The 288358-nt window shown below is 34.9% G+C and overlaps 20 protein-coding genes, 2 long non-coding RNA genes, 4 other non-coding genes and 2 pseudogenes across 33 annotated transcripts; 8 read left to right on the top strand and 20 right to left on the bottom strand.

The window, feature by feature from the left end:
- Positions 1-18506: 18506 nt before the first annotated feature.
- LOC142610681 (AAA-ATPase ASD, mitochondrial-like) lies at positions 18507-20348 on the bottom strand. Its single transcript, XM_075782569.1, has one exon. The coding sequence runs from the start codon at positions 20292-20294 to the stop codon at positions 18717-18719; it is 1578 nt and encodes a 525-aa protein (XP_075638684.1). The 5' UTR covers positions 20295-20348; the 3' UTR covers positions 18507-18716.
- An 11470-nt stretch (positions 20349-31818) lies between these two features.
- Positions 31819-33540, bottom strand: LOC142610673 (AAA-ATPase At3g28580-like). Its single transcript, XM_075782557.1, has one exon. The coding sequence runs from the start codon at positions 33491-33493 to the stop codon at positions 31940-31942; it is 1554 nt and encodes a 517-aa protein (XP_075638672.1). The 5' UTR covers positions 33494-33540; the 3' UTR covers positions 31819-31939.
- A 14511-nt stretch (positions 33541-48051) lies between these two features.
- Positions 48052-49991, bottom strand: LOC142610647 (AAA-ATPase ASD, mitochondrial-like). The gene has a single exon (XM_075782524.1). It carries the CDS (start codon positions 49850-49852, stop codon positions 48269-48271), a length of 1584 nt encoding a protein of 527 aa, XP_075638639.1. The 5' UTR covers positions 49853-49991; the 3' UTR covers positions 48052-48268.
- A 117-nt stretch (positions 49992-50108) lies between these two features.
- Positions 50109-56192, top strand: LOC142610655 (uncharacterized; annotated as a pseudogene).
- Positions 56193-58927: 2735 nt separating this feature from the next.
- LOC142610484 (uncharacterized) lies at positions 58928-62507 on the bottom strand. The gene is made up of 4 exons (XR_012839828.1): positions 62206-62507; positions 59803-59977; positions 59553-59698; positions 58928-59455 (listed from the first exon to the last, which is right to left on the bottom strand). It is a non-coding gene; the product is annotated as an uncharacterized LOC142610484 (long non-coding RNA).
- Positions 62508-79726: 17219 nt separating this feature from the next.
- LOC142610663 (AAA-ATPase ASD, mitochondrial-like) lies at positions 79727-81649 on the bottom strand. The gene has a single exon (XM_075782547.1). It carries the CDS (start codon positions 81588-81590, stop codon positions 80004-80006), a length of 1587 nt encoding a protein of 528 aa, XP_075638662.1. The 5' UTR covers positions 81591-81649; the 3' UTR covers positions 79727-80003.
- A 40818-nt stretch (positions 81650-122467) lies between these two features.
- On the bottom strand, positions 122468-122839 carry LOC142633434 (uncharacterized). The gene has a single exon (XM_075807679.1). The coding sequence runs from the start codon at positions 122837-122839 to the stop codon at positions 122468-122470; it is 372 nt and encodes a 123-aa protein (XP_075663794.1).
- An 83-nt stretch (positions 122840-122922) lies between these two features.
- On the bottom strand, positions 122923-123648 carry LOC142633425 (uncharacterized). Its single transcript, XM_075807670.1, has 2 exons — positions 123457-123648; positions 122923-123357 (listed from the first exon to the last, which is right to left on the bottom strand). Exons 1-2 carry the CDS (start codon positions 123646-123648, stop codon positions 122923-122925), a joined length of 627 nt encoding a protein of 208 aa, XP_075663785.1.
- Positions 123649-134043: 10395 nt separating this feature from the next.
- LOC142644515 (putative inactive receptor kinase At1g27190) lies at positions 134044-136388 on the top strand (annotated as a pseudogene).
- On the bottom strand, positions 136298-136391 carry LOC142623037 (small nucleolar RNA R64/Z200 family). The gene has a single exon (XR_012842061.1). It is a non-coding gene; the product is annotated as a small nucleolar RNA R64/Z200 family (small nucleolar RNA).
- A 45-nt stretch (positions 136392-136436) lies between these two features.
- On the bottom strand, positions 136437-136523 carry LOC142623034 (small nucleolar RNA U54). Its single transcript, XR_012842058.1, has one exon. It is a non-coding gene; the product is annotated as a small nucleolar RNA U54 (small nucleolar RNA).
- A 110-nt stretch (positions 136524-136633) lies between these two features.
- LOC142623005 (small nucleolar RNA SNORD18) lies at positions 136634-136711 on the bottom strand. Its single transcript, XR_012842031.1, has one exon. It is a non-coding gene; the product is annotated as a small nucleolar RNA SNORD18 (small nucleolar RNA).
- A 115-nt stretch (positions 136712-136826) lies between these two features.
- On the bottom strand, positions 136827-136911 carry LOC142623029 (small nucleolar RNA Z199). Its single transcript, XR_012842053.1, has one exon. It is a non-coding gene; the product is annotated as a small nucleolar RNA Z199 (small nucleolar RNA).
- A 1579-nt stretch (positions 136912-138490) lies between these two features.
- On the bottom strand, positions 138491-139653 carry LOC142644366 (thaumatin-like protein). Its single transcript, XM_075818997.1, has 2 exons — positions 139590-139653; positions 138491-139360 (listed from the first exon to the last, which is right to left on the bottom strand). Exons 1-2 carry the CDS (start codon positions 139651-139653, stop codon positions 138645-138647), a joined length of 780 nt encoding a protein of 259 aa, XP_075675112.1. The 3' UTR covers positions 138491-138644.
- A 12536-nt stretch (positions 139654-152189) lies between these two features.
- Positions 152190-153648, bottom strand: LOC142633416 (thaumatin-like protein). Its single transcript, XM_075807662.1, has 2 exons — positions 153597-153648; positions 152190-152527 (listed from the first exon to the last, which is right to left on the bottom strand). The coding sequence occupies exons 1-2, from the start codon at positions 153646-153648 to the stop codon at positions 152190-152192; spliced, it is 390 nt and encodes a 129-aa protein (XP_075663777.1).
- A 5585-nt stretch (positions 153649-159233) lies between these two features.
- LOC142622210 (thaumatin-like protein) lies at positions 159234-160450 on the bottom strand. Its single transcript, XM_075795653.1, has 2 exons — positions 160376-160450; positions 159234-160129 (listed from the first exon to the last, which is right to left on the bottom strand). The coding sequence occupies exons 1-2, from the start codon at positions 160437-160439 to the stop codon at positions 159414-159416; spliced, it is 780 nt and encodes a 259-aa protein (XP_075651768.1). The 5' UTR covers positions 160440-160450; the 3' UTR covers positions 159234-159413.
- Positions 160451-175938: 15488 nt separating this feature from the next.
- LOC142622095 (serine/threonine-protein kinase D6PK) lies at positions 175939-178741 on the top strand. Its single transcript, XM_075795525.1, has 2 exons — positions 175939-176915; positions 177829-178741. The coding sequence occupies exons 1-2, from the start codon at positions 176230-176232 to the stop codon at positions 178694-178696; spliced, it is 1554 nt and encodes a 517-aa protein (XP_075651640.1). The 5' UTR covers positions 175939-176229; the 3' UTR covers positions 178697-178741.
- A 12464-nt stretch (positions 178742-191205) lies between these two features.
- Positions 191206-192964, top strand: LOC142610582 (7-deoxyloganetin glucosyltransferase-like). The gene is made up of 2 exons (XM_075782430.1): positions 191206-191757; positions 191848-192964. Exons 1-2 carry the CDS (start codon positions 191241-191243, stop codon positions 192777-192779), a joined length of 1449 nt encoding a protein of 482 aa, XP_075638545.1. The 5' UTR covers positions 191206-191240; the 3' UTR covers positions 192780-192964.
- A 1560-nt stretch (positions 192965-194524) lies between these two features.
- LOC142610566 (uncharacterized) lies at positions 194525-206797 on the bottom strand. Of its 4 annotated transcripts, XR_012839837.1 has the most exons (6): positions 206479-206797; positions 205365-205418; positions 204268-204430; positions 204089-204188; positions 202101-202313; positions 194525-194581 (listed from the first exon to the last, which is right to left on the bottom strand). It is a non-coding gene; the product is annotated as an uncharacterized LOC142610566 (long non-coding RNA). The 4 variants fall into 4 exon arrangements; XR_012839838.1 differs by lacking the exon at positions 194525-194581 and having other exon boundaries at positions 201476-202313; positions 206447-206778; XR_012839839.1 differs by lacking the exons at positions 194525-194581; positions 202101-202313; positions 206479-206797 and adding an exon at positions 203823-203987 and having other exon boundaries at positions 205365-206430.
- LOC142610559 (7-deoxyloganetin glucosyltransferase-like) lies at positions 198701-200460 on the top strand. Its single transcript, XM_075782398.1, has 2 exons — positions 198701-199257; positions 199348-200460. The coding sequence occupies exons 1-2, from the start codon at positions 198741-198743 to the stop codon at positions 200271-200273; spliced, it is 1443 nt and encodes a 480-aa protein (XP_075638513.1). The 5' UTR covers positions 198701-198740; the 3' UTR covers positions 200274-200460.
- A 1026-nt stretch (positions 206798-207823) lies between the features above and the next one.
- LOC142633410 (uncharacterized) lies at positions 207824-209087 on the bottom strand. The gene is made up of 3 exons (XM_075807649.1): positions 208559-209087; positions 208239-208443; positions 207824-208142 (listed from the first exon to the last, which is right to left on the bottom strand). The coding sequence occupies exons 1-3, from the start codon at positions 209085-209087 to the stop codon at positions 207824-207826; spliced, it is 1053 nt and encodes a 350-aa protein (XP_075663764.1).
- A 5684-nt stretch (positions 209088-214771) lies between these two features.
- LOC142622216 (putative prolyl 4-hydroxylase 7) lies at positions 214772-219541 on the top strand. The gene is made up of 8 exons (XM_075795662.1): positions 214772-215118; positions 215229-215315; positions 215410-215467; positions 215642-215746; positions 217217-217274; positions 217371-217546; positions 217732-217792; positions 218992-219541. Exons 1-8 carry the CDS (start codon positions 215012-215014, stop codon positions 219297-219299), a joined length of 960 nt encoding a protein of 319 aa, XP_075651777.1. The 5' UTR covers positions 214772-215011; the 3' UTR covers positions 219300-219541.
- Positions 219542-222428: 2887 nt separating this feature from the next.
- Positions 222429-224617, top strand: LOC142633402 (transcription factor MYB35). Its single transcript, XM_075807639.1, has 3 exons — positions 222429-222561; positions 222670-222799; positions 223759-224617. The coding sequence occupies exons 1-3, from the start codon at positions 222429-222431 to the stop codon at positions 224615-224617; spliced, it is 1122 nt and encodes a 373-aa protein (XP_075663754.1).
- A 5652-nt stretch (positions 224618-230269) lies between these two features.
- Positions 230270-234212, bottom strand: LOC142641634 (uncharacterized). The gene is made up of 9 exons (XM_075816110.1): positions 233804-234212; positions 233628-233708; positions 233299-233535; positions 232438-232573; positions 232125-232287; positions 231743-231871; positions 231366-231560; positions 230715-230837; positions 230270-230617 (listed from the first exon to the last, which is right to left on the bottom strand). The coding sequence occupies exons 1-9, from the start codon at positions 233982-233984 to the stop codon at positions 230525-230527; spliced, it is 1338 nt and encodes a 445-aa protein (XP_075672225.1). The 5' UTR covers positions 233985-234212; the 3' UTR covers positions 230270-230524.
- A 5989-nt stretch (positions 234213-240201) lies between these two features.
- Positions 240202-245011, bottom strand: LOC142623477 (CLAVATA3/ESR (CLE)-related protein 25). 4 transcript variants are annotated; one of them, XM_075797139.1, is made up of 3 exons: positions 243547-243734; positions 241526-241828; positions 240202-240544 (listed from the first exon to the last, which is right to left on the bottom strand). In XM_075797139.1, exons 2-3 carry the CDS (start codon positions 241774-241776, stop codon positions 240505-240507), a joined length of 291 nt encoding a protein of 96 aa, XP_075653254.1. In that variant the 5' UTR covers positions 241777-241828; positions 243547-243734; the 3' UTR covers positions 240202-240504. The 4 variants fall into 4 exon arrangements, with proteins under 4 accessions (XP_075653254.1, XP_075653056.1, XP_075653188.1 ...); XM_075797073.1 differs by lacking the exon at positions 243547-243734 and adding an exon at positions 243751-243820 and having other exon boundaries at positions 240317-240544; XM_075797004.1 differs by lacking the exon at positions 243547-243734 and adding an exon at positions 244882-245011 and having other exon boundaries at positions 240357-240544.
- Positions 245012-245921: 910 nt separating this feature from the next.
- On the bottom strand, positions 245922-253139 carry LOC142623338 (uncharacterized). Of its 2 annotated transcripts, XM_075796768.1 has the most exons (10): positions 252930-253139; positions 252708-252808; positions 252161-252259; positions 250168-250272; positions 249888-249992; positions 249482-249620; positions 247198-247313; positions 247023-247079; positions 246450-246648; positions 245922-246300 (listed from the first exon to the last, which is right to left on the bottom strand). In XM_075796768.1, exons 1-9 carry the CDS (start codon positions 253075-253077, stop codon positions 246574-246576), a joined length of 945 nt encoding a protein of 314 aa, XP_075652883.1. In that variant the 5' UTR covers positions 253078-253139; the 3' UTR covers positions 245922-246300; positions 246450-246573. The 2 variants fall into 2 exon arrangements, with proteins under 2 accessions (XP_075652883.1, XP_075652949.1); XM_075796834.1 differs by lacking the exon at positions 249888-249992 and having other exon boundaries at positions 252930-253121.
- A 15905-nt stretch (positions 253140-269044) lies between these two features.
- On the top strand, positions 269045-269796 carry LOC142633393 (uncharacterized). The gene is made up of 2 exons (XM_075807628.1): positions 269045-269117; positions 269237-269796. Exons 1-2 carry the CDS (start codon positions 269045-269047, stop codon positions 269794-269796), a joined length of 633 nt encoding a protein of 210 aa, XP_075663743.1.
- Positions 269797-282391: 12595 nt separating this feature from the next.
- LOC142622052 (putative inactive receptor kinase At1g27190) lies at positions 282392-284765 on the bottom strand. The gene has a single exon (XM_075795462.1). The coding sequence runs from the start codon at positions 284533-284535 to the stop codon at positions 282718-282720; it is 1818 nt and encodes a 605-aa protein (XP_075651577.1). The 5' UTR covers positions 284536-284765; the 3' UTR covers positions 282392-282717.
- Positions 284766-288358: the final 3593 nt, after the last annotated feature.

The following is a 288358-nucleotide window of genomic DNA, read 5'->3' as shown; positions in this document are numbered from 1 at the left end:
TTGTATTTTTTAACTCAAAACTAAAGAGTTAAGCCCAAATATAATAAAATTTCATACTTTTTAACCTAGAAATTAAGAAAAAATGGTTTTTTTTTTTAATCTAAATTTGAAAAGGCAACTTACCAAAATAATCAATTCAAGGCTCAAATAATCTATAATGGACTGAAGGGGACCAAAATTGATCGAGTGGACCGAATAGAAATTGTTTAATTTTCAGAAAGACAAATTATCTTCAAAAAATTTTAGATAAAAAATTAAATTTTATTACATACAAAATAATTATTTATTCTCATGTATAACATGGGTCTTAATTTGAAGGGTTTTTTTTTTTTCTCTACAAATTACTTAAACAAATCATGGCATCAAGTATGTTTTTATTGTCTTCCAATATTTGAATTTCTTCCCTCATAATACACTAAAGTTTATGATTATAGAATGTATACTATTCATATATAGGTCCATTTTCATCCCCTATTCGTGGTGCGTGTGGTCATCGTTCATCACTAAGGCATTAAAAATAAATTATTTAATCAAAAAGTGAACCTGCTTGTTAGCACTGATACTTTTCTGGGGTAGTTTTTGGGATATCAAGCAATGAGCTGTATTCCCATCAAAAATAAAAAATAAAAAAAAAAGCAATGAGCTGTATTTTCTATTGGAACATTGAGTTTATTCCCTTCGCTATATCATTCAACTAAAAAATTAAGTACAATTACACTTTACCCACATGTGGTTTGCCTCTAATTTGATGTGCTTACCCGTGGTTTAAATTTTGACACTTTACCCACCTGTAATTCCCACCATTACTCTGCCGTAACCCACCTCTCCTTTAGTCGTTACTTTAACACAAAATATGTAAAAAAACCAAAGCCCAAATAGATCAAAATACACTCACTCCCAAAACTCACTCACTCTCATCCAACCCAACTTGATCACCAAACGAAGATCCTACACAATGCAATGCACCTCAGTTGAGACTCTAGACCGAGAACCATTTGGGCTTTGATTGTGCAAGTAACCCGAGGAAGAAGGAGCTTTGGTTTTGGGTTCATTTGTTGCTTGGGTGAGTTCGGGTGAGTTCATTGTGCAATAATTATATTTTTTATTTTTTGTATTTGATCCGTTAGTTTTCTCTTGATTCTAGGTTCATCTGTTGCTTAGGTGAGCTTCAAGTTTTTGTTTTTCACTTTCATATGCTCTGTTCATCTGATTTTTTGAAACCTAGGGTTTTAAATTTTTTTTTTTCGAAATTAGGTTGTTGCAAGGACGATTTAAATGCAAATATATATATATATATATATATATATATATATATATATATATATTTTGTATTCATCAATGTGGGGCTGCTGGACCCTTCCTTCATCAATGTGGGGCTGCATGAACCTAGGTCTCTTTATCTTGTACTTGTACTGTGAGGGAACTTGTTTTAGTTAAAGTTAATACCTTTGCTATTTATTGAGATTAGTGTGCTTATAATTGGCATGCAGAAAATGATGAGTATGTTAATTTATTGGTTTGTTGTTTGTAATGATGCTATTTGGGTTGCTTTCTATGATATTTGAGCATAATATATTAGTATATATATTTTTGGTGGGGTTTTAATAGTGAAATGATGTGTAGAATTGGGTGGGTACTTGTTGGATTTTTGTAGGGATTTGGGTTTTTAGATTAGCTGATTGTGTTGTTTGAATTGACTGAAAAGGGTTGTTACCAATGAATTTTCAAGTTGTTGGACTGAGCTGGAAGATGACTATTTTTATTTTTATTTTTTGGGTTGTCTAACTTTCTATCTTGTATAGTTTTAGACAATGTGCTCTTTCATCGTTGGCTAACTAAGTGGTGTTAGGATGTTATTTGTGATTTCAATTTGAGATAGGGGATTAGATAGGGTAATGATGCAGGTTACATACCACTTTTATAAATAGTGACTAGAAGATCCTTTTGAGCATGATTAATTGAGGGATTGAGAAGAACATAAACAGGACTTTCATTGATATCCATCAACTGTTAGAAAAGAAAGTTTGTCACAATTAACTAACATTTGAAACAGCTTCTTAATTAGTTAACAATAGTCTATAAGTATTGTATTAAAAGCAAAAATTATGTATGTTACAAGTTTGACTTCAAGTAGTTTTGCTTTGATGCACTATCATAAATTGATCTTAGGGGTTACCAAAGATGGTGATTTGGTACTCTTGCAGACTAGCTATCATACTCTTTTGTGTTTATAATAGGCGAAAATACACTTTTGGTCCCTACATTTTGGGCCGATTCTCATTTGGTCCCAATTTTGATTTTGCTACTATTCTAGTCCCTAAAATTGAAAAATCAATTCTATTTTGGTCCTTGCCGTTAACCAACTAACAGAAAATGCCTACGTGGCAGACGGAATGCTATGCTTGCTGACGTGGCGTCGACGTAGCAATTAAAATATTATTAAAAAAATTATTTGGCATTTTAAAATGCCACATCAGATTTAAATTAATAAAAAAAATAAAAATAAAAGGCCAAATCAGAAAATTTAAAAAAATTTAAAAATAAACATTAATCCGATTAATTTTTCCTTTTTTTTTTCCGTAGGAACATTTCTTCTTTCCCAGAACATGAACTTCATGTTCTTCTAGAGCAAACAAACTAGCAATCCCAAAAATTTTCTTAGGAAATAAACACAAAAAATCCAGAAAATTCAGCTAAAAAACAAAATCATAAATCTCAAAGCCACCATTTTCTCAACTCCAGCAAAATCATCAAATCCCAAAGCCCTTAAGTACCAAATCAATCCAAAAATACAACACAACCAACCCAAAAAAAAATATCTCAAACTTAGAAAAACCCAGCAAACCCACCTCAGAACCCAGAAAGTTGAACCAAGAAACCCACCTCAGAACTCAGCAAACCCACCAAGTCAAACCCAGCAATCCAGCAAGTCGAACTAAGAAACCCACCTCAGGGTTTTCCACAATCCCTAAATCGAAGAGAGAGCAAGAGAGAGAAGATGGTTCTGACGCAGAAGCTTCATGAAGTGTTCAAAGGAACGGTGGAGAGAATCATAGGTCCTTGCACCGTCTCCGCCTTCAAAGAGAAAGGTGTTCTCAGCATCTCCTAGTTCGTCATCGCCGGTGATAACCTCGTCTCCAAATAACCCCTAACTGATACCCAGCAACCGAGAGAGAGTGCTTTAGATGAGAGTGATTCAATATGAAACCCACATAAACAAATTAGACCACCAATCACCACCACTGCCGCTGATTAGTCACCACCACCCACCATCGGATCGACGAGAGAGAGCTTCAATCTGAAACCCACCCACCACAGAATCGACTACCACTTCATAACCACTACCACCGATCTCAGCCCATTTTTTTCTTTAAACCCAGATCCCAAAAAGAAAGCCGAAAAAGACAGACAGAGATTTCGATCCGAGAGAGGGCTTTAGACGAGAGCTTTGTTTAGAGAAATTGTGTAAATTTTTTTTTTTTTTTTATTTTTCAATTAAAATTAAAATTGAACCCATAAAAAAAATTAATTTAGGAATCTGGCGTTAATAAAAAAATTAATTTTTTATTAATTTTGTTTTAATTTTTTACTAATTTAAATCTAATGTGGCATTTTAAAATGCCAAATAATTTTTTTTAATAATATTTTAATTGCCACGTCGACGCCACGTCAGCAAGCATAGCATTCTGTCTGCCACGTAGGCATTTTCTGTTAGTTGGTTAACGGCAAGGACCAAAATAGAATTGATTTTCCGATTTTAGGGACTAGAATAGTAGCAAAATCAAAATTGGGACCAAAATGGGAATCGGCCCAAAATGTAGGGACCAAAAGTGTAATTTCGCCTTTATAATATTATCATTAAAACATAGGCAAAGATCTAAATGAATGGTACAGTTTTATGAGACACTTTATATTGGTAGGAATGCTTTTGTTCACAAGGGATTTCTTCAAGCCAATGCACTTGGAACCTTCAGAGGAATAAATAGGCCTGTCAGTTCCTGTGGCTTTCCAAAACCTAGCTCCAGTTACCCAATTAGGCCTTGCACTGTTTTTGTGTTTCCTATCCTAGGGCAGTAGAAATACCACTCTTTTGCTATGTCTTCATCAACTGGCAATGGCTCTACAACTAGTGGTTTCTACCATGCCGGAGATGGTCATTTATGTACCCTTGAGAATTGTGCCCTACGAACACCACAAAATACTTTATCTTGTGTCAATGCACATTAACATTAATAAAAGAGAAGACAGTCATTGTGACTTTATGTCACATGCATACAAAATTGCCAATATTGTTTTTGGCACATCCTGTGACTTTACACATCTTCCAACCAAAACCCAACTACTAGTCCACCACACATCAGACATACACATCTTCCAACCAAAATTGTCAACATTGTTTTTGACACTTGACCATGCTTAAGCAAATACTTTAAGCAAATACATTAAGCATGGGAACTAACAAAAAAGTGGGAACTATAACAAAACAAGTGGTTGAAACTTTAACATCTTCCATCTTCATTTACTGCTTTGAGTGCCCTTGCCAGCTGCCTTCTTGCCATTTCCACCAACTTGTTGAAACTTTTTGCCTTTAAACCCCCTAGCAGCACCACCACCACTTCCTTGACTTGGTACACCACTAGTGCTCACTGATGCACTTGGCTGCATAACCAAAATCCAGCAGTTAGCAAGATGGTCCAAGTAAAAGGAAAAAAAAAAACAAAATAGAAGACAACAGAGGTGCCTGAGATGGTAAAGAATCCCATGTCTCTCTAGGGGTATGGAAGCTCGGTTGTGAGGATGAAGAGAACTAGTTGGCCCTAGATCTATTTGGAGGTTGAGTTGCTGCCTTAGATCTATTGTTTGGTGCAGGTTGAGATGCAGTTTGACCAAAAGCTTTGTATGCAGGCTGAGTTCTAGTACTTGGCGGCTGAGATGCAATTTGAGGTGTTGCACTCTACTTTATTTTTGTAGATTTACTGCCTTGTGCCTACAAAGAGGGTTGTACAAGTTACATAAACATGAAATACTTGAGGAAATGAATATAGTTCAAAGCATAGAAATACTTACAACTTTTGATTTAGCAAGTCTATCTCTTCTCTACCATGGAGTTTCACCAGTGATGCCTGCCTTGCACCCTCTTACATTATGTCATTCTTTCTGGTACTTCCCAAACTTGATTGTTTTGTTCATCCTAGAAACTCTATAAGGGTTCTTTGGCTCTTCAGGATCTCTTTTTCTTTGCTTTGGTGGTCTACCAGGTGGTTTATACATATGAGGAGCAACATGAGCAGGTTGGTTAGTCTCAACCCACTCAGACTGGCCAAGCATTGGCTGTATTATCTCTTTGTAAGTTTCAACAAATGTCTCTTTCAAGTAACAAGGATGCACAGTCCTCCACTTTCTCCAGGTTCTTAACAATAGCAGAGATCCCATGTTTGCAAGGAAGTCTTGTCAAATCCCAAATCCTACAGCTGCATTACCTCCCTCATGCATCTCATGCACATCATCACCATTCTGAGGTGCCTCATGCACATCATCATCATTTGCTACTTCCTCATTACCAAATGGTTGTTCAACTACAAGTGGCTTCTCACCACCCTCAACATATAGTGTTATCTTATCTGTAGGCCATGTAGAATGAATCTCACACATATGAACTACATCATCATCTTCATCTATAAGCTTTAACCCTTGCTCCAAATTACCTCCAGGAATAAGATAATGAAATCTACTTGTACTAATTGCCCCCACATCAGAACAAATATCTTGTATTTCAAAATAACTAAGTTTATCTGGGTCAACATTATCAATAAAAGAAGTACTACCTCCTAAATATACCAAATCCGGGTTCCACACAAACTGGCCACCACGATGAATCTCAAAATTGAATGTCAAGTCAGCCATTTGCATATAAAATACAACAAAATAAAGTATGAGATGGGCTTGCATGTGGAAAAGTATCATGTGGTCCACACAAAGCACAACACAGAAATAGACAATATTATTAAAAGTTTTTGTTCTGTTTTTGGGAGACAAACCCATGGAAAGGGAAAGCAGGAAAGCAATAATCAATACTATGGTCCAGCAGCTTCACATTGAAGAATAGAAGCAATAATCAATTTCAAGTGCTTGCCCCTTTTTTTTTTTTTTTTTTTTTATGACAAGCATATTCCTTTGCTGGTGACTCAAAATGGATGTAATTGGCACAAAACATATTTTTATGACAAGCATATTCCTTTTTTCACATTTGGTTTGAAAATCAGAGTATATATTTTGGCACAGAACATATTCACAGTATGTAAAATATAATAATCCTCATGTTTAACAAAATAGAAAGCTTGTACTTTAGGAAGCAAAAACCAGTTGTTTAACAAGTTTCATGGTAGATCACAGCTTGCACTTTAGGAAGCAAAAACCCAGTTTGATGAAATTGAAACATAGTTGTTTTTTCAAGCACTACTAGTTCGATCACAGCACTACCAGTTAGATCACAAGCACTACTAGTTCCATCGTTAAGCAAAAACCCAATTTGGAAGAAAGAATTTTAAAACCCAATTAAAAACCCCAGGTTTCAAAAATTAAAAAGTAATAATCCTGATCTACCTGCAATAGCTGAACAGAGGAGCAAAACCCAGTTATCTCAAGCTCCCATAGTTGTCTCCTTCTTCCTTGGCTCAGTTTGCATGCATGATCAAAACCTAGTTATCTCAAGCGAAGCGAAGCGCATTGCACTATCTTAGGTGATTCTGATCTACTTGCCACAGGTTAACATAGGAGCAACTGTGTCTCCTTCTTCCTCGGCTCGGTTTGCATGCAAGATCAAAACCCAGTTATCTCAAGCGAAGCCCATTGTAGGATCTTAGTTTGGTGAGCAAGCCATATAGGAGTGAGTGAGTTTTGGGAGTGAGTGTGTTTTGATATGTTTGGGCTTTGGTTTTTTACATATTTTGTGTTAGAGTAACGGCTGAGGGAGAGGTGAGTAACGACAGAGTAACGGTGGGAATCACAGGTGGGTAAAGTGTCAAAATTTAAACCACGGGTAGGCACATCAAATTAGAGGCAAACCACATGTGGGTAAAGTATAATTATCCCAAAAAATTAATAAAACAACCTGACTTAACTCCAACACCTATAAGGCTTTAGCCCGAGAGAATAAGCTTGGTTGAGAGATTGGCTAAGTTTTGCTCAGCTGAAGTCGGCCAAGCCCATAGTTGTTGGCAGCATTTAAATCCCCATCTGTACTTGTACTACAAATATTTGGGGCTTTAACTCCCATTTGTTCTTTTTATATCAAAAAGAAAAAAAAAGAACAGTATGGTAAAGGTGATAAGTCCCACTTGGTTCATATCTTACTGAATCTTAGTGCATTCCCATTGGGACTACCAAATGGGATATGTAGGGATGATTTAGAATTAAAACCGAAAAACCACCTAACATCCGGTCTTGTATTCTATAAAAATTTACAATTGTGTTTAACGGTACTGTAGCACAATTGTAAAACTAAGTAATAGTTTTTTATTCACCCATAAAAGAATCTGACTTTCTCTCTTTCTTTATCATCACATCTCTTTGTCACGGTGAGCATATTCTGGCATGGGTTTGGCGGCAGCGTGGCATGCTCAAGCTCGCGGATGATGGGCTGTGATTCTCGCCGATGATGGGTTGCTCAAACTTAGTGAAGATGGGCTGGGTTTTGTGTGTTATGGTGCGATGGAGGAAACGTTGATCTAGCGGCGACGGTGCAATGTGTGTTGTGTTTTGTGTGTTTTGATCGGCATTGATCTGGGTTTTGCTCAACAAGTGTGTGTGTGTGTGTGTGTGTGTGTGTGTGTGTGTGTGTTTTGCGGTGAGATTTTGGTCAAGGTTTTGCTCAACAACTGTTTGGGTTTTGATTGGGGTTGATCTGGTTTTTTTTTTTTAATATGATTTTTTGTTTCGATGGGATTTTGGTGGGTAGTGGGGGCGTGGTGGGCATGGTGGAGGCACAGTGGTGGTGACTAGGTTGTTTGGTTTTTTTTTTTAATGGATTTGGTGGGTATTTGCTGGGTTTTTTTTTTTTTTTTTTTTTCTTAATTTGGATTTTTGGTTCTGGTAGGATTTTGGTGGGCAGTGGGTAATGGTGGCGTGGTGGGCATGGTGGTGGTGTGGTGGTGATTGGGTTGTTTGGTTGTTGAGAGAGAAACATAAAGGCAGGGACAGAAATGAGGGAGAGAGAGGAGTGATAAATAATTTGTTTATTATTTTATTGTATAATTTATATTATTTTAATGTGTTGTATTGTAAAATAAAAATTAGGATGTTGAGAGTATTGTAAAATGAAATGGTATAATTGATAAAGTAGCTTTTTGAGATGGTAAAATAGGATATGATGACATTTTCCATTGTGAATGCACTTATAAGAACAGAGTAGCTTTTATTAAACAAACTTAAAACACACATCTACTCACTACAGCCTAGTAGACTAGTAGTTTTTTTTTTTTTTTTTTTTTTTTTTGAGAGAAAAGTAGACTAGTAGTTCTAACCACCATATAATAGTACTATTCTTCAAGCATCAAAATAGCATATGATGATTCAGCCAAAAAAAAAAAAAAAACAATGGCATATGATGGCTTTTAATATACATAATGCGGAGCACACAAGACCTCATTCACTTCGGGCATAATTGTATCCTTGTTTACTGGTGACTCTATTTTCTTTCACCTCTTTACCGCTAAAGACTCATCAGCATTCACATCTTCTTGAGTAATCCTTGCTTCTCAGCCTTTAACCGAACATCTTCCTCAGCTTTCTTTCTAGCTTCCTCCTTGGCCCTCTCAAGAGCTTCAATTAATCAATTCTTCAAACATGTCTCAGCATCTTCGTTCAGAGACTTAAGCATCAAGTTCTCAGCAACATCAGCAGGAGTCATATTTGTTTCCTCCAACAAGTGGCCAATAGTTGCAAACAATTGGTGTGAATCAACATCCGAATAATTCTTGGCAAGCACCTTGAATGCTTCAAAGCCACATTAGGACATTTCTATGTGCTTGTCCATACGTCCCCTCCTAATCAGAGCTGGATCAAGCTTTTCCACAAAATTAGCCGTGAAAACAACGAACCTCTCCTCCAAATTTTAAAACCTTTTTTTTAATGATACACAAAATGAAATAACTTTTATTAAAAATTTAATATTTTCACTAACTTACCTTTTGAATTCTTGAGAAAAATATGATTAAGGAATATATTACTATTTATTAAATTAGTCCAAATTACAAAATATAAATTTATTGAGACCATCTTAAAAATATTATCACACACAATGTTCGGATTCGCGACTAGTGTAATATAAAAAGATGTCACATCCATAATTCTCAAATTTTAATATACAATAAATAAATGTCTTAATTGATATTTTTTGATTGGGTATATAAATGAGTTTAAAAATTATATATTAAATTATGTGGTATTCCTTACCTCAAATAATTTTATGTTATTTTTTTTAAAAAATTTTAAGTCACAACGACACCTGTTTCCTTGTTGCTATTAGCTCTTTGAGCTAAATATTTTATCCAAATCTCTGGCCAACTAAATTTCACATTACAGGACATGCCAAAGAAAAATACAAAGCGTGCAATGGCGTCTTGATTGTTTCCTACTATAATAAATTAGCAATTAATTCCAATGCCACAAGTTAAAACTATCTCAATTATTTAAATTATAAAAAAAAAAAAAAAAAAAAAAAAAAAAAAAAAAAAAACAACAACAACAACAACAATTTGATCATCGACCCCACTACTTGGCAAACAAGAGGGTATTGTCATCATCCAGGCAAAAAAGAAAGAAAGAAATAGTCAAACATCTAAGCATCCCAGAGCAAAGGAAAAAGTTGAAAAGGAAAGAACATAAATTTATTGCTGACTCACATAGAGTTTTTCTTGTAACAAATGCAATAGATGAAGGCCCATCCTATCAAGAGTCTATTTGTGAACAATAACTTTTCTTTTTTATATTATATTCATCACAACTTTCATTACTCAGGACAAATGTCCTCACACGTTACATCCATATTAATTTGGTCTGCTATTTTAGGGGGTATCTTCCACCCAAATTAGACAATCGTGAATACTTATAGCTTCTTTAGCCATAACGTGGGTAGCTCTATTGCTTTGTCTGCGAATATGATTTACAGACCAGGACTTGAAAGAGTCCAACCCCATTTTTATGCCTTCCACAACCTTCTGGATTGAACTTGGACCCGGGGTTGTTCTTGTGGTTGCCGCCACCACAACCTGAGCATCACTCTCTAAATCAATGTCCCAGTCCAAGATCCCAAGCCAAAACGATCCCCTCTTCCATTGCCTTTGCTTCCACTTCTAGGGCTCCTAATGGGAGAGGCAATTTCTTGCTCATTGCTCCCATAATCTGGCCTTTCTCATTTCTGATAACCACCCCAATTCCGCTGCTTTCCTGGCTTTTGAACACCGCCCCATCCACATTAATTTTGTATATCTCATGCCTAGGGGGTCTCCATTTGTTTTTGACTGGGGCTTGACCGCGACTCGGAGGCTGCGGCTCCTGAGCCACTTCCATCGCATACTCCCTGGCCTCCTTTGCAATCCTCTTAGGTTCTTTGCACCTTCCCTCATGCTTGAATACATTCCTGTTGTTCCACACCATCCACGTTGTTATGGCAAACAATTCCCAGTCCGAAACTCCTTCCCTCTCCTTGAGCGTCCACACCACATCAATAAAGTCCTTCGAGGGGCGATCCAATTTAGGGAGATTGAGGCCCACTTCTTTCCGCACTTCCGAAGCTACTTTGCAGTCCCACAGTACATGGCAAGACAATTCACAATCACCACAAAAACCGCAACTACCATCAACAATCACTCTTCTTGAGGCTAGGCAGAAGTTTGTTGGGATGATGTTCTTACATGCCCTCCATCGAAAATATTTTATTTTGTTTGGACAATTAAGCTTCCATATAGACTTCCATAGCTCAATGGTTTTCTTTCTATTTGAGCAATCTCCTTTCTCTCTTGCCGAGCTTGCTTTCTTAAGCACCTTGAGGGCCACCCCATACGCACTCCTAACGATGAAAGTGCCAGTTTTTGACCAAGCCTAGAGCAAGGAGTCCTCCAAAATTCCGGGACTTAAGGGAAGGCCAAGAATGACTTCTGCTTTGTGGGGAAGGAAGGTTTCGTTAATCAGATCAACCTTCCACATTCCCGTTTCCCCATCAATGAGTTGCGCAACCTTAACCAGATTCACGTTCTAACCTTGGGGGCTGATTACCTTGAAGGTGTCTGGGGTTAGGATCCACCTGTCACGCCAAATCTCCACTTTCCTGCCATTTCCAACACTCCACCTTGATCCCATTTCAACCGTTTCCTTTGCTGCCATGATACTCCTCCACACATAAGAGGGCTTCCTCCCAACTTGCGCTTCCATGAAAGAACACCCCACAAAATACCTTGCTTTAAACACTCTATGAGTGAGAGAAGTCGGATTTTGGCTAATATGCCAACCTTGCTTTGCGAGAAGGGCCAGGTTGAACGCTTTCAAATCCTTAAACCCCATTCCACCTTCCGATTTGGGTAAGCACAGGTTTCCCCACGAAGTCCAAGCCATTTTTCGCTCCTTAATTATCAGACCCCACCAAAATTGACTCACCATAAAATTAAGATCATGATAAAGAGAATTCAGAAGCTTGAAGCAGCTCATGGTGTATGTTGTGGTCGCTTGGGCTACTGTTTTTATCAGGATTTCTCTTCTTGAATTCGACAATAGTTTCCCTTTCCATCCTGCTATTTTCCTTCCAAGTTGGTCTTTGATGTGACTAAAAGCCTTATTTTTTCCTTTCCCCACTAGAATAGGCAGCCTTAAATACCTTTCATGCTTATGTAGAATTTGAGCCCCAAAAATCTCCTCAACTTCCTCTTGGATATCCTTGCTAGTATTTCGGCTAAAGAAAAGAGATGTTTTCTCTTTGTTCAACTTTTGTCCCAATTTTTTTTCATTGTCAACCAGCACCATGAGCACTCTATTCCCTTCATTAACACTTTCCTCTCCAAAGATGAGGCAATCATCGGTGAACAAGAGGTGAGAAATCCATGGCATCCTTCTACATATCGAAACTCCACTGATCTTACCCTCCCTCTCTTCCTTTGGAAGCATGGCTGTCAACCCCTCCGCACACAATAGAAAGAGGTAAGGCAAGATAGGATCACCTTGGCGCAATGCCCTCATTGGTATGATCTTTCCTTTAGGCTCCCCATTTATAAGCACTGAATAAGATATTGTTGTTACACACATCATAATCAGACTAATCCATCTCTCATTGAAGCTCAATTTTCTCATCAACCTCCAAGAAAGCCCACTCCACTCTATTGTAGGTTTTGCTCATATCGAATTTTATCACCATTAATCCTTTCTTTCCTTTTCGTTTGGTCTATGCAATTCATCGTCTCAAACGCCACTAATATGTTGTCTGTAATTTGCCTCCCTGGAACAAAGGCCCTCTAGGACTCACTAATCACTTCAAGTAGGATCTTCTTCAACCTATTTGCTAGTACTTTTGACACTATTTTGTATACAACATTACACAAGCTAATTGGTCAGAACTCACTAATCTTTTGTGGAAAATTAACCTTGGGGATTAGGAAAATATATGTTTCATTTAAACCATTAGGCATCACCCCAGTTCTAAGGGTCTGGATCACACAGTTTACAACATTCGGGCATACTACACCCCAATATTTTTGGTAGAAGATAGGTGACATACCATCCGAGCCAGGGGCTTGGTAGGGTGCATCTAGTCCAAGGCCCTTCTGACTTCATCCTCTCTGAAATCACTTAGTAATTTATCATTCATCTTTGGAGTAACTCGCTGGCTCACTACCCTTAGGCTTGCTTCAAAAGAAGAAGGGTGGTTCGAGCTGTATATATTAGAGAAGTAGTCAAGAATCACCCTCTCAATGTCTTCTTGGCTATCAAACCACGTCCTTTCCTTATTAAGCCCTTCAATCTTATTAGTCTTCCGTCTCTATGAAGCAGTCGCATGAAAGAACTTTGTGTTCCCGTCCCCACACATGAGCCAAAGTGCCCTCGATCTTTGCTTCCACATTACCTCTTCTCTACTCAATGTTTCATTTATTTCCTGCCTCACTTCTTTAATTTCCTTTGCTGTCTCATGAAGCTTGTTCTTTGCCTCAAGCTGATAGAGGCGCTCCTACAAGAACTTCAGCCTTTTATTGGCATTCCCAAAGACCCTGCGATTCCATCTTTGCAAGTTAACCTGACAACTTTGAATTCTTTCGACAATGCCGAAATCAATGCTAGCTCGAAGAAAATCCTATGCCTTTTCAGTCACCTCCCTGCATCTTTCATCTCTTACCCACATCGCCTGAAACACGAATCTCCTTTTCGTTGGTTTTGGATTCCTCATTCTTGTCAAGAAGAGCGCTAGCAAACAATGGTCTGACACGGACATAGAAATGTGGTGAACTTGAGCTTCAAGAAATTGCTCCACACACCTCTCATTGGCCACCATTTGGTCTAATCTAATGAGTGTCCTCTGTTCCCCCAGCCTCCCATTACACCAAGTAAATCTCTGACCCACAAACCTCAAGTTAATTAGCCCACATGCACTTAAACACTCCCTAAACCTCCTCATCTGATTTGCATCTCGATCCAGCCATCCTAATTTCTCGTCTGGATGGGTGATTTCGTTGAAATCCCCAAACACTACTCATGGCATATCACGCTAGTTTTTTAGAGAATCAAGTAACTTCTAAGAGACATACCTTTTACTTACATCCGGGTGCCCGTAGAAACTTCTCACCCTCCACGGATTAGACCCATCTTCGCCATAAACCACCACATCGATGTGAGAGTGTGAACAGCTCTTAAACCTCACGTCCGCCCCTTCTCACTAGAGCATTGCCAATCCACCACTGTGGCCATCACACGACACCGAAATTCCCTAAGTAAACTCAAGTTTCCTCTAAAATCCCTTCATTCTACTCGGACTCACTTTGGTCTCTACTAGGAAAACCAAGACTGGGTTTTTAGATTTCACCTCATTGATGGGGATCCGAACCGCCGAGGGTGACCCTAAACCCTAGCAATTCCACGCAAGGACACTTATTAGGCTGGGTGGTGCTGCTTTGCAGCCACCGCCTCTCCGCCATCCTTAACTTTGCTATTTTCATGAGTCTTGTTCTGCCCTTGAGCTTTCCTTCGTTTCCGATTTACAACGTTTGGTTCAAGCTCTTGTAACGGTATTGGGCCAGTCCTTTTCTTCACTATTTGATCCTTTTCCTTCGTCAAGCTTGCTACATGGGCCATTCTAGCTAGGCATTTCCAATGGCCACTTTTAGGGCCCAATTTCTCCGCAACCCAGCCCATTTCATCATCAAAACACATTGCCATTGGGCCATTTTCCTTATCCGACTCTTTTGGGCCCCTTCCATCTATTCCTCCATTCAAATTTGGCACCATGCGATATTCAAAAAGTGTCTCACCCCAAGTTGGGTCCCTTTCTCCCACTACATCACGTCCATAGCGATTTTTTGAGCCCCGGGCCTCACTATATTTTCTACTTCTGAAATAAAAATGATTCCATCTGGTTGCTCTTCAAGGCTAGTCTCCTTACCCTTTCCATGATCACCCCTTTGAGACTAGCTACCCTAATTCATCTTGTTTGTGTCTTCCCCTCTGACGCAAGCCCCCAGGTCTGGCAGCATTGACTCCGAAGCTTTCCCATGCTCCACACTTCTCTCTGGCACGTGCATTGTCTTCCCACGGCCCCCTACCACATCGTTCGCCGGTCCTCCCCTCATATACCAAGCTTCCTCATGTCCGAACTTCATCGGTTCTCCTCCTTCTTTCCTCAGAACCTCTCCACTTAACCATGCACTATATTGTAGAGTGGATAGGTCCGTCAAGTCATCCTCTTACCTTCTGGACATTCGCGTAACCTGTGGTTGAGCATACTACACTTGTAACAAAAGTTCGAAAGCCTCTCATATTTGAACGCTATCCACCGTTGCTCCCCCCCCCCCCCCTTTCAATGGTAATCCTTTCCCTTTGTATCAGCTTCTTCTTAACATCAACCTTTACCCTCACTCTTAAGCATTTTCCCCAATGGACCCAAAATTCAGCTACATCAACCTCCATTACCTTCCCAAGTTTGGACCCGATCGCCCATCCAATCTCTTTGGTTTTGCTTTTCAATGGCAGGTTATGTATTTTCACCCAGAAAGGGGATTGCCATAAAGAGATGTCCTTCGGTACTTGCTCTCTCTCAAACTCCTTCAAGAGGATCAACTACTTCTCGTAGGTCCACGGGCACATCTCCAATACTCTCTTCTTATCCCTTCTGTCGCTAAACTCCACTAGAAACAATTCATCCCCAACCTCGTTTATTTGCATACCCTTATTAGGTTTTCATAGCATTCTTAGATTCTTTCTAAGGGCCTCAATATTCATGCACTTGTGTGACAAGATCTTCATCACAAGACAGCTCTTTCCAATCAACTTCGCCACCTTCGTTGTGCTACTCCCCAATGATATACTCTCGTCTTCTTCTTTGGTTAAGGAAAGCTTTTTCCATAGTTCCTCTCGTTCGTCCACCATCTCACCCTATTCCCTACTAGTCTTACTGCCCGAAGACCACATTACTCCTGCAAGGACATGACTTGCAAGACACTAACTGCTTCCACATGCACTCTGGTTGCCCGAGAGCACCCTAGTCTACACGAGAGCACAATTTGGTGTTGTTTCAAACCAGCTATCTCATTCTTGTGAACAATAACTTGAAACATTACTTGGATAATAGATACTTAAAAATATAACTTTCTTGATGGAAAAAGTATAAAAGAGAACCAACATTAAAATTGAAACCTGCTTGCCACAGAAAACCATAGGGGCAATTGGGGCATGTGGATGACAAGGCTAAGAGGGGTTTTCTTTGCATATGGGTAGTCATCATGTGCTGAGTAAGTTGTTGTGTGTGCTGTGTGGATTATTTTAGCCAAACTTGGAGGTGGCATTGACATGGGTTAAGCCCTTCCAAATTAATTATAGTTTATGGACAAAGTAGCATGCTAGGAAAGTGTGTTTGGGCTGTTAGGTAGCTGAAAATGGCTTGCAACGGGCTATTGCATTTGCGAAAGGTTGTGTTATGTGGTAGCAAGTTAGTATGGCAGTATCTAGCTAGAGGCTGACTTTCGGGAAGTGCTGACAGTAAGGGAACGATTCCAAGACAATTGGCAGATTCCATAATGTGGCAACAAACATAGAGGTAGTAATTTGGCTAAGTAACTGACATGACAATAATTATCTCCAATTATAAACCTATGTTGTTGCCCTATCAAGGCTCCAATAGTGCACGTGGTATTACTTGTTGCCGTCACATGGTAGAGTCGATGAGTCTATACAAGAAATCCATTTTTCTAATTATAAAAAAAATAAAAAGTATATCTAAGGTAAACTAAGCATGCATAGTGAGGAAAACATTGTAACTTTTGTGAGATTTAAGTTCAGGTGGTTGTGTTGGATGCTAAGGTAGCTTTTGGTGAGGTAAAACCCTAGTACTTTGAGGTTAAGTAATAAATCTATGCTTCTTGTGCATGCTTGTTTCCATTGTTGATTACTTGATTCACACGAACTAGTTTGAGTGTTCCTTTGTGTATGTTGGATGAGACCAAGTGAGCAACTTAGTGCAATAAAAAGAGAAAAAATTGGGTGTAATCTATCCTGTGACAATAGTTTAGACTTAAAAAGAAGTTTTGTTCTTCCTCAATAGGGTTTTTTTTTTTTTTTTTTTTTTTTTTGTGTAAGGTAATAGGTTATAGAGACAAAACAATTCATTCATAATATATTAATTTGAAGTGGTTTTCTCTACAAATTATTACTTAAACAATAATGACACGAGGTGTGTTTATATTGTTTTCCATTATTTGAATTTTTTCCTTTGTAATACACTAAAGTTTATGATTATAGTAAACTCTAGTTAACTTAATTGATAAAATTTTTAATAGTTGAATAAGAGATCTAGGTTTTAATTCTCACCTACACAAAAAACCAATCGACATCTTAGTCTGATGATAAAGAGGGCAATCACGATTATAGAATCTATACTATTCATATATAGGTTCATTTTCATCCCCTACTCGTGGTCCGTGTAATCATTGTTCATCACTCTGAAGTCTAACCCTCAATAAGGCATTAAATAAAAATTATTTTATAAAAAAGTGAGCCTGCTTTTTAGCACTAATACTTTTCTAGGGTAGTTTTTGGGATATCATGCAATTTGCTGTATTTTCTATTGGAACATTTAGTTTAATCTCTTCGTTATATTACTCAATTAAAAAATAATAAAATAAAATTAGGATCAACTTGACTGAACCCCAACATCTACGGCCTTTAGCCCGAGAGTAGAGACAGAGTCAGGATTTTAAACTAGCAAGGGTTGAAGTTAAAAAAAAAAAAAAAAAAAAAAAAAAAAGTCAAATAGACATTCATATGCTATTAAAAAATTATAAGTACACAAAATAGTTATTTCTAATTACATTAAGATGCAATCATCTACCAACAAAGATAAAGCCAAAAACAAAAACAAAATATTGTTTTTTTTTATACTAGACTGGATAGGATTTTTTTTTTCTCTGTTGAAGTTAGAGTATTCAAAGTGGTGGTACTAAAAATTTTAGCTTTTTATACTTTAAAAAGCTACTTTATCTATTTTTTATCACTTCATTTAAAATAATATAAACAACTCATTAAAATAATAAGGAAGAGAGAGAATTTGAGTTTTTTAATTAAAGGAAAAAATATAATCTTAATGAAATATTATATTTTATCTTTAACAACTTGCTAAAGTCAACTGGTATTTACACCAGTTTACTATAGTTGCAAAAAATTTAGCTTTAACATCTCTAATAACACTTGATTTTTTTGTTCTTTGGTGGTAAAATAGTTTTTTTTTTATTAAAATACAATCATCATTGTATATATTTTTATTATTTTTGTTAAGTTTTTGAGTTGGATAGTTTCTATTTAAATTAAGCTAGTTAGATTGATGGGAAAAAAAGAAGAAGCCTAATTACAAAAATTATATATAAAATAATTATATATATATATATATATATATATATATATATATATATATATGTTGGACCAGGGGTGCCCGCCCCCTTGGGCCCCACCTGGGTCCGTCCCTGCCCAAGAGAATGAACTTGGGTTGAGAGTTTGGCTAAGTTTTGCTCAGCTGAAGTCGGCCAAGCCCATAGTTGTTGGCAGCATTTTAATTTTCTACATTCAAAAAATAATTAGGAGCCTAGAACAGTCCTACAATCTACAAATACTTGGGGCTGCTTTGACTCCCATCTGTTCTCTTAATATAAAAAAAAAATAAAAAAGAAAAATAAAAATCAAAGAAGAAGAAGGTAGAACAGTATGGTAAAGGTGATAAGTCCCACTTGATTCATATCTTATCAGAACAGAGTAGTTCTTATTGAGTCTTATAGGAACAGAGTAGTTCTTATTAAAAAAACTAAAAACATACAAACATCTACGCACTACAGCCTAGTAGACTATAGTTCTAACCACCATAGTACTATTACACATCTTTTCACATTCTTCAAGCATCAATATAGCATATGATGGCTTTTAATATGCATAATGCAAAGCACAGAAGAACAAATTCAGTCATAATTGTATCCTAGTTTACTTCAGGCGGTGACTCCATTTTCTTTAACCTCTTTACCCAATGTCTTTTCATCTTTCACAACATCAACACCATTCTCTTTCACATCTTTAGCTAAAGACTCATCAACTTTCACATCTTCTTGAGTAGCTTCTTGCTTCTCTTTCTCTGCTTTCTCTACCTTTAACCGTGCCTCTTCCTCAGCCTTCTTTGTTGCTTCCTCTTTGGCCGTCTTGATAGCTTCAATCAATTTCTTTAAACAAGTCTCAACATCTTCATTCTGTGACTTAGGCATCAAATTCTCAGCAACATCAGCAGGAGTCATTTCAGTTTCCTTCAACAAATCGTCAATGGTCTCAAACAATTCATGTGACTCAACATCCAAATAATTCTTGGCAAGAACCTTGAATGCATCAAAGCCACAATAGGACATTTCTATGTGCATGTCCATACGTCCCCTCCTAATGAGAGCCGGATCAAGCTTTTCCACATAATTAGTGGTGAAAACAATGATCCTCTCTCCCCCACAAGCTGACCAAAGCCCATCTATAAAATTCAACAAACCAGAGAGAGTGACCTTACTACTACTTTCTTCTTCTCCTTTGGCCATTTTACTAGCGGGGTCCTCCTTTTCCTCATCCTTCTCTTGCTCCTTTTTCTTTTTCCGTTGACCCGTAAGATCTAGTGAGCAATCAATATCTTCAATCACAATAATAGACTTACTTGTCGTCTCGATCAAAAGCCTCCTCAGCTCCGTGTTGTCCTTAACCGTCGTCAATTCAAGATCATAGATATCATAGTTCAAGTAGTTAGCCATAGCAGCAATCATGCTAGATTTACCAGTTCCGGGAGGACCATAGAGAAGATAGCCACGCTTCCAGGCCTTGCCAATCTTAGCATAATACTCTTTTCCCTCACTGAACTTAATAAGGTCATTGATGATTTCTTCCTTTTTCTTCGAGTCCATGGCCAAAGTGTCAAAACTTGCTGGGTGCTCAAAAGTGACATGGCTCCATTTGGTTGATCTGTAGCCACCCCAATTTTGACTAGGATTGTTGGTGCACAGCTTCCTTTGTCGATTTCTCACCGTTATTGCTTTTCCTTCTTGTAGGACATGATTGATGTATTTCTCACAGAGAGTCTCTCGGTGAGATTTATGGAAAGTGAGCTTGTAATACCTCTTCTCCTCCATCTCTGGGTAGAAAGAAAATGATTGTGTTCTAGGGGGGATTTTCTTTACACCCCACCAAACCTTCATGCCTTCAAATTCATCTGTAACTTCTTCGTTCTCGTCCATGCTTAGTTGTACAGGTTGACTGCTATCTTTGACAACAACTGCTTTAAGGTTTTTAGCTTCGTTGGAGGACTTGCTACTGAGGTATGTTTCAATGGCAGCATAGGCTTCACTGCGCTTAAGATACTCGCCAGTGAATTCAGGGAACTTAATTTGTATATAAGGGTACACGAAACTAGTCAGTTTCTTAGTATGACTTAGGATTAGGCTACGAAGATGGTAAGGAAAATATTTGTCAAACATGGCCCAAAGAAACATTGCAGTCGCAATCAGTGAGCCTAGTTGAGACCATGTTTCCCCCATCATCATCAGAATTTTTCTCTTCTGAAACCTTTTATGAGAGTTGTTAGAAGAAAACGTTTGCTGATGAAAGAACAACTCCGAGCTACGTTATATATAGAAATTAAATTGTACTGCTAGCTGTTAATTTTTGTTGAGTAAAAAATAGAATTTCTTATTTATTTGTCTTTTTTTATTTTTTTATGTTTAGGTTTCTCTCATGCATTCCTTTCCAAGTAGTTTCCAAATTACAATGAAACAAAATTTACACGAGGGGAACCACGCTTTCTACAATAGGGACCCTCCACACAGCCCAGTTGTCGTCCTCTTGTCTACAAAAAGCAATTTTGTGTTGTGAAGTTTCGCAAACGAGAGAGATGCTTACATGTTGTCATTTTAATTATGTAGCCTCCATCTTTGAATTCGATTTTTTTTTGTTTGGCAAATGTCACTGTGAGCAGTTAGAAGTTCTTATGGAGGACATCATCTAGCTTACAAATGCATACATTGTCATCACAGGTCATTCGAAAGAAACAGTACAGAGATGACGGCCAAGATTATCGGTTTTAAATTAGTAATTGAGCATACCTACCCAAGTTTTTTAACATTTTCGTTTATAAAACTTGAAGGGGGTAAATTTTTTTAAAGGAGGGAGGCTTGAATCTAGTGAGTCCTGGATGATGCTGACATACGACAATTTTAGAACACAATGCAGACCATTTTATCGAATTCAGCTCACAAGATACTGGATGCCAAACCATTTTTAAGTCTAAAATACACTTTTGGCCCTAAATTTTACAAGTTAAGAACTTTTAGTCTCATGTTTTAAATGAGTGTTTTAGTCTTTAAAGTTTTAAAAAGGAGCACAATTAGTTTCTATATCCACTTTCGTTATTTTTTTTTTTTTTTTTATGTGTAACAGTAACAGAGCAACGAAATGACATTTTTGAATAATGTGTTAGCTGAATTTTTATAATAAAAAAAATTACACTATGGTAATCCGAAGTCATACCCGTTTGATATTGTTATTTCTCCCAACTGAAGCGTTTTGGGTGTAATGTTGGAAAATTTCTTGACCATGCTTCTTGTTTGGCTGTATTTTTCTAATTCTAAGTACAAGATCAAGTTCGAAAATGCAACCCATGAAACGACAATTATTATGTTCTCAACTAACTCTCAATTATCTCCTGATCGATTAATTAATTAAATAGTTTTTTTTTTTTAGAGAGTACGTCAGCTTATGACATCATTTCTAATAATAGTTTTTTATCATTAAACCAAAATACCAATTGGTTTTTGATGTAAGTATGGATTGAATCACAGATCTTTTATTCAATTATAAAAATTTACCAGTTAAGCTTACTGAAACTCATAATTAATTAAATAGTTAATCACACAACAAATAATATAACCAAAGCAATAAAAGTATAATGACATAAAGATTAGTCGAGAAGTGGAAAACCTTAATATTCCCGGCCTAGCAACAATTTATATATTAGTCTATAAATATTTCATGTCTTTGATTCCTTATTCATTAGAATAATTTTTCTTTAGAGGTGACATTACAAGCCGTACATATAAAATAAAAATACCCATAATAATTACATTTTCACATACATGATTATAATCATGTATGTGAAAATGTACGTACTTTATTATAAAATAAAATCCATAAAATTATTTTTGTGGGCATATAATTCTAACATAAACACCAAAAACTAGCGGTGATTCCTTCATATTAACAGCGCCTCCTATAACAAAAATAGCAAATATTAAACTCATGTTCAAATATAGGTTTCATTTCTTTTTGTATAAAACATTTTGTTTAAAATAATATCGAACATTTTCCTATTTTTGGTGAAATCATCAGAACGTGCAAGTCAATAACAGACAACCACACATTAATGGACAAAAAATGAATTATGCTTTGCAAAAAATCATTTTCTGCCTCACATTATGTTATATTAGAAATAAAAAGGTCATGCCTTCTCTTCTCACTAGCATATTTTTTTTCGTGATTAACGGTGGTGCAATGACACTGTGGTAATTTTATTAAATACATTTCATTCCTTTATAATTTATTTATTCTATTTCTTTGTGCACTCGTAAATGAAGTGTTAATGATCTCCTCAATGAGCTTTTCACCCGTAATAAGCTAAAATCTCTAATACTCTTAAGTATCCGTTTGGATACACATCCGCGTCCACGTTTTCAGCTCTAGCATGATTTCAGCTTCTTTTTCTTTTCTTTTTTTTCACTCGCAATTGTTGACCAATTCTCCCGTGAATAGTGCACCCGTGCATTGTTCAGGGGACCCACAAACTTCACTTTTTAGCAACTTTTTCATTAAAAATAAGTCTCACAGCCAAGGTTGTCAAAATCGGGATCCTACGTAGGATCGTGGGAGGTAAGTAGGATCGGAGATCATAGGATCGGATCGTGAATCGTAAGATCCTACCTATTTTCAGATTTTAAGCAAAAAACTTATTGATAGTGACTTTGTATGTTATATAATTACTTAAAATATAAATCCATCCATTAAAAAAAAATTGCATCATAAAATGTAATTTGCACGCACTACATCGTTCTTATGTCATTCTAATGAAGCAAAATATATTTAACTTTTGACATAATGTATCTAAAAAGTTCAGTACATGTTTAATTAGCAACTAAGTACCAAAATATTATCTACACATATGAAAAATGTTTTCCAAATTCTAAGTTCCAAATCCAAAATAAGTTAGGCTAGTTAGCATATAAAAACTAGCTAACTACAATTTTACAATATGTAATCTAAAAGAAAATTCTCAATCTAAGGTAAACTAGCTAATTAAATAATGAAGATCCTGTTTCATAATTTTTCAAATTTTACTTAATTTAGTTAACAAAATAGAAAAATAAAAACCTTAAAAGCTTTGTCAAAATCATATACGCAACACAACAATATGGAATTAAGCTAACAAAGTACAAATAAATGATAAACTACTAAGTACTAACTACCAAAACAAATTACCAGAAACCTTAAAGGCAGCAATGGCTCATGGCAACATTATTGAGAGGGTTGAGAGGTGCTGGGTTTTTGACTGAGTTTTTTTTTTTTTTAAAACGTTAAACTTAAGTTAAGAAAGCTTAAAGGCAGTGATGGCTCACCATTAACAGGGCTGAAAGATGCTGTGTTTTTGACAAAGGGCTAGTTATGGCATTTTTCACGTTTTATATTTTTGATAATATCGCAATCTCGATTGATCGAGCTAGATGTCAAACTTGAAATCGAAAATCTTATACGGTCTAGCCAGGAATCAAGCTAGCAGTCAAACTAATAGAAACTTTAGTTTTCTTGCTCTAAACTTGATTCTTTCTTGATCTGAACTTGGGTCTTTGTCTTGGACTATAAAATACATCTTTAACCCACTTAAGACACACCAAAAACACTATGAATTGATTACATTTATCGTATTTGCCAACTACAAAAATATGGACTCTACAAAATGCATTTTCTTTTCTATGAAGTTAGAAACACCACTGTTGTGAGTACTAAAACTCTTATTTCTAAGGTAAAGTTCCTAAATCTAATGCTTTAATGACATTGGTTTCAATTGTGTGGTTTTATTTTTTATTTTTGGTTCTAAAATTGATATTTACTTTTTTAGGTCTTATTATTCTATGAAAAAAAAATAGTTCTTCTTAACTCAATAAAAATAATCACTTAAAAATTATATAAAACATGGTTGCCTACAGATAGTGAAACACAAGTACATCATTAGATTTTATGTAACAACATTTGTGAAGGCGATACAAATAGATAATTAATTTAGCATAAGTATGTTAATATTAAAAGTGAATTGGCTTCTACAACAGTTTAAAAAAACAGGAACGGTTAAAGAAAAAAAAGATTTTGTTTTTGAAAACATTAAACTTATACCATAGGTTTTTTTGAGATTTTATGTTGACATAGGGGTAAATTTGGGACTTCAATTCATTATTGGGCTTCTAAAACCTATTGGGCTTGTGGGTTTAGGTTTACCCAAATGAATCCCACTTAAAAAAAAAAAAAAAAAAAAAAAATTCAAGCCAAATGGTAGGATCGGTAGAATCCCATACGATCCTACGATCCTATACGATTCTACACGATCCTACCTACGATCCTAACATTTTTGCGATCTTGCTACGATTTAAAACTTTTTGGTGAGGTGGGATCGTAAAATCGTGTGATTCTACGATCTGGATCGCGATTTTGACAACCATGCTCACAGCACTATTTACACATTTAAAAATTATTCTGCTACAGTATTTTCAGTTTTCAGCAATAATTTTTATCCAAACAGACCCTAAGAGTCTATTTGTTTGAAGGGATGGATAACTAGGAGAACAGGAATTGAGGAGGGGATAAAAAAGTGGGAGAATAGAAAAAATTTTAGTTTACTCCCTCATTTGTGTTTGGTTTTGGGGTGAATATGTGGAGAGACAGAAATTTTTTTTATTTGGTTGAGAAGAAACATGAGAAAATCGAAAAGGTAATTTGTATAAATTAACTTACTCCTATGCCCTTACATAAAATATTGTAATTTTTTAATATTATATTACTCATCAAAATATATATTTTTTAATTATTCAAATCATATAATCAATATATATATATGTGTGTGTGTCTGTGTGTGTGTAAGTAGAGACCTCATGCGGGAGAGTATGAGGTTCTGCCAAGTAGCATATTGTATGACATTTTTCTTCATTTAAGCTTCCACCTCATCCAAATTTAGCATTTATGTTTGATGCATTTATTTTAATGTATTAATATAATTCAAAGAATTTGTATACATTTATATTTCTAAATGTTTTGGATAAATATGAATGGATCTAAAAAGTTATGGGAAAATACGAATTAAAAAAACTTTTCAATTTTTTGCATAAGTTAACTTCAATGCAAAATTGCAAGAGTCAGATTCAACAAATTTGGTAATATGATTATTTGTCTTCACATTTATCCAATATAAATCTTCATTTCCTTTGGACTTAAAAATTAAACTTCTGTAATTTCTCTCACAATATCTTTGATTCCCTTTCTTAAAGATATGTTAATTTCCAAAATATTGTGTTCGTCTTAGATATTTTGTTTGTATTTTATGTATACATTTTTACTGATGTGACATTCTAATGTGTTTAGGCTGATTTTTTCATATTTTGTGCCAATTGAGATTTTTGGTTTTCCATATGATGCATATATTTGGTAAGGATTTGTAGTATTTTTGGTATTTTGGTTGCTTTTAATTCAATTAAAATTTGAAGGTTAAATTGTGATATTATTGCATCACTATGACATTATTTTTTCTATTATTGTATCATGAAAATTCTAGCATTTTTTTATAGCTAATTGATTAAGATATCATTCTATCAATTTTCACTCTATTATAATTACGATCTATGAAAATCAAACTTTTCTTCAATTATAATTTTAATGTGCCTTAATTTTATCTCTCATATCAATCTTGAAATCAATGAAAAGTTACTTTCATTGACATAAAAATTGTAGGTGTTGATATAGAGACTTTAATGGCATAAGAAATGTAGAAATTAACATTATAGAATCTATATATAAAGCATATAAATCATACAAGAAAAATACCTAGGAATCAACAGTTTGTAGGTTATAATGTGAACTGTGAATTGGAGGAATTTTTTCCCCCAATGTATTTAGTTTGAATTTAGTTTTACTACAAAACTTCAAAGATTAACTATGACTAATAATAATAGTATTCATGAATGGGTCATAAATAACTTCTTAGAAAATTTATTAAAATGCACCGCATATCGCGCGGGATATCAACTAGTATATAATAAAAGTTGGGCTTAGAAGTCGTAGTTGTGCCAAGTGGCTAATCTCACTAATTAATAAATTAATTTTATATAAATAAAAAATACTTCTTTTGACTAAGGGATAAGATTTAACAATAATTTATATTAAAAAATTGAATTTTGTTCAAACTACAAGCTTATTATTAAAACTTTTTAAACTTAAATCCACACAACTCATGTTTTTGTTTTTGTTTTTTCTTGAAGTATAATAAATTTTGGGCTTGCAAGCCGTGATTATGCTAAGTGGCTACTCTTACTATTTAGTAAATTAATTATATATAAAAAAGCAACCCACATTTTAACTAAAGGATAAGATTTAACAATAATTGAAAATAAATTTAAATCATATTCAAACTAAAAGTCTATCAGCAAAAATTTATAATCTTAAATCCTACACAACCCACATTTTTGCTTTTGCTTTTGCTTTTTTCCTCAAGTATAATAAAAGTTAGGTTAAATAGACATGGTTGGGTCAAGTGGCTACTTTCACTAATTAGTAAATTAATTTTATTAAAAAAATAAAAATAGCTCAAACTATAAGTCTATTATCAAAAATTTCTAAATTTAAATCCTACACAACCCATGTTTTTGTTTTTTTCCTCAAGTTGCATGATTTTATAATAACTTAAAACAAATTTAAATTTTATTCAAACTAAAGGTTTATTATAAAAAAAAATTCTAAACTTAAATCCCACACAACCCACACTTTTTTTTTTCCTCAAGTTGCATCTTATTAAATTAATATTTTATTGGTCTATTAAGCTACAAAGCTCTTGACTAAGGATAAAATTTGACAATAATTTAATTTAGATAAAAATTTATCATCTATGTTTTAGAAATTTAAATTCTACTCCAACCAAAAGTTTATTATCAAAATTTTTAGAACTTATATATATTCAACCATGTCTTTTCATGGTTACGCCAAGTGGCTACTCTCACTAATTAATAAATTAATTATATATTTTTTGTAGTATATATTTCCTCAATTAAGGGATAATATTTAACAACTGCTTAAAATAGGTAAAATTTTATATTTTAAATTTTAACAAATTAAAATTATATTCAAACTAGAAGTCTTTTATAAAAAATTTATAAATTAAAATCCCACACAAAACCCCACATTTTCTTTCTAAAAAAAAAAAAAAATCACGTTTTGACTAAGGGATAAGATTTAACAATAATCATGTTTTTTATTTTGTTTTTTTCCCTCAAGTTGCATGATTTAATTAACAATAATTTAAAACAAATTTAAATTCTATTCAAACTAAATGATTATTATAAAAAATTTCTACACTTAAATCTCACACAATCCACACTTTTTCTTTTGTTTTTTTTTTTTCCACAAGTTGAATCTTATTACATTAATATGTTGTTAGGATATTAAGTTACAAACTAAGGGATAAGATTTAACAAAAATTTAATGAATAAAGTTTAGTTACAAAATTTATTGTAGTCTAAGTCAAAAACTTCCTTAAAAAGTACAACATATTTTCAAAATCAAATCATTAGATTACATGTTTTTTATGCTCTTGATACACATGTCAAATTTTGTGCCAATCAGATATTACTTACTATATGATCTATAATGTTATATTTTATGTATAATTTTAAGCTACAAAAACTTACAATTTAGATAATTTATTGACGACAGTGCTATTGATTTTTAATTTTCTAAAAATTTTGCAAACATTGAGGATATTCGAAGAAAATGTAATCTAATGGTGGATTTATCAAAATTCACCTCGAATAAAAAGACATTCATTTCTTCTTCTTTTTTAGGTATAATTTTGTAACTAAGCTTTGTCTAAATTTAATATTGATAAAATTTTATCATCTAAATTTTAGAAATATAAATTCTACTTCAACTAAAAGTCTATTATAAAAATTTTCAAAACTTATATATATTCAGCCATGTTTTTTTGATATAATTCCTCTTAACTAATAAGTCATCCCCCAATAATTAAATCTCACAGAAAACACCCCACGTTATTGTTTTTTTTTTTTCAAAATGCAATTTACTCTTATGTTTTAATCTAATAAATTCATCTTACTTATTGTTCTCTGCTTTTGAATTTGAGTGCAGGTTATTACGTTAAAGGAAGTTTACTATAAAAAAGCAAAATAATGGACACCCATTGAAGTTCTTGGTTCTCTTATGTAAGTTTTTATAATTTTTTTATATTCTCAATTTTTGAACTCTTTTGTACATATTTTGATTTTTGGTTTTGGTTATTGTATTTAATTTGTGAGTGTGTTGATTTTTTCAATTACACTATCACTAGGAAAAATAGGTATTAAGGAATTATTTTGTTTATTATTGTTTGAACTGGCTAGGGCATAAATTAAACATAACACAAATAGGAATGATCAAATTCATTTCATATCTCATATTAAGAAATTAACATAAAGCACAAAGAGAATTTTAAAAAATAAAAATAAATAAACACTTATAAAGACTAAACTCTAAATAATCATAACTTAAAGTAATTTTTTTACTAAAATTATTTACCTATTTTATAATTTATTATTACTATTTATTTAATAATTTAGTTTTAATTATTTTAAAAAAATTAACTTAAATATGAATTTTTATCAAGCCATGCATAGTATGGGAATAATATTAGTTATTATTAAACTCATCAGTGCTGGTGCCTATTTTTCAGTGGGTTTGGTACTGAACCTTTATAAGAGAAAAAAAAAATTTTGATTCTAGTAAGTTCGCAGTTGTTAATACAAAAGGAGGGAAAAACTGATGTTAAAAAGTCATGCATTGCTTTTACTACGAGAGTGAACTACAGGGCACCACCAACACCTGAACTTGAGCTCCGATCCACCGCCATCCATGGCCATGCCTATCACCACCGATCAAGGTCAAGTCCGAAGCCCTCTTCCTCTCTCTCCATCCTTCTTTCTTGCTCTTCCTCCCATAACATTCTTACTTCTCTCTCTCTCTCTCTCCTCCCTTTTGTCCTCCCTTCCTCTCACTGATCTAGCCTCATTGTTGTGGATTTTGTTTTTTAGTTGGAAATATATTTGATTTTGGGTTTTGGAGAATCGGTGATTGGGGTGATTTGTGGCTTTCAATGGTGGTGGGTTTGGGTGAGTTCTAGCGTTGATGGTGGCCGATTAGGGGTGGGTTTTGGTGGATTGGTTGCTTGGGTGATTTGTGGCTTTCAAGGGTGGTGGGTTGTGGGTTTGGTAGATGGGTTTTGATTTTAATTTTGATTTTGAGATTAATGAGTTTTGATTTTGTTTATGATTTTTTCAAGTTAATTGGTTATGTGGTGATTGATGGTGGCTGGGTTTATGGTGGTGGCTAGGTTTGTGGTGGTGACTGTAGCGGCTAGGTTGATGGAAATAGGTTTTTACATGTAAAACCAAATACTGAAAATAATTTTACAGCACATTTTCTGTATAGTAGACAAACAACTGAAAATGTTTTCCTTTTTGTAAAATATTTTCACTTTGAAAACATTTTACACAACATGTTACACATTGCCAAATGCTGACTTTGTGAAAGGAAAACTAGTGGGACTGTATCAAAATATTTTTTCACCAAATTGAAAAACTAGAGAGAAAAGGGAACACAAAAACGTGGTCTTTTTCAGACTACAATGCCCTTTTATGCAATGTACCCAACCAACGTTCAAATGGGTTCAAATATTTTTGTCCTTTTAGTTTTTAGTTTTTTCGTTGGCTTTATTATTTGGTTTTTTGTTTTTTGTTTTTTTTTTGTGTTTTTCTGCCATTAGTTTTCTTATTCGGTTCTGTCCTTTTGTATTACCATCTGTTTTCGTTATTGTCTTTGTTTTATTTTTTTATTTCTTTAGTTTTTGTTTTTTTTGATGAAGTTTGGTTATAAAATTAGTTGTAGCCTAAGATTATAACCTTATTCAATATTTTTTTTTATTGAAGGTAAATTTTGGCAAGTCCATTATTGGATTACATCTTCTTATTATATTCTCTATACTTGCAAAATTTCTAGAAAATTAAAGATCAATAGTTATGTTATCAACAAATTATTTAAATTTCAAGTTTTTGTAGTTTAAAATTATGCATAAAATTAAAATCTAAGCTAATTTACCATATAATAAATAATATTCGATTTACAAAAAAATTTATACGTGTATTAAGAGTGTAAAGCATATGCAATTCAATTATTAGATTTTCAAAATATGTAATAATGTCTATTTTATTGATTAAGATTGTAGTCTTAAGCTACAACTAATTTTGTAGCTAAATTTGTCCTTTTATTCTGGTACTTCTCATTTCCGTTTTCTTTTCTCTTTTATTTATTAGTATTTATTTCCGGTTTGTTCATCTTTCTTTACTTAATATCTTTCTTTTTTTTTTTGCTTTTTTTTTTTTTTGGTTATTTAACAAGGGCATGGAAGTAAATAAAATTTTCTATCCTCTCATTTTTTTTTTCTCAACCAAACAAATGAATTTTCTATCCTCCCAAGCAAACACACATAAGAGAGAAAATTAAATCTCTTATATCCTTCTAATTTTTAATCCATTTCTAATTTTTTGTCTTTTTAGTTTCCGACCTCTCCAACCAAATAGTCCATAAAGCACTCACAGCAGTGGTGGTATATTGGTATATTGGTATTTTTTAGCTCTTCAAACACTAAAAAGCATGCTCCAGCAGTGGAGCTAAATTTTTTTTTTTTTTAGTTCTAATGAACAGTGCACATCTATAGATAGATGTGCACTGTTCATGAGAGCTAGACAAAAAAAATATTATTTTATTGTAGTTGGTGTTGTGAATGTTTTTTGAGTTGTGAGATATATTATTTTATTGTAGAAGATATATTATTTTATTGTGATGTTTATATTATTTTATTATATTGGAAGCTAAAATAGATCCACTGCTGCAACATGTGTGTAGATATATATAGGTAAAATAGATAAAGCAACTTTTAATGGAGCTAAAAAACTAATTTTTTAGCTCCACTGCTGTGGATACTCTAAGGACCATTTTTTTGGCTTTGTGGTTTTACAACCTATAACACTGACTTTTGGGACTGAAAGCTGAAAGAAATAATTAAAAAATTATTATATCAAACGCTTGGCAATTGGCATGAGTTCTTTGGGTTGTTCAAAGAAGCGAGTACAAAAGAAATCAAAGGAAGGTTTTTGGACCTAAAGGCAGGGGTTCTCTATCCCTCACTATGTATTTTTCATTTTGAAGGGAAGCTTAGCAGCTCGAACTCTCAAATATGCTTCATGACAAAAACTGAGCACTAAAACTCAAACCCCAAGACCCTCACCAGTTTGGAATGGGTGGCTACACTAAATCCTTACTAAGTAAGCATATATTCTTCCACAAAAATAGCTCAGCACCTTCTATACTCTCGTGGGGTTACTGTTCACTCTACAGTGCTTGCTGGAGCAACTTCATTTCTTGCTCGAGCAAGATTCTGCATATTGGAATTCTTTTGATGCAACATTTGCATTTTATTGATTTTTTGGATCAGGAATTTTCAACCTAATCTAATTTCATTGTGACAGATATTAGCCGACTAAAATCCTAACAAAACCATATATTCATTTGTAAAAGTTTTGAGGTTGTGTTTGGATAATTGAATTTAGACTTTTGAACCAATAGATTTGAAAATGCCTTGATTCCAATCCTTAAATTTTAAACTGACTTGAATGTGTTTTATATTTATGATAATTTGAAATTATAAAATTTAAAATCTATTGAAATATGTCTTAATGATTTCTAAAATTCCATGGTAATTTAAGTTATTTTATTATACATAATGCAGTGCACCCAATAACACCTATTAACTTCAGTCCTAATTGTATACTAGTTTAATTCAGGCAATGACTCCAATTTCTTTCACCTCTTTAGCCAATGTCTTATCATCTATCACAACTTCAACACCATTCTCTTTCACTTCTTTAGCTAAAGACTTATCAACTTTCACATCTTCTTGACTAGCTTCTTGCTTCTCTTTCTCTTCTTTCTCTGCCTTTAACCGTGCCTCTTCCTCAGCCTTCTTTTTTGCTTCCTCTTTGGCAGTCTTAATAGTTTCAATCAATTTCTTCAAACAAGTCTCAGAATCGTCATTCAGTGACTTAGGCATCAAATTCTCAGCAACATCAGCAGGAGTAATATTGGTTTCCTCCAACAAGTGGCCAATAGTCACAAACAAAGGGTGTGAGTCAACATCCAAGTAATTTTTGGCAAGAACCTTGAATGCTTCAAAGCCACAATAGGACAGTTCTATGTGCTTGTCCATACGTCCCCTCCTAATGAGAGCCGGATCAAGCTTTTCCACATAATTAGTGGTGAAAACAATGATCCTCTCTCCCCCACAAGCCGACCAAAGCCCATCTATAAAATTCAACAAACCAGAGAGAGTGACCTTACTATTACTTTCTTCTTCTCCGTTGGCCATTTTACTAGCAGGGTCATTTTCTTCCTCATCCTTCACTTGCTCCTTTTTCTTTTTTCGTTGACCGGTAAGGTCAAGTGAGCAATCAATATCTTCAATCACAATAATAGACTTACTTGTCGTTTCGATCAAAAGCCTCCTCAGCTCTGTGTTGTCCTTAACGTTTGTCAATTCAAGATCATAGATATCATAGTTCATGAAGTTAGCCATGGCAGCAATCATGCTAGACTTACCAGTTCCAGGAGGACCATAAAGAAGATAGCCACGCTTCCATGCTTTGCCAATCTTAGCATAATACTCTTTCCCCTTGCTGAACTTAATCAGGTCATTGATGATTTCTTCCTTTTTCTTTGACTCCATGGCCAAAGTGTCAAAACTTGCTGGATGCTCAAAAGTCACATGGCTCCATTTGCGTGATTTGTTGATGCACAGCTTTCTTTGTCGATTTCTCACCCTTATTGCTTTTCCTTCTTGCAGTACATGACTGATGTATTTCCCACACAGAATTTCTCGGTGAGACTTATGAAATGTAAGCTTGTAATACCTCTTCTCCTCCATCTCTGGGTAGAAAGAAAATGACTGTGTTCTTGGAATAATTTTCTTTACACCCCACCAAACCTTGATCCCTTCAAATTCATCTGTAACCTCTTCGTTCTCGTCCATGCTCAGTTGCACAGATTGACTACTATCTTTGACAACTACGGCTTTAAGATTTTTAGCTTCGCTGGAGGACTTTTCACTGAGGTATGTTTCAATGGCAGCATAGGCTTCACTACGCTTAAGATACTCGCCTGTGAATTCATGGAACTTAATTTGGATATAAGGGTACACAAAACTCGCCAATTTCTTACTATGACTTAGGATTAGGCTACGAAGATGGTGAGGGAAATATTTGTCAAACATGGCCCAAAGAAACATTGCAGTCGCAATCAGTGAGCCTAGTTGAGACCATGTTTCCCCCATCATCATCATTTTTCTCTTCTGAAACCTTTTATGAGAGTTGTTAGAAGAAAACGTTTGCTGATGAAAGAACAACTCCGAACTACGTTATATATAGAAATCAAATTGTACTGCTACGTGTTATTTCTTGTTGAGTAAGAATAGAATTTCTTTTTTATTTTTATTAAAATATTTTTAGGTTTCTCTCATGCATTCCTTTCCAAGTAGTTTCCAAATTACAATGAAACAAAATTCACACGTCACAAGAACCACACTTAGGGACCCTCCACACCGCCCAGTTTTCGTCCTCTTATTGAAAAAAGAAAAAAAAAAAAAAAATTTTGAGTTGTGAAGTATCGCAAACAAGAGAGATGCTTACCTGTTATCATTAAAGTTATGTAGCCTCAAAAAAAAAAAAAAAATAAAAATAAAATAAAAATAAAAAATTTGAGTTGTGAAGTATCGCAAACAAGAGAGATGCTTACCTGTTATCATTAAAGTTATGTAGCCTCCATCTTTGAATTTCGTTTTTTTTTTTTGGCAACTGTCACCGTCAGCATTTAGAAGTTCGTATGTAGGACATCATCTGGCTTAGGCATGCGAAAGAAACATGAAAAAGAATTGTACAGACATAGCGGCTAAGATTATCGGTATTAAATTAGTAATTGAGAATACCGACCCAAGTGTTTTATGTTTTCTTTTATAATAGGGGTAATTCCTAAAGAGTGTTAAACTCGTTCGCATAAGATGAAGACGTTGGTCTCAAAGAACCCGTCAGCCATACAGTGCATGTTAAGAAGAAAACAACGATGTTGTAAGGCTGACGAGTCCGTTTCTAAGCCGACGACTTCACATCCAACCCCGAAGACATATGTGTAAGGGTTAGTTTGGTTCAACTTTTTGAAACTGGGCTTTTTCAAAATGTGGAGTTTAAAAAAAGTGTTTTTTCAAAAAGTTGAGTGGGGTAAAAGTTGGTAAAAAGTGCTTTTTGAAAAAGCTGAGTATTTGACTAGCACTTATAAAAGTGACAGTTTAAAGGGTAAATTACTAAAAATGACAATGTCTATATAAAGAAAATTCTTTGTTTTAATTACCTCTTTTAATGCAAGTTATGGACACAATATTTTCACAAAAATCTCACAATAAAGTCTATATAACAAGTTGTTAATGATAGGAAAAAAAATGTCACTAGTAGGTCTATATGAGAACTAATACCAACTTACTATATAAACTTGATTATGACATTGTTATAAAAATATTCTATCAATATTACTATTTTTTTCTAAAGAAAAATAGTACTAACTTAAAAAGTTTAGAAATATAATGAAATGTCACAATATTTTCACAATACTAATTAAAAATTAATCTTTGTAAAATAAACTTTTATTAACACTTATCTTTTAAATTAATTGTTCTAGTACCCACTATTTTTTCTCCACCATATCTTCACTAACATCACAATTATGAAAAAGAAGTGGTAGTTACATCCATATAACAATGTAACGTCACAGTTCTTTCTCCAAAAAAAAAAAAATGTAACATCACAGTTATCAATTGACATGTTCTCCACCACGTACGTTTTCTTTTTTTCTCTTGGTTTTTTCTCCACCACACACCTACCCCACTCCCATCTCTATCTACCTATCTTTTTCTTTTTCTAGTGCATTCCGGATCCCCTTTCCCTTGCTCCAACTCTCTCTTTCTTTCTCTAGCTCTCTCTTTCTTTTATTTTTTCTATTTCTACTTGAACACTCTCTAGCAATGATAGAAAACAGAAAAATTAAAAACAAGCGATTGCATGCTCCACCGTTGATCGAAGGACATAGGGAGGCGTTGTCTCTTTTTTGCTCCACCGTGGGTTGCTTGCTTGCTCCACCGTGGGTCAGATGGCTTCTGTCTCTTTTTTTTTTTTTCTTTTTTTTTTGCTTTTATTGTTATGATTTAATTAATTTTAAGATTGTGTTTTTGAGTTTGTATTTTGATTATGCTTGAGTTTAGAGATGTTTAAAAGAAATGATTGTTGTGAATGTAGTTGTTGTGAATGTTTGATTGAGATTGAGTTTAGAGATGTTTGAGAGTAAAGATCAAGAATAGTTCTGTTGTTACCGTTGTGATTTTTGAGGAAAAAAAAAAACTATGGGCAATTTAGGAAAAAAAACACCCACCAACGGTAATATATCTGTTTTGAGAAAACGTGTTTGTGTGCGTTTTGCAACTGCAGCTCTGAGCTCCTTTTTACAAATGCACGTTTTCTTCACAAACCCAAAACGTAACTTTTAACAAAAAGTTGCTTTTTGAACCTAACCAAACGAGCTTTTTGGGCTGGAGTTTTCAAAACGCACTTTTTGGGCTGGAAAGTTGAAACAAACAGGCACTAAGACCATTAGGATGCTTAGGTAGGATAAAAAGCTGACGAAAGAAAGCTAACGGGGAGAAAGAGGCTGGTGACGGGTCTAGTGTGGCCTTGCTTGGCCTCCACGTTTGAGGACATAAGGAAACATCTTGCACCCCACGGTTAACCCTAATCAAGAGGATTCTTACAAGGAAAGGATCCTGCAAGATACGTGTATTAATGAGGATCTTCCCTACAAGGAAAGACCTTCTCCGCCAAGGAACGACCTTCTCCGCCAAGGAACGAATGTCAACTCTACGCTACTATAAAAATCTCAAAGTCCTCACAATTCAAGGTACACATAATTCACCCTAACTTTGGCACTCTAGAGTTGTGAAAGTTCTCTAACTTGACATTCGAAGGGTATTTAGCCAATATCACATCGGTACTCTTCGTAGGGTCTTCTTCTTCTTCTTTTTGTGTTGTGTAGGTCTTGTTTAGAGCACGTGAGGATCATGTAGCTTACCGACAATTTTCAACATCATCAGTTTATAAAACTTGAAGGGGGTAAATTTTTTAAAGGAGGGAGGTTTGAATCTAGTGAATCCTGGATTTGATTGGATGCATACATGTGACAATTTTAGGACACATGGCAACATCCTATCGGATCTAGTGCACAGAAATTTTATATGTTAAGAAATTTTAGTCTTTCATGTTTTAAATGAGTGTTTTAGTCCTTAAAGTTTTAAAAACGAGCATAATTAGTTTCTTTATCTACTTCCACTAATTTTTTTATGTATGTCACTAATAGAGTAATGAGGTCACATTTTTAAATAACGTATTAGCTAAATTTTTGTATTAAAATAATGACACTATGGTAATCCCAACTCATACCCGTTTGATATTGGTAATTCTCCGGATTGAAGCCTGTTGGGTTTAATGCTGGAAAATTCCTTGACCATGCATCTTGTTTGACTGTATTTTTCTAATTCTAAGTACAAGATCAAGTTCGAAAATGCAACTCAAGAAAGGACAATCATTATGTTCTCTAATAACCCTCAATTATCTCAGGAACAATTAATTAATTATATAGTTAATCACACAACAAATGATATGTAAATGCCAAAAATATCATAATCAAATCAATAAAAATATTATGACATAGAGGTGACATTACAAGTCACTTTATCCAACCAAGAAACAAATCGGTTTCTGGTGTAGGTAGGAATTGAAACTTAAATCTCTTATTCAACTATTGAAGATTTTAATAGTCGAACTAATTGTAACCCACTACAAGCCACATTCAAATAATAAAAATAGCCATAATAATTATGTATGTGAAAATGCAATTTATTATCAAATAAAATCCGTAAATTTGTTTGTAAGGGCATATAATTCTAACATAAACACCAAAAAGTAGCAGTGATTCCTTTGTATTAACAGCGCCTTCTAGAACAAAAATAGCAAATATTAAACTCATGTTCAAATATAGCTTTCATTTCTCTCTTAATTTGATAAAACATTTTGCTTAAAATAATTTCGTACATTTTCCTATTCTTGGTGAAATCGGAACGTGCAAGTAAATAGAATAGTCTAGTGAAAAACAGACAACCACACATTAATGGACGAAAAAATGAATTATGCTTTGCAAAAATCATTTTCTGCCTCACATAGTGTTATGTTAGAAATAAATAGGTCATGTCATCTCTTCTCTCTAGCATTTTTTTTTCTTTTCTTTTTATTTGTGATTAATGGTACTGGTGCAGTGATGTTGTGGAAGTTTTCTTAAATACGTTTCATTCTTTTATAATTTACTCATTCTATTTCTTTGCACACTCATAAATGAAGTGTTAACGATCTCATTCTAATACTCCAAGGGTCCGTTTGGTGAGGTGGATTTTAGAGAGAATAAAAGAAAAAAAAAAAAAATATATATATATATATATATATATATATATATATATATATATATATATATATATATATGAAAGAAAATGGGGAGAGAAATAAATTTTATATTCGAGTGTTTGGTTGGGCGGATTTGTAGAAGGAAAACTAGTGGGGCACAGGCAATTTCTCCATCGGTTCACCAAAATGTTTTCTCCCTAATTTGAAAAATCTAGAGAGAAAAAAAGGGATTACAAAAATGTGTTTTGTTTAAGACCATAATGCCCTTTTGTGCAATGTATCCAACCGACATTCAACTAGGTTCAAATACTATTGTCCTTTTTGTTTCTTGGGCAACTTACAACTTTTTGTGATTTGGTCGAAATTTAAATTTCTTACTTGTTTGAAATTTGACACTTTATCCACCTAAGGTTAGTTCAGTTAGAGTTTTATAACCCACCTCTATTAAAAACAGGACTCAATATGTAATTTGATCTGCTTTTATGCCTCTCTCCTCCAAAAGCACAAATAACATAAAAATACAATATCAAATAAGATCAAAATGAATCTAGCGGAGCACTTGTGTCATGGAATTTCAAATCATAAGTACAACTTAAATCTTGACCAAATCTCAGATAGGTTCAGTGTCAAATTCCAAACCATAGGTGAGTAAATTGTAATTTACCATTTTTTTCATTAGGTTTATTATTCGGTGTTTGTTTTTGTTTTCTTGTCATTAGTTTTCTTATTTGGATTTGTCCTTTTATATTACCATCTGTTTTCCATTTTGTCTTCTTAAAAAAATAAAAAAATAAAAAAATAAAAAAATAAAATAAAAAAAACTTTGGTCCTTTTTTGGGTACTTCTCATTTCCATTTTCTGTTCTCTTTTATTTATTAGTATTAATTTTTGGTTTGTTCATTTTTTCCCCTTAATTCTGGTTTGATTTTTTTTCTCCATTAATTTATTTTGGTATTTAATAGGGGCATGGAAGTAAATTATATAAAGAATATTTTCTATCCACTCTCTTTTTATCTCAACCAATCAAATGAAATTTTCATCTCTCCACTTTTCCATCCTCTCAAGCAAACACATAAAAGAGGAAACTAAATATCTTCTATTTTCCTACTTTTTTCTCCTCTCACTTTTTCACTTCTCCGTCCAAACATACCCTTAGTACCATTGTTTTGGCTATGGGGTTTTACAACCTCTAACACTGACTTTTGGGACTGAAAGCTGAGTGAAATAATGAAAACTTTATTATATCAAACACTTGGCGTGAGTTCTTTGGATTGTTCAAAGAAGCAAGAACAAAAGAAATCAAAGGAAGGCTTTTGGACCTAAAGGTAGGGGTTCTCTTTCCCTCACTGTGTATTTTTCATTTTAAAGGGAAGCTTAGAAGCATGAACTCTCAAATATGCTTCATGACAAAAACAGAGCACTAAAACTCAAACCCCAAGACCCTCACCAATTTGGAATGGCTGGCTACACTAAAGGCTTACTGAGTAAGCATAAATTCTTCCACAAAAATAGCTCAGCACCTTCAATACTCTCTTGAGGTTAATGTTCACTCTACACTACTACAGTGCTTGCTGGAGCAACTTCATTTCTTGCTCGAGCAAGATTCTGTATGTTGGAATTCTTTTGATGCAACATTTGCATCTTATTGATTTTTTGGATCAGGAATTTTCAACCTAATCTAATTTCATTGTGACAAATATTAGGCAACTAAAACCCTAACAAAATCATATATTCATTTGCAAAAGTTTTAAGGAATTGTTTGGATACTTGAATTTAGATTTTTAAACCAATAAATTCGAAATGCCTTGACTTCAAATATTTAAATTTTAAAATTCCTTACTTGGATGTGTTTTGTATCTATGATAATCTAAGATTATACAATTTAAAATCAATTGAAGTATGCCTTAATGATTTCTAAAATTCGAATGTAATTTTAGTTATTTAAAATATATCCAAGGATTTCAAGGTTTAAAATTTTTGGTAGATTTGTAATCTCCAAATCCTTAACTTTTTTAAAGGTTGATTTGGGATGACAAATGATATGTCCACAACATTTTTATCACAATTCCTAAGTAGTAGGTTGTTACTGGTTGTTATTATTGGGACAAAAAAATAATTTTAGTGTAAGGTTCAAATTTGAACCAATAACAACTAACCACCTATGATTTGTTGTGAAAATGTTATAAAAATGTTGTAGACGTAGCATCTTTCGACTTGAGATTGAATCCAAAACCAAAGGAATTGGAGGAATCGAAGCAAACTGCGAAATCCCAAAAAGGGGGAAAGTCACTCGCATTGCCAAAGTAAACTCCAGTTGGAACTATTCAAACAAAATATTTGAATTTTAATAACCAAATCCAAATTCACATGATCCTGCCATTCAAACACATCAATGGAAGTTCAAATTTAACAACCTCTGACGCTTTGAGCATTTCAACAACCGTTGAGGTTTTACATTTGGAGTTGAAACTCATACAAGTAAGGCTCAATCAGTTAGACCCAATCTAAATTGTTGCCCATACATCAAACTAATACAGAAATCTCAAATGCCAGTTTTACAAATTAATTAAATGTGAATTAACAAATAACAACACAATCACTCTCTATTCCCATAACATTTCATGTATCATTGGATCGAACTTCCCTTTCACATTCCCTCTGAAAGATTTGCAAAGATTAATAACAGTATAATATGAAAGGCAATTTTTAGAGATTGAAGACTGAAATAGAGAGCTTGAAGATAATAGAATTACAGAGAAGCAAGAGAATGAGATTTGAGAGAATGAATGATTTCACGAAACTAAATAATTACAATTAGTTTAAGGCATTATACATCTAATCGCGAAAAAAAACTCTAACTGAGCTAATAACAATTAACATACAAATTTACTAGTCGTTGAGATTCCAAAACTAACTGATGATTTTCTGATGTGTACGTATTAGTGAAGACGCATGTAGACTGGCAATAACCAATCCTGTAAGCAATACGACTGCGTTTCATATCTCGGTTCTTTAATCTCTTAGTTGGTAAAATGACACCGTAGTACTTTTAAGTCTGCGACATCATTCCCTATCATGCTTGATTAATGAAATTGGGGTAATCCTACGATACCCATTTTTTTGGGGTACAACACCCACTAGTAGGCAACCTACTATACCAGGTTACCAAAACATCACATTTGATAGTACCATGCTCACATTGTGCAGTACTAACATTATATGTGACTATACTTTTGTCACATTCGATGGTTCCCTTAATTCTTCTCACATTTAATGGTACCATCCTCATAATGTGTAGTACTAATATCATATGTAACTATACTTTTGTCACATTCGGTGGTTCCTTTTTTTTTTTTCTCACATTTGATTGTTCCATTGTCACATTGGATAGTACTAACATCACATGTGGCTGTACTTTTGTCACATTTGGTAGTTTTTTTTTCTCACATTTAACGATTTCATTGTCACATTGGGCAATACTAACATCACATTTAATCTTACTTTTGCCACATTCGGTTGTACTCGTATTTTTTTCTCACATTAGATAGTACCACCCTCAAATTGTGCATTCCCAACATTACATGTAACTGTACTTTTGTCACATTCAATTGTTCTCTATTTTTTTTCTCACATTTGATGGTTTCATTGTCACATTAGGCAACACTAACATCTTATTTGACAGTACTTTTCTCACATTCGGTGGTACTTTATTTTTTATTCACATTTGACAGCTTCATCGTCATATTGAGATTTGGGTAGTACTAACATCTTATGTGATCATACTTTTGTCACATTCGATAGCTCCATTTTTTTTTCTCACATTTGATAATTTCATTATCACATTAAGTAATACCAACAACACATATGACAGTACTTTTGCCGCATTTTATTGTACTCGTATTTTTTCCTAACATTTGATAGTACCATATTCAAATTGTGTAATACCAAAATCACATGTGATTATACTTTTGTTACGTTTGGTAGTTCAATTTTTTTTTCTCGCAAATGATAGTTCTATTGTCACATTATGTAGTACCAATTTCATATTTGACTGTACTTTTCTCATATTTGGTTGTACTTTAATTTTTTTTTTTTCACATTTGGCAGTGTCATCCTCACATTGTACAGTACCAACATCACATGTAACTGTACTTTTGTCACATTTGGTGGTCCCCTTCTCTTTTTCTCACATTTAATGGTTCTATTGTCACATTAGGCAACACTAACATCACATTAGACTGTACATTTCCCACATTTGGTGATACTTTTGTCATATTCGATGATTCCTTTTCTTTTTTTTTCCTCACCAATAACCATACCCCTAAAACCTAAAAAATGACCAAAATACCCTTAGAACCTAAAATTATAGAATCACCCTAAAACTTTATAAAAAAATTAAATAAAAAAAAAAACCAAAATTACTATAAAACCCAAAAAATGACCGAAATAATCACAAAACTTTAAAAATGACGAAAATACCCCTAGAACAAAAAAATTGACCAAATGACCTTGAAACTTAAAAAAAAAAAAAAAACCAAAATTACCATAAAACCTAAAAAATGACCCAAATAACAATGAAGCCTAAAAAATGACCAACATACCCCTAGGAAAAAAAATTACCACATGACCTTGAAACTTAAAAATTGACTGAAATGACCTTAAAACCTAAAAAATGGCTTTAATATACTTTGAAACCTAAAAATTTACCAAAATACCATCGAAACCAAAAAAAATGACCAAAATACCCCCCGAAACCCTTTAATTTTACTAGAATACCCTTAGAACCTAAAAAATTTATCAAAATACCCTTAGAACCTTAAAAATGACTAAAATGGTCTTAAAACCTAAAAAAAAATAACCGAAATACTCTTAGAACCTAAAAATGACTAAAAGACCCTTGAAATTTTAAAAAGACCAAAATACCCCCTAAAACCTTTATTTGCAAGACCAAATTGGCAATAACAATTGTAGGGTAAATTTCACAAACCTACCCTGAGATTTGTGATAATATCAACTAGATCCAAAACATTCTAAAACCTGCCAATTTAGTCCTCAATTCCTAACTTTTTTTTTTCCCTCTTCTTTCCCTTTCTTTCTTTTGTCACTGTTCCTTTCCTCCTCTAGATCTCTCTTTCTAATTGGCGAAACCCACAGGCTAGCAAACTTTAAAGGATATAACCAAAACTTTCTCAAATGATATAAATCGCAATTTCGTCTAATAAGTACTAACAAACCAAATATGACTTAGGAAGCAAAGAAATTTGATAATATAAAGGTGGTCAACAGTCGTTAGGAACCTCAGAAGAAACTTCTTCATCTCCCAAAGATCAAGCCTTGAAACTGGAGTCTTGAGTCTAGACATGACCCTATAGACATATCCAGAGCAAGACCAAAACTATCTTCATTTTGTAAAATTACAGATTTGTCCTCAAAAGTGTCGACCACCACATCCCTGACCACCACGCTTCGGCCATGGCATGATTTCCTAGACCCAACCTCGCTGAGCCTGCCACCATCTCTATCCAACACCACCAACCGGTCAATCATGATCTCCGGCGAGCAAGAAGGTTGGCTTTTGAAATGGGTATTTTCTGATTTGGTTTTAAAGAGAGAGATCTGAGGGAGAACTTAGGGAACAGAGTTTAAGAAAGGGGAAAAGGAATAGAGACAAGAGAGAGAAAGGGAAAGAAGAGAGAAAAAAAAAAAGTTCGGGACAGAATTGTCTTTTGAGGTCAATTACATAATTTAGATACATCATATAGCTAAGATTGCATACATCATATGTCTATTTGGTTTTCCATAGTTTCAGGTAGCTTATTGTATATATATATTTTTATCAAAAAACATAGTTCTGATAGCTTATATTAAATATGCGAATCAGTCGGAAGCTACTACCCCCACCCACAAACCGGGGTGAGAGAGAAAGACAAGAGAATTAGACAAAGAAGATATCAACTTGGGAGAAGAGAATAAAAACTTTTTAAAGCATTGATTTAAAGTATCTCTACTTAAAAAAAAATGATGCTATGAACTTATTTATAGTAATTAAACAAATAGATTGAAAAATCTATTAACCTAATCGATGCTATGAAACTGCAATAGTATTTACAATATTCATCATATAAAAGAAAGTTTCCATCCCAGCTTTAATCAAGGTTTGCACAAGCTGTTAATTCAATTGGGGGTTGGGGGGAGTAAACCTTATCAATTACAGGTTTTTCATCATTTGCAATTCCTCTCTCCAGACCAAATATGACCATAAGCACTGCTTATATTTGTGACAAAGCCGAGTCCTTTAGCACCACTTCAATGCATTAACTCCCAATGGATTGTCCTTGCTTTATTTCATAGAATGGTATTATCAAATCAGAACTGAAGGGGGAAAATATCAAGGAGGTGATAACAACATTATGAATCATAATAAAATAGCTCAATTATATTTACTAAAAGGAAAGTTCTGGCGTCAAGATCACATATGGGGATTCTCATAGACAAGTAAGATGAGAGAAGTTTAGCATTACAACCTGCAGACCAAATAAGAGAGAGGACAGGTATTTCAGTACTATAAAAGGAAGGAAACCATCTTAACGGAAACTTCTCTCTTGTCATTCTTTGAGGTTTAAACTTTGATGCCAAAGGAAAAATTGATATTTGTTTAATGTATTAGTTTCAAACACCTTCAGATAATTTTAAAATATTTATATTTAAATCTTACCAATATATGCTCTTTTAATCTATTTCTTAAAAAAAAAAAAAAAAAAAAAAAAAAACTGTACTGCAAAACTGCACCAACTAATGCTTACTAAAAAAAAAAAAAACCCTAGTGGAGTTCATCATCTCTCTATTAATTACAAAGATAATTGATACAGGCCCATAAATCTATAATATTCCATCTTCATTGGGGTTGGAGACTTTGACATAAAATATACATGATATCATTAATAAAACTCTCTTATCAAAATTTAGAACCATAAATCAGATTCTTCATAACTACCTAAGAGAAACAAAGGATGGCACCCATAAATTATAAGGAAATGAACATGTAATGGAAACTAAGCTCTTTCTCCAAGCTTAACTTGTGCCAAATTGCTTACAATCCGACAATTTCATGCACACTGCTCTTTTTACTAGGAAAAAAAAATGACAAAAAAAAATGTTGTAATGGAAGTATAAACCTGAAATCAATGGAATACTAAAAGAAGCTTCCCTTTGGTACTGAACATAATCAACACGGTATTTTTTTTTCAAGCTCTCAGCTCCTATTTCTCCTTCAATCTCATCTCATCATCTAATTTCACTGTTCCCAAATCCTACTAATGCAAAGTAATAAGGTTCCCAATACCTAAAAACAATTCAATTTTTTGGACAACAAGAAGAAGAAAAGAAAAGAAAAAAAGACAAATAAAATTTCAATTACAGAGAGTCAGAGACTAACTAATATAGAGAGTCAGAGAGCAACCCTTTAGCATTGTGATTCTCGTAACAAATAAAGAGGACCTGTATTGTTTAAATAGCAATATGAGCTATCTAATACAGAGGACCTGACAGGTCTGACCTGTATTGTTTTAATAGCAATATGAGCTATCTAATACATACCTTTATCGTAGGTGTTTAGCTAAAAAGAGTAGGAACTAAATTAGCCAAGGTTACTCTTACAATACACTTCATAAAATTCTGTTAAACAAGATAGAGTGCAATGTTCAACATAGAATGTTTATAGCCATAAAACTTTAAAGCAGTAAGCTACGCAAAGCTTACTGTCAAATAAGCACTTGGAGAAGTTCCATATGTCAAAAAGAGTGTGTTCTTTGAACACCATAGGACATGCTACTGAAAAAGGCAAGCAACAACATTATAATACATCTGTCCCATAAAAAGAATTTCAAAAATTAATACATCCCTCACATAGAAGAAATTCAAAAACAAATACATCCCTCCCCTGAATTGGATCCTTATTTTCTGTGAGTGGGAAGTGAAGGGAATTAGCCAATTTAGAGAGCAGCCTGGTGCATTTCTCAATCTAACAAATTACCCTCGAGACTGCACAACATGCATAAAAAATAGCTTAAAGTCACTTCAAAGTTTGTAATAAACAATTTCACAAATATCTCCTATGCATTCCCAAAAATAGTATTAAAATAAAATATATTTATGTATCTAATGTATATAGATCAATGCTAAGATTATACGCAGTCCAAAGTTTAACTAAAATCAGGAATTGAGAGCTTCGCAAAAAGTGCACAAAATTCTACAAAACAACGTTACTTTGCTTTTACAAATATTTTTTTTTGAAAACTCAACAATACAAATTTAAATAAAGGGAATGTGCAGAGCTAATAATCAACATGTCCACTAGCAGGTTAAAAAATAATTAATAGTATAATTACATGAATGACTTAATGAAATAATCAAGTAGCTTCTGGGCATAAAACAAAGCCAAACAATAATTTTGTAAAAAAGAAAAAAAAAACAAAACAAAACAAAAACAAAAGAGAATCCCTTACTAGTTAAGGAAAAAAATTTGTAAGAAAAACTTACTAGTTAAGAATTGCTCCTAATTTTCCTGTAAATTTTCTTTTTCATTCTTGGTTATCTTGCCTAATTAAAATTAAAACACAAATCATCCATCCGGTGCTTTGACCTCAGAGTACTAAATGAAAAAGAAAAGAAAATTTAGTATGAATCTTTCAAGTTCTATAATTTATTTGTGTATCAACACTCTAGACTAAGCACTAAACATAACTAATGGCATTAGAAATGTTCTCAACAGCATTTGCCTGAGGATCCTGCTCTCTTTATTTCATATGAACAAATTTTCAAGAAATAAAATAAGCATCTGTTGATATGAAGATATGAATATGATACAACTCAATTTACCTAGTGAGACAGTCATAAAGAAAACCTAGCCATTAAGTAAGCACTAGCATCAAAAGTAGCAGTCCGTTTTACCCTAGTTAGCCATCCGAAAATGCTATTGACTGATTCAATATGTCAATATAAAATTACAGGATGTTTCAAAAAATTTCGTTATTTTCATCTACAATAAGTTAAATTTTTTTTTTTTTTGATAAGTCAGAAAATTTTATTAGCAAAGACACCAGAAATAACCTGAGATGCTATTCTTAAAACAAGACAAATAGCAAGAAAAAGTACAAAAAACCCAATTCTGTACTAGCCAAAATGCAACACAAAAGCTCTCAAACTTTAAAACTAGAAAACACTCAAAACAAAAATCAAAATTTGATTCCAAGACACTGCAACAGCTACAGAATTACAGCTTAGATGTACATCACATAGAATAGAAATGAAATAGAAACAAAGAAATAGCAACTCTATACCCGCGTCCTCCCTAGGACATAAAAGAAAAAAATTATTTCTTCATAAAAAACCCTTCCACCTTAAATACACAGGTGTTGCCTTTTTCCTCTACTAACCAATAAAAATAAAAATAAAAATAAAATTTCAACACCACACTAACAAGAACCCACACCCCCTAATGAGCAGAACACAAAGCCACAACAACAAGTTTTGGAAAAACTGAATCCCTAAGAAGCATTTCAACAAATACTTTCTGTGCCACTTATAAGAAAGAACAAAATTGGTACATCACCAGCGCAGAAGTGTGCCAACGTGTTACAGTGAAATGAAATTTAAGAGCGAAATTCCAAAATTCTTTCAAGGGGAACAAAACAATGACAGAGAAATTAGGGATTTGTTTGATACTTACCTTAAACAAAATCAAAACAATTTGATCCTTTAAGAAACCCTCAGCGGTGAGTAAAATGAGGACGCCGATGGGATGAAGTGAAGAAATTGACGGACATGGGAGAGGAAGAAGCAATCTGAGCTTTTTTAAGGGAAGGAGAAAGAGGGAGCACACGAGACGAGAGAGGATAGGAAGTTGAGAGGTACCCACCCGTTTTTCGTTGCTGTTTCTGGCTTTTATATACTGACCTACCGGTAACAGGTTTCACACCAAACTCAAATCAACTGTCACTACTAGTATTAGGGGTAGATTTGGTGGGTACCGTACCCACTAAAAAAAATATAAGGGTTATAGTAGAATGACCCATGAAATTGAATTAAAGAATTCACGTGATAGTCTCTTTTCTTTTCTTTTTTCTTTTTTCTTTTTTTGAGAAGAAACTAGACTAACACACACTTTACTGAGGAGAGGGGACACAGGTACAATATCACCCAACTTATACCTTTCAAAAGTCGGTAACTCTTGAAAGGGGTAGTTTCTTTTCTCTTCAAAAAAAATAAAGATCACAATATCAAGCCTATGTTATCAAGAATTTAATATGCCAAATGAAAGATTTAAAAGATGACAGTACTATTATATATTGTGTTGATCAGAAGAAACAAATAACCCGTAGTATTTGAGACATTTCAGACCACCACAATTATATTATATTTTTTTTTTTTATGAACCTATTACACAAATACCTACTACATCAAGCTATTCTATTTATTACACAACGTCTATTCAACCTATTTTATTATACATAACGCAGAGCGCACAATAACACCTAATCACTTCAGTCATAATTGTATCCTAGTTTACTTCAGGCAGTGACTCCATTTTCATTAACCTCTTTAGCCAATGTCTTATCTTCTATCACAACTTCAACACCATTCTCTTTCACTTCTTTAGCTAAAGCCTCATCATCAACTTCCGCATCTTCTTGAGTAGTTTTTTGCTTCTCTTTCTCTTCTTTCTCTGCCTTTAACCGCGCCTCTTCCTCAGCCTTCTTTATTGCCTCCTCTTTGGCGGTCTTAATAGCTTCAATCAATTTCTCCAAACAAGTCTCAGCATCATCAGTCAGTGACTTAGGCATCAAATTCTCAGCAACATCAGCTGGAGTAATATTCGTTTCCTCCAACAAGTGGCCAATAGTCACAAACAAAGGGTGTGAGTCAATATTCAAATAATTTTTGGCAAGAACCTTGAATGCTTCAAAGCCACAATAGGACATTTCTATGTGCTTGTCCATACGTCCCCTCCTAATGAGAGCCGGATCAAGTTTTTCCACATAATTAGTAGTGAAAACAATGATCCTCTCTCCCCCACAAGCCGACCAGAGCCCATCTATAAAATTCAACAAACCAGAGAGTGTGACCTTACTATTACTTTCCTCTTCTCCTTTGGCCATTTTACTAGCAGGGTCCTTCTTTTCCTCATCATTCACTTGCTCCTTTTTCTTTTTTCGTTGACCCGTAAGATCAAGTGAGCAATCAATATCTTCAATCACAATAATAGACTTACTTGTCGTTTCGATCAAAAGCCTCCTCAGCTCCGTGTTGTCCTTAACCGTTGTCAATTCAAGATCATAGATATCGTAGTTCATGAAGTTAGCCATGGCAGCAATCATGCTAGACTTACCAGTTCCAGGAGGACCATAAAGAAGATAGCCACGCTTCCAGGCCTTGCCAATCTTAGCATAATACTCTTTCCCCTGGCTGAACTTAATAAGGTCATTGATGATTTCTTCCTTTTTCTTTGACTCCATGGCCAAAGTGTCAAAACTTGCTGGGTGCTCAAAAGTCACATGGCTCCACTTGCGCGATTTGTAGCCACCCCAATTCTGACTAGGATTGTTGATGCACAACTTTCTTTGTCGATTTCTCACCGTTATCGCCTTCCCTTCTTGCAGCACATGATTGATGTATTTCCCACAAAGAATTTCTCGGTGAGATTTATGGAAAGTGAGCTTGTAATACCTCTTCTCCTCCGTCTCTGGGTAGAAAGGATTTGACTGTGTTCTTGGGGTGATTGACTTTGCAGCCCACCAAACCTTGATCCCTTCAAATTCATCTGTAATCTCTTCGTTCTCATCCATGCTCAGTTGTACAGGTTGATTGCTGTCTCTGACAACTACAGCTTTAAGACTTTTAGCTTCGGTGGAGGACTTGTTACTGAGGTATGTTTCAATGGCAGTATAGGCTTCATTACGCTTAAGATACTCGCCAGTGAATTCTTGGAACTTAATTTGGATATAAGGATACACGAAACTTGCCAATTTCTTACTATAAGTTAGGATAGGGCCACGAAGATGGTAAGGAAAATATTTGTCAAACATCGCCCAAAGAAACATTGCGGTCGCAATCAGTGAGCCTAGTTGAGACCATGTTTCCCCCTTCATCATCATTTTTCTCTTCTGAAACCTTCTTTGAATTGTTAGAAGAAAATTTTTGCTAATGAAATAACAATTCCGATCTACGTTATATATAGAAAATTGTTGGGCTGACTGTTGGGTGTTATTTCTTGTTGAGTAAGTAATAGAATTTCCTTTTTCTTTTTTGGTTTCTCTTATGCATTCCTCTCCAAGTATTTGCAAACTTTCAATGCAACAAAGTTCACACATCACTGAAACGTACACTTCCTACAGTAGGGACCCTCCACACGGCCCAGTTTTCGTCCTATTACAGTGCAAAAGCGACTTTGTGTATCGCAAACGAGAGGTGCTTATCTGCTCTCATCATGTAGCCCTCCATCTCTGACTTTTCTTTTTTGGGGGCAAATGTCATTGTCACAGTTTAGAAGTCCGAATGGAACACATCCTCTGGCCTACGAAATTGCATAGACCTCTCATCACGGGTCAAGCTAAAGAAAAATATAAAAGCAGTGTCGACTTGGTGGCTAAGATTAGTGGTATTGAATTAGTAATTGAGCACACCTGCCCAACTGTTTTAGTACAGTAGTTCTACAGGGACTACTAGTTTTACTAAACTTATAAACTTGCCAAACATCCTTTAGAATGTGTTTGGATCCGGATTATTGCTACGTCTGTGCATTTGCATTTGTGAATTGCTGGGATCCACGTGGTACAGTAGACACAAAAACGCTGAGGGGAAATGCAGGAATGAAAAGAGCTAAACCCAAGCTTAACGCACCGTTTCATTAAACAAAAACGTGTGTTGGGTACTGTTCATGGACACCTTCAAAGCCAACACAATTCAATTTGAAAGAGCTGAAACAATTTTGAGACGCACCGTTTCATTAAAAAATCCAAGGCGTGCGTGTACTGTTCCTGGGGTGTCCGTGTAGCCTTCGCTCAACGATCTATGATGAAACGGTGCGAGACGGTGCTCACAGCTTCCATCTAATCATTGCACAAGCACAGCTCCATCTAATCAAAACGGTGCGCTCTGTTCAACGGATCTTTTCATTCTCTTCTTCAGCTTTCTTCTTTTCTCTCAACTACCGTGGTAGAATGTCATCAAAGCTCTTCAATGCTCCATCTAAATCCTCTTCAATGAATTGCACCTACCCACCAACCACAAAACCATCAAAACAGAGCACACACGGTAGAAGAAAACCCATTACGCGGAACTCTCTGAATAGACCCCCTCTATTCTTCCTTCATGCGAGCGAACCTTCTCTCCGCTTGGGACATCGTTGCCGCCACTGTGGGTCTCTGCATTCATGGGTAAGTTGTGTCTAACTTCTCATGCTCTCTGATCTGTTGGTGTGGTTATATTGTGATCCATGAGGCTTCATCAATCTGTGCTTTTTTTTTTTTGTTCAACGGTTGTGTGTGGTGTTTGTGTTCAACGTTTGTGTGTGGTTCTTTTGTGTTTTCCATGACACTATAATGTGGGTTTCTTGATCCTTCATGTAATACCACATGTATATTCTCTTCCTACCTCTGTTGTATTTGGATATATGTGAGTTTACTTTGCATTTTTCATGGGGGCATGCCTAACTGATTATATGATATGCACACGAACTGTTTGTTGAAATGCCTCAATGAGTATAGAAGGAAGTTGTAGCAAACATGGTTAAGGAGAAATCGAAGGATGGTGGTAGTAATGATCCGAGAGCTGACTGGAAAGACCTTAAGGAACTACAAGCTTTTTGTGAGTTCTGTGCTGTTCAAGTCCAAGAAGGCAAGAGGAATGGAGGATTTCTGTCCAAAACTGGGGTTGATGCAGTGATTCAGCAGTTGGGTGACATGGGAAAAGTGGTGACTTACCTGCAGATTAAAAACAAATGGGATCATCTGAAAAAAGGGTGGAGGCAGTATAACGAGTGTTTTGACAATGAGACTAGGTTGGGTTATGATGCTGGCACTGGGTTGCTTCAGGCCAATGATGAGTGGTGGACCCAAAAGATTGCGGTTAGTTTACTTTACATAATTGTGAAAAACTTTACTGTTTACAACTATATTATTGTGTTCTAACTACTGGTTCTCCACATGTAGGCATGTCCCAATACAAAAACCTTCAAAAATAAACATTTGCTGAATCGTGAGTTGCTAAACATCATGTATAAAGGCACGGTTGCAACAGGGAAAAATGCATTCTGCACGAGTGGTCAAATGCCAAAGGAAACCACCGAAGGGTCTGAGGACTCCACTGATAGCACAAAATTTGTTGACCCCCAATGTGAACCCTTTTTGAATGTTGACGCAATGGAGGTTGAAGGTCCATCATCGTCAAGGGCAAGACCGACAGTGACTAAGGGGAAAGGCTTGGCAACCAGTGTCCACCTTTTCAAGCCAATTTGCAAGAAATTTATAAATAAATAAAAAGCGTTCAGTTGCGCAAAAGATGTCCGACTCTTTGAAGAGCATCTCAGAGGTTTTCTTGAAAGTAGAAGTGTAAGTACCCATACACCATTTGCTTCCACAGCAACTACTTAGGTTAAAGCAATTCTGGACATGGTGTTAAGTCTTCCCGAGGTGCACTCAGGTCATTACCTTCATCTATTTAGCACCCTCTACTTCATGGAAAAAGAGCAAGGTAGGCACATGTTTGCAGCACTTTGCGATTGCAAGAAGGTCCAGCTAAAGTGGCTACAAAATGAGTACCAAAGGCACCCTGAATTTCATTTTTAGTGATGGAAAGGGGATTGTCTCGATAGGATTGTAGTAATCGGATTTTTAGTGTTGTACTTGTTGCACTATTTTTTTTTCTTTTGTTTTTATTGGTAGAAACTAAAATGCTTACCAGGGTGTCTACGTAAAACAATGGTTACCAATTAATTGTCATGTGTAGTGTATGCTTACCTGTTCCTTTTTATTATGCTTCCCTGTTCCTTTAATTTTTTATTTTTTATTTTTTCATATGTTCTAATATTAATAACCTTTTAGACATTTTTTTTTGTTGGCATAGTTAAGTCCTCAAAGCTTGATCCTTTCCACAGCTGCATGACCAATGACCACATGGAAGGTATGTAGTTTTATACTTGCATGGCATCCTTTATACTTGAGCTCATACATCAGTACTGTTTTCCAATAATCAAGTAACTACTCTACTTGAATTTTATTATTCTGAACATTGTCAAATCTGAATTTTATTATTTTGGCTCTACTTGAATTTATTCAAGGTTTCTTTTACCTAACAGCTTTATCAGTGTTAAATTTATATGTGTGTTAAATTTATCAGTGTGTTCTATGGATAACAATTAAATGAAACATGTGTTAAATTAATATCAGTTTATACCATATGACTTTTGTGATATGGCCTCTCTATGTTCTTGACTTTTGGTCTAGTGTGTATGTCTGTGTGTCAATATTTTCCAATAAAACGAAAATATATATATATATATATATATATTTTAGAATGTCATCTTGGTTTCTCATATCTTTTGTTGTATTCTTCAATTCATTTGCATTGATTATTTTTGTTGATTTTGTCAATTCATCATTAAAAAAAAATTAATTTCTTTTTCTTTTCTTTCTTTTTTTTTCCCAAAAAATGTATAGTATATTCAAATGCTTTCTTGAAAATCCTTTAAATTCATAGTTAGAAAGTCCAATGAAGTACACAGCATGTCTTTGCAGGAGGGAATTAATGTCTTGTATACAACAACTTGTCTATTGCTTCATTTGTGTTTGAATATCACGATTAAAGAATTCTACAAAAGTTTGAGTCATTTTCTCATGTAATAACATCCTCTGAATTTCATAAAATTTTCAGGTTTCAAGTAAATGACATATTTAGTTTCTTTCTATTTCATCCAATGAAATAGGGCCACACAGTCTCCCTGTGTTATACATGTATCTACGCCTCTACATGTGTTGATCTGGCCTGGTCTTCACTAATTTAGATTTTCCTTGGGTTGCTTTGATGAACATGCCATGTAGATTTCAAAATAAAGTCACTATTGCTCTGTTTCTATACTGCTAACAAAATAATTTTGCATAGTTAAAAGAATCAAAATCATTTCATGGAAATTTGCTTATAGTGATATAGGTTGGGTATCAGCTCTCTTAGATGATCTTATAGGTTGTGGATTGTTGGTAGTGGTGGTGAACAAAATAAAAAGTTTAGATTGTGTTTATAAAGTACATATATTGGATTTGTAATCTGACATTAGCATCAGAGTAGCATCTCACATAATAGAACTCACCAAAGGCCAACTGGTGTTGTAAGTTCAATAGATCTCCATCAATTTTTTTCATTGGGAGAGTAGTATTCACATAACCAGTAGTATAAAGCTAATATTTATCAGTTTCAGCACCATTTCTTCTTTATCTTCTTCTTGCATTTCTTATTTATTTTTGTCCTATTCTAGTTTGAATATTTTATCAATCACAAAATCCTGTTTGACTAAATATAGAATTATTTATGTTTAAATTTAATGTCTTATGCAGGGTTATGTTGTTCTAAATAGACCATGGGCATTTGTGCGATGGCTGGAGAAAGCAACAATTGAAGAAGAGTAAGAATAAAAACTTTAAATTCTGACAAGATTGTTTGCTCTTTTCCTTGATGGAAATCCAAAAGTTAGCACATTTTAAGACTGTGTGTCAATATTTTCCAATAAAACGAAAAAAGAAAAAGAAAAAAAAAGTATTTTAAGACTCCATTAAGGAAGTCAAAACGAGCTGCATCAGTTAATAGGTATTTAAAGTTATCTTTACACTTTCACTTTGAAACAGGACCTGGTTAGAGAGCTATAGTCTACACAAGTGGCTGTCAAATTTTAGCTATCCTTATCTCAAGGTGTGGAGTTACTGATAAGCTGAAATGGCCTCATATAACTCCTAAACATGGTGAGTGAAACTGTATCTTATAAGAATGAGGAAGAGGAAAACTTGGATAATTTATTACTGGAGTGTAGTCTTTGCTTGGGCTGTATGGTTTTGGTCAGATTAGACCCTTAGAACTTTGTGCATTTATTCTTGCTCTTTGAAGCAGTTGTTGACTTTGTGTAGTTTTGCCATATGCAGCCGAGTGGCAGCTAGATGCCTAGGTGTTTAGCTTTGCACCATTCATCTCTTATGAGTAATGTTAAAGAAATTTCCAATAGAAAGACTTGGCTCAAATAGGGTGTTGATTGTTGATCATAAATTGTTTCAATTTAAAAGAATCTAGAAGAAAACTTTTGCAAGCATATTTTCTTGTTAACCACAGAAAGGAGTATCCCCCAATTGCATTTCTAATTTGTTATGCATGAAAGAAAGTGTATGAAACAGCATGACATTTCTTCTACTTCTTTTTTTTTCTTTTTTCTTTTTTCTTTTTTCTTTTTTCTTTTTTCTTGTTTCTTTCTTTTAAAAAATAATAATAAAAATCTTTTCAGTTTTGGTTTAGTGTACTAATATTAAGGTTTTAAGTTCCCTAACCCAGAGTAATGTCAAAGAGTTGCAACACATTAGACACTGGTAGAATATAGGGACTTTTAACCTTGGAAATCTATACAGCTTTCACATTATTCCCAAATTATCATTAAACATTTACAATCTATGATGTAACGCATGTTTTTGTGGTTCTCATTAAGTGCTAACTTACATATATAATCAAGTAAATGCCAGTTATTGTTGAGTGTTGTTCATTATGACAAGTGCTTCTTAACATTGTTGAGTGTAGCCATTTCCAGCTTCTACTAGTTTAAAATGTTTGTTCCAATGTCAATCAACTTATAACAGAAACGAAAATACCTCTTTTGATTCCTGCATAGTGTAATCAGCATGCTTGTAGATTGATGTCCTATATTGTTTATTACATCCCTGTTTAGTATAGTATGAAGCCTATACGTGCGTGCTTATTTTGGAAGAGTCTTACTTACTGTTTGACTTTGATAACAATGTAATGGTGTATTAAATCAGGAGAAAAATCAAGCAACTTGTCTCTGTCGTTTTTTGGTTTTGCAAAAACTTTGCATGTACTAAAACATCTTAGTAAATAATATATTTTCCTACCTTGATTCTTACAGAGGATTTGTTATCTTTTGCAGCTATGGACTGATGATGAAAACTAAAACATCACATTGAAGTATTTACTATCAATCTTTTAGCTCCTTTTGTTGTTAATCTCTTAGGAATTATGGTGCTGTTAGTATTTTGGCTTTTATCTAACAATAGTTATTTACTATCAATCTTTTAGCCCCTTTTGTTGTTAATCTTTTAGGAATTATGATGCTGTTAGTAATTTGGCTTTTATCTACTAATAGTTTTAAGTTGGTAGTTCTTTTCTGTTTCATCTATGTGGGGATTGTTATCAACTTTATTTTCTGTGTTTATGAACTATTTAAGAAAATAGGTGTATTCTTCTTGAATCTCTTTCATAGTTTTAATTTTATACAAAACTTGAGTGTAAAATTAATTGGTATCAACTGGACTCCAGTCCTCAGATGACATGTTGTTGAGCGGAAAATCTTCTTTGAAAAGAAATTAACTTAGCTCAATGCAATGCAATGCAATTCTCTACCAAAAAGAATCACTCAGAAAATCCTCACCTTGTTTTCGTAGATTTTCTCAGTTATCAATTACCTTGATTTTGTAAATTTTCTCAGTAATCAAACAATAGAGCAAAAAACAAAAAGATTAGTTTTCTCTAATATCTTAACAAGTTTTTAATAAAAAAATTTGAAGAAAAATTTAAAAAAATTCACAAATTAGGCCACTACAACATATAACAAAATTTAATGGAAAAGCATTAATTGAATCAACTTTAAAGTTATAAGAGTGAAATGAAGGAAAGTAAAGTTAGAGCACTGAAATGAAATTTAGTAAAACCAGTGCTTATATTATTTTATGATTATTATTTTTCTTGGTTTTGTAGCATTAGAAATCGTTCGTATCTCAAGGCTCTGAATTTTAAGCTCGATATCTTTTAGATCATGGTTCAATACCTGTAAAGCAGTCTCAAGGTATACAAAAGGAGGATTTGCTAAACGACTCATCTGATTCCCAGCACCAGTGAGTTTCTATAGTTTCCCCTCTAGATGTGAATATACAACTTGTAGAAATCTTGGATGAAATCATGAAAGCATACAATTAGGATTGTTAATTTATTGGTACCACCATAGTTTGACCCTAGTAGTAATAAAGGTTAAATAGCGTGAAGCCTATTGTGAATTAGCCTACATATTATAGTATCACATTAGTATTTGTACATGCAATTAAAGTCGGTAAAATATGCAGGGACAATGACTTCAACCTGAGCGACGACATTGTACTCGCAGCATATTTAGCGGGGTGTGCATGTGCAGTTTACGTGGAGACCTATATGACCAAAGTACCATTGCATACGAATATACAAACAGGATATGAATGGGTACAATATACATTAACTGGAAATCTTGAGAAATGTCGAAGACATTTTAGAATGTCAAGCCATATGTTTGGACAATTATGTAATACATTGCGCTAGTATGGATATAACGATACTAGAAGAGTTTGCTTGGAAGAGTCTCTAGCAATGACATTGGTGGTACTTGGTCATGCTGAGGGTAACAGATTAGTGCAGGATAGATTTCAGCACTCGGGTGAGACAGTGCATCGACACATGGTCACGATAGTTACATTGTTAGCCACCATTATGGCAGCAGACATTATCAAGCCTGCTGATTGTACATTTCGGGACGTGCCAAAACATATTCAGCATTCAGGTTGATATTGGCCACATTTCAAGGTACTTTGTGAATTTGGTATCTTCACTTTATTTTATTCAAATTATCATTATGGTCATACCACGTATTTCATTTCACATGGATTCCTTTTTGTGGCAATGGTTAGGGTTGCATTGGTGCGATTGATGGGGTCCACATCCCCGTGGTCATACTAGTTGATGAGCAACACTAGTACTATGGCAGGAAGGGGATCACCATAACAAATTGCATGTGCCCATGTGACTTTGACATGAAGTTCACATTCGCATGTGTTAAATGGGAAGGGTCAACGCATGACACGAGGATTTTTTTTAGTTGCCTCAATAATGAGAGTTACAACTTCCCAAAAGCTCTAGCTAGTTTGTAAATATGTAGTTTAATTACAGTATTAAAGAATGTATTAATGTAGTGATAATGCTAATGTAATAAACGTGTTCATTTGCAGGAAAGTATTATCTTGTTGATTCAGGGTACCTTATAAAGAAAGGGTTCCTTGCACCATATAAGGGGGAGAGGTACCACATCCTTGAATTTCGACTTGATGAAGTGCTACATCATCCAGAGTAGAGATTTAATTATCTCCATTCATCACTCCGTTCAGTCATAGAACGAACTTTTGGAGTTTGAAAGAATAAATGGAAAATTTTGAGAAATATGCCACCATTTCATATACGCACTCAATCGTACATCATTGTTGCTACAATGGTTCTTCACAATTTCATTAGAGCACATGAGATAAACAATGACGTTGAACATTTCAGATCTACAGGGGGCACATATGGACCTAGTGAGAGTGGTCATTACGATCCCATGGCACATATGATCTCAATCTTGGACGAACGTGAGATGAAAGAGGTTCGTGATAGTATCATAGCATCGACATGTGTGGACCATAACTGATTATGGTGACTACTATTTGTGTCACAATATAAATTTTGAGTGTGGTTGAAAATACCATTAACATTATGGAAATTTTTTTGTGGGGACCAAAACTGATGGTTCACAAACTTCAAAGATGAAATACTATTTGTTGTTGTATTGTTGGTAAGCAGAACTGAGGGCTCACAAAACTTGATTGTAATACCTTTGATTTATGCATTTATATATATCGTTACATGTGAAACTCATGGGTATTGCAACAGTAGATTTCAAGCTTATAGGGGACTTCTAAATAGACTCCAATCTTATCTAAACAAGAGATAAACTCAATGGATTTTAAGATTGCAACAGTAATCTGTTAGGAATTTTTTTTTTAAAATAAAGAAAACAATATCTACCCTGAATTTCTTTTATAGACACCAAGAACCCTGAGTGTATATAGATAAATAAATATTATATATATATATATATGTGTATATAGACACACATATACAACAACAAAAATTACAATCTCCATCAACTTGGCCATTAACATCATAGAGCAAATTCAAACGTCTTCACATTGTTTTAAGAAGTACAACTACATACATATCATAAACTGTTACTTGCAATAGTACGATTAACTTACAAAACAAATGTCATAATACAAGTCTGTATTATTACATACCTACACATCCCATTATGGCAAACACATATGCCTAATTTTAACTTCTCCAAACCTAGTAGAGATGATAAACAATACTAGAAACATAACCCAGGATACTACTAGAGCTATTGTCAACTTCTTTGCTTTCTCTTCAGAAATCATGTGTGCAACCTTCGCTCTTTCGACCTTTCGTTTTGCAACTCGCTCCCTTTCCAATGTTGCGGCTGTCAGGGCGTGTGCTTACTTCGACTCTTCATTGGCAACTTTCACCGCATGCTCTAATCGCTTGAATTTGGCGATAGCAATAGGTGTTGTTGTTGTGCCACGCGTACAACAAATGCTGGTGTCTAACCACTTGAAGAACTTGCATGTATGGTCATCATCCTGCACAATACAATACAACACATAAACAATAATTCAACGAATTGGTTCTTTTATGCACAACACAAATATTTTGCCAATACTTGGATATGGTACTTACTAGCGACCAATAGCGACAAATATAAAACCTCCTACCAAATGTATGAAGTTTCAGGGAAGTCCTAATGATACAGTTCTCAACGTCACAAAGATGGCCATCATAACTGGAGAGATAGTCACTCATTTCCGACATTGGCATATCTTGGGCTTGAAAAAGAAAAATAGAGGAGAAGGTGCATATATAAGTAATCAATATAACGAAAGAAATATGACAATGACAATAACATCAACCTACTAATAAGCAAACTCACTGGAGGAGCTCAAAGATGCTTAAAACTAATGACTTTGCTGCCTCCAACATAATTCAACTTCAGCACAAAAACACTTTACTGAGATCTACTAATTGCACTACCCTTTACTCTGATGGTCAGCAACAATAACAGCAAATGTCGAGCTTCTCTAGTCCCAAATCAGAATCTGTATTAGCTGAAAAGAATTCTCACAACCATAACCATATTAAAATCCTTTTAACAATAGATCCACCAGTAAATAAACAATGATACTCTCATTCCCTCTACAGAACAGAGCAATCTCACTTTTCATTTTTCAGTACAGACCAGTCATACACTAGGACAAAAAATATGTTTTCGTTAACAAAAATCACATTAGAGTCATTATAAAAGAGTAAAGGTAATCTTTGAAATGAACTTGCATGTCAAATTCACATGAACTCAAGGAATCTCTTAGCAAAGCAAGGACTATTCTATATATTCATAACATATTCACTGAAATTGGTATTTTTCAAACTAGAATAAGGGGTAGGTCAATTATGACAATTCATTTTTAGTGCAATGAAGGTTTTAATCTTATGACTAAGTGGCACTGTAAAGTAGGTTGAGCTGTAATTTAACTTCTGTCCTATTCAGTGTCATAATTCCAGATGACGATAAACCTTAAATAAAATAGTTGTTGCCTCTCAAAATTCAAAGTTTGGAAATCGAGACACACCAAATTTAGCAAACAACTGCTTCACATGCAAATTGATAGAAATAAATAAATTTTGGACATACCTTACACCAAATTTACGATATATTGATGTGATCTATTTTACATAAGCCTAACATTATTATTATTATTATTATTATTATTATTATTATTATTATTATTAGTCTCCGTTACTTTTATAGTTGAAGACTTCAAAAAGTTGTGAAATTGACACTTGAAATGTTGCACTAGGATGGTAGGATATATATATATATATATATATATATATATATATATATATATATATATATTTTTTTTTTTTTTTTTTTTTTTTTTTAATTTAGTATCATACCATTTTGTGTTATAACTTTGTTACAATGTTGATGTGACATTTTGTAAGTGGTAAAAAAAAAGTAAGTTTATACAAAAATAATAAGAGTTTCAATTAATATATGCCCTTAGGTCATACTTTAACAATTTATAAATAAATAATCACAATCTACTAACAGAGCAGATTCCCTACAAAGCAGATTCCCACTTTTCAGTTTTCACCTTTTATTAATGATTAATGGGTAAAATGGGTACCATCTTGACAACCCAATCATACCCTAGGTAATTAAAAGTTCTAATATTAGGAATAAAAATGAGTTTGCTGCAAACAGAAATGAATCTTTTGTCTGATCTTGTTGCTCTATAGGCAGCTTAACATAAAAAAGGAAAACAGAAAAAGAAAAGAGCTTTATGAAAAGAAAAATCTAATGAAATAAAATAAACTGATAAGTTACTGAAGTCAAAATATAACCAAATTCATCCCATCATGTGCTGAAGGTTCTCCCTCCCTTAACCTGTGGTTTTAGGGAATGGACAACCCTCTAATCTGTGGACTGGGCATTTTAGAGTGAATTCTTGCAAAATCCACGATTTTGACCAAGACAAACCATCAATGGTGGATTTATCTTTTCTACAATAAAACTATACTCTGTAGACACTAGGGTATGAACCAAAACACACATAACTCATGTCCTTAACCCATCAGCCACTGACCAAGACTTCTATGCTTATAATACGCTGCAAACTTTACTTATTTGTTCCTGATCATAAGAACCATACCTTATACTGTTTATACTTAAGAAATTGGACATGCTATAAACCATAGAATTATTTAGAAGTTTCTACTTTGGCTCCTAGTATCCCAGTCAATTTTACTAATTTGTATCACAGGAGAAAATGGAACCACATGTAAATTCTTGTAACTATCAATAAACTTTTGCTTCTGTCATTTTTAATTTTTAAACTTCACAAATTTGGAACCTATAACCATGTCTTCAATTATCTTTCAAGATTCATATGCTTTTCACATCATTTTATGGTTAACCCATCAATGGGCTCACTATTAGCATTTCTACAGTGTGCTAAGGGTAAGAAATTTCTCCCATTTTAAGTCAATATATTGCAAAATTACAAACTACAAATCAAATTCTAAAAACAACCAGGAAGAGAACATTCTACATATACACTCAAATACAACTGTTGAACCTAGTTGAATTTATTCAAAATGGCTCTTTAAAAACTGAGGCAATGCATTAAGAACTACACCAATCCCATATCACAAGCACCCCAGAAGCTTCATATAAGGATTAGAAGGAGACAAGGTAGAGTAAATCACTAAAAGCTATAAAGATTCATGCTTTAATCAACTTCACAACAAGAAAATATGGAACCGCTTTTACCTTGCAAAAACCTTCAGTTGATAGTATAATCTTCACATTGGAAAAGGGTGAAATGGGTTTACGGGAAGAGAGGTGTCATGGGTGGGAGGTCGACTGAAATTGGGGAAGAGGGTGAAATGGGTTTATGGTCTGGGGAAGAGTACACGCCGGCGTCGAACTGGGGTTGTCTTCCTCGTGGATTTCTCACCTGAGCTCTTCGCCTACGTCGGACTGATGTAGGTCTTCCTTGTGGATTTCTCTGGTGGGCGTGGTTGAGTATCCAAGGCACAGGCATTAGAGTACGGTGAAGAGTGAATAGAAGAAGGAAACAAAAAAAAAAGTTGTATTTATTTGCTTCAGTAGTTTAAGCTGAGCTACAATACCCGTATATCCCAAAAAAATCATCATGTTTTTTCAATTATTTGCTACAGTGTTTTTAGTTTTCAGTTTCAGCAAAATAAGTTCTATCCAAACGAACTCATAGTCTCTCATGTTTCTAGTAGCATTTTAGTCCTTAAGTTTTAAAAATGAAAGCAATTATTTTCTTTTTCTACTTTTGCTAATTTTCTTATGTATGTCACTAACAGAGCAATGAGGTGACATTTTTTAAAAATGTATTAGCTGAATTTTTATTAAAAAAATTATAGTATGGTTATCCCAACTCACCATATAATATTAGTACTTCTCCCGATTGTTGGGATTAATTTTGGAAACTTCCATGACGATGCATCTTGTTTGATTATGTTAGTCTGATTTTGAGTATAAGATCAAGTTTGAAAATGCAACCCAAGAAGGGACAATAATTATATTCTCGACTAACCCACAATCATCTCTCGATGGATTAAATTAATTAAATAGGTAACCACACAAGAAATTATATGTAAATGCCACAAATATTATAACCAAAGCAATAAAAATATAATGACATAAATGTTAGGGTCATATTTTGTGTAATTGACTAATCCTTTAATAAAATGCATTTTACTTGTAATTGGGTAGATCTAAGATGAGTTTAGTACTTCAAGAAACATTTTGTTCAGGTCAAGTATTAAAGACGTAAAGACTAGTCCAAGATACAAGTGAAGAAAATTTGTTCATTAAGGCTTGACAGATAGCTTGATAGAAGCCTACTATCAAGACTTAATGTGAAGCTTGATAGATAGCTTGACACCAACTCGATCTATCGAAAATTACGATTTCAAAATTTCCATATTTGAAATTCGGCCCAGCCTTGCTTATTTGTTTTGGGTTTCTTTTCCCACAACCCTAGACATATATAAGGTTTTCTTTAAAGGCCGTCATACACAAATATAGAGATCAAGAGACTTATTTCTTTGTGAGAAGCTACTGCGTTTATACGCCATAGGGTTTTGTAATCAAGTGCTTCCAGATATTTATTGTTGATGAAGTAAAAAACTTTGCAACCAACAACATCTATTCAAGTTGCTGGAGTTAGTCACGTATTTGGGATCTGTGCAAAGGATTAGTCACAAATTGGAGATTTGTGCATCAAGGGAAAGAAGGCTACTACAAGATCAAGTACAATTGGGTATTGGGATGAAGGTTCTATAGATTGGTATTTTGGGATAGGCCAAGGATAGTTAGTAAGATTTCTTGTATTTGTAACTGCTTGATTATTGATTAGTGAATTCTTAGGAGTGTTGACCTTAAAATCACTCAGTGGGATTTTTGCCTTGCGAGGTTTTTGATAGGCCAAGAATATATTGACCCCTTGTGATAAATTAACCAATTAATTAGTCAAGTTAATTAATTAATTTAATTAACATGCAAAACGTGTGATAGCACAAAAAAAATCACCAACTAAGTTAATATGCAGTGGAAAATAAAGTTGACACGGTGATTTGTTTACGAATGGGGAAAACCTCCAAGGCAAAAACCCTACCGGGTGATTTTAAGGTCACCACTTCTAAAAATCCACTAATATCACAACAAGTGGTTACAAGTAAAGGAATCTCAATACCTTATACCAACCTATAGTTGAACCCTTACCACAATACACAATTAGACTTGTTCTATAGTGACAATTTCTCATTTTTAATGCACGGCTCTCAGTACATGACTAACCAATCGATGTGCACGGCTCCCAGTACGTGACTAACAATCGATGTGCGGATCCCAGTATACGACTTACTCACCAACTTGAGAAATATGTTGGCTACAAAGTTCATCAGTTCATCAACACGATGAAAATCACGAAACTCCTTGGTCACAAAACTCAACGGCATACAAACGCAGTAGCTTCTTCAAGAGAAAGATGAACTAGGGCAAATTCTGTCTTCGGTCACAATTTGCATGAATAAAACTTTGCTTCACACTTGTGCAACCTTTGACGGCCCTTAAAATAATCTTTATATATGTTTAGGGTTGTGAGAAAAGAAAGCCTAAATATGTACACACGGATTGGAGTGAAATCAAATCTGAAAAACTGATTTTCATAAATCTTGATAGATAAATTATCTATCGAGCAGCTGTCAAGTATCGGGCTAAACAAGCCTTTTAAATCTCGATAGATGCTATCTGTTGAGCTAGCTATTGAGTTTTAAAATCCAGCACTTCTTCACTTGTTTCTTGGACAGATTTGCATGGTTTTTATACTTGGACTTGAACTTTTGTTCCTTGAAGTATTAAACACATCCTAGATCTACCCAATTACAAGTAAAGTGTATTTTGTCAAAGGATTAGCTAGTTCTAAATGACATATGTTCCTAACATCATTCACATATGTCCTAACAGTTTTGCCCATTTCTCAACATATCACTGTGTTAAATTTATTTCCTGCTACATTTAGTATTTTTGGTGATTTGTTGGTGTCTCCACAATTTGCATGCAATTGAACCTAATTAATCAACTTGGGTAATTGAATTAATTAACAGGGGTCAAGTTATCTTAACCCAACAATAGAGATGAGTCGAGAAGTGGAAAATTTTAATAGACACAACCTAGCACAATTTAATAGTCTATATAAAAAAAAATCATTAGTTAATATCTTTGGTTCCTTATCAATTTCATACAATTCATTTAAAAGTGATGATGTCAAAACAATTGAGTAATTAATTTCCCTAAAGAGTACATTTGTCAATTCATAGACTTATATTTTATAAATACTTTCACTTAAATTAAGCCAAACCAAGTGAACTGAAAAACACCATGTTAATGTGGCACGCCAAAAGTGTAACAACAATAAATACTATGCTAAAGGTTTAGATATTACGAGTTTGAGATTGTAAAGTTGAATTAATTCAATCATGTGTTAGCTTTATTCCGTGCAAAATTTTCTTGTAATTCAGCAATTAGATATCCTGTATTTAGGTGGGAATCATGTAAGGGTTGTGTGTGAGAGAGTGTGAAGAATTCAAATGCGTGTGCATTCAAGAGCATTCTCGCAACTAGAACTCGAGAATGACTCGCGACTGATGACTTGCCAGAAGTGCCACACGTGTGAAGCATGTAGGAAGTTGAAGGGTTACGACAGCTGGAGCACTACAAGACAAAAAGTACAGTCTGGCCATTCTATTATTTGGCGACTAGAACTCACGACTTGTCCCAGTCGCGAGTGAGTCACCAGAACCCCTTATTTTGCAGAAAAATGACTTTTCACATTCCCTCACATACCTTACTATAAATACCCTTATACCCACGAAATGTAAAGAGCTTCCAGAGAGAATTTTGAGAGATAAACCCTAGGGAACAACAAGATTGGCTCATCCACAATCTTATACCTTTGATTCTCAAATTCCTCTACTCTCACCCTCTCCATTGACATACACTTGAGAGGATCTTTAGCCAAATTCTTATCTCACCATACCCATATCAGTGAGAAGGTTATTTGGTGCTTGGGAAGCAATTCAAAGAGGACCAATTTATTTGAATGATGCAATGGGCTTATTGCGGGATCTAGAAAGTTAGAGAAGACACGATTAAGTTTAACCTTGTTGGAGCAAGAAACTTGGAGGGCTTAGGTGCATTAGGTAGAGTAGGCTTGGAGGGTCTATTGCTATTTATGTATCCCAACTGATTTTCTAGTGAATCATTTTACTGCTTAGAGGGTTGCAGAGAGGTTTTTGCCGAGTTCTTCGGTTTCTCTTCGATAACACGTGCCGGTGTTATCTTTGTGTTTGCATCTCTCTTCCCTACTCTTTTCCTTTTAATTGTTGTTTTGTTTGTGATTAATTATTGTTTAGAGTGTTTTACCAATTTGGGTATAGCTTATATTTCATATTCCACACATATTTCTTGGATATAAGTTTGTGTTGGTATTTTTGAAATTGGGGGTCTAAAAATTCACTTGTGTTTTACAAACCGAGTGAACTTTCAGAGATCTATATTTTTTTAATAGATTTGGGTTCAGATTAAGAGCTCTTAACCCAAATCTATCTTTTCCAATAAGATAAGTGCACAAAAATGGACCGAAGTGGTCTGAATAGAACAGAAGTAGACCAAAAAGGACCAAAGTGGATCGAATAGAACGAAAGTAGACAGAATGGACCAAATAGGACCAATGTGGACCGAATAGGACCGAAGTGGATCAAATGGAAATGAGGTGGACTAAATAGGACCGCATAAGACCAAAGTGGGACCAAATGGATTGAATAAGACCAAAGTTGACTAAATAAGACGGAAGTGAACAGAATAGGACATAAGTGGACCATAGGACAAAAGTGACCAAAGTAGACTAAATTAGACAAGTATGACCAAAGTGGACAGAATAGAACCAAGGTGAACTGAATTGAACTGAATAGACTGAATATGACCAAAGTTGACAAAATAAGACCAGAGTGGACAGAATAGGGCCGAATGGATTGAAGTACCCGAAAAGACCAAAATACTAGGTTGATATGACTCAATAAGAGTTTAGCAACAATAAATGGTACATTTAATCATTTAGATATACTAGTTATTGTCGAGTCTTTTGGCTAAAAATTGCAAAAAACGAAGTTTATTATTGTTATAGGTACTGTTCAAAGTTATTTGGCAAAATGAGGAGAGAGACTGAATTTCGGCAACTGTATTGCCGAAATTGTAAGAAAAAGTAGAATGTGTCAGGGGAGAGAGAAAATTGAATTTCGGTAATGACATTACCGAAATTCTTGTCCTGCCCTGCCTGCCCATGAAGTGCCCAAAATACTGAAATGGAAAACCAATTGTGGCAATGGCATTGCTGAAAATGGAAGGAAAAAAAAAAAAAAAAATTGTGGCAACCAAGTTGCCGAAAATGGAGGGAAAAAAAAAAAAAAGATGCTACGTCCACAATATTTTTCACAATAAATTACAGGTGGTTAGTTGTTATTGGTTCAAATTTGAACCTAACACTAAGATAACTTTTTGCCCCAATAATAACAATAAGTAATAACTTGCTATTTATGATTTGTTGTAAAAATATTGTGAAAATGTTGTGGATGTATCATTTCAAAAAAAATCGTGGAGCCGAAATAGAAGGAAAAGAAAAAAAAAAAAAAAAAAGTGGCAATGTGGCAATGCCATTGCCGAAATAGAGGGAAAAATTTTCCCTCTATTTCGGCAATGGCATTGCCACATTGCCACTTTTTTTTTTTTTTTTTCTTTTCCTTCTATTTCGGCACCACGATTTTTTTTAGAAATGATACATTCACAACATTTTCACAATATTTTTACAACAAATCATAAATGACAAGTTGTTACTTATTGTTATTATTGGAGCAAAAAAGTTATCTTAGTGTTAGGTTCAAATTTGAACCAATAACAACTAATCACCTGTAATTTGTTGTGAAAAATGTTGTGGATGTAGAATTTTTTTCCCCCCTCCATTTTCGGCAACTTGGTTGCCACAAATTTTTTTTTTTTCCTCCTATTTTCGGCAATGCCATTGCCACAATTGGTTTTTCATTTCAGCATTTTGGGCACTTCACGGGCAGGCTCGTAAGTAAGGGCAGGACAAGAATTTCGGTAATCTCATTACCGAAATTCAATTTTCCTCTCTCCCCTAACACATTCTACTTTTTCTTGCAATTTCGGCAATACCGTTGCCGAAATTCAATCTCTCTCCTCATTTTGCTAAATAACTTTGAACAGTACCTATAACAATAATAAACTCCGTTTTTTACAATTTTTAGCCAAATGACTCAGTTATTGTCCCATGTACATAAATTTTTTATATTTAAACATATAATTATTATTCTTTAGGCATCAAAAGTTTTTTTTTTTTCTATGTATTTCCTAAGAAATATAAAAAGCATTATCAAAGGGTTTGAATTGTAGGGTAATTATTGGGTACTTTCAGAGTATTATAAATGCATGCTCTCTTCTCTTACATAACTATGAGTTTCACTAATTAAATATATGGTGAGACCTGCAATTTATGTGGGAGGGAGGAATAAGCATTTATGGTATTTTCGGAGTATTCAATAATTTTTTTAAATTGTATTGCATTTTTTTTTAATCTAAACTGGATAATTACAAGTGGTTTAGAGAAATGATATGTCCACAATATTTTTACAACATTTTCACAACAAATCCTAAATGACGGGTTGTTACTGGTTATTATTATTGGGGCAAAAAAGTAATCTTTGTGTTAGATTCAAATTTGAATCAATAACAATTAACCATCTGTGATTTATTGTGAAAATGTTGTAAACATATTGTAGACGTAACATCTCTAGTTGGTTTAAGGCTTTATACATCTAATCGCATAACAAACTCGGTAACTGATTTAATAACAAACATTACGAGGGGGTTTGGATACAGTTGTTGCGTTTCCACGTTTTGCGTTTTACGTTTTGGTTTTTTATTTTTATTTTATTTTATTATTATTCTGCTGCAGAGGGGACATGTGCGCAGTGCGCACACTGTGCGGCACTGTGCGCGTACTGTGCGGCACTGTGCGCGTACTGTGAACGCACTGTGCATGTACTTTTTTAGCAATTTTTTATTAAAAGTGGGTCTCGCAATACTATTTACACATTTAAAAATTATTTTACTACAGTGTTTTCAGTTTTCAGTTTTCAGTTTTCAGCAATAAGTTCTATCCAAGTCGCTGAGATTCCAAAACTAACTGATTTGCTGATGTGTATGTATTAGTCAACACACGTGTAGACCGGCACTAACCAATCCTGTAAGCAACATGACTGCGTTTCACGTCTCAGTTCTTTAATCTCTTAGTTGACAAAACGACACCGTAGGACTTTTAAGTCTGCGACACCGTTTCCTTTCATGCTTGATTAATGAAACTGTATTGGAAGTTGAAAACAGTATTGTTTGGTTCCGTTGGTTAACAACCTCGTGATGTGGTTGCTGACATCCATATTACGTTAGCATATTACACTAGTGTGTGTTACTTGTTAAAATATTAGTTAAAATCACGTTTTTAGTTTAATCTAAATTATTATTTAAAGGGCTTCTTCTATTTGGATTACTCAATTTTTAGTTCAAAAATGCCTTTATACTCCTATGTTTAAGTAGAAATAAAACTACAGGATAGTTTGGTATAAATGCAACACTAACTCTCACTAAAACATTGCCTAAAAAATAGGACAATTTTCCTGTTAATTTTCAAATTACTTTATCCACTTATAAATTATATTTTTCAAAATGAAAATTTATATATATAAAATTTAAAAAAAACAATTTTTTTTTTTCTACAATAGAACCACTAAGAAAAAAAAAACCTCATTGCACGCGCTTTGCGCATGTGGTGAAGCGCTTGCAATGAGGCTAGTATAATTTGAATCATGTTTCTTACTCTCTCCCTGGCACCTTCAATATTTTGCTTTTGAATATAAAATTTTTTTAATCTAGTCAAATATCCTAACCTCATCACACACGTTTAGCATGTGCGACAAGGCTTTTTTTTTTTTTTTTAATTTAAAAAAAAAACCTGTGTTTTTATTTTATATATATAATTTTTTATTTTGAGAATTTAATTTATAAATAGATAAAGTAATTTGAAAATCAACAATAGTGCATGCGGTGAGGCTTTTTTTTAATTTAAAAAAACCCGTGTTTTTATTTTATATATATAATTTTTATTTTAAAATTTTAATTTATAAGTAAATAAAGTAATTTGAAAATCAACAGTAGAATGACCCTAATTTTTAGGCAATGTTTTAGTGGGAGTTAAAGTTGTATTTTTACCAGATTATCCTTTAGTTTTTTCTCTACTAAATATAGGGGTGTAGGGGCATTTAAAAAAAAAAAAAAAGAGGAATCCAAACAGTAGAAACTCCTTAAATAGTAGTCTAGTCATATATACTAGCCTCTGAGCACGCGCTCACGCACGTGCTCAGAAGCTCTTCTATTTTTTGGGTAAGGGTTAATTTAGAGCATTTATTATAATTTGAGATTACTACATTTTTCAATCACAAAAAAAAACCTAGGGATGTGATGAAAAATTATTTTACTACACATAATACTCATCACACCCCTAGGTTTTTTTTTATGATTGAAAAATGTAGTAATCCCAAATTATAATAAATGCTCTAAATTAACCCGTACCTAAAAAATAGAAAAGCCTCTGAGCACGCGCGTGAGCGCATGCTCAATGGCTAGTATTCCGTAACTATTATCCATTTTTGCCAATTTTGTTTATGCAGTAATCAACGTGTTATTGATTAGAAGATGATGCAATAATTTAATATTAACCTTTAGGGGAGGAAAAAAAGATCCTCTGAATAAATCTTATAAATAGTGCATATATTAAAAATTTATAATAAAATTGTAACACTAAGACTACTTACAAAATACATGTGATGACCTTTACAAAAGCTATTATGAAGAAGTTGATGGATCAATGTAGAAAACTGAAATATTTACATAAGGTAAAACTGTAAAATAATGCACTACATCTGAAACATAGAATAGGTGAGCTTATTAATATTATGCCGGCTACGATGAAGAAGTTGGTGGAGCAATGCTATTTTTTCTACATTCTAATTGCTTTCCAACAGCATTTGCCATGAACCTATGATACAAAATGTGTTAGTTTTTGTTATTAATAGAGACTTTAAAACGTACATAATAATAATAAGCACAATAAATATCAAGCATAAACTTGTAAAATGAAATATTTGAACTAACCTTATGATGATATTGCATAGCTCCATGTATGTGAAATGGTCTACTTCAGCTTGGGACTTGAAGAACTATCATTTAATTACCAAAATTTTAAAAAAAAATTTATATAAAAACTATGTAATTAAGTTTTTTTTTTTTTTTAAGTAGACGTGACAATGATTTGTACCTGCTTTATTATTGCATCGTCCTTGACTCTCATTTTCTGTTTTTCTAATTCATGGATACATTTATTTTGTATACCCATGTTGTATCCTCACTTGTATATTTGAACGTGGGTGGGTTGGTAGTGATATTTAAAATTTTATGGATTTGTTTTTAACTTTAGTTTTTTTTAGCAGTAGCTATCCGAAAGTTTTGTTAAAGATTTGAAAGTAGGGTTTTTTTTTGGATAAATTTGAAAGTGGTTTCTTTTTTAGGGAAAAGTTGAACGTGGGTTTGAATGTTGTATTTGAAATTTTTTGGATTAGGAGATAGAGAGTGAGAGTCAGTTAAACATTACCAAAAATTTTGTGTGAATTCTCAGATTTTTCTTAGGTGGCGTTTGGTATGGGGTAATGTTTTAGGATTCTCAGGAATGTTTAAAGATTCCCATGTTTGGTTACAAATCACGCTAAGGAATCAGATGCCAGGGGAATGTGGATTCCCCTCTCAGTAGGAATGTGGATTCCCTTTAAAACAGGTGGGAATCCAGATTCCCAAGCTTAAAGGAAATTGTATTTTTTATAAATTGACAATTTTAACCCTTTTTTCATTATCATTTAAGCAATTAAGATCAAATATAAAACAAATTATTATGGATTAAATTCTTTTAAAATTATTATTAAGAATAAAAGCATTTGAGAATTTATATAGTTATTTTTGTATTGTACCTGTCATTTTGAAATGTTTAGACTATAATTTTAATGAATTTTTCATAATTAATAATTTATATTTGGTTTTTCATTATTTATTTAGATGAAGATTTTTTTTTTTAAGGACTTGGTAATTCACATTCAAATCTAAGGATAGAATAGGAAAAATAAATAATTCATTTAAGATTCCTGGGAATAAACCAAACATTATCATCTCACATTCCTAGGAATCTTAAAATATTCCCAATGAAACCAAACACAGGAATAGCTACATTCTTAGGAATGTGATTCCTAGGAATCACATTCCTAGGAATCTGGATGACGAGAGTAATGTGGATTCCCTGTACCAAACGCCACATTAGAGGTTTAACCGTCTTTTTGGTCTCTCAAATCTCTATTTGTTTTCTCTCTTTCTCTTTGACTGTGACTCTCACTATGTTTTGTTTGTGCAGTTTTGTAGTGTCACGCTGACAAAAAGTGCATGGTTATACAATGTGTGTGAGAGAGATGCGGTGTCATTTTTGGAGAGCATGAAGGATTAGTTTTTTTTTTTTTGAAAACAGCATGAAGGATTAGTTTGAACTCTTGAAGTGAACAATCTTTTTTATTTTAATAATGAATATTTAAATTTTATATAATTAATGTGTTGACCAATGTAAAAAAAGTAACATTATTTTTTAAGGAAAATTAAATTTAACCATATAAATATAATTCATTTGTTCAATAAAATTGTAAAGGAAATGCTCCTAGAAAGATCATAAAATTTAGTAACGTTTGTTTGTTTGTTTTTTTTTTTTTGGCGAAACTACACTATTGGTTTCTAAAGTTTACCTTATGTGCGCAATTGGTCTCTCAAGTTTGAAGCGAGCACAATTAGTCCTTTAAGTTTTAAAACTGAGTTGTATTAGTCCTTTTACTAACTGCTGTTAACGGTATTACTTACGTGACTAACAGAATAATGACTTGACTTTTTTTTAATAATATGGCATGTTTTTAATTAAAAATAAAAATAAAAAAAAGTTTCCACGTGAGATAAAACTATTTTAATTGGTTTCTCTCTCTTCTTCGTTAAAATAATCTTCTCTCTCTCTCTTTTCTATTTGTTCTCCACCTTGCTTCTTTCTTCTTCACGGAAACCAAACCCATCTCCTCCGTTTCTTTTCTTTTTTCTTCTTCTTCTTCCTCTAGCCATTTTTTTTATCTCTTTTTTCTTTCTTCTTCACTAAATCCAGCCCTTCTCTTCTCCCTTTCATTTTTAATTTCTTGCGAGGTGTCGATGAGCGAATCATCTGCTCAATCGATGTCAAAATGTACCGAACTCACTCTTAACAGAGATGCAGTGATCGACACTGACAGGATCAGCAACCGACCGGACTCTCTTCTCTACCACATCCTTTCTTTCCTTCCAACCAAAGAAGCCGTCGCCACAGCCATTTTGTCGAACAGGTGGAAGCCCCTCTAGATTCTCGTCCCAGCACTCGACCTCAAAGATAACTGCTGCAAAAAACCCATAAGCTTTACATATATTGTGTACAGAGTATTGGCTCTACACATAGCGCCGTCGCTCCAAAGTTTTCGCCTCACATGGTATTCTCCATGAAGAAGAAAGAAGCAAGGTGGAGAACAAATAGAAAAGAGAGAGAGAGAGAGAAAATTATTTTAATAAAGAAGAGAGAGAAACCAATTAAAATACTTTTATCTCACGTGCAAATTTTTTTTTTTTTAATTTTTAATTAAAAATATGCCACATCATTAAAAAAATGTCAAGTCATTATTCCGTTAGCCACGTAAGTAATACCGTTAACAGCAGTTAATAAAAAGATCAATACAACTTATTTTTAAAACTTAAGGGACTAATTGTGCTTGCCTCAAACTTGAGGGAACAATTGTGCACACAGGGTAAACTTCAGGGACCAATAGTGTTGTTTTGCCTTTTTGTTTTTCAACTTTTATGTATGGCAGCTATAATTTATTGGCTAATCCTAAAATGTAGTTTTTACATTCCTAAAATTTAGCCATTTACTAAACATCTATAACATAAGTAAATAAAAGCTTAAATTTCAAATTTTATGGCAGGAGATACACGTTTCTTTTGGTGGTGTTGTTTTCCTTTAAAAAAAATTTAATAACATTTATCAATTTTTGTTTAATCCAAAAATTTAGTTTTTTAGACCTAAAAGTTAGCCAATTACTACACATCAAAAGTTAAAAATAGTTTAAATTTCAAATATATCAACAACCTTTAAAATTGAGAAAAAAGTACATAACATTTTTTATGAAGTAGTAAATTAATACTTATGGAAAAAAAATTAAATTGAATTTGACATAGAATTATACAAATGATAAATATAGTTTCTATTACAAAAGAAATTTTTTTACAACAATTTCTTAGATAACAACCACTTTATGTGAGGTTTAATACATATAATAATTTTTGTAAAGTCTCTCACCCGAACTTATCTAATATTCCATTCCAATGACTCCTCAATGCAATCCAAAAAATTTGTATGTACATGAACCTGAGAGAGATAAAAGAATTAGGATTAAACCAAGTATTTTTTTTATAAAATTTAATCAACAAACCAAAGTTAGAATTTAACTCTATCATGGACTCTTTAAAATCTAATCACCACATCATCAACTATTTAAATAAATAATTGAATAAAAGAAATAAAATTTAACACCAAAAACATATACAATGAAGGTTAAAAAAAAATTAAAAAGAAAAAGAAATGTGTAGAAGGAAAAAAAGTGAGGAAATAGAAGATAAAGATTTTTTAGAATTTAACTCTATCATGAACTCTTTAAAATCAAATCACCACATCATCAACTATTTAAATAAATAACTAAATAAAAAAAATTTAACGCCAAAAATATATACAATGATGGTAAAAAAAAAATTCCTTAAAAAGAAAAAAAAATACGAAGAAGGAAAAAAGACAATGCTATTATTTGCATTGTTCTCTATTATCTCATTCTTATTCCTATAAACAATCCAAGAGAGATCAAACAAAAAAACAATCAGAACTTGTTTCTTCTCCTATTAAAGCTGCAACACGTTCATCATAAAATAACAAAGCCATATAGAAAAAGCTAAGAAAAAAAAATATGAAGTAAAAAATCAAACCTTCAAGACCAAGGCATCGGCATCCCCATCAGCAAGACTACACCGGACAGTCTCCAAAACATCATGAAACAGTTGGTGAAACATATACAATGATGGTAAAAAAAAAATTCTTAAAAAGAAAAAAAAATACGAAGAAGGGAAAAAAAAAGAGTGAGGAAATAGAAGATAAAGATTTTTTAGAATTTAAATCTATCATGGACCCATTAAAATTTAATCACCACATCATCAACTATTTAAATAAATAACTAAATAAACAACAACTTTAACGCCAAAAACATATACAATGATGGTAAAAAAAAAAAATCTTAAAAAGAACAAAAAAATACAAAGAAGGAAAAAAAAAAGTGAGGAAATCAAAGGAACTATTTCAATTCAAAATTTCAAAATTACATTTAAAAAAAAAATTAACATGATACATATAAAAAAAAAAAAAAAAAGTAGAACTCAAAGAAAGTCAATCATAAATCACAGAAAATAAAACAAAGAGGAACTTGCAAAAGATAGGACTTGAAAATTTGTTGGTTGAATGCTTCTTTTGTAGCATAAGGCAGCCCTGTTTTTGGATTACAATACCTACAACATGAAATGACAATTCATTAAGAAGTATAGTAGTAGAGTATATGAAAGAACCATTCATTTGAAAATTACATTTAAAAAAAAAAAAGAAAAAAAAAAGAGAGTTAATGTGATAAATAAATAAATAAATAAGTAGAGCTCAAAGAAAGTCAATCATAAACCAAAGAAAAGAAAACAAAGAGGAACTTGTAAAATATAGAACCTGAAAATTTGTTGGAGCCTCTGACAATAAATGTATTTAATCTGAAGAAAAAGAAAGGAGGATGTAGAGCTAAACTAAATGTCTTCAATCTGAAGAAAAATGAGAGATAGAAAGTGAGATAAAAACTGCAAAGCGTACGTGAGTTTGTGGGTTTTAAAGTGTAGGAGTTTTAATTTACATATTTATCCTGGTTAGTTAAAAACTTGTAAGTGGATATGATGAGAGTACTTTAGACATCTAAAATGTGAAATCCAAATAGGGAAAACCCCTTAAATAGTAGTATAGATAAGTGAAATGCATTTCGAAAAACCTAATTGGAACGAGTGAGTTAGCCTATTTAATTTTTCAATTGGGCAATCTATAAAAAGACGCATCAAAGCCTCATCCTTGGCTTCACAATGCATTCCTTTTCTTCTATGTCCATTCTCTTCTGGATTACATCTCTAGTTGATTGAACAACTTCATTGAGAGCTTACATGAAGAATTGGGGACCTACAAGAGAGTTTCCCATATTGGACTTGAGATAGATAAATCTGTAGGATTTTCTTGTTGATTCTGTATGGAAGGTTTTCCAAACTTTTCTTTCATTACATCAAACTTGAATTATGTCATGGAATTTATTATAAAAAAATATTTATAAGGTATTAATTATTTTGCATTCTTTTTTATAAATATTAACATTGATACACCATATTAAATATATTAGAATATATGCAGAAACGGAAGCATAAAATAGAGAACACAAGAACACGAGGGGTTGTGTGGTTTAACCTAAGGGCTTATACCCACGAAAGATAGTCATAAGGGCTACATCTTTATGAGAATATAGTACAAATTCATGTGTTACAATGAACATAACATAGATATATATAGTAGGTTAAATCTTAGACTAACCATATATTAACTATGGTTAATAGACTTCTAGTACAAGTAGAAGACGTTACTTGCACACATAGAAGGATTGGGCTTTGGCCTATACTGTTGAGTTAATATACCTCTTACACTCCCTCTCAAACTCAAGGTGGAGTTCAATGAAGCCTTTAGGTTGGATAAGATTAGAAAGATCCCTTGAAATTTTCCTTGAAGAAACCATGAAGATAATTATGAAGATGCCTTGAAGAAGTCAAGAAGAAAGCCTAAAGAATGACCTTGGAAGAGACCGAAAGGATCTAGGACTATAAAAAATAACTATGCTCAATGAAGGAGACATATAAAAAATGAAGAAGAAAGGCTGCATCAATGACCAAGAAAGGCTTCTATGACTAGAGAACAGCTACATCAAAGGCCTCAAAAAGATCAATGAAGAGAACATCATCATGAAGCACGATTTGCAAGTCTTTGTGCGTAGGAGAGTCCCAAAATAGATGAGAAATGGGCCATTTAAGCGATTTACAAGTTTCAAATAAAGAAACGAAACCCAAAATTGAGAATTTATGCAAAAAAAAACTGAGCAAGATAGGCCCTACTTTTATTACTCTTAATTAGTCAAAAGTCAACTTAAAAGTCAAAGTCAAGCCTAAAAGTCCACGGTCAACCAGCAATGGTCCACAGGTCAGATCAGGGTGAGGTCGATCTGAGTCAACTGAGACAAATGACGTAGATAGACTGATAAGACACATGGCAAAAACATAATGGATGACATGGTGCTGATAGGGCTACAGGCATGGCTAAGAGAGACATCATCATGATGTCAAAGGCATGGCCGACACGTGGAAGTGCTTGAGAGACCAGAGAGGCATATGGCATGGCAATGGCACGTGGAGGCGTGTACGACGGAGTGCGATGACAAGGCTTTGGTGGTTTTGCAGATTAGATAACGACGAAGCTGTCGAAGTAACACGTGGCCAAACAAGGATATTTGTGAGTAATATTCATGAAAAGGCACATGAACTTCCACTAGAAGAGCTCGACCGTATGATTAGTTTCATTAAAAGAAGGCAATATTTGCACAGATTTAAGAGTAAAGTTACGACTTGCTGAAAATGAATAGGAAGCAGTGGTGACTAAGGTTTGACATAGATTGGAGCTTCTAGGTCTAGATTTGATGGCTGCAACTTAGATGATGGCAAATCTGTATTTTTGAAGGCGGTGGATCTAGGGAGCAAGCTAGCTTGACGGAGAGATAGATTTTGCTAGAGTCTAAGAATAGAGTTTGGCTCTGATATAATGTTAAATGTTGGCATTGATACACCATTTTGAATATGCTAGAATAGATGCGAAATAGAAACATAAAATAAAGAATACAAGAACACAATGGGTTATGTGGTTCAACCTAACGACCTATATACACAGAGAAAACCCTTAGGTGCTACATCTTTATGAGAGTGTATTATAAACCCTAGACTAACCATACATTAACTATGGTTAATACACTTTTAGTACAAGTAGGATATTTGACTTGCACACATATAGGAATTGGGCTTAAGTCTATCTTATTAGACTAATCTACCTCTAACACTCTTTTCTTTCTTTCTTCTCTTTATTTATTTATTGTTATTGTACTTTTCAAAATATCATTTGTTCTAATTCAAACAATAATTACAATATTAATAGGTATATCAACTCCCACACTCGACAAGAAATCTTGGTGATAGTCTTTGTTTGGTTCTAAAGATTTAGAATTAAATATTTAGAATCATTGTTGTATTGTGTTGGTAAACCAAGAACAAAACATGTCTAGTCTAGGTGTTTAGGGAATGCTTAAATAAGGTTGTTTTAAGTTTTGAAGTCCATCTGATTAAAAAAAGAAAAGTGAAGTTCTGTCTTTCTCGACCGATCGAGAATTAGGCTTGACCAATCGAAAATCGTAGGCACAATTTTCTGCAGAATTTTTTAAACAGGCCCAAAGCCTGCGAAAACGTTTAAGGTTTCATCTAAATTTCTCCACATATAAAAGAAAAACCCTAGCCATGTTTTGAGTGCGCTGAAGAAGACATGTGTGTTATTCTTTGTGAGATTTGAGAGGTTTTGTACCTTCTAACTACACAAGAATCTACCGGAGCCAAAACTACAATTAAGCATTGGTAGAACATAGTTGTTGCATCAAGATCAACAAGTGAAGGTGAACTAAAACCTTTGAGTGAGATCTCAAAGTCACAAGCAATGCGGCTTGTGTTGCTATAAATCCAAGAAGAGAAAGAGTCCATAGATTTTGATCTTGCATGTGGTTTTGTCAATAAGTTACTACTGGAGGTAGCTAGGTCAAATCCTTGATTCTCTTTTGTAAAAATTTCGATTATCTTATAGTAAATTTGGTTTACCTTAAGGATAGCTAGGTCAAATCTTTCCCAGATTTTTACCTTGAATTGGTTAGTTTCATCGGTTTTCCTAGGTCATCATATCGTGGTGTTATTTACTTTTCCGCATCTTTACATAATATGATTTACTTGTGTTTAACCTAGATCTAAATAATTAATGTAAGTAATCACTTGGTTAATATATTAGGTTAAGCAATCTGATTTAAGGGGTCTAAATGAAAATATAGTCTCTTTTCTCTTAAAAAAATTAGGACCAAAATATCTAGCCATGCTAATAAGATGCCAAAGGAAAGATTTAGAAGATGATTGTATTATATATTGTGGTGATAAGAAGAAAGAAAGAGCAAGTTAACATAGTGGTTCTTATTAAACAAATTAACTAAGATACATAAAACAAAGAAAGAACAAGTTAACATAGTGGTTCTTATTAAACAAATTAACTAAGATACATAAAACAAAGAAAGAACAAGTTAACATAGTGGTTCTTATTAAACAAATTAACTGAGATACATACGTCTATTCAAACTACTATCTGAGTCATTTCTGACCACAACAATACTATTACACAACTATATATTTTTTTTTATATGAACCTATTACATACACAAATACCTACTACATAAAGATCACACTTGGACCTATTTTTTATTATACATCATGCAGAGCATATACCATTAAACCTATTATAAAAAATATACCATTAAACCTATTCTTTACTTCAGTCCCTGATCCTAATTTCTTCAAGCGGTGACACCATTATCTTTCACCTCTTTAGCTAAGGCCTCGTCATCTTTCACAAGTACTCCAACGCAATTCTCTTTCACCTTAGCTAAACAGCCATCAACTTTCACATCTTCTTGCTTCTCTTTCTCTTCTTTCTCTGCCTTTAACCGTGCCTCTTCCTCAGCCTTCTTTGTTGCTTCCTCTTTGGCCGTCTTGATAGCTTCAATCAATTTCTTCAAACAAGCCTCGGCATCTTCATTCAGTGACTTAGGCATCAAATTCTCAGCAACATCAGCAGGAGTAATATTGGTTTCCTCCAGTAAGTGGCCAATAGTCACAAAAAAAGGGTGTGAGTCAACATCCAAGTAATTTTTGGCAAGAACCTTGAATGCTTCAAAGCCACAATAAGACAATTCTATGTGCTTGTCCATACGTCCCCTCCTAATGAGAGCCGGATCAAGCTTTTCCACGTAATTAGTGGTGAAAACAATGATCCTCTCTCCTCCAATAGCAGACCAAAGGCCATCTATAAAATTCAACAACCCAGAGAGAGTGACCTTACTATTGCTGTCTTCTTCACCTTTGGTCATTTTACTAATAGGATCCTTGGCTTCTTCATCCTCGGCTTTCTTTTTTTCCTTCTTTCGTTGACCCGTAAGATCAAGTGAGCAATCAATATCTTCTATCACAATGATCGACTTACCTGTGGTTTCGATCAAAAGCCTCCTCAGCTCTGTGTTGTCCTTAACCGTTGTCAATTCAAGATCATAGATATCATACTCCAAGTGGTTGGCCATGGCAGCAATCATGCTAGACTTACCAGTTCCAGGAGGACCATAAAGAAGATAGCCACGCTTCCAGGTCTTGCCAATCTTTGTATAGTACTCTTTTCCCTTGCTGAACTTTTCAAGGTCATTGACGATTTCCAACTTTTTCTTTGACTCCATGGCCAAAGTGTCAAAAGTTGCTGGGTGCTCAAAAGTCACATGGCTCCATTTCCGTGCTTTGTACCTTTCCCAATTCTTGCTAGGATTGTTAGTGTACAGCTTCCTTTGTCGATTGCTCACCGTTATTTCCTTCCCTTTTTGCATTACATGATTGATGTACGCCCCACAGACTAAATCTCGGTGAGACTTATGGAAAGTGAGCTTGTAATACTTCTTCTCGTCTATCTCCGGGAAGATAGAAAATGACTGTGTTCTCGTGGTGTTTTTCTTGACAGTCCATGAAAGCTTGACACCTTTAAATTCATCAGTAACCCCTTCGTTCTCGTCCAAGCTCAGTTGTACAGGTTGACTACTGTCTTTGACAACTACTGCTTTAAGATTTCTAGCTTCCCTGGAGGACTTTCCACTGAGGTATGTTTCAATGGCAGCATAGGCATCACTACGCTTGAGATCCATGTACTCGTCACTGTCGCCAATGAATTCATTGAACGTAATATTGATATAGGGGTACACGAAACTCGCCAATTTCATACTATAACTTAGGATAAAGCTACGAAGATGATCAGGGAAATAGTTGTCAAACATTGCCCAAAGAAACATTATGGTAGCAATCAATGAGCCAATTTGAGACCATGTTTCCCCCATCATCATCGTCATTTTTTTCTTTCTCAAACCTTTTGTGAATTGTTTGAGAATAATGCTTACTCATGAAAGAGTAATGCGGAGCTGCCTACATTTATATAGAATTTTCGACAGCTTAGGGTTTTTATTTTATTTTATTTTATTATTAATATTACAAGCATGGGCGGAGCTGTTATTGGATTAGGGGGGGGGGGGGGGCAAAGGCCCCCAAATTTTTTTTATAAAAATATTATTATATTAATAGGTACTAAGTTTAACAATTTTGTTCAATAAAATTACACTTCGCCCCCCTTAATAATGCCATTAATTCTTTTGAGAGTAATCTTATAGCCAAAAACGTTTTTACAATGTTTATACAAACTATTAAGGTAGCAAATTCTTATTAGTTCGTACACTTGTATAACTTTTTATATATCAATAACCACTTATCATATTAGCAATTTGTAAAATTTTTGTAGTTTTAGTATTTTTCACCTTTTAAAGGACATAAAAAATTAATAGATTAAATCTAAAACAAAATATAAAAACTCAAAAAAATTAGCTCAACAACAAAAATTACCAATATAATAAAACTAAAAAAATTAAGTCCAATCAATATATTTTACCCAGAACAAACTACTTGGCCATTTAAAAAATTTTTAACGAAAATCCTTAGTAGTAAAAAAATAGACTCAAGGGTCAGAGCCACCGCACACAGCTAGCAGCAAAGTCGCCCCTCCTAACTCCAAGTCCTGGCTCCGTCCCTGATTACAAGTCTAGATGGAATAGTTACCCTTACCCAAGTCTTGGATCCTTGTCAACCAAGTTTCCTAAGTACTAATTATAAAATTCCCACTTCACACGTTGGAAGCACGTTTTAGATACTAAGGAGTAGGGGACCATTCACTCCTCCCCGTCTTCGTCCTCACTTCTAACAAAAGTAACTTGTATTTTTAATAGCGAACACAATAATTTTTATAAGAATATCTTTAACAGTCTTTTTAAATTTTTATACTGTTTGGGCAGTAAACAGTTATTTTTACTTTTTGCATATCTACTTTTTCAATTATACTTTTCAACAGTTTCTCTATCGCTTCTCTATTTCGTTTAAATTTTGTTTCTTCATTCATTCTTTCAGCTTTTTTTATTCTTTTATTTTTTTATAATCTTCATTAATTCATTCCCAACGGTTTTATTCTTTAAATATCCAAATGGAAAAAATTTCAAAATTTTGAATGGTCATTTTTTTATTTATTTATGGATTTCATGAACTACTTGTGAAAACAATATTGTGAGTTGTTAGTTTTTACAATATTAATTTAGATTAGTTTTGTGCAAATCTTTTAAAACTTCTATTTATTTTGAAATTTATCAAACTTAGTCTTGAAATTTGTCAAATTTATGTGATTTAGAATGAAATTAGCTCATTAACTTTTCTTAAAAAATCATTAACCCCCGGATTGTTATTATTCTTTTTTCTTTTTTTAGTGAATTTTATTTATTATTCATTAAATTATCATTAGCTCATTTTTTTTTAGGCAAAAATGCAAAACTGGCCTTCTAACTTCACTATTTTCCATTTTAGTCCTCTAACTTTTAGTTTTGTCAATTCAATCCTCTAACTTTCAATTTTTGTCAATGCAAGATTCCGTTAAGGTTGCCGTTAACTTTCAGTTTTTTTTTTTTTTTTTTGGAATTAAAAGAAATTTTTTTTAAGGGGAACGGCATTACCTTAAACCAAAACCGAGGAATCACAACATATTGCAAGTGAATGGCATCACCGCGTGATCCTAAAAGCTTTCAATCTATCTGTTGCTACAATCTGGTGGGATCTAAAATTTGATGAACCCACCTCCCCAACAGCAAAATTAATAAAGATGCTAAAACAAAATTCAAAAACATGTTTATTTCAACTACAAAGTCAAATTCATGTGCAGCTATAATGGTAAGATTCAACCTAGGCCTCACGATAACAACTCCCTCACGATAACCAACTCGCTTATGTCGGCGACGAAACCAAAATCCTAGCCATCGATCGCAACATCAAGTTCAACGCTATCAAGTCTAAGCTTTCTTCGATTTGCAACGACACTAATCTTTACTTCAAGTACCAACTCCTTGGCAAAGATCTCGACGCTTTGATTTCTGTGACGAATGATAAGGATCTCAAGCACATAATGTTGGAGTACAATCGGCTGCTTCGCAGTCTAGCTAAGCCTGCTAGGCTTAGGTTGTTTCTGTTTGCGGTGAATTCTACCCTAGCGAGTTTTTCGACTGGTGATCCGAAATCGGAGCGACAATAGTTTTGATTCCCCTTCTGAAAACCGAGTGATTCCTCAGTTTCATCGTCGTTCCCCTTAAATGTTTTCTTCTTCTTCTTCTTCTTCTTCTTTTTTTACAAATTTTTCTTTTTTTTTCTTTTAATTTCGATATTTAAAATTTAAAAAAACTGAAAGTTAACAGCAGCCCATAATTGGGTTTAACGAAATCCTGCATTGACAAAAATTGAAAGTTAGAGGACTGAATTGACAAAACTAAAAGTTAGAGGACTGAAATGAAAAAGAGTGAAAGTTAGAGGGTCAGTTTTGCATTTTTGCCTTTTTGCCTTTTTTTTTATATTCCTTTCTAATTAATTAACCTCATTTTTCCACCGCACACTTTCACCTACACAGTACACAGTTGATATTTCACCACACTCAACCCCACGGACCACACAGACCAAAGTTCATAAATAAGATCTAAGAGAGATCGAGAGAGAGAGAGATCCGGTGGAGAACAAAAACCAACGGTTATTCTTCACACCTAAGAGAGAAAGAACGAGTCGTGTCCTCTTCTCCACCAGTAGCAACTTGCAGTGCAGATGTGTCTCTCACTTTACAGATTGGTCTCACTTCTCTCTTTGTAGATGGGTCACTCTTTCTCTTGTTTCATATTAGTTTTTATTGTTCTGATTTGATTTGGTTTATGAGAGGTTTATGAGAAAAGTTTTTTGTTTTTTTGGATTGTGTTTTGTAGTCGTTGAGATAAAGAAGAGAGGAAGAGAGTGAGGAATAAAAAGAAAGGGAGGAAAGAGAAAAAAAAATCAATTTTTATTTAATCGGGTGATTATTTTAATAGATAAAAATATTTGAAAGTGCTACAATAAATGCTACAGTATTCTATTCTTCAAGAGAGGTACTGTAGCAACTCTAAAAAAAATATAGAGATAGAGAGATTGTTAGAGTGAGTTCTTGGAGTGTTTGTTCTTCAAAATTGGCTTTAGAGAGCCTATTGGAGACGCTTTTAGCCCTCCATCTTGGACCTTAATCTTAACATTTTGCCAATGTCATTTGAGCTTCCATTACTTACAGAACACTCCCAAGGAAAATTAAAAAGAAGCATTGATCACCTTAATTAATGGCTAAAGTTTTTTTTTTTTTTTTTTAATTCCCTCTAATTGATAGTTACAGTAATTAAAGAGAAGAATTTTGTTTCATATTATAAGCCATTTACCTTAATTGACCAAGTTTAGCGGTAGTACTAAATTAGTGTTGATTACCTATCTAAGCGCCTTCGTCTAGCCAAAGGTCTTGTAGCTGAATTGACACCTCCTCATGTACAAAGTGCTTGGGGATCTAGGGGGAAAGGGTTTGAACTGCAAGGTTAGCAGCATGTTAAATTATTTTTATAAAAAAAAGCGTCTTCGTCTAACCTTATAGAAGTAATTCAAATATGTAATTGTTTTCTTCTTAAGTGAAAGTTAAGGGAATTCAAACGCCCAGATTTAAACCAAATAAAAAAGGATGGAATCCTCATAAGTCCTATGATTATTGGCCACATAGTTATAACGCGCACATTTATGCTACCTGTTTGACAAGGTAATACTATATATTACCACCAAAAAAAAAAAAATCGTGCTTGGATAGATCAATTGCCAAAAAATTATAATATACATAATTATATAGGTGTATGGGCAGCGTTTTGATTCTTAAGCCCAAGAGGTAGAAGGATTCAGGCCCAAAGAGCCCACCACAATGAATTTGTAGAGAGTGGGCTTAAAAACTAAGATTCAATGGATCAATCAACACACACAATTGATTAAAATTAATAAGAATGCAAAGAAAGACAGACTTGTGCAAAGGAGTCCTTCCTCGGCGAGGTTCGAGAAGAGTGGTTCTTGAATAAAATTCTTTCAGACTTTGATACAATTTCAATTCTTGTTGCTACAATGTTTTTTTTTTACAAATTTTTCAATCCCCCCCCCCTGAAGGGTCTCTCACATTATATAGCTCCCTTTAAATGATCTTGGCCCTCCATTTGTTGTTTGCCCAGGCTACCACTTGAGTGCTTGTCCCATCAAAAACCTTCCTAAACCCCTTGTGAGTTGTGGCAACCAAGACAGTACTATTCAAGGATCCTCTCCCCATAAATGCGGCTAGGAGGTTTGGTGGGATGCATTAAATGTGGTGGTAGCCACCGTCCCTTCAGTCAGGACTAACCCCTTCCCCGAAACTCTTTCTCTTCAATATGACCTCCTCTGGTAACGTGCCACTGACGTGGCGTTACTATCCGAGGGTGTGATCTCCTTGGAACTGCAGTGGCCTCCTCGGCCTCAGGTATGACACGTGGCAATGTAACCTTATCAAATTTCTATTCCTCACAATAGCCCCTCAAAACTCCGATTTTTTCCTTTTATCTGAGGAGAAAAGTGGGTTTTGAACTTGGATCATTAACTCCACACGCTTCTTTTGAATTCCACACGTGAGAAAGTCACTTCACGTGCCCTGTAACTGTTTTGGCGCTTCGGAGTCCGCAACGTCTCATTAAATGCTCTAGGCGGCGCTTTGCTCCCCACATCCTGTGGTGAGATGAAGATCCTACGGCTAGCATTTCTCCTCGAATTTTGGGTGGGATAACTCCCTCCCAATTCTACCTCCTATAAAAGGCACCTGAGAGATTCATTTCTCCCATTTTTCAATACTTTCGAACTTTCAAACTCTCAAACTCTTAAGAAGCTCCTGAAGCGACCCCTGGCTTTATATTCATAAGTTCTTTCCTTCTTAGGTTCTTTTCTCCTTGACCTTCTGTTCTCTATTTCTTTTCTTCACAAAAATTTCTTTCACTTCACCTTAGCCTACTTAGATGGATAGATTTGCTCTCCTAGTAGAGTCTCCTTCCGGTAAGGAGGGTTTTAGGGCCTTATATCAGATTGCCCGGGGTGTTTCCTCGCGGTACTGCCTTCTGGGGGGATGGATTGACCTTAGAAAGGGAGGGAGAAGTAGTCATTCCCATGATCGCCTTCATAGAAGGGGGGATGAGGCTACCCATAGGAAGGGTGACTAGAGATTACTTGATATCCCATAAGATTTGCCCTCACTAGTGCGCGCCCGACCTATTTAGAGTCTTGGGCAGTGTAGATGCTCTCAAAAAGCAAATGGGGTTAGGCCTTACCTGGCACGACGTCGTCTGGATGTACGAGTGTCATCTACTTGCAGATTTGGGATACTAACTTAAGTCTAGGTCTTTCATTGTTAGGCTCATCTCATGTCTCCCCAAATCCAACAAGGGCATGAAAGATGACTTCTTGATTGTCTTGGGTGAATGGCATGACGATCTTTACTACCCAATCCAAGAGAGAGAGCCAGGTGGGGTACCCTAGGTTTAGATCTTTTAACATGGGCACTAGTTCTGTAGTTTTGCTGCTTTCTCCTTTCTTTTAGTATTTTGTTTCTCTCTGATGGAAGGCTTCATTATTCTAACCATGGTTTTTATTCTAACCATGGTTTTGCTTCTAAGCTATTTTTGCAGATAAAAGATACATAACTCCTAATATCAACATCATCAACGTTCCCGATCTCAATAAAGTGTTGAGATCCGAGGTGTTTGTAAGCCAGGACAGATAGCTGAGAGCCGTCCATCTCATCCTCGGCTTCGAGTCCATATCCGACAAGTTTCAAGACGTGGGCCATGCGATCAGAGTCGGTGATCCTCGGTTTGCTTGAATAGATGTCTTAGTACTTGAGTTCCTAGCCAGAGAAGAAATCGTGCAAGTGAAACTGCCCTCCAACTGTGCTCCTCGCGAAGCAGCAATTCCGAGGAAGGAGACAACTTCCTAGCGATTGTCCCTCTAAGAGGAAATAGACCAGCTTCGACTTGAGGAAACGAAGGAGAAGCAAGGGGAGCCTTTAATTCAGGTCTTGGACTCTGGAGACGAACTTGATAGATCCTCAAGGGTCAGGTCCCTCGGGTTCGTTGTCGCACGCATAACCAGCAACTTGGAAGAAAAGGAAGAAGAAGATATGCTGTTGAAGAGGAAGAAAGGGGCAGGTCTCCGTGCACTCATTGCAGGAGGTGGCCGATGAGGGGGAGCTAGTTCCACATGATGAGGAGGTTCCATTTAAAATATCCAAGACGGCCAAGGGCAAGGGGAGGGCCTCCTCAGTTGATAGTAGGGATGTTGAAAATGTGGCCGAAGTGCACCCCACATGGAACCCCCGACTGGAGCTGGATGGTACAGCGATTCCCCTGAACTTCTCTATCAGGGAGTTCCAAAGGGGGAACGCTCATTATATTGCTAACGCTTTGGAGTAGCCCCTCTTGTTGGTTATCTCTTTCTTGTTTGATATAGCGTTCTTTTGCCCTTTATTTTTGCAGACCATCCAAGAAGTATTTACGGCCAAGGAATGGGTGAAGGACACCCGGAACGAGGCTAGGGTCGAGGCCAACCTCCACGCCGAAACCAACAAGGCCTTGGGCGCTGCTAAGCAGAAGAACCAAGAGCTCACTACGAAATTGACCGCTGAGGAGAATGGGCGGGAGAGCGCACAAGCTTGTCTTTCTTTGCTTTCTTATTATCTTTAATCCATTGTGCGTGTTGATTGATTCATTGAAGCCTATTTTTTAAGCTCACTCTCTACAAATTCATTGTGTTGGGCTCTTTGGGTTTGAATTCTTCTACCTCTTGGGCTTAGGAATCAAAACGTTGCCCATACAATTGGTGCCATCTGTGGGGAAGCTTGAGCTTTAGTGAGATCAACATCTAGCTATGGTAGGTTCGAGGTCCAACCGGGAGGAGTTGGTTGGTTCTCAACGACAAGACCAATTTTTCAATCTTGAATGAAGGAGGGACCACGAGGTTAGTGTGCACACCATGCATACTAGTAGGAGCCAGTCTCGTGGCGGGAGTTACATCTCTCATGAGGAGAAAACTAGAAGCATGCAGTTGGAGATTGACCATCTTCGCAAGAGGCTACGCCACAAGCAACGGAGAAGGACTCCCTTAGATTTTGACCCTTCTTCTGATGATGACGGAGATGGTACTATTTAAGGAATTTTTTACACATGAATATATACATTTTTTTTTTTTAATTTAAAATCTCACTTATGATGCATATAAAAGGATATTTTGTTGCAAGATAAACTACCACTCATGCGAATGATGATATTTTAGTACATACTCATAAAATATCAAATTCTTATAGTTCAAAAACTATGCTATATGAACATATATATGCACCCAAAACTTCAATTTAAAAATGATGTTGAATTTTAAATTTTATTATGCGATTATCCTTATATTTTAGTATTATTCATACACAGATATTTATGAAGAATAATAAACTATTCTATCAAAAATTTATACCAAATATTGAAACAAATAAAATTTATCCAAATGTAGAATCTTTTTATTTATTTATTTTTACACAAAAATACTAAAAATAAGGCGTTTGAATTGATCTTTTGATTAATTATTTTAAGTTTAAAATTTTTTTAGAAACCCATAAGTAAAAGTGCAATTGCAGAAAAACATGGTTATTTGGTCAAATAACATAGCATTAAAAAAATACATGTCAAAAACCTTGTAACTCAATTAACACTTTAATACTAATAAACATACATGGTTGTTTGATACTTTTAATGAATCTGTCATTTATTTATATTGTTTAATTGATTTTGTTTCAAGTCCAATATTTCTTTTACATCAATCCAAAAGAAATATTTCTTTTATAGTTGGTTCGAAAAGGAGTAGGGTCAGAAAGCAACCACAGAGCTAGCCACTCTTTTGTTTGTTCTTCTAGAGTTACTAGGTAATTTAATAGTTGATGTTGGAGACGTGCTCTAATATTATTGCAGTGAAAAGATATTTCTAAAAGATTTTTTGAGCGGATGGTGCGTTATAGAATTCTATTAAAGAAAGTTCTTTGTGGAAGAATCAAGAATCATGAAAAGAAATTTCAAATTTTAAGAGAGAATCTTGACTAAAATTTTTGTTAGTACGTAGAGATGTTATATTTTCAGAATTCTTCCAACAACGAGGCTAAGAGAAGAAGAAAAAGTTTAGAGACGTTATTTTCTGAATTCTTCCAATAACAAGGCCAAGAAGAAGAAAACGACTTTTTTTTTTTTTTTTTTGATAGGAAGAAGAGAAGGACTTGAGAGTTATTTTCGGAAATTTTCCAACAACGAGCCTAAGAAGAAGAAAAGACTTGAGGTGTTATTTTCAGAATTCTTCTAACCATCGGCCCTAACAAGAAGGAAAGACTTGCATCAAGAGGGATGAGATGATCTCAAGCATAATAGCATATGAAACATCAGTACCTAAGCACCAAACTAAGAACCCAAGGCATCATCATCCTTATATTTTAGTATTATTTATACACAAATATTTATGAATAATAATGAACTATTCTATCAAAAATTTATACCAAATATTGAAACAAATAAAATTTATCCAAATGTAGAATCTTTTTATTTATTTATTTTTACACAAAAATACTAAAAATAAGGCGTTTGAATTGATCTTTTGATTAATTATTTTAAGTTTAAAAAAATTTTAGAAACCCATAAGTAAAAGTGCAATTGCAGAAAAACATGGTTATTTGGTCAAATAACATAGTATTAAAAAAATACATGTCAAAAACCTTGTAACTCAATTAACACTTTAATACTAATAAACATACATGGTTGTTTGATACTTTTAATGAATCTGTCATTTATTTATACTATTTAATTGATTTTGTTTCAAGTCCAATATTTCTTTTATATCAATCCAAAAGAAATATTTCTTTTATAGTTGGTTCGAAAAGGAGCAGGGTCGGAAAGCAACCACAGAGCTAGCCACTCTTTTGTTTGTTCTTCTAGAGTTACTAGGTAATTTTATAGTTGATGTTGGAGATGTGCTCTAATATTATTGCAGTGAAAAGATATTTCTAAAAGAGTTTTTGAGCGGATGGTGTGTTATAGAATTCTATTAAAGAAAGTTCTTTGTGGAAGAATCAAGAATCATGAAAAGAAATTTCAAATTTTAAGAGAGAATCTGGACTAAAATTTTTGTTAGTACGTAGAGATGTTATATTTTCAGAATTCCTCCAACAACAAGGCTAAGAGAAGAAGAAAAAATTTAGAAACGTTATTTTCTGAATTCTTCCAATAACGAGGCCAAGAAGAAGAAAACGATTTTTTTTTTTTTTTGATAGGAAAAAGAAAAGGACTTGAGAGTTATTTTCGGAATTTTTCCAACAACAAGCCTAAGAAGAAGAAAAGACTTGAGGTGTTATTTTCAGAATTGTTCTAACCATCAGCCCTAACAAGAAGGAAAGACTTGCATCAAGAGGGATGAGATGATCTCAAGCATAATAGCATATGAAACATCAGTACCTAAGCACCAAACTGAGAGCCCAAGGCATCATCATCTAAAGTTATGAATTAACCCAATGAATATATTCATTGATTCTGTAAATAATATCATTATGATTCTTTATTACACTCTTTCCATGCAAAACAGATATTTAAACCGCATCATACCTCTTCATAAATCTCATTATTATAAATTTTGAAGGTTGATAGTAGGGTTTTTTTTTTTTTTTTTTTTTTTTTAAGTGGTATTATCTAGTTCATCTTTGAATATTCCATTATCATGTCCCTTGGTCTCATTTTAGGGGTGGGCTATTGCATTGCTTTCAACTTTGTTGAATATTTTGAAAGTACTTTTAGGGTTAGTTTGGTTTAAAAAAGATGAAAAAGTGAAAGGATAGAAAATTCGAAGATGATGGAAAAGTTGGAGGATAAAAAAGTTTTTAATTTTCCTCATTTGTGTTTGATTAAAGAGTAAAAATGAAATGATAGAAAATAGAGGTTGTATAAATTTACTTTAATACCCTTATTACATAATTTTTTATATATAAATATTTTATTAAGAAAATAAAGTATTGTTGGAACGAACAAATAAAATAACCTAAACCTTCAACATGAAGGAGAAGAAAAAAAAGATGAAAAAAAAAATCACGTTAGTTTATTTAGGTGTGGGGGTAGGGTAGATGGGTAACTTCTATCCACTCCCCTCTCATCCCCATTTTCTCTCCAATTCTTTTAGGGGGGGTTAAAATGTGGTGGGCCTAGAGAGAAAACAGTTGGGTCCTCCCGAGAAAACAATTGAGTCCCACTATTTTCTCTTCCCCAAAATCTCCCCAACCAAACACCCCTCCCACGCAAAATCTCCCCTATTTTCTCTACTTTATTATTTTCTATCCTCCAACCAAACATAACCTTAACAGGGAACGTGTGAAGTGATTCATGATGTTCACAGCGCCTATTTGATTACATATATTGCTAGGGTTGTGGTTCAGTGGGAAAAGATCAAGTGGCTCCATGGCAATCACGTTGTGAGTGTCCCAAATCATGACCTTCAAATTTTAAACATGTCATCTTAACAACACTTGGAAACAGCCTTATTTGGAATCATCCTAGATATGAACCGAGTACACCATTAATTCTAGGGTTATATGATGGAGAATGCATCATCATTTAATTTGGTTCAAGTGCAAGAACCATTTTAACCCATTTATACAAAGAAATAGTTAAACCTGAGATGAGTAAGTTGGTATGGTACAAGATTAGAAAGGTATTATAGACACCCAACCTCTCCTAATTGAATAGATTAGTATGCACTGGTGTTCTGACTTGAGTCCATATTATTAAAAAAAAACACCAAGTTAGATCCATAACAAAAACAGGCATTAAGATAAATTGCATGAAAGAAAATAGAAATAAGTTTTTTTTTTTTTTTGATAATTCAATAGTTATAACGGGGAATAGGGGGATTTGATCCTTGAATATCTTTAAAATACTAAGAGATTACAACTAATTTAGTTACAAGGTTATTGACAAAAATAAAAACATTCATTTAAGGGTGAAACTTAAGTATATTACCTTAGGTATAGTATATTAGCTAAATTCTCTAATGAAATTTAAATACACAACTACATTAAATATATATATATATATGTTCTAGGAAATAATAATTATATTTTATATTTTATTAGTTAATACAATTAAGTATTTGAATTTAATTGGGAAACTTATATAAAATATTGCACTTAAAACAGTGTGCCGAGGTTTGCTCTTTATATAAAAAAATAAAAAAGAAGAAGGAATCAAAAGAAAACAATTAAACACAACAAACAAATTCAAAGAAGCAATTCATTTTCTAGGCATGGAGTAGAAGGGACCCATGTTCATGCTTCACGTGTACGTACGTATGTGTGTATATATATATATATGTGCATGCTCAAATCATCAATATGCATGCATATGTACCCATTTTTCATAATTGTTCATGAACTTTAATTATCTAGCTAATTAAATTCACAACTTCAATCCAAATTAGCATGTGTAATCATTTTCTATGTGGGTTTATAGGTGTTTAAGGAGTCAAAACAACACAAATATTGAGTTACAAAGCAAATCAAATAAATATATAAAAACCATATGACCAACAAAACAAAAACAAAAAAACCAAAAAAAAAAACACTCTTTTTTTCTCTACAGAAATTTCTGCTCAATCTCTAAGTCGGAATAGCGTGTATTTCCCTTTTCAGACATGTAGTACTCCCGAAGCAAATATCATGGAAAATTTTTAATTTAAAAAAATACAAAACAATTTAAAGTGTTCTATGACTGTTTCAAAAATTTTAAAGGACAAAACTTGACTATAAACTTAGTTATCACTTAGGTGATTTTCATGATTCTTAAAGAATCAATTTCATACCGGATGTCATTTCGGTTTGGTTAGGAAAACAATATATTTTTATACTAATCAATACCAATAAGCTGTCAAAGTTGAGCTAAATTGTTAAATAAAAGAATTGAAAGAGTAAAGATAAAAACTAATAAATAATAAACTAAAATATTCTAAGGATTAATAATTAAAGTTCACTTAACAACAATAATTTATCTTAACAACAAAAATCAATAACTTTATTATAGCAAGAGATAATAGCTAGATGATTTCCAAGATTTTTTTTTTTTGGAGCTAAATTGTTAAATAAATGAATTGAAAGAGTAAAAGACTGTAAAGGATGATGGTGTTGTTGATGGTGTTATCTCATGAAATCTATTGAATAAGCAAGATTCAGTTTTCTCGTTGCTTTCTCTTCTCTTCTAGAACTTTCTCTCCAAGAATCATAGTTTTCTTTCATGATATCAAAGCCTCATTAATGGCGTCTTCTGCTAGCTCTTCATCCTCTGCAACAACAGGGTCAACCTCAAGTTCATCAATCACTCATGGTGTTAATCCATCTCTGTTACTCTTGTCAAATATGGCAAGTATGCAGTGGCGATGCCACTCAGTAGCCAGGGTGTTCCTAGGAACACCCTGGCTTGAATTTTTTTTTTTTTAATATATAATAATTTAATTTTTTTTATTTGTTTACCCTTAAAAAAAAAAAAAACCCTCAAGTAATATTAGGAACACTTTCAAAATTTTTATGCCAAACAAATTTTGAACTAAAAGGCATGCAGAGGCAGGAGTGTGTGTACACATGAGGTGTGTGTTTACGCACAGTGGAGTGTGTGCTAGACTCCTAATAGTTAGTAAAAAAAATGAATGAAGCAACTAAACACCAATAATTAATAATTTAATTAACTAATACATTATAAAAGACAAACAAATTAAATTATGTTAAGCTAAACAAAAATTAATAATTTTATAATTTAATAATTAATGAAACAACAATACAACAAATTATAGTTTATAAAAGAAAAAAAAATTTATGAAACAACAATAATTAATAATTTGATTAATATTTCAAATGAACTTATAGTTTATTGTACCGGTATCTTTGTTCATTAATTTCTTTTCTTTTTTTTTTCTTTTGAGGTTTTTCAGTGTGCAGAATGTAAATTTGTTTTGGTTTTATATAAGAATATTTTTTTAAGTACAAACTTCATGCTTGCCAAATTTTGAATTGCAGCCAGTATTTACCGAAATGTCCCGAAACACCCGAAATAGACCGAAATGACCCAAAATTTTTTCAAAGTGGAATAGGAACACCCTGAACAAAATTCCTGGAGTTGCCACTACAAGTATGGTTACTGTGAAGCTTGATTACAACAATTATATGGTGTGGAGACATCAGATTGAAGTGATTCTGGTAGCATATTTAATGATCAATTTCATCAGTGATGATGATCATGCTCCAGATCCTTTTCTTAAGGATAGCTCAGGAAACTTTACAAATGAAGCTAATCCAAAGTTTTTCCAATGGAAGAGTTGTGAGCAAGCCTTGTTTACTTTCCTCAATTCAACTCTCTCTCCATCAATCTTGGCTCTTACTGTAGGCCAAAGGTCTGGACAAGGTGCTTGGAAAGTGCTTGAGAAAAGGTTTGCATCAATATCACGCTCTCATGTACTCAGTCTTAGAGATGAACTGATGAGCATTAGGAAGGGCTCAGAATCTATGGATTTGTTCTTTTGGGTAAAGGTTAATTTAGAGCATTTATTATAATTTGGAATTACTACATTTTTCAATCACAAAAAAAAACTTAGGGGTGTGATGAAAAATCAATACTTACTACACATCCATAACAAAAGTTAAAAATAGTTTAAATTTCAAATATATCAACAACATCAACAACCTTTAAAACTAAGAAAAAGGTACGTAACATTTTTTATGAAGTAGTAAATTAATACTTATGGACAAAAATTTAAATTGAATTTGACATAGAATTATGCAAATGATAAATATAGTTTCTATTACAAAAGAAATTTTTTTACAACAATTTCTTAGATAACAACTACTTTATGTGAGGTTTAATATATATAATAATTCTTGTAAAGTCTCTCACCCGAACTTATCTAATATTCCATTCCAATGACTCCTCAATGCAATCCAAAAAATTTGTGCGTACGTGAACCTGAGAGAGATAAAAGAATTAGGGTTAAACCAAGTATTTAAAAAAAAATTTAATCAACAAACCAATGTTAGCATGCGCGTTATCTGTATATATTAAGAGGATTGTATGTATTAAAAGGATTCCAAAAGTTGATTATTGTTTTTTTTACTATCAAAAGTACCCCTAATTTCATTAATCTAAAATAATCAAAATAGGGTTAAAATAGTAAATTCCATCCAAAATAAATTCCTACCCAAGTTTGAAACACTACTCCTACTTCTACATTGAAATACTATCCCACATTCTTAAAAAAAAAACTACCCCGGCCACCCAAAAAAAAAAAAAAACACTCCCAGTACGCCAAAAGGTCCAAAACACTCCCCACATTCATCAACCAAAAAAAAAAAAAAAAACTCCCCACATTCAAATAACGCTCTATTAATTATCTACCCACGTAACTTAAACTAAAAAAAAATAAATAAACTCTTCACTGTGAAACCTTTAGAAATTCAAGTAAAACAAAAAAAAACAAAAAAAAAAACCCTAAAAAAAAGAAACACACTATCAAATATCTACCCACGTTCCTATTGAAAAAAAAAAGTTCTATAAAAATAAAACACCCCCAGTACACCAAAACACTCCCCATGTTCATAAAAATAAAAATAAATAAAAATAAAAACACCCCCCCCCCTCCCCCGAGTTGAAATACTCCCCCCCCCCCCCCGGAGTTGAAATAACACTCTTTACCCACTACCAAAAAAAAAAAAACAAAACTTCTTAGTGGTTGAACTTATCACAAACACAAATGCATAATATTCATCACACCCGTAGGAATTTTTTGTAATTAAAAAATAAAGTAATTTCAAATTGTAATGGATGCAAATTATTAAAGATAATAGTATAAGTATATTAGAGTTTTTATTTGATTTAAATTTTGATGAGATCATTTTTCTTGAAAATCCTATTAAAATTGTTCAAAATAAAGATAAAGATTATTTAGAATTTAACTCTATCATGGACTCTTTAAAATCTAATCACCACACCATCAACTATTTAACGCCAAAAACATACACAATGATGGCAAAAAAAAATTCTTAAAAAGAAAAAAAAAATACGAAGAAGGAAAAAAAGAAGAAGTGAGAAAATAGAAGATAAAGATTTTTTAGAATTTAACTCTATCATGGACTCTTTAAAATCTAATCACCACATCATTAACTATTTATATAGATAACTAAATAATAATAACATAAAATTTAACGCCAAAAACATATATATATTTTGGCTAACTAGAAGGAAATAGTAATTGATCATTTATATTTTGATCATTAATCAGGGAGTATTGTAGTAACTATTTTTATTTCAATTCAAATTTTCAAAAAAGAGAGTTAACGTGATACATATAAAAAAAACCAAAGAAAAGAAAACAAAGAGGAACTTGCAAAAGTAAGAACCTGAAAATTTATTGGTTGAATGCTTCTTTTGTAGCATAAGGCAGCCCTGTCTTTGGATCACAATACCTACAACATGAAATGACAATTCATTAAGAAGTACAATGGTAAAGTATATGAAGGAACCATTCATTTCAAAATTACATTTTTTTTTATAAAAAAAATAAAATAAAAAAGAGTTAACATGATACATATAAAAAAAAAAAGTAGAGCTCAAAGAAAGTTAATCATAAACCAAAGAAAAGAAAACAAAGAGGAACTTGCAAAAGATAGAACCTGAAAATTTGTTGGAGCCTCTGACAATAAATGACTTTAATCTGAAGAAAAAGAAAGGATGATGTAGAGCTAATCTAAATGTCTTCAATTTGAAGAAGAATGAGAGATAGAAAGTGAGATAGAAACTGCAAAGCGTACGTGAGTTTGTGGGTTTTAAAGTATAGGAGTTTTAATTTATATGTTTATCCTCGTTAGTTGAAAACTTGTAAATGGATATGATAAGGATACTTTAGGCATCCAAAATGTGGAATCCAAACAGGAGAAGCTCCTTAAATAGTAGTATAGAAACTTCGGACTGTAACAGTCTGTGTTGATGAAGAAGAGCTCATTCATCTGGTTCTTGAAGCCTTATCATCAGAGTATGATGCATTCTGCTCTGCAATTAGAACTAGGAATGACATTCTCACACTTGAAGAATTGAATACTCTCTTGAATGCTGAAGAAAGATCAATCAAGAAGAGGTCAATTACTTCAAATCTTAGGGATTCTTCATCTTTAGCTATGGCAGTCAAACAATTCAATCAGTTCAATCAAGGTCGAGGTAAAGGAAGATGCAAGAATGGCAATAATAGGGGTAGTGGGTGGTAATTAGTTTTCTGGTAGTGGTCAATTTCATCATGGTAATAATCAGGTGTTTGATCATCAATTCACCTTTTTTCCACAGACCAATTCTTCTTCTTCTCAGGGTCAAAAGGTCACATGTCAAATTTGTGGCAAGAATGGACATTCTACCTTGGATTGTTATCATCGCATGAACTTTGCTTACCAAGGTAGACATGCTCCAACTAAGCTTGCTTCCATGGCTACAAGATCAATGGTTGCTTCTACAAATTCTAATCAAAATCAAAATTGGCTGACTGACACTGGTGCTTCTGATCATATCACACCAGACTTGTCTCAGCTTTCTCTTGCTCAACAACCTATAGCAAGTGAGTCTATAACAATTGGCAATGGGCATGATTTACCTGTGACACATTGTTAATGGTAAGCTTGTTACTTCTTCTCATAATTTCTGTTTGAACAATATTCTTAGGGTTCCTCAAATTGCTTCAAACTTGCTCCCAAATTACTCCCAATTCACAAACTATGTCTTCAAAATAATGCATTTTGTTATTTTGATGCCTATCAGTTCTTAATTCAGGATTTACTTACGAGGAAGGTGCTTTACAGAGGGCTAAGTAAGGATGGAGTCTACCCTATACCTGCTTCTTCCTCTCTGCCTTCCTCCTCTTCTTCACTTGTCAACTCTAGTGGCTTTGTTGCACTGTCTCCACAAACTCTACTTTGGCACAATAAGCTTAGACACCCTTGTGCAAATATTTTACATTTAGCTATGTCTTTCATTCCTTCTGTCAAGATTTCATCTATTAGTGATATTTGTTCCAAGTGTAAATCTTTTATAAGTGCTAAAATGCACAAATTTCCCTTTCCTAAACATGTATCATGTACTGAATTTCCTTTCCAATTAGTACATTCAGATGTATGGAGCCCTGCTCCTGTTACTTCTGTTCTTGAACACAGATTTTATGTGATTTTTATGGATGATTTTACTCGTTTTACTTCATTTTTTCTGTTGAAAAGAAAGTCAGATATGTTCAAGGTCTTCTTGCATTTCAATTCTTTAGTTGAAACTCAATTTAATGCTAGAATCAAAACCTTGAGGTCTGATGGTGGTGGTGAGTTTGTTAATACCAATTTCAAATCTTTTTGTTTGGAACATGGCATTCAACATCAATTTTCTTGTCTTTACTCTCCTCAACGGAATGGCGTTGCTGAGAGGAAGCACAGGCATATTGTAGAAAGTGGTTTGTCCATGCTTCATCATTCAAATCTTCCTTTTTCTTATTGGTCTTATGCCTTTAGTACTGTTGTTTACCTTCTCAATAGGATTCCCTCTTCTGTTTTGAATTTTATCTCACCTTGGGAAAGATTGTATGGTCACAAACCACCACTTCATGCTTTGAGGACTTTTGGTTGTACCTGTTACCCTTACCTAAGACCTTATGCTTCTAATAAGTTTGATCCCAAGTCAAGTCAATGTATATTTCTTGGGTATCCTCCTTAGTCCAAAGGTTATATTTGCTTGGATGTTATTACTAGTAGAGTGTATATTTCCTGTCATTGTTTGTTTGATGAATTTGTCTTTCCTACTTTTCCTGTTTCTAGTTCTGGGTCTTCCTTCGTTGCTTCTGCTTCTTCTCCTTTTCCTGTGATCTTTGGTTTTCTTCACTGCTTCCTCTTTCTCAGTCTAATTCTGGTCCTTCCTCTGATCCTATCTTATCTGCTTCTACTCCTAGTTCTTCTGCTCCTGTCTTATTTGATCCTAATTCTTGTTCTTTGATTCCTGTCCAATCTGTGTTACCTGGTCCTTCTTCTATTGATTCTGTTCGGTCTGTCCCTGCTATTCCTTCAACCCTTCCTAGTACCCCTTCAGATCCTTTTCCTTTGACCACCAATACACATCCTATGCTTACCAGGTCCAAGAATGGTATTTTCAAGCCTAAAGTTTTTATTGTTCAAACTGATTATAGCTGTACTGAGCCTCCTTCATATTATGTAGCTTCTAAGTATCCTCATTGGGTCGAAGCTATGGATTCTGAATTTACTAATTTGCAACAATAGCATACTTAGACTCTAGTTCCTTTGCCTTTTGATAAGAATGTCATGGGATGGAGATGGGTGTACAAGGTTAAAAGACATAGAGATGGGAGTATTGCTAGGTTTAAGGCCAGACTTGTTGCCAAGGGTTACTTGCAATAATATGGCTTGGACTATGCTGAGACTTTTAGTCCAATGGTTAAGCCTACAACTGTGAGAATCATTCTGGCCTTGGTTGTTCATTTTGGTTGGTCCCTTAGGCAATTGGATGTTTCCGATACCTTTCTTCATGGTGTGTTGCAAAAGGAGGTATACATGAGTCAGCCACCTGGGTATAAAGATCAGTCTAAGCCTTATCATGTGTGTTTTTTGCATAAGGCTATCTATGGTCTTAAACAAGCTCCTAGAGCTTGGTATGACAGCTTCACATCTCAGATTTTTCACTTAGGGTTTCATGCTTCTTGTGCTGATAGCAATCTGTTTATTCTTATTCATTCAGATCATATTGTTTATTGCTTTTGTATATGGATGACATTATGGCAATCATGGTACTTTTGTTGCTGAGATCATTAAAGAGCTTGGCGTTGCCTTTGCTCTTAAGGATTTAGGTCCTTTGAGTTACTTTTTAGGTTTGTAGATTGAGTATACTGGTGGTGGTCTCTTTGTGCATCAATCTAAGTATGCAAAAGACTTATTGTCTAAGTTTCATATGTTAGATTGTAAGCCTTGTTCTAATCCATGTGCTTCTTCTCATTCTCATGCTTCTATCAGTCCTCTACTTTCTAATCCCACTGCCTATAGAAGTCTTGTTGGTGCTTTGAAATATTTTACCTTCACTAGGCCAGATTTGTCTTATGCAGTCCAGCAGGCCTGTCAGTTCATGAGCAAGCCTTCTTAGCATCATCTAATTGCAGCAAAGAGGATCTTGAGATACCCGAGAGGTACTCTTCACCTGGGCATTCATTTTAAGCCTGATCCTCTCTCTCTCTTTCAGCCTATTGTGATGTTGATTAGGCTGGGGATCCTCTTGATAGGAGGTCTATCACTGGCATGGTTGTTTTCTTAGGTATTTCACCTATAACATGGTCTGCCAAGAAGCTATCTGTTGTGTCTAGGTCCTCTACTGAGGCTGAGTACAGGTCACTAGCTACTACCACTGCTGAGGTCTATTGGTTAAGAATGCTTCTCAAGGACTTAGGGATTTATTTGTATCATCCTCCATTTTATGGTGTGAGAATGTTTCAACTCTTGCATTAGCCTCTAATCCTATTTTTCATGCTAGAACTAAACATATTGAAGTGGATTACCACTTTGTTCGTGAGAAGGTTTTGAATAGGGATTTAGTTCTCAAGTACATTTCTACCTTGGATCAATTAGTTGATTTATTTACTAAGAGCTTGCCTTCTCCTCGGTTTCATGCTATTTCTTTCAAACTCATGAGACTTCCTCCCCTTAGTTTGAGGAGGGATGTGAAGGATGATGGTGTTGCTGATGGTGTTGCCTCAAGTAGATCAATCAACAGAGTCTTAGTTCATAGACAAGCATAGCTACATAAATTGCATAAAGGACCTGTAGTTTAGTCATGATATTGTAAACTAGTATGTAGTTTAGTTTAAGGACTTGAAGTATTGGTTAGTTACATATTTGTACACGTGTTTGTATTCTGTTGGTCTTTACAAAAATCTGTTAGGAAAGTATTGGCGCCTAATTCTGTTATGATTGGTTAGCCTATATATACTTGTATCTCATGTAATCTATTAAATAAGCAAGATTTAGTTTTCTCATTGCTTTCTCTTCTAGAACTCTCTCTCCAAGAATCATAGTTTTCTTTCAAACACAAATACTAATAAATAATAAATTAAAAGTATTCTAAGCATTAATAATTAAAACTCACTTAACAACAATAATTTATCTTAACAACAAAAATTAATAACTTTATTATAGTAAGAGATAATAGATGATTTTCACTTTTTTTTTTTTATTATAAAGTTTCAACCTATGGGGTACGATTGTGAAAATTGTGATTTTTAATATCAAATCAAGACACCAATCGGTTTTTAATGTAAACGGAAATTGAACTCTAAATTGATTTCTTATTCAACCATTAGAGATTTTACCAGTTGAATTATTTATTGGAACCCACTAATTTCCAAGATTTATTCTTAACAATGATAATTAATATCTTCAAAATAATATGCCTAATAAACTTATAGTTTATCCTTTATTCCTTTGCTAATTATGAGTAAATTTCTAATAAGGAATTCGCATGTACTGCATGATTCATCTCCTACCTAAGATGAAACAAGAAAATATTATTTACAAAGAGGTCTTTGTCAACCTCTTCAAAATGAATTTGAATACCCCCTTAGAACATATTCCAAGAGCCGCCATAGGTCAGGATAGCGTAGTTACCCAAGTCTTGGTGCATGTACTTCTCGAATCCTTGTTCACCAAGTTTCCAAAGGTACTAATTATAAAATTTCCACCTCACAGGAAGCACATTTTAGATACTAGGGAGTAGGGACCATTCACTCCACGGTCTCCTCCCCGTCTTCGTCTTCACATCCAACAAAAGCAAGTTGTGTTTTTATAGTGACCTTAATAATTTTTATTAGCCCTCCATTTTGGACCTCAATCTTAACATGTAGCGAGTCACAGTCTTTTGAGCTTCCATTACTTACAAAACACTCCCAAGAAAAAAATAAAAAGAAGTATTTATCACCTCAATGGCTAAGGGTTTTTTTTTTTTTTCCCTCCGATCGATAGTTTTAGTATTAGAAGAGAGAAAGAACCTTTTTATTTCTTTTTCTTTTTTTGATGGGAAGAGGAATTCGAATCTCAATTATTATCATAAGCCATTTACCTTAATTGGCTTTTTTTAGTAGTAGTATGCATTGATCACCCATCCAAGCACCTTCATGTGTCAAACTTTATTGAACTAATTCAAATACACAATTTTGGTCTTCCTAAGTGAAAGCTAAGAAGATTCGAACTCCCAAATTTAAGCCCAATAAAAGCGGACGGAATCGTAGTAAGTCCTATGATTATTGGCCGCATAACACAATTTTGCTACCTGTTTGATAAGGTAATATATATTTTTCCAAAAAAAAAAAAATCATGGTTGGATAGATCAATTGCCAGAAAAAATTAATATACATAACTCTTACATAGGAGTTTGAAGTTTGGGTCGACAAAAATTATACGCGTTCCTCTCCCAAAAATTAATTTGGACAAAAAGCTCAAAAAATAAAATAAATCAATTGACTTGTTGCCCCATATCTACGGCTCCGTTCCAAAATAATATTAATAACTAGACTTATTACACAAGTTTTGCGTGTGCGATCATACTCTTTTTTATTTTGGATTTTGTAAAATCATGTTTGAAAGTGAGATTGAAATAGTGTCCTAATTTTTAGGATCTTTCACTACATAAGAATTGATGAAAGTTTGAAATTCTAAAACTTAGGAACTTTTTAAAAATAATAAATTGCTCTTTTAACAAGTTTGTGGTTTTAAATTTAAAATTATTTAACTAAAAAATAGGAGTATTTTAGAGAGTTTAAGAATTTGTGTTAAGATATTTTAGTATGCAAAATGATGAAACTCAAACAGAGAATCATGTTATTGATAATATAAATATCACAAATACCAGAGCTTAAGCGGTGTTACAATTTTTCCTCCCAAAAAAAGGACATTAGAATATTGAGAATTTCAACCAATGATGCGTAAAGGATTTGATTTCAAGAATGGGGCATATCCACATGTGACCAAAAAAAATATATATATTTTACTAGTTTTTCTTCTTCTATTTTTATTGAATATTGAAAAAAACTTAATTCATATCCTAAAAATAAAATCCTAGTTCTGTTTTTATATCATAGCAGGTGACCCTTGGTAATTGGTAGGTTTTGCATAGATCTCTTGAATCTAACAGTATTGTATATATTGTTGTATTTTGATCATATAGTAATTATTAGAACTACGAGTATCAAACGTTCAAGCGATATATGTGATGATTTATTAATTCAACCATTGGATAATTGATTCAATTGTTAGATTAATAGTTAATTAATTTAGTTTTAAAAATATATAAAATACAATAAAAATGAAGACGAAGTACCCAAAAAGAAATTGAATTGGTAATCAATTTAGACATAAATATACAGCCATACTTATTATGGGGGGGAAAATATATATATACACTTACCAAATATTGAAACTAATAAATATTATTATTCTTAAAATTTATTCAAAAGTAGAATTTTTTTTTTCCCCACAAAAATGACTAAAAATAAGGCGTTTGTAACTTTGAATTGATCTTTTGATTAATTATTTTAATTTTAAGATCAAAATTTAGAAACCCATATATAAAAGTGCAATTGAAGAAGGATGATCCAAAAATGGGTTAGGTAGCTATGATTTCGACCCCTCATAGTTGGGTCAAAAAGGAGTAGGGTCGTAAAGCAACCACAGAGCTAGCTACTCTTTTGTTTGTTCTTCTACTGTTTTCTAGGTAATTTCATAGTTGATGCTGGGGAGACCACATGTGCTCTAACATTATTATAGTGGAAAGATATTCCTTAAATTTTTGGATTTACAACCAAGAGTATAAACCCTACATTCTTTATGTAGCTTTTTTTAATATTTAATTAATTGATTTATATTATTATGTTAGCCACATGTGTGCCAACAAGGCAAATCATTTGCCACGTAAACATTTTCTGTTAGTGAGTTAACGGTAGGGACTAAATTGACTACAACTTGAAAATAACATGGACCAAATTGACTGCTACCAAAATGTAAGGACTAAATTGACCATAGCCCCAAAATGTGGAGACCAAAATGGTGTTTTTGCCTATTACTATTTTACTAAATGAATTTAGAAAGTTGGTTGTAGGGTTTATACTCTCTCTCTCTCACTTATAATCTCCAATAATTGTTGGGCTTTGACATCCACCAATCGGATTAAAAGAGTTATTTATTTGGTATTCTATGGGTCATCTTTGAATATTCCATTATCATGTCCCTTGGTCTCAATTTAGGGGTGGGTTATTGCTTTGCTTTCGACATTGTTGAATATTTTGCGAGGACTTTTAATAGGGAACATGTTAAGTGACTCATGATGTTCACCAGTACTCGCCTATTTGATTACAATATATTGTTAGGTTTTTGTTCGATGGGACAAGACCAAGTGGCTTGATTGCAAACACGCTGTGAATTTCCTATATCGAGACCTTCGAATGTTAAAGTTAAACATGTCATGTTAACAACGCTTGGAGTCATTCTTATATATGTACGGTATTATGACTTGATCTACAAGCCTCTTAATAAAAATAAAAATATTTAGTGAAACTTAAGGACATTACCTTATATATGTATGGCATATTAGATTTTTTTTTTTTTTTAAATAGTTTCAATTATGGAGTCTATTCCATATGATTGCTCTTTATTATCGGACCAAAATATCAATTAGTTTTTTATGAAGACGGAGATCGAAACTCATATCTCTTATTCGATCACAAGAAACTTTACCAATTAAACTAACTGGAACTCACATATTAGATTATTTAATTAAACTTAAACACATAACTACACATATCAGATTTTTTAACTCATATCAGATTTTTTAACTCATATATATATATACCAGTTGAGCTAACCAGAATCCACATATTGAAAATAATAATTATGTTTTATATTTTTTATATTTTTTAGAAAAACACACACATATAGAAGAAGAGAAATGAGATAAGGGAATACAATATAATGTATTCCGCTTAAAACAGCGTAACTAAGGTCTGCTTTTTATATAAAGAATTAATAAAAAAGAAGAAGGAATCGAAAAAAAGCATTTCAACGTAACAATCAAATATCAAAGAAGCAAATAATTTTCTACGCATGGTGTAGCAGGGACCCATATTCACGTTTCACGCCTACGCATGCATGCTCAAATCATCATGCATGCATCTAAATTTACAATTTCATTGCAAATTAGCATGTGTAGTTATTTTCTATGGTGGTTAGGTGTTTAAGGAGTCAAAACAACAAAAATATTGAGTTTCAAAGCATTTCAAATAAACATATAAAAACCATATGACTAAAATAAAAGCTCTCATATTTTCTCTAAAGAAATTTCTGCTCATGTTTGAGTCGGAATAGCGTGTATTTCCCTTTTAAAGCATGTATTACTCTTGGAGCAACATGAAAAATTTTTAATTTAAAAAATATAATACAGTTTAAAGTGACCAATGATATTTGTTTTAAAATTTTCAAATATTAAGCAAAAAGGAAAATATTTTGCGAGAGATAACCAAATAAATAAATAAAATTAGACAGAGTTCAGAGAGTGTTAAAAGTTCTATATATGTGATTTGTCAGTGTTACTCAGTCTTCCCACACTAGACAAAAAGTCAATGTTTTTTTCTCTCCGACATGCCTTTACCAACAGTTCCGCTCGAAATATTTAGTGTTGATTTGGATCATATTTTTATGATTTATTCATCCATTCTTTTATGAATTTCCGAAAGACATGTTATTGTTTAAACTTTATATTTTACAGAATCAATATTGATTTTCTAGTTACAACAATAACTCAGGAAAAGTTTATTAACTCAATTGTTATGGACGTTATATTACTCAATAAAAAATAAGTAAATAAATAAAAACTATGTTTATGCATGTGTGTGTAGAGAGAGAGAATAGGAATGAGAAGGTGAAAACTGAAACATTGAAAACATATGCACAAACATAAAGGCTGATTTAGTAAAAAATCAAAAATTTAGTCAACCACAAATTAGCTAATACATGCAGCATTTGATTTCCAAATAATACAAATTTCGAAAACATATACACAAACATAAAAGCTGATTTAGTCAAAAATCAAAAATTTAGACAACCCCAAATTATCTAATAAATGCAGCATTTGATTTTCAAATAATACAAATTTCAAACCAATTTTTGGGCCAATTCTATTTTTCTTAAGGAGTCACTCTCGTATCAAAAGTTGTTTTGGTTTAATCAAGGAAAAAATATATTTTGATATCGGTCAATACCAATATATTATTTTGAATTTACCACAATTTTATATAATATTAAATTTAATATATATAAATATATACTTCAATTTTTTAAATTCATAAACTTATTAATTTGGGTTAATTACACATAACCCACATGTGGTTTGAGCGAAAATCATTTTGTCTACCCGTGATTTGAAAAGTATCACTTAACCCACCTGTGGTATGTTTCCATCAATCTCCGTAACCCACCTCAGTCCCAGCCGTTACAAAAACATCTCTTAACCCTAAAACACAACATAACGCCGATCAAAACACCCAAAACTCAAAAACTTTTCGAGAGAGAGACGTTTGGTGAGATCGTAGTGTTCTTCGTGGTTTGGAGTGTCTAGAGGGGGAGAAAACACAACTTGAGCAACATCGAAGCTAGGGAAGGTAGTTTCGGTAAAGAAAATCAAGGTATTTGTTTCTGTTCTCGATTTAGGGTTTCAGATTTTGTTCAAATGCCAACTTACTGTGTGAAACTCTAAATTTGGGCTTCCCAAGAATCGTGTTTTGTTGATATGTCTTCATCAAGTGGTAATTTCTCGAGTTCATGTGGGTATATGTGCAATGAGCAAACTTGTGTTTTGAGAACAAGTCTGAGTTTGTACAATTTTGAGAGGAGGTTCTTAGGTTGTAGCTGTTATAAGGTTGGTCCTAAGTGTCCTTTCTTTGTTGGCTTGATAACCCAACCTGTCGTCATAGGAATGAAACTGCACCTTTGGCTCTAGAGAGGATATCAAGGCTTCAGAGTGCTCTCCAACTTGCCAATGAAAAGGAAAGGACAGCTCTGGAAAAGGCAGAAGAAGCTAGGCAAATGACAGAAAAGGCTCTTGAAGAGGAAGCCAAAGCCAAGGAGAAGGAGAGAAAGGCTCGAGCTGCCTATGCAAAAGCTAAGGAAAAGGCCATGTTTGCTGAAGAGAAGCAGAGAATGTGGAAGTTTGCATGTATTTTGTCATGGATATTTTTTTTTTTTTTTGTTGTGTTTTGGCTCAATTGAGTTCTCTGGAGTGAAGAGACCAAGGTTATTGCCCTGAAGTAGTTAATTGGTTGGTAGAGATAGTTATGGCATTGTAAAGAATACTGTTAATGAATTTGCATTGTAATGTTGTTGCCCTAAAGTAGTTATGGCATAGTTATGGCACTAGCCTACTGATGTAATGTTTTGATGTGTTAATGAAGAAAGAATTGGTCAATTATTGAGTATTGTTTTGTGCACACCATAACAACCATTCAATGAAAGAAGTATTGGTTATGCCATTAGTCTCTGGGCATATAATGAAAGAAGTATTGGTCAATTATCAATGACCATTCCACAATAACAACTTACATACACTCTATATTGGAAAAATCTACTTGGACACAATCTGTAATAGCAAATAAATAAACTTCTATATAATCCGGTTTGGACAAATAATGTTCCATACAGTTACCTGCACATACCATAACAACCATTTCACAATAACAACTTCCAAACACTCTGTATTGGAAAAATCTACTTGGACACAATCTATAGCAGCAATAATAAAACTTCCATATAATCTGGTTTGGACAGATAATGTTCCATACAAACTGAATTCAATAAATACCACAACTTCCATATAATACCACAAAATTTCATACCATAATAACAACTTGGAGTGTATTGTACCTTAACTTATGGTAAATTACAAAAAAACACATTCCAAGGTCAGCTATATATATATATACACAAAAAGGTGATTGTTTTTTACACTAATTGAAAATTACAAAAAGCCAACAGTGGTCTTAACAAAAAACACTAGCTGCAAGCCCGCATGTTCCCACTAGCTTTACTCCCAATGCTGGCATGCATACCCACTAGCTTCATTTCTTGCCTTTATCCTTTCCACCCACTAAATTCATTTTTGGTGGCCCTTATGCAACAAGTTTTCCTCTAGTCCTCACACCACCAATGCTCCTATTTGCAAGTGAAGGCTACAAAATAAAAAATAAATCCACTTGTTAAAAAATATCCCAGTCTACACAACCATCTAGGAAAGAGGTAACTACACTAAGTTACCTGTGAAGAACTTGGTAGGGTATCCCAGGTCTCCCTAGGTGTGTGAAACTCTGGCTGTGAGGAAGAGAACCATCCTGCTCTCATGTGAGCTGGCCTAGCTTGCTTTCCTTGCTGTGAAGCTTGATTTCCTTGTTGTGAGGATGAAGGTTGAGTGGCAGACCTCATGTTGTAAGTCTGGGTAGGTTGCTAGGATGGGGGTTGGGGTGCAGCCTGAGGTGCAGATCCAGATCTAGTACTAGGTGCAGGCACCCCTACCCTTGCCTGCAACAAAACTCAATTTTAGTACATTAATTGTAAGTTTAAAAACAAGTTTTTTTTTTTGGCCATTTAAATGTCAATTACTTACAGCTTTTTCTCTTTCAAGCCTTTGTCTCCTCTGCCATGGTGTCTCCCTAGTGATGCCAGCCTTGCACCCTCTTGAGTTATGCCTTTCTTTTATGCATTTCCCACACCTTACAGGGCTGTTCAACCTACTTGCTTTGTAAAGGTTCTTAGGCTCATCAGGAGCCCTCTTTCTTTGCTTGGGTGGCCTGCCTGGTGGTTTGTATATATGAGGTGCTACAGGAGCAGGCTGTCCAGTCTCAGCCCATTCTGACTGGCCTGGCATGGGAGGAAGTACCTCCTTGTATATCTCTATGTAAGTTTCTTTGTGATAGCATGGGTGGGTGTAGGCTTCTGGTATCTCAATGTTTGTATAAATGGCTGTTATGGCATGTTTGCATGGAATGCCATTTAAATCCCAATACCTACAGTTGCATGTCTTCTTGACAAGATCAACTACATGCCTCTCATACTGACTAGCTACCTCATAAAGGAAACTGCCAGCTGGGGTAGCACTAAATGGCTTGCTTTCAACCTTCAATTTCTCCAACTTATCTTGTATGCTTAGACACAACTTTTTAGCATACTTCTCTATCCCTTCCCTTTTGTGTAAAGCCTAGTCATAAGTCTAACCCTAATCCACTCTAACATTGTCAAGATAGGCTTGTCCTTAGACTTCAATATCATTGAATTAAAAGACTCACTCAAGTTATTTACCAAACAATCTGTTAAGGCTCTAGGAGTGAAGTGTGACCTTGTCCACTGTGCAGGTGCAATGTTTGCAAGATACTCATGCCTTTTCATCCAAATCCTTTATGTACTACATGCATCTCTCAAACTCCCTTATTGTTGTGGCAGCAACACGCCTCCACAGTGCATCCTTCAGCTCCAATCCCTTGTGATCTACTTTGAAATTGTTGTAGATGTGTTTCACACAGTATCTATGCTCCATAATAGGGAATAGTGTCTCTATTGCAGGTATAAGCCCCTACAAATAACCAAACAAACAAGCAAAACATGTTAGTTCAACTACATATATACTAAACTATTCAAGTATAACTGAACAAAACTTGCATACCTTTTGCCTATCAGAAATGAAGACCAACTGAAGCTCCTCTAGCCTCCCTATATCATCAGCAAAAATTTCCAAAAACCATATCTAAGACTCCTTGTTCTCTTGTTCCACATTAGCCATGGGTACTAGAAAAATGTTTTCATTTGCATCCTTAGCAGTGACAGATAATATTTGTTCTTTATGTGACAACCATATAAACCTATAAATGGCCTGCATTCACCTAAAAATCCTACCTTCTGAGCATTGAACCTAACATACATCCTCTTAAATTTTGGCTGGGAAGTCTCATTAGTCATTTCTGTCTAGAGTATAACCCTACTCCCCTTGTCTACAGTGGTTATCATTTGTGCATAGTCCCTAAGGACATCATACTGCAGTTGCTCATCTCCATTGATCAAATCCTTTACCTTTCTCTTTGACCTATACATTTGGTTTACACTTAGGTCAACAGATAAATTTTGCATCACATGGTTGTGTACACCACTCACCTCTCGATTTGGATTTTTGCTAAAATCCTCAATGAACCTCTTAGCAACATAAGTTGATGTTGCTTGGCTATTTTTAAAATACTTGGGGCAAGTACAGTCATCAGTCAAGGTCTTAAAATGAAATGTTAGCTCTCCACTTATTTGAGATGCATAACATCTCCACCAACACTCATTCTTACAGTGAATTGATATCTTGGTCCTCTCATTAAGCTTGAATTTGATGTCAATAGGCTTTTTAAGTGCATACTCCCTCAAAGCAGCTCTGAACACCTTTGCATTAGGAAACTTCATCTCCTTCTTCAGTACAACATTTCTCATGTCACTCTTAGCATTAAACTCTGGCTGCTCAGGTACCTGCTCATCATCAGACCCATCCACACTTACCAGGTCATCCTCAAGAGCTGGCTCAGCCCACTCAGAGTCTGCATGGGGTGCATTGCTTGATTCTGGGGCTACATAGGGTGCACTGCTTGATTCTGGGGCTGTATTGGGAGCATCACTTGATTTTGGAGCAAAACCTTGTGGAGTTGAGTTTGGAGCAGCAAATATGTCATCACCAAAGTCATCCCCCTCTAGGCCTTCATATAGCCAATCATCATCATCATCATCATCTCCTTCAACATGCTGTTCTTCAACCCTTGCACCAACCTCAGCATCCTGTTCTTCAACTCTATCACCAACCTCAACATTCTCATCATCAAAAATTTCCTTATAATCACTCTCTACATCTATTTCATCCACCCCTCCATCACCACCTACACCACCACCTACACCATCATCTGCCACTCCCCCTCCATCAGGATACTCAACTGCTAGTGGCTCCACATCTATGTCAGTATAGATTATGATTTTGTTAGCTGGTCATGCCCTATAAAGGGTAGTCATGTTCACCACATCTGCATCTAATTCTATGCCCCTTAAATCATTCTCTATATCACCTTCAAGAAGTAAATATGTATATCTACTGTAGTTTTTTAGGAGCACCAACTAGATGGCATAAATCTCGAATTTCAAAGAAACTTAATTTATCAGGGTCAATCTCTGTCAACGTATGTACAGACCCACCTACATATTGAAGGGTTGGGTCCTCTACAAAACATCCCCCAACATAAATTTCAATGTTAAATATGAAGTCAACCATCTGCAATTAAAATAAGTAGTTTGTTTACATACTGACGTGCTGAAAATGACAACAAACCAAAAGAGACAACAAGCGAAACATAGAGCTATTTTGTTTTCATATAAAATTTGTTTTGTTGTTGAGAGACAACACACGGCCAAAGGACCACATATAGCACATGCAAACCCAGATTCCCAACAAGTTCATAGGGACCACACTACCCACAGTTCACAAACAAGTGTAATCATTAACAAATAAACTTGATTCTTTCAGGTATACGCATTATATAAACAATCATAGCAGTACATTGGATACATCCTAAGCGATTCTACATATAAATAGCAAAATTCACATTTAACATACACTAATTTGGAGAAAATTTTACAAACCCTAACTACGTGGGTGGGTTGTGGGAAAAAATGCCATCAAAAACCCAAATGCAGATCAACAGCAGTCACACATACCTTCCCTAGCTTTAATGTTACTCAAGTTGTGTTTTCTCCCCCTCCAAACACTCCAAACGACAAAGAACACTACGATCTCACCACGAGTCTCTCTCTCGAAAAGTTTTTGAGTTTTGGGTGTTTTGATCCGCGATATTTTGTGTTTTAGGGTTAAAAGGTGTTTTTGCAACGGCTGGGACTGAGGTGGGTTACGGAAATTGATGGAAACATACAACAGGTGGGTTAAGCGATACTTTTCAAACCACGGGTAGACAAAGTGATTTTCGCCCAAACCATAGGTAGGTTATGTGTAATTACTCCTATTAATTTTGTTAAAGTTAGAACCCATGTTTCCAATTTAAATTTTTTAAAAGTATATATTTATATTATAATCCAATTTATTTGGTCCAATACCATGATTACATATCATTACCAATATTTTTTTTTATTTAGAAATTATTATTACTAAAATTCTAATCAGTATAAAAAATTAAAATAAATAAATAAAACACATAATGAAAAAGTACATGTACGGCTTTTAGCTTATATATACAGCTTTTTAAAATCTCAATTTAAAAAAAAAAATTTCAAAGTACAAGTATATTTTAACATGTTTTTAGTGTAAAGTTAAATAAGTTGTTTCCAAACAAAACTTTTAGCATAGTTTTTTATAACTAGCTAATTTATTACTTTTTAGCTTTTATGTACAAGTTTTTTAAAGCTTAATTATTCTTATTCTCTCTCTCTCTCTCTCTCTCTCTCTCTCTCTCACACACACACACACACAAAACTTGCCACTAGCATTGGATTGGACCATTTTGCATGGAGATCAATGTGGTGGCATAGTTGAGATCGACATGTTTTTTCCAGCTTTCTAGATCGACCAGATTGGTGGTGGTGGGCTTCTGGGTTTGGTTTTTGTGTGTGTGTGTTTTTTTTCTTTTCTCTTGGTGGTGGTGTGATGGCAGTTTTCTTGTAATTGTTGATGATGGTTTTTGGAAATTTCTTTGTGTGTGTGTGTGTGTGTTTTATTTTCTCTTGGTGGTTCTTATGGTAGCAGTTTCTTGTGGTTGTTAATAGTTGTAAGGTCACAATTTGTATCTAAACCCAAGATTAATATTGGGATATGCCCAAAAAGCCCAATACAATGAATTTGTAGAGAGTGGGTTTTAAACCTAGGTTCTAGTGATTCTAAATAACAACGATGATAACTAGATTACAACATCATACACATGGAGTAATTTATATAACAATAATCGTTCTCGAACTCAAGCCGAGAATACTGGATCTTATATTTCACTTTTCTCAAGTACAAATTACAACTATTGATCTTTAGCTCTACAATGTTGTTTTCTCTCTTTTTTCCAATCCCCTTATCTCTGAGACCTCTCTCCTTCTTATACCTCCTCCTCTCCACATGTAGCTTTAGGCAGTTCCCTGGATACTTGTCCCATCCGCACATTCCTATGGTTTTTAGGTAATAGCTGTAAAGCTGACGATCACTATTCAGATATCGCTTCCTCATTAATGCAGCCAGAGACTTAGGTATAGAGCATTCAATGCAGTGGTAGCAGCTTTCTTCAAGATATTTCCCATCCGTTCTTCCTCACTGTTCCCTTGTGAAACATATCTTCATCTACAAGACTTTCCAAGACATCATTATAGTCAGCATGACGTACCATCTGATCTTCATTTAACCTAGTCGAGGAGATACCCCTTCTCGGACTACTTATGCAAACCCATTACACAATAATCTGCTCATGGGAGCTTAAGCTTGACATCCTTACTATCATCAATCTGTCATCGGACAAGCAAGTATTCTCAAGTCAAGCCCATGGCCCAAAAATACGCCTTGGCCCTTTTATCCTCATAATAGCCCCTCAAAACTTCATTTTTCTCTCCCATCCGAGGAGAAAATTGGAGTTTTGACCTAATGCCACAACTCTTGCATGTTTCTCAAATTTTCACATGTAAGAATGTCACCTCCCACTTTTGAAACAGCTCCTGATGCTTCGAAACCCACGATACCTTCAATAAATGCTACAGGTGGTGCCCTATCCTCCACGTCCAATGGTGAAATGCAAATCTAAAGGTCAGAATTTCCCCTTAAATTTCGAGTAGGATAATTCCCACTCAATGCTGCATTTCATACAAAACGCCTGGAAGGTTGCAATTATTCCATTACTTCGGTAATCAATTAGCCCTTAAGAGTTACTTATTTTCCTAACTCCCAAGAAGCTCTTGAAGAATCACGTATTCTTTTTCCAGTAAGTTTTCATGACCCCAAGCTCTTTTCTTCTCGACCATTCTTCTCGAAACCATTAATTTTACCTCCTTTTTTCTCGTCATTTTTATTTCGTCCAAATGGGTAGATTCAAAATTTTAGTAGATACTCCCGCTAGTATGGAGGGCTTCCGAGCTAAATACCACATTCCCCAAAGAGTGGGTTTGAGGTACCGTGCCCCAGACGCCATATACAACGATAGGAAAGAAGGGGAAATTCTCATTCCTATAATAACGTTTTTAGAAGGAGGAATGACGCTTCCCATGGGGAACGTAACCCGTGACTACTTGTATAATGTACACCTAACATATTTAGAATCTTAGGTTGTGTCGACGCTCTCAACGAGCAAATGGGTTTGAGACTCACATCGCACGACGTTGTCCATATGTATAAGTGTCACTCACTTAAGGACGCGGGGTATTACCTCAAGTCTAGGTCTAACATCGTTAGACTCATATCATGTCTTCCCAAATCTAACAAAGGCATGAAGGACGACTACCTAATCGCCTCCGGGGAGTGGTACAACAGTCCTCATTGTCTAGTCAAGGAAGGAACACCAGGTGTGATTCCATAGAATTTAGGTCCCTTGGCAGGGGGTTTAGTTCTTCTAATTTTATCATTCAAATTTACATTGCACTTTAATTTCTCTGTGATTGGCGACTGTTATTGGTCTAACCATGTTTGGCTTCTCGGATATCTTTGCAGATAAGCAGCACGTATCACCTCGTTTGAGCCTATCCAACATCGAGGACCTCAACAGAGTTTTAAGATTCGAGGTATTTGTGAGTGAAGACAGGCAGTTGAGGGAAGCCCATCTCATCTTGGGATACAAACCTCTATCGACTACCTTCCAAGACATCGGTAACGCAATCATCGCGGGTGACCGGAGACTTAAAAGAATAGATGTCTCAAAAACGGGATTCCTTGCCTCACGTGATCTACCAGACGACCCTTCTGTCATCCTCTATGTATGCCCAATAACAGCAGTCCCCCCCACCTGTACAACTTGAAGTAGCAGCCTTTCAAGAAGAGTCCACATCTTCACGCTTGTCCCTCGAGGAGGAAATAGACCAATTTTGACTTAAGGAAGTAGAGAAAACTTTAGAGGGCCACATTGTTAACCTCTCGGACGAAGAAAACGAATCCGACGAGAGCTCTGGTATCAAAGGTCTCGTAGTTGCGCGTGTGGATAACAGCGCCGAGGAAGAGGAAGAAGACATGTCTCTACAAAAAGGGAAAAGCTTGAAGACTCTACTTGCCGAAAGGGGCAGGCAGGCCACCACGAAGAGCGCTTTAGGATCTTAGCCTCCTTCCAATCTTCCACCCCCTCCTCCTCCTCTAGGCACCCTTCTTCCAATACCCAACCTCAAAAAGAAAAGAACAGATGAGGTTGAGGAAGAGGAGTTGGCATAGAAGAAAAAACAGAAACAACAAAAGACGGCAAAGGGCCAAACACGAGCTTCTTCCATGGAGAGCAAAGAGCCGAGGTGCGTCAAACTCAGTCTAATTAGGCTCCCCAGCTGGAGTTGAACAGAGCTGCTATTCTCTAAAATTCCACCATAAAGGACTTTCAAAAAGGGCATGCCCATTATCTAGCGGAGGCCTTAGAGCAGCCTATACTTCTGCCTAAGGACATGGCCACCCTAAGAAAAATGAGGCAACAAGAGCTCTTCCTGTCCCTAAAAAGGGACTTAGCTTTGGTAAGAGTAACCATTAGTGTCAACATGTCCTCTTACGTTGTTTTATTATCATTTGTTTTCTATTAGTATTATTTTGTTATGATGCACCGGTTCATTACTTTTATGCAGACTATCCAAGAGGTATTCGTTGCCGAGGAATGGGTAAATGACGCTCAAAACGAGGCCAAAGCCGAGGCCAACCTTAGGGCCGAGACTAAAAAAGCCCTTGGTTTGGCCGAGCAGGAGAAAAAAGAGCTTACTGACAAGCTGACAAAAGAGGGGAAAGGAAGGAGAAGCGCTGAGGCTAGACTTAAGACTGCCGAGGTTCGGGCGGAGGAGCAACGCAAACAGCTCCAGAACAAAGGAATAGAGCTAGCCACTGCTCAACAAGAAATTCTAGGCTTGAAGGGTGAGTTAGCTCAGGCTAAGGAAGCGGCTCGCACCATCAAAGAGACCATGGAGACCGCATCACTAGCTTCCTACAACCATGGTCGAAGAAACGGAGATCCGACTGGCTGAAGAGCTCGCTGAAGTATGTCGGGACTACTGCCAGCAGGTATGGGTGGAAGCCCTCAATGTGGCAGGAGTCCCTGCTACCTCTGAGTGGAAGAAGGCCGAAAACATATGGTATCCCCCAAATATCCATGCGATTGAAGTCATCCCTCCTCCTCCAACTGCCCCCAAGACAGTGTTCCCTATACAACCCTCCACCGTCCAAGGCTCTCTTCCACCTCCTAAAGCATCTACAGGTCCTAACTAAGCTGTAGATCAAGGTGAGAAGACTAATAAGGGTTTGAGTGGGAAGATTAGCCAGGGTGATCCTCGGCCAGGGGAGAAAGACAAAGGAAAAGAAGTTATGACCTTGTCTAAGACCAAAGCTTCAAATGCTCCCCTCACTATCAAAGAAATGACTCCCCAACCTAAAGAGACTGAGGCCAAATCAAAGGGGTCTGAAGATAAAACAAAGGAAACTACAACCAAATCGAAGGAAGACCCTCCACCGAAAACTAAGGCGTAGACCAGGATTCCCTTTTCTCCCTGCTTACATTTGCGATAACTCCAGCCTACCATATGCTTATTTTTATAATTCTGCCTATGTTTTTATCTACAATGTAACTATGCAAATTTATAATAACAAGCTCAAGATTTTTTTATCTTTTATTCCATACAGATGTTATTTACTAGGGATGTTTAAATCTTTGTCTTAATGCGACTCATATACACAATATGAATGATTTGGTGCTCAATTGAACAGGGTAGGTCTTAAGACATAATTTGGTAATATATATATAATCTGACAAGAAAATAATCTTATTTCAAGAATGGATGAATGAACTCTTAAAACCCTTGTATCATTAATCCAGATACACCCATGTTTTCATTTGATAACTTGTATATTGGGATATATTCTTTCCAAGATTAACAAGCAGTCGCAAAAAAATTAATACCAAAGAATGTAAATAAACCCAAAGCGAGAAAAATGTGGTCTAAGACTAGGATTTATGTAATACCTAGGCAAATAATGAAAGATATCAATTTCGCCAATGTATGTGGTCCGAGAAGCCAGGCAAAACCAAGGTTTTGTTTGATACTTAGAAAGAATGAATTGAAGTGTTAATTTTTCCAAAGTAGATAGTTCGAGGTCCAGACATAACTAAGGTTTTGTTCAATACTTAATAAAAATATCAATTTATTCAAGGTATGTGGTCCTAGGAGCCAGGCATAGCCAAGTTTCAGTTTGATGCTTAGAAAGAATGAACTAAAGTGTTAATTTTCCCAAAGTAGATGGTCTGAGGACCATATGTAACTAAGGTTCTGTGTAACACTTAATAAAAATATCAATTTATTCAAGGTATGTGGTCCGAGGAGCCAAGCATAGCCAAGTTTCAGTTTGATGCTTAGAAAGAATGAATTGAAGTGTTAATTTTCCAAAGTAGATGGTCTGAGAACCAAGCGTAACTAAGGTTCTGTTTAACACTTAATAAAAATATCAATTTATTCAAGGTATGTGGTCCGAGGAGCCAAGCATAGCCAAGTTTCAGTTTGATGCTTAGAAAGAATGAATTGAAGTGTTAATTTTTCCAAAGTAGATGGTCTGAGAACCAAGCGTAACTAAGGTTATGTTTAACACTTAATAAAAATATCAATTTATTCAAGGTATGTGGTCTGAGGAGCTAGGCATAGCCAAGTTTCAGTTTGATGCTTAGAAAGAATGAACTGAAGTGTTAATTTTTCCAAAGTAGATGATCCGAGGACCAGACGTAACTAAGGTTCTATTTAACACTTAATAAAAATATCAATTTATTCAAGGTATGTGGTCCGAGGAGCCAGACATAGCCAAGTTTCAGTTTGATACTTAGAAAGAATGAATTGAAGTGTTAATTTTTTCAAAGTAGATGGTCTGAGGACCAGACGTAACTAAGGTTCTGTTTAATCCTTAATAAAAATATCAATTTATTCAAGGTATGTGGTCCGAGGAGCCAGACATAGCCAAGTTTCAATTTGATACTTAGAAAAATAGTAATCGACGTAACACAGTGTCAACAGAAATAAGATGGCAGAAATGCCTTTCATTGATAATAATACCTTCATAGGTTATTTACATTTCAGAGACGTGGTACAACATATCCATCTAGATCTTCAAGATAATATGTCCCTATGCCAGCTACCGAAGTGATACAATAAGGTCCTTCCCAATTAGGTCTCAATTTTCCCTATGATGGGTTCTTTGCAGTACCCAAAACCTTCCTCAATACCAAATCTCCAAGTGCAAGTGGTCGTAGCTTCACATGGGAATCATACCCCGGCTTGAGTTTGTGCTGATAATAAGCTAGCTGAACCATGGCATTTTCTCGCCGTTCCTCAATTAGGTCTAAGCTTTTTTCCAATAAATTGTCATTACTGCTTGGGATGAAAGAGCTCGTCCTCAATGTCGGAAACCCCGCTTCCAGAGGGATTACAGCCTCGGCTCCATAAGTCATAGAGAAGGGTGTCTCTCCAGTGGATCTTCGAGGTGTAGTTCGATACGTCCACAAAACATGTGGCAATTCTTCCACCCATCTTCCCTTAGCAACATCCAGTCTTTTCTTAAGCCCATTAACTATAACTTTATTGACTGCCTCGGCTTGCCTATTTCCTTGCAGATAAGTTAGAGAGGAATATCTATTCGTGATGCCTAAATCATAGCAATATCTTTTGAAGGCCTTACTATCAAATTGTAGGTCCTTATCTGAAATAAGAGTATGAGGGATTCCAAACTTGGTGATAATGTTTTTCCAGACAAATTTCTTTGCATCCACATTCCTAATATTTGACAAGGGCTCAACTTCAACCCATTTAGTGAAATAATCTGTTCCAACGAGCAACCACCTCCTATTTCCTGTGGCTTTTGGGAAAGGTCCTACAATGTCCAAGCCCCATTAAGCAAAAGGCCAAGGACTAGACAGGGGGTTAAAGACACCTCCTGGTTGATGGATGTTGGGAGCAAACATCTGACACTGGTCACACTTTCTTGCGTAATCTTATGCCTCTCTCTATATATTTGGCCACCAATACCCCTGTGTAAGAGCTCTATGGGACAAAGACCTTCCTCTTGTGTGACTTCCGCAAATCCCTTTGTATAATTCTTCCAAAAGTAATTCTGTTGCTTCAGGGTGTATACACAACAGATTTGGTCCCGAAATAGAGCGTTTATACAACTTCTAGTCCTCGGACAGCCAGAACCGAGGTGCTTTTTTGAGTACTTTATCTGCTTTGGACTTCTCTTCGGGCAAGATATCATTATTAAGGAATGACACTATAGGATCCATCCAACTAGGTCTCACCCTAATTTGATGAATCTGAATGGTGTCACCATTCGTTCCAGTGGATTTACACAGATCTTCGATAAAGATAACCCGAGGTAGGCCTTGTGCCGAGGATGTCACAAGTGTAGCTAGGGAGTCAGGATGGATATTCCTACTCCTGGAGATATGTAACAAGGTAAAAGATTCAAATTTTGATTGTAAACACCTGACCTGGGTTAGATACTCTTGCATTCTCGGATCTCTGGCCTCTAACTCTCCTTCTACCTGGCCCACCACTAATCGCGAATCTAAGAATATTTGCACTGCTTTTCCACCCATCTTCTGAACCACAGCCATTCCTATCAATAAAGCTTCATACTTTGCCTCATTGTTGGTGGCCGAGAACCCCAGTCTCAAGGATTTCTCAAAAGTAATTCCCTCAGGAGACACCAAAACTAGCCCCACACCAAATCCCCTTTGGTCCGCTACTCCATCAACGTACACTTTCCATATCAAAGGTTCTTTGCACGAAATCATACCAACTGATTTTTCATCCATGTCCAACCACTTAGCATTCTCTTCTAATGATGGCTCAACAAATTTCGCCACCAAATCAGCAAGGACTTGGCCTTTCGTAGAGGTGCAAGGCATATACTTGATATCAAAAGCCCCCAAAATGGTACCCCACTTGGCGATTCTTCCTGTATAGTCAGCACTTCGAAGTATAGACCTAAGAGGAAGTTGAGTTAAAACAACAACTGTATGAGATTGGAAGTAATGGGGAAGCTTACGCATAGCATGCACCACTGCTAGGATTGCTTTTTCCAACAGTAGATAATGCACCTCGGCCTCATGTAGAGATTTGCTCATATAATAAACTGGTCTCTGTACACTATTATCAACCTGTATCAGAACCAAACTAACGGCATGATTAGCCACAGCAATATATGCGAACAAAACTTCATCTATTTCTAGCCGAGACATAATGGGTGGTCACGAAAGATATTCCTTAAGTTGCTGAAAAGCTAAAGCACACTCCTCGATCCATTCAAATCCCTTCCACTTATTCAACAATTGGAAGAAAGACATGCATCTATCTACGGACCGAGAAATAAATCGGTTAAGGGCAGCAGTCATCCCTGTCAACTTCTGGAACTTTTTAGGATTTCAAGGTGCCTGTAAGCTATTAATTACCATGATTTGCGCAGGATTAGCTTCAATTCCCCGATGAGTTACCATGTAACCCAAAAATTTACCTGATCCCACACCAAAAGAACACTTAGAAGCATTAAGGCGGAACTTGTACTTTCTTAGCATCTAAAATGTATCATTTAGGTCTTCCATATGCATGGAAATTGTTTTACTTTTCACCACCATGTTATCCACATACACTTCAATAGTCTTTCCCAGCTATTGATCAAATATCCTAGTCATCTTCCTTTGATAGGTAGCTCCTGCGCTCTTCAAACTAAAAGGCATCACCTTATAGTGATAATTCCCTGTGGGAGTGACAAAGGATGTCTTATCTTGATCATTCAAAACCAAAGGTATTTGGTGATAACCTTGAAAGGTATCAAAAAAACTCATCCGAGGATGCCCAACAGTGGCATCCACCAGCTAATCTATACGAGGCATTGGGAAAGAATCTTTAGGACAAGCCTTATTCAAATCTATGAAGTCTACACATACTCTCCACTTCCTATTCTTCTTCTTCACTACTACTGTATGAGCCAACCATTCAAGATAAAACACGTCCTTGATAACTCCAGCCTTTTTGAGCTTGAGTACCTCTTCATTGACGGCCTCAGAATGCTCCTTAGATGAGTGCCGAGGTGGTTATTTCCTCAGCACCACAGCCGGATTGACATTTAAATGATGACAAATGAAACTCGAATCTACCCCGGGGCCTCATAAGCATTCCATGCAAATACATCAATGTTCTTTCTCAAAAAACATAACCAACTCCTCCTTCTCCTGAGGTGGCAATTGAACTCCCACCTGAAAGAATTTTTCAGGGTCATCATCTATAATAACTTTCTCTAACTCCTCACACGCAGGTTCTTCTACCGCTACCACCCTGGGCGTGGCTAGAGACATTGATTGCTATGAGCCCCCCTTCAGCAGAGGCCGAGGACTTCGACCCAGGCTAATGTAGAATTGCAGCCGTCATGCATTGTCTAGCCACAGATTGACTCCCAACTAGTTCCTCGATTTGATCCCCAGATGGAAACTTCACTTTGACATATAGGGTTGAGGAAACGGCACCTAGAGCATGTAGCCAAGGTCTTGTCACAATGGCCGTGTAGGGGGAATAGGCATGTACCACAATGAAATCCACTTCTGGGTCTGATTGCATAGGCAACGTAATTTGCCCCTTTGGTATGATAGCTTTCCCCTCAAATCTTATCAGTGGCGAATTATAAGCCGTAAGATCCTCAAGTTTTAAGTTTAGCCCCTTGAACAAGTCAAGGTACATAATATATGCACCACTACCCTGGTCAACCATCACCCTCTTCATGTCATAGCCCCCTATCCTCAACGTAACCACCAAAGCATCGTCATGCGGTTGGATAGTCCTGATCTTGTATTCTTCTAAGAAACCTAAAATTGGTGGGATATTCCCTTAGTCCTCTTCGGCTCAGAACTAGAATCTTCGACAAGGATTCGTGCTACGGACATCGCCCTGGAAGGACGAGAACTAGTCCTCCCAAGAGCAGCAAAGATAACATTAGTCGTACCCAAAGGAGGCCTTGAAGAAGTGTTGCCCTGATTTACCGAACCTGAATGGTCTCCCTGCCCATTAGGCCGATACAAAAACTGTTTTAACCTTCTCTCCTTAACTAACTGCTCCGAATGATTCCACAGGGTCCTACATTCCTCAGTAGTATAACCCCTTTCTCGATGATACTGGCAATGAAGGTTCTGATTACACCTCATGGGATCCCCTACCATCTTGTTGGGCCATTTAAAATATGGTTCATTCTGGATTTTTTTCAGCAGCAGATGCACCGGTTCTCGAAATATAGTATTAACCACCTGAGGAGTGGTAGGACCGAATTACCTGGCAAAATCTCTTTAGGGCCTACTGTTGTTGTATCTGTCCGACCTAAAATCCCTCCTCTCTTGAGGGATAACCTTCACCTTTCCCTTGCCTTGTTGTTGGTCTTCCTCAACCCGTTTATATTCATCAATGCGATCCATAAGTCGACGTACACTCCTTACAAGCTTTTTGGTCAAAGGTTTCCTTAAGTCGTGCTCGATAGGTAGGCCAACTTTGAAAGTCCTTATCGCTACATCATCAAAATCTCCATCGATCTCATTGAACATCTCTTAATATCTGTCAGAGTATGTTTTCAAGGTTTCCCCTTCTCACATGGTCATGGAAAATAACGAATCCAAGGGCCGAGGAACTCTACTACATGTGATGAAGTAAGACCCAAATGCCCGGGTGAGTTCCATGAAGGAATCAATAGAACCTGCTCTCAAGCCATTAAATCACCTGACCGCAACAGGTCCTAAGCTAAAAGGGAAGACTTTGCACATTAAAATTTCATTCTTAGAATGCACCGTCATCCTCTGATTGAAATGACTCACATGCTCCACAGGGTCCGTTCGGCCATTATAAATGGTGGATGTTGGTTGGGTGAATTGCTGTGGGAGCTTCCCCTTTTCCACCCTACGTGTGAAGGGTGACTTGGAAATTTGGTACAACGCCCTACTCATAGCATCATTTCCCAAGCCTCTAGAGGAAGGCTTCCTACCCTCACGACCATGAAGGTAATCCTTCTCGTAGGAAAAAGACTCACTAAGAGGAGTTCTTGACCTGGGCCTGTAACTACTACCCTAAGTGTCCTCAGAAGAAGGGTCAGAAAAAGAGGGAGTTCGCCTTCGCCTTTCACAGCGCAACTTCTTCTTCAGGTGATCAATCTCCAACTGCATGGCCTTAGCATTTTCCTCGTGAGGAATTCTACTTCCACCTCGTGATTGACTCCTACTAGTGTGCGCAGTATGAAAACTGCCCTCCCTATCTCTTTCCTGCTCAAGATGCAAGAAGTGATCCTCACGCTGGGACCCCATAGACTCTGCATGGTGTGGACCTAAGCCTACCATAATGTTAAACTTCCTAAAACACTAGATTCCCACAGACCGCGCCAATCGTAAGGTCAAAATTTGTACCTAAACCCAAGATTAAGATTGAAATAGACCCAAAAAGCCCAATACAATAAATTTGTAAAGAGTGAGCTTTAAACCTAGGTTCTAGTGATTCTAAATAACAACGATGATGGGCTAGATTACAACATCATACACATGGAGTAATTTATATAACAGTAATTGTTCTCGAACTCAAGCCGAGAATACTGGATCTTATATTTCACTTTTCTCAAGTACAAATTACAACTATTGATCTTTAGCTCTACAATGTTGTCTTCTCTCTTTTTTTCGATCCCCTTATCTCCGGGACCTCTCTCCTTCTTATACCTCCTCCTCTCCACGTGTAGCTTTAGGCAGTTCCCCTGGATACTTGTCCCATCCGTACCTTTCTGTGGTTTTAGGTAATAGCTGTAAAGCTAACGATCAATGTTCAGATATCACTTCCTCATTAATGCGGCCAAAGACTTAGGTACAAAACATTCAATGCGGTGGTAGCAGTTTTCTTCAAGATATTTCCTATCTGTTCTTCCTTATTGTTCCCTTGTGAAACATATCTTCATCTACAAGACTTCTCAAGACATCATTATAGTCAGCATAACGTACCATCTGATCTTCACTTCACCTAGCCGAGGAGATACCCCTTCTCGGACTACTTCTGCAAACCCATTACACAATAATCTGCTCATGGGCGCTTAAGCTTGACATCCTTACTACCATTAATCTGTCCTCGAACAAGCAAGTATTCTCAGGTTAAGCCCATGGCCCAAAAATACGTCTTAGGCCTTTTATCCTCACAGTAGTAGTTTCTTGTTGTTTGCGGTGGGTTTGGTGGTTTTTTTAATGGGTTTTGGTGGTTGGTGTTGTTGTGACTATTGTGGTTGTGGTGGTGGTTGTTGGCTGGTGTTTGGTATTTGGTGGGTTTGCTAGGATGTGAGTTGCAGTGGTTGTGTGATGTTATAGTTATTGGTTGCTAGTTGCTTAGAGGAAGAGGGAGAAAGAGAGGAAGAGAAGAGAGATTTAATCATGGTTCAAGCTATAGTGTAGCACTTTTTGCTACTGTGGCATGGTGTTTGTGGCAGTTCCGTAACAGGTTGAGAGAGCACTAGTCAGTGTGGCCGTTGTATGAACTGGGTGAGTGAGCTCGAGGCTTAGTTGATGAGTTTTGGGAAGTTAATCCTCAGGTGCAGAGTGAGCCAGTGCGTCGGTCCCTGGTGCGTTGGTCTCCTCCCCCTTAGGATCATTACAAAGTGAACTTCGACACAACTTTCTTTGCAGAAACTAGGTCAGCAGGAGTTGGTGTAGTTGTTCGTGACTGTGATGAGCAGATTATTAGAGCTTTGCAGCAAAATATTGGCTCTCTGTTGAAATGGCTAAAGCTTTGGCGGCTCAGAGGGCGGTGATGTTTGCTGCAGAGTTGTGTGTGTTTCGAGTGATTATTGAAGGCGATTGTAGTCGGGTTATTGCTGCCTTGAAGGGATTTGGTCGCTGCCATACTTTGTTTGGTCACATTATTGATGAATCTAAGCGAATTGGAGGAATGCTGAGGGGTTGTTTGTTTCAGTATGTTCGGCGTGAGGGGAATAGGTTAACTCATTGTTTAGCTAAAAAAGCAATTTTAACTGCAGATACTGATGTATGGGTAGAATCTCTGCCTGAGGAAGATGTTTTCCATTCGAATTTGCCTTAAACTTGTGGTTTTTCTTAATAATATTTTGCTTACCTTTGTCTCAAAAAAAAAAGTAACAATTTGTACGGTACAATATCTAATGCAATATCTAATTCAACACGTACTTGAATGCCATATTTAAAGTAACTCTAGATTTATCTAATAATGATTTTTCTGGTTCTGTTCCAAGGGAGCTCGCAACGTGTTTGTATTTGAATAGTTTAAACTTGTTGAATAATAAGTTTATTGGACTTTCACCATACAAGTTTTCTAGCTTGGATAGGCTGAACTTGCTTTCGGTGGTGAATAATTATCTTGGGCAGGATATCGAGTTTTTTGGCTTAGTTTGATAAGGAAATAGTGGACTTTTATGGGGGATAGGAAAGGAAAGGGGGAAGCGAGGGGGTGCCTAGAATCTTCTTGTGGTGGGGGGGGGGGGGGGTTTCTTGTATAGAGAGAAATGAGAAGAAGAAAGTAGACCAAATCGGCCCAATACCACCTTTTTACAAAATTTTTAGGCAAAAAACACTGTTTCGAAAATAATTGGGAATCTACCACATTTTCCAGTGCTCGAGCTCACCAAACTCAAGTACTAGATTTTATAGTTCCACCGTGGCTTTCCAGCATGGCATTTTGGATTTAAAAAATGCCATACAATACTCGAGTTTACTAGGCTCGAGTACTGTATACTGTGGTACCCGAGTCTAGTAAACTCGAGTACCAATCTGAGTTGGCCGCAATCTGTCGAGCGTATCATGCCATTTGATACTCAAGTTTCATGGACTCGGGTACTGTGTTAACAGTACCCGAGTCCTTGAAACTCGAGTATCAATCGGTGTTGGCCCCAATTTCTGGAGTGTTTTAATCATGCACATAAAAATTTTAACATCCATTTGCATGAAGTTCTCGCTTATTATTTAGGAAAGAGTTAATGCTCTTTATCATGCCGTTTAGTGCTCTTTATTTAGGAAAGAGTTAATGAGGTGCTGCCATCTCTAGGCGCCCAAGTTTGTATAGGAAGATATCACATAATGGAGAGTGGAGAAGTGTAGGGGAAAATCTCTCCAAGCTGTGGTGTGTAAGCTAGCTTTAGGAGCAATCTACGATATTTGGCATCGAAGAAATGCAATTATCCTTGGAAAGGGCATTTTGAAATATGAAGGCTCTCTCTGGAACAGAGTCATTGCAATACTTGGAGTTTCAGCTTGAAGATTTTGTAGTGCATCTGTTAAATGGGGTTTGTTTAGATTTTGGTTGCTGGTAGGGTGGTTTTACAAAGGCTACCTCTTCCTTATGTGTGTTTTTTGTCCTTTATTGTGACATGCAATTGTATAGCTGCTCTTTACTAGGACTAGGAGTTCTTTTGGTCTGTGAGTTGAGATAGTAACTATACATTGCTTTTTAGTTTTTAGTAGTTTATAAAAATATTTCTCATTCATCTTATAAAAAAAAGCATTGAAAGGAAAATCTAGAATACAAAAAGCGATTTCAAAGATAAAACTAACATATGCATGGCTGATCCACATCAAGATTATCACATATCTTGCAATCTTCTTTGCCACACAATTCCTTTTGCCTAAAGTGATGTGAATATAAAAATCCATGTAAGAAAAATCACCTGTCATGGAAGATAATTGAAGTAAGAAGTGAAAGGATTCTGTTGTTTTTAAATGACCAAAACAAGGAGAATGAATAAAAATTGGTTCTTGTACAAGTCAGCTATCTTGTTGGTATGCAGAACAGAAGATTATATAAATATTACTAGCATACCTTTTGGATACTCTATTTTGTGATAATAATATGGTTCCAATATTTGCAATAGATATTCTCAAATTTTAGGTACTTACTATTTCAAATTGAAAAAAAAAATAGGGTTTTGATTTTAATCTAAAGTCCTGAGTCCATTCTGCATTTTCTCCTTTGATTAAAGTGTGATTTGAAGGATATGGGATTGAATGCTGCTATGTATATAGAGATGTTATCAGCTATGGAGAGTATGCATACTTTATAATCTAAAAAATGCATGGAAAGTGAAGCATTTGTGTTTTTGCTGGCTAAATATGTTACTGTGACAACATCCAATCCAATCAAAATCCTAATTGTAAGTGAGCTTGGTTATAAGCTAGACTAATTTATTCATACCCTTTAGCATAATCAAGAAAACGTGAAGTTAAAGAGCTTGCATTAAGAAACTATTGTAATAAAGATTAAATTGCTACAAAAGCTTTGGAAACATATCATTACAAGTAAATAATGTTAATGACACATTACAAATTAGCTTAGATGAAAGGAAAACTAAAGAACTTTGGATATATTACATTACAGTGTTACTAATGCATCAAAGATTTGTTAAGATACATATTTGCAAGGAACACAAGTAAACAAACTTACAAGGAGCAAAATAGGTCGGATTGACACTAATAAATGTTTTGGCAGTATACATGGTTTCACTTTGACACTATGCCAACCCAAATAAACATAAGTTTTATAACCATATAATACATTTTCACTACATCAATTAATATGTAATAACAATAATTTGTGCCTATGAAGTGGGACTATACACTCTGGAGAAGAGTTTGTTAGCTTCATCTTGTAAGTGTCACGGTTGTAATATCTATCCACAAATATAAATTCCAAGTAAGTTTAGAGAAAGGACTACAAAAATCCATACAAAGAGTTGACATCGTTTTTCCTGCAAAGTAATAACTGATAAGTGAAAAGTGGAAAACAGAAAAACCACCCAAAAAAAAAATAGCAATATTGAAATAATGATATAGTAATAGAAATCAATCATCAAAATGCAAATTAATTACCAAATCTGAGGTCCCAGAACTTGATGGTTGTATCATGGGAGCCAGTAACAACTTGTGGATCCTGAAAATATGAGAAACATAATTTCATTACATAACCCAAATCTAACCCATTGATGTATGAAGCCCCATATGCATACCAAAATAGTAACAATACAAATCTACCCACATCCTATGAAAGATAAATTACCCCCCCCCCCTCCCAAAAAAAGGGGGAACTCAGAATTTTGGTAGGAAACATACACTACCCTAGAATCAAATATCAAGTTAAGAGGTTCTGACCTTATTCTGTTCAAGGTCCCAACATTTTACTTGTTTGTCATCACCAGCAGAAAGCATGTACATATGCTTGCTGCTGACAGCAAGGCCTAGAATCAAAACAACAAATTTTTTTACCATGTTAATAACTGGTCAATATGGCCATTATCTACATCATTGTTAGCCAACAGAATTTGATTTATCATCAATAATTCATTGGGGACCAACCTCATATTTGTTCAATGTGTCCTGTTAGTGTGAGTTTTAGCCTTCCACTTGCCACGTCCCATATCTGATAAAGCAAAAATTATAGGATTAAAACACAGTAGGTAAATTCCTTACTATGAGATGCCTAGAAAGGAGAGGAGAGAAACAAACTAATGAGAGAGAGAGATCAAAAGGTATAAGATGTTGAAGGACATCAGGGTTGTACCATCATAATCCTTTGTTTTCAAATCTCAGAAATATTGCATGATTAGAGCCCTGAGTTGGTAAATTTCAGAAATACTATCTCTTGATCCATCCATTCTTGCAATAACTAAGCTTTGGCATCAGCTCTCTTTTAGATTACTTTGCTCAATTTTGTAAAATTTTACCAAATTTTCTGCCCAAGCTTCACCAATACATTTTATAATAACAAAAGTTCCCCAAAATATTTCCAAGTTTGCAACAAGTAATGGCTGGATCATCTAATCAGGACCACATGTGAGAAATGAAATATTTGTATCTATAGAGAACAGGAACAGAAAATTTAATAGCACTTAGTGCTGCGTTACAGAGGTGTCTATATAGCCAACTTAGTGTTGCACTACCCCAACTATAATTCTTTCCGTTGCTGATTGGATTGAAAAATTGTAGATACATGATTGAGAGCTGTTCACCAGACTTGTCCATAAACAACATACTACCCAACATTTGGAGTATGTAAAACCGAGCATACTGCTGCACACGCACCTCAGTGGCGTCAACAAGGAGAGGGTTGATAAACTGCTCCTCGAGCCATTTGGCTTTTATCCTCGACCCTTCCAATACTGTAGTGTTCATTTTCGTACTGACTGGTCTTTCCGGTGGACGGGGGGTACCTAGCAAATCGATGCATAAGTCACGCCAACGCTCGATATGGGTAAATCCCACCACCGGCAAGCCATGTACAGGTACCCCCATTATGACCTCTATGTCTTGTAGCGTGATGGTCACCTCACCGTATGGCAAGTGGAATGAGTGCGTCTCTGGCCGCCACCTCTCCACTAAGGCCATGATCAATGCATGGTCAAGATCCATATGTGGGACCCGAAGTAGCCCATCTAATCCCGCATCTCTGATATAACCGGCAATCCGTGGATCTAACTCACCTTCAAACAGACCTTTCTCTCAGTGACGACAAGTTAGTAGACCTGGCACTTCCTGCAAACAGAGCAGCTTAGTATTAATAATAGCATTCACTAAGCACATAATAATTACGCTTCAAACTTATATTGACTATGATTTTGGACAAGTGCATACCTCGCCTTCCAAATGAGCATCCCAAAGCAAACTTGAACGATGCACAGCCTGCCTCGTCAAGACAGTCTATATAGAGGGTCCCACTCGATGTGGGTCCATATCTGGCATAAATTAAAGGTGATTAATGGTCCATTAAGTGACTACTAGCCCATTAGGTCAAATGCAAAGCATAAAGTTTCTTCTTCTTCTTCTTCTTATTCTTCTTCTTCTTCTTTATTTTTAATTATAAACATATTTGACTGAAAATGACAATAATATATATCTAATGCAGCCTTCACTCATATCATAAGAAAAAATGAATTACACTTTAGAATGTTAAGTAGTCCATGCATCCTACTCATTATTCAACAACATCAAGCCCTAAAAAAATTTAGGCTCAGCTTGGAATTAGCCCTTTCAGATTTGGCAAAACCTTTTTCAAAATAACATTGTGGGTTTTTTTATAAAAGTAAACTTGTCAATGATAGATTTGACAATGTAAACTTGTCTCAAAAGAGAAAAACAGTGCATCGTTCCCACATCGACAAATTTCAGGGAACATACATTGTTTTTAGGTAAAAATGCATGCATTTGCTTAGCAAAAGTGTTCGGGGCAACAAATTTCATAGAGCATGTGCTTTGTGAACCATTATCACACAAAAAGTCACGACCATATGTTTCCTAATGAAATAGCTTGGTCTTTCTAGTTTGTACTACAGTCTAATGAATCATGGATGTTTGATGATCCAAGCAACAGCAAAAATTTCCAAAAAATCTAAAACCCAAATGTAATAATCCACCCAAAATAATATAATTTCATTATGTGAATGCATTTCCAAGCAACAAAGTCAGTCATATACCAAACTAAAACAACGTTCACTAAGTGGTCAGTGCAAACCAAAATGATACGAGAGAAAAACAAAATAAAATGCAGTGATACTAGAAATTTCCTTATAATCCAAACACTCTTTTATAAATTGTTTCTGTTTGGTAGCTATGTCTGTGTCCTACAATGACTAATTGCTCTAATAACACATGAAAATGTTCATTAAAAACAACAACAAAAAAATAAACATTCAAAAATTACACCACAAATACCCACATATACCCACAAATACCCAATGCTCAAACAAATATTGAGATAAAGAGACATACCATGTGAAGATGCAGACCAAGACCAGGAGTAAGAGGGAGACCGAGAGCGAGAGCGAGACTAAGAGGGAGATTGAGAGCGTGTGGGAGAGTTAGAGTGAGAGGGAGACTGAGAAAGGGAGTGAGAGGGAGACCGAGACCGAAATCGAGAGTGAGAGGGAGACTGAGAATGAGAGCGAGAGCGAGAGCGAGAGCGAGACTGAGAGGGAGATTGAGAGTGTGTGGGAGAGTTAGAGTGAGAGGGAGACTGAGAAAGGGAGTAAGCTAAAGTGTGGGTGGGTGTTTAGAGAGCTTAAGTGTGGGTAAGGGTCGAGTTTGATGGAAATGGTACTCGAGTCCAAGAAACTCGAGTACTAGGTGGAATTTTTAAATTCACTGATTGATACCCGAGTTTACTGGACTCGGGTACCACAGTATACAGTACTCGAGCCCAGTAAACTCGAGTACCAGGTGAAATTTTTAAATTCACAGATTGATACCCGAGTTTACTGGACTCATAGTATACAGTACTCAATCCCAATAAACTCGAGTACTGTATGGTATTTTTTAAATCCGAAATGCCACGATGGAATTATAAAATCTAGTACTCGAGTTTGGTGATCTCGAGTACTGGAAAAAGTGGTATATCCCCAATTATTTCCGAAACAATGTTTTTTGCCTAAAAATTTTGTAAAAAGGTGGTATCGGGCCGATTTGGCTGAAGAAAGTAGATGGGATTGGATGATGATTGGGGTGAGAGACTGAAGGCCCATAAGCTTGTTCAAGTGTTTTTGTTTTGAAAACCGCTTGTTTTGATGAATGATGATGGCAACTAGCAGTTTTAAACTGGAAAATATTTGCATTGACTAGAACGGGTGTTACTTATAAGGCTATGTTGTGTGATAGTTCGGCACATGTAATCAAGCGATTGAATACTCGTAAGCTTGAGGAGAAGCAGTTTCATTTAGAGATGAACCGAATAGGCCAGCTTAGGCACCCGAAATTGGCACCACTTTTGCGGTTTTGTGTGGTAGAGGAGGAGAAGCTTTTGGTGTATAAAGTATATGCGTAATGGGACTTTGTACTCTTTGTTGCGTGAAAGTGGTATTGAATTGAATCGGCCAGCTAGATATAGCTCGGCTGCACCATTGTTGCCATCCTCCAATCATGCACCAAAAAATATGCTTCAATGTGATCCTCTTCGATAAGGATTTTGATGCTAGGATAATGGATTTTGGGTTGGCAAGTGTGATGACTTTTGATGATGTTTCCAAGAGTAGATTTGTTAAAAATTTTGTAAAAAGGTGGCATCGGGCCGATTTGGCCGAAGAAAGTATATGGGATTGGATGATGATTGGGGTGAGAGACTGAAGGCCCATAAGCTTGTTCAAGTGTTTTTGTTTTGAAAACCGCTTGTTTTGATGAATGATGGTGGCAACTAGCAGTTTTAAACTGGAAAATATTTGCATTGACTAGAACGGGTGTTACTTATAAGGCTATGTTGTGTGATAGTTCGGCACATGCAATCAAGCGATTGAATACTCGTAAGCTTGAGGAGAAGCAGATTCATTTAGAGATGAACCGAATAGGCCAGCTTAGGCACCCGAAATTGGCACCACTTTTGCGGTTTTGTGTGGTAGAGGAGGAGAAGCTTTTGGTGTATTAAGTATATGCGTAATGGGACTTTGTACTCTTTGTTGCGTGAAAGTGGTATTGAATTGGATCGGGCAGCTAGATATAGCTCGACTGCACCATTGTTGCCATCCTCCAATCATGCACCAAAAAATATGCTTCAATGTGATCCTCTTCGATGAGGATTTTGATGCTAGGATAATGGATTTTAGGTTGGCAAGTGTGATGACTTTTGATGATGTTTCCAAGAGTAGATTTGTTAAAAATTTTGTAAAAAGGTGGCATCGGGCCGATTTGGCCGAAGAAAGTATATGGGATTGGATGATGATTGGGGTGAGAGACTGAAGGCCCAGAAGCTTGTTCAAGTGTTTTTGTTTTGAAAACCGCTTGTTTTGATGAATGATGATGGCAACTAGCAGTTTTAAACTGGAAAATATTTGCATTGACTAGAACGGGTGTTACTTATAAGGCTATGTTGTGTGATAGTTCGGCACATGTAATCAAGCGATTGAATACTCGTAAGCTTGAGGAGAAGCAGTTTCATTTAGAGATGAACCGAATAGGCCAGCTTAGGCACCCGAAATTGGCACCACTTTTGCGGTTTTGTGTGGTAGAGGAGGAGAAGCTTTTGGTGTATAAAGTATATGCGTAATGGGACTTTGTACTCTTTGTTGCGTGAAAGTGGTATTGAATTGGATCGGCCAGCTAGATATAGCTCGGCTGCACCATGGTTGCCATCCTCCAATCATGCACCAAAAAATATGCTTCAATGTGATCCTCTTCGACGAGGATTTTGATGCTAGGATCATGGATTTTGGGTTGGCAAGTGTGATGACTTTTGATGATGTTTCCAAGAGTAGATTTGTTAATGAGAACTTGGAAGAACTTAGTTATGCAACTCCAGAATTGGTGACTATGTAAAAACCTCATGAAGTGAGCAATTTTGAGGATGGACTGAAAAGTAACTCGGTGGATTGGGTGAATCATCTGTCTACATCTAGTCGAATCAAAGATGCCATTGATAGCAATGTGTATAAGGTCATGACAAGGAAATTTTGCAGTTCTTGAAAATTGCATATAAATATGTGGTTTCAAGGCCCAAGGATAAGTGGTCTATGTAACAAATTTATCAGTCATTGAAGAATATTTCCAAAGACCAGAGTTTATCAGAACATAATAATGAATTTCCATTGTTATCCGGTGAAAAAGAATGATTCCATATGACTATGGAGCAGTGATAGATGACAAAGCAGATACATAATCTCTACCTCTTTTTGTAAGTTTTCGACGACAAAGAGTAGGAAATAATAAAAATTTTCAATCATACGTTAACTTAATAATTTCTTGAATTAAAATATGCTCATGAATACTTCATTTTCAAGTTAGGAATAAGATTTATATAGAATTACTTCTGTTAGCTTTTATGTAATTTCCCAGTGTGATTTGTACATCTCAAGAATGAAAAGTAAAGACATTCTTTAATATCATTTTTTTTCAACATGAACTTGAGGTAAGAAATAGACATATTCTACATAAGGCAAATCATGGGAAGGCGAAACAAGAAAACGAGATCAACAGCAACGAGCGACCAGATGCAATCACACACGAGAAATTCAGATAACCAAAATGTTCACCATGATTCGAGTGATCAACTGCGTCGAATTTATTTTTCTTTTTCAAGTTTTTATGTTTAGAGAACCTGAGGTATTAAATTATCTCTTTACAAAAGTCCATGAGCAATACAGTTAACAAGTGTCCTTAGCATTTATTGAAAAAACTCAATTAGCTTTGGAAGTAGCAAAAACAACAAAAATTAATTAAAATAAGAATTTTTTCACTCAATAGCAATGGGTTTTCCATCCTGAAAGAGAATAGAACTATCACAGTTAGTATACCACAATTGTAAGAACCAAATGACCACTTTTTAAGTAATCGTATAGTTTTATAAATGGGAGAGAATTTTTAAGCTTTAATTCTCCTTTCAGTTAGCTCAATTCTCCTGTATTGTAAAATAGGAGATCTCTTAAAAAAATAAAATTTTAAATTTAAAAAAAAAAAACTATAATACTCCTGAGGAAATACCATTGAACTTTGATTCTCCTGGTAAACCCAATAAACTACGAGGCAGGAAACCTAAATTTCCTATATTTAGCTATTTGTAAACAAACAGGATATACAAGAATCATCACCACCTTTTGAAAAAATGTTTTAAAAGTTGTCTAGTTATTTAATTTTTATCAATTTACTACAACATTTTAAAGATCCCTTAGAAAATAATATTTAGCTCTTAAGTTTAGTTAGCTTAGATATTTTTGATGAAATTTTAATCTTAAGAAATTGTATTTCGACTCAATAGGTGCTTCTAATTTCTAAACATGTAGTCTAATTTTATTTTAATTTTGACCCGCAAACATGTTGAGTAATTTAACCTATAATTCTTCCAACAGAAACCTCCAAACACATTTACAATCCAAATTAGCACAGCAGACAAAAGAGTTCTGCATTATCCATTTTACTAGAGCTCATGAAAGGCCTCATTCGCTTCAATTTCGACCAAGGTCAAAACTTAGATGCAATTTATCAATCACAACTAGTTTTCTATATTATTATCAGTCCAATACTATAGACCTTCCTTTAAAGTAAATTGCATCCACACAGTGTTGAACAAAACTTTTATTACTTAGTGCGCTTTTTAGATTTCTAAGCACTAAGCCCCCAACAATGTTAATAACATCCAACAATAAATTATGCATACCATCAAACACAAAAACAATTGCATTTTTCCTTCCAATATTTTTGCCAAAAAATATATGCTCCAAAAGAAATTAAACAGAACACACAGATTATGCTCAGAATAGATGAATGTACTTCTCATTGATTGTAATAATCTCTGAAGTCTGACATGTGAATTTATTCATAATTCATCACAGCATAACAAAACAACACATACACACACAAACCCAAATGACAAAATAAATAAAAGCTCTCATTTTCAAAATTGAATTTTCTGCTCATGTTCTGAGTCGGAATAGCGTATATTGCCCTTTCAGGCATGTAATCACAGAGCCAATATTACAGGAAATTTAAAATTTAAAAAAAAAAAAAATAGATCTATTAATTAAAAAGGCAAAATTTTTGAAAGAAAGAACACAATAAAGATAGAAATTAAAATCAGAGAGAGATCAGAGAGTGCTAAATTGTTATCAGTCACGGTTAATTCAGAAACACGGACCAAAAGGTTTGCTCATCATATCTCAGAAACATATGATCCAATAATTGATAAAGAGAACTAAATCAAAACACAGAAACATGTAAAAGTACTACACAGAATTGAAAACCCAAAAAAAAAAAAAAGCAAATATAAAGTAAATAATCATCAGAGACTTAAATACCAATGAATCATGGAGCGTATCCAATCATATTGTTGCAGTTATTTTTTTCTCTCATCACTTGATTGTTGAATGTAACCTGCTTCAAATCTTAAACAACAAAAACTGAAGCTTAAAAGCATAAAAAGTACACAAACATGTTCATATGTGTGTATGTGACCGTGTGTGAAAACAAGAGGAAAGAGGCAAGAGGAAAGAGGAAACTTGGGTCGAGGAGACGAAGACTGAAGAGGTTGGTTTCATCGTATAGTTCAGTTCTTTAGGCGCATATTTATAGCTCCGTTGGGATAAATTGCAAACCCTAAATCGAAATGTTAAGGGCTGAAAAGACGGTTCTAGAAATATATAAGCCCAATATGACTTTTGGGTCCAAATTTTTTATGGGGCTAAGCTTCAATGCTTTGTTCCAATGTACTGAACTGATTATGGGCCCAACATGACCATGTCTCGTCCAATGTAGTGCGCATGTTTTGAGTCCTATTTTTGGCCTTTCGGCCAATTTTAAATTCCATATCACAATAAATTTTTCTATTTAATTATCGCTATGCCATTCTTTTGTGAATATATACAAATATATCAATGCCTTTAAAAATTTTAGGGATTAAATTGTAAGTTCTTAAATTTGTGAAAGAAAAATTAAACTTTGGACTAATTTATTTTGTCTATAGATATAATAGAAATTCAATTTATGACATTTGCTTCATAATAATTATTACTTTTTATCATTAAATCAAGATACTAATTGATTTTTTTTTTTAACGTGGTTTTATCCTTAAATCTCTTATTTGTCATTTCCTCAATCAAAAAAAAAAAAAAAACTCTTATTTAATAGCAAGAGATTTTATCAATAAAAATAACTACACCCAACAAACTTGGACCGAACTTTAAAGGTGCAAAGTATAGTTTAGCCATATATGCATAGTTTTCTTTAGTTTGGATTGAGTTGGGATTTGGAAGAACTTGGCTTGGAGGCATAATTATCTGCCCGGAAAAAAATTCAAAACATAGGAAATCATAAATTGAATTTGGTCATGAAATTGTTTGTGCACACAAGCTATTTGTGTTTACCAAATCTTTTGGTATTTATCTTTCATAAAATCCTAAGTTTCTACCAGTTGCGCACACAAGCTTTTTGTCTCTTATTTGACCAAAAAAAATTAAATAAAAATTAGATTTTTCTTTTTTTGAAGTCCTGAATAACACTGAATTTGAAATTTTTTTAATTGACCTCAATCAATTTTTATCTTAAATTTTTTTTTTTTTTTTTAGAAAGCCTCAATCAATGCATAAGTTAAAAATGAGCCTCCATGTCTTTTTAATTTTTTCAAATTCAAATACATAAATGCATGTGTGTGTATATATATATCATTTGAATAAAAAGTGCAAATTTTTAAAAACATTATTTTGTGCTACAAGTCTACTATATATAAGTCAATAATTGAGCATAGCATTGTCAAAGCTATCACGATATATATCGAATGTCGACAATATGTATAATTACTTTCTTGACACTATTTTTCATAACAAGTAAGGCTACTGAGATGAAGTGGAATATTTGAATCAATGTTTGAAGCAAGCCTCTGATACACAAACTCAAGTAGATTATAGATGAATGACCTTATTTCCAATTCATTTAAAGTAGGATGATCAGAACATAGTTTGAGTTTTTGGTATGGAGTTCCTAATACATCAAGAAGTTCTGCAGTCAGTACAAATTTATTGTATTAACTTGCATGACAAGCAGCCTATAATCAAATTAGAAAGTAGACAACCATAGAGATATAAGCTATATAACACACCCTATATGGATGTGTATGCATCAGCCCAACCTGAAGGACAAAATGTTATCGCATACTCTTCCGAGGCACAGTTTACCAATGGTGGGGGGGTGTCAAAAGCATAACTATAGTAACAAGGACAAGCATCCTTAAAGATTTTTGAGTAGACGCTAGGCTGGCACTTTTCTGGGGTCCCATATGCATTCCTACAGCAAAAGATGTCGTTATCAAATGCCAAGCAAGCACTTTTGCAGGCCACCACTTTCCCCTTTTTATTTGACACCTGAAGCTCTTGTGGGCACACGTCGTTCACACTTTGCAAGCACCCTCTAATGGTACATTGTTCTGGTCGTTGCCTCATTGTGACTGAAACAGGGATGTTGTAGCCATCAACCAAGCTCACATAATAACAACTTGAGTTGCTCTGATTTTCCTGTAGTGCAATTTGCACTAGAGTGACTGGGGCTTTGCCTGTATGTCCATTGCATGCTAGTCTTCCATTACAGTCACCGGTTTCACATGCGGGTTTCCAATTGGAATTGAATTTGCAGCCTGTTCGGGCCCAAATCCGGCCACTCCATGTCAATGGAGCATAAATACGTTGGGTCTGGCCTGATGGAAGATAGAAACCACCATCAGCTATCACTGGATAGCCACTATTTGGTGCTGTTGCAGGCCATATAGGAAAGGGACATTTGTTGTGCACATTAAGTGTAACTTGATATGCGGCTACACTCCCTGCAATATTGTTTTCAATTACATCAACATGGTCAATTCTAGTTAGGAACCATAACTCATTAAAATTAAAAGGGAAATAGAAACAAAAGAACACACCAATTTTAAACTTCATAGAAAAGTCAACCACACAAAATTGGCAGATTGATACTTGGACTGAGTTATTAACATTGGCATATTACATCATTGTGATTAATTCACTGAATAAGAAAAGTTCGTGTTTTGATATTACCAGTCAGCATTAAATGCGATGCTAGGAAGAGAAAGAATGCAGTAGCTAGCTCTAGCAGCTTCATTTTGGATGCGATTGTGTGAAAAACATGGTTTGGATATCGCATTTATATAGTTGAAGAGTAGGTGATGTTTCATGTTTGTTCTTTGATTATACTTCAAGGCTTGACGTGGGATCCTTGTAAACAAAAAGGAGCCATGATTTTGTTGGCCTCTTTAAGTATTGTCATCTCTTAAAACTGAACCACCAACATAGGGTGCCATTTAGAGTTTGACACCTGCAAAGAACTTTTAATATGATGCTTCATGAGAGGAAAATCACTAACAAAAGGCAAGATCACAGGCAATTGTTATCAATAGAACGAAAATAAATTCATTTTGCGCAACACTTGGTGAAGATTTTTTTTCTGCGTAATTTTGTAAAACAGAGAAAATTAACAAAAGAGAATTTTTTTTTCGTGGTTCAACAGTTTGTCAACTTTACAAAGCAGCAGGTAATGCTTTTCACTATATATCAGAAAATTGAAATTATGAATATATCCTTACTGAATAGACTTAAATTAAGTTGCATGTCAGGCCTCTATATTAGAGACCAACACTACTTTCTCATTCTCACTATCCCTAACAGAACTTCTCCGTTTTTTTTGGCCATATATTTAACTGAATATGCATAAGCTTATTTTCCACCAAAGCATCAGTTATTATTGTTACTAGGAAGTCTAGCAACTTTATTAGCTCTAACATTCATGTCATCGTTTTTACTTCCTTTTTCTTTAAGGATTAGGTAAAAATCGTACAAAATTAATGTCATCATGCAGTAAAGTTCCATCTTTGATGTGCCGGCAAGATTTTTGGATTTTTTTTTTTTTTTTTTGTCAACTGATAAGTATGTAAGAATTTGCTTTTGAATATTAGTATCAACTCATGCAAAAATTTATGTTTACCTACTTTTCTTTTCTTTTTTTTTACATATTCATTTTTCAAAATACCTTGCATTAAATTATCTATTTTACATTACATTTCATTAAAATATTAATATTTAAATTTTAAAAAAAAAAATTTATTTTCTTTACACAATATTATGTAAAATAAGAAATAAAAAAAATAAGGATAAAATTTAGTTACAAAATTAGTTGTAACTTTAGGTTACAATCTTACTTAATATCTTTTTATTGGAGTTGAATTTTGACAAACTCACCATTGGATTATATTTTCTTCTTATATCCTCCATACTTGCAAAATTTCTATAAATTAAAAATTAATAGTTATGTCATCAATAAATTATTTGAATTGCAAGTTTTTGTAGTTTAAAAGTATGCATAAAATATAAGTTTGTAGATTATATAGTAAATAATATCTAATTAACACAAAATTTGACATGTATATTGAGAGTGTAAAGAACATACAATTCAACGATCAAATTTTTAAAATATGTAATAATATTTATTTTAATGAGTAAAGTTGTAACCTTAAACTACAACCAATTTTGTAAATAAAATTTGTCCAAAAAATAAATGCAGAATGAATTATGTTGGTTTAAATTTGGCAAAAACATCATTTTAGTCCTTACATTTTGAAGTTACAGTCAATTTGGTCATTACATTTTGATAGCAGTCAATTTGATCCTTATTATTTTTATATTGCAGTCAATTTGACCTCCTACCGTTAATTTACTAACAAAAATGTCTATGTGGCTAACGATATGCACAATTGACACACTTGAAGCTTAGGTGGTTTAGGAAATAATATTATAAAAATTTAATTAACTTTAAAAAAATGCCACCTCAACATATAAAAATATAAAAAACCACATCAGAAATTTTTTTTTTTTTAACACCCGATGATTTTTAAGCCAAAAATAAATGAATTAAAATAAAATAAAAATAAAAGCTCAAAATTCTTTGTTATTTATTTTCATTTTCTTTCGATCCAAACACAACCAAACAAAGAAAAATTTGCTGAAAAATGAACCAAACCCACAATCTATGGAACTCAAATCCAACACACTATCTGTCCTTAATGAGACCATGACAATCCTTGGTGCCCAGTTCTATTGGTGTTGATGCAATATTTTCTCAAAACAGGACCACGCCATCACCGTAGATTTCGCTTGTAACTCGGCCACGGTCTTCGCCTGAAATGGCGAGACCCTCCAGGAGTACTGGTGGTGTACCAAGCATGCTCTCGACTAGGGTCACGATGGTGGGCCCGATCTCATTGTTTATGATGGTGGGGAAGCTGATTTCCTCATCCATGAGGATGTTAAGGCTGAGGAGATCTAAAAGAAGAGTGGTATGAAGACAGATCCCAAGAAGTACCATAAGATGAAGCGGAGATTGATTGTAAGAGACAACCACTGGAGTTACTTAAGAGGCTTTACCAAATGCAGCCCAATGGTTCTCTGCTAATTTCCATCACCAAAAAAAAAATTGTATTTTCTTTTTAATTGTCATTGTCATTGTGGATCCAAGGTCAATTTTGTTTAGATATGGGTGTCTTATTTTTATTTTGCTTTGGATTTGATTTATGTTCTAGATCTTGTTTATCTTTTGGGTTTTGCATCAATTTTGATATGTAAATGCTCTGTTTCAATGTGTCAGTGTGTCCTGTAATGGTTTTGGATCGAAAGAAAATAACAAATACTTTTGATTTTTGAGGTTTTATTTGATCTAAATTCATTTCTTTTTGGCTTAAAAATCATCCATTCAGTTTTTTTTTTTTTTTTCTGATACGGTTTTTCTATTTTTTAAATGTTGAGACGGCATTTTCTTTATGTTAATTAATTATTTCTTAATTATTTCTTAAGCCATCTAAGCTTTAAGTGTGTCAAACGTACGCACCATTAGTCACGTAAATATTTTTTGTTAGTTAGTTAATGAAAAAGACCAAATTAACTCTAAGATGAAAATAATATGGATCAAATTGATTACTACCAAATTGTAAGAACTAAATTAACTGTAACTCCAAAATATATGAATCAAAATGATATTTTTACCTTTAAATTTTACACATTTTTCTATTATTCACCCACCAAAGTGAATGCTCTTATATTATACTAATTTATAACACATTGTAATTTTTTATTTTTTTAATTATTGGTAATAATGGATTTCACATTACAGATGATGAATAAGTTGGCTACTTTGTCTAACGAGTGAATGCAGATATTCAAAACTTTCTCCACTTAGCTGATGTGTATCCAATCGTAAATATTGTTGCAGTTAGAGCATCCACATCAGTTGGTGGATAGTCATGTATAATACAAAAGTTTCTCAATTTTACACATTTTGAGCAAAAAATCTCCTACATCAGTAGAGCTAAAACTGTGTAAAATCTTGCAAAACCATCCACGAGTTACAGTAACCGTGTAAATACACACGGCTACTGTAGCTCGTTTATACAATATTTTATCATTTTCAAGTTCGCTCCTTTTTTTCTCTCTCTAATCTGTGCTCAACAAACTCAATTCTCTCATCTTTTTCTCAACACAGAATATACACAGAGATACACTTTGCTAAAATAAAAAAATTTTAAAAAAAACACAGACATACACAAACATAGATCGGTGCTTGACTGGTCGGAGCTCGTGGGTCTTGCCGTGGATCGGAGCTCACGGATCGAGAATCGAAGCTCGCGGACGCGGATCGGAGCTCACAAATCGCGATCGGAGCTCGCGGATCGTGATCGAAGCTCGCAGATCGCGGATCGGAGCTCGCGGATCGCGGATCGGAGCTCGCTGATCGTGGATCCGAGAGGGAGAGCTGGTCTGAGCTCGTGATCGGAGAGGGAGTTGATCGAGAGGGAGAGCTGATCAAGAGGCAGAGGGAGAGAGAGAGAGAGAGAGAGAGAGAGAGCAAAAATCAGAAATGAGTAGGGAGAGAGAGAGCGCGCTAATTATATCAGGGTAGTTGGGAAAATAATAAAAAATTAAAGAAAATTGATTATTTACTTAAAAATGGTGGTAGGATAGATGAACTGATGTGGGTGTTTTGTAAAATTAGATGTGTAAAATAGAAAAAGTGGGTTTTTAGTGTAAAAGTGGATGTGTAAAATGAAAGAACTGATGTGGATGCTCTTATATTTTTTTCATCACTCTTGATTGTTGATTGTACGCTTTGTAGCCCACTTCAAACAGTGGCGACGCCACTCAGTAGCCAGGGTGTTCCTAAGAACACCCTGGCTTGAATTTTTTTTTTATATATATAATAATTTTTTTTTATTCGCTTACCCTTAAAAAAAATATAAGAACACCCTCAAGCAATATCAAGAACATCTTCAAGCAATATCAAGAACACCCTCAAAAATATTATGCCAAACAAATTTTGAACTAAAAGGCATGCAGAGGTAGGGGTGTGTGCACACATAAGGCGTGTGTTAACGCACAGTGGGGTGTGTACTAGACTCTAATAGTTAGTAAAAAAAAATGAATGAAGCAACTAAACACCAATAATTAATAATTTAATTAACTAATACATTATAAAAGACAAACAAATTAAATTATATTAGACTAAACAACAATTAATAATTTAATAATTAATGAAACTGTGGGGACTAAAAGAACCTAGGTGGGTATTTGGGCCTTGGGCTTTATTGATGGGCACTAGTTTGTTTTAGACAAAAAGCCCCCTAGAACTGCAGGTCGGCCCATGAGTCGAGAGTCCGAGGATTTGTCCGAGGACGAATCTCTCCTCGGACAGACCCACGATGACCCTGGGATTTGCCAAAAAGATCAAGGTAGAATTCTGGAAAAACCGTTGGTTAAGAGGGGGATTTAAGCACCCTCCGAACGCAACGGTGTAAGAGAAATATCTCAGAAAAAAGCTGCTACCTCCACATTAAAGACCCTGCACCTACTTCCCTGGCCGCATTAATGGGGAAATGACCCCTGAATAGTAGAAGTCAGCCTTCTTGCTATCATTTAAAGACTTCCAGAGGGTGGTGGATGGGATAGGTGTCTAATAGGGTGATTTGCTTTACACATGGATGAAGAGGTCAGAAGAAGAAGTATTTAAGGAGGAAAGAGAGTAAAGAAAAAGGGGAGACAAATATCAAGAACTGTAACCTTTGAAAGAAAAATGAGAAATAATATATAAGTTGTCCTCGGCTTACGTCCGAGGAGGTTCATTTTGCCCCGTTTGTCTGTTGTTTGCAAATATTGTAACATTCTAGCATGTTCATCAAGTTTCGAATATCACTAAAATAGATTGCGAGCTCACACTCTACAAATTTCATTGTTTAAGGCTCATTGGGCCTGAGCCCACGTGTGTTTTTTAGTCCAGACGCAATTGTGCACTTACAGAAACAACAATACAACAAATTATAGTTTATAAAAGACAAACAAATTTATGAAACAACTAAACAACAATAATTAATAATTTTATTAATATTTCAAATGAACTTATAGTTTATTGTACCGGTACCTTTGTTCATTAATTTCTTTTCTTTTTATTTATTTTTAATTTTTTTTCCTTTTGAGGTTTTTCGGTGTACAGAATGCAAATTTGTTTTGGTTTTAAAAATTTATTTTTTTTAAGTACAAACTTCATGCTTGCCAAATTTTGAATTTTGGCTGATATTTACCAAAATGTCCCAAAACACCTAAAATAGACCGAAATGACCCAAAATTTTTTCAAAGTGGAATAGGAACATCCTGGACAAAATTCTTGGAGTCGCCACTGACTTCAAATCTATAAAACAATAAAAATTGAACCTCAAAAGCAAAAAAAAATAAAGCACACAAACATGTTCATATGTGTGGAGGAAAGAGATACATGGATGTAGGAGCTGAGACTGACGAGGTTGGTTTCATCGTACAGTTCAGTTCTTGAGGTGCATATTGTATTTACAGCTCCACTGGTGAATTGCAAACCCTAAATCAAAATGTTATATACAGTTTGGGCTGAAAAGACTCTTTTAGAAAGATATAAGCCCAATATGACTTGGGTCCAATTTTTTATTGGGCTAAGCTTCAATGCTTTCTTCCAATGTATTGGACTGGATATGGGCCCAACAAGACCATGTCCCGTCCAAGTAATCGATATATGTCGAGTCCTATTTTTGGCATTTCGGCCAATTTTAAATTCCTTAAGAGCATTCACTAAAAGCATTCTCAGGTTGTAAAAATTTTAACATTTAGCATCTGGAAAACCGACTTTATAACATGTAACACATCATTTTACAATACAACCTCCATCAAAACTTCTATTTTTTTATCACTTTATTTAAATATTCTTTCTTTATTATTTTTTATTCATTTTTTATTCTTCCTCTCTCTCCCTGCCTCTCTCTTTCACAACCCTCTTAGCACCACCGACCACCACACTACCAATAGTCATCACAAAACCCACCACCCACCAAAAACCCAGCACCCATACCACAACCACCACAAACCTACCACCCATGCCACAACTAACAAAAAAAAGAAACCTCCACATCCACCCCACAACCACCACATCCACCCACCACCACAAACCTCAGTAGTAAAAAAAAAAAAAAAAAAAAAGCATTTACCTCTACCATTGCCGCTACCAGCCAAACCCACGACCATCAGACCATCAAACCCATGACACATAGGAACCAAAACCATGACCATCGAACCGTCAGACTCACGACCCATGCCCATCGGACCACAATTTCCGACCATCGAACCATCACTGCCACCACCCACAACCATTGGACCATCAAACCATGACCCACGACCCACAACCCAAAATCAAAACCCACAGTCATTGGACCCACGACCCTGACCATTAGACCACAACCCACGACGGCCCATAATCGATGGACCACAACCATCAGTGAACCACAACCATCATTAGACCACAATCACCGAACCACAAAGAGAGAAGTGAGAGAGGAAAAAGAGACAGAAATGAGAAAAGAGTCGTTGGTGAATAAAAACAATTTTTTTATTTTACAATCCAGCTACAGTGAGCTGTTACCAATAACAGCTCACTGTAGCTCAATACTAAAAATTTTAGGATTTAACATATTTGATGTAGGTGTGTTTTTATCATGTAGCATTTTTAGCACATTTTATAAGAACACTCTAAAACATCTATAAAATTTAGCTTTTAGCAAATCAAAATACTACATTATCTATTTTAACAACCCACTTTATAATATACTCTCCAGCAAAGGTTTTATATTTTTAAGAACTCATTTAAAATAATACAATTAACTTATTAAAATAATGATAAACAACTACACAAAAACCATCACAACACAGCAGCAACAGCCACCTCCATCACCTCCACCGTTGCCCCACCAACCACAACCACAAACCATAGCAGCCACAACCTTCCTCTTCCACCACTTCTCAACCTGCAACCACCAACCACAGCAAAAAAAAAAACCCCACAAGCCACAAACCAAATCATCCATGACCCACAGCCAAATAAGCCACAACTCATGGCCAAAAAAAAACCCATGAACCAAATCAGCCACAACCCACAATCAAATTAGCCACGATTCGCGACCAAAAAAACCCACGAACCATGAACCAATCAGAGCCATCGAAGCACAGTCACCCAGGACTGACGGCCAAGCCGACGGCGACACCATTAAGCACATCCTCACCCATGAATCTGACCAAAAAACCCACGAATCCCAGCGACCCGACACCATCGTGCCTCATGACCTCACCCACCAAATCAGACCCACGAACCGCCGAAGCAGAACCATGAAACCACCAAGAACAATCACAAGTCACGGCAGAGAGAAAAGAGAGAGTAGAGAATAGAGAAGTGAGAGAGGAGAGAGAAGATAGAATTGTTGACAAAAAAAACATTGGGAATTAAAAATTGATTTTAATGTTTACCTTCAAGCTACAATGAGCTGTTATTAATAACAGCTCACTGTAAGGTTTAAAGTCTTTGAGGGTAGCTGTAAGGCTTAAAGTTATCGTTCAGGTATCGCTTCCACGTTAATGCGGCTAGGGTGTTAGATGTAGAGCATTCAAAGTGGTGGTAGCAGCTTTCTTTTCAGATATTTCTCAATTCTCTTTTGTCTCATCCCTTTTTGATGTTTATCCTTCCAAGCATGATTGCCCCTTACCCAATTCTTGGTGGGTGATCGAACCTTAGGCCTCCACCCTGTTAGCCAAGGAGGGATTGTTCCTTGGACAACATTTCTAGCTCACCGCGGTCTGTATTCTTCCACGGCCCAAAAATCTATTTGCCATCACTAGTACTTATTTGTCTTCGGGCCATTTGACGTTCTCGGGCACGGCCAACAGCCCAATATCTAGATCTGGGCTCTTCATCCCTACAATAGCCCGTTGAAATTGTACTTTTTCTCTCCCCAGGGAAAAGTGGGATTTCGATCTTTGGCAGTTGTATATCCCACTCTCACGTTATTTCCTCACGTGTAGGTATCGTTTCACCTGCAAAGGAGCACACTCCTAACGCTTCGGCATTTAGGGCGCCTCAGTATTTACTCCACATGGCGCCCTATCCCCATGTTCTACAGTGTGATGAAGATCCCACGGTGAAGAAATTTTGTGGGGATTTGAGCGGGAACTCTCTCACTTACTTTCCCCACCCCTATATAAATTGCTTGAAGATTCTGGATGTTCCACTTTTTGAATCTCTAACTCTCAAGACTCAGTTCGAGGTGCTATTCTACACTTTTGTAAGTAACCTTTAGCGTTCCTTCTCGTTTCTAGGACCTTTTCTTCCTCGACCCTTCATTTTACACCTTATTCTTTCAATCCTATCCACTCACACCTTAAATGAGTAGATTCGCTAACTCAGTAAACACCTCAGAGGGCATAGAGAACTTTAAGGCCCGTTACCACATACCAACTGGGGTTTCGATCCAATATTGCCATCAAGGAGAATGGCATACTATGAGATTGGAAGGGGAGGTAGTAATCCCCATGATTGCTTTCATAGAAAGAGGGATGAGGATCCCTATGGGTAGAGTGACTAGGAATTTTTTACTTGGCCACAGACTCTGTCTAGCCCAATATGCCCCTAATATGTTTAAGATACTAGGTAGCATAGACGCCCTTAATGAGAAGATGGGTGTGAACCTCACCCATCACGATGTTAATTGGGTTTATAATTGTCAGTACCTTAAAGGGCAGGGATATTATCTCAAAACTAGGGTCCCTAAAGTCAGGCTCATATCATGTCTCCCCGATACTAACAAGGGTATGGACAAAGACTTCCTAATTTTCTTAGGGGAATGGCATGATGAACTTCATTGCCCAACACGAGACGGGAAACTAGGTGGGGTACTTAGGTTTAGGCTTACTGCTCTAACACTACCCATTTGTCACTAACACTTTCCTATTACCCTCTGTGCAGTTCATGATTTTACTTTTCTTTACTCAATGATTTCCCCCTCTAACAATGACTTTGGTTTTGAAATTTTTGCAGATAAGCACTTTAACGTCCCCAACCTCAATTTAGTCAACAAACCATACCTGACGAGGATACTCCAATTAGAGATCTTCGTACATACTAACAGGCAACTACAAGCAGCTCACCCCATCCTTGGATACCAGCCCATCTCCACCAGTTTCCAAGCTCCCAAGTACGTGATTAAGACAAAGGATCCTCAATTGCACCAAATCAACATTGCAGTGCCCGGCTTCCTCATTGGTCCTCCTCTCGCAGGTACTTAACCAATGGAACTACCCTCTCAGCATAGTGCCGAGGAAAAGGCAACCTCCTCTCACGTGGCCCTTGAAGAAACAGCCGAGGTAGTGGAGGTTTCAGATTCCAAGGAGGACTTCAAAACTTTTAACCAGCCTCAGTCCCCAGACTCTCCAGGTGCCGCTTTTAGCCACCTTCCCCCTACTCAGGTCAACAACGTCGAAGAGTCTTCTGACATCCCCGACGCTATGGTGCTATAAAGGAAACCTAAGACGAGCCTGCTTGAGCTCCTCGAGTCCCACGTAGGGGGATCTATGCCCGAGGTTGCTGTCCAAACCCGACCTTCAACTCCTTTGCCCACCCATACTTCTTCGTCTGAGCTTGCAAACAAGAAAAGGAAACAAGACATGAAAGGCAAAGACGTGATGGAGGAAGGAGAAGTCATCTCCTCCAAAGAGCTCGAGTCCTAAAAAGGGTGCCAAAATAGCCAAAAGGGCGCAAAGAAAGTCCTCAAACAAGGGGCAATCATAGAGAGAGGGCTTGACCGGCACCCCAGGGTCCAAATCTGGGACCCTCCCTTGATATTGGAAGAAGCTCCTCTTCCTCTAGACTCCTCTATCAGAGAATTCCAATGGGGGGGGGGGGAGCAAGCTATGTGGCCAATGCCTTGGAGCAGCCTCTACTATTGCCTCAAGACATGGCTGACTTGAGAACATTGAAAAAACATGAAGTGTTTCTAACCCTGAAAAGGGACTTGGCTATGGTAAGTGCTCTTCTTCCTTTTTTTTTTAAGTATTCATGTTATTAATTTCTCTCTTTTATTTTTATGAAGGCAATCCAAACAACACACATCACCGAGGAATGGGTAGACGATACCCACAAGCATATGAAGGAAGATGAGAGACGGCGTATAGCTGCCATTGAGGCATTTACATTAGCTGAACGGAGGATCAAAGACCTTAATGTCTAATTGACTAAGGCGATCAAAGAGAAGAAGAGTGTAGAAGCAACTCTGGATGGGGCTGAGAAACAAGCAGAAGATCAGCGCAAGAAGCTACGCAAGGCCGAAGACCAACTCACCATAACCAAGGAGCAACTACGGGCTCTGAAAAAGAAACTGGAGAAAGTAGAGGAAACTACAGCCAAGGCTGAGCAAGAAGGCTATGATACTGGAGTGAAGGAGACCAAGGAGAACTTTTCTTGTTCAAATTGCTTGTCTTGTTCATTTTGATATTAGCTAGCCTATTGTGATAGACATAATCCTAACTCATTGAACGTTCATTATCGAGCCCACTCTCTAACAAATTTATTGTTTTGGGCTCTTTGGGCCATTGTCCATTCCATCTAGGCTGTGGAGTGAACCGTGTCCTTATAATTAGCGCCGTCTGTGGGGAAAAATTGAACATTCTTGAGCTTGTTCAATTATGGTATGTTCATTTGTTTGTTGTGGATTTGTCACGGATTTCCAAAGGGGGAGATTGTTAGGACATATGTGATTCATGTTAGGAGCATATGTGATGCGAACCTCAATCGACACGCTTTGAGACCCAACAAAAATATTGGAATATTTAATACCAAATGATGCGAACCTCAATCGACACGCTTTGAGACCTAACAAAAATATTGGAATACTTGCCCAAGAAAGCTAAAATTCAGATTTTTGATAGAAACCCTAACCCAACGTTTATAATCGAAACGCGAACCAAAGGTATAAGTTGACCTTGACCCAATGATTATAAAGAATCATGAACCAAAGGTATAAAGTTTGAACGCCACAAGGAAGAATCCTTGATAAGTTCACAGTTCTTGAAGAACCAAAAGAGAGCAAAGCCTCACCTTTTCTGAATTTTATTCAATAATTTTCTTTAAAAAACGTTTACAGACTTCAGAGCCTATTTAAGGACTCCATAAAACTTGACAGACAAGAAAATATATTCTAAAATAACTCCTAATTGATACCTTACCATATCTGGAATCAAATTTGACCTAAAAGGCATTAAATGCACCTAAAAACAAGGAATTAAATCACCTAAACCTAAAATAACGTTTTTACATAAAAATACCAAAAATAATAAATTACAATAATTAAATAGTAAATTGTGTCCTCATCAATATGTCATCATGTAATAACTAATCCTTTGACAAAACGCATTTTACTTGTAATTGGGTAAATCTAGGATGTGTTTAATAATTCAAGGAACAAGGTTTCAAGTTCAACTGTTAAAACCATGCAAGTCTATCCAAGAATTAAGTGATGAAGTGCTGGATTTTAAATCTCAACAGGTAGTATCTATCGAGATTTAAAAAGCTGCTGAAGCCTAAAGCTCGACAGCTGCTCGACAAATATGGTATCTATCGAGAATTATGAAAATAAGATTTTCAATTCTAATTTCATGCCAATCTGTGAGTATGTGTTTGGACTTTCTTTTCTCACAACCCTAAACATATATATGGATTATTTTAAGGGTTGTCACAAGGAGCACAGTTACACAAGTGTGAAGCAAAGAGTTGTTCATGCAAATTGTGACCGAAAACCTAGTGTGCTCTAATTCATCTTGAAGAAGCTGTTGTGTTTGTACACCGTAGGGTTTTGTGACCAAGCAACTTCGTGATCAAGTCGTGTACTGAGATCCGCACATTTAAAGGTTAGTCACGTACTGGGAGCCGTGCATTAAAAGGAGAGATTGTCACTACAAAACAAGTCCAATTGTGTATTGGGGTAAAGGTTCAACTCTAGGTTGGTATAAGGTACTGAGATTCCTTTACTTGTAACCGCTTGTTGTGATAATAATAAATTCTCGAAAATGGCGACCTTAAAATCACCCAATGAGGTTTTTGCCTTGGAGGTTTTTCCCATTCGAAAATTAATCACCTTGTCAAATTTATTTTCCACTGTATTTTATTTTAGTTGGTGTTTGTTTGTACTGCTACATACATTGCTTGTTAATTTGATTAATTAATAAACTTGGCTAATTAATGAATTAATTCATCACAATGGGTCAAAACATTTTTGGCCTTTCACTTTGATCTTCCTGTAGTGCAATTCGCACTAGCGTGACTGGGGGTTTGCCTAAAAGACCATTGCATGCTAGTCTTCCATCACAATCACCAGTTTCACAGGCGAGAATCCAATTGGAATTGAATTTGCAGCCTGTTCTGGCCCATATCCGGCCACTCCATGTCAATGGGGCGTAAATATGTTGTGTTTGGCCTGAGGGAAGATAGAAGCCACCATCAGCTATCACTGGATAGCCAGTATTTGGTGCTGTTGCAGGCCATATAGGAAAGAGACATTTGTTGTGCACATAAAATGTAACTTGATTTGTGGCTACACTCCCTGCAATATGGTTTTCAATTACGTCAACATTGTCAATTCTAGTTAAGAACCATAAGTCATTGAAATTACAAGGTAAATAGAAACAAAAAGCACACTTTTTTAAACTTCAATTGAAATTCAACCACACAAAATTGGCAGATTGATACTTGGATTGAGTCGTTAACATTGGTATATTACCTCAATGTGATGAATTCAATGAATACGCAAAAGTTCGTGATATGAAATTACCAGTCAGCAACAAATGCGATGCTAGGAACAGAAAGAATGCAGTAACTAGTACAAGCAGCTTCATGTTGGATGCAATTGTGTGAAAAACATGGTTTGGATATCTCATTTATGTAGTTGAAGATTAGGTGATGTTTCTTCTTTGATTATACTTTAAGGTTTGACGTGGGATCCTTGTAGTCAAGAAAGAGCCATGATTATGTTGGCCTCTTAGAGCATCAGCATTGATTTTTTCTAATTCTATCCTAGTGTACTATCTAAAAAACTACTTTATCAATTATATCATACCATTTCACAATACACCCAACATCCAAAAACTCTATTTTTTTCCAATTTTATTTAAATATTCTTTTTTAATCTTTTCTTCACTATTTCTCTTTTTCTCCTCCTTTTCCTCTCTTTCTCCCTCAACCTCTAGCACCGGCCTCATCCTCTAGCAAACCCATACCCAACAAACAACAAGCAAATCACAACAAAAAATCACCCAAATCAAACAAGTACTAGAAATCGCACTGTAGCTCCATACCAAAATCTAAAAATCCATACCAAAATCACAACAAAAAATCACCACCAATCAAGCAAATCACAACAATCCCAAAACAAAAATTTGAAGAAAAACCCACCATCAACAATCCATGCCGATCGCCCACCGGACCCCAACAAACCACCAACCCAAAACTCCGATCTCCACAGAACCCAAAATCTAAAATCAAAATCAAAATCACTCGCCGATCTCCGATCCAAATCAAAATCAAAATCAAAATCAAAACCAGAAACCCACCACCGACCCATGCCGCCGCTGCCGCCCCGCACCACCTAACCCACGGCCACATCAGTCACAAACCCACCACCGCCAAAAACCCACATAACTCTCCAATCTCCTCCGCCACCGCCATGGCCTCCGACAATGCTTACATGGTTCCACACCACCATCAATTCTCGCAATACTATCGAACCCCAACTAGGTATCTAGTGGCAACCCAGCAGAGGCCGTTGGCTTTGCCATCGACTTCGGGTGGCGGTGGGGGACATAGTAGGGACGAGCAAGATGATGTGTCGAACCCAAGTGGAGGGAGTGGTGGGTATGTAGGGACGACTTCGAAGAAGAAGTTTAGGACTGTAGTTCATGCAGGAGCAGAAGGAGAGATAGAGATCAAGTGTAGTGATGGAGAGACAGAGATAAGAGACCGTGGCGAGAGAAAGGACTGATATTTACAATAAAATATTAATATAACGTTTACCATTGAGCTACAGTGCGATTCTATGTTTAGAATCGCACTGTAGCTCCATGGTATTTTTTTTTGCAATTGTTCCATAACCCAACATTCAATGGAGCTCTCTTTTGGGGCTCAATGGTATGCTAGTGTGGAATTTGGCATAGAGGAGAGGTTTGGCCTCTTCAATGCTGATGCTCTAAGTATTGTCATCTCTTAAAACTGAACCACCAACAGAGGGTGCCATTTAGAGTTTGACACCTGCAAACTACTGTTAACATGATTCTGAAAAGCACTAACAAAAAGATATTGCATAGGTGATTATTATGAATGGAATGAAAATAATACATTTCGCGCAACACTTGTTGAAGATTTTTTATCTATGTAATTTAGTAAAATAGAGAGGGAAATCAACAAAAGAGAATCTTTTACGTGGTTCAAGTTCAACAGTTTGTCAACTTTACAAAGCAGCAGGTAATGTTTTTCCCTATAAAAAAAATGAAATTCTGAATATATCCTTTCTGAGTAGACTTAAATTAAGTTGCCTGTCAGGCCTCTATATTTGAGACCAACTCTACTTTCTTAGAGCAACAGCATCAGTTCGTTTATTTTACACATCTATTTTTACACTAAAAACCTATTTTTTCTATTTTACACGTTCATTTATACAAAACATCCACATCAGTTCATCTATTTTACCATCTTTTTTAATTAAATAATCAATTTTTCCAAATTTTTTATTATTTCGGTTAACTGCCTTTTATATCCCCGCGCTCTCTCTTTCTCTCTCTCTCTCTCTCTCTACCCATTTTTTCTGACTATGCTCTCTCTCTCTCTCTCTCTCTACCCATTTTCCAGCTCCGATCTCCGATCCACAGCACCGATCTCCGATCCCAGCCCCGATCTCCGATCCATGCACCACCGATCCCAGCTCCGATCTCTGATCCACAGCACCACTGATCCACAGCTCCACCGATCCACAGCACCACCGATCCCAGCTCCGATCTCCGATCCACAGCACCGATCCACAGCTCCGATCAGGCAAGACCCGACAAGCACCGATCTCCCTAGCTCCGATCCACAAGCACCGAGCAGATCCGAGGTCTCCCTAGCTCCGATCAGGCAAGACCCAGTTCCGATCAAGCACCGATCTGTCTCTTTGTTGTTTGTCTGTATGGGTTTGTTTGTGTGTGGGTGTGTTTGTATCTCTGTGTGTGTGTGTGTGTGTTTTTTTTTTTTTTTTTTGAGCAAGTGTATCTCTTTTGATTTATCTGTGGATGTTACTGAGTTTGTTGAGTTTGTTGAGCAAGGAGGAGAGAGAGAAAAAAATGAGCGAACGGGAAAGGATTAAAATAATAAATGGACGAGCTACAATAGCCGTGTGTATTTACACGGTTACTGTAGCTCGTGTATTAATTTTCACAATTTTACATCTTTTTAGAAGCACTGATGTATGGCATTTTTGAGGCAAAATGTGTAAAATTGATCTGTTTTTTTATTTTACATGATTTTGCATCCACTGATGTGGATGCTCTTATTCTCATTATCGCTAATAGAACTTCTCAGTTTTTTTTTTTGGGGCATATATTTAACTGAATATGCATAAGCTTATATTTTTTTACCAAAGCATCAGCTAATATTATTATTACTAATAAGCTAGCAACATTATTATCTCTAACATTCATGTCATCGTCTTTACTTCCTTTTTCTTTAAGGTTCAGGTAAAAATCGTACAAAATTAATGTCATCATACAGTAAATAAAGTTAAACCCATTTTTGATGTGCCGGCCGGATCTTTGGATTTTTTTTTGGGGGGGGCAGGGGGGTAACTGAAGTATGTCAGAATTTGTGTTAGAAAATTCATCAGCTCTAAAAATCTAATTTTTCTATTTTATATATTCACTTTTTAAAACACCATGCCTTAAATTATCTATTTTACACTAAATTTTATTAAAATTTTAAATTTTTTATTTTTTAATTGTTTCTCTTTCTTCACACACACTATAAAGAAATAACAAAAAATAAATAAATGTAATATAAATAGTGCAGTATATATGTTACATATTTTTCTATTATACGCCAACTTATATGAGTACTTTTATATTATAATTTACAATGCATGGTATTTTTTTTTTTTTTTTTTGTGTGTGGCAATAATGGATTGCATATTGAAGGTGATCAATAAGTTGACTATTTTGTCCAATGCAGATATTCAAAACTTTCTCCTGTTAGCTAATGCACATGTATCCAATCATATTGTTGCAGTGATTTTTCTCTCATCACTTGATAGTTGATTATAACCCACTTCCACTCTGCAGTACAAACTGCCGGCATGTAGTTTTTGTATTGGCGTGTGATGTTGAGTTCCATTTCCCCCTCCCCTCTATTGTTGTAAGTATAAAAAAAAAAAAATAAAAATAAAAAGAATGTAAGCCACTTCAAATCTAAAACAATAAAAATTCAACCTTAAAAGCTAAAAAAGTACACAAACATGTTCATATGTGCCTGTGTGTGAATACCGGAGAAAAGAGATACTTGGATTTAGGAGCTGAAGACTGAAGAGGTTGGTTTCATACAGTTCAGGTTTCAAAATGTTAAGGGCTACAGTTTGGGCTAGATCGACACAAGCCCAATCTGACTTTTGAGTCCAATTTTTTATGGGACTAAGCTTCAAATTTCAATGCTTTGTATGTACTGGACTGGAGATGGGCCCAACATAACCATGTCTCGTCCAATGTAGTGGACATATATTGAGTCCTATTTTTGGGCCATTCGGCTTTAAAATTCCATAACACAAAAACAAAAAAAACAAAAAAAACAAAAAACAAAAACAAAAAATTCATTAAATTATGGCTATGCCATTCTTTTGTGGTCTGTAGGAGTTAAAAAAAAAAAAAAAAAAAACTAAAATTTAGCTGCAAAATTAGTTGTAATTTAACCTTACTCAATATCTTTTTATTCAAAGTGAATTTTGACAAATCCATTATTGGATTACATTTTCTTCTTATATTCTCTATGTTTGGAAAATTTCTAGAAAATTTAATATCAATAACTATGTCATCAATAAATTGTTTGAATCGTAAGTTTTTGTAATTTAAAATTATGCATAAAATATAAGTTTATAGATCATATAGTAAATAATATCTTATTGACACAAAATTATGCATAAAATATAAGCATATAGCTACAAAATTATTTACTTCTTATTCCCGAAATCTATTCTAAATTTAATTTTTGTCTTTCAAATTTACAAAGTTACAACTTTTTCTCTATATTTTTTTAACTTATTGTCATTCTATTATTCTAATGTTAAATTCAATTCATGTCATTGCCATATTAAAATCTTAATATATCATATCAATATGCTAAAAGATTTGTAACTTAATGGTATTGTCTACTCTTTTTCATGAGACTAAAGGCTAAAGCTCAATCCCTTGTTTGTTGCTTTGGAGCCCTTTGATTACATAGGAAGGTTAACAAGGACCTTAGGCTTAGGGTCTAGGTTTATGGATGGATCAGGTGGTAAGATCCATGTAGAGTTCCCCAACAACATATAGCTTGGCTCACCTCCCTCTCTTCCACAATAAGGGGACATAGATTGGCCAAAATCAAGAAAACAAGATTAAAAAAAAAAATCAAAGAGAATGGTTTGGAAAAAAAAGAAGAAGAAAGAAATGAAAAAAAAAAAAAATTGGAATTCACCTATAATCCATTTATTTTATGTTGTAATTTCTCCAAGAATTCTTTACTAAGAAAGATGAGTTTATTTTGGTGGACATGGTTCCATAGAGGCAAATCTCCCTCCTCCATTATTATAATTATTGAAGAATTATTAGTATTATTATTTTTCAACATATAGCGTTCACTTCATCAAGTCAAGACACCAACTAATTTTTTATATATACTAAATTTGATTTTTAGATCTCTTATTTGGCAACAAAAAACTTTTCTAATTAAGCTAATTACGACCCACAAACTTGGACTAAACTTTAATGCAAGGTATAGTTTAGCCATATATGAATAGTCTTCTTTAGTTTTTTTTTTTTTTTTAGATATAGTTTCAACCTATGAGATTACTCTTATTGATTGTTCTTTAATTTGGGTTTCATAAGAACTTGGCTTGGGGGCATGATTATGTGCCCTACAAACATTCAAAAACCTAGGACACCATAAATTGAATTTAACTTTCCTTTATTGTGTTCTATTTGGAAATAAAAAAACTGTTCATCATAAATCAAACAAGGTTGCTTGCCATCTTGCGCAAATTTAGTTTGACGTCACATTTGGAACATCTTTTGCTACTTCGCAATCGATACATAGTAAATATTTTGGTCATGAAATGTTTTGTGCACACGAGCTTTTTGTCTCTTGTTTAGATTTTCTTTTTTTGAAGTACCGTATTTTGACTGGCACTCTCTGTTTGTTTTAACAATGATATTTTTTAGAAAATGAGTCATTTTTCAATAAGTATTTTCTATAAAACTATCTTATTTTCCAATGTTTGGTAGTATCTTTAAATGAGTTGAAAAATATACTCTTAACTTTCCTTATTTAGTTTGCTGTGAGATAGAGTTGTTTTTCAAAAAAATTTATTGGAAAACAATCTCTAAAAATAAGTCATACTTTTTACGTTGATCAAAGATAGTTTTCTTTTGACTCATCTTTTTTTATGTTACCAAATACTGGAAAACAAGAAAAACTATCTTTACACAAGATTTTTCATTGAAACAAATGGAGCGAAATTGAAAAGTTTTCATTCTCAAAAAAGATTTTGAAAAGTTTTAATTGGCCTCAATCAATTTTTTAATCTGAAAAAAAAAAAAAGCCTCAATCAATGCATAAGTTTACAAATGGGCATTGTGTCTTTTATTTATTTATTATTTTTACCTTTTCAAATTCAAATGCATGTATATTTATATTAAATATATAAATTTGAGTAAAAGTGCAAATTTTTAAAGTCATTGTCAAAGGCTCCAAGCTATCATGATATAAATAACTTTCAGACAATGGGTATAATTACTTTCTTGACATTAATTTTCAAAAGAGCATGTAAGGTTTCAAATCACACCTATAGGAGCTCTTTGGGATCCGCTTATTTTGCTGAAATTGAAAATTTTTTGCTGAAAGTATTGTAAATAAAAGTAAAAGTTAACTGAAGTAGTACAGTGAAACCCATGAGTAGTACGGTAATACTCATGAATAGTACCAAAAAGTGTAGTGGGGCCCATAAATAGTAGCAAAAATAAGCTGAATAGTAAAATAAGCTGATACAAATAAGTGTTGCCAAACTCACACATAGTTTGAGTTTTTGGCCTTGAGCTCATGATACATCAGCCAAACCTCGGTACAATTTATTGTATTAAATAACAAGGCCTTGCATAACAAGCATTCAGCTTTTAATCAAATTTGAAATTAGACAATCATCGAGATATAAGTTATGTAAAACTCTATATGGATGTGTATGCATCACCCCAACCTGAAGGACAGAATGTTATCACATACTCTCTCGAGGCACAGTTTACCAATGGTGAGGGTGTGTCAAAAGCATAGCTATAGTAACAAGGACAAGCATCCTTAAAGATTTTTGAGTAGACGGTAGGCTTGCACTTTTCTGGGGTCCCAAACTCATTCGTACAACAAAACTTGTCAACACCAAAAGCCAAGCAAGCACTTTTGCACGCCACCACTTCCCCATTTATATTTAAGACCTCAAGCTCTTGTGGGCACAACTTGTTCACATTTTTCAAGCACCCTCCAATGGTACATTTTCGTGATGTTTGCCTTGTTGTGACTGCAACGGGGATGTTATAGCCATCAACCAAGCTCACATCATAAAAACTTGGCTTGCCTTGATCTTCTTGAAATGCAACTTCCACTAGTGTGACTGGGGGTGTGCCTATAAGTCCATTGCATGCTAGTCTTCCATCACAGTCACCAGTTTCACAGGTGGGATTCCTATTGGAATTGAATTTGCAGCCTGTTCTGGCCCAAATCCGGCCACTCCACGTCAATGGGGCGTAAATCCGTTGTGTCTGACCTGAGGGAAGGTAGAATCCACCGTCAGCTATTACAGGATTGCCAGCATTAGGGGCTGTTGCAGGCCATATAGGAAAGGGGCATTTGTTTTGCACATAAAGTGTAACTTGAGTTGCTGCTGCACTCCCTGCAATATGGTTTTCATTTACATTAAAATGCTTCTAGTACACAAAAAAAATGTTTAGGAACAATAACTCATTGAAAATACATGGCACATGGAAGCAAAAGCACACCCTTTTAAACTTGATAGAAATTCATTCATACAATATTGGCAGACTGATTCTTGGATTGAGTCATTAACATTAGCATATTACCACAATGTGGTGAATTCAATGAATCAATGAACAAGCAAATGTTTGTGTTATGGAATTACCAGTGAGCATCAAATGCAATGCTAGGAAGAGAAAGAATGCAGCAACTAGCTCTGGCAGCTTCATGTTGAATGCGATTAGGTGAAGGACATGATTTGGATATCGCATTTATATTGCTGAAGATTAGGTGATGTTTCTTCTTCAGTTCTTTGATTGTAATTCAAGGTTTGATTTGGGATCTTTGTAGACAAGAAAAATCCACCTCTAAGCATTGTCAATGTAATCTCTTAAAAAAGAAACACCAACATGAGGTGCCATTTGAAATTTGACACCTGCAAACAACTGTTAATATGATACAATATCTAGTTGCTTCATGAAAAAAAAAAACGGCCAACAAAAAGCAAGATAACAGGTGATTATCATCAATAGAATGAAGATAAATACATTTGGTGCGACACCTGTTGAAGATTTTTTTATCTATGTAATTTAGTGAAATAAAGAGAAAGGAAAGGAAAAAAAAATCAACAAAAGAGAAATTTTCAAGTGGTCAAACAATGTATCTACATTACAAAGCAGTAGGTAGTGTTTTTCACTCTTATCAGAAAAAAAAGAATAGGTAGGTTTTGTAACATATCTATGCTTCCCCACTAAAAACCTTAACCTGGTACATTTGAAACTCTCAACATATCCTTACTGTATCGCAATGGCAGACTTAAACTAAGTTGCATATCAGCCCTCTAAATTAGAGACCAACTTTACTTTCTCAGCTTTTTGGCCTTATTTACCTGAATATGCATAAGCTTATTCTCCATCAAAACATCATTTATTATTACTAAAATTTTTAGATAATGGGCAAGTCTAGCAACATTATTAGCTCTAACATTCATGTCAACGTTTTTTCCTTCATTTTTATTTTAAGGGTTAGGTAAAAATTGTACAAAATTAATGTCATGATCATACAGATACAGTAAGAGTCTAACCCATTTTTGGTGTGCCAGACCATTGCTTTTGGGCCAACGGAGGTGTGTCAGACTTTTGCATCATATTATTTATTCCTTGAATTATATTATGAGCATTCCCATTTGCAATTGTAAATGAGAAATGTAGGAAAAATTTAGCATCAAGTCACATAAAGAGCCTAACATTCAGACTTGTAAAATTTAAGAATTGCAAATTCTATTGCAGTTGTGCTACAGTGCCACAATTGTAAAAATTATAATATATTTGAATTCCAAAAGATCATTGTTGCATTGTAGCAGCTGTAAGTGCACAATTGTACCCGAACCCAAAAACAAGTGCTGGGCTCAAGCCCAATAAGCCTTATACAATGAAATTTGTAGAGTATGGGTTTGAAACCTAGGATTGGGATGTTGGAAGTTGATTAATAAGCTAAAGTGCCACAATCTATGCAAATGATAAGTAAATATGACAAAGAAACCTCCTCAGACGTAAGCCGAGGACGAGTGGTATAGTACTTCTCTTTCTATGCCAAAGATTACAATTCTTAGTTCTTTTTTTAGCTCAGAAGCAGGTCCCCCCTTCTTTCCTCTTTCGTCTTCTTATATACTTCTTCTTCTTCCCTTTTTCATCCACGTGTCATATAAACATTCCCCTTAGATACTTGTCCCATCCACCACCTTCTTGAAGTCTTCAAATAATAGCAAGAATGCTGAATTCTACTGTTCAAAGGTCATTTCCCCACTAATGCAGCCAAGGAGGTAGATGCAGGGCCTCTAATGTGGTGGTAGCAGCTTTTTCCTCAAATATTTCTCACACGTTCTTGCTTCTAAATGGTGCTTGGATCACACTTTTACCCACCAGTTCTTCCAGAATTTTGCCTCCAATCCTTCTAGCAAGTCTCAGGGCCATTGTTGGGCCTGTCCGAGGATATACTCCTCCTCGGACAACTCCTTGGACCACTATAGTGCGGACTAACCTGTGGGCCTATAGACCCTGACCAAACAGACTTGTATTAACCAATCAGGCCTAAAGCCCAAACGTTTGTTCGAACATTTTTACCCCCCACAATAGCCCCTTAAAACTTTATTTTTCCCTCCCATCCGAGGAGAAAAATAGAGTTTTGAACCAAACAGCGCACCCTCCACACGCTTTGCAGACCGCTGCACATGTAGGGGCCCTTTTGTTCACTTAAACCGTCTCTGACGCTTCGAAACCCGGAATGTGCGCATTTATGACCGCAAGTTATATATGTTCCCCACGTTCAACGGTGGGATACGCATCCGACGGCCCAGATTGGCTCTAAAAATTTAAGCGGGAGAATTTTAATTTCGAGGCCGCCTCCCGCACGTCAAAACGCCTGGGAACCCGTACTTTCATTCATTCTTTCAGAAATCAATCGTATCTAAGTGTCAATCATTACTTTTTCTCTTCAAAAGCTCGTGAAGAATCGCATAACCAACTCCCGTAAGTTTTCACTTTTCTTTACTCATTCCTTCTCGGCTTCTATCCTCGGCCACCATTTAAACCCCTTTCCTTCTTCAAACTTTCATTTTCGCTCCCACCAAATGGGTAGATTTAAGTGTTTAGTAGATAATGACGCCGGTATGGAAGGTTTTAGGGCCAAATACCAAATTCCTGATGACGTAGGCTTAAGATATTGCCAAATAGAAGCCGTAAGTAGCGCTAGGAGAGAGGGAGAAGTCATCATTCCCATGATCGCCTTCATAGAAGGTGGGATGACCCTCCCCATGAAAAACATGACCAGTGAATACCTTCGCAACCATAGGTTATGCCCAGACCAATGCACACCAAACGTGTTTAAAGTCTTAGGTTGTGTCGAGACTCTGAACGAGCAAATGGGTCTGAACCTCACATGGCACAACGTTGCCTATATGTACGAGTGCCATAAATTCAAAAATGTAGGATATTATATTAAATCTAGGTCTAGCATCGTTAGGCTGATTTCCTGTCTTCCCAAATCCAACAAAGGCATGAAAGACGACTATCTCATCGCCTCAGGAAACTGGTCTGACGGTCCTCACTGCCCAGTCGAATGGGAAGAGCCAGGTGTGACTCCTTAGGAGTTAGATTTCCTAACACATGATTCAATCCCATTGCCTTTACCGCTTTTAATTTTATTGCACATTATTGCTTTTTTCCTTGATGTTTACCACTAGTCTGACCATGCTTGTTTTCTCGGATGTTTCTTCTCACAGATGAACAACACGTACGCCTACGTCTCAGCCTTTGCAACATTGCTGACTTGAACCGTGTCCTTCGCTCTGAAGTCTTTGTCAGTGAAGATCTACAAGTGAGAGCTGCCCACCTAATACTAGGATACAACCCTATATCAGTGGACTTCCAAGAAATTGATAACGCGATCATTGCGGGAGACAAATGACGCAAGAGGATAGACGTGGCACGACCCAGCTTCCTTTCCGACCGCGAACTCCCAGACAATCCCTCCATCATCCTATATTCTCGCCCAATCGCTGCGATTCCTCTTTCGGCACATTCTTAGACAACCGCTGTCCGAGAAAAGCCAGGGTCTTCGCAACAATCGTTGGTCGAGGAGATAGACCAATTTCGACTCGAGGGAGCCGAGAGATCCCAAAAGGAGCAGCTCGTCATCCTTTCGGACGAAGAACACGCGCCCACCGAAACTTCAGGCATATAAGGTCTGGTGATTGCACAGCCTAACTCAAGCTCTGAAGAAGAAGAAATGGACGCTTTACGGAAGCTGATGAATAAGAGGGGCGCGAGAGTCTCTCAAAAGGGAACAGGTGGGTCGCAGGTCCCTCCATCCTTGCCCCCCACCCCCTTCTCCCTCTGATCCTAAGCCTCCCGTTGTGGAGCCTAAGAAGAAGAGGAAAAGTGAGGTCGAGGAGACAGATGCGGAGAGGCAGAAGAAGTTGAAACAACAACAACAACAACAACAAAAACCTAGCAAAGGCAAGGGACGTGCCTATTCAGTGGAAAGCAGGGAGAACAGGGACCTCGCCGAGGTATGCCGTACACCGGCTAACTGGTCTCCCGAGCTGAAACTGGACGAGGCATTAATCTCCTGCCAATCTAGTATTAGGGCGTTCCAGCAAGGTCACGCTCTCCACCTAGCCGATGCCTTCGAACGTCCCCTTCTTCTGCCTAAGGACATGGACGCCCTGGACAAGATGAACCAGCCGCATCTGTTCCTTTCGCTAAAAAGGGACTTGGCCCTAGTGAGTATCTAAGTCTTATCCTCACCTTATTCTTTCATTACACCTTAACGAAAGAAACATTCTTATGTACTTGAGACTCGCGTTACTAATAATGCATTCATTTTGATATTTCACCACAGGCCATCCAGGAAGTCTTTGCTACCGAGAAGTGGGTGGAAGATTCTCGGAAGAAAGCTGGACTTGAACTGGAGCTTAGGCAGGAGACCGAGAAGTCCTTAGGCCAAGCTCTTGCGCATAACGAGAAGCTAACCTCACAGTTGTCAGAGCTAAAGAGAGAAAAGGACAGTGCCGAGGCCAGCCTGAAGACAATGAGGACCCAGGTGGAGGGGCAACGCAAGCTTCTTCGTCAGAAGAACGAAGACTTATCCAAATCTCAACAGGAGAACTCCGACTTGAAGAAGGAGCTTGCAAAAATGAGAGATAAGGCTCGCACCTTTAAGGACTCCATGGAGGCCGCGAAGAAGGTCGTTTACAAGGAAGGGGTGGAGGCGACAGAAAACCAACTAACCGAGGAGTTCGCCAAGCTATGCCGGGAATACTGTCAACAAGTGTGGGAGGAAGCTTTAAATGTGGCAGGGATTCCCTCAACCTTCGAGTTGAGGAAGCCAGAAAACATCTGGCTTCCCCAAGACATCCAGGTGATAGAAGAACTTCCTCCTGTCACACCTGCCTTTAAGACAACATCTTCCACGCTCTTTCCCATGATTCTAGAGCCCATTCCAACTCCTACAGAACCTGAGGGTTCCAAAAAAGAGAAGGAACAGGGTGGTGGTGTCAAGAAGACTACGACCCAAAGTACCGAGCCTAATGTCCTCCCATCGGTGGCAACAGATAAGGGAAAACAAGTCTAGTCCTCATTCGAAATAGAGCTGAAACGCACAGAGGCTGCCAGCACTTTCCAGCAGAACCCCCCTTCTAAGGCTTAGGGTTTAGGCTAGTTAAGACTTCTCTTTTTGTTATGTAACAGATTTTTAAATTTTTGCTTTGAATGTACATTAACAGAAATTAATGAGAAACTGTCTGGTTTGATTTTCATTTGACTTCCAATTTTTAATATAAAAATACTCATCAGCACAAAAATGAATGAATGGAACAACTAACTCCACTTCCAATATTTCAATTTGTTATAACTTTAAATAGAAGTACACATACTTAGCTTATACTTTGCAAATCATGCCTCAAGAGCATAACATATGTGACACAACAATACACAATCAAAAACTTAACTTAGAATTCAATTTGGAGCATAAAGCAATCCAAGTGTTTCATCAACACCTCAACATTAATGTGGTATGGTTTTTACTAATGTTCCCAAAGTAGAAGGTTCAAGGACCCGACATAACCAAACTTCCTTTCAACAACAAGTAGGATGCCAATTTTCACAAGGCATGTGGTCCGAGAACCTTGCATGTCCAAGTTTCTATTTAATACTTAGAAACAGTAACTTGAAATATTAATTTCCCAAAATAGAAGGTCTAAGGACCCGTCATAACTAAGGTTCTGTTTAACAAACAATAGGGTATCAATTTCCACAAGGCATGTGGTCCGAGGACCATGCATGACCAAGTTTATGTTTGATACTTAGAAATAGTAACTTAAAATGTTAATTTCCCCAAAGTAGTAGGTCTGAGGACTCGACATAACTAAGGTTCTGTTTAACAAACAATAGGGTATCAATTTCCACAAGGCATGTGGTCCGAGGACCATGCATGACCAAGTTTATGTTTAATACTTGGAAATAGTAACTTGAAATGTTAATTTCCCCAAAGTAGAAGGTCTGAGGACTCGACATAACTAAGGTTCTGTTTAACAAACAATAGGGTATCAATTTTCACAAGGCATGTGGTCCGAGGACCATGTATGACCAAGTTTCTGTTTGATACTTGAAAATAGTAACTTGAAATGTTAATTTCCCCAAAGTAGAAGGTCTGAGGACCCGACATAACTAAGGTTCTGTTTAACAAACAATAGGGTATCAATTTCCACAAGGCATGTGGTCCGAGGACCATGCATGACCAAGTTTCTGTTTGATACTTGGAAATAGTAACTTGAAATGTTAATTTCCCCAAAGTAGAAGGTCTGAGGACCCGACATAACTAAGGTTCTTTTTAACAAACAATAGGATATCAATTTCCACAAGGCACGTGGTCCGAGGACCATGCATGTCCAAGTTTCTGTTTGATACTTAGAAATAGTGAGAGATAAACCGAAGTACATACTGATAATTTGAACAACGAACGATAAAAATACTTTTTATTAATAATAATATCTTTGTAGGTTGTTTACATTCCAGGGGCGTTGTACAATTTTTTTATCTAGATCAGCTAATCGATATGACCCTATGCTTGCTACAGAGATGATTCGATATGGTCCTTCCCAATTTGGTGCTAGCTTTCCCCATGCTGGGTTTTTGGCAATACCCACGACTTTCCTCAACACCAAATCCCCAGGCGCTATTGGCCTTAGCTTCACATGAGCATCATATCCTCATTTAAGCTTCTGCTGATAATAAGCCATTTGGACCATGGCGGCCTCTCGCCTCTCCTCAACCAGATCCAGGCTTTTTCCAAGGAGGCCATCATTATTTCCTGGGCTAAAAGAACTCGTCCTTAACGTGGGGAAACCAGATTCTAAAGGTATCACCGCCTCAACACCATAAGTCATGGAGAAGGGCGTTTCTCTAGTGAATCTCCGCGGCGTAATCCGATACATCCATAGAACGTGTGGCAACACCTCTATCCATCTACCCTTCGCATCGTCTAACCTCTTCTTAAGTCCACTGACTATGACTTTGTTAACGGTCTCGGCCTGTCCATTTCCCTGAGGATAAGCTGAGGTGGAGTATCTATTTGTGATGCCCATGTCACTACAATATTTCCTGAAAGCTTTACTATCAAATTGGACGCCATTATCCGAAATAAGTGTGTGAGGTACCCCAAATCTAGTGATAATATTCTTCCAAATAAACTTCTTGGAGTCGGTATCCCTAATATTTGATAAGGGCTCCGCTTCGACCCACTTAGTGAAGTAATCAGTTTCCACAAGCAACCATCTTTTGTTTCCCTCAGCCTTCAAAAAGGGTCCAACTATATCCAGTCCCCATTGAGCGAATGGCCAAGGACTGGACAAAGGATTAAGGACTCCCCTAGGTTGATGAACATTAGGAACGAACCTTTGGCATTGGTCACACTTTCTTACGTAGTCTTGCGCTTCCCTCTGTATATTGGGCAACCAATATCCCTGAGTCAGAGCCCTATGGGCTAAGGATCTTCCCCCAGTATGGCTTCCACAAATTTCCTCATGTAATTCTTCCAAAAGTGCCTCCGTTGCTTCAGGATGTACACATAGCAAGTATGGTCCGAAAAAGGAGCGTTTATACAATTTCTAATCCTCGGACAACCAGAAACGAGGTGCCTTTCGACGAATCTTATCTACTTCAGACTTATCCTCGGGAAGAATATCGCCCTTTAGAAAAGAGACCACAGGGTCAATCTAGCTAGGTCCAGGCCTTATCAGATGGATACGGACGACACTTGCAGTAGTTAGAGCTGGTTCTATCAAGTCTTCGACGAGGATAATCCTGGGCAAACATTGAGCTGAGGATGTCACCAAAGTAGCCAACGAGTCCGTATGTGTGTTTCCACTTCTAGAAACGTGCGAAAGGATGAAGGAATCGAACTCGGATTGTAAACACTTGACTTGGGTCAGGTACTTTTGCATTCTTGGATCCCTAGCCTCCATGGTCCCCGTCACTTGGCCCACGACTAATTGAGAATTCGAGAACATATGAATTGTCTTTCCCCCCATTCTACATACCATATTCATACCAACCAAAACCGCTTCGTACTCGGCCTCGTTATTAGTGGCTGAGAATGCTAATCTCAATTATTTCTCAAAAACAATTCCCTCAGGGGATACGAAAACAAGTCCAACGCCAGACCCCCTCTGGTTGGCTGCCCCATCAACATACACTTTCCAGATCGGAGGTCCTTTGCCCATGATCATGCCAACTAATTTTTCATCCATGTGTAATTCCTTCGCAGTTTCTTCTAACGATGGTTCGACGAATTCTGCCACCAAATCCGTGAGAACCTGGCCCTTCACCGAGGTGCGTGGCATGTATTTGATATTAAAAGGTCCTAAAATAGTCCCCCACTTAGCTACCCTTCCCGAGTAGTCAGCACTTCGTAACACTGACTTGAGAGGCAGTTGGGTTAAAACCACAACGGTGTGGGACTGAAAACAGTGAGGAAGCTTCCGCATGGCATGGACTACAGCCAGAATTGCCTTCTCTAAAGGCAAATAACGTAACTCAGCTTCATTCAAGGATTTGCTGACATAATAAACCGGTATTTGTACCCCGCTGTCGTCCCTTATAAGAACCAGGCTGACTGCATGGATGGCTACAACTAGGTATGCAAACAGGATTTCATCGACCTCCGGCCGAGACATAATGGGCGGCCAAGAAAGATATTCCTTAAGTTGCTGGAAAGCTAAAGCACACTCCTCGGACCATTGGAATCCTTTCCATTTATTTAACAGTTGGAAAAAGAGTCTACACCTGTCAGTTGACCGATAGATAAATCTGCTGAAAGCAGCAGTCATCCCGGTCAATTTCTAAACTTCTTTTGGATTCTGAGGTGGTTGCAAGCCCTGAATGGCCCTAACCTATGTCGGATTTACCTCTATTCCTATATGAGTCACCATGTAGCCCAGAAACTTTCTGGAATCCACCCCAAAAGAACACTTTGAGGTGTTAAGGCGTAACTTGTACTTCCTAAGTATTTGAAAGGTATCGTCTAGATCTTTCACATGCATAGGTACTGTCTTACTCTTCACTATCATATCATCCACATATACCTCAATGGTCTTTCCAAGTTGTGATTCAAACATTCTGGTCATCATCCTTTGGTAAGTAGCCCTGGCATTTTTCAACCCGAACGGCATTACTTTATAATTATAATTCTCTGTTGGAGTAATGAAAGCAGTCTTCTCCTAATCACCCAATGCCAATGGTATTTGGTGATAGCCTTGGAAAGCATCTAAAAAGCTCATCCGAGGATGCCCAACCGTAGCATCCACAAGCTGATCGATGTGTGGCATCGGGAACGAGTCCTTTGGGCAGGCTTTGTTTAGGTATATGAAGTCCACACATACTCTCCACTTTCCATTCTTCTTTTTAACTACAACTATGTGCACCAACCATTCCGAATAGAAAACCTCTTTAATAGCCCCAGCCCTTTTGAGCTTGAGCGTCTCCTCCTTGACAGCCTCAGAATGCTCTTTCGAAGAGCGCTGAGGTGGTTGCCTTCTGGGAACAAAGGTAGGGTTGACATTCAAATGATGGCAAATGAAGCTTGGGTCAACCCCTGGAGCCTCATAGGGATCCCAGGCAAAGACATCGATGTTGTCTTTCAAAAACTTCACCAATTCCATCTTCTCTTAGTGTGGTAATCGTGTCCCAACTTGGAAGAACCTTTCGGGATCATCGGTTATAAGGAATCTTTCCATATCTTCACACATGGCATCCTCTGTTGTCACCGCACTGGGCGCATCCAGAGTCGTTAATTGCTATAAGTCTTCCGCAGCCGAGGCCGAGGACTCTGATTTGGCTTGATGCAGTACTGCAGCCAATATGCATTGCCTTGCCACTGATTGGCTACCAAGAATTTCTTCGATGAATCCCCCCGAAGGAAATTTTACTTTAACATGCAAAGTCGAGGAGACGACACCTAAAGCGTACAGGCAAGGCCTGGCAAGAATGGCCGTGTATGGAGAATATGTGTCAACCACAATAAAATCCACCTTAACCATTTTCGAGCCAAACTGTACGGGTAATCGAATCTGCCCCTTTGGTATAACAGTCTTCCCTTCAAAACTTATTAATGGTGAGTCATAGGGAGTGAGATCCTCCAGTTTTAACTTAAGCCCCTTGAATAAATCAGGGTACATAATATTTGCACCGCTACCTTGATCGATCATCACCATTTTGACGTCGTAATTCGTTATCCTCAACGTGACCACCAGGGCGTCATCATGGGGTTGAATAGTCCCAACCTTATCCTCATCAAAGAATCCTAGGATAGGCACACTCCCTCTGATCCTCTTCAGCCTCGAGCCTGACTCCTCAGCCTGGAAGTGTGACACTGTCATCACCCTGGTAGGACAGGAACCAGTCCTGCCAGGTGCAGCGAATATGACGTTAATCGTCCCCAAGGGCGGCCGAGATGAGTTGTTCTTCTGATTATTTGAACCCGACTGACTACCCTGCCCGTTTGGTTGATACAGGTGCTGCTTCAATTTTCCCTCGCTAACAAGCTGCTCTGGATGGTTCCAGAGGGTCTGACAATTCTCGGTAGTATGACCCACATCCTAATGACATTGACAAAAGAGGTTCTGATTCCGCTTCGTGGGGTCCCCGGCCATCTTATTGGGCCACTTGAAGTAGGGCTCCTTACGGACTTTATCTAGCAGTTGGTGCACTGCTTCTCGGAATACAATGTTAACTGCTTGAGGAGTGGTTGAGCCAGATTGCCCAAAGTAATCTCTCCTCGACTTATTGTTATGGTACCTATCCGACTTGAAATCCCTTCTCTCCTGCGGGATAACCTTCGCCTTACCCTTACCCTGCTGCTGATCTTCCTCAACCCTTTTGTACTCGTCGATACGGTCTATGAGGCGGCGTACACTCCGTACGGGCTTTTTGGTCAAGGATTTCCTTAAGTCATGATCAGTGGGAAGGCCCACTTTAAAAGTATTAATCTCCACTTCGTCAAAATCTCCATCAATCTCATTGAACATCTCCCAATACTTGTCGGAGTATGCTTTCAATGTCTCACCCTGCCTCATTGCCATAGATAATAGCGAGTCCAACGGTCGAGGAACTCTACTGCATGTAATGAATTGAGATGCGAATGCCCTAGTAAGTTCCATGAACGAATCGATAGACCCCGACTTTAGTCCGTTAAACCATCTCATAGCAACAAGCCTCAGGCTAGAAGGGAAGACTTTGCACATCAAGGTTTCGTTCTGAGAATGCACCGCCATCCTTTGATTAAAGTGGCTCACATGTTCCACCGGGTCTGTCCTGCCGTTATAAATGGTGAAGGTGGGCTGGGTGAACCGTCTAGGGAGCCTTCCCTTCTCGATCCTGCGTGAGAAGGGCGATCTAGAAAGTTGGTGTAACGCTCGGCTCATAGCATCGTTCCCCAAGCCCCTGGAGGGAAGCTTCCTATGCTTACGACTTGGTAGGTCATCCCTTTGGTAAGAGAAGGTTTCGCTGGGGGGAGTCCTAGACCTTGGACTGTAACTACTTCCCCGGGACCCTCCTGAGGAAGGATTAGATGGGGGTGAAGCCCGCCTTCGTCTGACACAGCGCAGCTTTTTCTTAAGGTAGTCAATCTCCCTCTGCATGGCATTGGCATCATCCTCATGGGTGGCACTGCTTCCACCACGCGTATGACTCGCGCTAGGATATACAGTATGCACACTTCTCTCTCGATCCCTCCGACACTCAAGACGCTCAAAAAGATCTTCGGGCTGGGATCCCTGAGATTCAGCATGATGCGAACCTAAGCCTGCCATGATGTTCCAATTCCTTCCACGCTAGATTCCCACAGACGGCGCCAATTGTAAGTGCACAATTGTACCCGGACCCCAAAACAAGTGATGGGCTCAGGCCCAATAAGCCTTAATGAAATTTGTAGAGTATGGGTTTGAAACCTAGGATTGGGATGTTGGAAGTTAATTAACAGGCTAAAGTGCCACAATCTATGCAAATGATAAGTAAATATGACAAAGAAACCTCCTCGGACGTAAGCCGAGGACGAGTGGTATAGTACTTCTCTTTCTATGCCAAAGATTACAATTCTTAGTTCTTTTTTTAGCTCAGAAGCAGGTCCCCCCTTCTTTCCTCTCTCGTCTTCTTATATACTTCTTCTTCTTCTCTTTTTCATCCACGTGTCATACAAACCTTCCCCTTAGATACTTGTCCCATCCACCACCTTCTTAAAGTCTTCAAATAATAGCAGGAAGGCTGAATTATATTGTTCAGAGGTCATTTTCCCATTAATGCGGCTAGGGAGGTAGATACAGGGCCTTTAATGTGGTGGTGGCAACTTTTTCTTCAGATATTTCTCACACGTTCTTGCTTCTAAAGGGTGCTTGGATCACACTTATACCCACCAGTTCTTCCAGAATTCTGCCTCCAATCCGTCTAGCAAGTCCCAGGGCCATTGCTGGGCCTGTCCGAGGATATACTCCTCCTCGGACAACTCCTCAGACCACTATAATGCGGACTGACTTGTGGGCCTATGGACCCTGACCAAACAGACTTGTATTAACCAATCAGGCACAAAGCCCAAACGTTTGTTCGAACATTTTTACCCCCCACAGCAGCAACACAAAAATTATATATTATATTATTTTAGTGGGTAATATATATTATTTTAATGAGTAAAATAGGAAAATAAAAGTTGGGAAGTTGGTTATATTGTAAAATAATATGGTATAATCAGGAGCGGCTTGATGCATTTGAGGGCCTAAGGCGAAAACTGAAATTGAGGCCTTTAATATATTTAAATATGACTTTAAAAAAAATATTACTTAAATTTTATTATCTTATTTTAGATGCAAAATTATTACTAATTAACATGAATAATGTAGATTTTTTTTAGAAAGTCTATAGACACAAAAAATTGACAAAACTTTCACACCTGTTGATATGGTAGACTGATAGTGGTAAGTAAAAGAGCAATATTAGTGGTGGACCTAGGTAAAAACTAATAAAAGTTTGTCAACTGAATTATTGTAAAAAACGTTGTGAATTTTTTTTTCTGTATTGTTTTTTTTAGATGTGTTACATTCATAATATTTTTCACAACAAATCCTAATTGTTAAGCTGTTAATAGTTTTAATTTAAACTTACTACTGAAATTATTTATGTTGTATTCAATAAGTAACAGCCTCTAATAACCTACTACTTAGAATTTGTTGTAAAAATATTGTAAAAAATATTATGAATGTAACATTTCTACTTGATAAAAAAAATTATTTTAAGTAATGTCAAATATTTGAGCTTAATTTAATTAAAATTTGGGGGTTTTTTTCTATTTGGGGCATTAGGCATCAATTGCTTACATATGACTTTTTTTTTTTGGGGGGGGGGGGGGGGGGGGGGGGGGGGGGGGGGGGGGGGTGGAACAATAATGGATGGCACATTTCTGGTCATGAGAGTTGGCTACTTGGTCTAACGAGTGAATGCAAATGTTCAAAACTTTCTCCATTTAACTAATGTGCATCAAAAACCATGATTGACCAAAGGTGGGCCTCTTAACTCTTCCCTCTAAAATTATGGTTCTTGGGAATATCCAATGGAATCCATAAACGGATAAACCCATGACTTCTACTTTTTTTTTTTTTTTTTTTTTTTAAAGAATATTAAGTATTTTTTAACCGAAAAATGTGAGAAAGTCTCGAAAAAACACTTATAGTATTATACATCCAAAAAGACTTAACTTTTAGAAACACATAATAAGATTATCAATGATAATCACCAATGGAAACTAAATAATGTAATAAAGAAAGCTGGTGTAACGTCTCAGCCTTTTTGCTATGTCTACCGGTAAGGAATCTGCATAATCTTATTTCCATCAAAGCATCATTTATCCTTACGATATTTAGATAATACATAACTCTAGCAACATTATTAGCTCTAAAAGATTTATGTTACCTTTTTTAACCCCTTCTTTACTCCATTGGTTTAAGGCGTGATTTACCTTCAGTTCTTTTTTAACTGGACATGCCCTTTTATTTTAAATATACGATAATAAGTAATAGTGAGTTTTAATCCCTACATTTTATTTAATTAGTAGGTGATGTGGCAATCTCTCATTAAAACAAAAGAAGATTCATTTTTAAACAGTATTGGAAGTAAGCCAAAACCCATTGATTTAAAGGAGTTGGTAAAAATCGTACAAATTAATGTGCATCCAGCAATGTTCAACTCATTTTTAGTGTCAGTCATTTGCATCATATTAATTATTCATTGCATTATTTATTTTTTTAGAGTTTCAACCTATGATGTCTACTTTGATAATTCTGCTTTTTATACCAATCGGTTTTTTGTGTAAGTGAAAATTGTACTCCAGATTTCTTATTCAACCAGACTCTACCAGTTGAATTAACTGGAACCTACTATTCCTTGCATTGTTTATACTATTAACATATGATAGTTCTAAAAAAAAAACATATGACAATTTTTATTTATTTTTTATTTTATTTGGTAATTAATGGATTGCAGGGAAAAGGGTCATGCTTCTGCTTAGTCGTTATTAAATGTAATGCGGCATTCACAATATTTATACAATAATTTCGCAACAAATTCTAGATGACTTAATTATTATTGGTTTTAATCTAGGTTCATTACTGAAATTATTACTTTGCCCACTAATAAAAGTTAATAGCAACTTACTATTTAAAATTTATTGTGAAAATATTGTGATCTTACATTTCTCGAGAAATTATACAGTCCTCTGGTGGATCACGTCACTTGTCCACCATTCCACTAAAAAACTCCCACTTGTTTAAAATTGTTGAGTCATTAATCAGCTTCTGTTTAAAAAAAAAAAAAAATTTAACTCAACAATTTTAAACAGGTGAAAATCTTTTAGTAGAATGGTGGACCACGTCACTTGTCTACCATAAGAACATTATAATTTCTCCATTTCTCTTGGCGTAAAATGTAAACTTCAACCACTGACAGTAAATATTCCAAATTTCTCTATTTAACAAATTTACCTAAAATAATGATAATTTAACCAATGCTCTAAAATTTTGGTTCTTGGGAATATCCAATGGAATCCACAATCCACGACTTACTGTCTACCATACACTGCACCCTCTCCTTAGAAACCATCAACCTCTCCTCTACCATTATCATCCAAGTAATAACTTTTGCATTCTAAACTTACTGTTAATCCAACGTATGAGCTTGCGGATCTATAACAAGTAAATTAATAATGATTTCACAAAAGTTGAATTAACATCAAATCCGGAACATATACAATAATTTTCACAATAAATAAATTAATAAGTTTTTACTAATTTTTATTTAAGTTGGCAAACTTTTGCCTACTAATAATAACTTGTTGCGTTGTAAAAATTTTAATGGAATTTCAGCCAATATTCATAATTTATCCCCCAACAAGGCAACAACTCATACCATGATGTATCTCATTCCAGCTACAAATCCAAAACCCCAAAGTAACGGTATTGGCTGGGGAGGGGTTTTAACTTTTGAACATGTTCGTTTAGAAAAACTGAAAGGCTTTTGTCCTCCTCGGAAACAGGGACTCTCTCTCTCTCTCTCTCTCTCTGTGATTCTCTTTCTGTGTTTTGTCTCCAAGCTGTAACATTTTCTAGGACAGTGCAAGAGAGAAATGGACTCAAAACCCAACTCATTACTCATTGGTTCTCTCACTCATTCTCACTCTCACTCTCTCGTCCCCTCATTTCAAATTTGAATACCCTTTTTCACCCTTTCCTTTTGGGTCTTTACGCTCAGCTCTCTTCACGCCCGCATCTCTCTCGCCCTTCTTTGACCACCTCGGTCTCACCCCCACCCACCTTGACCTCATCATCCTCTCACATTTTAAACACAACCAAAACCCTTCTCTTAGACCTTTCATCAAACACTTTTTAAAAAACTTAAAAATTCCTTATCTCTGTCTCCCTCAGGCATGGATAAACCAGTCCATACTAGTGAAAATAATGGCACCCAATCCATCACTAGCAACCTTCAAGACCTTAGTTTCAATGCCAGTGTTAGCACCAGTCTTTGTAGCAGTACAGTTTTTGGGTCTGATATCAGTGTGAGTAGCAGCAACATGAGCAATGCCAGCACTGTTGAGGCTCACAAGAATGCTGAACCTGTATTGGACTGTGAGGAAAGTGAGATAAGCAGTTTGAGTAATGCAAGTAAATCCAATAGCTTTGATGGAAATGAATCAAGCTTTAGGAGTTTTCACCCTTCAAAGCCTCACAAAGGCAATGATATTAGATGGGATGCCATTCAGTGTTTTAAAGCTAAAGATGGGGACTTGGGTATAGGGAATTTCAGGCTTTTGAAGAAGCTTGGAAGTGGGGATATTGGGAGTGTGTATTTGGCTGAGTTAAGAGGGATGGGTTGCTTGTTTGCAATGAAAGTTATGGATAAGGCTATGTTGGCTGGAAGGAAGAAGCTTGTGAGAGCTCAGACTGAGAGGGATATATTGGGTTTGTTGGACCATCCATTCCTTCCAACCCTTTATTCTCATTTTGAGACTGACAAGTTTTCTTGCTTGTTAATGGAGTTCTGCAGCGGTGGTGATCTTCACACTCTCCGGCAACGCCAGCCGGGCAAGCATTTTACGGAGCAGGTAGCAAGGTTAGTCGTAAACTTTGAAATTCCCATTTGTTTCTTTTTGTTTATCTGTTGAATATTGTTTTTGTTTGTGTTAAGTTGTGATGAAACAGTGTTAATTAGGATAGATGCTACTGAAAAATACTAGTTTGTGGAACTAGAAAGAGAAAGGGAAACAAGTACGTGGAACTAGAAAGAGAAAGGGAAACAAGTACTTGTCTATTGTATGCATTAGTTTTCGATAATGAGGGAAAAGAATGCAGGTGGTATTATATGTTACAGCTGTATGCAACACTGTTCTCATATGCTTGTGCAGATGGGTCTCAGTCTCATACAGTCATACATATGTGAGAGGGAGGTACAAATGCATGACTGTATGAGCTGTGACAATGAATCTTGAATGATTGCTGAGAGGTAGCAGAAATCATGGGTGTACTTGTGATAGTGATGGGCCTTGTTTGTTGTACGCATTAAATCTAACTTCTCCTGACCTTAGTTATGAGTTCCACATTCAGTATTAGAATGTGAATTCTTGAGTAACCGCGGGTACTTCAATGCTGGAATATCCTTTGATGAAGTTGTTTATACTCCTATTTAGCATCTCATTATGGAACTCTAGTGGACATTAAGAAAGTTGGTGATTTGTAGGGTATAGTTATCAACTAAACTCAGATTAATGAACTATGTTTTGCTAATAATGTCATTTTAGTTTGCCCAAGCATCCTTAGCACCATCCTCATGCACTCTAGGCTTGTTTATGTTCAAATTTCTGATTATAAAAGACAAAAGGTGTGTCATTAGAGACTGCTCAATAAATTAAAGTAAATGGTTTCCTTGGGTTATTTGAAAGTTTTCCAACTTGAGTTCGGAGGGTGCAAATATTTACAATGTCACCAATCAAGAAAAATTTGTCTGATTTTCTCTTTTGCCCTTGCAGATTTTATGCTTCTGAAGTTCTTCTTGCGCTTGAGTATTTACACATGATGGGAGTGGTGTACAGGGACTTAAAGCCTGAAAATGTATTGGTAAGGGAGGATGGGCACATCATGCTCTCTGATTTTGACTTATCATTAAGATGCTATGTGAATCCCACCCTTGTTCAATCCAGTGTAGATCCATCATGCCGGATATCTTCTTACTGTATTCAGCCATCATGCATTGATCCAGCTTGCAAATTACCCGTTTGTGTGGAGCCTTCTTGCTTACAACCTTCTTGCTTTAAGCCTAGATTTTTCAATTCCAAAATAACAAAGGCAAGGAGTGAAAGAATGACAAATGCAGATTCACTTCCTGTACTAATTGCAGAGCCAACTAGCGCTCGCTCTATGTCATTTGTTGGTACACATGAATATTTAGCCCCTGAGATAATTAGAGGGGATGGTCATGGGAGTGCTGTCGATTGGTGGACATTTGGTATTTTCTTGTATGAGTTGCTACATGGGAGGACACCCTTTAAAGGCAATGGAAACCGCGAGACATTATTCAATGTTGTTGGTCAACCACTAAAATTTCAGGACGGATCAAGTATCAGCTTTGCAGCTAAGGATTTGATCCGGGGCCTGCTTGTAAAGGACCCACAAAAGAGACTAGGATTCAAAAGAGGTGCCACTGAGATCAAACAGCATCCCTTCTTTGAAAGTGTTAATTGGGCTCTCATTCGCAGTACTCACCCTCCAGAAATTCCAAAACCAATTGATCTTGCATTTTTGAACAATGCTTTCAAGTCATCAGTGCCTCCCAATGACAAGGGTGCTACTGACTCAGATAGCTCATCTGGTCCTTACTTAGATTTTGAATTTTTTTAATGACTTCTAGTAGCCAAAGCAAAAAAGAGGTAATGGTTATCCCTGAGGAAGATTTTTTTTTCATCTTGTCAATGAAATTTTATTCCTTTACATGATTATACCCTTTTTCCTCATAAAAATAGATATTTATGGTTCTTGTTCTTGCTTTCTAGTCTCTATTGTATGGCACATGGATGATGAATTTGAACTCACATGAATCCTTTCCAAATACTTGAAAAAAAGGGAGATAAGAAATAAAGGGACGTGAAAATGAAGCTGACATTTGTTGAGTATGATTTTCATCCCCTAGCTTTTGTGAATCTTTTAGAAGAAGAGTTCCAAAGGTAGTCTTTTAATGGTGGGTCTCAAGCCCTTTTTGTGATTCTCCCTTTTGCATGATCACAATTTGTCTGAAATGAGGCCCTCTAAATTTTTAAGCTTTGTCCACAAATGAACTTTTGTAAAAAGGCAAATTTGATTTAGACAACACACATAAAAAAAAGTTATACTGTGTTGTGGGACTTTGAATGCACCCGACCATGAGAAAATGTGGTATCCCTGTCGCATAGGTCTTTAACAATGAGGGATTCTGCTTCCTTGAATTCTTCCAAGAAAGTGCATTATTCCTCTGCAATTACAGGCTTTTTATCAAAATGATACTTTAATCATAGTGTTCTTTCCTGGTCAGGGGTATCGAAATTAGTATGATGGTGATTAGTAAGGAATGATTGAGGCTGTACTACTAATATGACGAAGAAATTGCATGTAAAATGATATGAAGGGGATGATGCATTTGCCAATATTCTTATGCGTACATGTTCCCTTCATTCATATTTTCACTGTCAATCAGTTTTAATTCTTGACAGCACTGAGACAAACCAGGCCTAGTTGATCTCAACTTAACAATTCTTTTCTAACTACTTTATGCAGATTCTTTAGTCAGTCAGCTCTAGAAATCTAGTCTAGACCAACGTATATTCATAAACCGTAAAAAAAAATCTATGGAAGAATGGAAGGTTAAATTTACTCCCAATCACAACTTTTTTCATATCTGTAAAGGTGGAATGTTGTGATTCTAGCAGCATTACTTTAACATGAGTTTACTATAACAACATTTTTTTTATAAATCAACCACAACAGTTATTAACAACTGTGGAAAGGAAAGCAAACTCGGTCGCATGCACTAGCCAAGTTTGCTGCTTGTCAAAAAAATTTGTAATAATTCCTTATGTTTTAGGAGATATTTTCATTTTAGCACCCAAAAAAAAAAAATTGGCTTTTATATTTTACTTGAGAACTACTAAAATTTATATATAAGTCTAAGTGTTAGTTGGATAGCAATGCGTTTGCGTTTGTGCTGATGGCTGCGTTTTTTGGGTGGTCCCGTGCACTGTTCATAAGACCTGCAAGTACAGACTTCAGCAAATTTTTCTTTAAAACTGGGTCCCACGACATTATTCACACATTTAAATATTATTTTTCTACAATGTTTTCAGTTTTCAGCAATAAGTGATATCCAAACAGACCCTAAATTTGCTATCTGCATTAAACCTGAAAGCTCAAAGTTTCTTCAACAAGGTATAAATTCATAAATATATATTAATAGGGGTGTGAGTGCAAGGGAGTACACCTTGGCCGAGTGGACCGTGACAGGGAAAAATGGAGTCCCCACCTAAATTAGGTCTAAGAACCATATTGGGACTTTTGGGCCAATCACTTACATGCATAGGTCTTCATACCAATTTTATGGGTACAGCTTGGGAAGGTGTTAGACACCCAAGACTGTCCGGCTTGTGGGCTGGCATCCATTATGTGTTGCTAGACCATATTTAATTAAAAAATTTATTAAGAGATCCATAATCCTTAACCTAAACATACATCATGTACTTAACGAAATAACACACACAACATATTAAGGATCACATCACAATATAAAAGGAAACAAATAAAACACAATCAAACATATACTAAAAAGGAAAAGATAACAATTAAATCACAAACATGGCAAAAAGATTCAAACAAACATGGAAAATAATTAAACATAAATAATTAACCTAAAACAGAGTCAAACAGAATCAAATTAGATGTAAAAAATGATTGAAAAAAATAAAAACAAGATTTTGCCTAATATGGGTTCAGGGTGCGTACGCATTACTCAATTATGAGTACGCATGGTTAAACCATGCGCACGCATACTCAAAGATGCATACGCATCCTTTAGCATAGATTCGAAAAATTACATTTTTAAGAATTTAATTATTTAAAGATACAAACATAGAAATCAAATAAGCATGTTAGAACCCTAAATGCTAAACTAACATAAAGCAAACAAAACAAAGCATCAGCATAAATAAAATAACCACAAGCAAACCAAATAAATATCCTAAACACACATAAAATAAATAACATGTTAAACTTTACATAGAAATAAAATAATATACCAAGAACAACTAAAACAAATTATAAACAACCTAAAATCATATTAAAACATGGATAAAAAGATCATAACATCAATCAAATATGGTAAGAACAATTAAGATAGCATCAAACAAAGAATCATGTGAATCCTTTGTAGCAAAGTGACAAATCATGAGAAAGAGACTCACCTTGCTTTAGAATCACAAATTTGAGATTGTTTAACCGATCCCTCAGTGCCTTCAACACAAAGATTAGATTAAGGGAATAAGAATAATTAAAGAACACAACAATAATTAGTAATCATAACTCAAGAACAAAAGTTTTAGAAAACAACTTGGAAAACAAGCTTTCTACCTTAGAACTAACTAAAGAGAGGTTTTAATTTTGTAAAAAAACGTGCTAAGTTAAAATATGGTTTTAGAGAAGATGGAGGCCAAAAAATCACTCTCTACCTAGGGTCTTGATTGGAAACATAATATGAGTATTTATACGTTAAAATTAGGGTTTTCGGGGCTTTTTAATGGTCTTTGGACGTTCCCAAGGGTCTAGGGGCCGGCTTAGATTAAAGAATGATATTTGGGCCCTTAAAAATGAAGTTCTACTGCCTAGAAAATCAGCCTGCGTACGCATTTTTGAGGGTGCACACACACCCTTCATTCATCCGTAAGCATGCCCTAATTCTTGACAGTTTTGATGGTCCAATTTCAAACAGTCATAATTTACACAATATAAATCTAAATTAGGCAAAATTTGTGTTCAAATTGAAGCCCAGTGTGTCTACTTTTCAATGAAATAAAAGGTCACTTTTCGGAATCGTTTTCAACGCGATTTGAGCACTTTTGAGTTGTAATTACTTCCAAACTATTGTGAACTCTTTAAATACCCTTTGTTGACATATGTCAAGCTCATCATTGAGGCCGGGGACCAAAATCTATTAACGGGTACAAAATAAGGTGTCTACTAGGGGTCACAATTTGTGTTCACATATTGTGTTGACTCATGAGTATTCAATTATATAAGGTTCAATATGATGTGCATTGTTAAGCCTTGTGGAGTTTATGATGTGGATTGTTGAATCCATGACGAAGAACCAAGAATGGTTTGAGGAAAGAACATTTTCTAGATTTTCAACACCTTTCGATCGATCGAGAATCATGTAACCTAATTCTAATATGGCTTCGTAATTCGTTTGTTTCAACTCTAATTCATGCTCACATGCTAGACTATATAAGGACACATTATGGACGATCAAAACAAGAGAGAAAGAACACTTTGCCACACAAATAAAGTTTCAAATCTACTTCTCTCAATTTTCACTATCAAATTTGAGTGCAAAAAGAAAATCTAAAGATAGTATCCTTGAAGATTGGTGATCAAGGCTAAAGTGTTACCACAAACTTCCTGATGTAAAATAAAATTTCAAGAGGTTTTTGGAGTCAATTAGAAGTTCCAGTCATAAACACGAGTGTGTCATCCATGAAGGCATCCATGTATTGAAGAGTTCAATGTTTTTGGAGTAGTAGAAAGTTTCTACTGTAAGCTCATCTATGGTTTGTAGAGTCTAAGTATAAAGGTTTTATACTAATTTGTAAAACCTCTCAATATAGTGCATTGTCTTTTTGGGGAAGGTTTCCCCGTAATAGGTTTTTCATTAGATAATTTTCCTTGGGTTTTCCACTTCATCACCATGTCAACGCCTCCATTGTGATTGATATTATGCTATTAGTGTCACCATATTTGATATGCCATATAATATATGCTCTAACAGTCACATACATAATTGATAATTTGGCCTAACTAGATTAATTTGAATAACTTTGTTAATTTATTGTGAAATCAAAAACCAAAATCTAAGGGCCCGTTTGGTAAGATTGTTCTAGTAGAGTTGTTTAAGTATTGTGGAAATACATATTATGTTGTTTAAACAACGAAAACTGTTGTTCAAACAATATTAACAAACAGACCCTAAATAACTCAACAAACTAATAGGTCAACACAAACATGGCACGCTTATTAATCATGTTAAGAACCCTTGACCCTAACACGACCTATTTATTAAACAAGTAACACAACACGACTCGCATAACTTGTTTGATAAATAGGATGTATTATGGTCAATATGGATTGGCACGACCCATTAGATTAATAAGTCATGTAACCAGCTAAACATGTTTTTGTGACATAAATATTTTGTCAGCAATATTCTCATATTTCATTGAATTTATGCAATAAATCTAAATTCCACACAAATTAACAATTAAAATATGATTGCTTTCAAAAAAAAAAAAAAAACTAAAATATGATTAAAACCATAGATCTATAAAATAAAAAATAATAAAAGGAAATAATTGTTTATCTTAAAAATGATTTACAAACTCCAAAAGAGATTTGGTTCATAGTTGTCCAAGTTTCATGTTGAAGTTCAACCAAATCACCTTCTTCATCATCTAAGTCAATTTCATCAATAGGTTCACAAATCTTTCACGAATTTTGATTTTCATAATTTTTATTATAGTTTCTCCTTGGTTTTCACAATAGACTCTAACGGAGTGTGGACATGTACAAAGAAGTCCAATAATTTTCATATGTTTGAGACTTTAAAAAAGAAATGAAATGGAAAGAATGGCAAAACATACACTTTACACCATATAACTTTAATCAAATATCATTTTAGTCCATTAGGTTTAAAAATCGCCATTAAATTCTATTAACTTTGATAACATGATCACTTTAGTCCTTATGTTCATTGCCATTAAACTCCCTTAAGACAAAGTTGTTTGACATTTTTAATATTAAAAAAAAACAATTTGAGAGGTTAATCTTTAATTTATTTAAATGAAAAAAATAAATATGTTTAAATTTAGCGGACTAAAATGACAAATTATTCAAAGTTAATGGAATGAAATGACAATTTTTAAACTTAGTGGACTAAAATGACAAATTGATCAAAGTTATAGGATATAAATTGTATTTTTGTCTATTCTTTTCTATATATTCAGTAAAACATAATAGTTTTTTCTTTTATGATAAAATATTAATTTGTTGTCATGTATTTATAGAGGCAAGTGCATTTATTCTAAGTAAACACTTAGGCGCCATAAATTAGATTCTCCAATGAAATATAAACTTTTAGCTGCATTGAATTTAATTGTAATTGGTAAAAAATAATACAGTTAATATTTTATTGTTCAATGCAACAAGGTGTTTGAATTTAGTTGGAAAATCTATTCTTTTTCTAAGATTTATATTTAAAAAAATATTATTTTCGGAATATGACATTCTTGCTCAAGTTAATTACTCAGCAACAATTGAAGAAAAAACTAGCAAATCACAAAAGCAAATTTAATTATGAGTCGAATTTGGTAAGGATGAGGTGTAAAACTCATGTTTTACACTATTCAATAAGTGATTGTCACATCAACATTTTACATAAAATTTAATACATCCTACCACACCTAATAACATCTCAATAAACTCTCATTTTGTATGGATTTATATATGAGTATTAGAATTGATTGGGTGTAATTGTGCTTATTCTTGAATATGTGATAAGATGATGTGGCTTGTTGGGATTAGAGGGATAAAACATGGGTTTTACACCACATCCTTACAAAATTTAATTCTTTTAATTATACACTCTATAAAAAAAATATCGAAAATAATTATGTGATTAAGTTAATCATTTGATATTAAATATTTGTAAGCTCATTCAAATAGTATGTTCATACTTGAATTATATCATCATAATAATTCATATTTACTCACTTTTTAATGACCTGGAATATAACCAATTATCAAATATAATACTACCTGATGAATATGATATTTATACATGATGTATAAAAATAATTTTTTACAAAATTATTCTAAAAAGCTCAATAGTAAAACTGTTATTGCTTGTTTAAACCCCCAAATTAAAACTTACGGCTAGATTGTTTTTACTCTACTTAACTAAATACAGAATAAGAGTAAGTGTATCTTAATAAAATCTGATCAACTCGCTAAAGTATAAGCATATACAATAAACAATAAATGTAAAGCTTAAAGAGAAAGAGAAGAGAGATATAAACAACAAGATAACACCGAGACGTGTTACCGAAGAGGAAACCGAAGTATTCGGCGAAAAACCTTTCCACATCCCTCCAAACTGAAATGATCCACTAGTGAATAAAGTTGGAGTACAAGGACATCAAAAAGACCCTCCAAACCTAATTTACCTACTATACTTGAACCCTCTGAGTTCCAGCTACCAACGAACTTCACTGAGTCATTTCTTCACTAGTTATTAGGATCCAAAATTAGCTCCAAATTACATCCGCCAATCGATGGCGGCTTCTTCAAATGCTTCCCACACGCACCAAAACTTCTCTCAACACTCAAATTGGGTGAAGTAAGTGTTTAGGCTAAGAACCGCTCAAGAATTTGTAATTGGAGAGGTAGGAGTAGAGGAAAACTAAGAGAAATTATGTAGATAATTATGGGTTTACAATCTCTAACTCTCAAGTGTATTGCTAGGGATTTCACTCTAAAAGTCTCCTTATAATTTCATGAGTAATGTGGGCTTATATAGTGTGGGTAAAGAAATGAGGAAAGCACTCTTTAAAATCATCTAAACAGAGAGTTTCGCAGGTCACTCGCAGGTTGGCCAAGTCGCGAAGTGACTCGCAAAATACAACCTGGAAAGAGACTATTCAGTTTCTAGCATGTGCTTCTCACGTGACCTTTTGCAGGTTGTCCACTCGCGAGTCAGTGGTGAGCAAGTCTCGAACTTCATTGTCTTCACAATTCTTTACCAAACTCTCACACTCAACCCTTACATTAGATCCCACAAACATACCGATAAAAGATTGACAGAATACAATTAAATTTAACACAGAATTAAAGCCAACAAAACATAGTTGAAAATCACAACTTTACAAATTTTATATGAACTTATAATGTATTATGCACAAAATATCCATTTACTAGTAAAAGAAATATCAAGACAAAATAAAGAAATCTAGAGATAATATAATATAGATAAAAACTTCTTTATTCAAGTGGTTATTTACATTACATTATAGATTTTTGGATATCTTTGTCTCTTCATATCATAATTGAACACACACATTTATATATGTTATTTGAAGCATTCTTGATAGTGCCAAACTATTTAATTGGCATAAGAGGATGACAAACTTGATTGGCAAGAGGAGGTGGCAATCTTGATTGAGTTTTAGAGGTTAGACTGCATACCAAAAAAATGTCTGCCACTTTACATTCATAACAACTTAAACTATATTGCATATAATTTTCAGTACTATGCATACATTAGCTAAAGTCATAACAACTTTAACTATATTATTAGTTTATTACATATAACAATTGTTCTTTGTTGTCTACTTTATGGCATCCGCTCAATAAAAGCATTCTCATTAGGTGTGTTAAATGTCAAATATTTGGCATTTGACACACCAAATATCAAAAAACCACTCTCATCAGGTGTTGTAAATGCCAAAATGTTTGGCATGAGTGAACAGTACGCTCTCAAATATGAGAGCGGACGGACAGAAATGGTATCAGTGTTTAATATTTTTTTTATTCTCTTTTCTCTCTCCTCTCTCATCACTTTCTTCTTTTCTCTTCTCTCTCATTCTACCTCAGAGTCTCAGACATCAAACCTCTCCAACCCACTTCAATCACTCTTTGTTCTTCTCACTCTCGTTGCCTTTCTCTCTTCCTCTCAGCCTTGCAGCGCCACCTCCCCGACCTGATGCCAATCTCTGCTGCTGTGTTTTTTTTTTTTTTTTGTAGTAGTGATTTGATACTCGGTTCGGCAGTGGGTGGGTTGAGATGGTGATGGGCGGATCAATGGTGGTGGGTTGTGATGGACAGATTCAGAGGTGGGTGGGTTGGTTGGTTATGGGCGAATCGGGGGTGGTGGGTTCTGATGTGCGAATTCGGTGGTGGGAGGGCCGGCTTGTGAATGGGTTTTGAAGGATGGGTCAGTTGTGGGTGGGTTGGCGGCAGTAGTGGGTGGGTGTGTGGGATGCGGTGGGTCGGTGGTGGGTTGTGTTTTTTGTTTTTTGGTGGTTGTGATTCGAGTGGTTATGGGTTGATATTGGTGGTAGGGGGTTTTTTTTTTCCTGGTGGTTGTGGCCGCAACAATTTTTCTGGTAGTGTTTTTTTTTTTAAAGGTGGTGTTGGTGGATATGGGTTTGTGCTGGTGGTGGTTGTCGGTGTTGTTGCGGCAGTAGTTGTTGGTGGCAATGGTGGTTGTGCCGTTGTTTGTTGTTGTTGTTGTTGTTGTTGTTGATGATGATGATGATGATGATGATGGGAGAGGTTAATATATTATTTTAATGTATAGAATTGAAGAATAAAACATCTGATGAATGGAATATTGTAAAATGATGTGGTAAAATAATAATGTAGGCTTTTAATGAGTCAAAATGACATTTTTTATAGAAGAGCTAATGAAAATGCTCTAACAATTGTTTTTTATTATCAGACAAAGATATCAACAGATTTTCGGTGTAAATGAGATTGATAATGTAGACCTATTATTTTATGTCTAGAAACTTTTCTAATTGAGCTATTTAAACCCACTTATTACATAAAATATCGGTGGCATTCATACATTTGCTAAAGTTGATATAAAATTAAAGAGCAACTACTGGTAATAATATGATGTTTTTTTTTTTCTTAGGCCAAGTGATCCGTCATTTATAAGTAATGCTACGTCTACGGCATTTTCCCAACAAATCTTATTATGTGACAAACTATTGCTGGTAGTCATTCTTTATTAAGCAAAAAGAGAAAAAGTTTCCTATTATGGTTATTTCTTATGTGCTTGGCGCTAGAGAGTCATACTATACCGAAGACCGTTTTGATTTAATTAAGGAAACCAAATATTTCAGTACTAGTTAATACTAGTGTACCATTTCGAGTTTATCGCTAAGTATTATATATATATATATATATATATATATATATATATATATATATATATATATATATATATATATATATCCATTAGTCAAAGCTCATATAATTTGTTTACAATATTTAAACTTATCAACTCATATCTTATTTAATAATTTAAACTCTAGCTAAAATGTTAATTCATTATACTAGTAATATATAATATATAACAGGTGAAAATATATTTTTAGTCCCTACATTTTGGGCCGATCCCATTTTGGTCTCTAAATTGATTTTGCTACTAATGTAGTCCCTAAAAATAGAAAATCAAGTCTATTTTGGTCTTTGTTGTCAACCTATTAACAAATAAGTCTTACTTAACAAACAGAATGCACTGTTGGCATTTTAGATGCTAGCATGTCCACTAAAATAATATTAAAAAAAATTATTTGGCTTTTTAAAATGCCATTTCAGTATTTAAATTAATAAAAAAAGTCAATCAGAAAATTTAAACAAAAATTAAAAATAAACATTAATCTTTTTTTTTTCTTTTACTTTTCTTTTTTTTTTTCCGTAAGAAAATTCATTTCTTCTTTCCCCAGAACATGAACTTCATGTTCTTCCTCTCAAACGAACCAGTGAACCCAAAAATTTTCTTGAGAAACAAACACACAGAAAACCCAAAAAATTCAGCTCAAAAACAAAATCATAAATCTCAAAGCCCTCATTTTCTCAAACCCCAGAAAAATCATCAAATCCCAGAAGCCACAACCCACACTTCTTCAATCACCAAACTCACTTTGAAACCCAGAACCTGACCACCACACTTCTTAAATCACCACCCTCATTCGATTAATCTTCAACCAAAGCGCCACCTTGAACCCATTTCAACTTCACTAGTTTCGTGTTGGGCCGCCACCAGCCATGCCGTGACAGCAACCGAATCAATACAAGTCCGATCTGCAAGTCAAGAGTCAAGCTCCAAATCAATAAAAGGTTGATCTGCCTGGTGACGGAGGTGGAGGACTGGCTCGAGGGATGAGGAAGATGATGCGGCGGTGGAGGGCGTAGAGTTGAAGGCTGAAGTTCTTTGGTCTACAAATTAATTTTATTTTGATTTTTGGGGTTTCAAGAGAGTAATGGTTGATTGGCTTCAAAATGGTACAAATTTGGGCTAATCTCAAAAACAACTTGGATGTGGGCTTTGGCTATGCATGTGGGTTTTGGGAATTGGTTACAGATTAAGGTTATTTTATTTCTACCAATGGTGTTCTTTGTTGCTGGGTGTTCTTTTTTTTTTTTTTTGTTGCTAGGTGTTCTTATTTGTTGAAGTTTCTTGTGAATATTGCTGTTTGCTGTGATGGGGTTTTGGGTGAGTAGAAAATAAGAGTTTCTTTTTAGTGTGTTAAAATGGCGTGTTTGGGTTGAAATGGCGTGAGTAGAAAATGGTTTTTAGTGTGTTGAATAACTTTGTTAATTTATTGTGAAATCAAAAACCAAAATCTAAGGCCGGTTTGGTAATATTGTTCCAGTAAAGTTGTTTAAATATTGTGGAAATACGTATTATGTTATTTAAATAACAAAAACTGTTGTTCACACAATATTAACAAACAGGCCCTAAATAACTCAACAAACAGGCCCTAAGTTTCTTTTTAGTGTGTTAAAATGACATTTCTTTTTTAGAGATGCTACGTGTACAACATTTTTATAATATTTTCACAACAAATCATAGGTGTTTAGTTGTTATTGGTTCAAATTTGAACTTAATACTAAGATTATTTTTTTGCCTCAACAATAACAACCAGTAACAACTTACCACTTAGGATATGTTGTAAATATGTTGTAAAAATGTTGTGGACATATCATTTCTCTCGTTTTATAGAAGAGCTGATGGTAATGCTCTAATAGTGCATTTCATTTGCCACGTATGACTTCTTTGTTAGTGGGTTGACGGTAATGACCAAAATAAAATTGATTTTAGAGACCAAAATAGAAATCGGTTCAAAATATAGAGATCAAAAGTGTATTTTTGCCTATATAATATTCTCATAAAAAATATATATATATATATATATATATATATATATATATAATATTTATAATAGAATTGATATCTATGCTTATAAAAAAATAAAAAAATTGAGGTTAACCAAAAATAAAATAAAATAAATTGATATTGATGTACGTAATAAATAATAATACTAAAATAGTAAAATAGGCCTAAAATAAATACTCTTAGTCATTGTACTTGTAGTTTTCTGATGTGTGGGCACAGCACACTAGTTGAATAAGAACTAAATAGTTATAATGTTATATTAAAAAAACAAAAGAGATAGAGTTTGAATTTTTGAATGATATTCCTGGGTTGTGAACTAACTTGTCTCTTGTCAAGCACACAAAAGGAAGAGAAAGTATATTATAAGATATAATGAATAGGCATATACGCTTATAATGTGACAAAATATTGTCAGTAGACAGATCAAAAAAATAATTTGTCGGTAGTCATTCTTTATTAAGCAAAAAGAGAAAAAGTTGTCAATTATATAAGAAAAACAGATAGCTAGAGAGAAGAAAGATAAGCTAGAAAGAAGAGACTGATTGGTGAATTTCTCTATTTCGTATATCAAAATCCCAAACTGATTTGTACAATATGTATATATACAAGAACTAACAACAGAAAACAAAATAACTAACCTTCAACTAACCCCACATTATACGGATCCTAATCTAACACCCAATTTCAACTAATCCCAGAATTACACGTGTCCCTATATACATCTTCTAATAAACTTAAAACTAAACTACAAGTCGTATATTCAAACTCAGGTCAGTCGTATAGCAAACTTCATCTTTTCCAACACTGCTCTGTTTTATTCCTCTGCCTCTCTGCCTGAACTGCTCTGTTTCATTCCTCTGCCTCTCTGCCTGAACTACCTCTTCACTTCTTGCTTGCATCTGCCTTCATCTTGCTTGCATCTGCCTTCTTCTTCTTGTTCTTATTTTTACATTCATCCAAATTTTGACAAATTATTTGAAAGAGTCAAAGAGCATGTCTCATATGTTTGGCGTCCAAGGAAGAGAAGAGTCAAAGAGCAGTCTCATATGTTTGGCGTTCAAGGAAAAGAAGAGTCAAAGAGCAGCGGCTGGATATTTCTCTTATGTTTGTCATCCAAGGAAGAGAATGTATATATTATAAGACTAGGCATATGCATTTTGCGCTCACACACACAACAGAACGAAGGAAATGGATTCAAAGACACAAATAGCTCATAAGCCTCACGCAGTTTGTATTCCATGCCCAGCTCAATGTCACATGAAGGCAATGCTAAAGCTTTCAAAGCTTCTCCACCATGAAGGGTTTCACATAACCTTTGTGAATACTGAGTTCATCCACCAACGTTTTATGAAATCCAGAGGTCCCAGCTCCTTAGATGGCTTGTCTGACTTTCGATTCGAAACCATCCCCGATGGCCTTCCTCCATCAGATATCAACGCCTCCCAAGACATCCCTTCTCTTTGTGAATCCATTATGAACAACTTCTTGGCTCCATTTTCTGACCTCCTTGTAAAACTCAACAGTGCAACTTCAGATAATCCTCCAGTTACTTGTATTGTTTCAGATGCTGGCATGGCGTTTACAATTACTACGGCTCAAGAATTCAAAATCCCTGTTGTGATGTTCTACCCTATCTCTGCTTGCAGCGTAATGGGTGTTCTGCAGCTTCCTTCTCTCAAGGACAAAGGCATCATACCTCTTAAAGGTGTAACAAAAAGTGCAAAATCCAATTGAAATCTTTCATTATTTTAATGTAATCAATCATTGTATGCTAAAAACTTTTTTGTCTTTGCAGATGAGAGCTATCTGACAAATGGGTATCTTGACACAATTATAGACTGGATTCCTGGTATGAGAGACATCCGTTTGAGAGATCTTCCAAGCTTTGTACGAACCATTGATCCAAATGAAATTGTTTTTAGATCTGTGGTTGATGCAGCAGAGAGGGCTCCTAGTGCTTCAGGAATTATTGTTCACACATTCGATGAGTTAGAGCAAGAAGTTTTGCAAGCTCTCTCTACCATGTTTCCTCATGTATATGCTATTGGCCCTCTAGAACCACAACTCAATCACTTACCCAATGATCGTTTGGAATCAATTGGGTATGGTTTATGGAAGGAAGAAACTGAGTGCCTCAATTGGCTTAATTCAAAGGCACCCAACTCAGTGATATATGTGAGTTTTGGTAGCATGGCTGTCATGACACCATCACAATTAGTTGAGATTGGTTGGGGACTTGCAAATAGTAAGCACCCATTTTTGTGGATAATTAGGCCTGACTTAGTTGAAGGCGGATCATCTATTTTGTCACTTGAGTTTCAGGAAGAAATTAAAGAAAGAGGTCTAATAACTAGTTGGTGCCCTCAAGAGGAAGTGCTAAACCACCCCTCAATTGGAGGGTTCTTGACACATAGCGGCTGGAATTCAACCATTGAAAGTGTATGTGCAGGAGTGCCAATGCTTTGCTTACCATTCTTTTCAGATCAACAAACAAATTGCAAGTATACTTGCAATGAATGGGCCATCGGCATGGAAATTGACTTTGATGTCAAAAGAGAGGAAGTAGAGAAGATGGTAAGAGAATTGTTGGAAGGAGATAAGGGAAAGAAAATGAAGAAAAAGGCCATGGAGTGGAAAAAATTAGCCGAAGAGGCCACAAGTCCACTTGGTTCCTCATCCATTAACTTAAAAAATTTGGTGAGTGATGTGCTTTTATCAAAAGGCTAATGTACCCTGCTACTCTCCTTAAGCTTAGGATTTGTTACTCCACTTGTCTTTAGATTCTCTCTCAATTTGGTCTTCCTTTTTAAAGTTTTTTTTTTTTTTTCTTGTTTATGAGGTTAGCCCTTTGTTGTTATTGTTATTGTTAATGTTTTTTAATAATAAACGGAAGGTATTATTTAAGATATAAACATTTAGATTTACTGCACTGGCACTCTTTGACTGAACCCAATTATATTACATCCTAAACATAGCATTGAAAAACATAAGGACACTGGGAAAAATCAATAACTCTACTGCTTTGATCTCTACCCGTTGTTGCCAAAATATCAGTGCTGTTGATACCATATTTTATTGGCTTTTAAATTTTAATGGAATTTAAGTCTTGTATAAAGAGATTAACAAAATTTTACCCGCCCAAATTTTTTGTTGATTTCAATCAATTTTGATTGGATTAACCAAATTTAATTGAGATTTCCTTGAAATCCGACCATCTGAATTTTTAATTGAAGTAATTTGTTCCTGTATTAAATATCATGAAACCCCTTTCAGTCAATAGTCGGGCTTGAAACGTTCACTACTATAATTTTCTATTGAAATACATCATGGATTTTTCTTTTTTCTGAAACATTGTCATGTGTTTCTTTGTGGCTTGGTTGATCCCAAAATTTTGGACATAAAATTAACTCTTAATTGTCTTAATTTTTTTTTTTTTTTTTTTACATTTCATATAATTTGATAGTTATAACAATAGGTGAGAAGAGCCTCAAACTCTGATTCTTTTAGCAAAGGATTTGTAATTTTTATATAACTAGTTGCAAACTCTTGCGATACACAGGTTTATATTATATTTGAACTATTCCCCTTATTTTTTGTGAGGACATTGATATTTTGGATGACCATTTTTAGTGAAAAATTGTTCTTCAATTTTGCATACCCTAATTAAGGTTAAAAAAGGGGGGGGGGGGGAGAGAGAGAGAGAGAGAGAGAGAGAGAAGAATCAGCATCACTCCACTACAAAGAAATACATTGTATGGACTAAAAAGGTGAAGGAAAGAATAGTGTATTATAAAAGACATAGGATAGAGTTCTCTAACTAATTTTGCTGTTAAAAACTCCATGTCTCCATACACGTACGAATCCATGTCTAGACATTTTTAATGCAAAATTTTCTTCACCTTTGCTTACCATGAGGTGCTTATCATAAAAAAAATAATAAGCATTCTACAACAAAGAAATACACATAATGGAATGAAATGGCAAAAAAAAAAGTTTATTATAACAGCCATCGGATAAAGTTCTATTTTGATTCGAACAGCCTCTTCTTCAACTCCTTGATTTGTTTTCTCAATGTTTTGATTTGATCTTCCATATCAAACATTTTATGCTCATATGAATCCAATCACTTCTAACCACAGTTTACATTTTATGTTCCCAACCATATAAATGAAGAAACTACACTGATAACATTTAATTATATAGTAAATTACAAATTGATAACTTAAGAATATATTCATGTTAGTCATTAGCACCACAGGAAAATGACAATATGAGCAGTGCAGTCCTTGTAATCAAAGAAGGGAGATGCTACAAATTAGGAGTTTCTTGCTTTCAATTTTTATAGTGTTAACCTAAAAGAACATACTTGAAGACTATTTATCATGTAAATATCTCAAATACAAGGATCATGAAGGTAATGATCTGAAACAACACAATTGCGGAAGAGAAAGATGTGCAAGGTTTGCTTGAAATTAGCTAAACATACCATTTCTATTATAAATCTCAACCACATCTTACATGAAATTCACCTGAAACAAAAGTAGCCAAAACACCAAAAAAATTTACAGCCCATAAAGCAAATGCACCACACACACAATGGCACAATATAATTCTAACGGCAACAGGAACAGGAGCTACTCAACATTGGTACGGGTACCCTTCACATACAGCTTCCCAAAGCCATAATGAGTTTGACTATGCTTTATTAATATGGAAAAACTTTTCCAGAGCCAAATTACCCACTGCAACAAATCATATATCTTACTTATTGTCATAAACACTCTTCAAATACAGGGAATGAAAAATGGATTTCAACCTCTGATTCCCCCCCCCCCCCCCCCCCTTTATGCCAGGTGACTAAATATCATGACTTAAAATAGTAAACATGAATTGAAAAGCATAAATAGATTATGTTACACTACAAAATACTTTAAACCCTTTTAACATGTTTAGATTCAGTATGAGAGATGTTGTCACACCAAATTTCATACCAGCTCATTCTTGCATCATATTTTAACTCACTCAAAGTTCAGTGCTAAACTTCAATTCTTTAACCAAAAAAACAATCTTTGAATCACATCAAATTTTATAGAAAATTAGTTCCATGTGTTTTTCAGTTTCCTCCTTGAAATTTCAGGTCTTAATAACTCCCTTTCTACAATGACTAATACTAATTTTTAAGCTAGTTACTCTCTGTTAGAAGTAGAAGAAAACAACATTGTACTATGTTGTTGCCAGCTTAAAATGGTCATCATCAAGCGCTTTTCCATATTGTATAAAAAATGGTAACTCCAACCTAGGAATCTTATGTCAAAATCTTAATTAAACAGTAAACCAAATAATCCTAAAACCATATTACAGAAGCACTCCATTATATTTTTTAATGGACCAAAATTAAGTCTATTTTGGTCCTTGTTGTCAACCCACTAACAAAAAAGTCTTACGTAACAAACGGAATGCACTATTGGCATTTTAGATGCTAACATGTCCACCAAAATAATATTAAAAAAAATTATTTGGCATTTTAAAATGCTATGTCAGTATTTAAATTAATAAAAAAAAAAGCCAATCACAAAATTTAAACAAAAATTAAAAATAAACATTATTCTAATTTTTTACTTTTCATTTTTTTTTTCGTAAGAAAATTCATTTCTTCTTTCCCCAGAACATGAACTTCATGTTCTTCCTCTCAAACAAACCAGCGAACCCAAAAATTTTCTGGAGAAACAAACACATAGAAAACCCAAAAAATTCAGCTAAAAAACAAAGTCATAAATCTCAAAGCCCTCATTTTCTCAAACCCCAGCAAAATCATCAATTCCCAAAGCCACAAGCACAGAAAGTTCAAAACCAGAAAATCATCAAATCCTAGAAGCCACAACCCGCACTTCTTCAATCACCAAACTCACTTTGAAACCCAGAACCCGACCACCACACTTCTTAAATCACCACCCTCATTCGGTTAATCTTCAACCAAAGCGCCACCTTGAACCCATTTCAACTTCACTAGTTTCGCGTTGGGCCGCCGCCAGCCATGCCGTGACAGCAACCGAATCAATACAAGGCCAATCTGCAAGTCAAGAGTCAAGATCCAAATCAATAAAAGGTTGATCTGCCTTGTGACGGAGGTGGAGGACTGGCTAGAGGGATGAGGAAAATGATGCGGCGGTGGAGGACGTAGAGCTGAAGGCTGAAGCTATTTGGTCTACAAATTATTTTTTTTTTGATTTTTGGGGTTTCAAGGGAGTATTGGTTGATTGGCTTCCAAAATGGTACAGATTTGGGTTAATCTCAAAAACAACTTGGATGTGGGCTTCGGCTATGCATGTGGATTTTGGGAATTTGGTACAGATTAAGGTTATTTTCTTTCTACCAATGGTATTCTTTGTTGCTGGGTGTTCTTATTTGTTGAAGTTTCTTGTGAATATTGTTGTTTGCTGTGATGGGGTTTTGGGTGAGTAGAAATTGAGAGTTTTTTTTTTTTTTTTTGGGGAGGTTTTAGGCTCTGTTTACCGTATGGTTTCTGGGATTTTTTTTTTTTTTTTTTTTTTTTTGGAGTTTCTTTGGTTTGCTTTAAAAATTTCCCACCAAATGGAAAACTAGAACTAATTCAGCTTGAGTCATAACTCTGATTTCTTACTTCTATCGCCTTAAGTGCTTCAAAAATTCACGAAACATGGACAACTTACTTTACTCGAAATTCATATTAATATGTGAAATTAATCTAACATGTTCTGGAATGTTATTTAAATGTCAAAATATAAAAAGAAAAGGAAAAGACCGAAAAGAGCAGCAATAGAAAAGAAGAAGGCAACAAGTGTATGTTTTGATTTGGGGAAGATCATAAGAACAAGTTTCTTACCAAAATAAATAAATAAATAATGAAAAGTAAAAAATGTTTTTAATTAAATGTTTTTTTAATTTTTTGACATGATTTTTTTTAAAATTAAAATGTGACATTTAAAAAATGTCAAATAATTTTTAAATATTATTTTAATAAAAAAAAACTAAAAGTTTTTAGTATTTAACAAAAAAAATTCATGAAGTATTTTAAATGCTAAAAGTTTTAGCATTTTTGCAATACTTGCTACAGTACCATTCTATTGAGAGAACGTACGTTAGCATGTTGCAAAATTAAAAAACTATTTTTTATTCTCTCTTTCTCTCTCCTACCCCTTTTATTTTTTTCTGTTCTCTCTCTCTTCTCTCTCACACGTACATTCACAGAGGCTGGCCATCTCTCTTTTCTTTTCTTATTTCTTTTTTTCTCCTCTCTTCTCTCTGGGTTATCGGCTTTTTAATTCTTCCCTCTGATATTTTTCTTCCCTCTTCTTTCACACTTGTGGAAAGCTTTTTTTCTTTGGGTTTGAGATCGGCATTTCAAACGGTGTGGGGCTGGGATTGATGGCTTTTGTGGCCGCCGGCCTCTCTCTCTTCTATTTATTTCTCTTTTTCGTTTCTTTTTTTTTTTTCCTTTTTGTTTGTCTGATGGCATTTTTGTCTCAGGCGGTGGGTTCTTATGGAATTGGTGGAGGGTTGTGGGGGTGATGGCAGTGCCAGTGGTGGTGGGATGTGTGGGTGGTTAATGGTAGCCTAGTAGGTGATTTGGTTGGTTTTTTTTTTTTATTTAAATAGCTGGGGGTTTTTTTTTAATTTTAACGTGGTGTAATGTTAAAATGGTAGATCATGTATAGCGTATTGTAAAATATTGTGGTAAAATAATAAAATAGGCTTTTAGTGTGTCAAAATGACATACTAAAATAATAAAATAGACTTTTAGTGTGTTAAAATGACATTTTTTATAGAAGAGTTGATGGTAATGCTCTAATAGTGTATTTTGTTTGTCACGTATGACTTTTCTGTTAGTGGATTGATGGCAAAGACCAAAATAGAATTGATTTTCTTTTTTTAGGAACTACATTAGTAGCAAAATGAGATCAAAATAGAAATCGGTTCAAAATATAGGGATCAAAAGTCTATTTTTATCTATATAATATTTTAAAATATATATATATATATAATATTTATAATAGAATTGATATTGCTGCTTATAAAAAAAAAATTTGATGTTAACCAAAATAAAATAAAATAAATATTGATATTGATATACGTATTAAATAATAATACTAAAATAGGCCTAAAATAAATACTCTAAGTCATTGTACCTGTAGTATTCTGATGTGTGGGCACAGCACACAAAACAGAAGAGGTAGAGTTTGAATTTTTGAATGATGTTCACGGGGGTTGTCAAGTGACTTGTCACTTGTCAAGCACACAAAAGGAAGAGAAAGTATATTATAAGATATAATGAATGGGCATATACGCTTATTATGTGCCAAACTATTGTCGGCAGACAGATAAAAAATATATATCTATATTGCTGGTAATCATTCTTTATTAAGCAAAAAGAGAAAAAGTTGTCCATGAGTCAAAGAGCATGTCTCATATGTTTGGCGTCCAAGGAAAAGAAGAGTCAGAGAGCGGTCTCATATGTTTGGCGGTCAAGGAAGAGAAGAGTCAAAGAGCAGCGGCTGGATATTTCTCATATGTTTGGCGTTCAAGGAAGAGAAGAGTCAAAGAGCAGCGGCTGGATATTTCTCATATGTTTGGCGTCCAAGGAAGAGAATGTATATATTATAAGACTAGGCATATGCATTTTGTACTCACACACACTACAGAACGAAGGAAATGGATTCAAAGTCGCAAGTAGCTAATAAGCCTCATGCAGTTTGTATTCCATTCCCAATTCAAAGTCACATAAAGGCAATGCTAAAGCTTTCAAAGCTTCTCCATTATGAAGGGTTTCACATAACCTTTGTCAACACTGAGTTCAACCACCAACGTCTTATGAAATCCAGAGGTCCCAACTCCTTAGATGGCTTGCCTGACTTTCGATTTGAAACCATCCCCGATGGCCTTCCTCCATCAGACATCAACGCCACTCAAGACATCCCTTCTCTTTGTGAATCCATTATGAACAACTTCTTGGCTCCATTTTCTGACCTCCTTGTAAAATTCAACAGTGCAACTTCAGATAATCCTCCAGTTACTTGTATTGTTTCAGATGCTGTCATGTCGTTTACAATTACTGCTGCTCAAGAATTCAAAATCCCTGTTGTGTTGTTCTTCACTCTCTCTGCTTGCAGCGTAATGGGTATTCTGCAGATTCCTTCTCTCATGGACAAAGGCATCCTACCTCTTAAAGGTATAAAAAAAATTGCAAAATCCAATTGAAATCTTGCATTATTTTATTGTAATTAATCATTGTATGTTGAAATCTTTTTTGTCTTTGCAGATGAGAGCTATTTGACAAATGGGTATCTTGACACAATTATAGACTGGATTCCTGGTATGAGAGACATACGTTTGAGGGATCTTCCATGCCGAACCATTGATCCAAATGATATTGTTTTTAGATCTACGATTGATTTAATAGAGAGAGCTCCTAGTACTTCAGGAATTATTGTTCACACATTCAATGAGTTAGAGCAAGAAGTTTTGCATGCTCTCTCTACCATGTTTCCTCATGTATATGCTATTGGCCCTCTAGAACCACAACTCAATCACTTATCCAATGATCATTTGGAATCAATTGGGTATGGTTTATGGAAGGAAGAAACCGAGTGCCTCAATTGGCTTAATTCAAAGGCACCCAACTCAGTGATATATGTGAGTTTTGGTAGCATAGCTGTCATGACACCATCACAATTGGTTGAGATTGGTTGGGGACTTGCAAATTGTAAGCACCCATTTTTGTGGATAATTAGGCCTGACTTAGTTGAAGGCGGATCAACAATTTTATCACCCGAGTTTCAGGAGGAAATTAAAGAAAGAGGTCTAATAACTAGTTGGTGCCCTCAAGAGAAAGTGCTAAACCACCTCTCAATTGGAGGGTTCTTGACACATAGCGGCTGGAATTCCACCATTGAAAGTGTATGCGCAGGAGTGCCAATGCTTTGCTTACCATTCTTTTCAGATCAACAAACAAATTGCAAGTATACTTGCAATGAATGGGCCATCGGCATGGAAATTGACTTTGATGTCAAAAGAGAGGAAGTAGAGAAGATGGTAAGAGAATTGTTGGAAGGAGACAAGGGAAAGAAAATGAAGAAAAAGGCCATGGAGTGGAAAAAATTAGCCGAAGAGGCCACAGGTCCACTTGGTTCCTCATCCATTAACTTAAAAAATTTGGTGAGTGAAGTGCTTTTATCAAAAGGCTAATGTACCCTGCTACCCTCCTTAAGCTTAGGATCTGTTACTCTGCTTGTCTTTAGACTCTCTCTCAATTTGGTCTTTCTTTTTTCAAGTTATTTTTTATATTTTCTTGTTTCCGAGGTTAACCCTTTGTTGTTATTGTTATTGTTAATGTTTTTTAATAATAAACAGAATGTATTATTTAAGATATAAACATTTAGATTTACTGCACTGACACTCTTTGACTGAACCCAATTATATTACATCCTAAACATAGCATTGAAAAACATAAGGACACTGGGAAAAATCAATAGCTCTACTGCTTTGATCTCTACCCGTTGTTGCCAAAATATCAGTGTTATTGATACCATATTTTATTGGCTTTTAAATTTTAATGGAATTTAAGTCTTGTATAAAGAGATTAACAAAATTTTATCTGCCCAAATTTTTTGTTGATTTCAATCAATTTTGATTGGATTAACCAAATTTAACTGAGATTTCCCTGAAATCTGACCATTTGAATCTTTAATTGAAGTAATTTGATCCTGTATTAAATATCGTGAAACTCCCTTCAGTCCATAGTCAGGCTTGAAATGTTCACTACTACAATTTTCTATTGAAATACATCATGGATATTTCTTTTTCCTGAAACATTGTCATATGTTTCTTTGTGGCTTGGCTGATCCCAAAATTTTGGACATAAAAATTAACTATTAATTGTCTTTTTTTTTTTTTTATAGAATTTGATAGTTATAACAACAGGTGAGGAGAGCCTCGAACTTTGATTTTTTTAATAAAAGATTTGTAATTTTTATATAACTAGTTGCAAACTTGTGCGATACACAAGTTTATATTATATTTGAACTATCCCCCTTCTTTTTTGTGAGGGCAATGATATTTTGGATGAACATTTTTAGTGAAAAATTGTTCTTCAATTTTGCATACCCTAATTAAGGTTGAAAAAAAAAGGTGGGGGGGGGGGAGAGGGAGAGAGAGAAGAATTAGCATCATTCCACTACGGAGAAATACATTGTATAGACTTTTTTTTTTTTTTTGTTTGTTGAGAATCACATTGTATAGACTAAAAAGGTGAAGGAAAAAGCAGTGTATTATAAAAGACAAAGTTCTCTAACTAATTTTGCTGTTAAACACTCCATGTCTCCATAGCAGGTACGAATCCATGTCTAGACATTTTTAATGCAAAATTTTCTTCACCTTTGCTTACCATGAGGTGCTTAGCATAAAAAAAATAATAAGCATTCTACAACAAAGAAATATACGGTATGGAATGAAATGGCAAAAAAAAAGTTTATTACAACAGTCATCGGATAAAGTTCTATTTTGATTCGAACAGCCTCTTCTTCAACTCCTTGATTTGTTTTCTCAATGTTTTGATTTGATCTTCCAACCCAAACATTTTATGCTCATATGAATCCAATCACTTCTAACCATAGTTTACCTCTTTGTAATTTTCCCAACCATATAAAAGAAGAAACTAAACTGATAACATTTAATTATATAGTAAAATACAAATTGATAACTTAAGAAAAGAATATATTCATGTTAGTCATTAGCACCACAGGAAAATGACAATATGAGTAGTGCAGTCCTTGTAATCAAATAAGGGAGATGCTACAAATTAGGAGTTTCTTGCTTTCAATTATTATAGTGTTAACCTAAAAGAACATACTTGAAGACTATTTATCATGTAAATATCTCAAATACAAAGGATCATGAAGGTGATGATCTGAAACAACACAATTGCGGAAGAGAAAGATGCGGAAGGTTTGCTTGAAATTAGCTAAACACACCATTTCTATTATAAATCTCAACCACATCTTACATGAAATTCACCTGAAACAAAAGTAGCCAAAACACCAAAAAAATTTACAACCCATAAAGCAAATGCACCACACACACAATGGCACAATATAATTCTAACCGCAACAGGAACAGGAGCTACTCAGCATTGGTACGGGTACCCTTCACTTACAACTTCCCAAAGCCATAATGAGTGTGACTATACTTTATTAATATGGAAAAACTTTTCCAGAGCCAAAATACCCACTGCAACAAATCATATATCATACTTATTGTCATAAACACTCTTCAAATACAGGGAATGAAAAATGGATTTCAACCTCTGATTTTTTTTTTCCCTTTATGCCAGGTGACTGAATATCATGACTTAAAATAGTAAACATGAATTGAAAAGCATAAATAGATTATGTTACACTACAAAATACTTAAACCCTTTTCACGTGTTTAGATTTAGTATGAGAGATGTTGTCACACCAAATTTCATACCAAAAGCTCATTCTTGCATCATATTTCAACTCACTCAAAGTTCAGTGCTAAACTTCAATTCTTTAACCAAACAAACAATCTTTGAATCACATCAAATTTTATAGAAAATTAGTTCCTTGTGTTTTTCAGTTTCTTCCTTGAAATTTCACGTCTTAATAACTCCCTTTCTATAATGACTAATTTTAATTTTAAGCTAATTACTCTGTTAGAAGTAGAAGAAAACAACATTGTACTATGTTGTTGCCAGCTTAAAGAGGTCATCATCAAGTGATTTTCCATATTGTATAAAAAATGATAACTCCAACCTAGGAATCTTATGTCGAAATCTCAATTATATTAAACAGTAAACCAAATAATCCAAAAACCAAATTACAGAAACACTCCATTATATTTTTTAATGGACCAATAGTCAATAAGTTTTAGCCCCTAGTTGAAACTCTTAGGTTACTCTAGATCCCAAATTCATCAATGGCTTGTTATCAAATAGGATTATAGAAATAACAAAAAAGTTCTACAAAATCCTAAATATAACTTCTCTTTAGACACTAAAATTATTGGAAAGAAGAGATTTTTGTCGAAACTCTTCGGTTACTCTGACCACCTCATTGCGTGATGCCCAAGAACAATTCTCTAGGGAGAAGGCACAATTGCAATCTGATATTTCAAGTTTGTCAGAAAAGCAGACCTTGTTTGATGCTACGCTCAAAGAATGGGAATTGAGAAGTGGATCATTAGAAAAAGAAATAAGGCAATCTAAGGCTGAGAAAGTAGAACTGAAAGGTTTGCATGTTTCCCATGAGATGGCTTTGCAAAGTGAGATCAATCAATTGAAGGATGAACTCATTGAAAGGAGGGAAAATGTGGAAATTTTGAATAAAGATTTTGTCGGACTCAAACTGAAATTTGATATGCTAATGAAATCCAAATTTCATTGGGTGAACCCTTTGCATAGCAGCATAAGCTTCCATGGCAGAAAGCCCTGGAAAAAATGGCACATTGTCACTGTCTTCTCTATAAGAGCTCTAATCTTAATTTTGCAATCAGACTTTTGCAAACCAAGAACTGAGAGTAATTTGGTAGATAGAACCATAGAACATGAAAATACATGTTCTTCTCACTAAGACACAAATAGCTTAATTAACTTTATGACTAATCAACAACAGCAGGGTGTGGAAATTTTTACCAAAAAAAGAAAAAGAGTATCTAACTATCTGGTAGGAAGAAAGTTACTTATGTATCTAACCATAAATCAACAAAAACATGAGAATCTAGTTCAAAGTATTAATCTTAACCAAATATTGATATCACAATTCACAACAAAATTTAAAAGAAATCTGTAAATAGCATAGTACGTGCATAAACAATTGGGTGCCACACATCCAATAAAAAGTTCAGTTTAAGCATTTCTTCAAACACTGGTGTTCCAATAATAATCTGCCAGAATTGAAAACCCAAAAGGAAAAAAAAATGAAAAATTAGTGTTTCAATACCAAAGAGAGAGGGAGAAAGATTAGGTACTGTTGTCCATGATGTACCTTTCTCCATATTCATCTGGCCAATCTGATTGCTAAAGAGGATAATGTCAACGTTGTTGAAGCTCTTTGTGATGAGCTCTTCAATTGTGTACTCGTGGCACTGCAAGGTTGAAAGATAAGTGGAATGAAAAAATTAAAAACAAAACTAAAAGATACATGGAGACCATATCAATTCATACCCGGTGTTTTGTGAGTTCATTTGAACAATGGTGTAGTTGCTAACATCACAGCAAAAGATTGATTCATAATCTATGTCCATTGCATCTTTGGTTGTCCCCATATACCCAAAACTGCTATTGAACTTCTAACTTAGAAGACCCACAATATCAAACCTCCCCCAAGCTGCCAATGACTAAGATACATCAGTAAATACTATTTAATCTACAATATATTAAACACAAACTGATATTAATAGAAAAGGATGAAAAAGAGAGATAGGAATGTGTTCATAACACCCAAATGAACTCACTGAAAGTTGTTCAAACACAAACCCAACGGAAAGAATGACCTAATATACAAACCCATGACCCACATCTACATATGCAAACATATTACTTCAGAATATTTAGAATTGAAGTTTATTTGAGTTGAGGTCAGAAACAATAACAAATCTTATGAAATTCGCAGGTTTAGCTATGAAAAATTTGAGTCCCATATTGTTATTTGTAATGATTTTAAAAAAGCAAAAGCTAGTTTATCCACCATTCTAAAACCCCAATAAAAACGATTTTTGTAATGGGTTTAAAAAAACAACTATTTTAACAGATTTACGTATTTAATTGTAATTTACAAATAACATCAAGTTTTGTTAGGTTTCTATATCTGGAAAATATAGCCCATCTTTGGCAGTAACTCAATTAAATACACTTTCCAACCTCAATCCTAAATCTAAAATAAAAGAAAGCCAACAAATTCAAACTATTCTAAGTCTGAATTAAAAGAAATGAAAACAGAGCTGAAGTCTAGAACCACATATTTACTACACTGTTGACAAAGTGACCCTCCTCAGCCAAACAAAAAATCTTAAATGTTTACATCTCAGCACCAACAAACCAAACAAAGAAAAATATTAAATGTTTCTTATTCATATTTCTGAGATCAAAGATTTATAAACCCATCAAATTTCCTGTCATGCATGGGCTAGAACACAATTTCAAAAAAATCATACACTCGAAACTGGTCCTTGCAGTAATAAAAATCTGATAGTGAAGGAACATTAGAAAATTCTATATTGGTAAGGGAAAAATCCTAAAATTAAAGTAAAAATATCACTAACCATTCTTTAAAGAGACAAAGCCAAAGTAGAATTTGATCTTCTATGGTTCTCCCCCTGAGTTCAAGAAAAAATAATAGAGAGGAAAGATCAAAATAAATATATAATGAGTTTTAAGTCTGCAAAGGGATTGAAGCCTTCTCTCCAATCATAAACTATTAAGCTTAAAATGCTTTTTGAAACTGAAAACACTGGCAAATTTGACACTAAAGTCTGACATCTAGTGGTAAATTTTGAGAAGCCACCACCACAACTAATCCTAATGATTTTTAAGGATTCTGCAAAGGGATAGTAGCCTGCTCTCCAATGATAAACTATTAAGCTAAAAATGCTTTCTGAAACTAAAAACATAGCCATTTCGATGGAGATCCCATATAAGGACAACCAAGCAATGAGTTGCAAACAAAAGCAGGATCTACATCATATTAGAACAGCACCTTCCACAATAAAATAATTCATGACAGCTAAAAATTGAAACAAAAAAAGACATTTTGTTGAGTATGCTTCAAACAAAACAAAGATGGAGACTATTTCAAAGCAATATTGGGTCCTTTCTGCAAGAATTTAATGCAAAGTCAACCGCACAATTCATGAGTTGCCCGTTAATGGAAACTGAGACAGTGCCTTAAAGAGGATACCTAGTTGTCTTCTTAGCCAAACACAGTTCTGAGTACAAAAAATCCAATCCAGCCGTAGATATAAATATAAATAGAAAAGGCAAACAACTGATACAACAAACAAACAAACATAATCCAGAACCAGAACAAACAGAACCCCCCTGAAATTAATTAGGCTCAGTTTGGATGCCAAGAAAACCAGACAAAAATTTATATTTTAAATTCTTTTAATATCATATTCTATTGTATTCTGGTTTCCTCAACTAAGTTAAACGATATCCCCCACCCCCAACCACCCAAAAAAAGACGAAAACTTTACCATCAATAGAACTAAATTTTCTTTCTTTTCCACATTTTCTCAGCGACCAAACAGAATATAAAGGCATATAAAGTCCAAAAACAAATCTGATAACGAATATACAGAAACCACAACATTAAAAAAAAAATTAAAAAAAAAAGGAAATACACTTGGTGGTTTCACGAATCCATCAATGCCGCACCGTTGCAGTCGATTTTGAAGATGAATTCAGCCATGGTACCCACGAGGTGATGGCTAGTGGGGTCTGTTGGGGGGTTTTTTTAAATATTTATTTTTGGTTACTACCGGCGGTGGTGATGGCATCTGATGACGGTCGGTGAAACTTTTCTAGCGGTGCCGGCGATGGACGTTAGTGGTGACCGGTAATAAAGGACTGGTGATCGGGGCTATTAAGACCAAAACCCATATCGGGGAGAAAAAAAGAAAATAGATCGGTGGACTCCATTGGCGGACTCGATTGGCAGTGCGAACTGAGAAATAGAACCTGAGAAGAAGATATTGTAGTCACTCTCTCTCACCTGTATAATATATACTAGCATCGTCACACGTATAATGCACGCCTGAGATAAGACTTTTTATTATTAATTTTATTAATATTATATTTTTTCACTTATTTTAATTTAAAATTTACACTTACTTTTTCACAAAAATTGTAGATTTAAAACCACTAATATGGCCAAAAAATATAGCTAACTCTAAAAAATGAACACAAAATAACATTGAAATATGTTTAGTTTCTTTTTTTCTTGGGTTTTTTTTTATGTGATATGCTGCAGATTTTTTTTTTTTTAATAGGAAACCGTGGGTGAGATTTTTTTAAAGAAGGCAGGGTAGTTTTAATTTTTAATTTTTACCAAACTTAGGACAGGTGTTTTTTAATAGAAATGGGAGGGTGGTTTTTTTTAGAAGGTGGGATGGTTTTTTTTAGAAGAAAGTGGGGATTGTGGAGAGTTTTTATTTTTTTCACTCTTTTATTTTTTTTTTTTGGTTAGTAGTCCTATTTTGTAGATTTTCTATATATATATATATATATAATTTTTATTTTGAAAATCTAATTTATAAGTGGATAAAGAAATTTAAAAATTAATAGGAGAGTGGTCCTATTTTTTAAACAATATTTCAGTGGGAGTTAAAGTTGCATTTTTACAGGATTGTCCTTTAGTTTTTTCTTCTACCATTGTTATTAATACCGTTTCGAACCCCGTTTCGGTTTGTCTAGTGAAATGGAATATTTCGGTACTGGCCGATTTCGGCGTACCGCTTTAGGGTGTTTCGGGGTTTCTAAAAATTAAATTATATATATTCTTGTAAAACATAAAATTGTCAATTCTAATAGATAAATAAGTAAATTTCAAATAATACAAATCATTTAGTCTTAACTCTTAGGTCTTAAACATCAATTTAACATCACACAATAAGAAGATTTACAAGACAATAACTAAACATCAAATAATACAAAACATTTAGTCTTAACTCTTACATAAGCCCATAATAACTAATAAGCCAACAAAGTTTATAACATAATATTACTCCTCCTCATCATCATCCATGAGAGAAAGATCAAATTCATCATCAAAAGAACTCCCACAAGAACTACCAACACCCATTGGAAGATTTGTCAAGTCATGTTCATTGTTGTTGTCATCATCATCGTCGTCATCAACATAAATAGTTTCAAGTTCAACATCCTCTTCCACATTCACTAGGGCTGCTGGTTCATTAAGACAATCCCAATTTATGTCATCTGGATTAAGAAGTGCAGGTTCTTCAGCCACCCAATCTCCCATCAAGTCAATGGCATCCAAGCTTATAGGATCCAATGCATACTTATTCCTTCGAATGTTCCTACCAATGAGAATATTAAACATTAGTAACATTTTATAAATTATAATTATTTGAAAGTACATTTCATTTACATATGAGTAACGGTGATAAATTTACCTTTGTCGAAGCCTCAAATTATAATGGACAAAGACCAAATCATTTACTCGTTTATGTTCCAATCTATTTCTCTTCTTTAAGTAAACATATTCAAATGTGCTCCAATTTCTCTCACAACCAGTTGCACTACAACATTGACTTAGCACACAAATGGCAAATGATTGTAAATCTGGAGCTCCAAGGCCAAATTGCTCCCACCATGAAACTACAATAACAAATAAAAATATAAAATAAGCATTGCCCATGTAATCTTACAATAACAACTATAAAGGATAAATAGACATATTGAAAGGAAATACTATTAAATTATTAATGTTTACCTGGATTTAGTCTCTCTCGTTGGCGGATTGCTAGTGATGTGCCAAAGCCACCAATTGACTTTTTGTACTCATCAAGTTGTGAACTTATTTTGTCTTGAATGTCAGGATCGGGAACCAACCTCATTAGAGTGCTTAGCAACCCTCTTTGAACTTCATTTTGCCTTTTAAATGAAGGCCTAAAGTAAATTGCAGGATTAAGAAAGCAATCTGCTGCATGCAAAGGACTATGAAGTTGTTTGTCCCATTTAGCATCAATAACTCTAATATAATGTCCATACAAAGAAACTTTGTTCTTTAACCTTCTTTTTATTTCTTCTTTTGCTTTGTCCATTGCTTTATACAAGTACCCCATAGCAAGTTTCTCATCCCCATCAACAAGACGAAGTACTCTAACTGAAGGCTCACTAACTTTCACTATGTGCTTGCATTGAGACCAAAACGAATAATCTTCCAAAACAATTTTACTAATCTCCTTCCCAATGGCAGTCTTAGCATGGGGGCATGAAAGCCATTTATCACTAGTGAACATTTGTCTAAGCTCTTTTTTAAACCTTAGCATGCTTTGTAGACTAAGAAGTTAGTGGCAAACCTTGTAATTGCAGGACAACATAACTCTCTTCCATTTGTAAAATCTTGCCTCATCAAGTCTAAAACAACTCCATGGTTGTAAATGAACTTTGTTATCTTTTTTGCCTTCTTAATTGCTTCATCAACAAGAGGGGACCACTTAGGATTAGCAATATTCTCCAACATCAAGTCTATGCAATGAGCTACACAAGGAGACTAAAATAAAGTACCATACTCCTACTGTAATTTTTTTCCAGCTTTTTTATAGGCAGAAGCATTATCTGTAATCAATTGCACAACATATTCCACACCAATTTCTTGAACAACATAATCAAATATATTGAACAACGTTTCAGCATCCTTTGTAGGGCCTGAAGTGTCAATAGATTTCAAGAACATGGCACCCCTTGGACAATACACCAAAAAATTCATTATTGGTTGCTGTTTTTGATTTGTCCACCCATCAGACATCACTGAACAGCCATATACTTTCCAATTATTTTTTATATCTAACAAAAAATCATTAACTTCATGCACAACATTTCTCAAAAGGGGTCCCCTCAACTCATAAAAAGAAGGCCCCTTAAATCCCGGCCCAATAGCAGCAATGAAATCTATCATAGGTTGATAATAGGGTGATTGAGATGCATAAAAGGGTACATTAAAATGATACCACCATCTTGCCACATTCATTTTTGCATTATCAATCATTGCTTTTGTAGCCAAAGCACTTCTCATAGAGGGTTGAGCACCGGAGGTTGTTCTAGGAGCAAAATAACTCTTAATTTTATTCTATCCTCTTATTTGACCTATATCAGTGTCAACATCTTTTCCCCTAAATTTTCGTTTGCCTAATGTTTGAGGGGGACTCTTTTCACCAACCCTAACCTCATCCTCCTCCTCCTCCTCCTCCTCCTCATCAATATCAAATGGATCACCATATGGGTTCCCAATTTCTAACTGAATCCTCTTTTTGGTTTTTTTAGATTTTTTTAAGTCTTCAATTATTTGTTTCATTTGAAACCTAATATCAAATGAAACAACTTTACATGATTCAACTTGACCCCTAATCCCAACAAGATGATACTTAAGTCTAGTAATACCACCCCCTTTGATCAACTTATTACAATGCAAACATATAGTGTTATTTTTTGCGTTAGGCACTGCACGGGCATGAGCCCCTGCGGGATCCTCTGATCTTGCAGAAGCAGAGGCCACAGAAGCAGAAGAAGTACCAGCTGAACTATGATGATCAACCATAGTTTATTGTTCAATGAAATATAATGAAATTCAATCAAATGCAGAAGCTAAAATTTAATTTAATTTGCATGAAGTGAATGAACAAACAAATTACATATCTTAAATGAACAAATCACATATCTTAAATACACTTAATCACATATCCGAGAGAAAAAAAAAGTTTATGACAATCTGAGAGAGAAAAAAAAATCTATGACAATCCGAGAGAAATGAACAAACAAAAGACTGAAGCTTAAGTTCTTATTTCTTAACAAACGAAATACCCATCAGTTAATCACATATCTTAAGTTCTAACTCCTAAGTTCGTAAATCTTAAAAGTTAAAACAAATCATAAGAAATCTATGACATTTTTTTTTTTTCAATCCGAGAGAGTGAGAGTAGAGAAAGAATACCTAGTTGAAGCTTCAATCCGAGAGAGTGAGAGAAAGAGGGAGTCACGAGAGAGTGAGATTGATGAGCATAGCATAGAGACTCCACAGAGAGAACGACGGCAGTGAGTGAGGGATTTAAGAGCAAAAGAATGAAAGAAAAGAATAGGAATAGAAAGAATAGAAAACATTAGGTTTTTTAGACTTTAGTGAAGTCCAAAACGGCGTCTTTTGGACCTTTACTTTTTTATTTTTTATTTTTTATTTTTTTTCCCATAGCAGGCCAAATCCTGTACTGGTCGAAATTTACATTTCGGCCGGAATTGGCCGAAATTGTCCGGAATGGCCGGAATGGACCGAAACTGCCCGAAATCTGACCCGAGGTAGAACGTGGGGTATTCTGGTATTGGTTTACATACCAGAACAAAAAATTCCGGCCGGAACGGAATCAATAACAATGGTCTCTACTTAAACATAAGGCTGTAGGAGTAATTTTGAACTAAAAAGTGAGGAATCTAAACAACGGATGTCCCTTAAATAATAGTATAGATAAGAGAGAGAGAGAGAGAGAGAGAGAGAGAGAGAGAGAGTAGAGTTTGTAGAGATTACTCAGATTACATAATATATTAGGGTAGACAGTATTTGACAAAAAAAAAGGTGAAGTTAAGAAAAGTTTTTGTTAATAGTGCAGAACAAATTTATAGTGTAGTAGTGGGATTGTGTTAGTGGGTCAGTGCAACACAAAGACAAAGAGATAAATAAAGGCAGACCAAAGACAAAAAGAAAAAAACAAATCATATAATATACAAAATTGTCACACAAATTTAAGAAAATAACAGTGATTCACTTGTGCCTATTGTTAACTCATAATGCTAAATTAGATAAATTTATAAATTGAAAAGAAGTGAGAAATACTAAATTTATAATTAAATGCATCATGCATATTACCTAGATTCTAGTATTTGTCTTTAGTTAGTAACTGATAGGGTATGATAAAGTACCAACCCCGACATCGTCCATATAAGTCGTCTAGGATAAGGCCAGCGAAGCAAGGACTATGAAAACATCATCAATGATTATCTTGTCTATGGAGGAAGAAGCTTGGACGAGATTCGTATGATCAGGGAAACAAAGCCACGTCGTCTCGTCCTGGAGAGCCACAAACCTCATCCTGAACAAAATCCATCCATAGATGGAACGACCTTTGTTCCTAAGCAAGGTATGCTCAACAGGAAGATCCTTGGACGAGGCCTTCACACTTAGTAAAATTCCCGAGTGTGTTATAATTCCTTATTACACGCATAACTTCCAGTAACCATTGTGTGAGAAATATATAACTCCTAAGCAGTTGTGGAAGTTATCTTTGAACCCTCACACCTCCTCGAATCTAGGGGAGGTTACAAGTTTGATAACTGTCTTTAGGACACTATATAAATGTCCATTCAGACCAAACGAAGGTACGTTTTACATTTCCCAAAAAGTTGAAACTCCGAAATTATAGAGAGAAAACTAACTTTGCCATCGGAGGGTTCTTGGCCGGCAGCCCCAGTTACCTTTGATTGCTTTTCTTTCTTTTTCAGACCACCGGGACAGTAAGTAGTCCATTAAAGTTCGAAATATCCAGCCTACTGATTTTCTTCGCATCATCAATAACAACAACTGTTTGTGAGATGATGCATATGATTCCTATTTTATTTGTAGATCATGAAAAAATCAACTATAATGATTGATTTTTTCAAAAGAAAATATTCAAATTCTTCCGAAATCAACTAAGTGGGATGGCCAACAATTAATGTTGCTATTCCAATTCTAGAAAATGTGGATGCGTATTTTGCTATTCCAATGATTTTTGGGTATTTGTCTTAATTGATAATTTATTAATACTATATGGATGCGTATTTGAAATTTTTTTTGCACTCTCTCCGGCCCCCCAGCTTGAAATCCTAGGCCCGTCCCTGCTGGAGGAGGTGGAGGCATTGAGTTGTGGGAGAGAATGGTCTAGGTTGTGGAGAGAAAACTGATAGTGAAAGAGGGAAAGAGTATCGAGTTTCAAATTAGAGTTGCAATTTTGCATCATGTCTCCTAAATTATTTATTTTTAAAGAGTTTTATTTCTTAATTTCAGAATCAAATGTGGGACCACATCATAAATATTCATCCAAGTGAGTTATTAAATTCAAAAACCAAAGAGTTTAGAATAAATGAATCGTTAAAAAAATGGACAATTTACATTTTATACCTAATAATATCCTTACAAATTTTTTTAAAGAGTTAACAAAATATAAAAATAACTATCAATAGTATTAAATTATATATATAGGAATTATATTATGCATCTTATTGTATATCTTTAAGTGTATCCATGCATATGTATAAGGTTACAAGCTAGTATATTTAATAGAAAAAAAAATAGATTTAAAAATTAAAAAAACATGCTGACGTGTAAAATTGTGGAGAGATCAACTAAAAGTCAAAGGTTTCAATTTTATATACACTAGCTTGTAACTCTATGCATATGCATGGATACACTTAAAGATATACAATAAGATACATATATAATTCCTATATATGGAATTTAATTACTATTGATAGTCATTTTTATATTTTGTTAATTCCTTAAAAAAATTTGTAAGGATATTATTAGGTATAAAATGTAAATTGTCCATGTTATTATTATTATTATTAAGAAGGTGAAACCATTAATATGAAAGAAATTTATATATATATATATATATATATATATATATTTTTGTCATTTTTGGTAATTTACACCTCAGACCATAATTTTGATAAGTGCTACCAAAACACTCGACTTTTATTAATTAAGAATTTTTTTAATATTTTTAGCAAATACAAAAATGTAATTTTCATATTGCACTTTTTACAACTACAATTTTAAAAAAAAAAATAAACAATTTTAAAAAACTGAACCAAACTCACCTTATAAATAGCAAAAGAAAAGTAACAGGTTAATATAAAAATGACAGAGAATCTATAACATAAAATAGTTGTGAGAAAGAATATTGTGAAATGTTGTGATCTAAAATAACTTACCCTTTTATTAGTAGGAAATGAGATGGAGTCTGAGTAGGGTTTCCAAAATTTTGACTATTGATTATATATAATGAATGATGTTAGGATCATAACTTTCACTAAAATATATGCCATAGTATGCTCAAATGGTAATTCATGAGCAGTGAAGTTGTGGATCTATCATTTTTAATTCCACTACTAACGCCTCGTTTGGGAGGAGGGAATTGAAATGAATAATTTTTATAATATTCTTCTCTTCCCTTGTTTGAGAGTTTTAATGGAGGGAATGGAAATTCCATTCCCTTATTTGGGAGTTTAAGTGAGAGGGAATGGAATGGGTAAAAGGGAACACTTATTCCTCTCTACTCTCTTAAAACTTTAAATTTTCATTATCCCAAATTTGGAAGGAATAGGAAGGAATGGAATTAGATTTAATGAATTTTTTACTAAAACTCCCAAAATACTCCTATATATTCAACCCTTTATTTTAAAATAGGGGTTTAATAGTAATATTATCATAAAATGATTCCATTCTATTCTCTCCATGTTACTCCCAAACAAGATGACTTACATTCCATTCATTTTCATTACTTTCCATTCATTTATTTTAAAACATCCAATTAAAGTTACTTAATTTCATTTTATTTCATTTTTTTCCATTCTTTTCCCTTACTTAAATACATTATATTTCATTCCATTCTCTTCCGTTCTCTTATGATCATTTCATTCCATTCTATTCTATTTTTTTTTCTTATGAACTCCCAAACGCAACATAAGGTTATCACATTAGCAAATTGCCGCAAAATTCGTAGCATTTTCCACGTATAATCCATATAAAACATTGAAACCTCTGACTAGAAACATGTGAAGACTGACTGATGACATTATATTAAACTTTTTTTTTTTTTAGGGAACATTGTATTTGTCTTGGTTACTTTAATTGTTGTCCTAAAAAGTAAAAACCAAAACCATTGGCGTTTACCATAAGAACCTTCCAGAATCCAGAACTGAAGAACTCGGCAGTTACAGTTCACACCACATTGCAAATTCCACAAACACCACGTAACGTCAAAATCCAATGTGCGCCCAATTGGAATTGTCTTAAATCAGCAAAACCTCTTTGTTTTGGGCATTTGTTTTTGATTTCACCCCTAGAAAATAAAATTGTATAAAACCTCAAAACCAAAGCAAACCTTTGTCTTTCTCAGATTGTTAAATCTCTCTCATGGATTTTCGAAAATTTCTCGCACTTTCTCTCTGTTTCCTATTCCTTTTTCCTGATCTGTCCCATTCGAATATTCAATTGCCCGGATGGCTTGGGGACAACAAAATGTACGGCTCTCTCTCTTTCTCCCTGTTTGTTGTGTATGTGTTTGTGAAAATGCCACTGAGAATTGTTTGAATTTGATGCGATCTTTTTTTTTTTTTTTTTTTTTTTCCAGGCAGGGATCGGTGCTGAAACTCAAGAAGGGTGTTTCCTCTGCTACTTTTGATCCCTCTCGTGTCACTCAGCTCTCATGGCGTCCCAGGTCTTTCTCTCTCTCTCTCTCTGCTATTTTAATAAATTTTAGTTCTTTTTTGTGGGCTGTATTGACTTTTCTTAGGTGCATTTTAAATCTGAAGGGCTTTCCTTTATAAGGGATTTCTGAGTGATGAAGAGTGTGACCACCTAATCAATCTGGTAAGACATTTTTAAAATTCTTCATTCAACTTGGTATTTGTTTTGTTTTGTTTTTTTTTTGTTTTTTTGTTTCCAAACATAGAAATAAATAAGCTTAATTAGGAATTTCATTTTATTAAAATGTAGTTCTTGTCCTAATACGATGTGGGTTTGTGTTAATTTTGGTGGAAGTAGGCAAGGGATAAGCTGGAGAAGTCGATGGTGGCAGATAATGAGTCGGGTAAGAGTATTATGAGTGAAGTTCGAACGAGTTCTGGCATGTTTCTGCGGAAATATCAGGTATATTTATGGTTTTTTTTTTTTTTTTTTGAGATTATGTTTTTAAATTCTGTGTTCAGTATGACAGAAACTTATTGCCTTGGGTTTTTAGTGTTGAGAGTTAAAAGAGTCATATGTATTGGCAACATGTTGTAGTAAATCTTACTGTGTCAAATCTTGTTTCTATGGTGATCTTGAATAGAGATCCGATCTAATTGTACCTATAAAAAAAAAAAGAAAAAGGAATAGTGGCCCGATTGTGAGACAATTGTAAGCAGAATTTTGGCTTTTAGAAAGTGGTATTAGTGGATGTTTTGTTTTTAATTTGGAGGTGGGAAGGTATAGTCTATTTTAGTTTGTAGTAAGTTGGTGGCATGATTTTTGAATTCGTTTCGGAGGTGATTAGATACATTATTTGCTTAACTAGTCAATTTAATGATTGAGTGAAAGATAAACAAAGGTTTACAGTCCATAGGTAATTGGTATCCTAGAAAGACGCATGTAACGTATTGAAATATTAATGAAAATGGTGGGTTGAACTGCTTCCTTTTGTCTGTGTAGAAACAATATTTTATGGCTTTAAGTCAAGCACTTCAGCATTGGTTGGTATAATTTTGAATCTGTGTTACCTTTGCCAAGTAGTTAACTGATAACCAGCCATAATATGGGAATATATAGGATGTATTTTTGGTTTTAATATTTCTTTTCTGCCTTTTGCTTTGTCATAGGAAATTTTCTGTGTGAAATTCATTAGTTATAAGGACCTACTTCAATCCATAAAAGCCTGCAGACGCATGCTGTTACTACTTGGACGGGCATGGGGCACCCCAAGACCAAACTTCACTCTCATTAGAAACATGCTGGGATCACTATATTATCATTTTAATCTTTCTATGTATCAACTAACTTGTTAATAATTCTACAAAGATGAGTTCTGCAACTTTGCTATAATATCTTGAACCTTGCGTGCTTCTTATAGGACACTCCCTTTAGAGAATGCTCACAATTTCAGGTTTATCAATGGGTCACCTCTATTTTGTCTCACCCATAAATTTCTTCTAACAAGTCATCACCTTGTCTTTGTAGAGCATAACTCTCCGACTTTTTCAGTGACTCCAAGTTTTGGAAATAAAATAGCCTTGGTTCACCTTGGCTCAGTAAGCAAGGATCATCCATGGCTTTCCATAGACAACTATTTTAAATAATTTAATAGGTGGGAACCAAGCCCAATGCATAATATAATGATGTATGCAGATATCTCTGTTGTATCTAATTCAATCTAAGTTTAGTGTTTGTCATTTTTAGCAAAAAAATTGCGCTCTGCCTTGGATGAAGTGGCATGAAGCTCTGTTAGTTATGTTGGGTGTGATATGCATGTAAACAGGTTTTGTTTATTTAGTTAATCTGTGTTCATAACCATTCTGCTAAGTATGCATTTTCCAATTATTTTAACTTGGAATGCTTACTCGGTGTCTTTGTTTCACCTTGAAGGATGAAGTAGTCGCTGATATTGAGGCCAGGATAGCTGCATGGACATTCCTTCCAATAGGTAACATCATTACATTCTCGTTGTTGATTTAGAATTTATACTTCAATTGCAATAAAAAAATTTATTTCATCTTTCTTAACTGGATCACATAACCAGAAAATGGGGAGGCCATGCAAGTACTGCACTACCTGCACGGGGAGAAATATGAACCACATTTTGATTATTTTCATGACATGGAGAATCAAAAATTGGGTGGCCACCGAGTTGCCACTGTATTGATGTATTTGTCTAATGTTGAGAAGGGTGGGGAGACAGTCTTTCCCAATTCAGCGGTAAAGAATTTCTTTTGACTTTGATTATCTGATGGTCTTCCTTTTCTGTTTTCTATATGTTATAAATTCCATGGAGAGCTTTTATCTAATTACACAAATACAGCTGCGTGTCTCTGCGTGTAACTTTTCCTTTGTTCCCCCTCGTTCCACTTAACTAAGTCAGCATTTTTTTTCTTCTCCTACAGTCAAAGGTGTCTCAACCAAAAGACAATGATGTGTCTGATTGTGCTAAAAATGGCTATGCAGGTATTAAGTTTTTGATCTATAGCGAACCTGAATTTCTCTTTTATGGTTTCATCTAAGTATATGCCTTTTTATTGGTAAAAGAATTCAGAGTGGTATCTCCTTAAATTTCCGTGGTAGAATCTCAGTAAAATACTGAACTAGACAGAGTACCTTAAATACATTTAGTGAATGAAAATATGTGGTCTTCCCTTCTTTTTCTTCTTGAGTTAGGGCATGGGAAATTAAGTGTTGGTTGTTTGCTAATTGCTTTTGTAAACAGATCACTGGTTATCTCTGAATTTTTTTAATAGTTGAAGATTGAATCAACTCATACATGTTATAAGATGCCAATGCCTTTTTATTGGTAAACAAATTCAACTAATACATGCCTTTTTATTGGTAAGCGAATTCAGAGTGGTTAATCCTTAAATTTCTGTGGTAATATCTCAATGAAATACTGAACTAGACATGAGTACCTTAAATACATTTAGTGCGTGAAAATATGTGGTCTTTCCTTTTTTTTTTTTTTTTTTTTCTTGAGTTAGGGCATGGGAAATTAGGTATAGGTTGTGTGCTAATTGTTTTTGTAAACAGATCACTAGTCATCTCTGAATTGTTTTTTGGCAATAAAAATGTTGAAGATTTAATCAACTCATATATGTCATCAGATCCCTGTGCCTTTTTATTGGTAAATGAATTCAACTCATATATGCCTTTTTATTGGTAAAAAAATTCAGACTGGTATCTCCTTAAATTTCCGTAGTAGAATCTCAGTGAAATACTGAACTAGATATGAGTTACTTAAGTACATTTAGTCATGAAAATATGTGGTCTTCCCTTCTTTTTCTTCTTGAGTCAGGGCATGGGAGACTAGGTCTAGGTTGTGTGCTAATTGCTTTTGTAAACAGATCACTGGTCATATCTGAATTGTTGGTTGGCAATAAAATTTTGAAGATGTAATAAACTTATATATGAGCATCAGATCCCAGCGCAAACTTATTCTTATCATGCGCAAAAACCACCAATTTTTTTCCTTGGTGTTGCAACTTGCACCATATGATGGTACCTATATAGGAGTGAATCTAATCACCAGTTCTGCTGATCCATTTATATGTTCAAACCTTTTTCCATAGCGTTTTCAGCCATCCAGTTGTATAGAATCCAAGTTTGCTCCCTATCATCATCATGCAATCTGAAATTTTCTCTTTGTAACCATGCAGTGAAACCCAAAAAGGGTGATGCCTTGCTGTTCTTCAGTCTTAATCCTGATGCAACTACAGATACACACAGCTTGCATGGAAGTTGCCCTGTTATTGAGGGAGAGAAGTGGTCTGCAACCAAGTGGATTCACGTAAGGTCCTTCGAGAAACCAGTCAAGCAAGAAGGCATGGGAGGCAAAGGGGATTGTGTGGATGAGAATGAGAACTGCCCTGTATGGGCTAAGGCTGGTGAGTGTAAAAAGAACCCTCTTTACATGGTTGGTGATGATGGAAAATGTAGGAAGAGTTGCCAGGTTTGCTCATCCTAGGAAGAACATTTCTAGTTTTTCCTTTGTTCTATACAGGGCGAGTGAGATTTAATCCTCTAAATGTTGTATATAACATTGAGCTGTGGCTTAGTAGGATCTGTTCCAGAGTTGGTTGGACCAAACCTGCCTCTCTTCCTTGTATGAATTTTTTTTTCCATCTTGGTTTTTACTTTTTAATGTACTCTAAAAAAAGAAGAAGATGAAACTATAAATAAGTGCACCCAGAAAAAGAAACTTTCATATATTCTACTTGTACCTGATTACAAAATTTTGACAATGAAAATATTTTAACCTTGGGTGCATAATTCTATGGAGAAGGGGAGGGTGTTTGTTTAACGATTTTTGGGTAAAATTTTAAGCGCTGTTGTATCTAATGAGCTCTGTTGTCCTACAAGAATGAATGGAGGATGAGGATGTAATTAAAATTCAATGGTATGTGTGCAACTTATTAAAAAAAAAAAAATCAGTTGCCTATTCGCTGAAGTATCATGGGTTTTTGTTTCTCAAAAAAAAAAAAAAAGTATCATGGGTTTTTCATGAAAAAATCATGCTTTTCTTACCACTGATTTTCAATCATGCATTTCTAGTCGCTCACAATTAATTGAATAAAATGTTTAATAGAATTTGAAATTGACCCAATTTTGTCTGAAAAATATATTTGAGAGGATTTGGATCTGGTGCAAAACCATCGGGTGCAATTATCTAATGCTTCTCTCATAAAAGATTTCCATCATTCTTACTTATAACTCTTTTTTTTTACTTATTTTATTCAACAGTTGAGATTGAAAGTTGTTTATTTTAACTCTTAATTTCAACCATTGAAAGCAATTGCATATGGTGCAATACTTAGATATTGCACTTGATTTCAATCCCACTAAGAATTCAGTGCTAAGTAGATTATTTTAGTACCTACAACCTGGTGTCTAAACTCACTCTTTTTAGGAGTTCGATAGTAGAACTAAATACTGATTGTATTTTATTTATAACAATTGCACTGGATGCAATACTTAGATATTGCACTTGATCTTAATCTCACTAGGATTTCGATTCCTAGTGGATTATCTCTGTATCTACCACCTAGTGTCTAAGCTCACTCTTTTTAGGAGTTCGTTAGTATAATTGAATATTGATTGTTTTTTATTTTTAACAATTGTAAGAACAAATATCACTTGTGTACATAAGAAAAATCTATTTCACTACATAAGATATAATATCCTAGGCTAGTTTCATATAAGTATAATAGCGGACTCAAAGGTTTTAAGCAAAATATGTCATTGATTGATAATTTTACTAAAGAGCTTTTCTCCTTCCCTTAAAGTTGAAAAAAGGGTTTAAAGTTAAACTAAATATAGGAATGCCTGAACACATACTTATTTTTTAATATAATAAATATAATATTTAGTACTCATCCATTTTGAAAAAGATAAAGAGCTTAATAATAATAATAAAAATAAATACTAATAATCAATTAAATTAATTGAATTCAAGTATCAAACATAAAACACTTCCGGTTTTTTTTTTCACCTCTAAAAACTCATTGGGTTATGAAATGTGTGTAACAATTATAAATTTTTTTTATCATTATAATTTGTCAAACATTTTAAATGCTAAAGAGCTTTTATTATAAAAGAGTTTTTAACTATAAAAAAAACTCTCTATAATAAACGCTCAACCACTGAAGCTATAGAGCTTAAAACTTTGTACAGTAAAAAATAAACAAACCAACAAACTATCTCGTCATTCAAACCATCGACCATTCTTTAGTCTTTACAACTTTTATCTTATTCTTTTGACATTTCTTAATTGAAAATGTATAATAATAAATTGGGTTAAATTTCACGGCACTTCTTTGCATTGTATTGTATTGTGTATTGATGCAATGGATAGAAGCCATTTAATAAATTATATATAAGACTATGTGAGGACAACTATATGTTTATATGAATAGTGCATGAGTGTTAGAATTGTATAGTTAAACAGTTAAATTTATTATATTCTAATAACTTAAGTTTTTGGCATAATTAGTAATTTAATATAATATCAAAATAGGAGGGCCTGAGTTCGATCCGTTGTCCCAATAACTTCAGTTTGAAAATTGGAAATTTGACAGTGCAATGTAAATTGTAAAACCCTGTTAACTATAATATACCTCTTACACACAATTGTAACAATCATCCTTTTAGAAAAAAGAAGTCATACACTATTGACAAGCTAGGCCCAATTGATGGTATTGATTGCTCTACATTTATAAAAAAATATTTTATGCCCTCACAGCAAATAATTTTCAAGCTATTGACCATTCTTTTGTATTTACAATATTTATCCTATTATTTTTTTTTTACATTTTTTAATTAAAAATACATACTATATTATGAGAAGCTGATTTCAGTTATTAATTATGAATACAAGTTAGGCTCAGTTTAGAATTCAAGTACTATATATAACTTAGTGGTAATATCAACTTTTGTAGTACTTTATGTCTATCATTTGAACCCCTTTCCCATCCACTATTATATATCTGCCCAGAAAAACAAACCAAGCTCCAATTTTGATGATATTGATTCTGCATGTATACTAAATGTGTAACATTTTTTCATAAAATTTATAATATCCATATTTATAATTTCCTTTTAATATAAAAAGAAGAACGTTGTATGTGATAGTTACATAATATATTTCCTTCCACTTAGTGGCATAGAAATTGCATCATTCGCTAGCCTAATTGCCTAAAGAAGCCATTTTGCTTTCATGTCAAACATCACCAAATGAAAGCAGTATGTTAATATTTAATTGCTTGAAACTTAACAAAATAATTCACCCAATTTGAACCTGAATAGAGTGCTCTTGGAGCCAAGCCAGAAAGAGCTAGAGAAAGAGAGAGAAACTGCTTGCATTATTAATTTTGTGATGTTATTTCAAACCCTTTTTTTGAAGAAGATGAAAATAATCATGCAAATGTGATTAATTGGGAGCCAAATCTCATGCTTTTCTTGCCTCCTCATTTGATAAACGTTTCCTTTCCTTTTTAATTTTTTTTATAATCTACCTTGCAAAGGTTTAAAATTACATCACCATTACATAGTTACCTTCCTCTCTCTCTCTCTCTCTCTCAAAACCATTAACCCTTCAATGGGAAGACCACCTTGTTGTGATAAATCAAACGTCAAGAGGGGCCTTTGGACTGCCGAGGAGGATGCAAAAATACTTGCATACGTATCTAACCATGGGATTGGAAATTGGACCTTGGTTCCCAAGAAAGCAGGTTTTATTTGGCACTCTTTGTTTGGTTTTTCTTTTAATATTTCATCGTTTGTAAGACTAATCTACATTGTGTGAAGCTGAATATATGTATGCATGAGCTTATGTACAGGACTTAATAGATGTGGGAAGAGCTGCAGGCTTAGGTGGACCAATTACCTTAGATCTGACCTCAAGCATGACGGCTTCACACCCCAAGAAGAAGAGCTCATTATAAACCTTCATAAAGCTATAGGAAGTAGGTGGGTCTTCAAATATATGACTCATATTTTTACTTGTTCTTAGTGAACTCTCTGAGTTCATTTGTAAACTTTGACCAAAAAAAGAAAACTGGAATGGTTGATTTTCACATCTCTTTTCACTAAAAAATTCATGGCTTTGAGAAACCCTTCTCTCTAAAGAGATTTATTTTGTCAAATCTTGAATATCTTGAATATAACAAGTTTTCTTTGGCAGATTTTCAGGGTAGGGTTCCTCGAATTTTTTCTTAGAAGATTTCTTTTTTGTTTGGCAGAGTTTTTCTTCATTGGTTTATTTGACTTTAAAAATTAGTTAAACAAAGAGTTTTGTAATTCAATTAGTGTTTTCTCATATTTCTATTTAAATTCCCTAAATCCTACTATGAAATTAAAATAATAAATAAATAGATAAAAATTTATTAAACAAATTACAACCATAGTACTTAAAGAAGTTGTCCATAATAATTTAATAAGTCCAATAAGTTGGAATAAAGTGAAAATAAGTCACAAAAAACAGGAACTGAAAGACTTAGGTCTTATACTATATGCAAACACAGGTGGATCTTGAGATTTTAGTACTTCTTACTCCCTATTCTTTCTTTTTCTTTTTCATTTCTTTTTAACTGGCAAATGCAATGCCTTATATATAAGGTTTAAGTTAATACCTTGAACTATCCCCCACGAAATGAGGAAAAAAAAAATCTAATTTTTATATATTTTATTGGTGAGGTAACCACAACCCTAATGTGCACCCTCAAGCCCTGAAACTACTAGTGCATGCACATAAGAGGTGAAACCTAGCTATTATGCATCACCTAAGTCTTAGAAGATCATAACAACTGTCTAACAGCCTGTATTCTGTAATCAGTGCAAGTCTAATGACTCTCTCTCTCTCTCTCTCTCTCTCTCTCTCTCTCTCTCTCTCTCATACAACCCTTATAGTTATTAGTTATGTGGTGCAGGTGGTCTCTAATTGCAAAACAACTACCTGGAAGAACAGACAATGATGTCAAAAACTACTGGAACACCAAGCTGAGGAAAAAGCTTTCCAAAATGGGAATTGATCCAGTCACTCATAAGCCATATTCTCAGATCCTTTCTGATTATGGAAACATTAGTGGCATGCTAAACACAGGAAACCAGATTGGACCTTTTAATAAAAACCTAAACTATGCATCAACACCCAAACTAGAACCATCTTCAGTCCTCACATCATTCCCAAATACCAACATGATGAACATGCCTATGGAGTTCCAAAATAGCCCCTCTAATGAAAACATAGTTCCCTCATTGGATTTCATGTCTCATCAGTTTCAACAAGTCAATATTAACCAGGAGACCATCCAACCACATTTCTTTAATGAAGCTACCTCTTCTTGTTCATCATCATCTTCTTCCAATGTCACACAATTAAGCCCACTGCCGCAATCATATTCTTGCCAACTGTCTCAAGTGCAAAATTCACCATCTTCTTCCTTCAATTGGAGCGAGTTTCTCATCACTGACCCTCTCCCATTCCCAGGCTTTCAGCAACAGCAAGATCGCCATTTCCCAGGTTTCTCATCATCAACTAACCCGTCAACTTTCGCGCAAACACCCCCATTAAACTTTGCTAGTGGAAATGAATATGGCTTAAATCAAGTTGGACAAGAGGAGGGTATTGGGAAGTTTGACGTTGGATCAACCATTGGAGGCCATACAAACAATAATAGGTTGGAAGCTTCATCATCTGTGAGTTCATTCGTGAATTCTATCTTGGATAAGGATAGTGAGATGCAGGCAGAATTTCCAGATATTTTAGATGAATCTTTTGATTACTAAGTACCTGCTCTAATGATTTTCTATTAAAATTTAAGTATCTATTAATCACCTCCTGGACCCCATAAAAATGAGAGTTTTATATAATAAGTATGACGTTTTAATTATCTGAAAGTATCAAAACATAGACAATCTGTGAGATATGAGTATTATTAGCATTGACTATTAAATTTCTTCCTATCCTAATAATGTGTTATAGCCCAAGAGTCAAGCTTCATGAAAATTTTGACTGTTGAAAAAATTGGTTACTAGTTGAACAAAATTTTAAATTCTATATAAGTTGGACGTGCGCAATTTTGTTTTTTAAGCAATCATGAATCAACAGCAATCACAAATATATTTCTGAGCCATCCAAGAAGATTTACATACGTCAAATGTTTGCTAAAGCCTACAAATTTGTTTTCATTTGATATATAGATCATGTGAGTGTAGATCGTGTCATGTCATCATTTAAAATTTGGTGACACTAAATCCATCTTGAGATTTGTAATAGTTATAATTATAATGTGAACAATGAAATATATCAAATATCAATTTCAAATAGAGACGATGCTTTTACATACTGAGTTTGTTAGCTGATACTTAAAACTTTTAAGTGCAATAGAACCTTTTTTTGTTAGCTATAATGGGATATTTGATGGCTAGAAAATAGGCCTACAGGGATTGAACAACAGGATTTATATAACCACCAGTTTTAACGTACAATATTAATCGACCACGACCATTGTTGTTAGCACCTAATAATAGCCCTAACAACATTCAAAGCGACAAGATATTCTAATTCATCCATCTGTCAACCATTTACCATTTGAAGGCTGGACAAATTAACCAAATATGTCTCAAATTCAGCCAATTTCTATGTTAAACCAATCACCGACATGAAAAACATAGAAAATCCAAACAAGAACCGTTAATAACTTAGTTAGAAGGGAAAAGAGTATTTACAAAAAATATAATCAAGAAACTGAGAGAGACATAAATAAATAAATAAAAAAGAAAAAGAAAAAAGGGACACCAGCAGACACAAGGATTGATTTAACATCAATCCATGATAACTTTGCAGAGATCAGATGTCTCATTCCGGAGGCAAGGCTCGTCCGGTCTCATTTGGGACGATCGGCTTAAGACGCTCCAGCGAAAGTCTGGTGTCCTGTACAACACCGAGAAAGGAGAACAGAAACACACCCAAGACCTTAAGAGAAAAGAGATTGATTCATCATCAGCAGCTTCTCGTTCTAGACGTGAAAACAAGCCTCAAGGATGTTCTTTTTCTGCTCTCTTTGGAAGATGCAGTGGGTCTCGTACATCCTATTAGAATGTCTCGGTTATATTCCTAACAATCTTCATGTCTATAAATTCCATATATAATTTTTCCCTCACAGATTTTGTTTTTATGGGATTTGTGATACGTGAATGTCTGTCATTAACTGTTTGATGTCTAATGGGATTTTTTTTTTTGTTTTTTTGTGAGAGGTGTTAATTTATTTCATGCATGCTGACCAAAAACTCATAAATGTGTTTTTGTTTAACAATGTTCTATTGATATTTTCCTTCTCAAGTTATTTTGTTAAAAATGATTAGAAATTTTCTCAAATTACTATATGTACTTGGTATTATTGAGTTTCAAATGTTTTGGAAGGAAATGATTTTTCCTTGGATGCGGAAGAAATTGAATTTTCTTTGGTATAAAATGAAAGTTTCTTATTATAAAAGTTACAGGATATACAATGTCCATGGAGGAATTTAATTGGTGTCTTATAAATAGGCATTATTATAGAGTTTAATGGCTTTTGCCTAAAAGTTCTCCCACATGAAGAGGGGAGAAGACTTTGAAGATTATTGAGTGAGCTTCTTTGAAGAGTAGTTTGAGTGTTTTTATTTTTTTGTGTGAGGGACTTATTAGGTCTATTGGAATTTTGGAATTGTGAGTCTGCGTGCATGAGGCTTGTGAGCAGTTTTGTTTGTATTTGTGAGGTTTTTGAACATTGTTTGTGAGAGTTTGTGAGTTTTGTTTATGGGGTATGATTAAGTGTAGTTACATATCATTTACAAATGAATTTTTTCAAAATTGCCCATGGACTTAGATTTGAAGCTAGTTAAGCAACGCTAAATATTGTTGTCTTGTATGAAACTTTTAATTTCATGTTTATGTAAATGCGCTTCAATAAACCCCAAATCACAACAACTGGTATCAAAGCTCAAAGTTGATATTGGTATGAATACAATATTTGTCACATGTACAAAAATGATTTAAGATGCATGTGCAAATTTGGCTTTCATCATGGAAACAACAATTGTCTTCTTCAAGGAAAGTTTGCTTGGTTTAAGGTGAAGTTATCATGATAGAGAGGGGAGATTACTTAATGGAATTTGAGTTAATGTGAATATTTGTTAGAAATTGTCTCGGATTCATATTTGGATTTGGTTTCATTTTTGGGTTTCCTTTGTGTGGAAGGAAATAATTTTTCCTTAGTATTAAAAAAATGACTTTTTCTTGCTACAGAAATTTTTTTCATGATTAAAGAAGCAATTGAGTATTCTTTGTCTATTAAGGAATAGAATTGTAGTATTAGAAATAGCACTGTTGCAAGAAGATGGTGTAGCTTTCTTCAAAGAGTAGTTTGAGTATTTTGTTTGGCCAAACCATGTTAAAAATTGTTGTTTTATGAGAATGTTTTATTTTTTACTTACGTAACTGTGCTTTTGTTAGCTCGAATTATAACAAGCTTCCCAATAATGACTATATAATTTTGAAAGAAATTATGCATCTATGGCTCTATTTATTTCGATGAAAAATCTTGTGTAAAGATAGTTTTCTGTGTTTTCTAGTGTATCTCTATTGATATGATGAAAACCAGGGGAAAGGACCTATTTTATTATTTATTTATTTATTGAAAGATATGGAATTATTAGTCATTATTGTTTTGAAAAACTAAGTTTTTCTTTCAAGCTAACATGTTTAGATTTAGGGTTTGTTTGGGATTCGCTTATTTTGCTGAGATTGAAAATTTTTATTGAAAGTACTGTAGATAAAGGTAAAAGTTAGTTGAAATAGTACCGTGGAACTCATGAATAGTACCAAAAAGTGTTGGAGCCCATGAATAGTAGCAAAAATAAGCTGAATAGTAAAATAAGCTGGTTTTTTAAATTTTGCCAAACACAAACTTATTAAAATACTTATATCTCCTCCCTACCAGTGGTTGATCTCTTTGTTCATATTACACTAGTTAATAAATTTTTGTTGGATTAATATTTTGAAAATTACATAATTAGTTTATAAGTTCTTATTTTTATTAAAGTTTCATACTATTTATTTACTATTCAATCTATAAATTCATTTTTTATATATAATTTTAAGATACAAAATAAAATAATTTTCAAATATTTTATATACGAGATAGCTATTGATCTCTTAACAAAATAAGTTTACTACCTATATGTGATTAAAAAACAAAATTATTGGATTTAATGAGTCAATCACACTAGTTGTAAAACAAACCACAGATATATAGTTCAACCAAAATTTTGTAAATATCAAATCAATTTAAAGATAAATAATAAAGAATATGAAATAAAGATTCGGTAACAAAGTAGAAAACAAAACAAAAATTTCCTTAATGGAAAAAACCACCCTGGCATGCAAACAATCTCATAGAAAATTCATAAATAGTTACAATTAGTCAGGACTCACAAAATCTTTTATCCTAAACCATTCACATGACCTATGCAACGGCCCACCTCCCTTCCTATTGCAATAGTCTTAGAAACTCTTGAATCCTATAAACCAAAACTTCTTGCCCTCCAAAAAAAAAAAACTCCTTGAATATTTGTAACAATTAAACTCACTACAAAGACGGTGATCTAAAGCAATCTCTTGGGGATCAATTTATCACTGGGAAAATAAAAGTATTTTTCTATGAAGCACAAGACATGGGTTTTTGAAAATCCTCGTTAAATGTATAGCATGAGGATTGAGGATGCAAGGTAAAAAACAAAAGCAAGAGGGGTTGTGAGAGACTTACAAAGTAAGACTTGTCTTGATATGTGTAATAATATCATTCGTGTCTTGTGCAACAAGTTGTGCTTTAAAAGATTAAAAAAAGAAAAGAAAAGATGATGGTCTTGCTTCAGCAACCTTAAGCTTCGCTCAAGCAGCTTTTATAGTTTCAATTTAGGGTTAATTTCTCTCAAGCAAGCTTTCCCATATTGCACACTTTCAGCAGCTTCAGGCTTGACTCTTTCTTCACAAATGACCAAGGATGCAAACCTTTGTTTATATTATCATGTTGAAGGATATTGTTGACCAAAATCCTCACACTTTAATATCTTGATATTTTGCAATATCTTGATATTTTGCAAGAAGCTATAAAAAGAAAATATATAAAAAGAAAATATAATTCGACAATAAATTTTTAAAAATGCATATTCAACTCATTAAAATATGAAAATGGTAATTTTAAATTACACGTAAAAAAAAGAGAAGTGTTATATTCACAATATTTTTACAATAGTTTTACAACAAATTTTATGTGGTCAATTATTATTGGTTTTAATTTGTATCTACCATTTAAATTATTTTTTTCTCCACTCGTAACAACCAAACACAACTTGTCACTTAAAATTTATTATAAAAATATTATGTACATCACATTTCTCATAAAAAAATCCAAAGGGTTAGTCCAATGGTTTCCAACCGCATGTTATCCATGTGGTATTGAATTTAAAGTTTCCAAATCAACATCTTAGAACCATTTCCAATGAATTTGATTTAGACAAGGGGATTACACTCACCCACATGATTAGATAGGAACTCTAAAAGCCTAATAGACACCAAATTAAAAACTAGTCAACATAGAATGGGATATGCTTTGTGAGGGGTGTGTTTGGTTGGGTGAAGCGGTAAGAAAATAAATAGCGAAGCTCGAGTGTTTTTTCTCTGGATCCACCAAAAACTTTTATCCTCAAAATGGATAGAAAATTAAAGAGAGAAAATGAGGTTGCTTAGTAAACGAAAATGCCCATGTGCACTTGTACATTGCCTCTACCATTTTTTTTTTCTTTTCCTTTACTAATCACGTTGCCTTCGCCAATTTTTTTTTCTTTTCCTTTTCTGGGCGCGTTGCCTCTGCCATTTTTTTCCCCTTTCCTGCGCTCTTTCCTCTCCCATTTTTTTTTTCTTTTCCTCTCTTGGACATAATTGCCTTATATTTTTTTTTCTTTTGGATTTTCTGGACGGTGGGTGGGTGTGATAGTTGTTTTGTTTTGTTTTTTTAACTAGATGTGATTTTTTTTATGGGTATGATTTTTATTTTTTAATAAATTGGGTGATTTTTTTTTCTCTGGTTGTTTGTCACTTCTTTGTTTTAATTGGCCATCATTTTTTAACTAGGATATATAAGTAAATTTATACAAACTCACTTTTTCAATTCTGCCACTTTTCTACTACCAACCAAACAAAAATGTGACAAATTAAAATTTTTTCTATCCTCTCACTTTTCTACTCCTTCACTTTTCTACCCCTACAACCAAATGAACCCTAAAGTTTTATAAACCCAGGCTTGTGCTTAGCCAACCAAAAGGCATCGAGCTAGTACTTAGACACGCCATACCAAAGGAGTAATTTTAGGAAAATCCAAACAGCTAATAGATTTAACATTTGATATCAAATCATTAACATGTCTTATTATATATACCATAATTTTAGGGAAAAAAATGAGAGCATTTTTATTACATTCTCTTGGTCTGTACAAACGAATTGAGGACACTCAAGTGGCAAAATTGGAGACCACAAAATCTAATTTGTTAAGGTGCCCACAAGGGAGGATGTATAAATAAATAGACATTGGGGTCGATAGTCTTCGTCGATTCTCCACTGTTTGGAAAACCTTACAGCGTTCAAACACTTGTTGATCAAAAGCCCAGTTGTTTATATTTAGTGAAGTTAATTTCATTCAACCTTATGCAACATAGCATATGCTCTGGCAAGTCTTCTGCCTTGTTCCCCTGTTTCAAATCAACAAAGAGGGGCAGCATAGGTTAGATATGGATTTTCACAAAAACTAAAGATTAGCTGTCTGAGAATCTCAACTAATATAGTTACCTGAATTGTCAGGCCGAAATCCAAGATACATGACTGCAGTCTGTCATGGAATGCTTCAAAACCTTTTCTGGCAATGTAGCTGAATCTATGCATATCTAAATCAATTTCAAAGTAGTTTTCCCCCTGTAACAATGTTCATATAAAAATAAATCAAAAACATTGAGTAAGAAGAATTTCTTATGTAATTTCACTGATCTTTATACAGTCATGTCAAGCTTAAATATGCAAGTTCACTAAAACAATAGTTACTTTAGCTAAGGTCTTTTATAGGGATGAATAATTTCGGCTCATTCTACTGGTGAATATAAACATCTATTGCGGTTTTCCTGCTAGAACTTAGCTTTATGGATGAAAAATAAAATGAGAAAGAGAAGGATTCTTGCAATCACAGGACTACATGAGGCAAACAAGATCCACATATAGCAATACTGACTTCCTCATTCACTTTCAAATTTATCTTTGATCCCCCAAAGAGAAATACACAAGCAACCTTAGGCCACCACATTGTGCACATTGTATCATAAATATCAGGTAAGTGTAACATAAATAACAGCTAGTGATTGCTCACCATGAAAATTGTTTTTAAAAAAATTTTGAATGAGAAATAAAGTACAATCACTCTAATGGAATATAATAATTTAACAAACTTACCAAGTAAAACTCATGTTGAGGACGTGTGAGAACAGGTTTTTCATTGTAAGCATTCATAAGCTTCTTCTCAGCAGCGCTTAAATGAAGATCCTCTACATTTGCTACTCTGCCCAAGATTTTTAATCTCTCCCTAAAAGACGCAATTGTGTCTACGGGGAAACCTCTAACTCTCTCCACTTCATCATTGATCAACCTCTGTCAAGGAAAGAAACATAAAAATTCAAGTTAATAAAGTTATGCATACAATATAAACACAAAAAACAGAGTCAGAGAGATTCCAGGGGATGCATATTCAAAGATAAAGAGCTTTAGGTACTACATCTAGAAACATTTAGCAAAAGTTAAGGAGCAGAAAGATAGAGATGCATCCAACTTACAGTTAAATTTTCTCGGAAATGAGAGGGAAGCTCTTTTGAATAACTTTCAGATAGCTTAAAGTAAAGAACCAAACTCATTCCTTCTCCATCATTTTCACTTTGAAAGATGGTAGTTGGATATAATGGTATCTGCAGGTGAAAAAGAATGGTTTTTAAAATAAAATAAAATGGTTTCCCTTCCTAGCGTACAAAGACTTACAAGCATTTTTATACGTTATACATGCCCCTATAGGATTTAACAAAATAATATCACCAAATGTCTGGCAAAGACAATATAGTTGGATATTAAGAACCACAATTCTTTGCAGCATCTTTCCACTAGCAATGAAGAAAGGGATGCAAGGTTCAAAATTCAGACAAAGAAAACGAAAGATATGGATACCTGAACATTCACAACAAGTATTGAAGGGATTTCTCCAGCTGAAATTATATGAGGAAGTTCGAAAAAACGAGCAATATGATCAACTTTCCTCTGAGATAAGAAGAGGTCAGCTCCCAAAGGATAATATGCAGCACAGTTTGGAGCAAATTCTTTCTTTTTATCCCTGCCAAGTAAATTTCGGTTAATTGAAACACGCAGAAGAAGATAACAAAAAACTCAAGGAGAAAGGCATCCACAGTTCACACCTTAACACTCGCTCACTTCCCATGACTATGAAGTAAACGTAACCCTACTAAAAGTATTACATACTCACCTAAGATAATTCTTTCCCCTGACTTTGAAGGCACTTGGCTCAATCGGTGACCAACAATCAGGCATTCTCTTCTCTACTGGGCAGTAAGGAATTGAGGTACCCGCCACAGGTTTTTGCCGAAGCGCCTTGGGTGAAACTGAGACAAAACAAAAAGATCACGTACTTGAGCTTTTGGTCTACCAATCAACTATCTTACCAAAGAACTAGTTCACATTATACTAAAAATGAGAAGAATAAACTAAATTTCATCAGAATTACGAATGCAAAACAAAGACAACTATAGAGATATCAGTCTAGACTCAAAGTACCTATACAACTTATACTAATTGCACATTATAGCTTGTACTATATCCTAGCATTATTATCTGGACGCAGCATGGGTCACTAGATCCCTATTTCACATTATACTAAAAATGAGAAGAATACGCCAGATTTCACCACGATCACAAATGCAAAACAAAGACAAAACTACTCACCATTAAAGATAGCAGTCTAGATTCAACTGTACATATACAACTTATACTAATTGCACGTTACAGTGCTCCTATGCACTAAACCCAATAGAATGCTTACACGTGTATCAACATACTCTCGGGTCCCATGCACAGGAGCACTGAAAATATAGCCTCCTAAAAATAAAGCCTTTCTGTAATAAATATATGTGTCAGGTTAAACCATGTTAATTTTCACTTCCGTTGTATATTTCTCTCTCCTATCAAATTAAACTAACATATACAAATAACTCACCCTTCTAACTGTATCATTATCAATCATGTTTAGCTACGTTACATTACACCTATAACTACAAGCTCCAATATCACTAAAACATGACAAAAGCAAAATTCAGAAACACACACTCACCAACTGCTAAATCAGCTTGACCTTCCATCAATTTAAAGGAGACCTTTGAAATCAATTTTCGCCGCGAACCCGCCAGGCCAGTGCCCGTAGACGCAAGACGAGGCAAGCAAGCATTCGCACCACCCTCATTACTAGAACCATCCAAATTCAATTGAGGCCTCGATTCCCTCGGCAGATTCAAATCCTTTCGCGACGACATGCTCACCGTCGACTCAGAACCATTCAGCGAAAGCGCATCTACACGTAATCAAATCCATTCTCCTCAATTCAAAACCAATAATTAAGAATTAAAAAGAAAAAAAAAAAAGCGAAAATTTTAAATAATATACCGTCGCGAACACTATAAAACTCGTCGTCACGTTCAGAATCGACGATTGAAGAGGAATCGAACCAAGCAACATCTAAGCTTCCTGATTTTCGTCAGGATAAATATTGATTAATTCAATAAATCAATATTATTAATAAAAAAAAGGTGAGAAATGAATGAATGAATGAGAATGACGACCTTGGATTTGGATGGTAGGGTTACGGTGAGATCGATCAATGTTGTTCTGAAACTGAAGATTGTCATTGAACGAAACGTGGCGTTTTACACCTCTTCTTCGTTTCCGGCAGGTCCTTCTCTTCTTCGGCAATTTGATTCGACCTTTAACGCAGCCTTCCGGTTTCGAAGCACAAGCCCCCATTGCTCTCTCCCTCTCTCTCACACACAGCTTCAACTTCTTTTTTGGTAATTTCGATTTCGATTTCGATTTCGATATTCGAAGATGATGGATGAACCAAAAATAAATCAGTGCTTTTAATTATAAAAGTCACCTTTCAAAAAATTATAAAAGTCACAATAAAAACTTAGGTGAGGAAGAGAGAGAGGAGTTTGAATTCAATGGGGGATGGGATATTATAATAACAGTAACAGTAACAGTAACAGTAACAGTAACAGTAACAGAATAGAATAGTCAAATCAATAAAAATTGGCTGAAATTTTTCTTCAACCTTATCTGCGGCCGGGGTCCACGGTGAGAGACGCGCTATTCTCAACGGGTTTTTGATCCAGTGGTTATGATTGCTGCCACGTGGGATTTCGGGTTAAATATCTGTGGGGCCCGAAACCGTGTGGAACAACAACACATCAGTGAGTTTGTTTGTTGATCAGTTGAGATTTTACGTGTTTCGGCTCCTAGTCCTAGACTAGACTAGTCCTTGAGCGAAGTTTAAGGAATTAGAATTAGAATGATTATCGCGTCATCTATATCTGTAGTTTCGAATTTCCCCACGTGTACCTTTTTTTTTTTTTTTTTTTTTAAATCCAGTAATGATGACTAATGATACATTGATACTAATGATAGGTTTTTTTTTTTTTTTTGGGAGAAAGTAGATTTAAAAAAAAAAAAACCTTATTTGAGCTATTTACAACTTTCTGTTACTATTCTTCTAACAAATTCAATTTAAAAATAAATAAATTTATTCAAAGTTCAAACAAATCCAAAACCAATCAATATGAATGAATGTGTTACAGATTTATTATTATCATTATTTGAAGTTAGTGGATAAACTATATATGTTCCTCTCCAAAAAAGAAGAGTTAGCGGATAACATTGAAAGCAGAAACTGGATCTAGACACAATCCAATTGGAAAACAGAAACTGGTTCTAATCGTGAGTGACTAACCTGGGCTTGGATTTGATTGTAACCAATTGGGCTTGCGCTCTAGCAGGTTTATTTAGTTTGGGCTATAAAATGGACTGGACTAACCTGGGCTTGGATTTGATTGTAACCACAGATTTGAGATTTCTTCATTTTATTTTAAAGATAAAAACATGAAAAAAGCAATATAAGATATTAGTGTTAGCTCCAGCAGGTAAGCTAATCCTAACTTCACTAGCTTACTTGAACTTGTTGGGCTTTACAAAAAGGCACATTTTTTTTTTTTTGAGTTTGTCAAATGAGTCCCACAAACGCAACAAAAATTAACAATAATTTTCATTCTGATGTGGTGTAGTCTTTTGTTTTTACTTTTTCTGAATTAAAAAAAAATTTTGTATTTTACCTTATAAAAAAAAAAGTCATCTGGCATCCAAATTTTAAAGGTTTAGGGTTGGTATATGTGTTTAAAAACTAAAAATTGTTGTTTGAAAATATTTGTGAAAATATGTGTGGGTGAAAAAGTGTGTAGAAATACGTGAAATGTTGTTTAAAAACTGAAAATTGTTGTTTGAAAACAACCACCAAACACCCCTTAGTTTTCAAAGATTTGATAAGTTTTTTCATTAACCAAGTAGCAGAGCTTAGATTTTAATTTAGGGATAACTTGAAAGGAAGATGCCAAAATTTAGTTATAAAATTTGTTGTAGTTTAAGACTACAAACCCACTTAATAAAATAAATATTACGACATATTTTGAAAATCCAACTGTTGAATTGCATGTTCTTTATGCTCTTAATACACGTGTTAAATTTTGTATCAATTTGATATTATTTACTATATGATTTATAAGCTTATATTTTGTGCATAATTTTATATGATCTTTAATTTTCTTGAAATTTTGTAAGTATAAAGGATATAAGAAGAAGATTGTAATCCAATAGTAAATTTGTCAAAATTAACCTTCAATAAAAAGATATTAAGTAAGTTTGTAGCTTAACACTACAATTAATTTTGTAACTAACTTTTTTCCAAAGGAAAATAACAAATCATAACTAAGTAAACATTTAGTTGCTAATAAGTCGAAAAAAATAAATTAATTATGACAGTTCAATCTTATTTGCTAGGGTCTCTATGATTGCAATTAACTTAACTAAAATATTTCACAAGTTTAAACAAAATATATAAATGTTAATGATTTAATGACTAGCTTGATATGTTTTATCACGACTAAACAATCCCAAAAAATTGTTGTTAATTAACTCTTATATTGGAAACCCAGTGAACCGTCTCCTGATATTTTGAACCTAACTCATACACTACTTTAGCGAGCATGCAACCAAACCTTCAGAACATATTACTACCCTAAGTGAGAGGAAGAGCTAAATTTAAAGTGTCAAATCCTTCTAGGTAATGACTAACTTGATACGTTTTATCATGACTAAACAATTAAAAAAAAAGATTTTTTTTTTGAGAAATAAATACATACACAATAGAGAGAGAATGAAGTTCTAATACAAAAACATACCATGAACTTTACTCAAATTGTTATTAATTATTAAAAATTTAACATTTTAAAATTAAAACTAAATATAAGATATTCAATAAATGTTAATACATTTCCTAGTCTCTCTCTGTCTTTTTGCTCTCTCCTTTTTCTCTTTAATGTCCTAAATTCTCTTTGATCACTATCATTGTTTTATTTTTGGATAGCTCCCTCCCTTTATTCTTTTCAAACTTTTAACATATCTTATATCTTTGTAATGTTTTCTTTTCCCCCGCATGAGCATGGTATATACACTATCTCCAATTCTCCATTGTGTCATACTGTCATTTCTTCTTTCCAACTTTATTTTCCAAAAATATTTTATACTTTTTCTCTTTTTAGTTCTTGTCTGCACGCCCATGCCGTGTACGCTGTCCAGTATTTCAATGAAAAAAGCTAAGAATCCCAACTCCCAAGTCCTAACCTATTTGGCTATTTCACCTATTTCAAAAAATTATTTGGCTATATTAGTAATTAGGGTTATAATCGAGTCAATACAAGCCTAATATTTAAAGTTTAGAATTATTTATATAATTTTATTCCCCACACAAGTTGAGCTCAAGCATGGTTCATTTTTTTTTTTTTTGTAAAATAAACTTAAGCTTAGTCACGAGTTGCTTAATACATTATTCCTTTTTCCATACATAGTAAACATTATAATTAAAATATGTTTTCCCTTCACAAATATATACTTCCCTCAACCCTTTCCTTAAAGTTAATTTCGATGGAGTTGTTTTTAAAGAATCTGGGGAGGCAGGCATTGGGATAATTTTCTAAGATTGCAAAGGGTGGGTTTTAGCTTCATTGTCTAAAACAATTTCTCCCACCGTCGATTGCTAACTTGGAGGCACTTGCAGTGTTTCGAGCTTTAAAATTTTCCTAAGACCTTGGTTTTCTTTCCATTATTTTAGAGGGGGACTTAGAAGCAGTAATCAAAGCTCCACGAAGCGACGAAGAGTCTTTTGCTTCTTTTGGCCACCTTATTGTGGATGTTAAATCAGAGGCCTTCAATGCTGTTATTTTTCCACATACTCATAGACAAGATAACTCTGTAACGCATAACCTTACTTGTCATGCTAGACATGTTAAAGGTTTCTTGGTGTAGATGGAGAATATTCCTCTACATCTCTTTACTGTAACTTTGGCCGATTTGACTAGGTTTTCTATTCTTTCTTCTCTCTATATATACACTAATAATTGATAGCTAAATTATAGTTAAAATAATAATGAAAGAAGTACACAAACCCCTTGTGATTTATCATAAAACAAGGAACCCTTGAAATTTTAAATGTAACCCTAATGTAATATATTTTTATTTATATGTTAAATGGTTAAAAATCCATTAAAATAAACAGTGATTTGCTTGTATGATAATACATATCCATATTTAAATTTGCATTTTCATATAAAGCACTACCACTAAGAGATTTTGTGTCACACCCATAAACCTCAAGGGGGTTAAGTGTTACACATTTAATGATCAACATATGAAAATATATAATATGGAGGTTAAGTGTTACACTCAAAACTTCAAGGGAGTTCTATATTTTTAGGAAAATCATTGAAAGGGGTATATTTTTTCCAATAACAATAATTGAGTTAACTAGATGGATAATGTTCGTTTATGAACTTATAAAATTAGATTTATTATTATTATAATGTTAAAAACTATATAAAAATTTTCATACAAAATACATTGTTTTATTTTCAATCAATTACGAACAATAATTTGTTATATTATAAATAATTAAATATATTTATATACTTACACAATCCAATCTCAAGTTTATATCAATACACATATACATACAGATAGATAATATTATATACACTTCAAGCCTCACACTCACAAATTGTTTTAAGAACACATTATTGTGTTTGAACTCAGCTTATTTAATAGTTAAGCCTAAACTTAGGCTATGACTTAGCTCATTTACTAAATAAATTGCATAAACAAACTTTTTTCTCAAGTGTAGTCCATATTGTTTATAAACAGCTAATTTCATAACAACTCCATTAGCAATATCAACCAATTGCACCAGATGGCTATAGGCTACCAATTTCTTTTTCTTTTTTATATTTGACCAAGGTTACCTGCCCATTCAGTTCAACTTCAATCCCCACAAATACGTAATATAGGGTGTAATACCTTTTTGGTCTCTCAAATATGAGTTTTGTTCCATTCCGGTCATATATTTTTTACGCGACTAACAAAATGTTGAAGCACTCCACATTTGAGAAACCAAAAATGCAATTTAGTAATTCACAACAAGAATATTATTCATTCAATACAATCTTGAGAATTACAAGCAGGTTCAGGTGTTTATATAATGTTCATGGAAAAAATTGGTTAGTCCAATTGATCACATTTAATGGGGGTGATACCACCAACAATGCTGTGACCCAGATCTTTATCAATCGTTTTGGTCGATGAACCATGCGGCACAAAGGTCCTCAGGGTCTATATTATAATGACAAAACTAACAGTCTTTCAATCAAAAGAACTGCCCAAGATCGGAATCTGTCTCCCATGCAACAAAAAAGGAACTTAATTTTGAATCTAAATTACTTTGGACCAAGTCTTTCCTTCTCGATCCAATCAAAATCAAACCCAAAAAGAAGCAAAGAAAAAGTAAAAGAAAAAGCAATTATCAGAAATTGCTTCTTCCTTTTTCACCTTGGAGAGAGATTCATTTAGTTGTGCTACTGACCACCACTAATTATAGTGGAAAAAAACGTATCATTAAAAAATTAACTGGGCCAAGGGATGAATTTCATCATTTTCATGCTTTTTCTTACTTCTAAATGCATATCTAATAATATGGGGGTGTTCAAAAGCTAAAACAAAATTCAGGCCCGGTAACATGCAAAGTATGTTTTTGTTTTTTTTTGTTTTTTGTTTTTTGTTTTTTTCTCTTTAAAATAACATACCAAGTACAATTACACGTGTTTGTGCATATCATCATATATTTTGTTCACAATTAATCTCAAATTTGAAAAAAAATAGAAAAAGAAAGAGGGTTGATATAAGTTGCGCGAACAATTTAATCATTTTATTATAAATATAATTCTTTTTTAGAAACATACAAAGTATGTTTTCCATTCAATTTCATTATATGTTATCTTTGTTTCTTTATACATCCATTTTCACTTTGGAAGGATAAAATATTCTATGAATTAATTGTCCCAATGTTTGAATCCTTATCCGTTTCTTTTGAGGGGTGAAGGGAACTGGCAAGGACAATATATTGCCTAAGGACCGTCCCTTTTAAAGAAAACAAAATTAAACAAAACAAAAGCAAGAAAAAGAATACAATTGATATGGGAATTGCTTTAGTTGGGAGCACAAATCAAACAAACCACTTCAAAGAAAAAGAAATGCCAAACCAAAGCAACAACAAGCAGGATTAATAAACTACGTTACAGGCTTCACTCATCGCGTATTGAGATAGAACCTTTTTAGGATAGTGTTCCTTTCTCTTATTGTATCTACTTTGCTTTTTTCTTTTTTCTTTTTCTTTTCTTTTTTTTTTTTCCTTGCAAAGTAAATTCCTTCCCATGAATCTCTCTCTAAAGCATTCAAGTAAGGACAAGCAAACACTTAATTGGGGATACCTCCAAAAGCTCAATCTTTCTCAGGCTTCTCGTGCATTTTTGTCTGGGAGAAACTGACCATGTTGGAGCTAGCTCTTAAGAGAATGTTTGGAACATTGGAGTGAACAAAAGAACTTAATTTACTAACCTCCTCCATATATATCTTTTCAAAAACTAATCACCACAAATCTAAACTAAGGCTGGAACAAAATGATATTGTACCTGCATGAATTGCAGAGAATCTAACTACAAAATATCTAAGCACTCAGACCCCAATTATAGCAGTACTTGGCGATAGTGTTCAGGGGGGCACCATCACATTTCAACTGGGATTTCTAATAATTGAAAGGATCGTAAATCTAGAAAATCTCTTGTACATTGCCCATCCACACAATTTCCAATGCTTTTACATTCCCTCTGATGCTTTAGGTTCGTCCAGGTGGCTGTCCTGTCTTCACTGCTCTCCTGGATAAACATTATAAAAGATGTTAATGTTAACACGAGAGAAAAAACTAGTTCTATATTATATTACTATTATTATAATATAATAGTAAAATACACAAAAATGAAACACTATCAAGACTCCAAGAGCACTGTAGTTCGCGCAGAGTCTTCTGTGAACAATTGAATTATCTTTAAATAAACAAATACGTGCAACACTATAATTATAATTTATTAATCGAGAACCTTCCAACTCAGAAGCTTTAACCTAAAATATTAGGAAAATTTATAGTATAATATGATAGTTGTCATTAAGAGCCTAATTATATGGGCAGCAAATCTCGTCGTATTGAACAGCAAACTTTTTACGTGAATAATGGTCTGGACTCTTTTAGTGGAGCGTTAAGAGTTATATTAACTTTCCATAAAGTGGTCCACGTCTTCCCCCGATGTCTTTATTTGTTGTTTCATCAAAATAAGAGAAAGATTGGTTCAAAGAAGCTTTTGGTAAAGAGTTAAAAAAAATATATAAATTAAAAAAAAAAAACCTATCATCAACTTCCACGCATGTCATAGATGAGTGCATAATGGTTCTTTTAAAATTTTACCACCTTAGCTATAACTTAATTTACCAAAGGCTAAAGAAGAACTGGATGAAGTTTGATTCTTGATGTTCTTGTGTGGTACCAAAACAGAAGAAAAAATGTTAAATGAGAAGAAAAGAAGAAAACATAGATAAAAATTTTCTTTTTTAACACCCCTCTATTTCTCTCAAGAGAAATGGTCATTCTCATCACATTTACAAGAAGGGTAGGGAAAAGCTAGGGAGTAGGGACACTTAAGTTTTGGAAGACACTGTCAAGCCTGAAAAGTGAAAACCACACTGAGATTTGGAGCTATTATGAAATAGAATGTAGTATGCAATTTCAGATTAGATTTCTTCTTTGGATCTTGTCCCACATATATTATTACATGATATATGTTTGATCAACAGAAAACATGTACCTGTTATGAATGGGATCAGGTCCATTGGGTACTCTTCTCTTGCTCACGTAATTAAGATTGAAATCCCACTGAACAGCATGCTTCTCTCTTGCAATCAGCTTCCAATACTTGAAGATTTGAGATGATTGAACTGTTATTGTTGATCTTTTACTTGCACGGTTTGCTAGGATTCCAACTGTTATAAACCAGATGACACCGACAAATACAAGAGCTCCAAACATTGCCCTGAAAACTCTACCATTAGACGCCATTTCTTTCCCCCTCTTTTTCTTCTATAACTTTCCACTCAAGAAAATTGGCAGGCTGTTCAAAGCAGGGAATGAAGAATAGCTCAGGACGACCATGTTGGTATTGAGTAGACAAAGATCAATATGGACATACCAGGCAAGCAGAACAAGAGAATAGAAGAGAGAGCACAATAGGACAAGATATTAAGTGGATTTTAACTTGGCGGGTAAGTGGCTTGTGCTATTTAAAGGCAGAACACAAGAAGAAAGAGCGCACACGACCAATAAAACAAAAAAGTTTGTTATTCTAGTTGCTTTTTATATACAGATAGGGTCCATGCAAGCTCTCTTTCTTTATTTTTCTTTGTGCATATTCATGCAGCTGCCAAAGGCACCTCATTACCTCCCTAATACTTGCATACCCTAAGTTTATAAAAGACATAGAGCCTGGTGCCTACATGGAACTATGAGGATTGAGAAACTACCCATTAGCGGGAAGTTGGTTCCAACATAAAAGATTATCTTACCCTCTTGATCAAATGCTAAATCTCTCTCTCTCTCTCTCTCTCTCTCCCCGACACGTGCACGCACACAAAATATTAACAAATAACAACCCGCCTACCCAAGGGGAAAAAGGGGAGGCAGGAGACAAGTGTGCATGCTAGTGCACACAAACATAACTCAAACAACTGCTTTCTTGAGTAACTGCAAGCACAAAATGAGAAGAGCAGTGAACAAGAAAAGATAAATTAAAAAAGATATAAATATAAAGATAAAGGCATATCAACAAATAACAGCACTGCCTCTGCCCCCAATTTCAGTTTTCTTACTTGATAAGTATTTTATCCTACTTTTCCATTCAACAATAATTTAATGAACCAGGTTTGTAACCAACAGCTTAAAACTAAATTAGTCTGCATATCGTCTCAAGGGCAATTGTATAGTTAAAGCAAAAAAAATGTGTTAAAGTAATTTCATGTGTGAAACTTGAACCCTTGTGCTCTGATAGTAATATAAATTGCTCAAGATATAGCATTTCCCTATCTGAAAGTTCAAACACAAATCCTACCAAAGAGACGGGTAAGATGACTGAAAACAAAAATGGAAGCAGAAGAAAAAAAGAAAGAAAGAAATACTTCAAGAGAAACCAGCAACTAATTCAAGCTCTTAACTTTTATGTTAGTGCAATCCTTTCAATTGGTTAGTTGCAAACAATGTTTACTTGTCCCCTAGTCACTATTGGACACCATCGCATGGAAAATACAATGGACCATTCATAAAAGCATTTGTTTCTTTTGTAAGTAAAACAGATGATTAAAGAATCATAAAAGCATTTGTTCTCCATATTCTTACAGAAAAAGATGACCTCATCACCCTTTGTTTGGTTCAAGATATCATCATACTTCAGAAGAAGATTATCTCATCACACTTCAAGAAAGTTTCACCCTAACAAATAAATCCCAGAGAACTTGAAAGCTTATAGATGAAAAAGAGGATTAACAATGTAATCTCATCTAACATAAAACCACTGAAACACTGTAGAACAGAACAACAGCAATATGAACTTAGCACGGAACAAGCTGAATATGATAGGTACTATATCTGTATGATGTCTCAAATTCTAACAAAAGTTCTCTAAGATACACTCATATTTGTCATAACACAAGAAGAGTAACTAAAAGGAAATTAAGTAGTCAACTCTCATAATAACCGTAAAATTGATAATGGCAGTCAATACACATGATAAAATTATAGAATGGGCCTCTATCCAGTACAAGAATGTCAGCAAAGTACCAGCATAACAAAAAAATGCCCTGAAGTCATACGGGAGAGCTTATTTTTCATTGGCTTATTGGAATTAAATAATAAACTGAGGAAAAATATTGTTGTGACGAGAAAAAGTAAAGCTTTAAAAAATTTGTATATGAGCCAAATAAGCTGAATAAGTTGAAAATAAGCTCCCCCAAATGAGAGTGATGGTTAAAAAGAAGAGGCAACCTGCAATCTCCTGGTGGTAGAGACTTACAACAGGATTCCCAAACTTTACACAGGCTGTAGAGAACTACCACAGTAATTAGACAATAACAGACCATAAAAAACCAAATTCAAGATAGCTCACATGCAATGATTAACATTATTGGGGTCCATCTGAAAATTATTGTTCTACTATTAATGACATAATCAGTTGTAGTCATCTATTAAGACAAAAAATGCATAATAAATGTACATACTGAAGTAATCACTTTGGTGAACAAATATCCAAAATAAGGCAAATTTCCCACCCCCCAAAAAAGTCATAAACAAACTAATGCATTTAAGACATAATAATATGATGACTGTATCATCTTTGAGGCCTTGATTTTCACAAAGTTTCCATGTCACTGTATCCAACGGAAGCAAAGAATTACTTTTGTTTCCAAGGCAAGATAATTCAATGAACATATTCATTATTTTTTATGCACAATTTCCTCCTAAGATTATAGATGATTCCTGTAGGATTACAGTTCAATAATACTTGTGGGGCAACTCTTTCAATTATGGAGAAAATGTAAGGCCCACTAAGGCCACAACACTTCATCCAACAACTGGGACATGAAGAGAATAGAGACGACCATTTTGTTTTTGGGTCCCACCAAAGAATATTCTCCATAGAAATTTACTGTGGTCCCTAACCCCAACCATTCGCATTTCAAAGAGGGGAGGGAAGAAAATACAGAGTAAGCATTACCCACAAAAGTTACAATAAAATGACTGCAGAAAGTAGAAAGAAGTCTCAGTACTTTGAAAATAGAGTGGAATGTCCACACATCCATAGGTTGCCCTTTTCCAGCATAGGAGAAAATAAATGGTAATATCTATATGAATTTGAAATGATTCTTCAAAACAATCCTAAATTAGTTAGGATGGGTCTCAGATAACACAATTCTGAACAGAACTTGAGTTTAGATATAATCATATAATGGATTGGTGACAAAACTCAATCCACCCTGTTAAGTAGTATAGACTACAGAGTGATCAAAAATAGACAAATACATATGACTATATACAATCATATACTTGAATGCATTTATATAATAAAAGATAAAGTACATTTTATGAACAAAAATAGTCAGCCAGTCCTTAACCCACCTTGAAACCAAGCCCATATCATAGTCCTGTCCAAAATGAGCACGCTTCAAATAAGCTTCACGGAAATGTATATCTTGATCTAAAAAGGTATGGCTGATTCCTTGATTTTCTCATTCCACAAGTAACTTCCTCTTGTCTTGTAGAACAGAAAAGACACACTTCCCCCTACAAAACTCGAAGTATCGACTAGGGGTAGCCCCACCTTCCCCTGTTTGAGCAAAATCTCCTTCTCTTTATACTATCCATATTGCAACTTTTTTACACTGTCTCTTTAACACAACTCAGTTTCTACTAAGGCACAAGCAAGACATGTGAGGAGACAAATTGTTTTTCTCAAGGCTCCATTATTGATTCTATACTATAGAACCAAAAAATTTTAGGTGCGACAAACATGTGCTTCAACAAGTACCCCACCCCTCCCATCTAAGCATTATAAAGATCAACTCATGGAGTCAAATAGTCAATCAGTTGAGATGCCTAGGGCTATATTTTGGGCCTAAGGCGATGCATTTTTTTAGTGAATTTTTTAATATTTAAATATTATTTATTCAACTTTAAAAAAAAAAGTTTTAATAACCATTTTTGCCTTTTGAGATACAAAATTGCTAATATAGTTTTTGCATTTAGATTTTAATAACATAGCTTTTTACAAGTTGTTAGGAAAATTGATTTACAATGATTATTCGGGACATTCATAACAAACTCATAACAACTTTGTGTGAAACAATTTAGGGTTTCAATTGTGTTGGATTTCTATTGGCTCAATATTTTGGGCCTTCATGAAGTTGAGGAAAAAATGCAAAACCCACATATCTTTTCTTTTAAAAATATTAGTTATCATTCTACAATTTTGAGAAATTTTTGTTTACAATTTTAAGGCCTTAAAACCTTTGAAAAAATTTGGCCAAGTGGGGGGGGGGGGGGGGGGTGGTGCTAAGGCCTAGGCCTTGAGCCGGCACTGGAGACTCCTAGAATCTAGTTTTATGACATCAAATGGACCCATTACAAATGTCATAAAAACCACATTATGATATTTGTCAAAATTCAGCAATAAAATAAACTTCAAATGTTCATATAGTGATTGAAAAAGGTAACAAAAAATGTAAACATTGTGCCAATGATGGCCTGTCTAGGCTACAAAACAAAAAATCACATACAGACTTGCCTCTGATGCTTTAAGTGCTAAAATTAATACAGCACACAATAGATAGGCAAATGGTTGTTAACAAAGTTCAGAACCTTGTACATTGAAGGAAGATAAATAAATGTACACCCACTTGTCATGTACTTAAATATTAATTTGGTTTATAGATTCCTTACATATTTCACAAATCAACCTGAACCAGTATGGTTTGAATCAATCTTCTAATAGTTGATAAGCAGCCAGGGAATGCTGAATTACCAATTTTAGACTTTGACCTGCAACAAATAAATCTGGTTAAAAGACGCAACAACTACATATAACCAAAAAGAAAATAACTGAAACCATGGGAAAATTTAAAACCATTAAGATCCATCAAAGCTCATGCGGCATTACCACAAACTGACAATAGTAAATAGTACACTACCTAATCATAGCATTTGAAGGTGCACAATCACATCCACTGCAAAATCTTTGCAGTTCCAGGATACAGTTTTCACCTCTGCTTGCAGACTTGAGTTAAACTTCTACTGATACTTTCCTAAGTGACTTTACTTCCTATTCTTCTGGGCCCATCTAGGTCCATATATTACCAAGTGTGTCCGTCCAAACCGTCGCTCAGTTATCTGCACTCCCATTTTATGAGTAAAAGTCCCATAAAAACACAAAAGCAAACATACATAACCAAATTAGTTGGCATACTAAAAAATCACATTGCTAGTTATTTGAACTATAGCACTGCAGTTTCAATCCATCAGTAGATAAATGAAGTAGAAGTGATTTTTGGGGTTAGTTGAAGCATAAATGAAGAGGGTAATCATGCATAGATATGGAGACACTTTCATATAAGGAATTTACTACAAATCTTCATTGTACTGCCACCTGGTTTAAAATGATCAAATTTAACATCCATCCAACAATTGCAGTTGTGAGCTCATTACGATAATGCATTATATATTGTTGCCTGATTTTTTCAATGATTTATACGTATTAGGATTACCTTCACCAGGCATCCACATGAATCGAGCATGTTGGTTCTTGATGGATACTCAACCACCTAGATATTGAAAGTTTGTAAGAATAGGAGAAACTCAACCCCCCCCCCCCCCAAAAAAAAATAAAAATAAAACACACGCATAACTAAGTAAAGCAGAAAACATGAGATCCAAACTTACAACAAAGGTGTCTTCTCCAATTAATGGTGACTTCGAAATTTGGCCCATGAGCATGCCATAGTCAACTTCAGTATATGGAGGGGTAACGCTAATGTAATCAAATGATCCACCTTTACCTACAACAAACCAGATCTAAAATTGTAATGGATAGAATACAAAGTCAATTGTAATTACAAACTTATACCATTCAGAATCTGACTCATTCAATGAAATTGACCTCTCCGTGAGTTTAATCATTATTTCCCACAGCTTATATCCATTTTATTCTATATTCCTTAACAATTGTCACTGCAACAGGACATGCACCCAGACCACTCCATATATACAAATCTGGCCCCACCCAACCCTTTTATTTGTTCAAAAGTTGTTGAGGCAAGTTAGAATGCATATAAAGGGGAAGCCCAATTATAAGTAACAATTCCTTAATTATCTTTTTTTATCCATTAATTGCCAGTAATAAATATTATAGTCAACAGTGCTAGGATCAATATATTCTGGGTTGACTATTGTGGCATAAATGTCATGGCTCTCAGCATGCACCAACTAGTGTGCACTCTCAGTGATCCAATTCATTGTCAGTAGCAAATTATCAGCATCTCCCGGTGACTATTGAGGACATATATTTGTGGCTTCAGCATGCCCTAACTAGAGTCTTGATTTTGGGAAGTTTACGTGCAGCACGATTTGTAACCATGTCAAAGTTTAATGCTTCCCGATGTTTTTTTAAGCTAGAGGTAGTAATTCGGATGGATATGTGATGCAGGAAGCATGAAAAAAAAACTTTATTTTAATTTAGTTCTATTAAATTTTTGGAGTCAATTATATTTTTATTAGTCAATTGGATTCTATTTTAGGTATTAGTAGTTAATTAGATTGATTAGTATTTTATTTGATTTCCTAGAGTAAAGGGTCTTTTTGCAATTCAATAATTAGGATTTCCCAAGTTAATTAGAATTAGGATACCATGGCTTTTGAGTGGAGTTGTGATGTGTCTTTGTGTTAGAACCCATTTTCCTCTCCCTTGTGTGTGTGTGTGTGTTTCTCAAAAAAAAAAAAAAAAGAACCAGGATTTTCTAAGCCAATTAGCATTAGGTTAAATTCAGTCCATATAACTATATTCTTGTACACTTATGGAGACAGTTTACAGTTTGATTGATTAATTTTAAGTTCTCTTTGCTCCCTCTCATTTGGTGAATATAGGCAAACTATTGTACCCCTTTTGGAGATTGATTTTGATGAATGAAAAAAAGAAAAGACCTTTCGGTCTCTTTGGTCTGGTGCTAACTCCAACCAACCCTAAGTGCCGACTCCTAGTGTTTTTCCTTGCTTGGTGTTGACTCCAAACAAACCTAGGTGTTGACTCCTAGGTTCCTATCCCTTTATTTTCCAGTTGTTTAATTTTGCGTATAATTGTTCTAGTTGTCCTGCGTCAGCAAGAATATGTGCTGACTTCAAGCTCTCTCTTACTGGGTAGTAAGTCCAAGCAAGCCTAGGTGCTGCCTCCTAGGTTATTAATCTTTTTATTTTTCTGTTCTTTAATTTTGTCATTGCATCGTTTTGGTTTTGTCCTGCATCAACAAGTCAATGCCACTATCATTTTGATTTCTCTCATTGTTCAAGGAGATCATTTAGGTACACTTTTTTCACAATTACACATAAGTTGTTAACAATTATACAGCAATGTTTCACTAATTAAATGGAAAGCAAGAAAAACCAATGTAATAATGCAGAAGAAAGTGTTTTAATGTTTGCAAGGCGCTCAGTATATTGAGCAAAACATCCTTTTCTTCTTCTTCTTTTTTTTTATTTTTTATATTTTTTATAACTAAATAGTGCGAGAAGAGGAAGGGGAGGTGGGGTTCAAACCATAGACATGGAGTACTGCAAAGGTTTGGGCTATCACTTAAACCCCATATTGAGTTCCAATTTCTTTTTTTTCTTGATAGGTATATTGGGTTCCAATTTCTAAAACAAGCTAAACTTCAACATTAGCATCAAATGCCCTAGGGCAGCAGTGAGATGTACAACACTATTCTTATCTGGAAAGAAAATATTGAATTCAATTATTAAATTTCCAATTCTGGAATATTATTCTAGGTCTAAGAGCCGAGTGAGTTCCATTTATCCAGGCAGATTATGTCCCTCTTAGCATGCAAGACTGATACTCATTGTTCAATATCCTGGACCGGACACAACCAAATAAATATTATGGATAGTTCTGCGCTTATGTTGCTAAAAGAATAGAGAGAGACAGTTTTTTTTTTTAGAAAAGAAAATCACATACCTACAAATTGCTCTGCACGTTCCAAGAAATTTTCAACACGAACAGTATGTATGACAGAAACATCAAGAAACCCAGTACATTCCAAATTTGGACGTAAAACATCTGATACAACCCAAGGATCCATCTCAACAAAATGCACCTGAAAATTTTCAATTCCATGGGGTATGAATTTCAGGAAGATTACAAAATGCAATGAAATTTTTTAGCCATGCAATATTAAACTTATTTAAATATTGTCACAAATTTCGGGACTCAAATCAAAAATCTAATTTCACCTCAAATCAGAAAGCTACTTCAACTTTTTATCTGTTCAACAATATTAATGGGCTGGGGCTCCTGACCTTCTAAGTAGCAAAACGTCATAATTTGTACCATCAAGTGATATTAACTGAGTTATTAATTGTACCTCAGAACAGCCTCGGCTAATTGCTTCAATACCAACAGATCCAGTACCACTGTACAAGTCTAACCAGCGGCCAGGCCTTAAAGATGCAGGACAGCCACAGGCTGCCTAAAAAATGTAGAAAAAGTTATTCTGACAAGCACAAAAGTGTTGACAAGTATTTTTTTCATCTAGCTGATGACTAGTGTTGGACATCAAAAAACTTTATATGATCAGAAATCTTTTTTTTTCTTTAAAAATAAAATAAAATAAAACAGCATTTAAAGCCAAGATTAAACTATACCTGCAATATATCAAAGGCTGCGCCTTTCACAACTACCATCATTGGGCGTACATCCATACCCTTTGGTGACAGCAACTTCTTTCTTCGAGCCTTTCCTCCAAGCACCTATGATGGTCAATACAGTTAAGATTGCTTAAACAGAGGAAACCTCAGACTGCCGAGAATAAGACACAAAGCATGTTAGTGTCCAATAGAAAGTGTATTGCCCCATATAAGTTTTCAATCTACAATTACAGGGCCACGGGAAGTGGCAGCAAGCATCTCATCAAGCCATATGATGAAAGAGGAATTCAACGAAAAACGAAATTAAATACTTAGCACCTTTCATAGGTTACTTTAGTTATTATTGAGTCTTAGTGTTAAGTTTTTTAGGTTAGAAAGTTGCTGGTTTAGTTTTAATTTAAGCTAGAATGAGGGCAATTTGGTAATTCTCATATTCTGGAATGGGCTGGCCTTGACTGTAGCAAAGGCCCATTAGCAGTGAGGATCTTGAAACTTCACAAACTATGTGAAGGAAAATGAAGCCATACCAAATCTATTTGTATCCTAAGTCCTAACATCATGTTAATTACATGGATTAAATTTTAAAAAGGTTGCACAAATTGCACCTTTGTGGGATCTTGATTATGTAGGCTAGCCTTATGCAAACATTGGCTTGATTTGTAATTCATCTTCAATTACCTTTCCTTGTGTGGCAACAACAATGTGCCAAAACCCTTTTGCACCATTAAGCTGAAATATTCAATTGGCACCTTCTGGTATTTCCAAAGAAAACGCTCAGGGTTCAAGTCCCCCCTCCCATTGTTACTATTGAATATCAGATATATATGGTTAATTTTTTTTTTTTCTCCAGTGAGTGCCAAAACTTTCTCCTTGTCACTGTCCATGGATGTAGGCCGTTGCCAAATTCCATAAATTCTTGTGTTATTTGTGTGTACGAATTTGTGCACATGCTTGTCGATTTATTTGTATAACTATATTTTTTTTTTTTTTGATAGGTAACTATTTTCTAAGTTACAGTGCGTGAGTGTTATTGCACAACACATTTCGAAAAGACTTTCTCCTACTTAAGCAATGTTTTGGAGAGGAAAAAGTCTGGCTAAACAAGTAAACTTATTAAAAAATTCAAGTTATTTGAGGATGAAACACTGGCAGTTCTGAAGGGTTTTTTTTTTCCCTAAACTGATCTTACATTAGCAAAACTTTTAAGTCTTAAGATGCATAAAATTCCGAATCCTACAAACCTAACATAGTTTTAGTAGCCACTTTTAAAACATTAGTCCATCCAACATTGAATAACCAAAGAATGCAAACTAATTCTTTCTAGATTCACATACATATAAAATGAAGAACTTTCTAAAATGACATAACTGGTGGGCACATTAATACCAGAATTCCCAGCAATCCCTTTACATTCAGACAAGCAATTCTTCATGACATTGCTTGCACTAGACATTCCAACCCAACATTGCTTAACAGGTACTAATTTGGACCAGGCCTTTGTATTTAACTAAACTATGGAGTCATTTGGAAATTCCACCCTAAACTACCAATTTTTGCAATCAATACTCTAATTCAAGATTAATTTGCAATGTCCACCCCACCATCCAAAATCTGTATTAAAATTAACAAATTAATGAGCCGATACATTCCAGCCACCTTTATCAAAATTAACCATAGAGTTAGTTCTATCTCAAATGGAACCTCTTATAATTGTAAGAGCAAAGTGGAGGGTGAGGTCGTGGGTTTTAGAACCACTAATAACAACAACTAAACAATAAAAAAAATATTGACACATGAGCGCATCCCATCACCAAACCAGGCCACTAAATTTAGATGGTGAGACAAACACTACAAATTAATCACAAACTACGGTGTCGATTGCAAAAAATTTTATAGTTTAAGCCGTACATTGCAAATGACCCTATAGTTTAAATTTAGGTAGACAGCTAAAATTAACCCTCATAAGAACGAAATTGGAAAAAAGGAATACCTGAAGCAATTTATGGGTAGTCCGTGGCGGCTTAGGCTCCTCTGGTGGTTGAACTTCCTTTCCTCTTCCTCTCTTTTGCACTTCTTTTGTTCTCTTACTCTAAAAAATCAAATTCCATACCAGAATTTAAAAACCAAAAAAAAAAAATTGAAACCAGTTGAAGTTTTAAAACTATGAAGAATTTGTTTTCCCAATAAATCATTGAGCAAAAATGAAAATCCAACCAACTACAAGTTTAGCTACAGGCAAGTCTCTCATTTTCACAAAAAAACCAAAAGAACATAAAAATGCACAACATTTGTATCTTCAATTCTCTTCCTTTTCTCAGTTTTCTCAGCTACCAAACAGAATTTGAACCAAAAAAATAAAAATTAAGTTCAACCAACTACAATTAGTACAATCACTTGGCTTATAGCTTTAATGGCAAGTCTTTTATTTTCACAATAAACCAAAACAACATAAAATGCACAACAATTTATATCTTCATATTCTCAATTTTCTCAGCAACCAAACAGAATCCGAAGAGAGAGAGAGAGAGAGAGAGAACCTTAGGAGGAGGAGGAGGTTCAAATAAGAGGTCGTGAGGATCGAGACCATAACGCTCGAGCAAAATCTTCTTGTCCTCGCTACTCAAATCACTCCTCGATTCTGATAACAATATAGCATTAAAAAAAAAGTTCAAATAAATAAATTACTGAAACGCAGAAATTTGCTTAAACAGTTCAAATATATATATAGGAAGCAAGCATGAAAGAATGGCGAAGATTACTGTAGGAGAAGACGATAGAAAGTGGACGTGGCCGATTGGTCGCTGTGAAGAGAGGAAGATTAGGATGAGCTGATGATGGGGCAGCAGGGTTTGTGAAGAGTAGTGGTGAGAGAAATGGAGACGATGATGAGAGTGAAACCACCGCCATTGCCAGAGCTCAAATTCAATTCAAGCCCAGTTAGCACTCTATGGTTATTGGAGGGGGTTTTTAGTTTTTACACTTTCAAGTAGTCCTTTTTATTAGGATAGATTATTTTACACAGCCAGTGGTCGAGCCCAATTAGCTTAACGTAGGGCTTTATTGGTATCAAGTTCGTAAAGCCCAAACGTGACTGTGACAGCAGGGCCAGAGAGAAAACCACTAACATTGCGGATCCTTGCATCGGACGTGGTTCACAGCAATTTTATTTCTCCACAAATTCTAATTAGCAAGTTTTTTTTTTTTTTTTTTTAATCTCTTCTCTATATGTTAAGGTTGTGTTTGGATGGCAACATTTGGATTTGAAATCCCTTGATTTTAAAATTCTTTGTCTTTGGTCTTTTTAAATAATGAAGGATTTGAAATTCATCAATTGAAATTCCATTGTTTGGATACCTAAATTTATATTTGGATTTAAGATAAATAAAATATATTTTTAATTATTATTTTTCTTAATCCTTATATATTTTAATTTTAAATACATGAGGTAATATTGATAATTCAATAGACAAGATGATGACTAAATATTTTTAGTCATAGTCAACTTATAAAATATCTTGCCAATTATTGACAACTAAGATGTTTTATACCAACTAGAGAGGACACCCAAATGCATGGGTATCTTTTCACAAAATTCAAAATCTCAAACTAAAAAATTATTATTAACAACTAAAAAGTTATATATCAAGAGAGATAAATATCCAAAATATGTCTTTTACACAACTTCCAAAAGAACAAATTAATGGGGACTAAGTAGAAGTCGTGTCTCTTCACCAAAAGGTTGTGGTTGCTCTTGATTTTTCTTTGCTGTAAAGTATTCTTTTACAAATGAACAATACTCTTTAAGAGAGGAATTGATATTTGCAACAACTTCAACGAGTGGATCTTTGCTACTCCTTTTTCTTTGGTGAGGCTCAGCTGCAGAACTTGTTGATAGAGAATGCTGACATGGTTGTTGTGCAATGGGAGAATTCAGCTCATTTTCTCCTTCCTCACCCATAACTTCAACTACTTCGTTCATATGCTCTGCACCAATGCCAGTAGCTTTATCCCTCCCATGCAAGATCTCAATGTCCTCCCAATGGTCAATAACTTTGTTTTTATAACATTTTTCTTAAAAATTAGCACACTCTCTATTTAAATATATTTCACACAAGTTTGATACATTTTTTCCTAAAAACTAGCATACACTAAATCTAGCAGTTTACTCAATTTCAAATCTTAAATTTTAGTTTCTTGAAAATTCTTTTATGTATAGCCTCACTAACAATAAATAAATTTAAATTGAAAAATTATATTAAACTAAAAAAAAAAAGTCTTATCGCACGTGCAGAGCGTGTGTGATGAGGCTAATTGGTAGATAAAAAAAAATAAGGTCAATATTTAGTTCAGATTAAATCAGTAATAGTTTCTCATATAATTAAAAAAAAAAGGATAATAATTTGTCTTTTTGTTCTAAAATTATTATAAAAACGTTGTGGATATAGCATTACATTCTAATATTTAAGGAAAATATAATATGTCAAGCTTTTAATGGATAGTTTATAAATATATATAATATAATTTAAATTTTAGTTGTTATATAAATTTAGTTGTACACTTTGGTCTTTAGAAGATGGTTGACTCGGCAATTAAATTTGTAAGGAGGGAGTCGACTGATGTCTAAGATCAATGAAGAGGCAGTGAAAAGATTTTTTTTTAATTGTTCAGTCCTGATTCCAAACGATAATTTTTGTAATCTTATATTGATTTATTTTAAACTCATCATGTAACCTTGCTGTCAACAGAATCAGAGGAGAGGGTGGAGCTGTGGCAATAGAGAAATATGACCGACCCCCAAGTGAGAGAGGGGATACATGGATCAGATGCATGGTATACCACCTCATGACAATGGAGGTGACTTGAGAGAGAGAGAGAGAGAGAGTTGCATTAGTTGGCTTCAGCCAACTCATAATGACAGACTTTGATTTTATTATTTTTTAAAAAGTAATGGTACAAATACAAATTATTTTATAACATTTTTACAAACTGCTGATATGATTTTAGCATTTACCAAATAATTATTGATAAATAAAAATGTAATGTTAATGGTGGCTCAGATTAGAACGAGTAAAAATTTGCCACATCAATAATTTGTAAAAATGTTGTCAAATATTTTGTGGCTATAACATTACTCTTTTTTCAATTTTTTTAAAAATCAAACTTTAAAAAAAAATCAATTTCAATTTAGGAATAGGAAAATTTCCTAAAATCTGAAAAGACATCATCAACATTCTCAGAAAAAAAAAAAGAAAAAAAAAAAGAAAAAGGAAAAGACATCATCAATAGAAGCTTATTTTATTTTATTTTACTTAAATGACCATTTAATTAGGATTTAAAATAAAATATAATAATTTTTTTAAAATACTCCAACATAATACATAGGAGCAAAATGTTATGGTTAACATTTTTTTTTTATCTTTTGATTAAGTAATTCAAAAGTCTAAATTTTTTCTTTCAGAGTGAAGATAGAATTCAAGAGTCTTCGGATGGAGATGGTCTACGTAAAGGTCTCTTTGATCGGGAAATGAAGTCATAACAATAAAAAATTAAGAAATCGTCTAGAAATCAAATACAGATTATGTAACGGGAATAGATATACTATTGACAAAGATATATTATTTGTGCATCCTTCAAATGAAGTTGCCAAAGGCAAAGAGGTGATTTTGGTGACAAAGATAGCATCGGCATGCTTGCATGCCAATCCACAATGTCGTCCAACTATGCAACAAGTTTATCAGAAATTACAAACTTGGAAATCTGCTTTCAGAAAGCCTCTACACGTGATGGCTTTAGGAGATCTCATTGATCTTGATAATTCGACTTAAGCTTCCTAGATATTTACATATTTTACATATTATCTCTACTAGTGTGTAACCCTGTACATATGCATAGTACATTTAAAAACAATTACTATTATATATATATATATATATATAAATTGTTTGCTTATTGATAATGAACTAAAAAACAAATTGAAATTAACCTTTAGAATAATAAACGTAAAAATAGAATTAATCATGCCAAGAAAACATTTCCTAAGGGACTAATCCCTTCATCAAAATAACTTGGAAAAGAGTTTGACAATGACCATCTTGCTAAGACATGTAGTTTTGTTAGCATTCCTATACACCCAATTAAACTCCAGCGGGTCAAATGTTGCATATAGCAATCTGATTTCAACAACAAAATTAACAGTTCTCTAGTGCACTAATTTAGATCTATTGGTCACTACCTCAACTCAATTTTTAGAATTATCCTTAATTACCACATTCTAAAGCTACTTTTGACCTGCTAATTTCACTACCCACAAAAAAGCTTTGGCTTCCACTTACATAGGGACCTTAGTATTCACTTTTTTTAAGAATGCAAATAAGCTACACTATAAGCCACATTCCATGAGGGTATATAGGAGCTATGCTTCATACATGATTTTGATATCAAGTTCCGCATGACATAAAATGACCATGAATGACAACATTCAAGAGAAAAAAATTGTCTTAAAAAATTTTAAACTCAAAGCTTGCCTTGAACTGTGAACAATGACAATGCCTCAAGAGTCAAGGTTAAGTTATGCACATTTGATTTGCAAAGCTTAAGGTCAGAGATACAATTATCAAATGACATGCACCCACTATTATCCTCTAGCTCACAAATCAAACTTTAAAGTATCTTCTCTCTCAACCATGGCATTCACCCACTATTATATTATGCTATATGATTCTCATATGAAATATTTCCAGATTCATTTATATGTGAATCTTCCAAACCAAAATTCACTCACGAATTAAGACAAATAAATAACTTTCTTTGAGAGCTTTCATTTGTTCCACTATATTTTCCGCTATATGATACCACTGTTTCTAGCAATGCTTAGCTTCATTAAAAGTCACACATAACTAAGTATATGCTTTGAAGAGCATTACAAACTATGAAAATTTAAAAAATTTTAAAAAAAAACCATTATAAAAGCTCGTATACTAAACAAATTTCTCTAATAATGGGCTGAATTTATAATTTTCCTATTTTTTTGGTTTTTTTTTGTTTTTGGATATGATCTTTTCAAAGAAAAGTAACAACATTCATACGGAATGCTATGATTTAGCTATTGATGAATATTTACCAGTTTTGAGTGTCATCCCCTATATTGGATCTAAGTAAATACTATCTCTCTATATTTACCTATTGAGAAACTAAATATATTTTAAATTTTTAATCAATAAATCTCATCTACCTAACTGTATAAAAAACTTGTATTAAATTTTGGTCATTGTTACTAATTGTATAACTAAATTCAACTATATATTTTTTCATTATAGATCTTATCTCATGCAATATGAAAATTTCCCAAAAATACCACTTTCAACTTAGTGCCTCCAAAAAATAAGTCATGTACATTGGACTTGGAAGAAAAAGAACTACTGGTCTTGCCCAATCATACCATTATATTCTTACCACAAATAATTGGATTACTGCCTTTATTTATTGTTGAGATGCAACCCAAAACAAAAAAGGCATACGACAACAACAAAATTAATAATAAATAAAGTCTCTAAATAGCATTATAATGAAGTATTGTTTCCAAAAGCCATTTTTTTCAAATTTGTATGGTTGCTTATTTTAATCCTCATACAGGATTTAAGTTTCATTTATACATTTGAATATTGATATTGTTAAATTCAATGGTTAGTTATGAAGCAAAAGAGTTGTTAACTGTAAAAAATAAAAATAAAAATGTGAGAAAAGGAATTGACAATGTTTCAAAAGTCAATGAATATGAATAGAAAAGGGGCTGCAAGTTTACTAATAAATCTGTTTGTTGTGCATTGAGGGGTTGCCGGTGTGTTGTTAAGAGTTGTTTGCCAATGGTAGCAAGTGGTTAGGGGTTGAGATTATATTTCGAGAAACATTTGAGAGAGAGAGAGAGAGAGAGAGGAGCTTGAGAGTCTATATAGAAGTGTCCAGGTGAAATATTCTTGGTTAGGTTATTTTTGTGGTCTTCTTGGTTTTTGTATTAGGTACTGTTAATGTACTATTTATTTTGGCACAAAAATTTTAAAATTTAGATGGAATATATGGCGCAAAATTGAGAATCCAATTAAAATGAAAGAGAACTGAAGAATAACAAACGGGAGAGGAGCCCACCCCTTTCATTGGTATAAAAATTGTAGTCTCTTTGGTTTTCACAATTTGGCAACAAAATCAAGAAAACTTTTAATTATACAATAACTCACTTGATCCTCCCCCCCCCCCCCCAAAAAAAGACACGTGGCACAAAATTGATAATCCAATTGAAATCTAATTAGATTTTCTCTCAGCTTCACCTATTATTATATATATAGATTTGTGTATATTTTGCCTTGTACTTTTCTTAGTCTCTTCTATTCTGGAACTTTGTTTCAAATGATTGCATTGCTGTGGAGGACAATTCGTATTTCCCTATATGTAGTTGAAAGTTTGCATGAATAAACCCAATGGCATTTCTTCTATGCATGTCACAAACATCGCACGCCATTCTTAGGTTAATTGAGTGAAAAATCTTGTGGTTTAAGAGCTGCAAGGGTTAGCCTAGAGTTAGTTCTTTGAAATCACAATTTCAGTTGCTTTGAGAATGTGTAAAGCTGTTTGTTTGTTTTGAAACAAGTTTAACCCTTTTCCTTTCCCCAAAATCAAAACTATCTAGAAATCCATCCAAAATGGGAATGTCTACCTTAGAAGGGGTCTTATATGGCGAGTGGGAGTGGACAAAATATCAACTTTTGGGACCATAGCTAGCTACCAAGTGGCCCATTTTGAGATAAAACTGAAGGACCCGCTAACCTTTTATGATCAAAATTTAGTCTAGGATCTAAAGAGTAAAGACAAGCAATCTATATGTAACCTACAGCTCCAGCTTCCCTTGGTTTCCAACTCCCTTAGAGCGTCCACAATGGTGGTGCTAAAAAACTATTTTTAGTATCACTATATACAAAAAGGGTGCTGCAATGGTGGTGGTATAGGTAAATTTTTTACGTACATTGCTACAGTGCATAGCTATATATGGTTATGCACTGTAGTCGACCTAAGCCCCAAGTCTAAAGCTGGCCCACCCATTGACCCACACCGCAAACCTTTGAATTCTTCAAAAGAGTCCTCCAACCTTTGAGCCATAGCTCTATATAGAGCTAAAGATGGTTCCTTGAGTGCAAAATCTCCTCTAGCTTGGCAAACAACCAGATTTGAATCTCCAATTACTTGAAGATGTTTGATACCCATTTCACGAGCCACCGCTAGGCTCGTAAGATATGCTTCATATTTAGCCATATTGTTGGTGCATGGAAAATCAAGCTTGAATGACATAGCCATTATTTCTCCGGTACTTTTGGATAGGACTATTCCAACCCCTCCTTCAAAGATAGTAGAGGACCCATCAAATCGCAAAGTCCAAACAGCCCCAGCTGTTTCCATCAGTACGATTTCTGGCAACCTGCCAAGTACATCATCAGTAATGTCCCCATTAGGGGTGGCAATTCGTGTTCGCGTGTCGGGTTCGTGTCGTGTCAAGTCATGAGTATTCGACTACATAGGTCAACACTAACCCGACCTGTTTATTAAACGGGTCAAGATTTCTCAACCCTAACACGACCCATTTATTAAACGGGTCAGTCGTGTCGACCTGTTTATCAGATTTTATCAAAATGAAAAATAAAAATTAATGAAAAAACAAACAAATAAATATTTTTAATATAAAATTTAGAACTAACGAGTAACTGCATCACAAATAATCATTCAAAGTTAAAGCATATCCCAATATCACAAATAATCAATCACAATATGTCAAAGAAAATAAATCACAACAACTAATAAGTTTATATACCTAGAGTTTGAAGGGTATATTGGTAAAATATCATTTAATTAAACGGGTCAGACGGGTCAAACAGGTTCTATGTGTTCAACCCTAACCCAACCCATTTATTAAACGGGTTAGTCGTGTCAACCCGAATATGACACGAACCCGTTAAGCCTCAACCCATAACCTGCTAATTTCGTGTCGTGTCGTGTCGGGTTTGCGGGTCGTGTCAAATTTTGCCACCCCCAGTCCCCATTGTCCTCACCAGGGAAATTTGACAATAAATCAGCGATGGCTTAACCCCTTACAACTGTTGGTGTAATTGCTATGATCTCAAACTCAGATAATTGTAAGAGTCATTGTGCTAGCCTTCCGGAAAGAACCGATTGCCACAAGAGTGAATGGATTAGATGAGATTTTGTTAAGAGTTGTACCGTGTGAGCTAGCAGATAATGACACAGTCGCTGGGCAGCATATATTAGAGCAAGACAAGCCCTTTCAGCCCTTGGGTAGCGGGTTTCAGCATCTTTTAATTTTCTGCTAACATAATAAACCGGTCGCTTGATCCCTTCTTGGTCATCTTGGGCTATGAGTGCCCCAATTGCCTCATCATTGGTAGCCAAATATAGCTAGAGTGGTTTCCCTAGTATGTGTGCACATACAGTTGGCAGTCTGTGTTGAAAAATCTGGTTTTGTATCTCAGAAAAAACACACAGCGGAAGCAACAAACATGAATCTATTTCATTCATAATTGATAACATGTACTATGTAAATTTTAGAATTTAAGAACAAGATAGCGTACCTTAGTGTAGTGAAATTCAAAACAAAATAAAAAAAAAAAAGTACTTGGGAACACTTATAACCTTCACTCCAATTCCACTTTACGCCCAAGAAGTGTGGTCTCTCAATCAGTTTCTAAAGGAGAATTATTGAGTGGCTTCACTCAATACATACACACCATTTCACAATGATTTCTCTTTTTTTCTAATTTTCTGTATGTTTTTTCTTTTATATATAACTGATTATCTAATTGGAGTGGCCTATTGGGCCTTTTCAATTTGGCTTTAGTGTATGGCTTGGAATGGGACTAAAAGGAACCAATAGGACACTAGTTCCAATGGGCCTTGAGTTTTTTTATCAACTCTTGAAAAGTCCAAAGTTAGCACTAATTATATTTAATACCACTATATAAATATAATTGCACTCCTTATTAATAAATTATATGCCAAGACTTTATTGTACATGCAACTCTTTCATCAAATATTCGTAGTAATACAAAGTCATTAATGTAGACTGCCACTTTCAAAATTACTATATCTTTATCCTTTAGTACCCGGTTTAATCCTTTAAGTTATTCATCATATATTTATGAAATCTAATTTCATAAATATATACTTTAGTATCTCCTTACAAAAGTAGTTAGGCCTAACACTCTGAATAATTAAACCCATTAAATTTATCTCAAGGAAATATTTTATATCTTCGTTAAGAGATTATGAATTCCATCTTGAGAATATATGTTCCATCAACACTAAATGTGGCTGCCCAACATACTGAGATTTTGATCGTGACTTTAAATCTCACTCCTGATATATCAAAGCAACCTACACGTCATGATCAGGTCCATTATTCTCTCAGGATTAAGAGTTCATGCAAATAAAAATTGTGAGATTTATTATTCATTTGACAGTCATTAGGAGAATAATAAATCTCAGAGCGGTCCAGTTCAATATGTCTTAGCTCTTAAAACATATCAACATACCAACTAGAAGTCTCCACTTCCATGATCAAGACAAATCATCTTAGTTAATACGTCATAGTCTTCGTAGACGAAATGTCCAACTTCATCATTGACTACAAAGTATAATTTTAAATTTACAAAGAACTTGTGATTTATATCGTCTGTGACTTTTCACATAAATCACATACTATACATCTCATGAACTATATGATAATGTCTAAATATTCATGTTACTATTATTTTAGATAATAATAAAACAACTTTATTAATCATAACATTAAGTCATACATAATGTCATACATGTCTAAAAGGAAATAATCATTTCTTGGAGTTTTGCATGCTAAACAGTTCTAGAACCTTATCTATATACCCAGTTTGTGATAAACCTAATATCTTATTCTTGCGATCTCGCCAAAACTTGATCCCTAGAATAAAGTTAGCTTCACCCAAGTCCTTCATTTCAAATTGGCTTGACAACCACACATTTACCGATGATATTACCCCTACATCATTTTCAATGAGTAGAATATCATCAACATAAAGCACTAAGAATATTACTACTTTGTCTCGATGTCTTTTGTACACACGTGGTTCATCAAGATTTTGTTCAAAACCAAATAATTTGATTGCTTTATCAAATCTAATGTTCCATGATCTAGATGCTTACTTTAATCCATAAACTAACCTTTTCGACTTGCATACCATATGCTCTTGGTTCTTTACTATGAAACCTTTCGGTTGCATCATATAGATTCCTTCTTCAAGATTGCCATTAAGAAATGCAGTCTTGACATCCATTTGTCAAATCTCATAACCATAATAAACAGCAATGGATAAAAGAATTCTGATAGATTTAAGCATGGCTACTGGCGAAAAGGTTTCATCATAGTCAATACCTTCTTTCTGTGTATACCATTTCGCTACTAGTCTTGCTTTAAAGGTTTCAAAATTTCCATCTATCCATCTCTTCCTCTTATAAACCCATTTGCAACCAATAGGTTAATGCCGTTAGACACCTTTACAAGATCTCATACTTGATTGGAATACATAGAATCCAATTCAAATTTCATAGCTTGGACCCAATGATGTGCATTTATATCATTCATTGCCTCCTCATAAGTGTAGGGATCCGATTCAGCCTCTTCTGGGATAGCTTCATAAGTTTCTCCCAAACCTATAAATCTTATAGGAGGCTAAACAATTCTCCCACTACGACGAGACACCTGTGTACTTGTCATCTCATGAGTAGTATCTTGTGGTGTATCGAAGACAACCACATCATCCCTAATTTCATCTATTGGTTGTTCACTTACAGGTTTATTCATTTCAACCAATACAACTCTACTTCTAGGAGTAAATTTATTTATATAGTCATTTTCCAAAAATTTAGCATTTGTACTAACAAAAAATTTGTTATCATTTCGACTATAGAATTAATAACCCCAAGTTTCTTTTGGATAACTCACAAGCAAACATACTTCTGATTTTAGTTCTAACTTATTAGGCTTCCTCTTTAACACATGTGCTGGACAATCCCAAATGTGGAGATATCTCATACTAGGTTTATGCCCACTCCATAATTCCATGGATGTTTGGGAACAGATTTTGATGGAACTAAATTCAAAAGATGTATTGTTGTATCTAAGATGTACCCCCAAAAAGAAATTAGTAAAGTTAAGTAATTCATTATGGACCTAACCATTTCCAAAAGAGTCATATTCCTTCTCTCCGCTACACCATTTTGTTGAGGAGTTCCAAGTGCAGCCAATTAGGATACAATCTCATTCTGAATTAGGTAATCCTTGAAATTCCCAAGAAGGTATTCGCCACCTCGATTAGATCGAATGGCCTTTATGCGTTTACCCAATTGATTTTCAACTTCAGCCCTAAACTCTTTGAACTTTTCAAAGGCTTTGGACTTCTGTCTCATTAGATACACATAATCATATCTTGAATAATCATCCGTAAAAGTGATGAAGTACTCATAACTTCCTTTTGCTTGGGTTGACATAGGACCACATACATCTATATAAAATAATTCAAGCAACTCTTGGGCTCTTCTACCTTTTGCATTAAAATGTCGTTTGGTCATTTTACCTTCCAAATAAGATTCGCAAACTGGAAATCCATCAAAGTCCATGGGTTGTAAAATTCCATCTTTGATTAATCTTTGAATCTTATTTAAATTAATATAACCCAAACACAAGTGCCAAAATTTCTGCCAACTAGTTTCTCTTCCTGCTGTCCCCGTGAGGCAGAGCTATGCATCACTAGTAGAAAGAAACTTTCTCTTTAATGAATTTACATGGGAGCTACTATCTAATTCAGAATTGTATAATTCACGCTTGTCAGGAGTTAAAATGTAAAAATCATCCACAATATTGCCCGAACATATAAACCTTTTATCCTTCTTTATTACAACATTGTATTTGAGGATAACACAATATCTATGTTTACTTAAATAAGTTGCAGAAATTAAACTCCTACAAACATTAGGTACATACAGACAGTCTTCTAATATTAAAACTCTAGAATTAAAGCATAAATTAAACATGATGATGCAAAGAAGATTAGTAGGCTGGATGCTTCGGACTTGAAAGGACCACTTGCTCTCTTTGCGGCCTAAAGAAAAAAAGAAAAGCGAATCAAATGTGACCGAGGCTGCCGGCCAAAAACCCTCCGATGGCAAAGTTAGTTTTTCTCTCTATATTTTTGGAGTTCCAACTTTTTTGGAGTAAAATCAACATACCTTTGCCTTGTCTGAATCAGTCTTTATATATTGCTCTCATAGACGGTTATCGAAATTGGAACTTCCCCTGGATTCAAGGAGGCGCAAGGATCAAACGTAACTCTCATAACCGTTTAGGAGTTATTGCTTCTATTTCACAACGGATACTTGACAGTTATGCGTGGGATAAAGTATTAGCACATTATATTCGGAGATTTTCCTAAGTATGATACCCTCGTCCTGGAATTCCTTAGTTGAGTGTACTTTGGCACATGCGCAGGGGCTATCTCGTCTAACAGACAAACTCCTTCAAGACGAGGTTGTCCGAGCTCTGGACGAGCGTCTATTCTCTAGTGGTGCTTATCTCGTCCAGAGCTCTTCTTCCTTGGACGAGGTAGTTGCGGGTAGGTTCCAGAGGGTGTTTACAATTCCAGCTGGGTTATGGACGACCTGTATGGACGACTTGGAGATAGGTAAAATCAGTACCCTATCAAAACACTTTAATAGCTACAACTGCAATCTTGCTCTCATCAGCCAAAGTAAGAAATAGTTCTCCCTCATTTAACTTTCTAGTCTCCTGGAACCCCTGCAAAGAATTACAGATATGATTACTATAACTTGAATCCACACACCAGAAATCCGTGAGATTCTGTACTAAACATATTTAAAAAAGAAATGAACTTTTCATACCCTTATTCTTGGCAGCCTTGAATATTGGATAATTTCTCTTCCAATGTCCTTTCTCACCACAATGGAAATACTTTCCTTTGGTTTTTCTTCCTTTGTTGGCAACTTCTAAGGCAATTTGTTTAACATCTTGCTTGGTGAAGTCCTTTTTCTTTTTCTTCTTACCCTTGCCTTTCGACTTAGGTTGAGAAGTAGAAGTTTCACCAACATTGGCTTTAATACTAGAAGTACCAAGGATGCCATCCGCCGCTACCATTTCATTCATCAATTCAGACAAAGAATAAATCTTTTTGTTCATATTATAATTAAGTCTGAATTCCTTGAATGATTCCGGCAGTAACTGTAGTATAATATCCACTTAGGATTCTGCATCAATATTAGCACCTAAAACTTCCAATGTATTCAGATTAGAGATCATCAACAATGCTCCCTCACTGAAGTACCTTCAGCCATTTTGGTACTATAAATTTGCCTCATAATTTCTTGCCTTGCAAAACGACATTGCTCACCAAACATCTCCTTTAGACTTAGCATTATATTTGAAGCTAGTTCGACATCCTACATTTAATGCTGTAGAACATTTGAAATAGATGTTAGGATATAGCACTTGGTCATCTCATTAGATTTCTGCCAACGATCATATCGCTATTTTTTCTCAGGATGAGCATCTAATAAAGGAAAGTTAGGACATGGTTGAGTAAGCACATATTTGTGCTATTCAGCAGTATAAACAATGTCCAAATTTCTTTTCCAATCAACATAGTTGGATCCAGTCAGTTTGTTTTGATTAAGAATAGCAACAAGTGGGCTAAATGATGCCATGATTTTAAATATGAAAATAATAAACATGAATATAATTAGTAAATTAGACATTATCAATTTAGCACATAAACATATATTATAGAACCTTAATAAAACCATAATATAAAATATGCAATGACATCCCAATCTCATGTTTAAAATTCCTTGGAAGCAAATAAATTATAAACACTACGATTGATTGAGAACTATTCTCATTATTAGTGCTATCATAATAACTCTTATCAAACACTAATAACATGACATATTTCCTTTAGCCTCTAAGTAATAATGACATAGCTCCAAAGGGAGGTTAACATTAAACTTAGTCTAGTATACACCATTGACTGAATTCTATGTGAGTCATTAAGTAACTCCACGGTAGTGTGGTCGTCCTTAATGTAAAAACACATCATCCATCATTAAGAGGCTTATTTTGTAGTACCATGAATTAAACACCCTCCGAAGGGAGCAAGACATATATGCCAAGGCGAGGTGCTTAGTCCTACTACCATAAACCGACAATGAAGGCCATGTGATCCAACCTTTGTATCTCTCTCCCACTAGATATTTTAAATTAAATTTTTTAAGGTCAATATATATATAAACATGAACTGATCTTAATATATATATATATATAAACATTTACCCATATTAATCAATTCATGAAGTTAGCCCTTGAATCCTTAATAACATATAAAACATATCAACTTTCTATCAATAGATATAAGGTATTTCAATGCTTATGACATTCGGATTCCACATTTACAATGTATATATATATATATATATATATATATATATATATATATATATATATTAATCAATTCATGAACGAGTAATACTCATATTAAAAACAAGTATTACTTTATAAACAATAATACCTATTGGATCCCACTTGCAAAATATATATATATATATATATATATATATATATATATATATATATATACAAATTCAATATGATATAAAGTACTTGAATCTTTAATGCATGGGAACTCCAGGAATATTAAATAGTCTTTTATAGCCAAGCGGTGCATAGAAGGTCCAAGCGGTGCAAAACAAAGAGAAGGTCAAACTGCTATTCTATATTTGCAATCCGTATATTATATTGAATCCTTGATAAACATTTAACACATGACAGGTATTTTCAGAAGTCATATATCCTTGGTCATTACTAAGACACGGCACAATATTCAATAACTATTATGGCATATGAATATAATCGAATGATCTTCAATCCAACAATCACATATATAGATCAGTGCTGTTAAAAGTGTGCTTAAAGCACGCTTAAGTGCAAAGCGCAGAGCGCACAGCCCTTTGGGCTTTTTTCCTCTAAAGCGAAGCCCCCTCACAAAAGCGTGCCTTTTTGCGCTTTTTTATTAAGCGCAAAGCGCGCTTTTTTGAGCTTTTTGTATACTTCTTTAAAAAATCCTGATTTAATTTTTAGCCATTAGATCTAAATATGCATGATATAAGTCATTGATTTAATATATAAAAACTGATAGTATGGTGTGCTACCATACACCTAAGTCTTATCTCTTTAGATATTTTTAAACTTTTAACTACAACCACACAAACAAACACACTAAATCAGACACTCCAACCCCACTCCCAACCCCACTGCTCCCTCCCAATCATAGTGCTCTCTCGATATCAAGCTCAAAGATTCAAAGGTACGTCTCTCTCTCTCTCTCTCTCTCTCTCTCTCTTATTCTTCCTTTTTAAACCTTTCTTTTTTTACTTTTTTTGAAACCCAGTCCTCAATCTTCTTCTCTTCCTCTTTCTCTCTTTTTTTCCCCTCATTCTGAAACCCACGACACAGTCACATAACTCCTCTTTCTTCTTTTGTTTTTTTTTTTCTTTTCTTAAACCTATTCCATTCTCTCTCTCTCTCTCCTCATTTTGAAACCCACGACCCAATCAGACAACTCCTCTATTTCTTCTTCTTCTTCTTCTTTTTTCTTAAACCTATTCCATTTTTTCCCTCATTAATGAAACCCAAAGCTCCTCTCATTCTTAGTTGGGTCATTTATGAAAAAAAAAAAAACATGTATGAATGTATGAAATTATTTATATGTGTTAATTGTTTAGTAACTTTAGTTACTTTAATAGGTGTCAACATAGCACTTAGACTCATATTGAATTTTTCTTAAATTTATTAAGTGATTAAGTTATTAACTAATGTTAGTTATTAGTTATAGGGCATTAATGCATTATGGCTACTGCCTACTGGAGATTCAAATTCAAGAAAAGATATTGCATGGAAGTATGCGTATCTAGCTAATGAAAACAATAAAAATGATTTAACTTGCAATTTCTATGGGAAAGTTGCAAAAGGAGGGGCTTATAGACTTAAGCAACACTTAGCTGGAGGTTATAGAGCTATTGTTGGCTGTCAAAAGTGCCTTGAACATGATAAGGAAGAAGTTAATCAATATATGCTGAGAAAAAAAACAAAAAAAGAGCAGTAAATTTGATGGTTGAATTTGATGATGTGGCTTTTGATGAAGAAGAGGAGGATAAGGTTGCTGAAGTTGATGCTCGTGGCAAACGAGTGCAAAATGTAGGTGGCAATGGCACTAGTAAAAAGAAACCAAGGCATGTAGGTCCTATGGATACATTTGTCCCTCCTCCTAAATCAACAAAAATGAGAAAGAGTGGAAAGGGGGTCCAAACAACAATTAATGATGCTTACAAGAAAGAGTTAAGAGATAAGGCTTGTGTTGATATAGCAAGGTGGATGTATGAAGCAGCAATTCCATTTAATGTTATTAATGATGATAGTTTCAATGCTGCAATTCGATCCATTGGACGATATGGAATTGGTATGAAGCCCCCAAGTTACCATGAAGTGAGAGTTCCTTTATTGAAAAAGGAAGTGGTCCGCACCAATAATATAATGAAGAGCCATAAAGAAGAATGGGCAAAAACTGGATGTTCTATTATGTTTGATGGATGGAAAGATAAAAGTCATAGATCTTTGATAAATTTTTTGGTGAATTGCTCTAAGGGAAACATGTTTATCGAGTCTATTGATGCGTCTTCATATATGAAGATCGGAGAAAGGATATATTAACTACTTGATAGCATGGTGGAGAAAATTGGAGAAGACAAAGTTGTACAAGTTATAACTGATAATGACTCAAGTTATGTGATGGCAGGTAACAAGTTATATATAGAACTATATATCTTAATCTCATGAAATTAGAAAATAGTATTCATATTTTATTTTTATTTTTTTCTTAGTTGTTATTAATTGTTTATATTTTTACATTATTAGGACGATTATTGGAGGCAAAAAGACCTCATTTGTATTGGACCCCATGTGTTGCCCATTGTTTGGATTTAACGTTGGAAGACATTGCAAAGCTTCCTACAATCATGAGAACAATAAAAAGGGCAATTGAGCTTATTGGGTATATATATAATCATACTGGTCTCATAAACATGATGAGACAATTTACAGGGCAAAGGAACTTGCTTAGGCCCGCTAAAACTCGATTTGCTACATCCTTTCTCATATTATCAAGCATACACAAGCAAAAGGAAAACTTGAGAAAGATGTTTACTTTAGAGGATTGGACCTGTAGCAAGTGGGCAAATGAGCTAACAGGAAAAAGGGTGGCTCAAACAGTTCTAATGCATACATTTTGGAACACTATTGTTTATAGCCTTAAAGTGTCAAGTCCTATAGTTCGTGTGCTTCGATTGGTTGATAGAGAGAAAATGCCTGCCATAGGATACATTTATGAGGCTATGGATCGAGCTAAAGAAGCAATTGAAAAATCTTTTAATGGAAGTGAAGAAAGATACAAAGAAATCTTTGAAATAATAGATTGAAGGTGGGACTGTCAACTCCATCAGCCTTTGCATGTGGCTGGCTATTTCTTGAATCCATAATTTTGTTATGATAATCGCTCTGAAATTAAGCAAGATGAAGAGGTGATGCCTGGCCTATACAAATGCATACAAAGGTTGGTTCCAAACATTAATCAACAAGATAAGATTCTTGAAGAGTTGACATCATATAAGAGAGAAGAGGGCCTCTTTGGGTTGGAAATGGCTAAGAGGCAGAGAAAGAAAAAAGCACCAGGTATTAGCTTTGTTAGCTTTTGTTAGTTGTTACTTATTAGTTTGCCCATTTTATTAAATGGAAAAATTATATAGTTCTTATAAAGTTTGAGTTAAGGGTTAAGACTTAAGAGTTAAGACCATTTTTTATTTTCCTTAACAGCTGATTGGTGGTCTGCTTTTGGAGCTTCAACTCCAAGTTTACAGCAATTTGCTGTAAAAGTTCTTAGCCTAGCTTGTAGTTCATCAGGGTGCAAGCGGAACTGGAGTATGTTTTAACATGTGAGTAACTAAAAAGTTAGGGACTTAATTGTGAAATTTATTTCATGATTTAATTATCATGATATCACCATCTATGCATTTTAATATATGGCTATATGGATTGTGTAGGTGCATAGCAAGAAAAGAAATAGGTTAGCACAATCCCAGATGAATGATTTGGTATTTATTAAGTACAATAGAGCCTTGAAGCGGAGATATAACTTGCTTGACACAATTGATCCAATCTCCTTGAAAGATGTAGATGATAGCAATGAGTGGTTGATTGGAAGAGTAGAAGAAGATGAAGTAGAAGAATTTGTGGAAGATGATCTTGTGTTTAATGATGATATTTTGACATGGGGCAGTGTTGCTAGAGCTTCTAGAGTTGAAGAAGAAAGATTCAACTTCAGATCAAGAATGAGACCATTAGGACAAGCCACAGGTTCAAGTTCTAGTTCACAACATGCTTCTCGTGATGGAGATGAAGATGATGAGGAAAATAATGAGGGCTACAAATCTTTTGATGAAAATGATGATGGTCCCTTGCTTGATCACGATGATGATGATTATGTAGATTAGGATTTCATTGCATATTTGCATTGATTTTGTTACGCAAAGATATTTTGTTAGGCAAAGATAACATTACTTAAAATTCTAGTACTTTTTAGCCTCTGCCTTTTTGGTTCTATACTTCTATTTTGATTCAACCATGTTTTGTAATCATGGCCATCAAATATCATGGTTGCATATATTTTGTAAAGAACAATAGAATTATATAAATGTTATATAAATTATATAAAATGTTTTATTGTAATTTATATGATTAATTGATCATTTGATTGTTGTATTGATCATTAATAATTTTTTTTAATTTTTTTTAAATGTGCACTTCACATCGATCAGGCGCACGCTTGCGCTTTGCGCTTAGGCTCCAGTAGGCCTTTGCGCTTAAGTGCGCTTAGTGCTTTTAACAACACTGATATAGATTGTTGCATATGAATATAACCGAATGGCCTTCAATCATTATTATATAACAAGGATTCAAATGAATTTCTTTAAGATAACAAAATGCACAAACGTTTTTCTTTTATTCTAAAATCCAATCACATGTTATACAATCATGATATGAAAACTTGGCTCTGATACCAATTGTTGGAAAATCTGGTTTTGTTACTCATACAAAACACACAACGGAAGCAACAAACACGGATCTATTTCATTCATAATTGATAACATGTACTATGTAAATTTCACAATTTAAGAACAAAATAGCGTACCTTGGTGTGGTGAAATTCAAAACAAAAGATTAGAAGTACTTGGGAACACTTTTAACCTTCACTCCAATTCCACTTTACGCCCAAGAAGGGTGGTCTCTCAATCAGTTTCCAAGGGAGACTTATCGAATGGTTTCACTCAATACATACACACCATTTCACAATGATGTCTCTCTTTTTCTAATTTTCTGTATGTTTCTCCTTTTATATCTAACTGATTATCTAATTGGGATGGCCTATTGGGCCTTTCCAATTAGGCTTTAGTGTATGGCTTGGAGTAGAACCAAAAGGAACCAATAAGACACTAGCTCCAATGGCCTTGGGCTTTTCTGTCAACTCTTGACAAGTCCAAAGTTACCATTAATTATATTTAATACCACTATATAAATATAATTGCACTCTAGGTTTTATTAATAAATTATATGTCAAGACTTTATTGCCATGCAACCCTTTCATTAAATATTTGTAGTAATACAAAGTCATGAATGTAGACTGTCACTTTGAAGATTACTACATCTTTATCCTTGAGTACCCGGTTTAATCCTTTAAGTTATTCATTATATATTTATGAAATCCAATTTCATAAATATATACTTCAGTATCTCCTTACTAAAGTAGTTAGGCCTAACACTCTGAATAACCAAACTCATTAAACTTATCTCAAAGAAATATTTTATATCTCTGTTAAGAGATTATGAATTCCATCTTGGGAATATATGTTTCATCAACACTAAATGTGGCTGCCTAATATACTGAGGTTTTGATCTTGACTTTAGATCTCACTCCTGATATATTAAAGCAACCTACACGTCATGATCAGATCCATTATTCTCTCAAGATTAAGAGTTTATGCAAATAGAAGTCGTGGGATTTATTATTCATTTTACTGTCGTTAGGAGAATAATAAATCTCACAGCGTTCCAGTTCAATATGTCTTAACTCTTAAAACATATCAACATACCAACTAGAAGTATCCACTTCCATGATCAAGACAAATCATCTTAGTTGATACGTCATAGTCTTCGCAGATGAAATGCCTAATTTCATCACCGACTACAAACTATAATTCTGAGTTTACAAAGAACTTGTGATTTATATCTTCTGTAACTTTTCACATAAATCACATACTATGCATCTTATGGACAACATGATAATGTCTAAATATTCATGTTACCATTATTTTAGATAATAATAAAACAACTTTATTAATCATAACATTAAGTAATACATAATGTCATACATGGTATCATACAAAAGGATTTAAGGGCACACATCCTAACAGTCTGGTCATGAGTTGCTGCAGCTGGAGGAATGTCTGCTGGCATTTGGAATCCTAGCGGAAGGGTCTTCCTTTTTCCAACAGTGGTGTAAAGACAGTTGTGAGGGCAACGAGACCTAGAATGAACCACCGGATGTATGAGAGTTTACCAAGGAAACTTTTGAGCTGTATGAGTGTAGTGGGTAGCTTCATAGTAGCAATGGCTTGCACTTTGCTAGGATCAACATCTACGCCTCTTTGGGGGACAAGAAATCCCAGAAATTTCCCAACTGTAACTCCAAAGGCACATTTGAGTGGATTCGTGCGAAGCTTGTAGAGTCGACACCTTTCAAAGACTTTTCGTAAGATGGCAAGATGATCTTCTCTTGTCTTTGACTTCACAACAATGTTGTCCACATAGTCCTCGGTTTCTTTATGCATCATGTCATGAAAGATTGCAGTCATAGCCCTTTGATATGTGGCTCTGGTATTTTTAAGATCGAAGGGCATAAAGGTGTAGTAAAAGTTGCCAATAGCAGTTCAGTAGGCTGTTTTGGCTACATCTTTGGACGACATTTTGAGTTGATTATAACCATTGAAACCATCCATGAATGAGAACATAGCATGCCTAGCAGCTGAATCAATGAGCATATCCATATTTGGAAGTGGAAACTCATCTTTGGGACATGCTTTATTAAGATTCCGGAAGTCAATACAGCATCGTATTTTTCGTTCTTCTTCTTGACCGGTACAATATTGGAAAGCCACTTTGGATGCATGATAGGCTTGATGAACCTAGCTGTGAGAAGTTTCTGAACTTCTTGAATAATCTGAGCTTTAACATCAGGATGGAAAGTCCGCATAAACTGTACTACTGGCTTTGCCCCTGATTCCACGTTAAGAGCATGTGCTACTAGGTTAGGATCCAAACCGGGAATCTCATGGTACTCCCAAGCAAAGACATCAATGTACTCCTTCAATAATGAAACAAGCTGAGCTTCTTCTAACGATGGCAAAGTTGCATTAACTGAAGTTGGTTGCTGGATACTAGAATCATCACTGAGATTAATGGTCTCCAACTCCACATCAGGTGAAAAATTAGTTACCGCTAGGGGCTCTTCAGGTAGTTCTGTCAAACTACTGGGCAGAATTTTTCCTACCGCCGGGGTTTCTGTTTCTTGAGTATAACAACATGTCGGAGTAGTACTTGCTTCATTCAGTCCGAGACCTTTCTGCTTGAGACAGCTAGGCCCCGTGTATCGTCATAAATGATACCCCAAACGACCATCCGGTAGCTGGATTTGCACACATCGCGGCTATGAGGTACTGCTGGGGGTTTCCCCACAATCTCTTTTCTTTTTCCTCTAGTCAAGGAAAGACCTCATGTCTATTTTTGGATCATTCTCAATATCTCGCCAGCTGGGTAATGGAATCTTCCCCACTTAGAGCGAGCTCATCATAAAAAGTAGCCTCAAAGTAGTGTGCCTCGGATAGATCAAATGGTGCAAGATTAGCTGGGAAGCGTATGGGCTTACCATTAAATCTTCCCTTGACACATTGGTGATAAGTGGATGGCACAAGCTTGTGTTTGTGAAGCCATGGCCACCTAAGTAGAGCATGATAAGAAACGGGTGAGTCAATAACATGAAACCTAGTGAGGGCAACAATGGGCCCCACTTTGAGAACTAACTGTATACTCCCAATAGTGCATTCATGAATACCAGTAAAACCAAAAACCTCAATAGGAGCCCCAACGATTTTGCTGAGTTGGATCCCAGCTGCTTTAAGTGTGCTGGATGGAATAAGATTAAGTGATGCAGTAATGTTTACTAGTGCCCTTCTTATGTGAACATCATTAATTTGAGAAGCAATATATAATGGTCTACTATGATCGAGGTGTTGTACCTCCATGTCCTCATCGGTGAAATTGATGACATTAGTAGTCTCTAGGAAAGCTCGGCTAGCATGAGCTTCAGCCGTGAGGCAGTGGGTTCTTAAGCTAGCAGCAATGGATACAAGAGCTTCGGTTGCTGTTCTCCTTGACTCTTCCTTGAGCCCCAATTGATTAAACAAATTCCGAAAGGTAGGGTTTCTTTGAAAAGCAGAGATAGTTGCTGGGGGCATGCTTGTATCGCTGGCAGTTTTATTCTCATCAGTCCCATTATGAAAAAGTACAATTGATGTGGCTTTCCCTCTGTGATGCTGAGGCAGTGGGTTCCGTTGGACCTCTTGCTCACGAGTGAGGTTCAAAGTGTCATCTAAAATTTTCTTGTGAATGTTCCCTAAACTGCTCTACAATTTCTAGTTCCATGACCCACATATCGATGATACCGACAATAAAGGGGATTTCGCATATCTTCAGGGGTAGGCTTTCGGCTAGGCTTAAAGGGCCTAAGCACTCCATCAGCCATCCATTTGTCAATGACAGCAATCATTTCTTCATTAGTGCATGGAATGGGAGGATACTCTCCCTATTCTTCCCTTTTCCGCTTCTCTCCAACTATTAGTTCATTGGTGGAGACTACAAAAGCTTAAGGAGCATTTTTCTTTTCTGACTTGGGCTTTTCAGCTGTGGAAAGCTTGACTGACACAACTGTCTTACGAGCCTTCTAAAGCAGCTGGGCAAACAGAGTAATATCAAGGTTCTCTAAATGGGCTCGGTACTCATGAGACATATTGTCAATGCAAATTTCAACTAGCTCTTGCTCTTTAAACTGCCCATAACAATCAAAAGCAACATCTCTAAATCGCCAAATGAAGTCGAGAAGTCCTTCGGAGGACTTTTGCTTGGTGTTGTGAAGTGTGAAGATAGTAACTTTTTCCTCCCCATGAAAATACTTTGAGCAGAAACTTTCAACCATGTCATCCCATGCAGCAATGGAACCTGGCTGTAGAGTGGAGTACCATGTGTAAGCACTATCGGTAAGAGATTTTGAGAATTCCCTTAAGCAAAGATCATTATTTCCAGCAAAAGGACCCATAGAATCAAGAAACTTGTTGACATGCTTAATCACATTTCCTTTCCTCCCATCATAAACAATGAAGGTGGGAGTCTCATATTTCTCCGGGTATGGCTTGCTTAGCAACTCAATTGGGTAGGGTGGCCTACGAACAAAGTGCCTTGGTTCCTTTGGCTGACTAAAGCTTCCCAGCTTTTTGTCACGTCATTTTCAGCTTTATGTCACATGAGAAATGATGAAATTTCAGCTTGTGAAAGAAGGGTTTAACCCTTGATGGACACGTGTCCTCTTCTGGTCTAATTGGACAAGTTATAACTTGATGGCAATGGGCTCCAGTTGTTAAGTTGTGCTGAATTTTGACTGGTCAGTTCACGTGAACTTCAGCTGCTAGGATTTGTATGTGGGCTGGGATGGCTCAGCTGGGCTTTGTAGTTGAGCTTCTTTGGGCTTGATTATCTATACAAAATGAATAGTTTTGTCATGAGTGATATACATGGGCTTTTGAAGTTAGTTGATTATGGAAAAATAAGCAAAGTTCCCATAAATTTTGTTTGAGAGAAATAAACTTGAGAGGTGAGTAATTTATATTTCCCATGAGTTAGGGATTTTAGATTATATTTTGCCAAGAAATAGTTTTGGGCTTTGAGCATAATGTAATTGTTTTTGCCAAAATAATATTTGGGCTTTGTAAAATAATGCCAAAATAATATTTGGGCTTCGTAAAATAATGTCAAATAATATTTGGGCTTTGTAAAATAAGTGCTAAATTAGTATTTGAGCTTTGTAAGATTTTGTAAAAATATTGTCGTGTAGCAACGAGATTTAGAGGTGTCATATCGTAACGGACTTTAGAGTGCAGTATCATAACGGGCTTTAGAGGTGTCGTATTATAACGGGCTTTAGAGTACTGTATCATAACGATCTTTAGAGGTGTCATATCGTAACGGGCTTTAGAGGTGCCATATCATAACGGGCTTTAGAAGTGTCGTATCATAGCGATCTTTAGAGGTGTTGTATTGTAATGGGCTTTAGAGGTGTTGTATTGTAATGGGCTTTAGAGGTGCTGTATCGTAAGGGGCTTTTAGAGGTGCCGTATTGTAACGGTCTTTAGAGGGGGTTTTGTTGGGCTTTTTTTTTTATGGAGATAGCATAATTTTGTGGCCCAATTTTGGTAGCAATATGGTGAGTATTTTTGTGAAAACCCAAGTTGGATAATATGTGAGATATAGTGGGTAATATTTGTGAGAGGACCCAAGGCAATTTATGGGGCTTATATAGGGAATATTCATGGAAGCCCAATAACATGGAGAATATTTGGGTAATATATAAGGGGAATATTTATGTGGGCTCAAAATAATTTATGGGCTTGTGTGGGTATTTTTTAGGGAGTGGGCTAATGAAATTAGGGCCCGAAAATTCGTACCTCAACAAGGGTATGAGCTTAACTATGTTATATTAATCACTCAAGTTTCTTATCTTTATATAATGTGAAACTACACTCACATGTGTACACCCAACAAATGTGTCATCAATCATATTCATTATTACCTTCATAGTAATTTATAAGATTTTTAGTAGTAATTTTTTCTAATGAGTATTTTGGTAGTAAATTGGTAATAATTTTTATCATTTTCCTTCTAGAAGCAAAAGGTTTACACTTGTTACTTCAAATTTAGGGTCCGTTTGGATACAGCTGAAAACTGAAAATTGAAAACACTGTAGTAAAATAATTTTTAAATGTGTGAATAGTACCGTGGGTCCCATTTAAAAAAAAAAACTGAAAAGTGCGTGTACTGTTCATGAACAGTACCAGCATAGTGATGAATAGTGCTGCTTGTCGCCCGGTTGAAACCTGTGCACGGAAGAAAAAAAAAGAAAAAAGGCTGGAAACGTTGAACGCTAGACGCGTTCAGCTATCCAAACCAAGCCTTATAACTACGAATTTATGGAGTTGTATGTACATATAGGTAGCAACCAGAGGACTGTTGCGAGTTTAGTTTGAATCTTTGTTTGAAAGTAGATTGAGTGGTATGTACATAGGTGGCAACCAGAGTACTATTGCGAGTTTAGTTTGAATCATTGTTTGAAAGTAGAGCATAACTTTGATCTCTAACTTTCAGAGCTTGTGCACACAATGGAAGTCAATGAAAAGTGCAACATTTACAGTTTTGGAGTAATCACATTGGAAATTGTTATGGGAAAGCATCCAGGTGATCTGATCTCATTTCTATCATCACCATTTGCATCATCTTCCATCGACACCCCATAATTTTCTTCTGAAAGATGTACTGGACCAACGACTTGCACATCCTTCAAACGAAGTTGCCAAAAAGGTGCTTTTGGTGACAAAGATAGCATCAGCTAGGTACGGAGCCAGAAGTTCAATCGAAGGGGGGCTAAGCAAAAAAAAAAAAAAATTATTTATTAATTTTCTATTACTAATCAAGTCAGTTGTTGTAAAGTCACTCAATCACTCTTTGGGTCAAAGACTCTAAGCACCACTTTTATTTATTAATTTTCTATTACTAATCAAGTCAGTTGTTGAACACAATCAAAAACTCAAGTCAGTTGTTACAAAGACATTCGTTGATACTACTAATACTAAGAAAAATCTCATGAGCCCGGGGGGGGCTAGAGCCCCCCACGGGTCAATACATAACTCCGTCCCTGGCATCGGCATGCTTGCACGCCAATCCACAATATCATCCAACCATTCGACAAGTTTATCAAAAATTACAAACTTGGAAATCTGCTTTACCAAAGCCTCTACACATGATGACTTTAGGAGATCTCATTGATCTTGATAATTCGACTTGAGCTTCCTAGACATTTGCATATTTTACGTATTATCTCTATATGTGTATATTTTGTCTTGTACTTTTATCTTAGTCTCCTCCATTCTGGAAATTTGTTTCAAATGATTGAATTGTTGCGGAGGACAATTCGTATTTCCCTATATGTAGTTGAAAGTTTGCGGCCATTTCTTCTATGCATGTCGCAAACATCACGCGCCATTCTTAGGTTAATTGTGTTAAAGACTAAAGTTAATTCTTTAAAGTCACGATTTTTTTTTTTTTTGAGGCAAAGTCACGATTTCAATTACTTTTGAGAATGTGTAAAATTAAAACTATCTAAAAAGCCATACAGAATGGGAATGTCTACCTTAGAAATGGCTTTTTATGGCAAGAGGGAATGGACAAAATATCAACTTTTGGGACCATAACTGGCTACCTTGTAGCTCATTTTGAGATGGGAAAGGGCATACTAGTATGCAGCAATTGCTGCATAATGGGTTATTTGGCAGCAAAAAGAAAGCAACATGTGCCCAAGGGTCATTGCAATGCACATGATGAGGTGGACCTCCAAACATTTGTCACTTTCTTTTTACTGCCACATAATCCTATATGCAGCAATTACTGCATACTTCTATGTAGCAAAACTTTTCCCTTTTGAGATACAACTGAAGGACCGCTAAGCTTTCATGATCAAAATCTAGTGCAGGATCTAATTAAGAGTAAAGACCGCAATCTAACTGTAACCTACACCTCCTTCCCTTGGTTTCCAACTCCCTTATCAAGGGTACCCCTTTGCCTCTAGTTCATCATGCTCAAGATAACCTGATATGGTCAGGTCCCAATGGGATTTTGTTCAATGAAGGAAGCTTTTCATTTTCTTAAATCTCAAAAACCTTCTCATAATTTGCAATTTACATGGGTTTGGAAAACCAAAATCCCAAACAAACTTAAGATTTTTTTCTGAAATGTGCTTATGAGAGATTTCCCACAAGAAATCAAACCTCTATCTCTGTAATTGTCCCAAGTGTGGTCTCTTAGAATCCACATCCCCGTGTTCTTCGAGACTACTACTAAGCCCAACAAGTATTGAAAAGAGCTTACTGTCCTAAATCTAGAAATTTTCTATGAAACGCCTTTCAGGAATTGGCTTCAAATAAATTCGACCTTCAATGAGCGAAATAACCACGACATCCCACCATGGAAAATGACCTTTATTTCTGCCTAATTAGGAATAAATTCTTCCCCTCCAACATTGACCAAACCATACACCAAAACGTGTTCCAATTCCATCACCTTGTTAATGAATATTATTATCTAGTGAACCCATTAACCAACAACCAAACTCAGCTAAAAATCATCTTGATCAATTGGTCTCCACCCTCTCCATTTGTCACACTTAACATGTTGAAGTGTTTATAGGATATTCTAGGGTAGTAGGGACATGCAGGCTTTTACAAAACCATCAGAGCAACTAGATATGAGGTTTCTCTCTTAATCTTCACAACTCCACAAACACCCTTTCTAAATTATGGGCCGTTTGTTTTATGGTCTCGAAATGGCATGATAAATGGGGTCATAGATACATTATTTTATAAGTAGATTCGTGCTGACACTTTAGCTAATCGGGCCTTTTATTATTTTCCTTCCAAATAAAACAATTTCTCTATTTTTGGGAGTTTTGAGTCAATTAAGGAAGAATAAATAAATATTAAAGAACTAGCAAATTTCGCCTTAAACCCTTTAACCTCATTTTTTACACTCCATTTGAAAAGAGAAAAAGGAATGGAATGAAGATAATTATTTTAAAATATTCTTTCTATTCCATTTTTTGAGAGTTTTAATGGAGAATATAGAAAGATAATTTTCTTGTTAAATCGTCCCACATCAGTAAGGTATGATATTGAGAAGAAGTTTATCACTTGCTCCACGACACTAACTGTCGCATGCAGTTTTGATGTTGGCGTGTGAGTGTATTCCCTTATCTCATCCCCATTCCCCTATATATATATATGTGTGTGTGTGTTTCTCAAAAAAAAAAAAAATAATAATTCTCTTGTTTAGGAGTATAAGAGCATTAGCAATGGGGATTGTAAAAAAGTTCTATTTTACACCCTAAAAACCTATTTTATCTATTTTACCATCTCATTTTACAACTATCTCAACATACCAATTTTTATTTTTACAAACAACTCATTAAAATAATATAAAACATACCAACAAATAATATTAAAAATTATTATCTCTTCCATCACTTCATCTTTGTCTCTATCCTCAATAACCTTTGGAGAGAGAATTTAAAATGATACAACCTTGCTACAGTAAGGTTTTATACAACCTTACTGTAGCAAGTTGCAAAAAAAATTTAAGTTCCCATACCCGGTTGGAGCTTCATTTTACGAGTTTGGTGAGTAAAATAGCAACTAAACACCCCCACTACTAGTGCTCTAAGAGGGAATGGAATACGTAAGAGATAACACTCGTTCCTTCATTTTTCTCCTAGAATTAGGAGGAATCAAAGGAAATGAAATTTAATTTAATGAATTTTACACTAAATTTCCTAAAATATCCCTATACGTTCAACTATTTATTTTAAAATAGGGTTATAATGGTAATGTTGTTATAAAATAAATCTATTTCATTTCTTCTATGATACTACTTATATTTCATTAATTTCTATTCTTTTATTTTAAAACATGAAAAAAATTATATAATTTCATTCCACTCCTCTTTTTTTTCTCCCTTTCCATTTGATTACATAAATACATTCAGTTCTATTCCTTTATAATTTATTCATTCCATTTTATTCCATTTCTTTATAAACTCGCAAATGAAGCATTAAAATTCTAAACAACTACTATTGCATGAAAATCAAGTACGACTCTACGAATAATGCTCCTATAGTTCACATGAATTGTGAGTCTCATCCTAAAAGTCCCCCAAGGCCACAACATTTCTCCTAACATTTTTTAGCCATTGCCAAGACCCAAGACCTCAGTTTCAAGCTTCATTTCATGCGATAGCAACATCACTCAAACCATTCTTTTCAGAATAGCTCCAAGTGTCCAAATATGCAGATATATTTCAAGTGTCTAAATATGCAGATATATTTCTAAGACTAAGACACCAACAGTTAAGCAAAACCAGTGTTTATAATCGACTAGCCATAATGACAGAACTACACAGTAGTGGTAGTCACTGATCTGGTTTATGCCATAGAAGCTCAATAGAATGTAGTTCATCTCCGTGCAGTAGAGAGCACATCAGCTTTTGTGAGTTCTGCTTATTTAAGAGGTCTTGCCGCTAATAAGTTTAGGGCACCAATCTTTTTCTTGCTACAGAAAATACAGGACTAGCACCCACAGGGACTCAACCCAGACTCTCCCACTTGGGGACAGCCAGAGGTACCACCCCAACTAGAGGTTGGGTGGCAGTGAAGGGCACTAAAATACCTAAATGATTGGTTGAAAGACTAAATGAAAATTGCCAGTGGACCACCAGTGTGTGCTGTGTCAACACTCAGTACTTCAAAATTTGACAGATAATTTTCCTTGGAACTGTAAATTTATTGAAGAGCTCATGGTATTTCATCAGTCAAACAACAGTAAACAATACAAATCGATTTCTACAACATGTAAAAGGAGGTAATAAGAACAATTAAAGCATAGGCATGTAAAGCAAAAGATGCAGATCTTGTGGAAATTCCTGTTAAGAAAGGAAAATAGTAGAGACCATGTAGTATATCTTGAGTATTCTGGAAACCTAAGGCGTTTTTTCTTAAACAGAAAACTGATTCTTCAAAAAGCTTAGACGATAAAGTTGTGAATAATTTGAATGATCCCTTTGATAACATAGTGATGTTCAATTGCAGTAGGCTACAAACAGGGGAGCATATTTCAAATGTCTTTTAGCCTGATTAGAGGCTGTATTTAATACAACAAAGGGCAAACAAATAGATTTTTTTCCAAAATGCAAGAGCCTATAGTTGTAAGCAGTTTATTATATGATACAGCTATACTGACAAATGGTAAAAACTATGCAAAATGGAGATTACACCATTTACATTAAGAGTCTTCAAAAACTTACCAAGAGATGTAGAAATCCTGAAACCACTTTCTCATGCTTCACCCATCACTTCTCCAAAGTTACATGGAATCATTCTCTGGCTTACCAAATAACAGTGGAAATTCATCTTCTTGTTCAGAAAAACTATGGTCCTTGGACATACTCTTTAATCCTTGATAAGCCTGGTACATCGACCACCTGTCCTTGGGCCGAGAGACCACACAACTGCATGCAATTTTCAGGAACTTCAAAATTTCCTCGTCATACCCTTTTCCACAAAGTTCCTTACTGATGGCATCTTTGATTCGACCAGAACTAGAGAGCTGAGTCACCCAATCCACTAACTTACCCTTAAATCCATCCTCAACATTGCTCACTTCAAGAGGTTTTTGCCCAGTCACCAATTCAAGTAGCACCACTCCAAATCCATAAGCATCCCCTTTCAGCGAAGCAACCATTGTGCTCGTGTACTCTGGAGCTACATAACCAAGTTCTCCCAAATCCCCATTGACAAAACTAGTCTCGTTAAAATCAGCAGCATTCATCAGCCTTGCCAACCCAAAATCCATAATCCTTGCATCAAAGTCCTCATCAACAAGGATCACATTGGAGCATATGTTCTGATGCATAATTGGAGGGTGGCACCCATGGTGCAGCCAAGCAAGACCCCTCGCTGCACCCAAACCAATCCTAAATCTAGTCGGCCAATCCAGTTCACCACCACTTCCGTGCAACAAAGAAAACAAAGTCCCATTAGCCATATGCTTATACACCAAAAGCTTCTCCTCCTCCACCACACAAAACCCCAAAAGGGGCGTCAAATTTGGGTGCCTAAGCTGGCCTAATCGATTCATCTCCAAACGAAACTGCTTCTCCCCAAGCTTACAAGTATTCAACCGCTTAATTGCAAGTGCCGAACTATCAGGCAACACGGCCTTATACGTAGTCCCCGTCCTAGTTCCCACAATTATACTTTCTAGGCTAAAATTATTCGTGGCCGCCATCAAATCCGCCAATTTAACCCTCACAAGCGGTTTCTGAAACAAAGAAACCTGAACCAACTTATGAGCCCTCAACTTCTCAGCCCAATTATCATCTCCCCTAATCCCATACGCTCTCTTCCTCCTCTTACTTAACCTCAAATGGTTCCACCACCAAACCCCAAAACCCAATATCAAAGACCCAGCTGCACCAAACACCCCAGCAGCAATTATAATAGCCAAATTCTTCTTACTCAACCCACCACACTTTCCTAAAGGTCCTCCACAAAGTCCACTATTCCCAACAAAACCATCTTTATCAAACTTATCCAAACCCGCAGGTACCCGACCCGAAAGCTGATTATTAGCCACAGAGAATTTCTTCAACCTAGCCAAACTAGCAAGCTCAAAAGGTATAGTGCCCACAAGCTTATTATCTGACAAAACCAAGTTATTCAAATACGAACACTTTGCAAGCTGAGTTGGAATAGAACCGCTAAGACCGTTATGTGACAGATCCAAAGTTACTAAATAAGGTAACCACGTACACGTATCATTAGAAATCGAACCTGAGAGGCTGTTACCTGAGAGATCCAGAGTTTGTAAACTCCCACAGTATTTCAAAGACTCAGGAACCTCACCTGAGAGATTCATCTCACGTAGTTCGATGCCGATAATACGGTTCTCCTGATCGTTCCAACACGTCACACCAACGAACTTGCATATGAACCCAACCGTGGAGTTCGTGAAGCTCCATGAACTCAGTTTGCTTTCTGTGTCTTCAAATGCTCTCTTCAAACCTTGGAGACACCGAATATCGTCTTCCACAACAGCTGAAGAAGCTAAGTAGACAAAATTGAAGAACAAAAGGATCGATATGGTGAGGAAGTAGTAATAATAACAATTATTATTATTCATTGGGAATAATTGAAAAGGCTGGTGTATGGATTTTTCAGAATTTTGGAGCTTGAATAATGAGAAGAAGAACGAATCAAAGATGGAATTTTGTTATGCGTGGAACTGTTGAAAATGGAGTGTGTATATGTGTGTGTGTGTGTGGGAGGGGAGAGAGAAACACTGACTTTGTGTGGCGTCTGCGAAGACTGAAGAAAAGAAGACGCGGAAATGGTCTTGAAGTAGAAATTGGTTCGAAATTTGGGTGATACAGTTGTTGTTTAGTGTTGGGTAGGTATACTTGTTTTCGTTATTTATTGTTTATTTTTTGCTTAAAATATAAGTTGGATAACATTAGTTTTTTTTTTTCTTTATAATAATAGATATTATAGGACTTGAAAATTTGAATTTGACCTTTCATATTTAATCATAAGATATTTATCGGTTGAATTAATTATGATTGATAAACAAGACACAAGAGTATGGTTGTATTTTACAAAAAGTGAGATTTAATTTATTTATTTATTTTGAATTCAAGCAAGGACTTAGTTCCTTTTTAGTTCTTTTTTAAGGACTCATTGTTGACTATGAATGTTTTTAATTTTCATTAAGTTTAGTGATACAAAAAGATTGTTTAATTTTTTTTTTATAATTATTGAGATGGCATGTTGTCAATATTGGACCTATGTAAATGTAATATTGCATCAATTATATTTTATCACCTTAACAACTTGTGAAACTTTTGTTTCTCTAGTATTTTTTTTTTTTTTTCATTTTTAGTTGGGTGACCCTGTGGAATAAAGGGAGTTTTTAACAAGTTGTAAATTCATAAATTTAGATTTTTTTTTGATAAATTATATATTTGGTCCACAATTTTTTACCCTTATTCTAAAATCATATATACTTTAAAATGTTTTATTTTAAAAAGGTTACTACCATTATTTTATAGACTAAAAATAATAATTGTTAATGCCACGTCATTAAAGTGACCTTGTTTTAACAAATTCCATTAATGTCAACATGATCAAATATGCAATTTAACATTTTCTCAAAAAAAAAAAAAAAAAAAGCAATTTAACCCGTGTTTATTTTAAGTGCTTTTTAAGAGGAGGAAGGGGACTGGTTTGTTGTTGATCATGCTTTTGCTTTTTTGTTTTTTTTTTAATTTATTTTTTATTCAATGGATGAGTGTGTGGCTGATGATTACTGCTTTGTTGACTAGAGTTTATGTGTTTTTGAGTGTTTAATTAAGGGGTTTTTTGACCAGAGGCTTTGGCCCGGTCCACTAAGGAGGGCCGGTTGGATGCTGCACTAAAAATGATACCCATCGGATTGATTTATATTCTGGTTTTGGATTGATTTTTATATATTCTAGTTTTTTCATTGGGGAATCACCTTTTATAGACAGCCAATCAGAGGTCTGGGATTTGGATCTGGTAAATTTACTATACTGCCATTCTTTTATTGACTGGGAGTGGAAGGTTTGGACTGTGGCTGAAGTCATTGTCTTCTAAGTGATTGCCAAACACCATCCAGCCAATACATATTATCTGTCATATGTCTAATTCATCAATAGGGTCTCATTTAGTGAAATTCGTTTAGGAATACTCTCGTTCATCGTGTTAAAGTTTTCAAGGATTTTTTATTCCCAAATTATTTATTCCAATCCTTGAGGCTAACTCCATAATGAATTAAAAATTATATCACTTTGTTTGAGAGTATATATTTTAATATTATCCTATTTTAACTTATTATGAGTGGTTGAATAACTTTTGTCAAGCTTCAAATTTATTACGAGTGGGATGAATTATTTGACTTTGCGTTTGAAGGAATGTGGTTAATTTGGTATTGCTTCAATTAAGATAACTTTTTATGCTCGAATGAGAAAATGAAAATAACAATAACAACAAACTGCAAAAAGCAAATATATTAAATTTTAAGTTTCCAAGTATAGGGACTAAAGTTCTAAGTAAGAATAAATGTCATTGCAATCCATGGCACTAAATTATAATAACACTAAGTCCAATTGTAAATTGAGCACTTCTAAATTATAAGAGCATCCATAGCAGATGTGGTATATGTGCTAAATGCTATAATATGGCACATTTGGCACACCAAATACCAAAATCGGAACTTTATTAGATGTGTTAAATGTACCAAATTTTTGCAACACTAAACAGTACCCTTACAATTTTGGCACAGTACGGACACCGAATGACATATGGTTTAATATTTTTTTATTCATCTTTCTCTCTCCTCTCACTTCTTTAATTGATTTTTTTCTCTCTCCTCACAATCTGTCTCTCTCTTTCCTCTTCAGATGAGATTCCCAGCTCCTCCCTCAACCTCAAACCTCAAACTTCAGCTCCTCCCTCAGCCTCACAATCTGCCGATCTCGATCTCATGCAAATGGAACAGCGTCGTTCTCGCCTCGATTAGGTTAGAGCAACATGGCTGGCCACGGTGGCGTAACCAAACACCACAAATGGGACGGCGTCGTTCTCGCCTTGATCTCGATCTCGCCTCTGTCAAACTTTGCTCGATCTCACCTACCGCTATCTCGCCGTCCAAGTCTCTCTAATCTCGCTCACCACCATCTCACCGTCCAGGTTGTCTAGGTCTCTCCGATCTCGCCTTCCACCATCTCGCACACTACTAGATCTATCTTCTTTCTCTTGCGGTGGTTGTGGCGGTGTTTTTTAGGGTGGTTGTTGTGCATTGTGTTTGGTGGTTTTGTGTTTTTAGATGGTTGTAGTGGGTTGTGTTTGGTTAATTTGAGTCGTGGTTGGCTAATTTGAGCGGTGGTTAGTTGATTTTGGGATTTGTGGTTGTGCTAATCTCTCTGGTTTTTTTTTTCTTTAAGATGGCGTTAGTGGATGTGGGTTTGTGCCGATGGTGGCTGGTCGGTGTTGTTGCTGTTGGTGGTCGTTGTTGCGGCAGTGGTGGATGTGCCGTTGTTGTTGTTGATGGTGATGATAGGGAGAGATAATATATTATTTTAATGTGTAGTAAATATTATTTTAATGTATAGAATTGAATGATAGAACATCTGATAAATGGGATGTTGTAAAATGATGTGGTAAAATAATAAAGTAGGCTTTTGGTATTGGAAAATAACATTTTTTATACCATATCTGCTGTGGATGCTCTAATAACACTAATAGTTCAAAGGTAAAAAGTACAAAACAACGGATAGATCAAGCCTAAGTAAGCATTCTAAACATCAAACCACGTCGAAGATAATGCATTATAGATCAAATAGGACTAACAAAAAACTGTGAACATGATTTAAACTTATATAAACAAGATTACAAGGAAACACTTATTAGTAAGAACACCATCTAAAACCCTATGAATTACAAGAGAATCAGTCCTAAGCAAACTACATATATTACAAGACAATGATACAATCTCTGTATAAGCAAGTTCAGTGGAGAATGGTGTGTTTTTCTTGAAAATTAGCATTTTATCTATACTACTATTTAGGCTGCCTCTGTTTGGACCAAATTTTTTTTTGTTCCAAAATACCCCTATGTCCTTAAGTTTAAATAAAGACAGAACTAAAAGATAGTTTGGTAAAAATACATGTCTAACTTGCACTAAAATATTGCCTATAAAATAGGAACACTTCTCCACTAACCCACTTCTTCAAAGCAACTATACATTTATTTTTTTTAAATAGAAAAATAAGTTAAACACCACACGTTTATCCAAAAACAAATCTAAATTTATATATATATATATATATATATAAATAAACTAAAGAACAATTCAGATTTTTTTTTGTTCTAAAATACCCTTACATTCTTATGTTTAAGTAGAGACAAAACTAAAGGACAATCCGGTA

The sequence above is a fragment of the Castanea sativa genome, chromosome 1 (assembly GCF_040712315.1).
Source record: "Castanea sativa cultivar Marrone di Chiusa Pesio chromosome 1, ASM4071231v1".
NCBI lineage: Eukaryota > Viridiplantae > Streptophyta > Magnoliopsida > Fagales > Fagaceae > Castanea > Castanea sativa.
The sequence above is the reverse complement of the archived record's forward strand: the minus strand, read 5'-3'. Positions and strand labels throughout refer to the sequence as shown.

Bases quoted from the DNA above. Each gene is read 5' to 3' on its own strand.
- LOC142610681 (XM_075782569.1), bottom strand. From the start codon at position 20,294: ATGATGATGGGGGAAACATGGTCTCAACTAGGCTCACTGATTGCGACT.
- LOC142622052 (XM_075795462.1), bottom strand. From the start codon at position 284,535: ATGAATAATAATAATTGTTATTATTACTACTTCCTCACCATATCGATC.
- LOC142633416 (XM_075807662.1), bottom strand. From the start codon at position 153,648: ATGGCGGTGGCGGAGGAGATTGGAGAGTTATGTGGGTTTTTGGCGGTG. The intron at 152,528-153,596 runs GTTTGTGACTGA...ACCATATTGCAG, and splicing joins TGGGTTTTTGGCGGTGGTGG to GGAGTGTAGCCACAAATCAA.
- LOC142641634 (XM_075816110.1), bottom strand. From the start codon at position 233,984: ATGGGGGCTTGTGCTTCGAAACCGGAAGGCTGCGTTAAAGGTCGAATC. The intron at 232,574-233,298 runs GTGAGTGTGTGT...GTTTTGTCTCAG, and splicing joins TCAAGCTGATTTAGCAGTTG to TTTCACCCAAGGCGCTTCGG. The intron at 230,618-230,714 runs GTAACTATATTA...GATTTGAAACAG, and splicing joins ATTTCGGCCTGACAATTCAG to GGGAACAAGGCAGAAGACTT.
- LOC142623477 (XM_075797004.1), bottom strand. From the start codon at position 241,776: ATGGCGTCTAATGGTAGAGTTTTCAGGGCAATGTTTGGAGCTCTTGTA. The intron at 240,545-241,525 runs GTACATGTTTTC...ATGTTTATCCAG, and splicing joins CCTGATCCCATTCATAACAG to GAGAGCAGTGAAGACAGGAC.
- LOC142644366 (XM_075818997.1), bottom strand. From the start codon at position 139,653: ATGAAGCTGCTAGAGCTAGCTACTGCATTCTTTCTCTTCCTAGCATCG. The intron at 139,361-139,589 runs GTAATATCAAAA...ACAATATTGCAG, and splicing joins ATCGCATTTAATGCTGACTG to GGAGTGTAGCCGCATATCAA.
- LOC142622216 (XM_075795662.1), top strand. From the start codon at position 215,012: ATGGATTTTCGAAAATTTCTCGCACTTTCTCTCTGTTTCCTATTCCTT. The intron at 215,468-215,641 runs GTAAGACATTTT...TGGTGGAAGTAG, and splicing joins GTGACCACCTAATCAATCTG to GCAAGGGATAAGCTGGAGAA. The intron at 217,275-217,370 runs GTAACATCATTA...TCACATAACCAG, and splicing joins ATGGACATTCCTTCCAATAG to AAAATGGGGAGGCCATGCAA.
- LOC142610582 (XM_075782430.1), top strand. From the start codon at position 191,241: ATGGATTCAAAGACACAAATAGCTCATAAGCCTCACGCAGTTTGTATT. The intron at 191,758-191,847 runs GTGTAACAAAAA...TTGTCTTTGCAG, and splicing joins AGGCATCATACCTCTTAAAG to ATGAGAGCTATCTGACAAAT.
- LOC142633410 (XM_075807649.1), bottom strand. From the start codon at position 209,087: ATGTTCACTAGTGATAAATGGCTTTCATGCCCCCATGCTAAGACTGCC. The intron at 208,444-208,558 runs GTAAACATTAAT...TTGTTATTGTAG, and splicing joins ACGAGAGAGACTAAATCCAG to TTTCATGGTGGGAGCAATTT. The intron at 208,143-208,238 runs GTAAATTTATCA...TCTCATTGGTAG, and splicing joins AATTTGAGGCTTCGACAAAG to GAACATTCGAAGGAATAAGT.
- LOC142622095 (XM_075795525.1), top strand. From the start codon at position 176,230: ATGGATAAACCAGTCCATACTAGTGAAAATAATGGCACCCAATCCATC. The intron at 176,916-177,828 runs GTTAGTCGTAAA...TTGCCCTTGCAG, and splicing joins TTTACGGAGCAGGTAGCAAG to ATTTTATGCTTCTGAAGTTC.
- LOC142633402 (XM_075807639.1), top strand. From the start codon at position 222,429: ATGGGAAGACCACCTTGTTGTGATAAATCAAACGTCAAGAGGGGCCTT. The intron at 222,562-222,669 runs GTTTTATTTGGC...GCTTATGTACAG, and splicing joins CTTGGTTCCCAAGAAAGCAG to GACTTAATAGATGTGGGAAG. The intron at 222,800-223,758 runs GTGGGTCTTCAA...TATGTGGTGCAG, and splicing joins CATAAAGCTATAGGAAGTAG to GTGGTCTCTAATTGCAAAAC.
- LOC142610673 (XM_075782557.1), bottom strand. From the start codon at position 33,493: ATGATGATGATGGGGGAAACATGGTCTCAACTAGGCTCACTGATTGCG.
- LOC142610559 (XM_075782398.1), top strand. From the start codon at position 198,741: ATGGATTCAAAGTCGCAAGTAGCTAATAAGCCTCATGCAGTTTGTATT. The intron at 199,258-199,347 runs GTATAAAAAAAA...TTGTCTTTGCAG, and splicing joins AGGCATCCTACCTCTTAAAG to ATGAGAGCTATTTGACAAAT.
- LOC142623338 (XM_075796768.1), bottom strand. From the start codon at position 253,077: ATGGCGGTGGTTTCACTCTCATCATCGTCTCCATTTCTCTCACCACTA. The intron at 249,621-249,887 runs GTACAATTAATA...GAAAATTTTCAG, and splicing joins TTAGCCGAGGCTGTTCTGAG to GTGCATTTTGTTGAGATGGA. The intron at 247,314-249,481 runs GTATGTGATTTT...GGTTTGTTGTAG, and splicing joins ACGTGCAGAGCAATTTGTAG to GTAAAGGTGGATCATTTGAT.
- LOC142610647 (XM_075782524.1), bottom strand. From the start codon at position 49,852: ATGATGATGAAGGGGGAAACATGGTCTCAACTAGGCTCACTGATTGCG.
- LOC142633425 (XM_075807670.1), bottom strand. From the start codon at position 123,648: ATGTTCAATGAGATCGATGGAGATTTTGATGATGTAGCGATAAGGACT. The intron at 123,358-123,456 runs GTTATCCCTCAA...ACCACTCCTCAG, and splicing joins AAGGCAAGGGAAAGGTGAAG to GTGGTTAATACTATATTTCG.
- LOC142622210 (XM_075795653.1), bottom strand. From the start codon at position 160,439: ATGAAGCTGCCAGAGCTAGTTGCTGCATTCTTTCTCTTCCTAGCATTG. The intron at 160,130-160,375 runs GTAATTCCATAA...ACCATATTGCAG, and splicing joins ATTGCATTTGATGCTCACTG to GGAGTGCAGCAGCAACTCAA.
- LOC142610663 (XM_075782547.1), bottom strand. From the start codon at position 81,590: ATGACGATGATGATGGGGGAAACATGGTCTCAAATTGGCTCATTGATT.
- LOC142633393 (XM_075807628.1), top strand. From the start codon at position 269,045: ATGGTGGAGAAAATTGGAGAAGACAAAGTTGTACAAGTTATAACTGAT. The intron at 269,118-269,236 runs GTAACAAGTTAT...TTACATTATTAG, and splicing joins CTCAAGTTATGTGATGGCAG to GACGATTATTGGAGGCAAAA.
- LOC142633434 (XM_075807679.1), bottom strand. From the start codon at position 122,839: ATGAAGAGGGTGATGGTTGACCAGGGTAGTGGTGCATATATTATGTAC.